This window comes from Pisolithus orientalis, assembly GCF_024613125.1.
Source record: "Pisolithus orientalis strain OTSU chromosome Unknown F5J12scaffold_19, whole genome shotgun sequence".
NCBI lineage: Eukaryota > Fungi > Basidiomycota > Agaricomycetes > Boletales > Pisolithaceae > Pisolithus > Pisolithus orientalis.
In genome coordinates, this window is record NW_026260800.1 from 111654 (window position 1) to 367637 (window position 255984).

The 255984-nt window shown below is 48.3% G+C and overlaps 77 protein-coding genes across 77 annotated transcripts; 38 read left to right on the forward strand and 39 right to left on the reverse strand.

The window, feature by feature from the left end:
• Positions 1-15167: 15167 nt before the first annotated feature.
• Positions 15168-16327, reverse strand: F5J12DRAFT_783627 (uncharacterized protein; the record flags this gene model as incomplete). The annotated part of the gene is made up of 5 exons (XM_051742879.1): positions 15168-15598; positions 15790-15955; positions 16066-16151; positions 16198-16213; positions 16304-16327. 5 exons carry the CDS (start codon positions 16325-16327, stop codon positions 15168-15170), a joined length of 723 nt encoding a protein of 240 aa, XP_051598826.1.
• Positions 16328-19119: 2792 nt separating this feature from the next.
• Positions 19120-20576, reverse strand: F5J12DRAFT_164189 (uncharacterized protein). Its single transcript, XM_051738193.1, has 11 exons — positions 20540-20576; positions 20405-20488; positions 20274-20355; positions 20046-20215; positions 19928-19983; positions 19819-19866; positions 19664-19763; positions 19555-19611; positions 19445-19507; positions 19303-19382; positions 19120-19237 (listed from the first exon to the last, which is right to left on the reverse strand). The coding sequence occupies exons 2-11, from the start codon at positions 20432-20434 to the stop codon at positions 19168-19170; spliced, it is 756 nt and encodes a 251-aa protein (XP_051598827.1). The 5' UTR covers positions 20435-20488; positions 20540-20576; the 3' UTR covers positions 19120-19167.
• A 164-nt stretch (positions 20577-20740) lies between these two features.
• Positions 20741-23198, reverse strand: F5J12DRAFT_164229 (uncharacterized protein). Its single transcript, XM_051738194.1, has 3 exons — positions 21531-23198; positions 21349-21474; positions 20741-21296 (listed from the first exon to the last, which is right to left on the reverse strand). Exons 1-3 carry the CDS (start codon positions 23115-23117, stop codon positions 20871-20873), a joined length of 2139 nt encoding a protein of 712 aa, XP_051598828.1. The 5' UTR covers positions 23118-23198; the 3' UTR covers positions 20741-20870.
• A 1192-nt stretch (positions 23199-24390) lies between these two features.
• F5J12DRAFT_838822 (ABC1-domain-containing protein) lies at positions 24391-26995 on the reverse strand. Its single transcript, XM_051746047.1, has 10 exons — positions 26511-26995; positions 26311-26428; positions 26065-26253; positions 25928-26013; positions 25610-25879; positions 25327-25545; positions 25159-25266; positions 24951-25103; positions 24709-24899; positions 24391-24651 (listed from the first exon to the last, which is right to left on the reverse strand). Exons 1-10 carry the CDS (start codon positions 26916-26918, stop codon positions 24549-24551), a joined length of 1845 nt encoding a protein of 614 aa, XP_051598829.1. The 5' UTR covers positions 26919-26995; the 3' UTR covers positions 24391-24548.
• A 74-nt stretch (positions 26996-27069) lies between these two features.
• Positions 27070-28250, forward strand: F5J12DRAFT_722621 (uncharacterized protein; the record flags this gene model as incomplete). Its single annotated transcript, XM_051741393.1, has 5 exons — positions 27070-27122; positions 27182-27251; positions 27306-27347; positions 27397-28173; positions 28224-28250. 5 exons carry the CDS (start codon positions 27070-27072, stop codon positions 28248-28250), a joined length of 969 nt encoding a protein of 322 aa, XP_051598830.1.
• Positions 28251-28591: 341 nt separating this feature from the next.
• Positions 28592-29518, forward strand: F5J12DRAFT_906192 (ubiquitin-conjugating enzyme/RWD-like protein; the record flags this gene model as incomplete). The annotated part of the gene is made up of 3 exons (XM_051748758.1): positions 28592-28706; positions 28766-28843; positions 28896-29518. The coding sequence occupies 3 exons, from the start codon at positions 28592-28594 to the stop codon at positions 29516-29518; spliced, it is 816 nt and encodes a 271-aa protein (XP_051598831.1).
• A 1329-nt stretch (positions 29519-30847) lies between these two features.
• Positions 30848-32808, forward strand: F5J12DRAFT_838848 (uncharacterized protein). The gene is made up of 17 exons (XM_051746048.1): positions 30848-30948; positions 31003-31107; positions 31165-31174; positions 31243-31260; positions 31316-31341; positions 31393-31418; positions 31470-31504; positions 31563-31587; positions 31636-31647; positions 31703-31718; positions 31769-31805; positions 31862-31959; positions 32050-32109; positions 32205-32232; positions 32297-32360; positions 32417-32441; positions 32536-32808. The coding sequence occupies exons 1-17, from the start codon at positions 30860-30862 to the stop codon at positions 32609-32611; spliced, it is 750 nt and encodes a 249-aa protein (XP_051598832.1). The 5' UTR covers positions 30848-30859; the 3' UTR covers positions 32612-32808.
• Positions 32809-32840: 32 nt separating this feature from the next.
• Positions 32841-34058, forward strand: F5J12DRAFT_838861 (uncharacterized protein). Its single transcript, XM_051746049.1, has 3 exons — positions 32841-33204; positions 33265-33531; positions 33596-34058. The coding sequence occupies exons 1-3, from the start codon at positions 32883-32885 to the stop codon at positions 33820-33822; spliced, it is 816 nt and encodes a 271-aa protein (XP_051598833.1). The 5' UTR covers positions 32841-32882; the 3' UTR covers positions 33823-34058.
• A 79-nt stretch (positions 34059-34137) lies between these two features.
• On the reverse strand, positions 34138-36233 carry F5J12DRAFT_838866 (uncharacterized protein). The gene is made up of 20 exons (XM_051746050.1): positions 36175-36233; positions 36103-36121; positions 35972-36050; positions 35906-35919; positions 35746-35850; positions 35685-35694; positions 35602-35619; positions 35517-35542; positions 35440-35465; positions 35354-35388; positions 35274-35298; positions 35217-35228; positions 35139-35154; positions 35047-35086; positions 34891-34988; positions 34739-34798; positions 34613-34640; positions 34484-34547; positions 34403-34427; positions 34138-34313 (listed from the first exon to the last, which is right to left on the reverse strand). The coding sequence occupies exons 1-20, from the start codon at positions 36218-36220 to the stop codon at positions 34229-34231; spliced, it is 831 nt and encodes a 276-aa protein (XP_051598834.1). The 5' UTR covers positions 36221-36233; the 3' UTR covers positions 34138-34228.
• A 350-nt stretch (positions 36234-36583) lies between these two features.
• On the reverse strand, positions 36584-38887 carry F5J12DRAFT_164747 (uncharacterized protein). The gene is made up of 21 exons (XM_051738195.1): positions 38831-38887; positions 38616-38740; positions 38542-38560; positions 38409-38487; positions 38347-38360; positions 38186-38290; positions 38126-38135; positions 38040-38057; positions 37957-37982; positions 37881-37906; positions 37797-37831; positions 37714-37738; positions 37656-37667; positions 37582-37597; positions 37492-37531; positions 37336-37433; positions 37190-37249; positions 37076-37103; positions 36947-37010; positions 36866-36890; positions 36584-36783 (listed from the first exon to the last, which is right to left on the reverse strand). Exons 2-21 carry the CDS (start codon positions 38665-38667, stop codon positions 36702-36704), a joined length of 834 nt encoding a protein of 277 aa, XP_051598835.1. The 5' UTR covers positions 38668-38740; positions 38831-38887; the 3' UTR covers positions 36584-36701.
• A 129-nt stretch (positions 38888-39016) lies between these two features.
• On the forward strand, positions 39017-40900 carry F5J12DRAFT_838883 (pseudouridine synthase). The gene has a single exon (XM_051746051.1). The coding sequence runs from the start codon at positions 39031-39033 to the stop codon at positions 40723-40725; it is 1695 nt and encodes a 564-aa protein (XP_051598836.1). The 5' UTR covers positions 39017-39030; the 3' UTR covers positions 40726-40900.
• F5J12DRAFT_838894 (uncharacterized protein) lies at positions 40901-43215 on the reverse strand. Its single transcript, XM_051746052.1, has 20 exons — positions 42968-43215; positions 42898-42916; positions 42767-42845; positions 42704-42717; positions 42541-42645; positions 42480-42489; positions 42404-42421; positions 42318-42343; positions 42241-42266; positions 42156-42190; positions 42073-42097; positions 42014-42025; positions 41936-41951; positions 41846-41885; positions 41697-41791; positions 41582-41641; positions 41455-41482; positions 41329-41392; positions 41245-41269; positions 40901-41177 (listed from the first exon to the last, which is right to left on the reverse strand). The coding sequence occupies exons 1-20, from the start codon at positions 43017-43019 to the stop codon at positions 41084-41086; spliced, it is 843 nt and encodes a 280-aa protein (XP_051598837.1). The 5' UTR covers positions 43020-43215; the 3' UTR covers positions 40901-41083.
• Positions 43197-45674, reverse strand: F5J12DRAFT_928033 (uncharacterized protein). The gene is made up of 19 exons (XM_051749426.1): positions 45604-45674; positions 45254-45558; positions 45123-45201; positions 45060-45073; positions 44898-45002; positions 44837-44846; positions 44755-44772; positions 44596-44698; positions 44512-44546; positions 44429-44453; positions 44370-44381; positions 44292-44307; positions 44202-44241; positions 44046-44140; positions 43932-43991; positions 43806-43833; positions 43680-43743; positions 43596-43620; positions 43197-43508 (listed from the first exon to the last, which is right to left on the reverse strand). The coding sequence occupies exons 2-19, from the start codon at positions 45445-45447 to the stop codon at positions 43424-43426; spliced, it is 1008 nt and encodes a 335-aa protein (XP_051598838.1). The 5' UTR covers positions 45448-45558; positions 45604-45674; the 3' UTR covers positions 43197-43423.
• Position 45675: 1 nt separating this feature from the next.
• Positions 45676-46380, reverse strand: F5J12DRAFT_838914 (uncharacterized protein). The gene is made up of 5 exons (XM_051746053.1): positions 46354-46380; positions 46227-46254; positions 46102-46165; positions 46018-46042; positions 45676-45929 (listed from the first exon to the last, which is right to left on the reverse strand). Exons 1-5 carry the CDS (start codon positions 46368-46370, stop codon positions 45845-45847), a joined length of 219 nt encoding a protein of 72 aa, XP_051598839.1. The 5' UTR covers positions 46371-46380; the 3' UTR covers positions 45676-45844.
• A 3572-nt stretch (positions 46381-49952) lies between these two features.
• On the reverse strand, positions 49953-52164 carry F5J12DRAFT_838962 (uncharacterized protein). The gene is made up of 11 exons (XM_051746054.1): positions 52080-52164; positions 51926-51972; positions 51757-51839; positions 51610-51701; positions 51498-51553; positions 51423-51446; positions 51202-51365; positions 50959-51143; positions 50600-50899; positions 50455-50545; positions 49953-50395 (listed from the first exon to the last, which is right to left on the reverse strand). The coding sequence occupies exons 1-11, from the start codon at positions 52098-52100 to the stop codon at positions 50313-50315; spliced, it is 1146 nt and encodes a 381-aa protein (XP_051598840.1). The 5' UTR covers positions 52101-52164; the 3' UTR covers positions 49953-50312.
• Positions 52165-52227: 63 nt separating this feature from the next.
• Positions 52228-53358, reverse strand: F5J12DRAFT_838970 (ubiquitin-conjugating enzyme). Its single transcript, XM_051746055.1, has 8 exons — positions 53189-53358; positions 53076-53124; positions 53007-53024; positions 52855-52952; positions 52769-52803; positions 52628-52705; positions 52477-52573; positions 52228-52419 (listed from the first exon to the last, which is right to left on the reverse strand). Exons 1-8 carry the CDS (start codon positions 53283-53285, stop codon positions 52361-52363), a joined length of 531 nt encoding a protein of 176 aa, XP_051598841.1. The 5' UTR covers positions 53286-53358; the 3' UTR covers positions 52228-52360.
• A 61-nt stretch (positions 53359-53419) lies between these two features.
• Positions 53420-55863, reverse strand: F5J12DRAFT_838976 (uncharacterized protein). Its single transcript, XM_051746056.1, has 9 exons — positions 55691-55863; positions 54728-54756; positions 54600-54646; positions 54470-54542; positions 54280-54394; positions 54059-54221; positions 53866-54008; positions 53753-53816; positions 53420-53606 (listed from the first exon to the last, which is right to left on the reverse strand). The coding sequence occupies exons 1-9, from the start codon at positions 55701-55703 to the stop codon at positions 53474-53476; spliced, it is 780 nt and encodes a 259-aa protein (XP_051598842.1). The 5' UTR covers positions 55704-55863; the 3' UTR covers positions 53420-53473.
• Positions 55864-57577: 1714 nt separating this feature from the next.
• On the reverse strand, positions 57578-59206 carry F5J12DRAFT_838991 (uncharacterized protein). Its single transcript, XM_051746057.1, has 11 exons — positions 59162-59206; positions 59040-59105; positions 58895-58981; positions 58775-58844; positions 58654-58719; positions 58465-58592; positions 58257-58413; positions 58064-58206; positions 57946-58009; positions 57867-57894; positions 57578-57815 (listed from the first exon to the last, which is right to left on the reverse strand). The coding sequence occupies exons 3-11, from the start codon at positions 58935-58937 to the stop codon at positions 57696-57698; spliced, it is 819 nt and encodes a 272-aa protein (XP_051598843.1). The 5' UTR covers positions 58938-58981; positions 59040-59105; positions 59162-59206; the 3' UTR covers positions 57578-57695.
• A 906-nt stretch (positions 59207-60112) lies between these two features.
• Positions 60113-61624, forward strand: F5J12DRAFT_839002 (uncharacterized protein; the record flags this gene model as incomplete). Its single annotated transcript, XM_051746058.1, has 13 exons — positions 60113-60131; positions 60180-60205; positions 60254-60279; positions 60337-60368; positions 60419-60443; positions 60494-60521; positions 60576-60719; positions 60774-60833; positions 60885-60912; positions 60969-61026; positions 61086-61110; positions 61162-61300; positions 61363-61624. Coding segments are annotated over exons 1-13 (665 nt in total), but the record flags the coding sequence as incomplete, so codon positions are not given.
• Positions 61625-61633: 9 nt separating this feature from the next.
• On the forward strand, positions 61634-63513 carry F5J12DRAFT_165856 (uncharacterized protein). Its single transcript, XM_051738199.1, has 14 exons — positions 61634-61907; positions 61977-62001; positions 62061-62118; positions 62180-62278; positions 62344-62353; positions 62409-62426; positions 62478-62503; positions 62559-62584; positions 62639-62670; positions 62722-62746; positions 62793-62820; positions 62873-63013; positions 63074-63142; positions 63201-63513. Exons 1-14 carry the CDS (start codon positions 61761-61763, stop codon positions 63268-63270), a joined length of 774 nt encoding a protein of 257 aa, XP_051598845.1. The 5' UTR covers positions 61634-61760; the 3' UTR covers positions 63271-63513.
• A 470-nt stretch (positions 63514-63983) lies between these two features.
• F5J12DRAFT_839036 (uncharacterized protein) lies at positions 63984-65920 on the forward strand. Its single transcript, XM_051746059.1, has 18 exons — positions 63984-64223; positions 64292-64370; positions 64430-64443; positions 64507-64605; positions 64659-64668; positions 64730-64747; positions 64799-64824; positions 64876-64901; positions 64956-64987; positions 65042-65066; positions 65113-65140; positions 65193-65336; positions 65407-65476; positions 65507-65508; positions 65537-65557; positions 65620-65677; positions 65733-65757; positions 65825-65920. The coding sequence occupies exons 1-16, from the start codon at positions 64162-64164 to the stop codon at positions 65624-65626; spliced, it is 663 nt and encodes a 220-aa protein (XP_051598846.1). The 5' UTR covers positions 63984-64161; the 3' UTR covers positions 65627-65677; positions 65733-65757; positions 65825-65920.
• Positions 65921-66612: 692 nt separating this feature from the next.
• F5J12DRAFT_165475 (uncharacterized protein) lies at positions 66613-68873 on the forward strand. Its single transcript, XM_051738198.1, has 18 exons — positions 66613-66904; positions 66985-67063; positions 67126-67139; positions 67224-67322; positions 67388-67397; positions 67463-67480; positions 67534-67559; positions 67615-67640; positions 67697-67728; positions 67784-67808; positions 67859-67886; positions 67942-68085; positions 68157-68216; positions 68275-68302; positions 68364-68421; positions 68485-68509; positions 68586-68712; positions 68772-68873. Exons 1-18 carry the CDS (start codon positions 66849-66851, stop codon positions 68829-68831), a joined length of 915 nt encoding a protein of 304 aa, XP_051598847.1. The 5' UTR covers positions 66613-66848; the 3' UTR covers positions 68832-68873.
• On the reverse strand, positions 68771-72091 carry F5J12DRAFT_165432 (aconitase family-domain-containing protein). The gene is made up of 12 exons (XM_051738197.1): positions 71866-72091; positions 71694-71802; positions 71607-71636; positions 71387-71554; positions 71076-71331; positions 70737-71020; positions 70299-70680; positions 69871-70245; positions 69747-69812; positions 69285-69691; positions 69158-69229; positions 68771-69105 (listed from the first exon to the last, which is right to left on the reverse strand). Exons 1-12 carry the CDS (start codon positions 72045-72047, stop codon positions 69082-69084), a joined length of 2355 nt encoding a protein of 784 aa, XP_051598848.1. The 5' UTR covers positions 72048-72091; the 3' UTR covers positions 68771-69081.
• A 46-nt stretch (positions 72092-72137) lies between these two features.
• F5J12DRAFT_921626 (armadillo-type protein) lies at positions 72138-76671 on the reverse strand (the record flags this gene model as incomplete). The annotated part of the gene is made up of 21 exons (XM_051749295.1): positions 72138-72372; positions 72428-72492; positions 72545-72763; positions 72808-72936; positions 72992-73033; positions 73093-73389; positions 73439-73684; positions 73733-73873; positions 73933-74159; positions 74220-74376; positions 74432-74522; positions 74572-74607; positions 74654-74675; positions 74734-75162; positions 75219-75439; positions 75507-75659; positions 75732-75904; positions 75958-76072; positions 76150-76346; positions 76400-76429; positions 76594-76671. 21 exons carry the CDS (start codon positions 76669-76671, stop codon positions 72270-72272), a joined length of 3171 nt encoding a protein of 1056 aa, XP_051598849.1. The 3' UTR covers positions 72138-72269.
• Positions 76672-77069: 398 nt separating this feature from the next.
• F5J12DRAFT_166308 (uncharacterized protein) lies at positions 77070-78175 on the forward strand. Its single transcript, XM_051738202.1, has 4 exons — positions 77070-77407; positions 77468-77493; positions 77560-77875; positions 77929-78175. Exons 1-4 carry the CDS (start codon positions 77309-77311, stop codon positions 77980-77982), a joined length of 495 nt encoding a protein of 164 aa, XP_051598850.1. The 5' UTR covers positions 77070-77308; the 3' UTR covers positions 77983-78175.
• Positions 78176-78847: 672 nt separating this feature from the next.
• Positions 78848-80487, reverse strand: F5J12DRAFT_839077 (membrane bound O-acyl transferase family-domain-containing protein). The gene is made up of 3 exons (XM_051746060.1): positions 80063-80487; positions 79857-79955; positions 78848-79831 (listed from the first exon to the last, which is right to left on the reverse strand). Exons 1-3 carry the CDS (start codon positions 80285-80287, stop codon positions 78989-78991), a joined length of 1167 nt encoding a protein of 388 aa, XP_051598851.1. The 5' UTR covers positions 80288-80487; the 3' UTR covers positions 78848-78988.
• A 1083-nt stretch (positions 80488-81570) lies between these two features.
• Positions 81571-82880, reverse strand: F5J12DRAFT_722611 (uncharacterized protein; the record flags this gene model as incomplete). The annotated part of the gene is made up of 3 exons (XM_051741392.1): positions 81571-82347; positions 82368-82598; positions 82659-82880. 3 exons carry the CDS (start codon positions 82878-82880, stop codon positions 81571-81573), a joined length of 1230 nt encoding a protein of 409 aa, XP_051598852.1.
• Positions 82881-83153: 273 nt separating this feature from the next.
• F5J12DRAFT_166397 (chalcone-flavanone isomerase-domain-containing protein) lies at positions 83154-84341 on the forward strand. The gene is made up of 5 exons (XM_051738203.1): positions 83154-83436; positions 83509-83675; positions 83724-83796; positions 83856-84181; positions 84238-84341. Exons 1-5 carry the CDS (start codon positions 83184-83186, stop codon positions 84280-84282), a joined length of 864 nt encoding a protein of 287 aa, XP_051598853.1. The 5' UTR covers positions 83154-83183; the 3' UTR covers positions 84283-84341.
• An 8-nt stretch (positions 84342-84349) lies between these two features.
• F5J12DRAFT_943949 (uncharacterized protein) lies at positions 84350-85559 on the reverse strand (the record flags this gene model as incomplete). Its single annotated transcript, XM_051749715.1, has 5 exons — positions 84350-84691; positions 84746-84860; positions 84889-85352; positions 85403-85417; positions 85539-85559. The coding sequence occupies 5 exons, from the start codon at positions 85557-85559 to the stop codon at positions 84401-84403; spliced, it is 906 nt and encodes a 301-aa protein (XP_051598854.1). The 3' UTR covers positions 84350-84400.
• Positions 85560-86235: 676 nt separating this feature from the next.
• F5J12DRAFT_839103 (uncharacterized protein) lies at positions 86236-86629 on the reverse strand. Its single transcript, XM_051746061.1, has one exon. It carries the CDS (start codon positions 86414-86416, stop codon positions 86258-86260), a length of 159 nt encoding a protein of 52 aa, XP_051598855.1. The 5' UTR covers positions 86417-86629; the 3' UTR covers positions 86236-86257.
• A 2198-nt stretch (positions 86630-88827) lies between these two features.
• Positions 88828-92615, reverse strand: F5J12DRAFT_166510 (uncharacterized protein). Its single transcript, XM_051738204.1, has 2 exons — positions 92493-92615; positions 88828-92431 (listed from the first exon to the last, which is right to left on the reverse strand). Exon 2 carries the CDS (start codon positions 92346-92348, stop codon positions 88878-88880), a length of 3471 nt encoding a protein of 1156 aa, XP_051598856.1. The 5' UTR covers positions 92349-92431; positions 92493-92615; the 3' UTR covers positions 88828-88877.
• Positions 92616-92872: 257 nt separating this feature from the next.
• F5J12DRAFT_913758 (uncharacterized protein) lies at positions 92873-96782 on the reverse strand (the record flags this gene model as incomplete). The annotated part of the gene is made up of 3 exons (XM_051749100.1): positions 96678-96782; positions 96466-96624; positions 92873-96408 (listed from the first exon to the last, which is right to left on the reverse strand). Exon 3 carries the CDS (start codon positions 96374-96376, stop codon positions 92873-92875), a length of 3504 nt encoding a protein of 1167 aa, XP_051598857.1. The 5' UTR covers positions 96377-96408; positions 96466-96624; positions 96678-96782.
• A 4550-nt stretch (positions 96783-101332) lies between these two features.
• F5J12DRAFT_913759 (1,2-dihydroxy-3-keto-5-methylthiopentene dioxygenase) lies at positions 101333-102039 on the forward strand (the record flags this gene model as incomplete). Its single annotated transcript, XM_051749101.1, has 4 exons — positions 101333-101592; positions 101647-101711; positions 101763-101890; positions 101947-102039. The coding sequence occupies 4 exons, from the start codon at positions 101333-101335 to the stop codon at positions 102037-102039; spliced, it is 546 nt and encodes a 181-aa protein (XP_051598858.1).
• A 2353-nt stretch (positions 102040-104392) lies between these two features.
• On the reverse strand, positions 104393-105211 carry F5J12DRAFT_906201 (peptide methionine sulfoxide reductase MsrA; the record flags this gene model as incomplete). Its single annotated transcript, XM_051748759.1, has 4 exons — positions 104393-104613; positions 104683-104745; positions 104800-105045; positions 105103-105211. 4 exons carry the CDS (start codon positions 105209-105211, stop codon positions 104393-104395), a joined length of 639 nt encoding a protein of 212 aa, XP_051598859.1.
• Positions 105212-105406: 195 nt separating this feature from the next.
• On the forward strand, positions 105407-106080 carry F5J12DRAFT_906202 (Non-heme 11 kDa protein of cytochrome bc1 complex; the record flags this gene model as incomplete). Its single annotated transcript, XM_051748760.1, has 4 exons — positions 105407-105580; positions 105643-105773; positions 105970-105988; positions 106042-106080. 4 exons carry the CDS (start codon positions 105407-105409, stop codon positions 106078-106080), a joined length of 363 nt encoding a protein of 120 aa, XP_051598860.1.
• A 667-nt stretch (positions 106081-106747) lies between these two features.
• On the reverse strand, positions 106748-109193 carry F5J12DRAFT_906203 (MFS general substrate transporter; the record flags this gene model as incomplete). The annotated part of the gene is made up of 14 exons (XM_051748761.1): positions 106748-106801; positions 106879-107065; positions 107119-107204; positions 107260-107333; positions 107387-107712; positions 107770-107813; positions 107860-107938; positions 107986-108036; positions 108083-108161; positions 108285-108466; positions 108515-108604; positions 108803-108856; positions 108957-108998; positions 109051-109193. 14 exons carry the CDS (start codon positions 109191-109193, stop codon positions 106748-106750), a joined length of 1491 nt encoding a protein of 496 aa, XP_051598861.1.
• Positions 109194-109753: 560 nt separating this feature from the next.
• F5J12DRAFT_839205 (uncharacterized protein) lies at positions 109754-110701 on the forward strand. The gene has a single exon (XM_051746062.1). The coding sequence runs from the start codon at positions 109870-109872 to the stop codon at positions 110368-110370; it is 501 nt and encodes a 166-aa protein (XP_051598862.1). The 5' UTR covers positions 109754-109869; the 3' UTR covers positions 110371-110701.
• A 2839-nt stretch (positions 110702-113540) lies between these two features.
• On the reverse strand, positions 113541-114493 carry F5J12DRAFT_166842 (PIF1-like helicase-domain-containing protein). Its single transcript, XM_051738205.1, has 4 exons — positions 114207-114493; positions 114033-114152; positions 113712-113981; positions 113541-113660 (listed from the first exon to the last, which is right to left on the reverse strand). The coding sequence occupies exons 1-3, from the start codon at positions 114457-114459 to the stop codon at positions 113755-113757; spliced, it is 600 nt and encodes a 199-aa protein (XP_051598863.1). The 5' UTR covers positions 114460-114493; the 3' UTR covers positions 113541-113660; positions 113712-113754.
• Positions 114494-114755: 262 nt separating this feature from the next.
• F5J12DRAFT_839215 (uncharacterized protein) lies at positions 114756-117043 on the forward strand. Its single transcript, XM_051746063.1, has 5 exons — positions 114756-115047; positions 115101-115718; positions 115767-115776; positions 115831-116459; positions 116515-117043. Exons 1-5 carry the CDS (start codon positions 114980-114982, stop codon positions 116978-116980), a joined length of 1791 nt encoding a protein of 596 aa, XP_051598864.1. The 5' UTR covers positions 114756-114979; the 3' UTR covers positions 116981-117043.
• Positions 117044-118553: 1510 nt separating this feature from the next.
• On the reverse strand, positions 118554-120010 carry F5J12DRAFT_166858 (uncharacterized protein). Its single transcript, XM_051738206.1, has 8 exons — positions 119720-120010; positions 119533-119647; positions 119325-119477; positions 119169-119264; positions 119087-119109; positions 118946-119035; positions 118765-118859; positions 118554-118706 (listed from the first exon to the last, which is right to left on the reverse strand). The coding sequence occupies exons 2-8, from the start codon at positions 119606-119608 to the stop codon at positions 118691-118693; spliced, it is 549 nt and encodes a 182-aa protein (XP_051598865.1). The 5' UTR covers positions 119609-119647; positions 119720-120010; the 3' UTR covers positions 118554-118690.
• A 417-nt stretch (positions 120011-120427) lies between these two features.
• Positions 120428-124757, reverse strand: F5J12DRAFT_783656 (uncharacterized protein; the record flags this gene model as incomplete). Its single annotated transcript, XM_051742880.1, has 17 exons — positions 120428-120495; positions 120553-120667; positions 120724-120735; positions 120796-121047; positions 121085-121118; positions 121166-121217; positions 121385-121504; positions 121562-121661; positions 121708-121799; positions 121835-121865; positions 121980-122045; positions 122102-122176; positions 122234-122462; positions 122512-122942; positions 123098-124166; positions 124232-124366; positions 124639-124757. 17 exons carry the CDS (start codon positions 124755-124757, stop codon positions 120428-120430), a joined length of 3000 nt encoding a protein of 999 aa, XP_051598866.1.
• A 1466-nt stretch (positions 124758-126223) lies between these two features.
• On the forward strand, positions 126224-127537 carry F5J12DRAFT_722818 (uncharacterized protein; the record flags this gene model as incomplete). Its single annotated transcript, XM_051741399.1, has 5 exons — positions 126224-126478; positions 126548-126681; positions 126747-126857; positions 126948-126997; positions 127050-127537. The coding sequence occupies 5 exons, from the start codon at positions 126224-126226 to the stop codon at positions 127535-127537; spliced, it is 1038 nt and encodes a 345-aa protein (XP_051598867.1).
• Positions 127538-128859: 1322 nt separating this feature from the next.
• Positions 128860-132212, forward strand: F5J12DRAFT_839258 (uncharacterized protein). Its single transcript, XM_051746064.1, has 7 exons — positions 128860-128924; positions 128981-129005; positions 129059-129300; positions 129367-130284; positions 130367-131409; positions 131472-131649; positions 131762-132212. Exons 3-7 carry the CDS (start codon positions 129087-129089, stop codon positions 132034-132036), a joined length of 2628 nt encoding a protein of 875 aa, XP_051598868.1. The 5' UTR covers positions 128860-128924; positions 128981-129005; positions 129059-129086; the 3' UTR covers positions 132037-132212.
• Positions 132213-132265: 53 nt separating this feature from the next.
• On the forward strand, positions 132266-137713 carry F5J12DRAFT_839267 (glycoside hydrolase family 38 protein). The gene is made up of 28 exons (XM_051746065.1): positions 132266-132558; positions 132708-132755; positions 132810-132869; positions 132921-133072; positions 133154-133211; positions 133291-133547; positions 133628-133768; positions 133825-134096; positions 134212-134321; positions 134383-134441; positions 134493-134576; positions 134628-134755; positions 134812-134833; positions 134883-134910; positions 134966-135018; positions 135069-135171; positions 135298-135316; positions 135367-135713; positions 135766-135857; positions 135944-136004; positions 136055-136185; positions 136247-136268; positions 136321-136401; positions 136462-136586; positions 136647-136782; positions 136902-136937; positions 137001-137424; positions 137488-137713. Exons 1-28 carry the CDS (start codon positions 132276-132278, stop codon positions 137537-137539), a joined length of 3384 nt encoding a protein of 1127 aa, XP_051598869.1. The 5' UTR covers positions 132266-132275; the 3' UTR covers positions 137540-137713.
• A 681-nt stretch (positions 137714-138394) lies between these two features.
• F5J12DRAFT_783659 (uncharacterized protein) lies at positions 138395-138727 on the forward strand (the record flags this gene model as incomplete). The annotated part of the gene is made up of 1 exon (XM_051742881.1): positions 138395-138727. One exon carries the CDS (start codon positions 138395-138397, stop codon positions 138725-138727), a length of 333 nt encoding a protein of 110 aa, XP_051598870.1.
• A 2303-nt stretch (positions 138728-141030) lies between these two features.
• Positions 141031-143302, forward strand: F5J12DRAFT_839283 (uncharacterized protein). The gene is made up of 11 exons (XM_051746066.1): positions 141031-141309; positions 141361-141456; positions 141511-141520; positions 141580-141644; positions 141708-141955; positions 142004-142043; positions 142100-142231; positions 142296-142341; positions 142394-142516; positions 142574-142746; positions 142801-143302. The coding sequence occupies exons 1-11, from the start codon at positions 141139-141141 to the stop codon at positions 143086-143088; spliced, it is 1392 nt and encodes a 463-aa protein (XP_051598871.1). The 5' UTR covers positions 141031-141138; the 3' UTR covers positions 143089-143302.
• On the forward strand, positions 143283-145143 carry F5J12DRAFT_839287 (uncharacterized protein). Its single transcript, XM_051746067.1, has 11 exons — positions 143283-143443; positions 143499-143547; positions 143601-143689; positions 143743-143812; positions 143868-143936; positions 144002-144138; positions 144199-144355; positions 144405-144547; positions 144603-144666; positions 144718-144745; positions 144804-145143. Exons 3-11 carry the CDS (start codon positions 143629-143631, stop codon positions 144921-144923), a joined length of 849 nt encoding a protein of 282 aa, XP_051598872.1. The 5' UTR covers positions 143283-143443; positions 143499-143547; positions 143601-143628; the 3' UTR covers positions 144924-145143.
• A 3381-nt stretch (positions 145144-148524) lies between these two features.
• On the reverse strand, positions 148525-149577 carry F5J12DRAFT_893857 (uncharacterized protein; the record flags this gene model as incomplete). The annotated part of the gene is made up of 3 exons (XM_051747689.1): positions 148525-148866; positions 148921-149139; positions 149194-149577. 3 exons carry the CDS (start codon positions 149575-149577, stop codon positions 148525-148527), a joined length of 945 nt encoding a protein of 314 aa, XP_051598873.1.
• Positions 149578-151298: 1721 nt separating this feature from the next.
• Positions 151299-154269, forward strand: F5J12DRAFT_906210 (uncharacterized protein; the record flags this gene model as incomplete). The annotated part of the gene is made up of 17 exons (XM_051748762.1): positions 151299-151550; positions 151572-151696; positions 151719-151740; positions 151795-151836; positions 151893-151969; positions 152043-152112; positions 152146-152275; positions 152352-152471; positions 152538-152688; positions 152745-152754; positions 152791-152841; positions 152897-153006; positions 153139-153219; positions 153441-153547; positions 153605-153790; positions 153836-154148; positions 154170-154269. The coding sequence occupies 17 exons, from the start codon at positions 151299-151301 to the stop codon at positions 154267-154269; spliced, it is 1947 nt and encodes a 648-aa protein (XP_051598874.1).
• Positions 154270-166434: 12165 nt separating this feature from the next.
• F5J12DRAFT_722598 (uncharacterized protein) lies at positions 166435-166620 on the reverse strand (the record flags this gene model as incomplete). The annotated part of the gene is made up of 1 exon (XM_051741390.1): positions 166435-166620. A coding segment is annotated over one exon (186 nt), but the record flags the coding sequence as incomplete, so codon positions are not given.
• A 5504-nt stretch (positions 166621-172124) lies between these two features.
• F5J12DRAFT_906211 (uncharacterized protein) lies at positions 172125-172870 on the reverse strand (the record flags this gene model as incomplete). Its single annotated transcript, XM_051748763.1, has 5 exons — positions 172125-172181; positions 172231-172512; positions 172566-172651; positions 172682-172799; positions 172847-172870. 5 exons carry the CDS (start codon positions 172868-172870, stop codon positions 172125-172127), a joined length of 567 nt encoding a protein of 188 aa, XP_051598876.1.
• A 9728-nt stretch (positions 172871-182598) lies between these two features.
• On the reverse strand, positions 182599-182907 carry F5J12DRAFT_687775 (uncharacterized protein; the record flags this gene model as incomplete). The annotated part of the gene is made up of 1 exon (XM_051740335.1): positions 182599-182907. A coding segment is annotated over one exon (309 nt), but the record flags the coding sequence as incomplete, so codon positions are not given.
• A 2249-nt stretch (positions 182908-185156) lies between these two features.
• On the forward strand, positions 185157-186661 carry F5J12DRAFT_893864 (uncharacterized protein; the record flags this gene model as incomplete). The annotated part of the gene is made up of 6 exons (XM_051747690.1): positions 185157-185256; positions 185310-185411; positions 185708-185729; positions 185778-185897; positions 185975-186282; positions 186333-186661. The coding sequence occupies 6 exons, from the start codon at positions 185157-185159 to the stop codon at positions 186659-186661; spliced, it is 981 nt and encodes a 326-aa protein (XP_051598878.1).
• A 3362-nt stretch (positions 186662-190023) lies between these two features.
• On the reverse strand, positions 190024-191819 carry F5J12DRAFT_783667 (uncharacterized protein; the record flags this gene model as incomplete). Its single annotated transcript, XM_051742882.1, has 7 exons — positions 190024-190130; positions 190205-190687; positions 190738-191024; positions 191106-191205; positions 191241-191319; positions 191384-191596; positions 191646-191819. 7 exons carry the CDS (start codon positions 191817-191819, stop codon positions 190024-190026), a joined length of 1443 nt encoding a protein of 480 aa, XP_051598879.1.
• Positions 191820-192183: 364 nt separating this feature from the next.
• F5J12DRAFT_783668 (uncharacterized protein) lies at positions 192184-193023 on the forward strand (the record flags this gene model as incomplete). The annotated part of the gene is made up of 3 exons (XM_051742883.1): positions 192184-192646; positions 192725-192771; positions 192817-193023. 3 exons carry the CDS (start codon positions 192184-192186, stop codon positions 193021-193023), a joined length of 717 nt encoding a protein of 238 aa, XP_051598880.1.
• A 203-nt stretch (positions 193024-193226) lies between these two features.
• F5J12DRAFT_783669 (uncharacterized protein) lies at positions 193227-193973 on the reverse strand (the record flags this gene model as incomplete). The annotated part of the gene is made up of 4 exons (XM_051742884.1): positions 193227-193270; positions 193328-193525; positions 193586-193693; positions 193835-193973. The coding sequence occupies 4 exons, from the start codon at positions 193971-193973 to the stop codon at positions 193227-193229; spliced, it is 489 nt and encodes a 162-aa protein (XP_051598881.1).
• Positions 193974-194218: 245 nt separating this feature from the next.
• Positions 194219-195768, reverse strand: F5J12DRAFT_783670 (uncharacterized protein; the record flags this gene model as incomplete). The annotated part of the gene is made up of 5 exons (XM_051742885.1): positions 194219-194540; positions 194599-194724; positions 194769-194797; positions 195116-195156; positions 195588-195768. The coding sequence occupies 5 exons, from the start codon at positions 195766-195768 to the stop codon at positions 194219-194221; spliced, it is 699 nt and encodes a 232-aa protein (XP_051598882.1).
• Positions 195769-196677: 909 nt separating this feature from the next.
• On the forward strand, positions 196678-198580 carry F5J12DRAFT_783671 (uncharacterized protein; the record flags this gene model as incomplete). Its single annotated transcript, XM_051742886.1, has 7 exons — positions 196678-196814; positions 196878-197118; positions 197164-197406; positions 197629-197804; positions 197855-197956; positions 198190-198253; positions 198350-198580. 7 exons carry the CDS (start codon positions 196678-196680, stop codon positions 198578-198580), a joined length of 1194 nt encoding a protein of 397 aa, XP_051598883.1.
• A 1876-nt stretch (positions 198581-200456) lies between these two features.
• Positions 200457-201158, forward strand: F5J12DRAFT_893868 (uncharacterized protein; the record flags this gene model as incomplete). Its single annotated transcript, XM_051747691.1, has 2 exons — positions 200457-200646; positions 200698-201158. 2 exons carry the CDS (start codon positions 200457-200459, stop codon positions 201156-201158), a joined length of 651 nt encoding a protein of 216 aa, XP_051598884.1.
• Positions 201159-201194: 36 nt separating this feature from the next.
• Positions 201195-201716, forward strand: F5J12DRAFT_722638 (uncharacterized protein; the record flags this gene model as incomplete). The annotated part of the gene is made up of 2 exons (XM_051741394.1): positions 201195-201435; positions 201493-201716. The coding sequence occupies 2 exons, from the start codon at positions 201195-201197 to the stop codon at positions 201714-201716; spliced, it is 465 nt and encodes a 154-aa protein (XP_051598885.1).
• Positions 201717-203393: 1677 nt separating this feature from the next.
• On the forward strand, positions 203394-204177 carry F5J12DRAFT_893869 (uncharacterized protein; the record flags this gene model as incomplete). The annotated part of the gene is made up of 4 exons (XM_051747692.1): positions 203394-203589; positions 203640-203842; positions 203892-204050; positions 204103-204177. The coding sequence occupies 4 exons, from the start codon at positions 203394-203396 to the stop codon at positions 204175-204177; spliced, it is 633 nt and encodes a 210-aa protein (XP_051598886.1).
• Positions 204178-207212: 3035 nt separating this feature from the next.
• Positions 207213-209748, forward strand: F5J12DRAFT_839297 (asparaginyl-tRNA synthetase). The gene is made up of 8 exons (XM_051746068.1): positions 207213-207644; positions 207696-207839; positions 207910-208089; positions 208148-208552; positions 208612-209026; positions 209087-209229; positions 209289-209347; positions 209399-209748. Exons 1-8 carry the CDS (start codon positions 207291-207293, stop codon positions 209421-209423), a joined length of 1725 nt encoding a protein of 574 aa, XP_051598887.1. The 5' UTR covers positions 207213-207290; the 3' UTR covers positions 209424-209748.
• Positions 209749-209761: 13 nt separating this feature from the next.
• On the forward strand, positions 209762-211969 carry F5J12DRAFT_839304 (uncharacterized protein). The gene is made up of 5 exons (XM_051746069.1): positions 209762-210446; positions 210507-211067; positions 211143-211286; positions 211343-211446; positions 211504-211969. The coding sequence occupies exons 1-5, from the start codon at positions 209792-209794 to the stop codon at positions 211597-211599; spliced, it is 1560 nt and encodes a 519-aa protein (XP_051598888.1). The 5' UTR covers positions 209762-209791; the 3' UTR covers positions 211600-211969.
• On the reverse strand, positions 211958-214019 carry F5J12DRAFT_839308 (MT-A70-domain-containing protein). Its single transcript, XM_051746070.1, has 4 exons — positions 213545-214019; positions 213116-213461; positions 212942-213053; positions 211958-212882 (listed from the first exon to the last, which is right to left on the reverse strand). Exons 1-4 carry the CDS (start codon positions 213958-213960, stop codon positions 212002-212004), a joined length of 1755 nt encoding a protein of 584 aa, XP_051598889.1. The 5' UTR covers positions 213961-214019; the 3' UTR covers positions 211958-212001.
• On the forward strand, positions 214020-216914 carry F5J12DRAFT_839313 (Noc2p family-domain-containing protein). The gene is made up of 12 exons (XM_051746071.1): positions 214020-214218; positions 214239-214397; positions 214450-214540; positions 214600-214838; positions 214889-214994; positions 215048-215138; positions 215203-215389; positions 215450-215563; positions 215620-215808; positions 215867-216033; positions 216089-216443; positions 216492-216914. The coding sequence occupies exons 1-12, from the start codon at positions 214042-214044 to the stop codon at positions 216831-216833; spliced, it is 2217 nt and encodes a 738-aa protein (XP_051598890.1). The 5' UTR covers positions 214020-214041; the 3' UTR covers positions 216834-216914.
• A 1070-nt stretch (positions 216915-217984) lies between these two features.
• On the reverse strand, positions 217985-218384 carry F5J12DRAFT_722692 (uncharacterized protein; the record flags this gene model as incomplete). The annotated part of the gene is made up of 2 exons (XM_051741395.1): positions 217985-218119; positions 218205-218384. 2 exons carry the CDS (start codon positions 218382-218384, stop codon positions 217985-217987), a joined length of 315 nt encoding a protein of 104 aa, XP_051598891.1.
• A 1618-nt stretch (positions 218385-220002) lies between these two features.
• F5J12DRAFT_167889 (actin-like ATPase domain-containing protein) lies at positions 220003-223825 on the forward strand. The gene is made up of 18 exons (XM_051738207.1): positions 220003-220413; positions 220475-220494; positions 220571-220752; positions 220878-220950; positions 221024-221126; positions 221235-221379; positions 221500-221602; positions 221743-221974; positions 222099-222229; positions 222310-222417; positions 222565-222705; positions 222856-222944; positions 222996-223037; positions 223094-223117; positions 223181-223203; positions 223273-223337; positions 223409-223508; positions 223586-223825. The coding sequence occupies exons 1-18, from the start codon at positions 220149-220151 to the stop codon at positions 223684-223686; spliced, it is 1947 nt and encodes a 648-aa protein (XP_051598892.1). The 5' UTR covers positions 220003-220148; the 3' UTR covers positions 223687-223825.
• A 658-nt stretch (positions 223826-224483) lies between these two features.
• On the forward strand, positions 224484-226566 carry F5J12DRAFT_168149 (L-gulonolactone D-arabinono-1,4-lactone oxidase). Its single transcript, XM_051738209.1, has 5 exons — positions 224484-224877; positions 225031-225510; positions 225575-225763; positions 225825-226036; positions 226112-226566. Exons 1-5 carry the CDS (start codon positions 224578-224580, stop codon positions 226392-226394), a joined length of 1464 nt encoding a protein of 487 aa, XP_051598893.1. The 5' UTR covers positions 224484-224577; the 3' UTR covers positions 226395-226566.
• A 542-nt stretch (positions 226567-227108) lies between these two features.
• F5J12DRAFT_167997 (ubiquitin-conjugating enzyme/RWD-like protein) lies at positions 227109-228440 on the reverse strand. The gene is made up of 9 exons (XM_051738208.1): positions 228263-228440; positions 228128-228154; positions 228006-228073; positions 227916-227948; positions 227773-227836; positions 227563-227703; positions 227452-227513; positions 227327-227397; positions 227109-227254 (listed from the first exon to the last, which is right to left on the reverse strand). Exons 1-8 carry the CDS (start codon positions 228357-228359, stop codon positions 227347-227349), a joined length of 543 nt encoding a protein of 180 aa, XP_051598894.1. The 5' UTR covers positions 228360-228440; the 3' UTR covers positions 227109-227254; positions 227327-227346.
• An 881-nt stretch (positions 228441-229321) lies between these two features.
• F5J12DRAFT_893878 (beta and beta-prime subunits of DNA dependent RNA-polymerase) lies at positions 229322-233525 on the reverse strand (the record flags this gene model as incomplete). Its single annotated transcript, XM_051747693.1, has 15 exons — positions 229322-229369; positions 229430-229703; positions 229762-229798; positions 229854-229860; positions 229911-230036; positions 230091-230144; positions 230199-230272; positions 230325-230737; positions 230795-230874; positions 230929-231378; positions 231441-231712; positions 231771-232252; positions 232303-232785; positions 232840-233384; positions 233433-233525. The coding sequence occupies 15 exons, from the start codon at positions 233523-233525 to the stop codon at positions 229322-229324; spliced, it is 3438 nt and encodes a 1145-aa protein (XP_051598895.1).
• A 117-nt stretch (positions 233526-233642) lies between these two features.
• F5J12DRAFT_839343 (uncharacterized protein) lies at positions 233643-234678 on the forward strand. Its single transcript, XM_051746072.1, has 4 exons — positions 233643-233751; positions 233790-234163; positions 234224-234251; positions 234304-234678. The coding sequence occupies exons 1-4, from the start codon at positions 233656-233658 to the stop codon at positions 234520-234522; spliced, it is 717 nt and encodes a 238-aa protein (XP_051598896.1). The 5' UTR covers positions 233643-233655; the 3' UTR covers positions 234523-234678.
• Positions 234679-235419: 741 nt separating this feature from the next.
• Positions 235420-237988, forward strand: F5J12DRAFT_893880 (uncharacterized protein; the record flags this gene model as incomplete). Its single annotated transcript, XM_051747694.1, has 15 exons — positions 235420-235562; positions 235618-235742; positions 235798-235862; positions 235978-236006; positions 236054-236078; positions 236135-236188; positions 236238-236428; positions 236481-236579; positions 236633-236643; positions 236859-237021; positions 237077-237090; positions 237148-237263; positions 237319-237431; positions 237488-237583; positions 237631-237988. The coding sequence occupies 15 exons, from the start codon at positions 235420-235422 to the stop codon at positions 237986-237988; spliced, it is 1602 nt and encodes a 533-aa protein (XP_051598897.1).
• An 857-nt stretch (positions 237989-238845) lies between these two features.
• F5J12DRAFT_944055 (glycoside hydrolase family 43 protein) lies at positions 238846-240325 on the reverse strand (the record flags this gene model as incomplete). The annotated part of the gene is made up of 3 exons (XM_051749716.1): positions 238846-239546; positions 239604-239973; positions 240028-240325. Coding segments are annotated over 3 exons (936 nt in total), but the record flags the coding sequence as incomplete, so codon positions are not given.
• Positions 240326-241095: 770 nt separating this feature from the next.
• On the forward strand, positions 241096-244143 carry F5J12DRAFT_168346 (uncharacterized protein). Its single transcript, XM_051738210.1, has 16 exons — positions 241096-241445; positions 241498-241618; positions 241686-241805; positions 241858-241922; positions 241974-242044; positions 242096-242120; positions 242177-242230; positions 242284-242474; positions 242527-242624; positions 242672-242839; positions 242892-243054; positions 243110-243123; positions 243184-243299; positions 243352-243467; positions 243528-243623; positions 243677-244143. The coding sequence occupies exons 2-16, from the start codon at positions 241525-241527 to the stop codon at positions 244011-244013; spliced, it is 1728 nt and encodes a 575-aa protein (XP_051598899.1). The 5' UTR covers positions 241096-241445; positions 241498-241524; the 3' UTR covers positions 244014-244143.
• A 1104-nt stretch (positions 244144-245247) lies between these two features.
• Positions 245248-247780, forward strand: F5J12DRAFT_839402 (uncharacterized protein). Its single transcript, XM_051746073.1, has 12 exons — positions 245248-245588; positions 245640-245664; positions 245723-245776; positions 245827-246017; positions 246070-246167; positions 246220-246387; positions 246447-246609; positions 246661-246674; positions 246729-246844; positions 246897-247003; positions 247062-247157; positions 247211-247780. Exons 1-12 carry the CDS (start codon positions 245485-245487, stop codon positions 247551-247553), a joined length of 1479 nt encoding a protein of 492 aa, XP_051598900.1. The 5' UTR covers positions 245248-245484; the 3' UTR covers positions 247554-247780.
• A 138-nt stretch (positions 247781-247918) lies between these two features.
• On the reverse strand, positions 247919-249595 carry F5J12DRAFT_839422 (uncharacterized protein). Its single transcript, XM_051746074.1, has 7 exons — positions 249176-249595; positions 248858-249123; positions 248599-248811; positions 248494-248544; positions 248198-248446; positions 248056-248144; positions 247919-248001 (listed from the first exon to the last, which is right to left on the reverse strand). The coding sequence occupies exons 1-7, from the start codon at positions 249520-249522 to the stop codon at positions 247930-247932; spliced, it is 1287 nt and encodes a 428-aa protein (XP_051598901.1). The 5' UTR covers positions 249523-249595; the 3' UTR covers positions 247919-247929.
• An 8-nt stretch (positions 249596-249603) lies between these two features.
• On the forward strand, positions 249604-250568 carry F5J12DRAFT_168639 (uncharacterized protein). The gene is made up of 6 exons (XM_051738211.1): positions 249604-249718; positions 249771-249914; positions 249970-250023; positions 250081-250248; positions 250297-250347; positions 250387-250568. Exons 1-6 carry the CDS (start codon positions 249656-249658, stop codon positions 250420-250422), a joined length of 516 nt encoding a protein of 171 aa, XP_051598902.1. The 5' UTR covers positions 249604-249655; the 3' UTR covers positions 250423-250568.
• The last annotated feature ends 5416 nt before the right edge of the window (positions 250569-255984 follow it).

The window sequence follows — 255984 nt, forward strand, 5'->3', positions numbered from 1 at the left end:
GATAAAGCCAAGACCAGCAGTAACAACAACTCCAGATCTTTTCCCAAGCCAGCTTCATTGAAGCCAGGCAACAATAGTAACAGCAACTCATCCAAGCCTGAGCCTAGCAAGCTTGGGAAGGACAGGAAGCTCACCCCAGAAGAACACAAGTGTCACATCAAGGGCAACCTCTGCATGTTCTGTGGAGGCCCCAGTCACTTCACTGACAAATGCCCAAAGAAAGCTGGAAAGGCCAAGGCTCATGAAGACAAGAAATGAAGAGAGTGGAACCTCTCACACTATAGAGTATCTGAATTTCCCACTATAAATTGTGTTTCATGTTGGACAATTTGCCTATTTAGTTGGAATCTCAGGCACTGGTCTATGTAGCTGTGAGCCAGGCTCCACCATTGGAGCAGACAGGAAACATGCAAAACAAACAGCAATGCTATTCCAGAACAACACATCATATTTTTATCTGAGCCTCTGCTTCATATATGCATTCAGGATTATTGACTAGTACCAGTATTGCCATCATGCCATGGGAATCATTCATAGGCAGGATAAAAAATGAAACATCTGCATATCTTGTTGTCTGTCTTTAACCTCTGACTCTTCCATTCTCCAATCACCATCACCACTCTCACTGTCAAACTACTCCATCATCTCATCATCAGAAACATGTTGTTGTCATTGTCTCACAAGCTCTTCAAGAAATTGCCTGAGCTCAATGCTGCAGCCAACTGCATCCTTCAAATTTACTTCAAGGATATTGTGGAAAGCAGCAAGCTGGGAAAGGCAGACAAGATTGCAAAGTGGAGAGGTGCCATCAAGGTGATAAATGATGAACTAGTGCATCATAGCATCATCACATTTTTTTCACTAATTGATGCATTCAGGACACTGTGTGCAACCTCATTGCTAGGATGGATGAGATTCTGATGACCCTCATCAGCATCAACACATTCTTAGAGTGGCATGAAGACCTCAACTTGATTGAGCACCTGTGGCCTGAGTGGAAGACTGCCCTATCCCCTTCCAAAACTGATGTCACCAACCACAAGTGGCTTGACATCATTGAGTGTCAATATGACTACCACCAGTTGGGCCTCCCTATGCCCTGCATGGTGCCAACACCAACACCACCCACTCAAGAGACTGAAATGCCTATGAGCAACAAAGGAAAATGGAAAGTGACCAAGGCAGAGTGGAGCAAATGATAGCAGATAGCTTGCACAGGATGGAGGTGGATGATGAGGGTGAAGATGAGGTGCCAGAGAAGGTGGATGATGAGGAAGAACCAGCATGAGGCAGGCAGAAGCACAAAGCTGCCACAAAAATGACATCCCATCAATCCAGACATTGATCCTGCTCTAGGAAGGCAACAGTGGAAACTGACAATGATGAAGATGTTCCCACTCAAGGCCAATCAAAATGCAAGCCTCGTCCACCATCAGATGGACTATATGGTTGTGCTGCCATAGCTGACAGAAGGACACCTTCCCCCAACCCCCATTCCTGCAAGTTGTGCCACAGATGCAAGGTCTGATGCTACAAGAACCCTGGGAAGTCCTGCTTCCTGTGTGATGGTCGCAAAATTCGATGTAGCCATGCCAAAGGTGGGATTGCTGCTCCAACTTGACAGAATCCATCGTGAGCCAGGGAAAAAAAGTGAGCTCGAAGTCTGTCCCCAACAATGGAGGCCCAAGAATCCCAAAGCCCAAAGGAACGTACCCCAAAGTGACACATTTCGATGGCTTCCAAAGCCATCAACACTGGGGTTGGACCCTCCAACCAGGGAGAGACAATCCCTGAGGGATCTTCACTCAGTATGTTCACAATTTCATGTATTTATGCTGACTCAAATTTTATTTAGAGATTTGTATTCCTGCATTCAAACACAGGGATTCCCACCCAATCCCAGCCACTGTACGAGTGGATTCAATTGTCAAGGCTGGCCCATCTGTTGCACAGGAGGTAGAGGGATCTATGGCAGCAGGTACATTTAATCACTCTACATTTATGCTAATTATCACAGTTAACCCTTGTATTCAAAGCAGACACCCACCCATCAACAACAGCAGCACCCCTCCAACTCACAACTGCTGCAACTCCCAGTGTACTGTCACCCATCTGTGCCCCAATCACCAAGGTGTTGCAAACATCCAACACAATCAAGGAGTGAATCAAAGATTTGGAACATCAACTCCATGATGCTGAGGCCCACTGCCAATACTACAAGGATCAAATGTATGATTTCCAAATACAACAGGACAAAACCATGCAGACACTGGACAGGATGGCTCACAAGCTGGAGGCTCTGCATATTTGGGTATATGGATGAGCATTGGGAGACAATCTCATCAATATCTTAGGGCCTCTGGAAGATGAGACAAGGGCAGATAGGACAGCAGGGTGAATGAGGCCATCTATCATTTTCCTCCTCTATGGTACATACAATGTCATTTTATATTCCCATTTTAATTGACCACTTGTGCTGCATTGTATATTCAACCTTTATTTAAGAGTGAGAAAAAGACAATAATGGCTAGACAGCCAACAGAATTGTGAAGGATAATCTCATTCTACTAAAACAACTGCTAATGTATCCTGATAGGTGGAAGCTTAGCAAATGCATGGCTTTGTGATGTAGAATAGTTAACTTGAAACTTAAAAATAGTGTGATGGTCTCATTCTGCTAAAACCAGAGCTGATGGAACCTGATAGATAGAACCTTTGCAAATGAATGGACTGTGATATGTGATAGCAACCTGCCATTCAACACAAATGCAATTAATAGTCTGATTTGGCCAACACATCTGAGTCTGCTAATACAGCTGCTGATGAATCCCAATAGACAGACACCTGGTGAATGAGTGGGCTATGCTATTTACAGCATTCACTTGAGAGTTACAAAACAAGATAATGGCTAATAATAGGATAACGATGCAAAGAAAGATGTCAGCCTGCAAAAACAGCATTCCATGGATCCTGATAGATGGAACTCTTCCAAATGAGCAGCCTGTGCAATATGCAAGGTTGATATGGAATGTCTTGACCTGCTAACACAGCATTCAATGGATCCTGATAGAGGAACCCTTCAAAATGAGCAGACTGTGCAAGATGCAAGGCTGAGAGCAATTGGTCATCAGATACAAATGCAAAGCAATATTCTCATTGTGCTAACATAGGATTGAAGGTATGCCCACAGGTAGGACATGTGCAAATGAGCAGATTGTGAGATTCACAAGGTTCAATTCAGGGAAAACATTGCACTCTGCTATTGCAGGAGCCAATGTATTTTGATAGGAAGAAGCTTGGCAAATGAGCAGATAAATATTTCTCTGCAGATGGAAATACAACCAAGGGCATTCAGCCAGTCACTAGTGACCAATTCACCCTCTGTAGTGAGCAATAAATATTCTGTTTCCCAACAATGGTTTGTTGCTGTTCATCTCAGCCCACAGACACATGAGCCTTTCAAGACAAATGATATACATACTCATGTCATACCAGACATAACCACAATGGAAATAAAACATGCAAAATGTGAATGAATGGGCTAGCTTGCCACTGGACATCTCCTGAAAAGTACCCACTGACCTGCCCATCAGCTACAGGGCAGAATGCAAGGGCAGGGAATGGAAACTGCAGGTTCACATTAAGCTAACATTTAACTACAAATCTTTCTCCAGAACAAACTGAATATCAGTTGCATTCATGGCCTGCCATTTGCATTCAGCATGCTCAGCCAACCTTGAATACATCATCCTCTGCCTTGCTGCATAACACTGCACCCTAGGAGCTCCAATAGCACTGCTTCCCATCTGTATCTTATGCCATTCTTTTGTTCAAAATCTGAAGAAACTTGTACCCCATTGAAATTCTGATATTACAAGCTCTTCCTCTTCTTCCCAATGATCTTTGATGGATTTTGCTCACAGCCAATGAATGCAATAAACTAATTGAAGAAAGTTCATCAACCTTCAAGCACTGTTGAACAGTAAGGTCAACATACATTCAGACATCCAACTCTTTGATTCTGTGTCCCACAGGACATTGATTGACCAAAACCATGGAAGATGGGTTCTGTGGTGCTCCTGTGCATTTTGGGAGAAGGACACTGTCTGCACACCCAGGTCTTCTCTATGAAGCTCTTGATAATGTCCTAAGATATCTGCACCTGTGCCAAGTACAACCATGGCATCTCTGCATTGATTATAAATCATGGCCTGTTTTTTTACTGAGACATTGACAGCATGGATCATATCCCAGGCCTGAGTTTTTGTAGAATAGCTCTTAGCTGTGCACACTGCCCCCCAAAAGACAGCAGCCTTGTCTGCCAATGTAAGATGGAGGCCATGTAGTGCTGTCACACACCAAAGGTGTTTGGTGAGGTGGACATGGATACAGCTGATGAATGGAGATGAAGACCATAGCCCTCATGCGAAGAAGGACAGCCAGAAATGTCAGCAGTCATCCCTTGCACAAGAACAAGTCATCAGTGCCAAAGAAAAAGGAAGGGAGCAAGTTAAGCACTGGTTAAAATTCTTAAGCACCTGTGTATGGCATTCTGGTTTTCAACATATCTCTGCCATTTCTGCAGATAACGAGACCATTCCCACACTCACTTGTAGTGCTTGGCCATGCAATCTTACCTTCCAAAATTGGAAAGGATTTGCACACTCCACACATTTCTACAGCACTCCCTCCAAAAGATGCTCATTTCACTAAATTCTTCTGATATGGCCACCTCCACATCAATCATTTTGCTTGTCCCCTTTGCTAGGGACCATGGCTACATATATCTACCAGGAATTCCTACCAGCTTCTGTCCTGAAGCATCCTGGTACATCCCACCCTTGTCTGTGCCCTCTCAGCCCATCCAGCTTGGACAGCGTGTTCTTTTTGTCAGTATGACCTCTAGCAGGATGTTCTTTGGTTGCCTCAAGTCTGTTGTTCACTTGGAAAGGTCTTATGTGGTCATTTCAGTCTCTCCAGTCCAAGAAGCATATGGATCCTTCCTCCCTGCTCCCTGCAATGTCTTCACACCAGTCTTGTCCATCATTCTTCCAAGATTGTGACAGCTACAGTATAATCTACTGTTCTCCACTCTCCCTGATCGCATCCATGATGAGTATGATGCACATCTTGCCTCCTTGTTGCAAGATACAGCAGAAGACACTCCCCCTTCATCCTCTCTTCCAACAGAGCCTCATTCATGAAGTTTTTATTTGCTTCACTGAGAGGATGGTCTGGGAGGGAAAGTTGCAATCCCCTATGCTCCTGTCACCCCACAGACCCCCAAAGCTTGACCCCTGTTGACATCTGACTCACCCTGTCCACTTTTGGATGTACTGTATCAGCATCAGATCAGCACTGCCTCTCTGTCATCCCACCTTGGCCTAGAGGCAATCTCTTTGAGATGTGACATGCACAGCCTCCCCCTAATGCAATTCCAGTGTGCTTTCCCAGTTCCTGACATTACTTGACTCATACTTTGACATTCTGACTGTCTTTGACTCACCTATTGCCAATACTTACCAATCTTTTGACTTTGCTTACTGATTCTTCGCTTTTTGGCTTGCTAATCCTTACCAATGCTTACCAATGCTTTCCAAGATGATTACCCATCACTTACATTCCTTACTCATCAGTTACCAATCACTTACCAAGTGTTTGTACCTTGTTTTCCATAGGCAACACCCCTCCCTGTACTTAGATAGCTGAATAAGAAGGAGATGTCAGAGAGCCCCTCTTGCTCACAATTCATCATCACTCAGTAATTCATTCATCAGCTTCAATAGTTGAGACTTTATTAAGGGTCTAACTATCATCTACTTCACTTATCCTTGTCTATCATCAATATACTTTGCTCCAGGCCCTCCCTGAGCTCAGTGCAGCTTAGAACATTGAATTAAGTTGCCATCCATCCTTCTGTAGGCTGACAGCAGTCTACCCTATCACTTTCTATCGCATTCTTGCTCCCTCTTTGTCAGGAGCACCCCTAACCCTCAGCACTCATCCTTGAGTGTTGTAGCTTGCAAAAACCCACCCAAGTCAAAGGTTCTACCATCTAGGTACCACATAGGCACACCACCACTTGCTCTTTTTGTCTTTTGTGTTGGTTTTGGTTGGTTTTCACCACTGAACTGCACTTTGACTCACAGTGCATCATTAGCTTGACCTGTGCAAAGCTTCAGCTCCATTTCTGCAAGATTTTGAAGCCCTCAAGCTCAACATGCATCAATGCCAAGAGCAGATGGAAGTGGCAATTTGTCCTGCAGTCCTGCCATGGTTCCATCTGAAGCAGGAAACTCATCCCCCACATCATCCAGCCAACCATCATCTGAAGCATAATCCTGCTCTGAATTTGCATCAAGAAACACAGTCTGCTGTACAGATTTGCTGGTGGAAGTGTTGGAGCTTGCTTCAAGGTGCAGCTTCAAGTAAATTGCAGCATCCACGATAAAACTCAATTGTTCAGATGCAATGTGATCAAGCATGGCATGCCATAGCCAATTTTTTCAATTCTGATGCCCATTCCCCAACATCCTTTCTGTCCATGTGAAGTGAGGTTATGGCCTCTTCTGAGTGTAAACCACATGCTAGCCAACTAGCTGCTCCATGTAGGCTTCCACTGGGTCTTGGTTCCTCCAATAACACTAGTTTGATGGCATGCACTGTTGGTGCTTCTCATGATATGTCAGTATTTTGCATTTATCCAAAAAGGCAGATGCCATACTCACCCTTAATTGAACTTTGAAGATGTCCATGACAGATGAGTCATCGATGCAATTGTGCAGTGCACAAATCTCTTGCATTTGCCAGCTGTTTCACTGCTCTGCAGTCAAGGTTTCATCTAGCTTTATATATGCCTGCCTCACCAATGGCACTGCTGCTTGAGCTGCTTTGAGCTTCCATGATAGGCTATCCACTTAATCTTGGATGTCAGAGAGTGTGCTGCAAGTGGATCCTCAGACTAACCAATCTGAATCATCTTCATGAAGTTGGAATGATTCATCTGGAAATCCAGCAGTTCTTGGTGATGTGGTGAGGTCATCCCATGTGCAGATGTGGATGCCACATTAAGGATGGACCACAATGTTTCAATGATTTCTCTGTCTACCCATCTGGCCCCCTTGATGAACAGTGGGGCATACTGTGCATAACATTCCTTCTTGTGCCCATGCACATGCCATATGCTGATTCCAGGGATAATCCAAAGTGACAACAGGATATCAATCATCTCACTTCAACCCACACACTTCTGCAGATTCATCATGTAGGAGCAGTTAATGTCATAGAAGCAAACCACTTGTTTGATCCCTTCCATATTGTATTCCAACACATTTGCCAAAGAGTAGTCCATGTTCAACTGTCTGCAGCACCATCTGCAGGTGTCAAAATCAACAATTCAACCTCATACCTTTCCCCTTTTTGGAAGTCAACAACACAATGCAGATAAAAGCATCCATGCTGTGCACATGCAGTCACCCCAATTCCAGTCACATGAAGCTTTCCCCAGGCTGCATTTGCCTGACTGATAGCTCTGTGGTTGTTGCAGGTGGATTTCTGTGCCTGAGCTCAGATCATTTTTTGCATGGGTTGAATGAATTCATACCTCTGCAATATGTGGAGTGGTCTTCAAATAGTCCATGTAGTGCAGATTGGTCACCATATAACCTAGTCCATCCATCAACAACACCTGATCTTTGGATTTCTGCTCATGCATGTGTTCTGCTTTAAAGTTTCTGTCCATTACTACTGTGCAGGTGAACCACCAGCTGGAGAAGGTCAGCATATGAGGATTGCATTATTGGAGCCACTTATGTCCAAATCCTCATTAGTATCAACATTTATTCCAGGCTGGGGGCATGCTGCACAAAATGATGCCAGTCTGCCTTTCTCTGCTGACCTGGTTGTCCTGTGGAATCCATTCCATTTAAGTAGCTTGAGGTATCACCATTTCTGCACAACCCATAGAAGCTCATGGTATCTATCCTGATTGACCCTTCAGACATTCCAACACTTGGAACCAAAATACCAAATCTTACTGGAATGAGGTGTGGAAACACACTGGATGTGATCCAACACAACTTGCTGTAATAGTTCATGCCAGACATTCCACATTCCAGGTTGTCCCTCAGGAAGTCATCCAGAACCATGAATGTGAATGTGGTGCTTGGCTTCTTGAATGTTGAGGGAAATAGTTTGGCTCTGAGTAACTGTATGTATCAGGTTTCTGCAGTCTTGCATTCACACCAATTCACTACAATGAAATGAACACATGTGACATCCATGACAGTGAGATATCTTGACCCTGCTGGAGGATGGAGGTGCTTTGGGTTTTCTTCAATATCTTCCACATCTTCCCATTCTTGATCATCCATGGGCAGAGGTTCACCTGCTGCTTGCTGGGCTTGTGTGATCACATGGGGACAGGGTGCTCTGCCATGTCCTAGGTGCAACTGAATGCCAGTCTGTGGGTCTTGATGTGAATGTAATTCTGGGCAACCAACTGATCTCTCACCATGTGGAGGGCAGATTCCTCATAGAAGTCCCCTGTCCACTGTTGGATCCTGTGGAAAGGCAGGTTCTCATGACTCTTCCAGCAACATTCCATGCAGAATAGGGGCTGATGCAAGCAATCTGGACATCTGTATACCCCATCATTGCCACACCAGGTGCAGTTCCTTGGCTCTGGGGAGGCTTCCAGCTCCAGGAGTATCTTCAAGAACTCCCCCTTCCATGGAACTTATTTGTGGATGTAATTGTTCTGCATCTGACACACCATGTGAGGTCCACTTTCAGGTTGGTGAACTGCTGCATACCTTTTTCTGTGGTAACATCAGTTGCTGGACTGGTGGGCTCATGCTTTCATGTCTGTTGAAGGCTGAATCCACCCATGCATCAAAGTACTTGTGGGAGTGAGACCTTGAATGCTTGGATGGTGAGGATCGGGGAGAGTGGACAGGGGTTGTTGGATCTGGCTGTTTGATCATGACTTCTACCAATCATGATCTATATCTACCTCCAGTTCTCCAAGTCTTGACTTCCAGCTGCTTCACCCAATGGCCTGGGGTAGGACCAATCATTCTCATACCCTTTTGAGTGCTTCCCTTGGCCATCTGGAGGTTGCTGATTTCACAGTATGAGGTCAGTTGTTAGAAATGCTACTGCTAGTGCAAGTTGCTTTATCATTTAGCTCTATTGATGTCAGTACCTTAACACATGTCTTTTGAAGGATGCTGTAGGTATCCTCAGTAGTGCAACAAGCTACTGAGGGAACAGTGAATAAACTACTGTAAAATGTGCACTCTAAGGTGATTATGTAAGCACCCAAACATCGCACCAAAGTGAGCAGAACACAGGGGAGAATATATCTCCAACAATGTCAGGGCATAAATACAAATGCAACTACACTGGCCTTGCATAATGCATGGAACTGCCTTCTTATTACTGCTCAATCCCTGCCCACACATTCCCTTCCTGCTGCAACATTACCTGGGTGCTTTGCCTGGATTATGATGGTGAATTTGGATGCTATATTAGCTGATGAAGGTGAAATGAGATGTTCAGTATCAATATAAGTATGGATATGATTGGGCAAGCCAACTGACAGCCCAGATGCAAACTGGAGCTAATCCACCTTTGGGCAGGATCCTATCAAAGAGATCAGCCTGATTGGATATTTCAGTCACTTCATGGAGGTCCAAATGAATTCCTTGGCATGACTGCACTAGTACTGAAATGCATTGAGACCAAACAAGGGCATGAAAAAACTTAGTAGCCAACCATCTATTATACACCATTATACATCATACCACATCATACTCCATGGAGTCCCAGTATGAATCAGACACCTGGGATCAGACAGAAAGAGATGATGCTGATGGTGAGTGAGACATAGAACCATCAGATGTGGGGGAAAGGGAGGAAGAAAGGTTTGAAGTGGAAGAGTTGGAGATCCTTGGGCACTGACACCAGGAATGGAGGCAAGCAGGGAAGAAGAAGAAGCCTGCAGTTCTGCTATCCATATGGGAGGAGATGCAGCAATTGGACAAGAACAAGGAGTTGAGAGGGAGCAAAGTCCAGGCCAAGTGCAAGGTATGCTCTAAAAGTTCTGATTTGGATGCTCACAATTCAAAGCACCCTTGTAGCTAATACAAGATTGGTTGAAAAAGCCCCTCCATTCAAAGAAGCCCTGCATTACCCTTAGATCCAGTTACAAATACTCTGTGCAGGCAGTGGTCTGCAAATTGTACCAAGAGCAAATACAGGAGAAGCTTGCAAAAATGAAAGTAGAAGAAGGTGATACCCATGGAAGCAAGCAGATTCAACAGTATCAGAATGCATTGACAGCTTTTATTCAGGATGTCCTGATGGAGGAACAATTGGCTGCAGCTGAAGATATAGTGGAAAGGTGGAATGGGCAGGAAGGCCCTGCACCAGAGACAAAAGCAAGGTGTGATTGTATGAGGTCAACTTCCCAGTCTTCAATTTATCCTGGTTCCCAGGAATGCAGCCAAGTATGGGTACAAGTATGTCCAAAACTTTGCAATGGAGATGTGGAGGTATTGTGGAATGCACATAATGTGTATGGCTGGGTGGAAAAATGAGGAGGGAACTATACAGGCATGCATGTGAGTCCACCATATTCTCCTCTAGGCCTAGGTAAGACTCATGCAATGACAGTATGAACTTCAATAACAAAATTGTGGATGGAATCCCCTTCAATGATGTCTGCACACTGGAAGGAAGCTGGCAAGAGTACCTTGGGGAAACATTTGAGGAACCAGGAACACTGCCTGAGCATGATGGCAAGTCAAGTCCCAAACATGCTCAGAAAAAGACAGCAGCCAATGCAACAAGGACTGGCAAGGTTGACTCCATGAAATTGGTGAAAAATGCCAATGGAGAGATTTGGATAGGAGAAATCACAGGCCTTAGCCAGGACCAACTACAAAAAATGGTTCATGGATTTGTGACTGCTCACTACCATGAGTGGCCAGAGTATTTAGTGTCCTCAATCTCTGATGAGTGCTATCGGGATTAGCATGCAGAAATCCCTCATCAGCAGTGCCATTCAATAATTTTGGTCATCATCAAGCAGAAATGATAGCAGCCTGCCATCTTCCTGAAGGATTTACCTTCAACTGTGACCCAAGTCACATGTGAATGATGACAGCTACCCAGCTGCTGTCCTTTTGGCACAAGCAACAGGAATCCCATCCAAATGATGTGTTTGGATTTCAGAAATGGTTTGATCAATCTGGCGAGCTGCAGCCACTGGTGGATAGAACTTTGGCACCCCTCCAGGTTGTGAGGCAGCAGAAATACCAAAAGACACCTGCCCCCAAATGCAAAAAGAATCCCAGAAGGAAAAATGTCAAGGGCAAGGGTAAAGTGCAGGAAGAGGGAGTGGCAGATGATAGTGCAGATGATAGCACAGATGACAGCATGGATGACAGTTTGGATGATCACAGCGAGGCTGAGGCAAGCAATGTTGGAACAGATGGTCCCTCTGCTAAAAAGGTGCACCATGTGTGATTTTCATGCATGACAGATCAGCACTAATGTGATTCTGGTCTTCAGGTATCTGGTGGGAGGCAAAACCATGCCAAGACACCATTCCATTCACATTCCCACTCAAATCCCCCACCAGCTGATGGTTCCCATAGTGAGCAGCTCTCTGCACCTCCAGCCCATGCAAAGACCCTGGTGCATCATCCACAAAATAAAGCACTAACTGACTATAATGGGCAGGAATGCAATGGCCATGATTCCGATGATGAAGCTGATGAAGACACTTATTTGCCCACCCTATCCAATTCAAAGAAAACAGCAACATCCCTGAATAGTGAGCTTCCTGCTGTAACTTGTATTTGCAGCAAACCCTGATCTGCACTCAGGGAACGAGTACACAGCTGAACTACAGGACCACTCAGAATATGCAGATGAAGATGGATTGGAGAGCATTCCTTTCACTGACCACCCAACTGAGGAGGGGTCAACAAGCAGAAAAAAAGGTGGAAAGCTGAAATCTGCCCTGAAGCGCACACACCAGGCAAGTTTGGTCATATTGAATCAGCTGTTATGGCTAACAAGTTTGTGCTGTATATTAAGCAGGCTCTGTCAGAATTGAGTGAGCCAGACATGAATTGACATTGACCTGGGGCCAAATACTTGTCCAAGTCCAACCATAATGGATCTGTGACCACCAATGCAGCATCTGTGAATGTGAAACAGGGCATCCCTGGGAGCACCTGGAAGTCACCTCATGTCAGAAAGGCCCCTGCAAGGCCAGATGCAGATGTTCCATCTCCTGATGCAAAGAGATCATGCAAGCAAACAGGCAGCAATTAGAAGCAGAAGTAGTTGTTGAATCCCTCAAACAGTCAGAGCAGTAACCTTTTCTGGAACTCATGTATGGTCTATAGAGGGCTTGGCCTAGTGTGACACATTAGAATACAAGTGTATGGCATGTATGGTAGCTCATGACACCATGGTGGTTGTGAGAGGCATCTTTGATATCAGAGAGAGGGATAGTTAAGTGGGACAGTTGAGCAGGACAGGTCTATGTATTGGCCATGTGGAAGCAACTGGTAGCTATCTATGTAGGGAGATATTGCTGCTCATCTCCCATGTATTGCTGTTACCCAAAATTTGGCTCCATCCACCATTGTCCAACCTTGCTTCCCACAGTGTGAATGATATTCTTGCCATTGTTCCTACAAGTTTAAATCTTGATTGATCATCAACCTATCAGTGAACCCATCATCATTGAATATGTCCACTGAACAGTCCCACCAAGTTCGTTTCTGTTGTCAAGGTGAGGTTGTCTTCATTGTTGGATCCAGCAACCTAAGCCATCCACAGCTAATGTAAGACCAATTGAGCCAAGGCAATCTAACTCCCACATGAAGCAGTCCAAAAATCTGGGGGAGATGCTAGTACAACTGCATGAGTTGCAAGAGCCAACCCCTCCACCAATTGTCTCAAGTGGAAGGGTGGATATGGCAGGGTCAAACATGGATATCATGGCTGGTGAGTGAACATGATTTCTCTCCAAGCTAAACAACAAACATTGTTTCACTATAGATTCATGCAAAAGCTTGCTGGATCAGTTCCTGCAGGACAGGGAGCCAACTGCTCTGGCAGAGGGTGGAATTGTGGCTGGTGAGTTGGCATGATTGCCCTTCAAGCTAACAAACAAACTAATTTTCTAGTAATAGATCCACATGACAACTTGATGAATCAGTTCCTGAATGAACAGGAACCAACTGCTCCCCCAGCAGATGGTATGAACATGGATCTACTTGAGCAATTGCTGAATGTGCAGGAACCATCAGCACTGCCAGTCATGCACAAGAAATTAAACAGGATGGACAGGTCTTCAACACTTGCACAAGATGTTACTATGCAGGTCAATTTTCTGGCAGACTTGCAGAATGTGTGGGAACCATCTCCTCTGCCCATCACCCATGAATCATCAAATCTGAGGGACCAATCTCCTCAACCTGATTCTCCAACTAACCTGCTTGCTCAATTGCAGGATATGAGGGAACCAATGCCTCTTGAATCTTTTGACTTGGCAGTGGATGAGGACAATGGTGCAAACCATTTGACTTTTGGCATGCCCAAACAATCAGTGATGAGGGATCTTTTCAAGGAAATATGCAACAGTGAGCATTTATTTGATTCTATTCATGTGATCAGTGATATCCATCATTATGTAGGTGAACTTCCATCCACACAGCAATCTCTTCAAATGGAACAATGGGGATTGGCACCTGTTCCACATTGCAATCAAGGTATGGGCATGAGCTTAATCTGATACACCTTTGACATTGATAATTTTAGTCCTGTGCACCTTACATGCTGCAGTATCTCACTATTGCAGAAACACCACTCCCAGTGACATGCTGTTCAATCCCACCCTCAATAGGCACCTTGTGCAGGCTGCAAATGCCATTGTGAGAGAATTGGTCACAGCTGCAAGGGACCAGTGTGGTGCAGCCTCTCAGGGCCTTTGACTTGTCAATATGCTTGATTTGATGGAAGTCATTTGTTATCTGCATTCTGCCTTTGAAAATTGTCCTGAGCCATTCATTGCCAGCCAATCACACCCATCTTGCCAGTCTGTGGTAGAGATGGGTATCCTCTACTTGGCATGCCAGATTGAGGTGGCCTCTGTGCATCTGAAGTTGGTTTGCAAACCTAGCAATGGACTTGGTAGGTTTTACATCAATTTTTCACAATGTGGGACTGATACATAATTCCTTCAGAATCAGCTTAATAGCTTGATTCTGGTGACAGTGTTGCATGCCAGTTATACTCCTCCCCTCCCAGCATGCTACCATGCATACCTCAGACACCAAGATGATGAGGTTAGCTTCCACAATCAAATCCAGCCAATTCCCCTTAGTGCATTTTGCATAATCAACAATATCAGTGCCATCATCCTGCATTGGACCCCACATGCAGCTGATCCCAATTCCAGCTTTGCATTCCCTTGGTGGCTATATCATTCCAAGGAATATCCAGCAGATTCCCAAAGATTGCAAGGCAAGGGATTGTTTTCCATGGCCTGGGATTTTTTTAAGGTATGCCACTTATTCTTGTCACTGCAAATAGTTGATGATGGCCCAGGGCTTATGGCCATTGCCTGAGGCACCAATTGCAGACCATCTCAATGGCCATATTGAGGAGCAGGTAAACTACTGCATTGAAAATATTCAGAAATATGCCAATGTTGTCAATGGTTGGGGTCGACAAATTGACCATTTCTATGCTAGGTGGTGGGCATTGCATGGGTTGTTGGGCATGCCACTTCAATAGTTAACATGTTTTTGACTGTGGAATTGGTTGAATATGCATTGCTGTGAATGTCGATCATTTATGAGATACCACCCATTCACATGATGTCTGAACCCCTGCCCATCCATGTGATGTCTGGCAATCTGCCCATCTGCATGATGGCCTGAGTAGGTTTATGATTTTTGCAGTTTATGATGCACACCCTTTAGCTCTGAGTACTCACCCAATCTATGATGTTGAGGCACCTGCCCATTTGCAAAATCTTTGCAACACCACCCATCCAAAGTTCAAGAGCCAGCATATCCTAATAAAATTCAAGATCCACATTGCCTACTAAATCTTACATTAAATTTTGCAGCTTCAAATCAACAGTTCTCCAGTTGCAACTGGTCTAGGTAGTAGGTCATCCATCCGCAGTGATTGACACATGGAATGTGCACCGACTGATGGACATTGGCACACATGTAGTATGCCAGGCATGCTCTGTCACCGTCTACAGCTCCCACCCCATGCTCCAATGCTGAACCTGAAAATGCAATGATCATCCCTGGGTTGTAGCACAGCTGTAGATTCAACATTGGAATGACAAAGTCCAAGGGCAGGTAGTCACCCATGGGTACCAGCATGTCATACCATGGATCCTGTCCATTGATATCCCTGTGGTAACAAGTTTCCCAATTCACCATCATGGACATGCTGCTATATGTGGAGCTCCATATCAGCAGTATGGAGCTCATATCTGAATCCACCCACTGTTCCACCTGTTCACCAAGGTGGATCAATGCTTCCCTGCCATCTGCATACATTCATGGATGGATGACATGCAGGATCACAGATAACAGGGCATTGGTGTCAGACATTTGGTCAACCCATTCCCTTGTAGAAGTGTTTTCTGTCTTGGATTTGAGCAGCCATGAGGCTTCCAGGAAGCCATTTCGGGGCTTCAAGACAGATGAGCGCTTTATTCACAAGGAAAGAAATGATCACCCACCCCATGACCCTGTTGAAACCATGTGGGTGACAGGTTGATGGTGCCTTTCAACTCAGCATTATCATGGAAATATGACTTGTCCATCCACCATGCCTGTGGGGAAGCCTTTATGCTCTCCCACAGTGGTTCCCTCAGAAGATGAAGGTGGTTCCATACATTGGCCTGCCATTGCATTAAGTCAGTAGAATATGAGATTCTGCATTCCCTTACCCTTCTTTTTGGGCTGAGAGCATCCAGCAATACCAAATGTGGATGGTGTTTGAGTCAGTCACCAGAATGGATGGCTCAGTCACTTCTGCATATCTCTCAGCAGCTTCTGCATTGCAGGTTTTTCCACCCCAATTTTTCCCAATGTTGACTGCAGACAGATGAAAACTTCCATTGCACCATTATGATGGACTTACTTGGGTGACAATAGGCCTGTGAGATTACTGATGATATGCAATCCACTTCACATAACACTGGAAATGGAATCAATATATCTGGAAGGGTGCAAGGTCTGCTGAATACCTCCTCTTGAAATCTGGCTTTCATGTATGACACAATGCAGTCTGTTAGTTCCATTCACCATCTGTGGGGGGTTTTAGAGATGTCTTGCATAGTATTCATGCTTGGGGTGGATGAGGTCAGAGTTGTATAGTGGGCAAGCTGCTTGCAGCTTGTTGGAAAATTATGGCATGTTCAGATGCTTGCCTCAATATTTTGCTGTGATCCGATCAATATGTTGTGACACTATACATGCTATTGGTGTTGGGCCTGTCTTATGTTGCAACAGGGGTGGATCTTACTAGATGGACCTGTCCCTGTTTTATGGTGATATAAAAGATATTACTGAAGGGCCCATCCATATGTTATGACCATATAAATAATACTGCTGAAGGGCCCATCCTTATGTTGTGATCACATAAATGATACTGCTGAAGGGCCCTTCCATATGTTGTGACACTATAAATGATATTACTGATGGGCCCATCTTTATGTTGTGACTGCATAATTGATATTACTGATGGGCCCATCTTATGTTGCAACAGGGGCATATCTCACTAGATGGGCCCATCCATCTGTTAATACTGACTGGCCCATCTTTATGTTGTGACATGGGTGCATCTTACTAGATGGGCCCATCCATGTGTTGTGACCCTGTAAATGATATATATTGAAGGGCCCATCTTTATGTCGTGACAGGTACATCTTACTATGGACAGGCCTGCCCATGTGTTGTGATGGTATAAATGATATTACAGAAGGGCCTGTCCATATGTTGCAATGCTATAAATGATATTACTGATGGGCCTGTCTTTATGTTGTGACAGGGGTGCATCTTACTGGACAGGCCTATCTATGTGTTGTGATGCTGTAAATGATATTACTGACAGGCCCATCTTTATGTTGTGACAGGCGTGCATCTTACTGGATGGGCCCATCTATGTGTTGCGATGCTGTAAATGATATTACTGACAAGCCCATCTTTATGTTGTGACAGGCATACATGTTGCTATTGACAGGCCCATCCATGTGTTGTGACCATGTAATTGAACTTACTGATGGGCCTGTCCTTATGTTGGGACAGGGGTGTATCTTACTAGACAGGCCCATCTATGTGTTGTGACACTGTCAATGATATTACTGACAGGCCCATCCTTATGTTGTGAAAGGCATGCATCTTGCTATGGACAGGCCTGTCTATATGTTGTGACAGGGGTATATTATCCCAAAGATGGGCCCTTCCATATGTTGCCAACTCTGTAATCTATCATAGAGGGGCCCCTCTTTATGTTGTGACCCTATAAAGCATATGACAGGTGGGCCCATCCATATGTTGCAACCTTCTTCATGATACAATAGGCAGGCCTGTCCTGATATTGTGACTGGGGCACACCCTACCATGGACAGGCCTGTCCATGTCTTACAGTAGCTCAGCATACTTACTTGGTCATGGGCCTGCCTATATGTTGCAGCATCCTTACCCTCCACAGGCCCTCCCATATGTTGTGGAATTGTGCTTACAGGCCCATACATATGTTGCTCTCACTATAGGCTCTCAGGCCTGTCCATGTGTCATGGCTAATCTATTTAGATGGGCCCATCATGGGGTCTATATAAGTGTTAGCATTTTGGCATGCAGGCTATCTATATGTTATGCCTAAATGGACTACATGGGGTCCCCAAATCCATACTTTCCCATGCCCTGGGTTGCCTGCAGGGCTGGAGTATAGTAGTAGATGGTAGTACTACATGATACATGATGCTGATAACCAGCATGTAGAACATTTTTATTCAATGAAATGGACATCATTTTTCAATGATAGAAACACTTATTTTTCAGTGGTTAGGACACTGTTTTTTAGTAGGCCAAATGGGCACTTCAGTGTCACACAAAATCACTGAAGTTCAATCATCAGTAAATCACTTTTGCTGGCCAGAGCTGTCCAGAGCTGTCCAGCACTGGACAGATTCCCTAGGACTACCAGCTCACAAAGTGGTCTACTGATGTGCTGCAAAATTTGTTTTATGGATTTTAATGAGTGTCAGAGCAGCTTAAAATCAGTGTCAGTCATCAGAAGCTAATATCAGCCTCATCCAAACTTAACTGGGCTTGTGGCCCAAAGAACCAAGTGTCTGCTGTTGAGCTGTGGTTGAAGTCAGGGGCAGCTTTTATTTGATAGTAGATGGCATTTGTGCAACGACCCAAGCACATATTTTTGCTGACTTGTGGGTGCTGCCGAGTATGTAGTATGTAAACTAGTGAGTACAAGTGATCCATTGCCATCAGACAATGTCAGCAAGGTAATACACTGGAATAACAGGCAGTTGTAGCATACCACACAATTCAGAATAGGTGGATGACATCTAGGCAGTGGGGGGAGAGAATTCCTGCAATACATCAGTAGACCACTTTGTGAGCTGGTAGTCCTAGGGAATCTGTCCAGTGTGGGACAGCTCTGGACAGCTCTGGCCAGCAAAAGTGATTTACTGATGTAGAACAGCTACACTTGTCTTCATAAGGGATACAACACAGTTCATACTACCACTCTGTTAGAACGGACATGTGATACAGCAATCATACTGGAGCACATAAGGTGAGGAGGAATCCCCAGACTTCGACAATACCATGAGCATTGCAGGAACTCGCCATGCTGAGCAACCGTCAAGCACAAATAGACCACTTCAGGATACACTGAACTTTGTAACCTACCACAATTTATTAGTCTACCCCTAAGGACAAACATATGTAAGCTTGCTTTTGAAATATGGCCCATTCGTAGTGACCGGCTGTAACAATTCTCCACTATATTCGACATACCTGACCGAATAGCATGGGTACTAGTATACATGGGTGAAAACCATCTGAATGGTCATTAATATCGGGGTCCTTAGTCCATATCCCTTGCGGAGCGGAATAACTCATATTTCAACGTGCCTTTTTCTGCATCAGCCATGATCCTGATCAGTGGCGGAATGCCACTCAGCACTGAAATCGATACAATGCAGTAAATCGCAGTACCCACCGCCGCAAGTGAACCTGATGATCATCGTTTACAGGTTCAGCCAGTGCTTCCTCAAAGATTTTTCCGATTTCATTTAAAACCTAATGAAAGCGGCACCAAAATCTGATGAGTTGTCCTTGGTAGCACGTATGGGGTTACATACCCAACTGCGTCTCCTCGCTACCCGAACGGCATTTAATTCATCTTTTACAATCTTGAGGACAATCTGGTCGGGGTCAGACGACGTTTACAAGAATGGACAGGGTAACTTGCCTCTTTTGTTGCAAGTTTAACCTCCCGATGAATACCTGTCCAACATAACCACAGCATCTGAAACGTGTGTCCCATTAGCTCCGAAGAAGTGCTCTGATAGCGTTCTTACTCTTCCTGTGATATCTTCCTCCAGCGCACGTTTTTCAACATCATTTGCCTCGTCGAATTTTGCTTGCAGGTCCTTTATTTGTCGTAGATGTGAACCAAAACTAATGTAGCCCGAAAGTGTTCACAAAGGACAGCAAGATGGGAAGCAGCGCTTACCCATCGAAATCGGGTTTGCATTCCGCCTTGTTCACTACGCAATCCCGTCTAAAACACAGTAGTACGCTCTGCAAAGCAGGAGTGAGTAAACGAGAATGAAAGTACCCACAGTGGACCACGGCGAAAGGGCGCATCCTCGTAGACAGCACGAATATCCTCGAGTATCTGTTCGTCAATTGGCAGGAGCGTCAAAACAGGTTAGATGAGTCGATAACGCAAATGCGGACCTCAAAGGCGAGAGTCTTTGATATTAATAATGCCTCCTGCTCTATTTTTCGTTTATTAGAGGACTTGAGCTTGCGACCCCTTCGGATGATCTTCAGTAGATTGGCCACCGCAGTTTCGATGCGTGGATTCTGGACCACCTCAGGCTCGCCTAGTAACAAGGATTCGCACCCTGGAATATTGCTGGTTTGTCACAAGCAGCCCGCAGCCGCGAAAAGTACTTGACATACGAATTCCATCTTTTATAGTCACTGAAGGAACCCCGTCCCACGTAAGTCCTACAAGTTCCTTGAAGAAGGTAATGCTTCCAACCTAGCGTTCATTCCAGGGAGCGTATAGGGTTACCTGAGTGAAGACGCACATAATTTTCCAGGTACTTTACACCAAACATATTTGAGAAGAACTCGAGTGCACCTTCTATACGCACGTCGTCCTGCCTTCCGCCCTGATGGTGCCTCAACAAGATGCACGTACATTAAGAAGAGATTTTGCGCACCACTGAGTCATCCCTAGTTCCAGGCGCCGTGGATAAGCGCTGCAGTGGACATAGTCAGCCAAGGATCACGGCGTGGCTTGCAGTGATGCATACAAAGTCTAATAGGATATGGAACTGTTCTCTAGATTGCAGGGGCGGTCATTAGCCAGTTTATATTCCCAGGTCACTTGGATACTTTAAATTTACCGAATTACTTCGAACTGTTTCCTTCTCTCTTTATCGGTTTCGTCTCGACACCACACCTGTGGCTGGGAAATACTGCACAAAGCAGTAATGTTATGTGGGCCGGTTGACACAGAGTCTAACCTAGACAGTTGAAAATAGTCAACCATCACAAAGCGCAAAGAAACTCACGGTCCTTTGAGTGTTCGTTGACACCAGACCCAGCCTTCTCGACCCATTCACTGCTGGAACCAAACGCTCTGTACGCCGAACACTGCACAACCGCTGTCACTAGATATTTGTCTGTAAGGCGAGCAGATAAGGCTTTCAGCAGTAAAATGAGATGTCGACTGTTCGGAAGTAACCAGCCAACCGGTCCACGTAAGACCAGCGGAGGGAAAGTCTTCGGGTCGACAACCGTTTCTACGCCGTCATCCCGCTTAACGGCGCTAGAAACAATCCGCTTAACTGGGCGACAAGCAGGATCATTTGGCTTGACGGCGAGAACTCCTGACAGTGTTCTGAGCTCTTCAAAGATGTTACCATTACATTTGAAAGTTTCGTCCTTCCGATCCCAATCGCCATAATCACCAAGCTGTTTACATCAGGCTCCGATAGAACCTTGGTACGGATATGCTGATACTCACCGCAATCATCTGGGTCGTACACTCCAGAAGCTTTATGTGAATCCCGTCAACGAGTAACCAGTGTCCACGCTTGTAGGCAATATCCATCTTCATGAGACCGGGTATAGGAAGCCCGTCTCGGTCATCCTGCGGTGGCAAAGCTAATTAGTTCTGCAACAACACAAGGAAAATAAACCACTGACAGCAGTAACCCTCCATTCGAGGGGACCATAACAACAGCCAGTGCATTGGTCGACGTCAACTGTGACCGTGGCATTGCCCACTCTCGATTGTCCCCAAACAACCTTTGCAGCCCAAATCGAGCGCGGCAGGTGGGCATGGTTGACATAGTAACCGGGCTTGTATCGTTCCTTGGAGTCGCCAGTTATGCCAGTATACGCATTCCGCAGTCGTTCATACGCTCTCTTGGCATAATCCGCCCATGGAGACCAACCATCTCCCGGTTCATCGCAAACGACATGCACCCATTGTTGGTGAATGTGGTGGTACCCAAGCCCAACCGCGAAACGAGCCTTTGCCTTGTCATTGGCGTAGACCAAGACAGTGAGACTATTGGCAAGGGACGATAACGCGATGGAATTGCCAGTAATGTCAAGGGGGAAAGCACCACAGCGAGTAAAACCATGATAAGAGATAACCCCTTCGTAAAGCGTGACATTGCAGCACGTCTGGTCCTGACGATATGCAAGGTAGAGTTGCCGGAACGCTGGAATCGCCTGCGGGAGGCGGCCACCTGTTGCACCAATGCATCTGTAATAGCTAGACTCGTGGTGAACCAGGTCGATGGTCACTAATAAGTTTGCGTGACTTTGCGTGCATGCCAACACAGCCCTATAAACGGGTGGAGAGACGTGGTAGGGAGTGAGCGGCAGGCACATTTCCACACCCCGATTGGTGACAGAGAGCTTGCGAAGCTTGTCGGCACAAGCATGACCACGCAACGTCAACTGAGCGAACTTGCCCAGTTGTGCAGGCAAGAAATGTGCCGGTCCCAGATTACCCCGAAGATCTTCCTTGAGGTGCTTGATAAACTGATCTGGTTTCAGTATCCTGACATCATGGCAATCCCGAAAGTAGCTTGGATCGTCTGCTAGGACACTTCCAAACCGCCGAATCTTTCCTTGAAGATCCCATGCAAAGATGCTGTGGTCATTGGATACCCGGAGGATTTCTAACTGCAGGCGCTGAAACGCTTTCCTTCCCTCTCCATACAACATCGGCATATTCACGCCAAATAACCCCAGTAAGGAATATGCCCGATCCTCAACTCGCGTTGTCTTCCGATCAGCAGCCCAAGACATGATTTGCGCCCCGCAGACCTCGGTCGTGGATATGTCTCCCTTCAACACTTCTCCTGGGATTCGTGTAATTAACCCCAGAGTAGACGCCAACGTCCTCTTGTTGCCCACGGATTCCCAGCGCTTGTTGAAGAATTGAACATCCCTTGCGGCTATCAACTCCTGAAGTGTCCAACCACGTGAGAACCACTCTGGCCAGCCACCAGAATTAACATATTTTGTGCTGTCTTGATCCCTGGGGAAGGTTGGTTTATCGACGTCTTTGAGATAAACGTAGCACCTCGTCGAGTTTCCGTACCACCGGTACATCGAATTGATCGCCTCCGACAGCTCGGAACTGCTGCGCTTGTCGATGCAGCACGTGTCGACCCACAGCCAGTCAAGCCCGTGTTCCACAGCCTGCTCACAGCTCCTGAGAATCTTGTGATAGCCTTCGCGACTCCTGACTTCATCCCGCTTCTCTTTCGCCATAGTCGACAGTTTGATGATCTCACCATAAGTGACCTCCGACCCCCAGCGATGAGATAATATGGCATAATCAGTGCTTGAGTCGTCTCGCTCTTCCAGGATGCCGGATTGGAGTGTGACTGCTGACCCCTTTTCGATATTGCTCTCCCTGTCAAGGACGAGTCGTACATTCAGTAGTCGCATCCTAGTGTTTTGATCTCAGTGTAACCCGAGAAGCCACCGCACGGCAGCGTCTCACTCACGGTAATAATTTTGTAATCGGCCACACGCACCAGCAAGACGCAGAAAAGTTAAGAGATTTCAGTTGGTCGTCCGGTAGGGGCAAGGGAAAAAATCAGGACCGGCTCACAACAGACCGGACGACCTGAGGGCAGTGGAGGGAAACACGTTATTTGCACATGCAATAGGCAAAAATGGGAACAAAGACTCAACGTTACACTCCAGCGCCACCAGCGGGCTTCGCCGAACGACATTGATCGCGTTACCGGGCTATTATGTACAACGCCCTACTTTCCACATACGGTTAGCTTCCCCAACCCTCCAACCAAGAATGTTGAAAACTCTGATATTTGGAAAAAATAGTATATCATTACTTCCGCGGCTATTGTGTTTGAGACCACCGATGGGAGCGCACCTCTCGGTGTCCAGAAGCCCACTTTGTTAGACCGTTAGACAGAGTCTAGAGCAAAGCAGAACCTGAGTCACTCTCCCTTGAGTTTGACACGCCGCATCGGCCGTCGGATAATGCGATATTGGATACTGACGAGAGGGCGAGTGCTGGTCTCTTTCCAACAGCAGCGAGGGTAGGTCTGTGTGGAGGAGTGCTGACAGTTTGAGCCTTTCAAAGAGAGGACTCACCCTTGGAGAGGCTTGAAGGCGGGTTACTTACTAATGGCGTGACAACACACTGGAGAATCCCGATAGCACTATGATGTGCAACGCATCCATGCTCTTTCGCAATTCTTGACAACATCTGCCATCCCCGGCATCGCAAGTGTTTAATACGTCCAGGATGGAAAACGGCGGATGTTGGGACTTACCCCACGGTTATTGACAAACCTTGGCAGTATTATTAACCAGAATCCTCGTCGTTTCTTCGGTGGGTCCTGCATGTCCTGTAATGAGGGCTGGAGGTGGTGACGTTGAGGGAGGTTGGTCTCAGCTCTCGGACATTCTTAGGGGTGATGTGATATGGCAGCAGACGATGCGTCGGTTTCAAGTTGCTCTCGCAGAACTCTTGGATCGTCAGACCCTCCAATAAGACGGATCATCATAATTCGCCTGCAGGTGATATTAATTTTCGATGCTGGCATGTGTAGCACAATACCCGTTCTCCTCTGGTATGGTGTGTGATACCCTCACGAGTCGTCTCCAAGTTTGTATCGAGTTAGGGTAAATCTGTATCCATGATCGCCATTTGACAGCTCGTACATGTCAACGACCAAACCGATATCTGCTCGTGATCCTATCCCAAAGCTCCCTCGCATCTACAACAGCACGGAGCCTCGTAGCCAGTAAGAATCCACCGCTGAGTTTACTTTTGATATTATATGTCAATCAGTAAAGAGAACTCTTCATCGTCAAACGGGCTCACCGGTTGAGGCTATACGTCTCGCGAGGTGGAGGGGTGAGGCGATGTCTCAGCATAACGGGGATATAGGCTCGAATTTGGGCTGTGATGTCCACCCATTGCGACCCAGGCCCGAAGGCGAAGGGCTGCGGGGTGGAATCCCTGAAAGGTGTTGCAAGCAAGATCATAGAATTGACGTGGGCATCCAGCATTGTCTGGTCACTGAGATGAATGCCGTCGTAGGTTTGGGATAGGAGAAAACGAACCTGGTCCTCCTGCCCCGTAAGATATCCAAGCTCGAGACTCCAGTGCGCACAAGCGTCATGGTCTTCCGCAGCCGCAGCTTGGAGCAGGTGGAGCCACTTGTCGATAAATTCCTTTGTATATTCGCGCGTGGCACCAAAGTCAATAAGGGAAATCTAATAGAACGTCAGTACGTCCTGCACATCCAACAAAAAACAAACTATGGCAGACCTGCTTCGTTTCGGAGTTCCACAAGAAATTCGTCCAGTTGGGGTCGGTCTGCATCATCCGAAATTCAAAAAGCTCTCTCAGGCAGAGCTCCATGATTCTCGAAGCAATCTACAACGTGTAAAGTAATCAGAGTGGGCTGCTAGTGCTTTGCAATTCATAGGTACGCACCTCGTTCCGATCTGTCTGAGGCAAAGTTGAGATGGATGCGTCCCCCATTGCCACGCCATCGACGTGCTCCATGACGAGAACACGTTCGGTACTGCCTTCCCATACCCAGGGTATCATAAATCTTGCGTCGTTACCGAGAAGTTCGGGAGTGCGATATCTCCGCAAGAAATCTGCCTCTCGTGCATATTTACATTCATCAGCTAACTCTTCTTTCATAACCTGCAGACAATATGGGAAGGTGTTGCAGCTAAGGCACGGCGAATGGGCGATCGATGGGTCTCACATGAATCGTCCGGTCGAGAAAGAGTCCCTTTGGAAGGAGTTTTCCAGCAGTTAACAGCATCTTGACGTACCCGAGGTCGCTATCTATGGAATCTGCAATATTGGGAAACTGTACCTTTACGGCGACACGTTCCTCGCGTCCCGTAGGTGAGGCTGAGGCGGCTAGAATGGCACGATGCACTTGTCCAATAGAGGCAGCAGCGAAGGGTATGCGCTCAAAGGAAACAAAATTGTTCGCCCACCGCGGGCCAAGGGAAGCCTCCATGACTTTCTACGACATGGATGAGGTTTTCCGGCGAAAGTATGAGTGGTCAATCACCTCCATTTGCCAGTCAGGCATGTAGTGCGCACTATTTTGCACTCTGCGGAATATCTCATCTAGGTCAGGCGGTAGAACGTGGGTGTCTGTGAGTGGGATAAAACTTCCGGCGTGTTTAACCTAGAACATTTTCAAACCTTGTATACTCATGAATTGACCAAGCTTCAGAGCTGCCCCTCGCATTTGTGAAAGCTTCGAGACAAGCCGTTTGATGTTGGCCTCCGTCATGATCAGGGACGAATGCTGACCATCAGAGTCATCTGAGGTGGTGGTGGAACGACGGAGGAACTCAGTGGCAGCACCATAACCCAAAGATGCTGCAAGACCTGTTTATTATGGTCACATATCAGCATTGTATTGAGCCACACACGTTTTCTACACACCTCCGTAATGAAAAATACGACCAACACGCGATGAAGGAACCTTCGACGACTGGAGAAGTGGTGATACATGAGGCTGCATTGGAGTTGACTCCATAGACTCCGCCTCATGGTCTGGATGCTTGGATAGCCCGAGTTAGTAGGTGTGCCAAGTCTTACGCGACGTGCAACATAGCTATGCCCACCATGAAACAAGTACTTACTTGGACATTGGGCACAAAGTCTCGGTCCGCTTCAGCGTCTGGAAGAGCACGCGAGTTTTTGCGCCGCGTCAGTAGTACTGGCTCGAATTCGTCTCTTGAGGTGACGACAGCGCCCTCCTTGAGTGATGGTTGAGGTATCTCAGCTGGTCCTTCTTGGACGTTTGCAGACAACGCTGCCTCTGGCAAAGCGGCTGGAACGACTGTTTCCTCCACGCGTAGCAGGCTTGAAGGTAGGGATTCCTGCAGTTTAGCTCTGTCTCTCCCCAATGTATCCTTCGGCACATGCGACTTTGTCACGGTGGTAGGCTTGAGTAGCCCCTGGCCACTTCGGATTTGTGCTGCGCGAAGTGCGATATCTACGACGGAGTGCGCTACGCAAAGCCATCCGAAAACAGGACCAGGTGGCATCCAACGGCGTGTATGACGTTCTAAAACGGATTATTTGGAGGCAAGGAACTAAATTCGCGAAGACGTTTTCCGAGTCGCGAGCCACAGCCACCCGACGGCATCAAGCAACGGTGGATATCACAGAGACTGCACAGGGTTGTCTGTTTCGACAATGCAGACCCAACCGAATCACAACCCAAACCTGACGAGATACGTGGTACGAAGGTCAGTGTGTGTCGTTTCACACTCTGGCATCGCGATCGACCGCATCCCGCGATTGCCAGCTCAGATGTGATATCCGACTTGCGCGTTAATATATTCGAGGAAAGCTCAGACAAAGTCATCTGGTATAAAGTACGTCTTTTTCGAAATCAACCACGTAGGTCTAATCCCTCAAGTGGGTAAAAGGAAAGATTCCTTTCGGACGAGGAGATCGTCGAGCATTTCGTCGTACGTAAAAAAGGGATTAGCCCATCGTCCGCCTTTAACGTTTCTGCAGCATAACCAAACTTCGACCGTACTCTGGACCATTCATAGGCCAAAACGGGGGTGGTATATTCGAGTTCGGTCACCGGCCTTTCCGCCGGGAGTGTTCATGTCTCTCCTTCCCGTGCCTCGCTCGTCGCCTGATTACACGGATGCTGCCTTGTATTTCTCCTGTCGCACAAACAGCCTCCCTTCATCCCCTCCATCCACCTCTATTTCACCTACGAAGTCCGGAGCCTCCCGTGATAGCGTTGACTCGGACGCTACAGTGGTGCATTCGTACCCTCCTACACCTCCCGTTGCGCCTGTTGTAGTCACGCCGCCTTCCCCACCCACACTTGATGCGAAACTCAACGAGATAGGTCCCGCGCTTCCAAAGAACGTGGGACCGCAAGCCAGACCGATCCCCTCACGAATCGCTCAGTTTCTCCTTGCACCTCACTCCACTCCTCATATACCTGCCCCACAACAGACGGATCACACTTCGTTTATCACACGCGCTGTATCTTTGTTCAAGAACCATAAGCCGTCCCATTCGTTGTCGTTCACACTCACTCCCACGGATAACATTCGGAAGATACAGTCTACTGGGTCTTCCCAGTCTCACCATCTGATTCCGCAAACCCCGACACCTTTATTGGTATTTCACGACACGACGCCCGTATTGACCTTCCGATCCATGAGTGGACTGCTAGAAATAAACCGGGCTGAAGAACGCGTGTTAGGCGTCGAGACGAGCTTTTGGATTGCCGTTTCTCTAAGTTACCTTGAATTTTTGGAGGACAGAGAGGTGAGTGGTCCATGCTCGCTTTGTTCTCCCTTGACGTTTGGATCCTCCAGAGTTACCTGGCTGCAATGGCTGATTAAAGTTTACTTGGGACGATACCCCTTGCATTTTTTATTTTCTCTGAATTCCATGTGTTTGGGCCATATAATGGTATTTTTGTTTGGACTGACGGCGATAGATGGCTGCTATTCCTTGAGCGTTTTTGGAGCCCTAACATGGGGTTAGGGTTCTCCACGTGTTTGTTTTATTGTCACGTGATGGTTCTTGTCACGCAACTTCAAGCCACGCCTTCTTTCCAAACACTTCTTATATCAAACTACGCCAACTTACCACTTCAAAATGGTACGCAATCTGCAAGAACGATGTCAGCGTATCAGGAATTCACGTCTATTCTGCGTTATAGTCTGTTTCACCTGCAACCATGCGTCGGTTGATGCGAGAGCTTACCGAACTGAAGAACGACCCACCTGAGGGCATTCGTGTCGTGACTAACGAGGAAAACATGCTAGATGTTACTGGAATCATCGAAGGGCCAGGTATGCTTTTGTTGCTTGATGGGTTTTTGCCATGGGCTGATGTCGCCACTGTGGTATAGAGGGTACACCTTATGCGGGAGGGTACTTCAAAGTAAGATTCGAGTTCACACCGGAGTTTCCGGCTGCCCCTCCGAAGTGTGCGTATCAGCCAGTTCTCACCGTCAAGAATTCAGTTGATGTACTTTCTAGGTTGGTTTGCCACGAAAATATTCCATCCGAACGTGTCGTCCCAAGGAGAGATATGCGTGAACACGCTGAAGAAGGATTGGAAGTCGACCTATGGCATTGGTCATATCCTTGTGACTGTGAAATGTCTTTTGATTTTCCCCAATCCTGAGTCGGCGCTTGACGAGGAGGCGGGTAGGCTGCTACTGGAAGATTATGAGAGCTATTGTTCACGGGCGAAACTCATTACAAGCGTGCATGCCACACCGCGGACGAGGCCTCCGGAATTCGAAACGCCAGCACCAGTAAACCCCAAGGAGGGCAATTCGATTCCCCCTTCAACAGCGGTGGCGCCTTTACCAGGCGATCCGTTACCACTCCCTATACCACCTTCCATGTCGCCGCGTAAATCGGTGTCTCCAACACCGATTGCGCATCCACTTCAACCATCGTTATCCAACACTATCACCAATTCTCTTGCAACGTCGACATCTAACAAAGAACGCGTGACTCCAATGCCACTGTCCACTGCTAACTCGAATGTTTCTGGGACGTCAGATATGACGACTGCCAAATCGGGGAAGAGATCGGCGGCTACAGGACATTCGGGAATAGAGAAAAGGAAGAAGGCGCTGAAACGACTATGACATCTAGCATTGCATATGTACCTCATTGTAGTCTAGCAGTTACATAGCGTTTCTGCCTCGTAGTTCTATGACAGGAGTCGTTAGATACCGATCACTTTACCGGGTTGCACACCATCTATGATATAGCCCCGCCCCTGAAACGTTCGGCGACAACTCTCGGTGTTGTAGGAGTCTAGCCATCGATGAACTCGTTTAAGTGCGCCATCAATTGTGTATATTTTCCAAAACCTATCCACGTTCGTGAGCATAGCAATATTGATAGTAGTTCAAGCCCTGTGCCAACAAAGAAGATGGTCGCGATACATTGAACGTCATGGTAAAGGGGCGCCTCCCGACGAGGGAAGAACTAAAGCTGTTCCGAAACGCGACAATGTTGTTCGGATGGGACAACAACAGCACTGACTCGGCGCCAATGATACGATAGCAGAGATCACATAAATCTAGGTTCAGATGGACGGGGCAAGTGTAGGTTTAGAGTAACCGGTGAGCCTTCCTTACCTACGCCCTGCGCAAGAAGTCGCTCGGTGGGAGACGACCTGGCAAGTTGGGCTCACAGCGATTGAACTCGACGTCCGTTCGCACCTTTTCCAGCCCTAACCGTCGAGCACAGCGTACAGGACGGTGGGGTCGTTTTGAAATGCAAGCCCACTGTATCCCACCGAAAGAGTAAGAAAACTGGACTGTCAGCGCAGCTCATTATTTTAAAGAGAGCTCTTGGAAGGTAAAATGGGCATCCGATCGTCGACAGAGGTTTCCTGTGACTTGGAATTGGGTTTCAACACACCAGGCACCCGAAACGTTGTCGCTGGCATGACAGACAGATGAGGTTATGAGAGAACACCGATGAATCGCAATTGGCTCTTGTCAGCGTCAAAGCTGAGTTGCGCCGCGATCCCGGGATTATCACCTCAACGTTTGGTGGACGAGGATCATGAGGACTAACTTCATTAGTTGCAAGTGCAGGCTGTACCCACGCTGTGGCTCCATCCTTGCCGTCATCTATCGGAATGGTACACGATATTTAAGTCCCATGACTTAAGACCCTGCCGCAGACACTCGCATCAGTCCTGCCCATCTGCTTCTTTTGCCTGGGAGAATCTGAAAACGATGTCGGAGGTAGTACCCGCTGGTCTCAGATTGGGACCTGGCCTTGTTGGCAAGTATCCTGATCCGTTGCCCCACCAGATCCTTATCTGATCTCACCGATATGTTCCCAGGAGTAACAGTCGGGTTAGCGTATGTCCGCCTCTTATCCTTGTCATTAGCCAAACGATCACTCCTCTTCTGGTTTGTATGGTGTGGCAGTTTGCCAGTACCTATTCTACATTCCAGCGTTCCCGAATGACAAGCGTCTCCTCAAAAATGCCGTGCGCCGGTTCCGTGTGTTCCTACTACCCGTCGGCTGACTCTTCAAAGGTTCTCCTTGTCTTGTATGTTGTGTCATGTGCCACCTTATGCCCGTGAGATGAATTCTCGCTCCTCAGTGCTCTCGATACCATCAATACTCTCGTTGATGTGTACTTTTACGGTCGAGCGTTCATAACTTGTCGATGGAAAACGACGTACGCTTGTACCCTCGAGATGCCCTGGTACGTTCTCCCTCTCCTTGTCGCCGCATGTTCACCCGTTCGATGTAAGCCTTGTAGGGATTTGAGTGTAAGTGACAACCTTCAAAAAGTCCAACATCGTTTGTAGCATTCCTGAAAGCGCCTTTACATCTGAAGGTGGCCATTGGTGCCAGCGTAAGTGCGATCTGACTGCCTAATTCACTATTCCGGAATATAATCTTCTCTGTAGTTTCTGGTCTCGTTCTTCGTGCAATGGTCGGAAACATTCCTTACACTTCTCTTCGTGTTCTCAATACTGCACGATAGTTTCTATGCCCACAGGATTTGGATAAGTAAGGGATGCTCTTTTCTTTTACCAGCGTCGTCTAATTTGTGCATTCTAGTTAGCAATCGGAATAAACTGTTGACGGGTGCAGTGGTACGCTCGTCTGTCCCTAGCTCCACAAACATGGATGTAGATGACATTCACTGGATAGCTTGTCGCTGCGTCGGCACAACTGGGTGAGTCCCGCATGGTTAAATTCATTTCTCCTCTATTGATCATATCAGTTTTCGGGTTCGGTATGCACTTTACATTCCTTCAGCATCAGTTAATTAATCTCTACCGTCCGCCAAGTGTTATTGGGAGTAGCGTAAGGTGGCATTTGCAAGCGTTTCATCCGCTTACACCCTGCATTGACAGGCGCACTGGGAACATTGCCACCCTCTTTAACAGTCCGGTATGTCATAGGCCGATTGGAATATGATCTTTCTACATATCGTGGACATGAAACAGTACAACCCAGTCAATTCTCTGGGAAGCGCAGTATGTGATGCGATCATCACGGCCAGCGTGTTATTCTATCTTCGCCCTTCTCGAACCAATCTTCTTCGGTACGTGTCTCGTTAACGGTAATACATTGGTCATTTACTGTGCTATAAAATCGTCGTATTTTCATGTTGACCCGTGCTTCTTACCCCTAGAAAGGACTACCACATTCAAAAACTCAATCTGGTCTATGTTCAGACGGGCCTGATCACATTGTGAGTGTCGTCTCTTATTGGTTAGCTTTTCGGATGCTTAGCTTGGCTGGCTGTGATGTTACGAAAACTGCTCGACGGTCCTGCATGTGGCGTAGCCTGAATGCCCTCGCAATTGCTATACTTGTGAGTTAAACTCGCGTACATCTGTAGCGCATGCGTTGATGCTACCCTTGGACACACTACGAAGTACTATCAAGATGGGATAGCTGGAGAATACCTTACTGTCGCACCGGGTATCGTGAAGAGCAAAAGTCAGTACCCTCCATGATCGTCACTTGTCCTTCAGTTGATTCTGCCCTATTAACAGCGTACTTGAACGCCCTGCTAGCTGTGTAAGCGTACTTTCTTTTTTCCTTGCTTCAGATAACGTTCTTACATCCGCCTCTGTGCGTGCTCTGCAAAATGCTCATGTGTATGGCATGGAAGACTGAATGCACGGAAACTTACCCGCAATCAGCCGGCACCACCTTTGGAAATTCCCACCTTACCGACTATTCACTGACCTCTGTTTTACCGTCTGTATATAATCACCCTTCATTCTCCAGGAAATGAAAATACACCCCGGACTTGGATTTCCAGAGACTGTAGTGGCCGTGAGGTTCCAGACTGTGTCCAGGGAGATCATATTTATGTAAAACATACTAATACGGACGACTACAGATGTAGCTGTAAAGGTATCACGTGACCTTGAGTAGCGGGTTGTTACTTTTTTTATTTCACGCTGGACCGTGGCAGCACGCCAGGTCACTCCGTTCCTCGTTCAGCTACTAGCCATGTTTGCAACGACTCTCTTTTCCGCACGCAGCGCAGCGTTTGCGGTGTCGCGGACACGACTATGTGCTCAACCATCGCGAGTTTTCCCTCGTAATAACTTGGCACGCTGTCTTCAGGGGACACCGTCACATCCCATGCGACCTTTTTCCCTTGCTCAGGTCCTTAGGCAAGAGCCCCAAAATGCCGACCCTGGCACGCCCGAAGGCAGCCTAAGACCGCCATCAGGAAGCGTATACATCGCCAACGTACCTTTCTCGGTGACTGCTCAACAACTTGAAGAAGCATTTTCACAGTTTGGCAGAGTACGAGCGGTCATGCTTCGTGAGATTCGTCCTTCCCGTGCTTTTACACCTCTGACATCCTGCTGGTAATTTAATTCAGTGAACTCAGGGAAGGGAGTTCCCCGTGGGAGTGGATTTGTCGAGTTCGAGACAGCGGAGGAAGCCACTGCTTTCGTGGAGGCAGATCAGCAAGATCCTATCTTCCTCCTCGACAGAGACCTCTTCGTGACGCATGCAGACATTAAAATAAATCCCGCTAGATCCCCGAGCGACACTCTAGTTGCTCAGCATTTTAGTCCCGGGTCGGAGGACCTCATTCGACGAATCTTCTCGGAATATGCTGATTCATTGGTCAGTGTGCGGATCCGTAAGTTTCTTTTCTTTTGACCCATTGCGTATCGATCTCCGCGGCTTACCACCCTGTTACATAGCACCCAGGAGGGAGGTTAACGGCTGTGCTTTCATCCAGTTCAAAAGCATCAGCGCAGCCACGGGGGCTCTTCACGCTCTCAATGCTCAAACGGTTCCCGAAACGGGCAGACTTCTGAGACTGCAATTTTCTACGAGAAAGCAAGCACGGTCTGAACCAGAACGCCGAGGTCTTGCGAGCAGATTGTCACAGCGAATGGGATCGCAAGGTGAAGGGGCAGGCTTCTAAAGATACGGCGCCGAGCTGTCTGTTTCCACCCACGCACACCCTAAGCTCCACTCTATAGATCAGTTCGTAGCTACCTTATATCCGCTAATTCTTTGATATGGGCATTGGAGGACAAAGGTACCCTCTGCTAGAGAATTGGTGCATTTTCGGAGATTGGGGTGATCCAGGGTTGTAACTCAATGCAGTAGTCATTAACTTCAAATAAGCTTCTTGGGAGGGCTGCGTCAAGCATCGAGACTACACCAGTGCAGGGCATCGTCCATTGGCGGAGCACGTTAAACCGTCTCGCAAGAGCTCCACACCGAGCCAATTTATCTGGAATATGTTCTGGAATTTTTCATGGATACGGTCCCTACTAGTGCCATGCTTAGGAAATACTTTCGTGGCTGGAGGTGAGTTTGGGAGATCAGCGAATGCGGGGTAGGGTAGGAAGCTCCGATGGAGATAGAGTAAGTTGTTGCTGATCATTGACGAGTTTCCTTGCATTCAGTCTTTCGTGACCAGATGCACAAGCATTGCACAAGGAAAATGGATAGGTTGACGTGAGATCATAATTTGGTGGAGCAAATGGTACGCTTACACAGCTAACATGGAGTTTGAATATGCTATCGCAGCGGGAAAGTTAACGAATGGGGGAAAACACAACAGAACAGAGACATGCCTTTACTGATCATGAATCCTGGTGCCGAAGTAAGGTATTCTCCAACAGGTTGATTTTGATAGTACTTCACGGAGTTCACAGATAGTCACCAAGATGGTGAGATTGCGAGTGCGAAGAGAGATGACTCACAAGTATAGCCATTGAGAGGGCACTCAAGCTGACCGCGTGCGGGATGAAAGCGTACAGTCCGGTCACAATACCCCAGCCGGCTAGAATTAATGAACTGAAAGTAGAGCGACAAAAAGCAAGACTCACGAGGTGATCGTGCCCATCTGCACAAAGACGATATTGAGCTTTTGAAGAGAGTTTTGCTTTCTAGAAGGGAGGGTAAAAATCCGGAGCCAATGTAGCAATGACAATCCACAGCTTCAATAAATGACGAGTGAGAAATTGTTCACGAGACGTACCGGAGAAGACCACTTTGCGAACGACGAAGAGAAAGATATATACTGATTGTGATGATCCCGTCACATATTGCACTTGCCAGGGCATTGACCGGCGAGTACTGTTCCGCATACGGCGCCATGCAGAAACTTCGTGTTTCAAAGAAATCGAGGACATACCGGATTGTTGAAAAGGGCGCCAAGGTCGTTATTGTTATACCTGTCAATCCCGAGTATAAGTAGATGAAAAATATTCACAATCGTTAACTTACATATCTCCCAATATTACTTCGTAATTGAGAAAGGGATTAACTCACTGGTGCTGAAGGAAGGTAATGTAAACCACATACAGAACCCGAGGACTGATTTGATTAACGAAAGAGAGCGAGACTAAGGACAAAACTCACCCAGTGCAGCTAGTGCAACGAAAAGCTATTACAAAGAAAAAATCCATATAGATGCCTGCAGAGCAAGGAGAGGAGCATACCACTATACCCATCAATAATTTACTCTGACCACCGACTGGAAAGCCCAAGTCAAAAGAAAGTTGCGAGAGGCAACGGACATTCCTACTTATCCAAACTCTATGGGCGTAAAAGCTGTTGTCCGGCACTCAGAACAAGACAGGAGGCGTAAGATATGTATCGAACCATTGCACAAAGAAAGAGACAAAGAACTGTAAAGAACTCCATTCAGTCCTGAGCGGAGTGAGCTACACAGTAGGAATGCACTTACGCCAGAACCAAGGTTTGCCTTGAAACGCAGACATACTTTCAGTGACGATCCTGAAGCTGAAATTTCAAAGACTCGTTACTTACACTTAAGTCCCTACACGGTTTACATCAAGCATAGGAACCAGCCGCAATAAGGGAGACGTACCAAGGTAGCTGGAGCATGCAGGAGTTGGTTGTTTTCCATCGGCAAAGTATCAATGTTCGACAGTAGAAGCTCAAAGAGGTGAGAGTATTGACGGTGTCAAGAACACTATGGAGCGACAGACCATGTCATAACTATACTGCGTGTAAATGACGCCACGTACAATACAAGAAAGACCTTTGGAAGAGTTAACTGATAAGCAACAGCGACAGGTAACCGGGCGACATACCGCACATTTGACAAGACGCCTGTCCCTCGGGAACGACATGATGTAGAATAGGTATTGCCATACTGACACACCGTAGAAGCTAGAAAAGGAGCAGCTCTCTAGCCAACGGTAATGATATAGAGCGAACGCACGCTAGCCCAATTGTCATTCCTGCGAACACCTCAGTAGGATCAGGAAAGATTTAGCAAAGCAACTATACTCGCCGATGAGACCGGGACCCCACTTCAAAGCAATGGAGATGTCCGTCATAAATAAGCAAAAATCACCCGGGTAAAAAGCACGAAGGCTTTGGGGATGCTCAGCTTTATACCGCATAGGACAACGCCAACGGGTGGGTACCGGCGTGGGTACGTACTGCCCTTATCTCTGATGGACATGATTTTGTGCGGCCTCACAACGTACATACCTGGTCCGATCTAATACATAAGTCGACGCCACGGTTAGGATCCAAGGCACAAGCGTTGTTTCGGAAGGTTAGAAGAAGGCTGCCAAACTTGGCACGACGCCCCCCAGCTGATCAAGGAGGCTAACTCAGTGCAGCGCCCTGTCCGAATAGGCATGGTGCATAGAACCATCTCACAGAAGCTCCGAATTGGGTCCATTTTCCCAAGGCTTAGTCGAAACCCCACGGACACTGGCCCTGTAAATTACTCAGTATGTTGACACCAGGTGCGTGTATACACGTTTGCAAGAGAATGAATGGGAAGTATATACAGCACAGGTTGGAGGGTTAATGAATACTGGATAGGGTAGGAAGCTCCAATGAAGCATGCCGTTGGTGATCACAGCAGACAAGTTTCCTTGCGTTCAACCTTTTGTTGCCGCATGAAAGAGAGGAAAACAGAATGATTGACGTGAGAACATCATCTGACGAGACAAATGGCATGCTCTTACACAGCTAACATAGAGTTCGAGTATGCTATCAATATAACGAAGTTAAACACAAGACACATGCAACAGATCATAGAGGCGTACCTTTGCTCAAAATGAAAGCTGGCGCAACAGTGAGGTATTGTCCAGTCAATTGATCTGAATAGTACTTGGTAGGGTTCATCGATGGTCACCGAGGTGATGGAATTACGAGCACTAAACGAAATGACTCACTAGTACAGCGGTTGCGAGGGCGGTCGAGCTGATCACATGTGAAACGGCAGCGTTTATCGCAGCACCCCAGCCGAGTTAAATGCTGAAGGGCAAATGACGGACGATGGCACCCACCAGGTGATCAGGCCCATTTGAACAAAAACCAAATTGAGTTTGTGGATATAATTTTCCTTCCTAGCAAACGACGGATGGTGAGCGCTCATCAGTGCAACGTAAAGACACCTCATAGTTATTTGGTAGGTGAAGAACAAGACACATACCGGAGGATGCGAAATTGCGAACGACGAAGATATAAGAACACACTTGCCGTGATGATCGTATCACATATTGCACTTCCCATGGCATTGACCGGAGCGTACTGTTCCGTATATCCACGCTGTCCAGAAAGTTCATGTTTCAACTGACTCATGACATACCGGACTGTTAAAGAGGGTAGCCATGCTGCCAGTGTGACGCCTGTAGATGCCAAGCATAAGCGGATGAAATGCTTGAAAATGCCAACCTACGTTGCTTCCAATAATGCTTGGTAGTTCAGGGTAGTGATTGATCAATCGAACCTGAAGAAATGTAGGGTACATACCGAACCCAAAAACTGATCTGATCAACAAAAAAGAAACGAGTTTGACTACATAACCCACCCAATTGTACCAGCGCGGCGATAAGCTATCCAGAGAATGTCATCTATATCTATGTCCGTGGAGTGTGGAACAGAAGAGCATACCACAGCACCCGTCAGGAGCTTGTTCCGTTCGCCAACTGAAAAGTACAAGTTGAATGATGCTGGCAAAATATGGACAACCCTTACTTATCCAAACCCTATGGGCATAGAAGCTATCGTCGGGTGTTGAGAACAGGACAAGACAATAAGAGATATATCAAACCATTGCACGAAAAATGCAGCGAGGGACTGCAAAAAGATCCTTGTAAACCGGAATGAAATTTTAACCAGTCAGGTGGCACTTACGGTAGTAGCAAGGGTTACCTTGAGAAGTAAGGATACATTAATTCAGACAACCAACAATGCCAGAGTGACAAAAGGTTATTACTTACACTTAAATCCCTGGAAACTTTCCATGAAGCTTAAAACAAATAGTAAACAAGGAGAACTACCAGGGCATCTCGACCGTGCAAGCATATGACGTTTGCCATCGGCAGAAAATCAACTCTCGACAGAAAAAGCTTATCAAGGTGATAGTACCAAGGGTGTCGAGAACGCTGCCGAGAGGCGACAGTTTATGCCATGGACATAAGGCGAAGAATACACAACATACAAGACAAGGAGGACCTTCGGGGAGTTGACTGACGAGCAACAAGAACAGGTAAGGCGACGTACCGCATATTTGATGAGACGTTTGTCATTCGGGAACGTTGAGATGTAGTATAAGTACTGGCCAATGGTCACACCATACAAACTAGAAGAAGAGATAACCATTTGTCCAACCGACAGCAATAAGAGGCGGACGTACGCTAAACCGACTGTCATTCCTGCATGAACTTCTCTGTAGGATCAAGACAGGTTTGGTAGAGCGACAACACTTGCCAATAAAGCCGGGTCCCCAGATTGAACCAGCGGATACCTCTGAGTTCGCCATTTCTTGACCAAGCGAAAAGAAACGGACGAATGAATGTTGTGGCCTGGCAGGCCTTACTTGTCCCTAGCCGCCACTCAATGCGAGTAAAGTCGTTAGCGGAAATGAATTAGCTGAGATATAGCAAGCGTTGATGACATAATATACAATGTCTCGTTCTACGTACAGTTTTCTCGCCGGCAGAGGATGGGATGGAAGGATTGAAAGGGTGTCATGGCCTTTACTGTAACATTACTGAAAGTATCAGAACTGACTGAAAGGTGTGGTGGCTGCAAACGATGCCGTCGGTGGTGATATTTTCTAGCAGTACGTCACTATCCTCGATTGGGAGAGACCATTTATAGCCTGAGATCGACTCTCAAGCTGATGAGGGTCGGTCGATTCTGTTTTCGCTATCGATACCTTCCTTCGCGAGCTCATCTGCCCGTCATGGCGCCAAACTATGATGCCTGGTCAAAGGAGGAGCTTATCGCCCGTCTTAGAGATATTGAACATCGTTCGAAACTTATTCCGAGCCAAAAGAAAACCATTTCTTTGTCGACAACGGGAGGAAGCCCGTTCCACTCCGAACGCCATCCCCGCCGTAAAATCGCCGTCAAGTTCTGCTACTCTGGTTGGGAATACAATGGGCTTGCTTTCCAGAACGACCCCACCCCGCTTCCTACGGTAGAAGAGGTCCTCTTCCGCGCATTCGCGAAAGCAAGATTGGTCGATGCGGACGCTGGTCTTGACGGTTGCGGCTGGGAACGGTGTGGGAGAACGGACGTTGGTGTGAGTGCGGCAGGTCAAGTCGTCTCTCTCTGGGTGAGGAGCGTGTTTCACGGTCTGGACACCGAAGCTCCACCACGCCCTAGACTATCAGAAGCCCCTGTTCAACTGACTCAAGTCCATGCGGAGGATGCAGGCGAGGAAGATTCACCAGTGATTCCGGCTGTCATCGACGAGGCGGATTTCGCATTTACAGGGTTAGATATGTCTCCTCCTGATTCCCCTTCAGAGCCTCCCCGGCCTCCTGGTCGCGAACTGCAATACGTCTCCATCCTAAACCGTATACTTCCCCCCACCATTCGTGTCCTCGCATGGTCTCCCGTCTCCCTCTCCTTCTCTGCCCGATTTAACTGTAAATACCGCCACTATAAATATTTCTTCACCGCTCACGGGCTCGATATCCCCCTGATGCAACGTGCCGCGGACTACTTCGTCGGGGAACACGACTTCCGGAACCTCTCGAAGCTCGACCCAGCCAAACAGATCACGGATTTCCGTCGACGTATCCTTAGTGCTCGGATCAATGCTGTCGAGCCATCTCCAGATCTCTGTGGCATTGCCAAGCAATCCGGACGCGACGACCAGCTCTATGTCCTCGACCTTGTCGGGAACGCGTTTCTCTACCACCAGGTCCGACATATCATGGCCATCCTTTTCCTTGTTGGTACAGGACTTGAACCTCCGTCGATTATCCCAACGCTTATGAATATAGACGGATTAGAGTCCGCAAAGACGGGTCTCCAACTCCCCATCGTAGAGAGAAAACCAGAATACCAAATGGCGGACGCCCTGCCCCTTATGCTGTGGGAATGCGCTTTCTCAGACTCGGATGTCCACTGGCAGAGCGATAGTGACGTTAATGATAAAGTTGTCGGCGGAGAGGGCGAAGATAACGAGACCGGCGGTCCTGTCGCGGAAAAATACTCAGGGACGGGTTTAGTCCGTCAGATCCACTCCGTCTATCAACGTTCCCTAATTCATAGTGCTCTGGAAGGCCATTTCTTATCATCTGCCATGCGGTACCACCCAAATCCCCCACAGTACTTCCCTTTCAGCCAGACAGGTCTATCTACAAGTACTATTCCACGACTACCTAACAACACCTTACCCGTTATCGGAGTGCCGTTGGGAGGAGGGACATACAGGAGAGGTGCCAAATACGTTCCATTGCTCTCTCGCAAGCGGCTGGATCATGTGGATGTGGCTAACGCCCGATGGAAAAATGGCAAGGGTAGTAGGCGTGAGAATCGGACGGCGCTGACTAGTGCGGCGGAGGCAATTGGCGATGAATAGGTTTCGTGCCTTCGCCAGTTCGTTGGAAGTGTGAGGTCTTGCTATGCCGTATGCGTGTCAGCAGCCCTCATCCTTTTATGTACGAGCATGGATAACTACCTGTACAAAATTTTCACAACCTTCCCCTTACACATTGGAACGCGTGAGTTATCGCATGGAATGCAGTCAAACTGTCGAAGGCAAACATAGCAAGTGCATCCACCCCTTCACACTCAGATCCCTCACATGTTGGTTACCAATGCGTTGCCCAGGCGTCAGTTCACCCGAAACACCTCACGGAAGCTGCCCCTCCCAGACTCGCACCATTATCAGATCGGAACATATTGCGGGGAGTGTGCATATACATCACAGGTGGAGGTCAGTGAATACTCGGTAAGGTAGGAATTTCCGACGGCCGTACTTGGGCCTGTTGTTGCTGTTGTTGATCACGGATAGGTTTCCTTGCATTCAGCCTTCCGCAATCACATGCATGGGCATTGTGATGTGAGGATGGTAAAATGAAATGAGTAGTGTGCTTACACAGCTAGCATTGAATTCGAGTATGCTATTAAGATAGCAACGTCAACCGAAGAACCAACGCAACAGATCATAAGGAGCACCAACTTTTGCCTAGGATTGCACCTGGTGCGGCAGTTAGGTATTTTCCAACCAATTGATCTTGATAGTACTTCGTCATCCAACGATAGTCACTGCGTCAGTGAAACCGAAACCATATACAAGATTGCTCACAAGTATTGCCATTGCAAGGGAACTCAGGCTGACCCGCATGCAAGACAAAGTACGCCGTCCAACGGTGTTCGCATCCCAGCCGGCCAGGTAAATAGCTGCAGGTCAAGCCGTAAAACCCGACACGTACAAAGTGATCAGACCCATCTGAACGAAGACCAAGTTGAGTCTATGAATATGGTTTTCCTTTCTAAAAGAAGATCAGCGAGGAGCAAGAATCAATGTAATAGTAACGAGAGGCATACCGGAGAAGACCACCCGGGGGGCGAAGGTACAAGAATACACTTGTTGTAATGATCGCATCGCATATTGCGCTTCCCAGAGCATTCATCGGCGAGTACTGTTATCCATGCTATACAGAAAATCCAATTCTTTCGAAGAACCCACGACATACTGGACTACTGAAGAGGGTATCGATGATGCCACTCTGACACCTGTCGATCCCGTGGGTAAGCGGACGAAATGATAGCAAGCGCTGACCTACACCATTCCCAACAATACTTGGCAGTTCACAACAGGGATTGATTAACTGAGGCTGAAGGGAGGTGTATAAAGGACATACCAAGCCCAAAACCTAAACCGAATGATAAAAAAGAAGTTGAACTCGACGAGGCAACTCACTCAGTTGTGCCAGAGCCGTGATAAGCTACTCAGCGAAAAATATTTATATTCACGTCTGTGGATTGAGGGACAAATGGACATACCACTGCACCTGTCAATAGCTTGTTCCGATTGCCAACTGCAAAGCACAAAGTTAGACGATGTTTGCATAAAGAGGGATGACCTTACTTATCCAAACCCTATGGGCATAGAAGCTATCACCCGGCAATGAGAACAAGACAAGAGGTGTAAGAGGTATGTCAAACCATTGCACGAAGAATGCGGTAAAGAACTGCAAAGAGCTCTCTCCTTTTAGTCCTGAATGGCAGATCAGCCGTTGGGTGGCACTCACGTTAGCACCAAGGGCGCACTTGAAAAGTAGAGATGGGTAATGTTGCTAACAAACCTCGAATATCGGAGTGACTCACACTCATACTCCTGGAAGGTGGGCATCAAGCATAGGAACAATCGGTAATAAGGGAGACCTACCAAGGCACCCCAACCGTACAAGCATACGACGTTTGCCATCGGCAGAAAATCAACTCTTGACAGTAAAAGCTTAACAAAGTGATAGTACCAAAGGTGTCGAGAACGCTGCGGAGCGACGAGAGTTTTTTTTCCATGGGCGTAAGGCAAAAATGGTACGACATACAAGACAAGGAGGACCTTCGAGGGGCTGAGTTACGAGCAACAAGAATAGGTACGTGTGACGTACCGCAGTTTTGAGGAGACGTTTGTCATTTGGGAACGCTGAGAGGTAGAATAGGTATTGGTAAACGGTTACACCATACAAACTAGAAAGAGGGTAACTATTTGTCCAACCGCAACACTGAGAAATGGACATACGCTAGCCCGACTGTCGTTCCTGCGGACAACCCTGGGATCAGTAATAATTTGGTAGAGCAATGGTACTTGCCGATAAAACCGGGTCCCCACTTCAAACCAGCGGACACCTTTGAGTCCGCCATTACTTTTCTCGGGCGAAGGGGATGAATAGATGGATTTAAATGTGTGCCTGCCGAGCCGCCCTATCCCCCAAGCCACCTCGGCGGGACGGCTAGCTAAGTCAGGGTACGATTATCCCGTAAAATATACAAGCTGTGTCAGGGGCGCACGTCAGCAGACATGGAACATGCTGACATAATGTACAATGTGAGCGGATAAGATTGAGGGGTTGGCATGGTCTTTGGTGAATACAAACTGCGTAGTGAATCTACGTACTCCTTTCAGACCTAGATGCCTCATATATGCCTACTAGTGCGTCGTCCAGCGGTGACCAGGTCCGCCTACCCGATAACCTCACCCTCCGAGTCCCTCACCATTTTCGTTCGGAGCGTACTTGTGGGGAGTACGTATACATCAGAAGTGGAGATCAATGGATACTCGGCAAGGTAGGGATTTCCAACGGTTGTACTTGCGCCTGCTGTTGGTCGCGGATAGATTTTCTTGCATTCAGCCTTCCAGAATCACATGCATGGACATGGTCCAAAGAAAATACAGGTCAATGTAAGGTGATGATCAAGTGAAATAAGTAGTGTGCTTACACGGCTAACATGGAATTCGAGTATGCTATTAACATGGCGAAGTCAACTGAAGAACTAGTGCAACAGAGCATAGTGAACACTAACTTTTGCCTAGAATTCCACCCGGTGCGACAGTAAGGTATTTCCCAACCAAATGATCTTGATAGTACTTCGCCATCCAACGATAATCACTGCGTTGGTGAAATTAAAGCCATATGCAAGGTTGCTCACAAGTATAGCCATCGCAAGGGAAACCAGGCTGACCGCATGCAAGACAAAGTACGCCGTCCAGTGGTGTCCGCATCCCAGCCGGCCAGGTTAATAGCCGCAAGTCAATCGATAAAAGTCAATGCTTACAAGGTGATCAGACCCATTTGAACGAAGACCAAATTGAGTTTCCGAATATGGTTTTCCTTTCTAAAAGGGATCGGCAAAGGGCAAGGGTCAACATAATGGTAACGACAGACATACCGGAAACGACCACTCAGGGGGCGGAGGTAAAAGAATATACTTGCTGTAATGATCGCATCGCATATTGCGCTTCCCAGAGCATTGAGCGGCGAGTACTGTTCCGTATATCCATATTGTGCAGAAAACCCAAATTTGTCAAAAAAACCCACGACATACCGGACTGCTGAAGAGAGTATCGATGATACCAGTGTGGTACCTGTCAATCCCGTGGGTAAGGAGGCTAAACTGTTATGAGTGCTGGCTTACACCATTCCCAACAATGCTTAACAGTTCACGACAGGGATCGATTAATTGACGCTGAAGGGAAGCATATAAAGGACATACCAAGCCCAAAAGCTGAAACGATTGATCAAAAGGCATCTGAAATTCACGACGAAACTCACCTAGTTGTGCCAGAGACGTGACAAGCTGCTCAGAGGTGGGCATCTGTGTTCGTGTCTTCGGAGTGAAGAGCAAATGAACATACCACTGCACCCGTCAATAGCTTATTCCGATTGCCAACTGCAAGCCCGATGTCAAACGATGTTTGCATAAAGAGGGACGACCTTACTTATCCAAACCCTATGGGCATAGAAGCTATCATCCGGCAATGAGAACAGGACAAGAGGTGTAAGAGATATGTCAAACCATTGCACGAAGAATGCGGTAAAGAACTGCAAAGAGCTCTGTTTAGTCCTGAATGGAGAGTCAACCATTGGGTGGCACTTACGTTGGCACCAAGGGCACTCTTGAAAAGTAAAGATGGGTTTTAGTAATACTACTAATAAAGCCCAAATATCCAAGTTACTTACACTCATATACCTGTAATGTCGGCGTCGAACATAGGGACAGGCAGTTGTAAGAGAGACCTACCAGGGCACCCCGACCGTACAAGCATACGACGTTTGCCATCGGCAGACAATCAACTCTCGACAGTAATAGCTCAACAAGGTGATAGTTCCAAAGGTGTCGAGGGTGCTGCGGAGCGACGGGAGTTTATGACGTGGGTGTGAGGCGAAGAATGACACAACATACAAGACAAGGAGGACCTTTGAGGAGTTGACTTACTAGCAACAGGAATAAGTAATTGCGACGTACCACAATTTTGAGGAGACGCTTGTCATTCGGGAACGCTGAGAAGTAGAATAGGTACTGGAAAATGGTCACACCATACAAACTAGAAAGAGGGTTATCATTTGTCCAACGGCAACGACAGGAAATCGACGTACACTAGCCCGACTGTCGTTGCTGTGAACGACTCTGTGGGATCAGAGATGGTTTCGTAGAGCAACGATACTTGCCGATAAGACCGGGTCCCCACCCCAAACCAGCGAACACCTCTGAGGCCGCCATCACTTTTTCCGAGCAACAGAAATGAAAGAACGAATGAACGTTGTGGGCCTGCCAGGCCCCTTCCACTCATCTACACTGCTAGCCGGCTCTGCGGATCGATGGGACTAACTAAGTATAGCTATCTCGTAAAACATATGTGCATGCTGTTACGTAGTATTGACATAATATACAATGTCCCTTGCTGGATGGGTTGGTATGGTCTTTGGTGGGTACAAACTGCGCTCACAATGCATGTAAGTACGATATCAATAGTCATCCGCGCAAAATTCGCAGCATTGCAATGTGTCGGTTATTGCGTGAACCGCTCAAGGCAAACCTATGTGCATCTGTCATTTGTTCATTTAGGCCCGGATGTCTCACATGTTGGGCGCTAATGCGGTGCCCAGTGATGACCGAGTCGGTCTACCCGAAAACCTCACTATAGGGTACTTGCGAGGAGTATGTATATACACCATCATAAGTGGAGTTTAGTGGATACTCGGTAAAGTGGGAATTTCCAATGGCAGTGCTTGGGCTTGTTGCTGATCACGGATAGATTTCCTGGCATTCAGCCTTCGCAGCCACATGCATGGGCGTCGCGCAAAGAAAATACAAAGGTGGATATGAGGTCACGACCAGGCGAGATAACTGGCATGCTTACACGGCTAGCATGGAATTTGCATATGCTATTAACATGGCAAAGTCAGACGAAGAACGAGTGCAGCAAATCATTGAGAGCACCAACTCTTGCCCAGGATTGCACCCGGTGCGGCGGTAAAGTATTTTCCAACCAATTGATCTTGAAAGTACTTCATGATCCAACGACAGTCACTACGCTGGTGAAATTAAATTCTACACAAGATCACTCACAAGTATAGTCATTGCAAGGGCACCCATGCTGACCGGCACACAAGACAAAGTATGCAGCCCGACGGTTTTCGCGTCCCAGCCGGCCAGGTCAATGGCTGTAGGTCACACAGTAAAAGGTAACGCTTACAAGGTAATCAGACCCATCTGAACAAAGACCACATTGAGTTTTTGAATATGATGTTCCTTTCTACAAGTGGTGAGTAAAGAGCAAGAGTCAATGTGAAATACACGACGCTTTCATAATCCCTGCAAATGACAAATATGGAACTAGTAACAAGAGACATACCGCAGACGGCCAGTTCGCGAAGGGCGAAGATAGAATAGTACGCTTATTGTAATGATTGCATCACATATTGCGCCTCCAAGAGCATTGATCGGCGAGAACTGTTTTGTGTTTCAGTGTTTGCAGAAATTTTGTTTCACACAACCCATGACATACCAGACTGATAAAGAGAGTACTGATAAGGCCAGTATGACACCTGTCAGTCCTGGGCGTAAGCGCGTTAAACGCTCGGAAGTGCTAGCTTACACTGTTCCCAACAATACTTGGCAGTTCAAGGCAAGAATTAGTTCACTAACGCTGACGGGAGGCATATAAAGAACATACCAAGCCCAAAACCTGATATGATTGATAAAAAGAGATCTGAACTTGACGAGGAAACTCACCTAATTGTGTCAGAGCCGTGATAAGCTGTTCAGAGAAAAATATGTATATTCAAGTCTGAGAAATGGGGGGGAAATGAGCATACCACTGCACCCGTCAATAGCTTATTCCGATCGCCAACTGGAAAACCCACGTCAGACCGTGCTCGCATAAAAAGGGGTTGACTTTACTTATCCAAACCCTATGGGCATAAAAACTATCGTCCGGCAGTGAGAGCAGGACCAGAGGAATCAGAGATAATATGCCAAACCATTGCACGATGAACGCGGTAAAGAACTGTAAACAACTCGTTTTAGTCCTGAATGGGGAATGGAACGTCCAGTCCCACTTACGCTAGTACCAAGAGCGCACTTGAAAAGCAGAGATGGGTTCCATTAATACTGCTAACAGTGCTGGAATTTTGAATCTACTCACACTCAGATCCCTGAAAAATCTCCGTTGAGCATAGGAGAAAGCCGGAATATGGGAGACGTACCAGGGCATCTCGACCGTGCAAGCGTATGACGTTTGCCATCGGCAGAGTATTAACGCTCGGCAGTTGAAGCTTAGCAGGGCGAAAGTATTGAGGGTATCGAGAACGCTGCGGGAGAGTATGTGCCACAGACATAAAGCGACAAATGGCACAACATACAAGACAAGGAAGACCTTGGAAGAGTCAGCTGACGAGCAGCAGCAATGGATAAGATCTGCGTACTACACTTTTGAGGAGACGCCTGTCATCCGGGAACGCTGGGACGTAGAATAGGTACTGGCAAACGGACACGCCATACAAACTGCAAGGGTGGTAGTCGCTTGACCAACACCTATGATAAGAGGTGGACGTACCCTAGCCCGACCGTGATTCCTAGTACGAACAACTCGATGGGATCAGAGTAGGTTCGGTGAAGCAGCGATACTTGCCAATAAAACCGGGCCCCCACCTCACACCGAAGGGTACAACCGACGACATCACTGTTCAAGTGTTCCCCCGAGCAGGCCAGTCTGGCCCACAAAAGGTACTGGGCTTATGAGTGGCTAAAGCACTTGTGGGAATTTAGGGGTGACGGGTCTATTAGTCTAGCCCGACTAACTGATCATGACAAACTCGTCGCAAAAAGTGACAGCTCTCCCTTTTTGGGACGAGGAAATGACCAGGTCTTTGTATGTTCCTGGTCAACTCTGTTGGGCTGGAGACTACTCCAGTGCACAGTGTTGTCTGCTAGGAAAGCATAGAAAACCGTCTCACAAAAGCTCCACACTAAATCGGTTTGCACAAGATACGGTCTGAGAGTAACCATGCAACCAATTGTCCTTACGATTGCTGGAGAGCGGAGGAGGGGGTTCTCCCAGAGAAGTGTATATATACTGTTTACATCGAACCGAGATTACAGGTCGGTGAATACTCGGTAGGGTTGGAACGTCCAACGGCGGGACTCAGGTCTGTTGCTCATCGAGGTTGCGTGGCGGACGTGAGAGTGTTATCTGAAGAAATGAGCAGTACGATTACACAGCTAACAGGGAGTCCGAGTATGCGATTGATAGGGCTAAGTCAACTGAAGCAGTGACAATCATGGAGGGTGCTGACTTTCGCTCTCCATGGTACCTGATGTAGTAGTAGCAGTTTTCGTAACATCCCAGCTTGCCAGGTTAATAAGTGGGGACCTGTCGACAAAAGGTGATACTCACAGGGTGATCAGGGCCGCTCGAACAAAGACAAAATCGAGTTTTTGAATATGATTGTCTTTCCTAAGAAGGATGGGTAAAGAGCAAGGGTCAATGTAAAAACACGACGATTTCATAATCGCTGTACACCGAAGAAGACCAGCTCGAAGAACGGCGAGGGTAGAAGAATACACTGGCCGTAAGGATCGCATCACATACTTCACTTCCCAGGGAATTGACTCGTTGTATTGTTCCACATGTCCGCACTATATGATCCGAGCGACCCATGACATACCGGACTGCCAATGAAGGTGCCGTATGTCAACGCCAGGTGTAAGCAGGTGAGATGCTTGCGGTTTCCAACTCACGCCACTCCCAACAATGCTTGATGGTCCAGGGCAGTGTTTATTCAACTGATCCTGAAGGTATGTAAAGCACCTACCGAAACCGAAAACTGATCTAACTAATAGGGGAAAAATGAATTTAACTACCCGACTCACCCAGTTGTACTAGCGCAGCGATAAGGATAAGCCACCCAGAGAAAACGTCTATATCCATGTCTGCGGTGTGAAGAACAGACAAACGTACCACAGCACCCATAAATAGCTCATTCCGATTAGGCGAAGCTGGCGAAAGACAGTGACATCCCTTACTTATCCAAACCCTGTGGGCACAAAAGCTGTCGTGTGGTGTTGAGGACACGAGAAGATGTGTAAGAAATGTTACATACCATTGTATGAAAGATGGGACCAAAAACTGTAGAGAGGAGCTTGTAGCCCGGAATAGAGAACTAGGTGGTCAGATCGCACCTACGCTGGTACCAAGGGCCGTCTTGTAAAGTAAAGATGCTTTCAGGAACGTTATTAACAAACGATGCACAGTTGCAGAAGATTGTTACCTACACTCAAATCCTTTCAAGACCTGCATCGAGCATAGGGACAGGCGGCAACAAGGGGAACGTACCAGGGCATCTCGAGCGTGAAAGCGTACATCGTTCTCCGTGGACAGGTTATGAACGTTCGACACTGGTGACGAGAATAATGTGGACTAAGAGTTCATGTCCCAAGCACAAGGCGACAAATGACACAACATACAAGACAAGCAGGACTTTTTCAGAGTCAGCTGACAGGTAGTAGGAACGCATGGAACTGGCATACTGCGCTTTTGAGGAGACGACTGCCATTCGGGAACGACAACAGGCGGACCCACGCTAAACCAACTATTATTCCTGTGAACAACTCGGTGGCATCAGGGCAACGAATCAACTAAGTGCCTGCGTGGGGTCTTGAGCCACGGGGTTTAATGATCGCGTGCACCACGGCGCACGCCGACAGTTGATGAGAGGGATGAGCGCTATGAGTCCTTAGTGTCCGATATCGAGTATAGAAGTAACTTGATGTAGGATAGTACAGTTCCCCCAACGGTATTACAAGAATTCAACCACCGCCTTCTCGTTGACGGCTTTATACAACGCTGAACAGATTTCAGCCAGATGTCGATCATGGACCCATTCTCTGTTTCTTTAACGGTCAATAGCTTTGCCTCAGCTGTGAGCCCAGCCTCGCAGGAGCGTATTGACCTTAGCATCGAATGAATGTGTCACATTCTGTCCACATGTCCATTATTAAATGAGTTGTACAAAAAAAGGAAAAGTGGTAGAGAAAGGGAAGTAATCAGCCAGCACCGGTGAGGCCTTGAGGACTGTATACGGACAGGTGCACCCAGTCTTCAAAACCTATCTTAAGGGGTCTATCTATCTCTGGGACAGAGTAACGGCACATTTAAGCGTGAGGCCCGTTGTTCAGGTACACATATCCATCTTCCGTGGGTGGATTAGCAGAGAACAATCTGCCAAGGCGCTCATCTGAAAACATGTACATCAGAAGAGGGACGAAGAGTCAATGGCGATGCTTATCAACTCACACACAGGACAATTTTCGATATGCCTGAAGTGCTTAAGCTCCCACTTCGTTCCTGCTGCGCCCTCATCCCGCCGTCTTTGTCTTTGCTCATTCTTGATTATCAAACGTTAGTTGATCAGAGTTCAGAAATGCAAGTACTTCCTTACCTCAATCCTGCTCTTATCTTTAGCTGCAGTCTCGAAATCACCCTCTCTGATGCCTTTTGCAACCACGCTCCACAACCGCCTGCTCTCCCACTCGCCTTGCTCTGTGATGGGAGCGACGGTGACTTCCTCTTTGGGGGCAGTCACGTCGTGGAAGACAGCACCAATACGAGTGTCCCGCGATGTTGTGTGCCAAGTCCCTTCGATCACGTGGGGTTGGCGGTGGAGGTGGGGCGGCGGTGTCACGGTAGCTTTGAACGAATGGGACTTTCCAGAGAAATAGCCCTTTCCTTTGTACTCAATCTACATTTGCGGGATCATCGATCAACAGGGCGTTTACGCAAAGCGCAGAAAAATCATACCTGAGACAACCAGCCCGAAGAGCTCTGAATGTAACTGGTATCGGTGAGTTCGATATAGGGCGAGCCATACCATAGCCCATCAATGCGAAGGCGGGGAAGGGTGATCAGGTACTCCTCAACGTCACCCGACGGAAGCCTAACGGTCAGAACGGCATGGCCGACCTGCTTGACGATAATACTTCCACCTGTAGATCACATTGAAGGGTTCAGCGCTACACGAGTGCAAGTATTGAGAGTAAGTACCGCTGAAACTAGTCTTCTGAGCATTGTGGCCGGTGAGGACGACACCCTTTGCCTCATTGGCAATACGGTAGGCAGTGATCGGAGGGTGGTGGGAAACCTGCTCCACAACTAGGGTGGTCTTCCCGCCGCGCCCCGCAGTGTCGGGCCAGTATCCGTAGAATAATCTAAATTGTGCGATATATGTGAAACTTGCATTTAAGGAGTCATGTGCGTTAACTTACTCGCCGAGAACGGGATTCAAGGGTCTTTCAAAACACCTGAGATAATCTGCGGTCGATAAGAGTGATTCGGCTTACTTCTTTTCAGATCCCATGGACTCGTTCCGTGATGTATATTGGCCCTTAAGGGTACTCTGTCGGGCATCAGCATCAACAAAGATTACCAAGGCAAAAGAGGAAAATTAATTACAATGAACCATTTGAGAACCGCCAATGCACGTTCTTCCTCACTCTTGCCGTCCGCGATCTTTGCAAACAGCTCGGGGCGTTCACACCAGTAAGCTGACGGCACGGATAAGAGATGGGGGATAACACGTTTTCTCGAAAATTCTCGTACCCGGAAATTCGGTGAGCGAAGTGGGGGAAAGAATGAACGGCGGGGCCGTCATGGACGATAGATCGCCAGTAAACCCCGCAAGGCTGTATTACGATACAAGGGGTAGGGGGAGGAGAGAACACGTTCAGTCATCTCCATACTGAAACTGGTAGTTCGGCATAGTACGAACGATTTCAGAAATGATGCCCAACTGCCCTTCTGGGCTGCAGGAACGGCCTATGGAGTGACGGAGCGATGGAGTGCGATCGGGAATTCAACATACATGCATGTTTGCGTTTACGTGGGTTACGGGGAGAACGAACAATATGCTCTGATGAACTTGCCTCGCCAGGTTGTTCAGACATTCTGGATGGGTTCTTGGGGAGTTTGCAAACTATTAGCTGAAATGTTTCGTGGTCGACTGACAGGGCCTCCACAGCTGTCGGGAAGGTTACCACCTGCCATCTTGATCACGTGAACCTCACCCCAAACCTGGACAGTCCTCAAAAAACTGATAAACCAAGAAGGTGCATGAATCAAGACAACTACTGTGACAGATGGCAGATATACACTAATGTGGTGTTGGAGTTGAGATGGCACAGTTGGCAATGCAACGAAAAATATGCTAATCCCACGCTGCTTCTGCAGACTGGCGGACTAGTCGCCGCACTTTCTTCTTGTAAGCTGTAGCAAACGGCATTAAAATCTGGGATAAGTCCAAAGACAGAGTTGCAAGCTTACCGGCTAGGTCATTGCGGATCTCCTTCGCGGCATCAACGTTGGCGGGACTATCAGTGTTGGGAGTGTCAGAAGACAAGAGAGAGATAACGCTGATGAGCTGTAATAGCAACAGACATCAATCGCAGAGACGTGCAAAAGTAATCAGACACACGATAGTCTCCACTGTATGAACGGGCAGCCATCTTTCACTTGCATCTTCATAACCGTACTGATCTTCCCCAGGGGCATGCTAGCAAAACCATCGAGAGTCATGAGCCACACATGCATGCCAGAAGTGTGATCTCAGTCTTACAAGAATTGAAATACAGACATCACCGTTAGGGTAGACTGTCCCAAGTAGGTTAGGACCCATGCAGCACGACCTGGCGAGAGACATACTGTTAGGGTGCCACATTGGCGTGATAAATCGCATCTTGGGGGGTTGCAATGGGTACTCTGGCGGAAAGGAAAGTCGAGTCTTAAGGATACCACCCTCACTGAAGAATTCGTTCAGATAAGCCCAAAGACCGTAAATATGAAACGATACACACTAGAGGGTATCGGGTGGACTGACGACAAGTCGTCAGCGATTGTCGTAGGCGATCTGGAATGGCACGCACCCGATAATCACGATTTCCCACTCGTAGAGATTGTCATCATCAACAAGCCCTTTGACGCCAATTCTGTCAGGCTTCTGTTGAAGATCGATGCTATTGAGAAACGCTAACCATACCTGCAGAGAAGCCCTGCACTGGACGCTTGGTTAGCTCTTGAAGTTGTCTACGGAGAAGTAGCGAATTGGACGGTTGAGGAGTCGAGGACTTCGACATGGTCGCGACGAGAGCGCCGAGATCGCTGAGGACTGTCAAGATCGAATTCTGAAAGGGAGACTACACTTGAAGCTTGAAAGGCTGCCCCAGCCGCTTCAATATCGAACGTGATCGTGCGAACTACACTTTCAATGCTTCCTTACGATAAGATGATACATAATTATCGCTACAGCTGGCAATGCGTGGGTTTAGTCGGATCGAGACTGCCTTGTCGACTCGCTCTCGAGGCCAATATCGATATGGCTCGTAAGCAGGATGCCTCCGTCAGTATACTCAGTCCCCCTCGGTATCGACAATTGCGCCATGTTTAAGATGAGACGGCTTCCCTACACTCGGTCATGTAGCTGGAGCGAAAAAAAATCACGTCATTGCACTTACACACGCTGAATGCATCGTTCCAGTCCAACTGTGTCGCGAAGGATAATCATCAAACCAAGCAGTGGATGTAGGGGAGACCAAGTGCGTACAAGAACATAACAAGTGGCGGCCAGCCCACCAACTTGACGATCACGAACGAACAACCAAGTAATGCTTAAGCAAGTTGAGCTGCCTCCACAAGAAATTTCCACGACGTACACACCAAGCATCAATAAGTACGCAAGGGTCCCGTCTCGAGTGAGCATCGTCACAACCGGGAGTTTTGAAAACCCTGCTCTGACTATGGCATAACGCTTCAGTAGAGTCATGGTAATCAGGGCGCTCTCTGTGATCAGTGAGAACACACTGAGAATTGTTATTGATTGCACCGAGTCTCCAAAGGATAACGAGCTCACCCATGGACTTTGCTTATGGGTAAAATAGGGAACAGTATACACTCTTCATCACAATCCAGAAGGTACCGCGACAGCAGGGTGAGAAAAGCACACGAGGCTTCCGCCGAAATCAAACAACCGAGCAAGAGCGTCACCCAAAGTTGCCGCCCGAACAGAGCATAAACTATGAATAGCAAAAGTTTCGAGTTCAGAATGTCGAACAGTGCGTGTCATACACCTACCTCTGAAAGCCAAGATGAATTCTACTGCAATACTTGTGAAAAGCACCAAACCAATCATAGACATGTGCCAGCTTTTGCATAGAGTGTAAAGTGTGCTTCCAGACACCATGTGCGACTAATACGTATTGGGTAGATCTGACGTGCGGTAAGTCTTAGTAGAATGCAAAAATGATTCGAAGAATTCTGTCACTCGCATTTGTGCAAACAACGGTATGTACCGCAAGAACAGGTATAACCATTTGAAGGTACACCCTGCCCTCATTCTGGAAGCGGTGATGAGCTCTGGTATGAACGACTGGTTCGGATACTGGTGTCCTCACGGCCATATGAAGCGGACTTCATTCTCCAGAGTCGACACACAATCCCACTGACAAAATAGACAATGCAGCGACTGCAACTCATCGGTTAGAAACCGTCAGATGTCGTGGAAATTCGGTAAAGAAAGCACACCACTGTGGTAGTAGACATCACGGATAGCTTTGGACGTAATTCGTAAACGGGTCTGGAGATCCCATTGAAAAGGGATCAGGGAAAAGTAGTTACCAGAGGTGATGGAGATTCCATCCGGGGTGTCAATATCCTGAATTTCCACCAGCAGTGCACACCTTCATTTTGCGCGTTATTGCCAGCGAGGATGTGACGTGTAGCAATAATACGGGGCGGGATACCTTGCCCGTGTCGGCTCTTTTGAATATCCGGTATACCTACTCCGCGAATCAACTACGATGCATCATGGTCGGGTATGGGAAAACCATCGTGTATTCAGGTGACGATGACACCAACTCCATCGAGTTCAAACTAGAGTAGTAACGCACGATAAACACCAGGTATGGCGGGGCGCACAGCATGCACTCAGTTTTCACATGGAGGCATTCGCAGAGCCGTTACTGAGGAGTCGGTGTCACAGTATCCGCTTAGCATATGGTGGTAAGTATACATTTACAGTAAGTGGTTGGGTACATACAAATTTAGGGACATGAAAGAAGCATGGGGATTGTGGCCGCTTGTGCCCTAAGTGAAAGCCAATCCTTCTACTTTTATATCAATCCAAATCCTCAGAGAGACAAATATCGATCTGGGTGGTGAGTAGAATGCTTTCGTCCTCCAGTAAACCTTGCAGGCGATCCTGTATGCGCGCCATATTTAATATCAGTCGACTTCCCTGTCACGTAGCATGTGAACAAGAGTTGCACAAATCTTTCACAGCAAAAGGGACTCACGCAGACAGAATGTACAGTCAATGCCCAGCTGTATCCGATGCATCATGAATTGAAGTTTGGCATAAGATATGGCACGCACAAAAATAAAATAATTGGTTCCGAACTCAACACTGTGGTTATGGTGAAACCAAAGCCAAGTAGACCTAATCATATAAAAAATGAACTGCCCATACAGAGTCGCTAAAGGCAACCCTTACCCGCCATGACGAGATAGGTGACAGCTCCGTCGAGTGTAAGTTTTGATATGGCGTTCCTTCTGGCACCTCCCCCCCAGACGATAGAGAAATACTTAACCACCGTGAGGGTAATGAGGGTGCTGTGTACGACCGCTGTACTTGCCCTAAAATTCTTTTGTCAGTATGAGTTCGCGAGCGTTCGAAATCAAGACCCAACATTTGGATCTTAGCATCGGGGGACAGCTGGAATAACATGCCACCTTCGTAACTCTTTAAGGTTAGAGTTGCATTAACCATACAGCAAAGCAGCTCGGCTAGCATGAGACATCCAAGAAGGCGTGATATCCATGGGCGGCGACCAAACAACACGCAAACTAAGTCATCAGGCATGAGACGAGTGGAAGTACTGTTAGGACTGAAAAACTGAGACCTACCTCTGAATGCCAGTATAAATTCCACTGTGAAATTAGCGCACTCCGCCACAAGTGCCATAGATGCGAGCAGAGCCCGGCAAATGTGAGAAGACATGACAGGAAAGAAAGGGAGAAGGATCTGGCACGCTCTGTTACACCATTCATGTGGTTTGGCAAAGCATTATTGGACACAATCACGCGACGTACATATGAGTAACCAATAGGAAATGACGATGGAACATATAAAGCCATTTGAACGTGTGTCTTCTTTTCATCCTGCAAGGGTGGGGAGATGAGCTCTCTGCGAACGCAAGAAGCATCGAGTCCTGACGGCCAAATATAGTGGACTTCATCTCCAAGCGTTGTTAGAAAATCCCAGAGCGAAAACGCGAGTGTGGCAACTGGCAGGCTCATCAGAACCGTTGCAGTCGAAATGAAAAAGAGGTCGTACCGCTGTGGTAATAGATACTTTGAACGGCTGCAGTAGTGCCCATACCGGTGTTCACTATGAAGACGGAGGGAAATAGTGATAGAAACCCCGGGCTCGAGTGTGTGCATATAAGTGGTTTACCCACACAAGGGGGCGCTGTATCGTAATGTAGGGTCGGGGGATATCCCCCGCCCCTGCAATGTTAGGCAATGCCAGGCATGAATCGTAACCATTGTAATCGAATGGAAGTCTTCCTCACCTAACTAAGGCCAGGCATCAGTAAATTCAGCCAAATTAAGCGCTTGAAAACCCAGGTTTTTGAACGCTTAGCTTTACTGATGGGGATGCTTCAACGTTGGGCTATTTTGCACAGTCACTGCGCTGACATCACGTCCGAGCATCACGCTTCAGGGACTAGTTATCACGCAAGTCACGTAATGGTTTCACTCAGGCTTTACATGTTCCGATCAGCGAGCCGTCGCGATGCTCAGCGTCAGACATGCTTATCGAGTCCAACCTTAACATTGAGCTTGGTAAGGCGTGAATGACGCCAGTCGATAGACATGCGGACCTCCTGAAACTTGTTCACATATCAACTTACTTCCCGGGGCTAAACCGCAGGGTGCCAGGCAAGCCACACACCTACTGTACAGTTTTGGTGGGAGAATGATCATATGTACGTCCAGACACCAAACCAGTCCGTATTGGTGTGTTAGAGCCCTGCTCGCGTCCAGCAAGCAGGACATGCTTTACTGCCACAGTCCAAATACCACCAAAGTCAGTTTCTCCGAATTATCACCGGGAATTTTACTGGAACCTAACATGAAGCAAACTCTCCCAAAATGCGGGTAAGCCGGGAAGCAGTGGCCAGCCCACCACGGAGTAGTGTGCACCCCTTGTGGTCGTGAATTGTTCGGTATTGGTACCTCGGAAAAATGTAATACATATGGTTGTATTTGGTTACGTACGGTCTGGTTCCCCTGCGCGTCCATTGCTGACTCAGGCCTGGGGCCTCTGAAGAGTCGGTGATACAGTATCCGCTTGGCACATGGTGGTAAGCACATATATATTTACAGTTGATCACATACAAACATGGGGCGAATGCGGGGACATGAAAAAAGGACGGGAATTGTGATTGCTTGTGCTCTAAGTGAAAGAAAATCCTTATGCTTTGAGATCAACCCAAATCCTCAGAGAGACAAATGTCGATCTGGGTGGTGAATAAAATGTTTTCATCCTCCGGTAAACCTTGCATGTGGCCCAGCATGCGCGCCACATTCAATATCAGTCGACTTCCCTGTTGTGCGGTATGTGAACAAGATTATCTTCTGCAGCAAAATAAACTCACGCAGACAGAATGTACAGTCAATGACCAGCTGTGTCCAATGCATTATGAGTTGAGGTTTGGCATAAGATTTGGCACGCACAAAAACATAATGAATGGTCCGGAATTCGGCACGGTGGTTATGGTGAGACCAAAACCAAGCAAACCTAATCATATAAAAGATGAACTATCCATACAGAATCGTTAAAGACAACCCTTACCTGCCATGATGAGATGGGTAACAGCTCCATCGAGTGTAAACTCTGTTATGACCTTCCTTTCAGCACCCCTCGCCCCAACGGTAGAGAGATACTTAACCACCGTGAGGGTGATGAGGGTGCTGTGCACAACCGCTGTGCATGCCCTAAATTTCTTTTGTTAGTATTTGCGAGCGTTCGAAATCAACGACCCCACATTTGTATCTTCGGGTCTGGGGAGACCTGGAACAGCATGCCACCTCTATAACTCTTTAAAGTCAAAGTTGCAGTAGCCATACAGCAGAGTAGCTCGGCTAGCATGAGACATCCAAGAAGGCGCGATACCCATGGGCGGCGACCGAATAACACACAAACTAGATCATCAGGCATGAAATGACTGCTAGGACTGCAGGACTAAGACCTACCTCTGAACGCCAATATAAATTCCGATGTGAAATTAGCGCACTCTAACACAGCTGTCACAGACGCAAGTAGAGCCCGGCAAATGCGAAAAGACATGACGGGAAAGAAGGGGAGAAGGATCTGGCACGTTCTGTTACACCATCCATATTGTGGTTTGGTAAAGCGCCATAAGACACAATCACGCGACGCACATATGAGTAACCAATAGGAAATGGCGATGGAACATGTAAAGCCATTTGAACGTGCGTCTTTTCATCCTGTGAGCGTTGGCTGATGAGCACTCTGTGAACGCAGGAAGCATCGAATCCTAACGGCCAAATATAATGGACTTCATCTCCGAACGTCATTAGGAAGTCCCAGAACGAAAGCGCGAGTGTTGCAGCTGATAGGCTCATCAAAACCGTCGCAGTCGAAGTGAAGAAGAGATCGTACTGCAGTGGTAATAGATACTCTGAGTGGCTGCAGTAGTGCCCATAATGGTGTCCAGTGGTGACAGGAGAGAAATAATGACAGGAAATGCTGGAGTGTGCGTATATACTTAAGTGCATAGTTTGCTTACAAAGTTTGAAAGGGGTACATCGTGATGTAGGGTCGGGAATAAGTATTCCCGCCCCTGCAAGAAGTCTGACCGTCAACCAATGTGCTATTGCGGCGGGAATGAATTGTAACACATGACAATTAAATGAGGGTCTTCCTTACCTTACTACATAAGGTCAGTTACTCTTCAACACGGGGTGCACATGACGAACTTAGAGCTTGGGCTATCCTGCAGGGATTCTCGTCATGGCTTCACCGTTCAGTTGCACTGCCACACTAAAAAGGGGTTCTTACGGGCCGTCGCAATATTAATGGCTGGTATGCGATCAATCATATTATGGTATACTTCAGACATCGTTATCGAGTCAAATCTTACCGGTAACTCTTACCAGTGAACTCAGTAAAACACCCAATCGTTTGTACGTCCGCGCTCAGTACTCCAAGCATGTGGTCCGGTTCCCGTGGCTCGCGGGTCCAATGCTGACTCATCCATCGCACTGTTGGCTTCTCCGGTTTATCTTTGCGGTGGCTCACAATGCTATGCAAAGCAGTACCCACCTACGGCCGAAACTGTGGAATCCCTTATTAGAGGACCGTTAATTGGGACTCTAGTTGGGCTTGTGTGAGTTAGCAATTGAGCTCTCCCTTCATGTCTGACGACACAGACCGGCAAATGTTTGCGTTGTCTAGATTGTATGGCGTTACGTTCCTACAAACATTCTTCTATTTCCAGACGTATGTGGATGATCGGATGGGCCTGAAATTAGTCGTACGTCCCTAATCCCCCAGTGCTTGACATTTCTGCACGGGCTGCTGAGGCCCTTATTATGTAGGTTGCGCTATTGGTGTACGTTCTGCCTTGCTTGATGGACACAGCGTTCATCTTTTAGGGCAGCATTCTCGAGACGGCTCATGCCGTGTTGTCCGTGTCGGTGATGGATTATTACCTGATCGCGCACTATGGTTAGGTACAAGTATTACAATCTGCAACCTGGTTTGTACGCTTGAACTTTACAATGAGTCCGCGAGCTCACTCGGACCCCATAACAAGGGTCAGCATGGTAAGTTACTGCAGTGCAAGTCAGACAACGCGAACTTCACTGTAAACTCCTAGGTCATGTATATCGTAGTGGTGAGTTTGACTTATGCTGTGCTGACTGTACACTGATTTACCTCGGAGTTCACGACCGATTTCGTTGCTTACCTGTGAGTTGATGCCCGTGATATTAGTTAATAGTCCTCACGTACAACAAGGTATTTCACCTGGAGAATATGGGCATGTGAGTTTTCTCGAAGATGTAGCGGGGCCATTCAAGGTTTACAGGCTTCTTTCGCAGTTACCAAGAGAGTGTGGATCGTAATCTTCATGGTAATGAATATCCAATCCACTCATGCTTCTGCTAAGGCATCATTTGCCAGATATTCATCGCTGTATCACGGACCAGTATGTGGATCGATTCTCATGATACCACAATATGATTGACTGCACACCAGTCATCAGTATAGTACCATCTGTTTGGAGGTGATACAGGGGCGATCCGTCCGTGTGCATTGCAAGCTCACTTAATATCCACAGCGTCCTAAGTGGTACTTGGAACTCATACCTCGTTCGATCGAAAAGATTGTTCCTGGCGGGAAATGCACTTTTCCTCTTTGGTGACTTTTTCTCCGCTTGCATGATGGCATATTATCTCGAGAAGAATCGCAACGGACTTCGGAGGTAAACTACTTACTTGGGCGGGACTAGAGTGATATTGACTCTACAGCCACACAGCACCCATACACTAATCAATCGGATCTTGATTTTCGTCGTCGCAACAGGTGCAATTGCAGTGTAAGTAGTGATGTAATGTATTCAAATTAAACTAAATGAATCGTCTTCCAGGTTCGTCGATATAATTGCTCTCGTTTTGGTGGGTATCACGCTGTTAAAATACCTTACTTCTTCGAAGACTTAGCATGGGAGCAGATAATAGTCCAGAGCGAGAGTTTGGCATTCACCAGTGCAATCCTCATTCAAACCCGCCGTGCGTAAATATCACTTGGCAAATGGCTTTCCAGGTTATTTTTTTAAACATACTCCTAGTTTACTCAAACTCGCTTCTGGCGTCGTGAGTGCACGCATGTTATATTTCACGAACCCGTGTCGCTGACCTGAGCAGGCTAAACGCAAGGAAGTCCCATAACCGCGTACTTCACGACTGTGGTGACCGACGAAGCGTTCCGATAGAGCTTCCCCAAAATTCCATACGATTTGCTCAACAATCTGACATCCGCGGAGGCGCAGCTCTGCAACGAAGTGTAAGGTCTCATGTGTCTGTATTCCATTTCAGTTATGTTAAGCTTATGACGGTGTATTTCAGCAGCGTACCAGTGGTAGCACGAAATCTACCGAGTCATGGCACACAGCTCCTGAGGTTGCTGCTTGACAGAACGAAGGTGGCCCGAGGGGACAATCTTCCAGCCAGTTGAACTGTGCTGATCGCTGTGTGCAACAATAAGCTTGGGATTACATCCATCCAGAGACAGTTTCTCGATGGCATCTGTCGTGCTTTAAGTAGTTGCTATATACGTACTGATTGTAACTAGCCGAAGGAAGAGCGCACTGGTTTGGTGCTGTGGCCTTACGTATTATCTGGCGTGATGGAAAGCCACTATCATACTAAGTGCTAGGAGCAGACTAGTACAGTGCAGAGACTCTGACACTCTCTGATGGGCCTCAGTCCCACCACACTGGTGACAGGCGTTGCCTGACTTCATAATGCAAGCACTATCGCCTACACCAGACGCTGGCATTCTCAACTCTTTCTTTCCATTTGGCTCGGAGAACGACCCTCAAAGTGGCCATGTCTACTTTAGTAATTTCGCTCGCAAGGGGACCCCTAATTGGCACGTGCCTAAGCTTATGGTGAGCACTCGGCGTTTTGTGCCAGGTCGAGAATGTTTTTACTTGGCTTTTGGTGTCTGTGGATCTTAGCCTGTACGGCATTACTTGTCTGCAGGCATGCTTTTACTTCCAGACCTACGTGAACGACCGAACGAGCCTGAAATTGACGGTAAGGAGAATGTTGTATCTTCTCACTCATCCAACGTACACATGAGAAGGTCGTGTCATTGCTGTAAGTACAGGCTTGCATTTCTGCCCGCATGATTCCATGATCCCATCCACGTTTGTTTCAGGACACTGGAAACTGCTCATGTTGTTCTGACAATGTGGCTAATGGACTATTATTTCGTCGCCAACTACGGGAACGAGCAAGTATTGGAATCTACTACGTGGTTTGTAACCAGCCCCTTGAGGACTTGAACCAGTTGACTCACAAGACACTGATTATTCCTCCAAGGGTGACCATGGTAATTATACTTATGCATCATGGAATTTTGACAAATCCTATCATCCGTGCCCTAGGTCACATGGAGTATCGGAGTACGTGTAACTCCCCTACGTTGGCGATGCCCGCCTGACAAATGATTCCAGTTCATCATCGGTTTAATCGTGTACCTGTGAGTACTTTGACTTCCGTGACTGAAGCTCTGTTTTGATGTAAGAGTTGAACAGCTATTTCATATGGAGAATATGCATGTGTAATTTGACTCCTCACGTACTATTAAGCTACAGTTGACAGTCTCACTTTTCAGTCACGGGGAAACTATGGATTGCTTTCTTCATGGTGGGCTGACCTAGCGACTATTATAACTACTACCTCATGCTCCTTCTATAGGTTCCCATTGGACTTGCGCAAGCGGGTAGGTATACTTGACACATCAAAGCTCCCACTAAAAGATGGCCCAGCGACTGGCTTCGTCGGCAGTATACTAAGGTACGTAGCCCCATTACCCCTGTCCAAATCTTCCAACGCTGAGCGCATCCAGCATGCTGAGTCCAACCTGGGACTCTTACCTTGAACGTGGCAGAGGCGTGATACTTGGGAATACCCTTTTCATTTTGGGGGACGCTTTGTCATTCTCCATCATGGCTTGGCACCTTAATAAGAGTCGCGATCACGGATTGAGGTATGCTGTATCTGACTTTGGCAGGCCTAGCGGTGCTCAGGGAACCCTCTTTCTCTAAAGTCCGCCTCGAACGAACCTACTAGTGAATAGGCTTATTGTATTCGCTGTAGCGACGGGAGGAATTACTGTGTAATCGCCCTTTCTCCAAAGTTTTCTGTACGTCAGTAGAACTGACCTTGCGTTATAGGTTGGTTGATATCGTCGGCCTCGTGTTGGTCAGTCTTCGTCTGTGCGATATCATCTCATGGAGGGGTTAAGATGCATGCTCTCAACAGATGTTAACCCAACCTCTTAGTCTCGCGTTTGTTGGACCTATGTTCGTCCAGACACGCAGTACGTAGCTTCCGTCGCCCTACCATAATTTATGACATGTTTAGTTGATATCCAGTCCGCACCAATTCCATCCTTGCATCGTGAGTCTTGTATACATAGCGAGGAGTGCCACAAACATTATGTCACTTTTTTTCAAGGTTGAACTTGAGAAATGCCAACAAGCGAGCCTATGAGGAAGCCTTGCAAGTACCGGTGGAGCTGCCTACCAGATCGATCGCGTTCGCCCCCCCACCTAATCAACGGTCGAATTGTGAAGAGACTAATTAGTTGAAGCGATATGTGCGCGTGTTGGTAGCTGGCTGCTGCTCATACTCTTATTCTCTCAGGAAAACCGCCCAAGGACTGGTGACATATGGCCTTGGAATGCGTAAATATTTCCAAAGGTCCAGATCATGTCACCCACAATAATTTATGATGTTCCTACACACCTTTTAGCATCATTGTATTGGGGGGGGGGATCAATAAGCAAACGGTCAATGGTCAAGGGTTTAGGTGCTCGAAGTATTTCTAGAAAATAAGTTAGTGGGGAAGACGGAGTGAGAGCCACACTTACCCAGATTTTGGATATAAGGTCAGCGGTTCGAAGCGACATCAAGCGAGTGTGGTGGCCAACTCGAGCGAACTCATGATGAGCACTCACTCCGTAGGAACCGTACCTGGATCCAGGGTTCGAGCGTTCCATTTCTGTGCCTTACGTACGTTTATACCGTAGTCGTATCGGCCGGACGGCCCAGACCAGCCTGGCATTCTCTCTTTAACTCATTTCATTGGGCGAGTTTCCTTGAAACCCCACGAACAATCCCCTCCAAGTGGCCATGTCAGACCTAGCAGTTTCACTCGTAAGAGGGCCCCTGATCGGCACCTGCCTGGGTTCGTTGTGAGTACTCGACGTCTTGTACCACGTTGAAAACGTTTTCACCTTGCCTTCGGTGTCTGGAACCACAGCCTGTACGGCACTACGTGTCTGCAAGCATTATTTTACTTCCAGGCCTATGCCAACGACCGACTGGGCCTGAAACTGACGGTAAGTACTAGTTGCAAAGTTTTCGCTCATCCAACATACATTGATCAAACCAACGGCAGGTCGCCTTATTGCTGTAAGCACGCGTTTGCTTTTTCACCTGCATACACTCGTGATCCCATCCAGTTTTGTTTTCTAGGACACTGGAAACTATCCATGTTGCTCTGTCAATGTGGCTAATGGACTATTATCTGGTAAACAACTATGGGAACGAGCGCGTACTGCAATCTGCTACGTGGTTTGTAACCAGCCCATCTGGGTCTTGAAATGAGACACTGACAAGTCCTTCAGGTTTGTTATGGTGATCATTTCATTCCTTATGTATTCTAGAAACCTGACGAACGCTATCACGCGTACTCTAGGTTACATATAGTGTCGGAGTGCGTCTAACTTCCCTTTGTTTCCGATACCTGCCTAGCGAATGATTCCAGTTCATCATCGATTCATTCGTCTACCTGTGAGCACTATGACTTCTGTGACTGATACATTTGATTTAAGGGTTTGATAGCTACTTCACATGGAGAATATGGATGTGTAATTTGACCCCTCATGTACTATGGAACTAAAGTTGACAGTCTCGATTTTCAGTTACGAGAAAATTGTGGATTGTTTTCTTCATGGTGGGTTGGCCGAGTGACTGTTATACTAGCTGTTGACTCGTACTCCTCTGGCAGACTTCGGTTGCTCTGGCAAGAATTGGTGGGTGCACATTCGTATTTCCTTGTCCCCACTAAAGATGGCCCAGCGGGCGGTGTTGCTGCCAGCACGCTGAGGTGTGCAGTCCTATTGTTCGCTTCCACCTATTCTAACACCGAACACATTTAGCGTGCTGAGTTCGACATGGGTCTCTTACCTTGAACGTGACAGAAGCCTGATCCTTGCCGCGAGTTCTTTCTTCCTGATCGGGGATACTTTTTCAGCATCCGTCATGGCATGGCATCTTAGCAAGAGTCGCGACAATACTCTGAAGTATCTTGCGTGTTTGGATTTGACAGAGGTGGCACGCTTACGGGAGACCTTTTTTTTTTTCTTTCTGAAGGCTGCAGCCAACGAACATGTTAGTCACCAGGTGCATTGCATTCGTCGTAGCAACTGGAGGGATTACAGTGTGATCGCCCTTTCTCCAAAGCTTTCTTAACGTTGATAGAACTGACCTTGTGCTATAGGGCGGTTGATATCCTCATGCTTGTGTTCGTCAGTCTGCTCGTGTCCAATTATCGCAGGGTGGGGCTGAGATACATGTTTCCATTAGGTGGTAACCCAACCTCTTGGCTTCGGCTTCGTTGGACCCATGTTTGTCCAGACACGCCGTGCGTCACCTCCATTCTCTAGGACTAATTCATGACATTTGCAACTGATGTCCAGTGTACTCCAATTCCCTCCTTGCCTCGTGAGTATTGCGTGCAAATCGACATGGTCTGCGGGCATCGTCTCACATCTCCATTCTTTATTTCGAGACTGAACTTGAGAAGTGCCCACCAGCAAGCTTACGAAAACGCCTTGTTCAACCCTGTAGAGTTGCCTACGAGATCGATTGTGTTTGCGGCCCCACCCGGTCAACGGTCGAATTGTGTTGAGACAGGACAGTTAAGTGACGTGGTATGTGTACGTGTTGGTGGCTGGCTACCGCTGCTCACCCCCTCGCTGTGACAGGATAATGGCATAAGCGAGGACTCACGGGATGCAGCTTTAGAAGGTGTAAACGTTTCCTGATCATGTCACCATAGTAGATGATTCTGCCGTATGTACCTTTCACTGATAGTGGTGTAGGGGCGGACGTATAGAAATATTGCCAGCCAAGGGAAATGTTAAAGAGTTTGGGTGTGGACAACTGTAGTTTAGTGGTTCCTACAAGTGCATTCCGCCTTGAATCTCCGTATGTTCAACGATACCCGCTCATTTCGAAACGGTAGTCTAATCCCAGCTTGACTCCTCTGAGGCGAGCAATCAGGCAGTTTATGCTCGCGTCGAACGCAGCGTTCGATCGGATCACTCAATATGAGCGGCGCCAAGTGTAATCCAGACAGAGGCTTAGTAGGAATGCTCCATCAGATGCGTATCTCGGGCAACCTGCCCGTATGTCACAAGACTACGAGCACCAAGCGATGGGCTTTGGCGCAGATCGCTGGACCCTGTTCACTGCCCCTTCCGGAGCTGCCGTTATCAGATTGATTTGAGGTTTTCTAGTACTGTTGTTATTTCTAGTATATAACTTGGCGGTGCACTCATTCGCGTCGGAAGACTTGTTGTAACGTCATCGATGAGTTATATAACCCCCGATAGCTTGTAGTATGTAGTACTTTGCTATTGTTATCAAAATAATACCCGATGTTGTCTTTTTGATGAACGTGTGCATCGTGTACCATGTCCGTAGTCGGACCTTCCATAGTTCCACGCCTGGCCCGGCAATCTCGTTGTCCAACATCTTCCATGAGGTTTTCTACATGAACTCCTCGACGAACAACCCGTTCCAGTGACCACATGTCTGTAGCTTCGCTCTTAAGAGGGCCTCTCATCGGCACCTGTCTAGCCTCGCTGTAAGTGCTCGAGCCTCGAGGTCGGTACGGGGTTGAGGATGGAGTTCTTACCTTGCTTTCTGGGTGTTTTTGGATCTTAGCCTGTATGGTATTACGTGTCTGCAAGCATTTTTCTACTTTCAAACCTATGTCAACGATCGGAGGGGCCTGAAATTGACAGTGAGTACGACATTCTATCCGTGTGATTCGTTTCAAGGCAGACCCTTAGTCGGCTGTGGCAGGTCGCGTTATTGCTGTCAGTACGCCTTTTCATATATCAGTGCCTGTGTACTGCCTACATACTCTCCCGTTCATGACATTATTGTTTGCGTGTTTCTAGGACACTGGAAACGATCCATGTTGCTTTGTCGATATGGCTCGTGGATAACTATCTCGTCGTCAACTATGCCAATGAGCGTGCACTACAATCTGCTACGTGGTTCAGTACTCACTCGTCGCTCACCCTTGGACAGAGAATGCTGATTGAGTTCTTACTTTCCAAAGGTTGACTACGGTAACTTTTTTTCTTCGCATGTTCTGCAATACCAGTCGAGTCATGCCCATCCATCTATTCTTCAGGTCACATTTTGTATCGGAGTATGTTCAGTTCCCCGTTTGTTGGCGGTACCCCGCCTAACGAAAGACTTCAGTTCCTCATCGATTTAGTCGTTTGCTTGTGAGTACTGGCTAGTGTCCCCTTTTTTTCGGTTTTTGACATCAGCGTTTAACAGTTACTTCACATGGAGAATATGGATGTGTAATTCGACGTTCCATTGGACAATCACGCTAGAGCTGACGGTCTTTACATTTTAGTTACGAGCAAATTATGGATCGTTATCTTCATGGTAGGTTGGCGAGTGACTGTCGTAACTGCTACTCATGCTCCTTGAATCTTGATAGATTTTTATGGCACTTGCACGAACGAGTAGGTATACTTGGTACACCTCGCTGCTGCCACTAACAAAAGATTCCCAGCGCTCAGCATTATTGCCTGTATACTGAGGTATATGGCCTCCCTCGTCAGCTCACCACTTTGGCTGATACCCGAGCCCATCTAGCGTACTAAGTTCGACATGGGTCTCCTACCTTGAACAATATAGAACCCTGATTATCACCTCGAATATCCTTTTCATTATCGGAGATGCGTTTTCAGCCTCCATCATGGCTTGGTATCTTAACAGGACTCGTGATCACACATTAAGGTACGTATCTTGTCACCCTAACTTTTTGGGAGAGCTGGTGGTGCTCAAGGGAACTTTCTTTCTCTCTGAAGAACGACCCTGATCCTCAATAGACTTCTTGTGTTCGCTGTTGCAACGGGAGGAATTACAGTGTAATCGCACTTTTCTCGGGGTATTCATGACATAAATCGAACTGATCTTGCATTATAGGTTGGTTGATATCATTGCCCTCGTATTTGTCAGTCTACTTTCTGTGGAGATTTCAGGGAGTGGCTAAGATATATGCGTGCTTCTATTAGACCCTAGCCCAACCTCTCAGCCTCGCTTTTACCGCAGCCATCCTTGTACAGACACGTCGTAAGTTACATAGATTATTCCCTTCCCTTCCCTTGTACTCACCTCGTGACATATGACCCCCAGTCTACGCTAATTCCCTCCTTGTATCGTGAGTGCTGCATATAAACTGACGACTTGGACAAACTTTGTCTCACTTTTTTTTTTTTTTTTTTTTTCATTTTGAGGCTGAATTTGAGAAACGCCAACAAGAGAGTTTATGAGAATGCCATAAATACTCCATCGGTGGAGCTGCCTATGACATCACTCGCGTTCGCGCCATATTCTACAGAGACGGGACGCTCAAGTGAAGGGGTACGTTAGACTTGTTCGATAGCTGGCTACTTGTTCTTACAAGCCCTTTTTGCTTTCAGGCGAGTGGTGTGGGCAAGGAGTCGTGGCATACAGCCTCTGGAAGTGGGAACGTTTCTTGATACTGTCACATCGACGATACCTACTACCTACTAGCGTAAATGCTCCCCACACTAGGGATACTTTTGTTGCATTGTCAGCGGATACTAGTAATTATACAGGTATTCCTGAATCGGGTGCGGAATAGCAGGGAAATGAGAATACAATAGGATTTGGGGCTTCGCGGACACGAAAGATAGGGCAAGCAAGCCATCCTTCAAAATCCTACAAGAAACGCAAATGCGTCGTGCACACACGTATTCAGCTCTACGACTACTGCTTGGCCCTGGCCGCCATCTACCAGAATTGGTGTGAGCGCGAGCGGGAATGGAGAAGCAAATCCACATACCAAGTTAAGAGCAGATCCAGCTTTGAACCATTCAATTTGACCCTCGTTAAAGGAGTGAGAGAGGGAAATTTCCTGGGAAACACGTCAGTAAGACATTCTTGCTACGAACCTTGGAGGTCACACTCACATCCTTGGTACCATCTGCGTGCTTAGCAACGAGGGTAAGGTTCTTGGCTGGAGCAAAGGATTCAAGACCCAGGATGTCGACTTTGTCGTCAGGACGGATCTTGTCGTAATCTTCTGGGTTGGTGAAGGTCAAGGCAAGCATACCCTGCTTCTTCAAGTTGGTTTCGTGGATACGGGCGAAGGAGCGGACGATGACAGCGAGACCACCGAGGTACCGGGGCTCAAGAGCAGCGTGCTCACGAGAAGAACCTTCTCCATAGTTGTGGTCACCGATAACAACCCACTTGATGCCCTTGGACTTGTAGTCTGCGGCGGTTTGGGGGACGGAACCATACTCGCCAGTAAACTGGTTCTTAACCTTGTTAGCCTCACCATTCTCAGAGTTGATGGCACCAATCAGAAGGTTTTCTAACAAAGACTCAGATTCGTATCTCCACTGTCAACAAGGGAGTGGTCTACGCACGGGAGATGTTCTGAAGGTGACCACGGTATTTGAGCCAGGGACCACCAGCACTAATATGGTCGGTAGCTGTGTAACGTTCAGTGAGACTACTGCACACATCGGGAATAACGTCAGGATCACTTACTGCACTTGCCCTTGACCTTGATCAAAATCGGAAGGTCGGTGGGAGTCTTACCATCCCATGGCTGGAACGGCTGCAGAAGCTGGAGACGGTCGCTCTTGGGATCAACGGCAACATTGACACTGGCACGGTCCGTGGGGGGTGGCTGGAAAGTATCCTGGCCAGGGTCATATCCTTGAGGGGGGAGCTCAAACCCTGAGGGGTCCGAGAACTTGAATGGCTTGCCATCGGCTCCGATCAGCGTGTCCTTCATGGGGTTAAAGGTGAGGTCACCGGCAAATGCCATGGCGGTCACAATATCGGGGCTAGCAACGAAGGCATGAGTAGCGGGGTTAGCGTCGTTGCGGCCTGTGAAGTTGCGGTTGTACGAGGTAATGACTAAAGATGGTGGAGTTAAAGAGGTTTGCCACGCCAATCAAATGAATGCCTACTTGAGTTGGGCTCGCCCTTCTTGACGTCCCTTCTGTCCCATTGGCCGATGCAAGGACCACAAGCGTTTGCAAGAACAAGACCTCCCACGTTCTCAAAGACACCTATTTGACCATCACGCTCAATGGTGGCCCGGACTTGCTCAGAGCCGGGGGTGATAGTGAACTGGCTTTTGACTTGCAAGCCATGGTCAGCGGCCTCTTGAGCAATGGCAGCCGAACGGGACATGTCTTCGTACGAGGAATTCGTGCAAGAGCCGATGAGGGCAACCTTGAGCTCCTCAGGCCACTCGTTCTTCTTGACTTCCTCGGCAAACTTGGACAGAGGCGTGGCAAGATCAGGAGTGAAAGGACCATTAATGTGGGGCTCCAGCTCGGACAAGTTCTGCGCGGTCGAAGGGTCTGAGTGAATGAAGTTAGAACCTTCTATGACAGACTCACGATTTCAATGTTTTGGTCATATTCAGCCCCTTCGTCGGCCTTGAGATTGTGTGCAAAGCGTTGAGCATACTGAGCAATCTCATGACGTTTGGTAGCGTTGAGATAATCGGTCATACGGTGGTTGAAGGGGAAAAGCGAAGTTGTAGCACCAATCTCAGCGCCCATGTTACAAATGGTAGCCATGCCTGTGCAAGAGAGGGACTCTACACCGGAACCACGATACTCGACGATGGCACCAGTTCCACCCTTGACAGTGAGAATGCCTGCGACCTTGAGGATGACGTCTGCATGATGATGATAATGAGCACGGAAGTTACGAGTAGACAACGTGTTCCATACCCTTCGGAGTCGTCCATCCACTAATCTTGCCGGTCAGGTTAACGCCAATGACCTTGGGGCACTTAAGCTCCCAAGGAATACCTGCCATGACGTCGACAGCATCGGCACCACCGACACCACAAGCCACCATCCCAAGGCCACCAGCGTTGGGTGTATGCGAGTCGGTACCGATCATGAGGCCACCAGGGAAGGCATAGTTCTCCAAGATGATCTGGTGAATGATGCCGGAGCCAGGTTTCCAGAAGCCGAGACCGTACTGTTGAAAAAAGGGTTGTGTATAACGTTAAAATGAGAGAGGGCGTCGACAATACCTTGGCAGTAGCGGTAGCCAAGAAGTCGTACACTTCCTTGTTGATGTCGATAGCTCGTTGCAAATCCTTGACACCGCCGATCTGAGCCTCAATCAAGTGGTCGCAGTGGACAGTGGTAGGGACGGCGGCTGTGTCCATTCCGGACGACATGAATTGGAGGAGGGCCATCTGAATGACGTCAGTATTGTTATTGTATTAGGTTTGGAGATAAGCAATATACCTGTGCAGTCGCATCCTGACAAGCTACGCGCTGGAAAAGAACGATGGCTGAGTTTGAGGGCGGGAATGAGACGAGACAGAGACGTACGTCTGGACGAAGCTTGAGGTAGCTGACACCGCGCTGAATGTCCTGGTTATGAGGATCGTCCAAATGACCATATACGATTTTCTCCGACAGCGTCAAAGGACGACGCAACCTGAGCCGTCAAACCGTGGTCAGTCGTCATTGCGCTACACACTGTAGTACCACCCCCACGAACCTTTCTCGGACGATGGTGAGGTTGTCCTCGATTCGTTGGTAGTTGATATAGGCGTTCTTTTCGAACAACGACATGGGAACTTTGGTGTCGCCAATTCTGGGTGCAGCGGTGGCCAAGCCAGCAGCCAGGCGCTGCAGGGGGCGCACGCAGGCATCGCAAGCTGTGCGGGTGAGTGTCAGCATCGTCGGACACGGCGGCCAAAGCTCGTCTCTTGAGTGAAGCGCGAAATTCACCGGGAGCGGCGCATTATATAAACACGTGACTCAGCCAATCACAGCCATTGTTTTACTATCTCCGCATCAGGCTACCCATTTATGGAGACACATTCACACGCTACGGGAAAACATCGACGGCCGACACTCTGAGGCACACAGGACACGATCCCGTCGCGTTCCGTGCATCATTCACATGGTCACTGACGCATACCCGAAACTAGTCCCCTCCAAGCCTCGGGCTATCAGCGCAAACTGCTGCGCAGCTTCCCTGGTCTTCTTCGGTGACCTCGATCTGTGTTAGCCAACGTGTCAGGATCGGCCGCCAAAATGATATGAGGTCAACCAACCCTATCACAGCCTTCACAAATGCCCGTTTCGCCTCTGGTGTGGCTTTCGACTCGACAAAGTCATCCTACCACCGGAAAAATTAACTCCGCAACACTGATGTAAATATAGAAGCATACAGCAAAGAGTATCCCATTCATCCACTCTCTCGTCTCAGCTGGGTACTTTGACGCGATCGTGGAAAGAAGCTCGATGAGGTTGGCAGTCGCAGATCGGGGGGCAACGCCTGCAAACCCGGACAGCACTGCTCGAAGAATTGGCTGACCGTACTGGTGGACCAACACTGTGCTTGTGTCTCCTAACTCATCACTACTTGCAGTTCGGCGTACGAGCGCTTCCTATACCGTGTTAGACCAATCTTGTATTTAGGATCATTACCCACCAGAAACATGCACGTAGCCACAAGGGAGTAACGTTCCTGCATCGAAAGCGACCTTACCGCACATTGCATCAGAGCATCCAACGCTCCTGGAGGCAAACTATAAAATATCGTGATGAAATGTTTTGCAACCTTGCCACGCTAACTTGAGTGTGCGTCACCAAAACCTGGGACACCGACCACTCACAGAGTCCAAACAGCCAAAGAACGCTTGCACGATATCTGGATTCTGTCAGTCGTATCAGAGGCGACCCATCATGACGGAAAAATGCGAACAACGTGACGCACCGACTCTAATGCACCAGGTTGACCCAGCATAGACAATGACGTCTGCAGTATCACCGGAAGCGCGTCAGACAAAATTGCAATAGCTTCCGCATTCGGACATGGCTTGATGGTCGGTGCCACAATCGGAGGTGGAGGATCGAGTTGAATGATAAGCGATTTCGCAAGTGACAACCAGACAGCCGTCAAGTGTCGTTGACATGCTATACATATCAATCCCAACAACGGACCAGCTGGCAGGGACAGCAATGTCGTGTCCGATGGTAGAGACGTAACGGAACGGATGAGGTCACTGAGTGCCTGGTCTAGTGTCACAGGAAGGAACAGCAAGCAAACCGCGATTCCTTACATCGCTCACGCTTGCATCCCCTGACCAAACCTCAATCGTGCTCCTAATTGCAATGAATATGTCTTCTCGGAGTTTCATCATACGATAATCATTGCGAGCTCGCTGCAATCGTTCCGCTTCAGCTTGATCAGCAGGAGACGACTCTTCAAGGACAAGTAACGAGTCCGTGGTCCGCGTAAGACCCTTGGATACTCCTGTAAGAGTCTGGAGCTGAAGTATCATTACCGCACGCGCTTCCTCTGGGAGCTATAGCAAGTAAGGAACAAGCCCAATAGATAGCGCGAGCACACGAACCTGTGAAGAAGACCCAAGAGCCTGTCCCAACTTCTCAACCACTTGGTTAACGATGGCAAGTATCGGCGGAATCTCTTCTTCCGGAGGGAGTGCTTGGATAACACTGGCAATGGACTGCAATACCTTACTCTTCTCCGTATCCTGTTTACGCTCAGTTTTCAGGCGTTCCACCACAGCATCATGTCCACATGCGCACTCACCGGAATTCCAGTTAAACCCGCATGTAATTCGCCAAATGCACCAATGTGCGGTGCCAGCGCAACACGGTTGGCATCACACAAATCACGCAAGGAGTTGGCAGCTGGGAGACATAGAGAGGGTTCTGGGAGGGCTGCAGCGACGTACGAAATGGCGTTCATTAGTAGCGAAGGACTAGACGCGGGACTAGCAGCCTTGTTTTGTGTGGTGAACCATGATGCATATGTGCCTAGAAGAGAACGAAGGGGAATAAGAAAAAGGGTTCCAAGGAAGAAAAAAAAACACTCACCAATAAGACCGAGCATCGTTCGTCGGACCCTGTCCTGTCCAACCCTAGGCAAATGGCCCAAGACCTCCGAACCAAATAACTGGGACACCAAAGGATTGTCTTCTAGCGGCAACGCTTCCTGGACCGACATAATGCAGTGCAAAGTTGCCTCGATTTCCTGAGGTTCATCAATCCCAGGCATCCACGCATTCAAGACGTATACAATTGCATACCTCCCATTCATTTTGCGCCGCTGAGTGCAGGAGACGTTCTTGAATGTCGTTCAGGTAATATGCGAGCATGTCATTTCGGAGAATATAGTATCTAGTTTTCGGGTCAGAGAATGTCTCGATGTCCAACGTCGAGGACGTACGCATTTATAAGCGTATCTCCAACATCTCGTCGATACCTGATCACCGGTCAGGACACTTATTGAAATCGCAAGCAATACTTACACCTGAAACTTCTCCACCTGATCTGATAATAATCGCGAGTCAGCCATTGAAATGACTACTACAAGCTTCATTCAACAGACCTTTCGTCCAGGATGTAAGTACGTTTTGAGAAGGCCACGCAACTTTCCTCCGTAGAACCTTGACAAGTTCAGCGTAAACAGCATGTACCACAGCCATCCGATTCTGCTCCTCTACCGCCAATGGTGATGAAGACGCATCCTCGCCCCTGCCGTCCTCATCGAAGTCGACACTCCATAGAGACTCTTGTAAGAGATACCAAAACCCGAGCGTCATCTCACTCTCTTCCTCATCAACACCGTAGTACCCAGGCAACCCAGTATAACCCAACAACACCCGGAGGAAGCCCTGTATCAGATGTGACCTCGTCTGCTGGGAGCCAGGTACGAGCTTATGTGATGTCATATTAGAGGCAAAATAGGTGTTGGAATGGTCACCGAGCGTAGTGATCAGCTTGCACAACGAATGAGATGCCTCGACCAAACGTTCAGCTAGACGTACGAATGATCGATCACCTGCCCAGGCTTTGTGAGGTGTGTAAACGTACATGAAGTACTCGATTGCAGTATCCGGGTTCCCCATATATCGAGCCAGAGGAGTAGTGGTTCTGTCAACGTTGCAGTTCCTGCTCCAGCAACCAGAGGAGAGCGGGACATGATTTCTTGTAAGGTGTCTGAAGCCGGCGTAAAAATGTCGGGGTCTAGTTCGGCATCCGGCGTCGAAGGGTTGAGTAGCAATATCAGCAATGGTATCACAGGAGTGATATCACTGAAAGGGAACCAAGATGAATGGGGGTTCGACCACAAACAAAACGAGTGCTACGCTTATTACTCACTCCGCACGAAGGATCGACATCCATGCTTGTAAACATTTCAACGCAGGTTCTATTTCGCGAGCGACGATTTGAGAACGGGGTTGAGAGATCGTTCCGGTGACGGCTCGGACGACCAGCGGAGACGCGTCGAGAAGCGTCTGTTTCATTTGCATCCTACATAACAATGCCATCGTCAGCAGGCTGATCTTTGTCAAACTGAGAGAGGGCCTCAGCTGCTATGCTCACTTCCTTGGTCCCACCAAATCAGCCGATTCCACCTCCTCCGCAACGATAGAAAGGAATTCGAGGATACTGCTTGTCGGTGCCCCTTGACCGGACAGAAATCTCACAGTCGAGACTATCCAGTCTGGCCATCCTGAAGGCGTTCCTGCGGCAAGCTTGAGAGCCAAGGACGTGATCTGCACCACCGCATAAAAAAGCGCTGAAAACTTTTAGATCGCCGTGTACCTACAGCGACGAACAGTTTCCGTAGAATAACCTTGTTTTTCCCCGACAAGACGGCATGCGATGTAAGATCTAAAAGCAAGTCACGCAGAAGAGGCGCATTATCTGGCGGAAAGGACTCCCTGGAAACGTAGATATTTATTAGATACGTTATTGGTGATCGGCGAAAGGCTGTCTGTCATTAAAGCACACTACCCACCAGTCACGAGCGATCTTGACTTGGATAGTATGTGCACCGAAGAACTGCACGTTGAAATCCTCATGATTCAAGAACGGAATGACGAGTCCCCAGGCCTCGTATCGCTTCTGGATGTCGAAAAGCTCCTGCTGCAGTCTGCGCTGCGTATCGGACGACACCTGCACGCCACGAGCTGGGGAATAGGCTTCCTGTATCAACTAACGAGCCTCCTAAGCCAACGTCGCAGGGGTGTGGGCGCGAAAGGATTCACCTGAGCCGCTTGGACGATGTCGGACTGAGACTAAGGCTGTAAGAAAGCTCGCCTGGGCCATTTTCAATGTATGGTGGATTGCTGCAAAGACGCAAGCAAAGGATCACACTGCATCCACAGCTTTTCTGATAACCACATGGATGGAATACAGCGAGTATCGATATCTAACCAATAGCTGGGACAGCGTGAAGGACTTTCCAAAATACACGCATTTCAAGATAAATCCTTTGTCGGCCCTCGGCGGGAGCTGCACCAGCGAAAAGCAACGCCATCGCGGGTTTGAAGCCACCGGGGATCTGTCCACAGCAAAACGACCTACTTTCGCCCACTTGTCTACCACCGGGAGAGCCAAGAGTGCCATCTACGAGAACGCCCATAAACTATTCATAAACCGATCCTCTGAGGCGTTTCGTCCAAGCTCGCTCCAGTAGCACTCCGACCCATTCAGAGCGACAAAGTCCACTTGTACCAACTCTATGCTCCGCTCAACTGTATGGAGTTCGATGTGGAATGTTCGCAGAACACCGCCAGGACGGCCGAACAGATTTACTGAAGGCACCCCTTCCCATGAAACCAAAGGAAGGAGAAGAAGCGTGTAATGACGAGAGAATGATATGCCCCAATTCCAATTCAGCATGACAAAGTAGGTCAACCAAAGCGAGAGATATAATATCTCCAGGGCACGCAGATATCTAGGCACGAGTGGAAGAAGATAATCAAGAATGGAATCACCCATCCACCAGCCGAAGTTGGGAGAGAAATTTCAAACGGTTTCTGTGAAGGTGTGGAAAGCGAGTCCATGGAGGAACGCGCGTTTCGCGGCCTACACCAAGATTCGAGCCCTTGAATTACTGGGATTCCCCACGACCAATTCGAACCTATAGCCCAAACGGTCAGCCCACTCCGCACATGTCCTCCGAGGATGTAATCGTTGTGTCTACGCCGCACGGGACACAATTTCCTGCAGAATTCGTCACTTCCCTGGACAGGTACGAACTACTAAGCAAGGTTTGTTTATTCACTCTTTCACTACGATCGGCATTGAATCTCGTTCGTGACCCGTGAAAGCTAGGATTGGCGCATAGCTTCCTAATGTGTGTTCAGTTTTAAGCTGTACCACCACTCATCTTGGTTGAACACTTGTATAAATGTTTTCACAGCGACACACAGGTGGATGCCAAAACCTACGTTGCTATCAAAATCCTGATTAGGGGTACGAGCAAACCCAGCGAAGGTGCTGAAGAATGTAATGTATTTACGAAGATCAAATCTGTCAATCAAAGCCCTCGGGGTTTCAGTACTATCTCTCTTCCTGGACCACTTTTTCATCGAGAGTTCCACCGGAATTGGAAAGCATACATGTGTTTCGTTACGCATGTCTTGGGCATGAGTTTAGAAACGTTGCGCCCTTCTGGCCGGAAAACATTCGCAGTATCCATTGCGACGCGCATCATCAATGTGGATACGCTCACACAGGTAGTGTCTTGTGTCTTGAATGGTCTGTCATTGGTTGATTGGGCGTTATTAAGACCTTAAATCTGACAATGTTCTTGTACAACTGGGAGATGTGCCTAGCACAGTGATTGACGACTATCTACAAGCCAGCTGAACTGTCACTTACGTTGTCCACACGCCCGAAGAGCCGTTGTCCCAACCTGTCATCTTCACCCAGTCCCAACTTCTTCCAAACTTCGGCCTCAGCACGTCCTTCGAACATTTCCGTGTGCCTCATCAATTACAGTGAAAGTACGGATATCATTTTTGTGTTGACACTCAGCGGGAGCTGCGATTTGAACAGCGTTACCCGTCACCCAGCTCATCCATTGGCATGGCATGTACCAGCCTGCGGTCGTCCATGCGCCAGAAGTCATTCTCGGCCACCCATGGTCCTCATCTGTCGACACATTGACCATTGAATGTCCGGTGCGTTGCATTCCCTCACTGGATTCTGATTGCTTCTCCCAACTGAGTTGTTTGAGTTTATTACCCACTCCGGCGAGCCCAGCCACTTAGTCTATTTACACTTACAACGCGTGGTAGACTACTCTGGTCCATTTCCTCCTCAACTTCTCAAAGCCTGCACATAGCACTCTCACTTCTTCGATGAAAATGGTCCGTGGTAGGCTTCCTGGGATTCTGGTGTCGATCTTGGCATTTTGCGTGCAGGAACGCTTGGCCGAATCACGAAGAATACCCCAGCCGAGCTCGAAGACATTTGATGTGGCCTTGGGGTCGATAAGGAGGATGTACCGGGCGCTGCTGCGTTTATCTGTCGCTTGTCTGACATTGGATCCTACCTTGCGGCCTAACACGCAAGAATTATTGCATGATGCATAGCTGGAAACTATATAGGCATCCCGCTGACGGATTTTGGAGTAGGAAGATAGATGCTTCATCAAGGGGATTCAGTCAAATAACATGATAATTTTGTTTGTTTTGCAAACTTTCGAAAAACCTGAATGCCTTGGCCCCCGCTGCAGTCTGCGCTGCGTATCGGGCGACGCTGGAGCCATTTTCAGTGTATGGTGGATTACTGCAAAGACGGAAATTGCATGGATGGGATACAGCATTTGTCGATCTAACCAACAACTAGGACAGCGTGAACAACGAGTACGCGAGGAATGGTAACGACGTTCCGAAACACAGACATTTCAAGACAAACCCATTGTCAACCCCAGGCGGGAGCTGCACCAACGAAAGCAATGCCATCGTAGGTTTGAAGCCACCTGGGAATCTATCCACAGCAAAACGACCTACTCTCGCCCACTCGTCTACCACCGGAAGAGCCAAGAGTGCCATCCACGAGAACGTCCATATCCATCCGCAGACCGAACCTTTGAGGCGTCGGCCTGTCCTCTTTGCCCAAGCTCGCTCCAACAGCACTCCGACACCGTTCAAAGCGAAAAAGCTCACTTGTACCGCAATGTTACTTCCTCGCCCAACTGCACGGAGTTCGATGATGTGGAAGATGGCCGACATCATGAATGTTCCCAAAACACCACCAGGACGGCCGAACAGATATGCTAAAGGCACCCCTCCACAAGAAACCAGAGGAAAGCGGAACATCTGATGCCATCGTCTCCCCCAGAAGTCGCTCAACGATGTGGATAGCCACGGTCTATCGAACAATGGCGGCCACTGTGATGGACGCTGGCGGAAGACGATGATGCACACGATAGCGAGAGAATAATATGCCCAGTTCAACGCAAAGTAGGTCAACCAAACCGCGAGATATAATATCTGCAAGGCACGCAGATATCTGGGCACGAATGGAAGAGAATAATCGAGGATGGAATCACCCTTCCACGAACCGAGGTTGGGAGAGTAGGTGCAAACGGTTTCTGTGAAAGCGTCGAAAGCCAGTCCACAGAAGATCGCACGCGCCACCGCGTAAACCAAGAACCGAGCCCTTGAATTTGTTTCGAATGATGGCTTTGCAATGGGGATTTCCCGTGACCAATTCCAACCGACGCCAGCGCGAATTTAAAAGTAGATCCCACGCATTCCAAAAGGCCGTAGGAATGCTAGCTGGAACACCGTTTCGGAACGTAGAGTTCTCGTGCCAGAGCCCAAGGTATCATCCGTCCAGATACCATCAGGATATGACTCTGTTCCATGAATTTACTATCCACTACATCTGGATGTAAGTGGACGGACACTCACGACGAAAATGGCATTTGCCTGAGCTTTTTCATGGTTTCCACAAGAGAAGTCGAGTGCCGAAACAGCCCGCCACGCAAGCCATAGTACAACGGGTAGCAGGGCAATACGAAGCAACGCCGTATTCTTTAGTTGCACCAACGCCCCCATAAAATACTGCATGGCAAAGATAGGAAGGACATAAATGGCGATATCCTCGCCTATTGGGCAAACCTTTTCTGTTGTCATTGTAAATTCTGTAGTTTGTCGACGAGCGATTGAGAGAACAGTGGGAAACCCACAGTCGTTATGGTTAACACAACGAGAAGTGCTTGCTATCGTATCATTCTTATGCTCTGACGTTATTCGCCTCCCCCTGAGTTCTGAATGCTGTGTCGAATAGCCGGATGGGAAGTAACCTAGACCGTCGACGGCCCTGCATATATACAGAAATAGCATTAAGTACTGCAACCATGGATTCAAACCAAAGCAAGGAAATGCAAAAGTTGACCATGAAGCTTTGAAGTAGCACTCAAATACTGAGTGCAGAAGTTCGCCGTGCCATCAGATCTAGATCTCAAGGTCTCACACATGATGCACACTTGAGAGCGGACCAGGCGCTCAAGCTTACTCGCAATGGTCACGCCAATATATCAGAAAAAGGTCAAGCCTGAACCCATTGTGAAACTTCCATCCACACGCTCAGACTCAGCACCAGGTACGATCCCATCTTTGGCGGGAAATTAAGCCTAGCTAGTCCAGAAGAGCTTACAATAATCCTTGCGTACAGCATCTCTAACATTGCCCAGAACACCATTTCGAATAAAGCATCAGAATCAAGGGGGTTTGTCGGCGCATTAGATCATGAATGAGGCACATTCAAGGTCTGTTAAGATACCTGCGACACTAGTCGTATCTACACGCACATCTGTGTTACGTTCGTGCACGGCCTATCAGAAGCAGTCATCATTGCCTCGTGGGGTTTGCATGGGGTATTACGCTTCGTTAGTTGACAGCCACGATGAATATGAGTGCCAGTTCCGTTCGTATTGCAGGTTGAAAGCGAAAAAAAAACTAGGAACAGGGTAAGGCGGTCCAGAAGCTCCATCGTGGGCTCCCGCAACTTGAGCTATGCACATGCTGGTTTTGCATGACCAATGACCAGTTTAATTGCAACTTGTGGCCGAAAGTTCCAATTGGGACTTTCCACACACTTTGCAAGTCAACGAGCAATTGACATGGCAGAACCTGTACATTCCCATGCAGTTTCAAGAGCACCAGAAACGTTGACAAGGTGAAGGTCTCCCCCGCCTTCTTCTATGTCACAGAGTGGGAGTCGGGGGGGCGGAGAAATGAGCAGACCCGGACATCACCGCGACCTTTGTAGCTTCTAGCACCGCCACCTGCATATCAATTTCTGGAGCAGTTCAGATCGTATTAGGCTGAAATTTTGGCTTGCCTTGGTGTTTAAGGTAGCACCTCGTTAATATTTATTGTTTGGTCGGAGCACAGAATATCAATGTGACCGACGACTAGACCAGAGTCAACAGGGAATACGCAAGAAACGGTATCGACGTCCCAAAACACAGACACTGCAAGGCAAATTCTTTATCGACACCCTGCGGAAGCACCAACGAAAGCAAAGCCGTCGTGGGATGAAACCCAGGGATCGCATCCGCTGCAAACCGACCTGCTCTTGCCCATTGGTCGACGAGTGGAAGACCCCAGAATGTCATCCACAAGAACGTCCATATCCATCCGTAGACACCTTGGACACGGCGGCCCACTTTCTTGGACCAAGCACGCTCCAATAACACTCCGACACCGTTCAAGAAGAAGAAGCCGATTTCTGCCGAGGCACTACCTCCCCGTCCGACTGCGATAAGCTCGATGTAATGGAAGATGCCGGATACCAAGAATGTCCCGAGAATACCCCCCGGACGACCGAATAGGTATCCGAAGGGTATCCCACCGCACGAAACAAAAGGAAAGCGGAGCATTTGTTGCCATCGTCGCCCCCAGAGATCACTTAACGAAGTGGACAGCCACGGCTTGTCGAACACAGGTGGCCACTGCGTTGGATGTTGGAAGAATACGGTGATGAATACCATAGCCATAGCATAGTATGCGAATTGGATGGCTAAGTATGCCAACCAAACTGCGAGATACGCTATCCCCAGCGTACGCAGATACCTGGGAATCAGCGGAAGTGAATAATCGAAGACGGTGTCGCCTTCCCACGACCTGAAATTCGGAGAGAAAGTGCGAATAGGTTTCCGTGCACGCATCGAAAGCCAGACCGTAGGAAACTACGCGGATTGCCGCGTACACCAAGAATCGGGCTCTTGAATTTAGCTGCGCTAGATGGCCGGACAGCGGGGATTGGGGTTCTTCGCGACCAATTCCACCCGATACCGCGAAGATTTATAAATAGATCCCACGCGTTCCACAAGGCCATAGGAACGCTGGTCTGTCCTGATTTTGGAACATTGTCGCGAACGTAGGGTTCTTGCACCATAGCCCAAGTAGTGACTCGCATGCATGTGGATACCATATGAGCCTAGCAAGCGAGGTTGAGTTGACAATCCACTTTCTTCTAAAGATGCATAGAAGGACTCACGAAGAATAGAGCATTGCTTTGGGCTTTCCCAGGGTCCCCACAAGAAAAGTCGAATGTCGAGGCAGCCCTCCACGCGAGCCACGGTAAGGTGGGTAGCAAGGCGATACGTAGTAGTGACGTGTTTCTAAGTTGCACCAACACTCCCATAACATACTGAACGGCAAAAATGGGGAGAATGTGGGTGACGATATCCTGCCCTGTCGGGCATGCTTTTTCTATCATCACCGTGAAATCTGGGATGACTGGAATCAGTGGTCGTAGTCCTCTAATAAGCAACCCTTGCGGTTTACCTATCTCGACGGTCGTTCGATGACGACAAATGGTTGAAAGGATGCTCACAGAGGTCCCTCTGATTCTCCAGCAACAATTTTATATCTCGCTATTGTTCGTTTCCCTTCTTTTTTGATGGCCGTTCACGGAGACAAGGTGTTCAATTGAGTAACCGAACTTGGATTGGTCCGGTGCGGCGCGGCCCGGCGCACCACACTCCACTAATCCGCTGGTACTTACTAGTGTCTACTTGTCATGTCGCACTTTGTCAAGTCGTTGGCGTCGCTCAGAGTGTGGTCGACGCGCATCTCAGCCCATGCAACGACGCGCCAGTTGGCAACAGCCTCAGCGTCCCACATTCCGCGCTCGCGGGTCCTCAAGCTTAATCCTGTGGTGCTGTGGGGAGCTGCCTCCGTTCTCGGTGTCGCATATGCTCTGCATCAGACCAACAAGGTGCACCTCGAAGCACCGCAGGCCGTCCAACAACAACTTGACGAGGAAATCGAAAGTAGGGTACATATACTATTCTTAACTCTCTTGACGTATTAACGCGTTCGACGCACGTTTCATTCGCCGAAAGTCGACCCAGGGACTTCGATTGCATTCCCAAAGACACTGCAAATACCCTCCAAATTTCCCCTCCCAAAGTTCTCGCTCGTCGGAGTTGGCACGCGAACAGTATCTTTCATCGGGATCAAAGTATATTCTGTTGGCTTTTACGCAGATTTGAACGACCCGAAATTGAATGTACGGCGAGGTACATTTTGCTGAACGTTCTTACCCACTTCTTCTCAGGTGCCTCTCGCAGCTACCCCAGAGGAAAAGATCGAGCATATCATCCGAAATACTGCCTGTGTCATCCGCATAGGTACGTCATGGATACCTTCTATTTTTTAGTTCCCTCTTGGAAACCCCCCGCGCCCAAAGTACCGACCCGGAACACCTCCTACACCCACCTTCGCGACGGCTTCGTACGAGCACTCACCGGCCGGATTCAACTTGAAAAATCTCGCGGTGCACTCACGCCAGAAATCGAATTTGCCATACAATCACCTCTACGCAAGCTCAAGACACTCTTCCCAAACGCCGCTCTCACCAAGGGTACCCCTCTCGACATACTAATCACTGCACCAAGTGGGGACCAGAAACAGCCCAGAAGACTAGTGTTTAGGGACTTGGGATCGATCGAAAGTGATTGGGTTTCTGAGCAGTTTCTTCTGACATATTTCGAAGGGAATGGAATCAGTCCACCGGTGAGTTGATCGTGGTATTCGGACAGACGGTGTCGCATTGCTAAAGTACCACCTAGCTAAAGAAAGCTACAGCAGAGCGACTGAAGTCATTTGAGAAATAGCAAGTCTCTTACAAACATATATGTAGTGGACGCACATTTACTCAATATGTACGTCAGGCAAAGTTGACAGCAGCATCGTGGATAATCGAATGAAACTCGAGAACGCGACGACGACATGTCAAACAGATAATGTAAATGTATGGATGGATGCCAACGGTGACAAACTGAACTCAAATGCGTCAATCATTCCTTCTTCGACCCCGTCTCGAAATTCGGCGGAATATCCATGGCGATAGTCCCTCATAATGCCTCCAAAATCGAGATCGTTACGCTTGAATATATCAGAAATGATATTGTCAACTTCCGCCGGTACGGGCTGAGGAACACCGTCTGTGTACACAGTGTGTGCCCGAATGACTTCGGTCATCTGCATGAAAACCTGCTCCTGGCCCATCTCCCGTAGTTTATCCTAGATTTCATGGATCCACAACAACAAACAAAAATTGGATACGACTCGACTCACTTTGAGCTTTTCCATCATTCCAAGCTTCATTTCGTAGTCCACCTCGCTATTTTGCTGAATGACCGACCACGCCGATTTCATCTTTATCCAGGTGCTCACATCCCACGTCTTGGAACTGATCGTCCCGTTCTTGTTTGCCTCACACGCAGCTGTCATTCGCCTTGTAGTCGTACGCCCACTCTTCCCATGGGAAGCCAAAGTTTATCTCATTCATTTCTTCCGGGTCGACGGCGCGTCGTAATAGATCCTTTAAGAATGTATCTTTCTTTTGCGGTGCCTGAGCGGCGATGTTGACCATGGTTGTAAGTGTAGGTCTCCGGAAGACAACTTCCTCCTGTGGGAAGCCATACCGAAGTCGGAACATAGCTGGACCTCTCGTGAAGTCAAGTACTATAGGAAAAAGAGTGACGAAAATGAACAAGTCGAGAAGGATGTTGCCGAGAAGCGCCCAGCCGAGCGCGGGGGCGGTGACCTCGAACGGCAGAGGGAACACCTGGCTGATGGCGAACAAGATTCCATAGCGGCATAGACCGCCGTATGTACGTCGCAACAGGATGAAAGCAAAACACAGATTTATGCCGAGGAGTCCAAAGAATCGACTTCTGTGCTGCAAGCTGACACAAGACGTCACGGTGAATGTGAACTGCACGGACTCACTTGCGATGGGTGGGACTACATGCATCAGTATGGGTGACATATATTTCCACCCTCGGGTCGCACTTGGAGAGAAATGCGTGGACAGCGCTGCTCTCGGGAATCTTGTGTACAGCTGGCATCCTCGTACGCAACTCACTACCCTCAGCCAGTCGGACATCGGGTTTTCTACCCGAGATCACGTGAACAATCACACGCTCCCCTGTATATAAACTCGCCCTTCGATTTTTCTTATTCTTTTCTTCATTGATTCTTCCACTATCATAACGCCGATGACGAGAACCGACGGTGCAGAGCGTTGAGTCAGACCCACGCTTCGTCGTTGTGGTCGACGTTGACATCTGCCCGTTCGGCACCTTTACCCACCCTTGTTACGAACAAAAGGAACGGGCTGCCATTCCTCTGACGGCGTCTCACGTGGAAGATATCATATTTCTCGCTCTCCTTGTATCTATGCTAGGCTTTCTTCACCGGTGCAATTCTATGAGTTGGGCAGTGATATCCCGTTGGGTTTTTGAACAGGTACAATTGGTGGTAGTCCCTCTGCGTCGTACTAGGGTTCAGCATCTTGGATCTATATAGATTCTGCGGTCCGAAGAGAATTGCTTCGATTGCACCTCTTCACTGATATGTTTTGTGATAGTTCGCTGTTCTGAACTGTGAGTGAATATGGCAGAACGCTGTAAGCAACAGTCAAGTTGACAAGCATCTTGAGAGAGAATGGTTCGACACACGGGTCCCCCGTTACAGTCTTGTTCACCGTCGTCAGGTTGTGAGTACGATAGAAGAATTCTATGACCGTGTCATATTTTGATAGGGCGAGTGCTCTGTCGTAGCAGACTCACCTACGAGCTCGGCTTACGATACTACCGACGGGTCGAACTCGATCCTGATCGCTTCTGTATGGCCTATGTTTCCCATACAGACCTCTTGGTAGGAAGGGTTAATGGAAAACTCCTTCCCCCGGTGTATCTTACACAGGTCCTCAGAATTCCCCCGTGCCTCGCAGGGAGGCATTGCGTCAGGAAGATGTGCTCGACTCCCCAGAAACAATCACTCATACTGCACGGACATGGCTGGCGTAATAGTTATGACCATTATCGACAGCTGCTGGTAGTGAATTCCTAGGAGCAACCCAAAAGTACAGAAAATGTATCGGTGGAATACGGTATATTTGAGGTTGTCCCTATCGCATCGGACGCCACGTTACACATCACATTTGGGCTACCGTGCCTCTCAGGTCTCGGTGTTCCCTAAAATATTTGCAACACAATCTCATCCATGCATGCAACACCCAGATTCCTCACCGATGCAGGTAGTGGGTCGGGCTCGGGTACCTGTTCGGATTTTTGAACAGGACTTTTGAAAAAGTATAACTGGTGGTAATCCTTGGCGTCGCACCAACGTTCAGCTTCTTGGATCCCCGTCGCAATCATTTCGCCCTTGGGGGTAAAACGCCTATCACTTCTCTTGCTGCATGCCCTGCAATAAACCGTTGTTCTTGGCTGTGCAGTGCGAAGATCGCAGATCGATACTCTATAATGTTAAGACAACGAGGTCAGTGCTGGTAAGATCTCAGCTGTTTACTATCCGGCGGTGAGATATTGGGTTTTTAAATAGGTACAGTCAGTGAAAATCCCCAGCATGGCACCAAGGCCCAGCATCTTGGATAGTGATCCTTTGGTCTTCTGCAGGCAATTGTCAATCAAGTTTCTTTGACAGATAAGAATGGTTTGGTGCACGGGTGCCCTGGTTATGACCTTGTTTGTTCAACGTCATCGGGACGGAGGAATTCTATGTAAGACCGTCCATGAGGCGCGCCGTGAAAGCTCTCTCCTAAACTCACCGACGAGTTCAGCTAGTACGACACGACGGACAGGTCGAACCCGATCCTAATTGCTGCCAAACTGCCCACCAGATGCAGTTGGTGACCTCGCGAAATTGATATTTTGCATGTGCATGGTCTAGTGGAAGGCCGGCGATTGAAACCAGAAGGCCAAGTTGCGCAGACACGCCAATCCATTAACGGGGGGATGGAATTGGCAATGCCGAGGCATGGCACTGCGACGGCCATAGAACCTACTAAACAGTTGCCCCAGCTGATGAGGTGGCATGGTGCGCATTTGCTCGTGCGGCAACAAAAGTACGTTGCCAGAGGAGTACAAGCCAAAGTCCAGTAGATCCAGGACAAGGTTGTTATTTTTCCTGTTCGCCTTTGTATTCAAACCTGTTTCAAGCACAAAATTGCAGATACCAAACGGTGATTCCTTGGGCCGGAGCAGTCATATGCACAATATTAATGAACTTACCACCGGAGTATATAGTCTAAGAAGGATGCGCCTTCTCGTCATTCGATCCATCAATTTGAGAGATGTTTTTGAGCAGCAAGGGCAGCGCATTGACCATAGGGTGGCTAGCGGCGGATGCGATGACTTGCCGCTGTACGTGTTTGTGTGAACCGGTTAGCAGCACATCTGCCCAACTTCCCGAGGGGATGAGCAGCGTATGGGTGCCTCCGTTTGGAAGTGACTTGTCGTAAGACTTCTTTCGCGCTTGGTAAAACACTTCTTGGCCAATGAGAGGGCTTGCTCAAGTGCGGGAGAGTTGTCAACAGCCGCGCCGCGTAGCTGTTTCCCAGATGCATGTCAATCGATGCGAGTGGTGCGGGAGACACGTAAAACGGTGAGGGACCAACGAGTGAAGACAGAGGGCAGACCAGTCGTGCTGAAATCGGGAGGAGTGCCTTACCAACACAACTGTCGTGCCATGTCACCAACTTGATCCAAGACAACTGAGGAGGATCGTATGATGCGGCGTCCACGGGATCAATGACGCCTATGATTCCGTCGGTATTGTTGGAATCTAACGCGTGTACGCGTCGCTAGAAGAGTACACGTTTTTGGGCTCTTGTACCGTACCTTTCCTCGGTGACATGTGAATATTGTTATGCCAGTCAAATGCCTCGTAGTTTCGGCGTAGATCGCATAACACTTCTTCTGGCTCTGCCGGCCGATAGAAGAGGGACCTGGCAAGTTAGCCACTAAGTCTCACTAAAGTGGTACAGACCATCCTGCGTCAGAAGGTGATCCTGCTGTTTTGGCCGTCGGTATCTGCCGGCATGTCAATGGCAGGTGATTAGGTGGGAACAGTCTTCGATGCTTCGGCCTACTATGAGAGTCGGTAGCCTACCAAAGTGATGAGCTTCCGCTGACAGTCGACATTGAACGACTGTTTAAGTACGCAATCGTCGGGCCCACTACTTGAAATCAACAGAGACAAGGACGACGTATCACTGACACAAGAAAGTATGAAATGTGCAGAGACCTGATGACGATGCCGTAGACATGGCCAAAGATGCAACGGGTCTGAGAAACCTGCTCGCTGTGGTTGGGGCAACTCGATACCCGACTCAGATAACCAGCCACACACTGCAGATGAATTCGCCAGAACAGTTTCTATATCATAACGAGATGACTATCTACACGATATTGAATATCCTAACTTTGCTTTTCAGAATGCTAGCCCTGTTGGTGGGTTGAGCAGTAAAGAGAATAGAAGACGCGATCCGTTTATACTCGTTGTGAGGCAATGGGATCAATAGGAGCGCATTAAATGGCCTCTCAAGTATAGAAACCAGCTGCTCTTCAGTCACGGTATCTAAATTGGCAGACGGACCAAGCAACTTCGAGTGCCAAGGGCGTACAAGCTGCGGAGCGCCCTGCAACCTAACCTGATTTTCTAGCTTGTCTGGCAGTGCGATCTCCAGTGGCCTCAGACCGGACGCATGGATCTTGTACGTGTACCTCGGTGCAGATGGATCTGCCCTTTTCAGCTGAACCACTGTTACACGATGGGCGATACATGGCAGTATAAGGCGACCATTGAGGAATCGCGGGGGAGGTACTCTAGTGAGTGAGTGGAAATCGTATGCTTCATTTGGTGCGTATAAACCTGGGGTTCGCAGCCGAGCCGCCGAAACGCGATGGCCGATATTTGACGATGTCAGGGAGCGACTAACAAATTGGGGGAGGGCCGAAGTAGTAAGCGAGCCGCGCAACTTTCGCAACACTTCGAACGATGTAGGCTGTTGGTTCATCGCCGACTCTCCTTCGACATTAGTTTGGGGTGGAGGCAATGGTAGCATACGATACGAGGTGATGTCAACAGGGAAACAGCTATGATAGGGTGATGACTCTCCAACCCAATCCAGAACTGAGATGTCCCCAGACCGCGATATGATTTCGGCCAGAAGACGGCCAAGCGCGTTCTCAGCTGGTTCGCCATACAGAACGGGTAGATGGAGATCAAAGATCCCGAAAAGTGAGTAGGCGATATCCTCAGGCCGAGTAGTACGGCGCTGTGACGCCCATTGGAGCTTCCAACGTGCATCATCCATACCTGGTGAAAAGTTAGTGAGGAATTCGGATTCGATCCCAGTTGCCCTCTCTAGCTCCTGCAGAACACTGTCATCAGTCTTATGGTTCGAAGATGTGAGGTTCTTGTAGGGTGACCAGGTTTGGGTGTAGAATTGTATGTGTTTTGGGGCCAGCAGTTCTAGGAGGGTCCAGCCGCGTGTGAACCATTCGCTGCTCTCGAACGAACCGGTATCGGGAACGTCGGAAAGGTACACGATGGTCAGGGCGGACCGTCGATACCACGCGAACATTGATCCTATCGCATCTTCCAACTCTGCACTGTTACCCCTGTCGATGCAGCACGTATCGCTCCATGCCCACAAGTAGTCCCGCTCGCAAGCAACAGCACTGAAGGCTTGGAGCTTCCTAAAGCCTCCCTTTGCAGGCAAATCATAAATCGGGCGGCCCTCGATGTCGCGAAATGATGGTTCGGCTTCACCCCAGCGGTGAGAAAGCATCACAAACTGAAAGTATCTTGAGAGGACAGTATGGATGAGTTCCATTCGCTGAGCTGGGTTGCACGTTGTGCATAAGGACAGCAGCTGCTTGTACTGTTGACTACGCATAAAATGGGATATCTGTGTCTCCTGGTCGCACAGAGCGCCAGTGTGCGTGTGCAGCAGCCTCGTCGGCATGGTTTTGAGGGTTTCAAATGCAACATCACGGATGACTTGCTGGACGCCAAATTGGGTAACAAGTGAGGCATTGGGCGACGCCACGGCAACTCCTGACCTGATCTTCATTTGGAGGTAGGTTGTAAGGCAGCGCCGAGATATGTTGTAACCTGGATCCTCGGGTGTGAATAGTTGCAGGGCTTCTTGTTCAAGCGCAATGGCCTCATCCAGTCCTGCTGCTGCAAGTTGTTGACGAAACCGGTCTGCAAGACACTGTGCAAGAATGTGGAGAGACGAAGCGCGACTGGGGTGCCCAGTTGGGCGGAATTGCAGTACAATTCGGCACAGTGTGATGGCCTCCTTCAAATCCACAGTTGCGTGCTCGCGTTCGCTGATAAAATAATTGGCGAGGGCACCTAGATTGTCTACCGCTCGACCAAGCATGACAAGTTCATCTGAGTCTGCCTTCTGGGCCAGCCTCTGAACCCATGCTCCGTCGTGCTGAGAGTTTCGCGGTAATCGAAGCTCCAAAGCATATAAAACGAGAGAAATGATCTCGTCTAAGTCGATCGTGGTGGCCTGCCGCTGAAACCTGTCCCAGAGGTGTAGCGAGAGCTCAAAAAGCAAGGAGGCGAGATCAGCCTTGCTTGTTGGACGGTCCACCAACACAGTTTGATGATGAGAATTCGTGCTGGGCAACCCAGTCATGTCAGGTTGCTTCTGAAACTTCGCCCAGAGGCCACGAGCGAGGGTGTAGAGAGATACATCACGTTCAGGGTGCCCTGGTGGACGGAGCTCCAGTGCTGCACGTCCAAGAGTCACGGTTTCTTCCAAATCGGCGACTACCCCCTGATTATCATATCTATCCGAAAGACAGACAGCGAGGGTGTGAAGCAATTCAGACCGATCAGGATGTCCAAAAGAACGAAGTTCCAAAGCCGCACGGAGCAACGCAACCGCTTCATCCAAATCATCCAGGTCAGCTTGTTTCTGAAACCTCTTCCTAAGGTTGTAAGCGAGATTGTAGAGAGATACGCCACAATCGGGGTGCGTTGGTGGACGGAGCTCTAGTGCCGCACGTCCGAGCGCCACGGCTTCTTCCAAATCAGCAACTACCTCCTGATTGTCATATCTATCCGACAGACAGACAGCAAGGCTGTGGAGCGATTCAGACCGATCAGGATGTCCGGGAGGACGCAGTTCCAAAGCCCCATGGAGCAGCTCGATTGCTTCGTCCAAGCAGTACAGCTTAGCTTGTTTCTGGAACCTTTTCCTGAGGTCGCCGGCGAGATTGGAAAGAGATGCGCCACGATCGAGATGCCCCGGCGGACGGAGCACTAGTGCTGCACGTCCGAGTGTCACGGCTTCTTCCAAGTCAGCAATTACTCCCTGATTGTCACATCTCATCGAAAGACAGACAGCAAGGCTGTGGAGCGATTCAGACCGATCAGGATGTCCGGGGGGACGCAGTTCCAAAGCCGCACGGAGCAGCTCGATTGCTTCGTCCAAGCTGTGCGGGTCGGCTTGTTTCTGGAACCTTTTCCTGAGGTTGCCAGCGAGATTGAAGAGAGATGCGCCACGATCGAGATGCCCCGGCGGACGGAGCTCTAGTGCTGCACGTCCGAGTGTCACGGCTTCTTCCAAGTCAGCAATTACCCCCTGATTGTCATATCTCATCGAAAGACAGACCGCAAGATCGTTGAGTGTGGAGGACCGCTTGTGATTCCCAATTTGTTGGAGTTCCAAAGTAGCTCGGTGGAGAGTGATTGCCTCGTTCAAGTCGTCGATTTCACGCTCTTTCTGGAATCTGTCGACGAGAGCCTCCGCCATGTCGTATGTAGCAACATTGCAGCCACCTTGCCCTGGAGGATAGCACTCTAACTCTGCTGGCTCGAGGAAAATGTCGTCTGTGGAAGCCATCGATTGCCGTTACACTGAGATGATATACACGGTGCCGCCCTGAGGCCAGTAATCAGCTACAAAAAGACAGGAACAGTATAGATCTTAAATGTTGGAATGCCACCCAGATCAGTGAGGCTAATTAAACAGTGCCAGAGAACTCACAGATAAAGGCACAGAGTGCAAGGCGGGCGGTCTTCGGAGTCGATATGAAGAACAAAGCTACATGCTGGTCAACGCATATAATGCAACTATGGACCCACAGGAACTCACTAGTGGATGCGAAAAGTATAAGTTGGCAGGATGAACTCTTCGGCTGTGTTTGTTGAGTGAGCCACGAAGGGTGAAGAAATGGGGAGGAGCTCACCGGTAGACCAGCGGTTGGTGGACGTCTGTGGGAAAGAGAGAGCAGGCGGCTTGCCAGTAACTTTTTACATAATCACATTGCGTGGGAGCCAACTCACCGGAGATCTCCGGTAGATAATCGGGGTGCAGGTATTATTACATAAGTAAGTGCTTGCCTGATATCATAATGCCATTACTACCTACACGATATTGAATACCCTAACTTTGCTTTTCAGAATACTTGCTCGGCTCATGGGCTGAGCAATAATGGGGGTAGAGGACGCGATCCTTTTGTACTCGTTGTGAGGTAGCTCAATTAACAAAAGAGCGTTAAACGGCCGTCCCAGTGTATAAAGTAGCCGCTCTTCAATCGTGGCATAAAGCTCGGTAGATGGACCAAGTAGCTTTGAGTGCCAGGGGCGTACAAGCTGCAAAGCACCTTGTGTCATTGTCGTATCTTCTAGCTCGCTCGGCAACGCGACTTCGAGGGGCCTCAGACCGGATGCCTGGATTCCGTACATGTAACTCGGACCATGCGGATTTGCCCTTCTGCGCTGCACAGCAGTAATATGATGGACGACGCATGGCAATATAAGGCGGCCATTGATAAATCGTGGTAGGGGCGCCTTAGTGAGTGAATGGAAGCCGTACATGTCGCTTCGTGCGTATGAGTCGGGGGTTCGCAGCCGAACCGCTGGACCAAGATCGGTGCTAGCTGATGGTGTCCGGGGACCACCGAGAAATCGGGAGAAGAGCGGCGTAGCGAGTAATGCACGCAACTTCTGCAGTGCATTGCGTGGCGTAGATTGCGGGCTCATGGGCGATGACTGTTCGCCTGCATTACACTGGGATGGAGACGAAGGTACTAGTTTTTGATACCAGTTGATGTTAGCGGGGAAACAGCTGTGATAGGGTGATGGCTCTCCAACCCAATCCAGAACTGAGATGTCACCAGATCGCGATATGATTTCGGCTAGCAAACGGCCAAGTGCGTTTGCAGCTGTTTCACCATACAGCAGAGGCAGGTGAAAGTCAAAGATGCCGAGGAGTGAATAGGCAACATCCTCAGGCCGGGTAGTACGGCGCTGTGATGCCCATTGGAGCCTCCAACGTGCATCATCCATACCTGGTGAAAAGTTGGTAAGGAACCTGGATTCGATTCCAGTTGCCCTCTCTAGCTCTTGCAGCACAGCATCATCGGTCTTATGGTTCGAAGATTTGAGGTTCTTGTAGGGCGACCAGGTTTGGGTGTAGAATACTATGCGTTTTGGGGCCAGAAGTTCTTGGAGGGTCCAGCCGCGTGTGAACCATTCGCTGCTCTCGAACGAACCGGTATCGGGAACGTCAGAAAGGTACACGATGGTCAGGGCGGACCGTCGATACCACGCGAACATTGATCCCACCGCTTCTTGGAACTCGGCACTGCTATCTTTGTCGATGCAGCACGTGTCGCTCCATGCCCACAGGTAACCCCACTCGCAAGCAGCAACACAGAAGGCTTGGAGCTTCCCAAAGCCCCCCTTTGCAGACATAGCATATATTGGTTGGCCTTCGATGTCGCGTAACAATGGTTCACCTTCAGCCCAACGGTGAGAAAACATGACGAACTGAAAGTATCTCGAGAGGGCAGTATGGATGAGTTCCTTTCGTTGACCTGGATCGCACCTGGTGCAGGATGACAGCAGCTCATTGTACTGTTGACTGCTCATAAAATGGGATATCTGCGCATCCCGGTTGCACAAGATGCCATTATGCGTGTGCAGCAGCCTGGTTGGTATGGTTTTGAAGATCTCAAACGCGACATTACGGATGGCTTCCTTAATGTCAACGTGGGTAACAGGTGAGACACTGGGCGATGCCACGGCAACTTCTGACCTGATCTTCATTTGGAGGCAGGTTACAAAACAGCGCCGAGATATGTCATAGCCGGGATCACCGGGTATGAATAGTTGTAGGGCCTCTTGCTCAAGGGCAATAGCTTTGTTCAAATCAGTTGCTGTAGGTTGTCGACGAAACCGCTCTGCTAGACACTGTGCAAGGTCGTGAAGAGACGAAGCGCGATTGGGATGCCCAATGGGGCGGAATTTCAGCACGTATTCGTACAGTGCGATAGCTTCTCCCAGATAGGCGATTGTGTGCTGATTGTGAGACCTCTCCCTAAAGTAGTTGGCAAGGGTGCCTAGATTGTCTACTGCCCGACTAAGGAGGGCAGCTTCGCCCAAGTTCATTTGCTGGGCCAGCCGTTGGATTCCCTCCCTGACAAAGAGGGCAAGCTGTTGAAGAGAATCAGCATAATCAGGGTGACCTGGTAGTTGGAGCTCCAAAACGTATGTTGCGAGACAAATTGCCTCATCCAAGTCGGCCAATGTGGCCTGCTTCTGAAACTTATCCCAGAGGTGTAGTGAGAGCTCGAAGAGTGAGGAAGGAACGTCAGGATGACTGGTTGGATGGACCACTGACGTGGCTTGATTTGCTTTGTGCAACTCGGGTGCGTCAGCTTGTTTCTGAAACCTCTTCCAGAGGTCACGAGCCACGGTGTGAAGAGATTCGCCACGATCAGGATGCCCTGGTGGGCAGAGTTCTAGTGCTGCACGGCCGAGTGTCACGGCTTCTTCCAAGTCAGCGGCTAACCCTTGATGGTCATATCTATTCGAAAAACAGAGAATGAGGCTGTTGAGCGATGAAGGTCGGTGAGGATGTCCAGCGGGGCGTAGTTCTAAAACTGCACGATGCAGCTCAATCGCCTCATCCAGGTCATGCATCGCAGACTGTTTTTGAAACTTCTTCCTGAGATCACAAGCGAGATTGTTGAGGGATACATCACGATCAGGATGTCCAGGTGGACGGAGTGCCAGCGCTGCACGTCTGAGCGCAACGGCTTCTTCTAAGTCATCAGTTCCCTCGGATATGCCATATCTATCAGAAAGACAGAGAGCAAGCAAGGAGAGCGATGAAAAACGATCAGGATGTCCAGGGGGGCGCAGTTCCAAAGCCGCACGTGACAGCTCAATCGCCTCTTCCAAGTTACAGATTGCAGCCTGTTGCACGAACATTGCCCTGAGATGGCCAGCGAGATAGTGGAGAGATACGCCATGGCCAGGATGCCCCAGTGGACAGAGTTCTAGTGCTGCACGTCCGAGCATGACGGCTTCTACTAAGTCGGCTAGTACCCCATTGTTGTGGTACCTATCTGCGAGACAGAGAGCAAGATTGTGAAGGAAGGAATGCCGATGAGGATGTCTAGGGGGACACAATGCCAGAGTTTCACGCAGCAGCTCGATCGACTCTCCCAAGTCGCGCATGTCAGCTTGCTTCCGGAACCTCCTCCTGAAGAAGCAAGCGAGATTGTAAAGAGATACACCACGATGGGGATGTCCTGGCGGACGGAGCTCCAGTGCTGCACGTCCAAACATCACGGCTTCATCCAAGTCAGCAACTACCCCTTGATTGTCATATCTCTTCGAAAGACAAGCTGCAAGATCGTTGAGTGTGGAGGACCGCTTGTGATCCTCAATTGGTTGGAATTCCAAAGTGGCGCGGTGCAAGGTGATCGCCTCGTTCAAGTCCTTGATTCTACCCTCTTTTTTGAAGCTGTCGTAGTGGGCCTCCGCTAGGTCGCTGAGCGCAACATGGGGGTCTTCATGCCCTAGAAGACAGTGTTCCAAATTGGCTCGCCTGCGGGAAACGTCGTCCATTAATTCCATTAAATGCCGTTGCGCTAGGAGGATATGTGGGCCTTCGCACCGGGTTTGGTTATCAGTTGCAATAAGACAAGAACAGTAGAACCACACACGTTTTCCTTGGAAACAAGAAGGAAAAAGGGTAACCAATCTTGAATGTCCGAGTGATCCACAAATCAGCGAGACTGATTAAACAGTGGACAAAAACCCACAGGTGAAGAACGTACGGTGCGATTTTGAGTGTTGGTATGAAGAACGAAGTGTGGATAACACTACATGGAGGTCAATGCATATATAACGCAATGATGGACCGATAGCCACCCACCGACAGATGCGAAAAGTGTAAGTGGGTTGGAAAGGCCAGAGGAACTTCGGCTGTGCTCCCTGTCAGGGGAAGGAGCTCACCAGTAGCCCAACGGTTGGTCTGTGGGAAAGAAAGGGCGGGTGGTTACGGCGCCGGCATACGAAAGGTACATACATACATGGTTACGGCCGATGCTGTAAGTACCCTGTGTCAGTGTGGCAAGCACGTATTCGCATTTCTGAACAATCTCTGAAGGCTCCATTCCCAGCCTTGAAAAATCAGTTCCCCCCTCCGTGGCCGACACAACAGCAATACTTCTCGATACCGCTTGTAAATTGTTCGCTATGCTCGCCCTCCTGAAAATGGTCTCATTACGTATCAAGTTGATGGACTCGCTGATCGCAGGACCCAGGTGAGTCGCACCACTCATGCCAATCAACAACTTACCTTGGTTACTCGCTCCGCTCGTTTTCGCCGCTGACGGGAATTCTCTCATAAAAATTCAAGGCTGCGGAGTTGAACTATTTCCCTTCGCTTGAGTCGTAGTTGCTGAAGCATCCTCAGTGCTGCTCACGTTCGTGCAATCCACTCACCAAGTTCGTCGGACTGAGAGAGTCTACAGGACTTCATATACATAGATTATGTTAGAAGGGGAAAGTGAGTTTCCAAGATTGCATTCGGAGCTGCTGCGTATGAAGTCGCATTCGGCCCCTCGAAGAGACAGTGCCGAGCTCGTATCATATACATCTCGCTTGCACACGAACGAAGTGAACATATTCCTAGTGATGAACTTGTTGTCAACCAGGCGCAGGGCTCAGCATGCGTACCGGCCCTGTGTGGAGTGAACACCAGGACCACACACAGTCAGGAGAGGTCCACCAAAGGTATCAAGGGAAGATCGGAAGCCCGCTAGGACCGCGATTGTGCTGTCACTCAGAGGCCTCACACATGGTAGAGCTGTGCGCCCATCCCGGCTTTACGTATCGCGAACGAGCTCCAATGCCGGTCGTGGTGTATAAGTGAAGAAACAAACCTTCAAGTGTGCAGTAGTTCGTATCGTCCATCGATGCCCGATCGATGGACAACCTTTGCACAAGTGTAGCAACCGTCACAGTCCATCAAATTCAGGAATTCTTCCGGATATTCTGTCTTGCTACCTGTGTCTCATCGCCAGACAATCGATGTGGCGAGAAGAATCCGTAGATAGAACTGGTTCGGAGGTCATGTAACCTACCCTCTGATGGTTTAGACTGTCCAGTTTTGACTGGGGTTCAGATGTGGTCGGCTCGCAGCCACCACTGCAGTTGCAAAGACACCTTTTCCTGGTGAACTTTTAGCGATTTGGATGGGAGTGGGATGCAATTTGGCAGACTAAGAAGGGGGTGATCAAGGTTTAGGGGTAACGTGAAAGGGGCTATCAGCTTATGGACGCCGAAGTAGATCAGCCAGTGGCGACTCACATGCCTCCGCATCCTACATTCTCCGGTCACATGCTGCAATCTATTCTTATGTCCACCGGCGCGCTCGTCATCACACCATCATCGCCGCCATACGCTCAGCCCTCCCAAGTAGATCCCACTACTCGGACATAGAAGAACATGCCTCACTTAATATCATTTTATAGCTTCATGGCAACTGGGACTGCATAGGTAGAGATTAACGTCTAATGGAAGTCTCGAGCCACCACCACTCCAAGACAGAGTGTCTAAAGCGCCCGGTGGGGGCGGCGGACCGTTGGGGGGCCAAGGACCCTGCCAATAGGGTACTCACTCGCTTGTGGGAACTGGAGTATTGGCAGGCCACAGGGGGCCCTTTGTTAGACCGTTAACTGCGTTAGAATAGTGCGACGTAGGGAAAACCTACCCTCACACGTTTAAATACAGAAAAAAAGGCTATACGTGTGGTCCTCAACACTCATAACATACTTTTTTTGTTCCTTTTGGCGGTCACGCAGTCATTCCATCACGGACCTTTCAGTATACTGCTTCGTGATAAGATTCCCCTGCCCAAAGATGCTAACTAGTTATGGCATTCTCCGTGTGCGTCGTGAAGTTTTTGCAAGCTGCGTGACATGATAGTGCGATGGCTCAGACAAGGATATTTACGCTGAGCAATGTGAATGAGGACTCGCGGTGAAAATGGAAACGAACAAACCTCATCCATTTTCCGACTAGTAGTCGTCGTTGTAAGCCAAGATTTTATGGGTGCTAAAACAGCAAATAGTGGGGGTAGAAAACGGTTCCCAGCTTATGAAGATATGAAGATGTGTCGGAGTAGGCACAACCGGAAAGAAGCGTTACAGATCCGTAGGGGATGAATGGTAGAAATTACTGACGCACTTTTGAGTGCGTGGCTGTCCGAAAGGTCATGTTAAGACGGGCGCAGTGAAGAGGTTATATGGGCAGAAGCCTCGCTTGATTCTAAGGACAGCAGAGTTTCCTCGTGTGGCTTTGTCTGTGAACTGCACCATGGCGATGTCGTTAAAGGATAGCACGCCTTCTCCCCGCAATGCTCACTAGTATATCATTATGATCCGTTGAGTATAAAGTCAGTAGAATCAGCAGCGACTTGCTGCGCATCATGGGAAGGATATGCCTACTAATTTTCTTGCGAAAGCATGGACGGCCAGATCATTGTGCTACACGAACCGCGTACACGGAGCTTCCTCAGGATTGAGGTTCCAGAGAACCCGGCTGCGGGTTGGGCTGTGGTATCATCCACCTTTTTGTTTGAAACACACACATGGTGTTTCTCGTCCGCTGTAATCCCACTGGAGCTGTCCGAACTCCTGGGACCAGATTGTCAGCACCGTACTCCTGCTACCGGTCTCTCGTTGCTGCAAAAGCGGTCCCAGTACTGGTTCCGGTGGATAAGTCGCGGGGCCACTGGTACGGCTGGGCGAAATTCCACCAGAGTTATGGTGTTCCCGGCCGATGAAAGAGTGATAACTGGGGATCCGCAGTTGTGGCGGAGAAGGAAGAACAAAATTCGCGGTCGTCGTCGGATTGTGGGCATCAGAGTCCTTCATTTTTGGCCACCAAGTGTCCCACAAGATAAGAGATTTAGGGCTAATAAAGGACTTTGCTGGCCGTCCTGTGTGTCCGGAGAGCGACGCCAAAGCCAAATATACGGTACCCTCCGCCTCGTGCGGGCGGGCACAAAGACTGGTCAGGCAGACGGTTGAGGCTCTCACGCCAGAGCAAGGTGGTTAACACGCGCGGCGGGAAAGTGGCGGACCACTGTTACAGCCCGGGCCGGTACGGCACCCATACACTCGGGGAGATAGCGGGGCACGCCGATCAGATTGCTATATGGACACGCTTACATAAGTGTACCTACCTCAAGGCACATACTGAACTGGAAAAAAGGATAGATAGTGTTGTTTCTAAAGATCGTCCAAGGAAAGCCAGATTGTTCACGGTACTCGTTACCTTGTGGACTTATTTCATTTGCGTCGCAGGATTGGCTGTATATGCAAGAAGTATCATGGCGTTCACGTTACAGGGCTTTTTGACTTCCGGTGCGTGATGTGCCAGTTGGCCGTCGATTCTTCGAGCTTCGCTGTTCACGGTGCGTAGCGTAGGGTGATCGATGGACAGTGTATCTGCACTGCTTCCGGTTCATCGCCCCTCTGAGTATTGTCCAATCACTGCCCATTTTGCTTTCGGTTGTCAGTTTCTCATGTTGGGTCATCCTGCTTCTTTCAGGCATTGTCGGTCATTGTGGCGCCGCTGTATTTGCTGTGGCCTTTGACGCTCCAATTGTTGTCACCAATCACCGGCATTCCGTCTCTCGTGGTACGCGCGGCGGTGCTCACTCCATGCTCGCCATTGTACAAAACGATCGCGGGCCATAATCCTTTCAGTGTGTTCTGTGCCGTAGCATGTATAGCTGGTGTTGTTTCGGGAATTTTTGGCCGCTACATCATGGTCATCATCGTTGGCGTGTTTACCATTTCGAAAAACCTGTTTCATTGCAAGACGATCCAGACTCAATTACCCAGATCCAGTCTCGTGTTGTTACCTGTGCCTCATCATCGCCTTTTCTCTGCTGCAGCCCTATTTTCTAAATTATTGCGTTGTCAGCGGCTTTTCGTCGGAAGTGTTTGCTCTGCGTCCTGAATCACCCCGGATGACACGAAGATGCCGGTGGTCCAAAGTAAGTCAGAAGGTGACCCCCATTCGCACGAACCGATACTCTCAGTGAATATATCTTACGTCACTTGTGTACCTTCAGGTGCTGCGGAGCCCTCTGTAATCAATTGGGCCATACCATTGGCCGAATCTCGAGCATGCATGATCTCCGTCATGAGAGGGTTGCTACGTCGTTGAAGCATGTCCCAGTTGTGGCGTGCCCGGGCCGATCGGCTGTTGATCACCGGGAAAATCATACAGGAGGAAAGGTCTTTCCAGACCTACACTAGCCGGCGTCCAGGAATGGTGTCCCGCCGTGCCATGGAAATATCGGTGTCGTACCAATACTTTGGGTACTCAAGTATATCATCACTATGGGCCCGTCATGCTGAGTAAGAGTACAGTCGATTGTCATTTAGAATGACAATTGAGAAACCCCTTGGGTTGTGAGTATATATACGTCGCCTTTGAATGCATCTGGGTAGCACCCACCAACTGACGAACTCACAATCCAGTCTACTCAACGCTTTACTTTACCCTCCTATGACTCTCACCTGTTATTACTTGGATGACTCCTCTGCCGACCCCCGCCTTCCCCATGACTCTGGGAGGCCCGTGGACTACTCCCACGTCCTTGCCCTTGGGGTCGAGCACTGGAACGTTCCCGTACCAAGCGACGGTAAATATGTGATAGTTGACCACATCATGGAACAGCGGGGCTACCACTACCATGATTTCGTCACTCTAAACAAGGAGACGCTGGGAGAAGCTCTCGAGTCCGTGCTCGATGGGTTCTATGAAGAGTAAGCTTCAATCTTTGGGATAAATAATCACAGTCATCAATTCACGACTCGCAGACACATGCACGAGTTCGAAGAAGCTAGGTACATCCTTTCTGGACACGGATACTGGGACATTCGTGGTAAATACTTAACCCACATCCGAAAGTTTCACAGCCTAAGTTTCTCCCCAGAGCACCCCACCGAGACATGGATCCGCTTCAAGGTTGGTCCCGGTGACCTTGTCATCCTTCCCCCTGGCATGTTCCACCGCTTCACGCTCGACGAGAAATCCGACCTATCTTCGATGAGAATGTTCCTGGTCAGTGACCCTTCCCACTCTGAGGTAGTTTTATTTGCGCTAACTAGGTGCTGCAGGAAACGCCCTCTCGCCACGCCCTCCCCCGCGGTAAAGTTGCAGACGAGAACCCCTACAGGGTTGATTACCTCAAGACGATTGCCGTTCTCTAACTTATACCAAGTTCTCGTAGAATCGGGGAGGCTGAGGTTCCCACATTCCCCCGCTGCATGTCTGATATCACTCGAGTTCGTGACGCAATCAACGGAACGCAAAACAGTTCGACTTCAAATTTCTACAGCTCAAACTATATAAAAAAACCGTAAAAGATAACCTGCGTAGCCCAGCTACCCTGATTCTCGATCCACGAGAACTCTATGAGGTACGATTTGGAGAGCGGCAATTGTCTTAAGGTAATCAACCCTGTAGGGGTTCTCGTCTGCAACTGTACCGCGGGGGAGGGTGTGGCGCACGAATGGTTCCGCCCTTTGTCTTCACTCGTTGGCCCCTCGCTGTTTCACGTGTCGCCTCGCACCATTCACATAGATATCGTGGTGCAGACCGATTCATGCGAACACAGCGGCATGTCATCACATTCGCCGCTACCCACCCTGCAAACATCCCTCAAATCGATGGATCGAATGATGTGAAGACCCCGCCTTCTTAAACCACGTAAGGCCATCAATACTAGTGAGTGTGCATGTGGTTGCTCCAGCCTGACAAATCACCGTTCGGTATCCGCAGCTTTGGCCTTGAACATGTTTTGACCCAAGAAGGCAGGGATGGGGTGCACTCTTTTACTCATCGCGTCTATCCAGGTCATGGCTCATCCAGGAATCATCTGGTGAAACAAGCCGTTGCATGTGGTAGAGACTGACAAGCAGAAATGCTCTAACCAGTGACCAACGAACGGATCGCCGTGCAGTGCCAATTTAAATTACTTATGTAGGTTCATGGTAAAGGCATTAATCATGATCATCAGTTCCCTCATCGCCTGATGTTACGCTGCGCGCCTGATATCACCCGACTTTGTGGCACGGTCAACGGAGCGCAAAGGAGTTTGGCTTCAAATTGTTGCAAACTAAACTAACCGTATATAACAAACCCACGTAGCTCCTATAGCCTTGTGCGCTGGAGGTCTCGATACATACAGAATAATCAAAATTAATGCCCTTATCACGAAGCCACATAAGTAATTTAAATGGCACCGTGGTCCGTTCGTCGATCATTAATTGAAGGGTTTTCGCTTGTCCGTGGTAGCGCGACGCGCAGCTTTAACTTGTATTCGGCGGCGACTGCTGACAAGTCACCCTTGATATCGCAACCTCACCTTCTCAAAGACTTCTCCCAGATTGATATTGACTCACTCGTTGGATAACCTGCCTTGCTATCTGCATCTCTCTTGTCGCCACTAGTGTGGCGAGAATAATCAGGTTCGGAGGTCATGTTTCGGTAAGAACCTACCTCCTGATCGGTTCAGGTGGAACAGTCGACTCACTGCCATCACTGCAGATCGGCAAATACACCTCGTCTTGATAAGCTTCAAGAAACTTGGACAGGAATGGGAGGGGATTTCGCAGGATTTGGCCGACTAAGGGGCGGCGTTGCTGATGATAAATGTTTAGGGTGAGGGATTATGCGTCAACCAAAAAAGCGTCTCATTTTCGGGCTAGAGTGACCTTGTAAACAAGGTGATTAACCATCATTTGTTCAGCAGGGCTATGTATCAGGATCAGAATTCCTAACTTCCGAGAGTCATCCCCACAATCCAAATACGACCACACATAGTCAAGTTCTCCGACATATTACCGAACATTCGTTGGCCCTGAGATACCAAAATGCTAACAAGCGTTCAGTAATCCTGTTAGAGCCAACGACCGTTCAGCAATATCTCGGATAAATTATGTGTCGCAGGTCGTGTTTGGATTGTGGCTAAGTACTAACGCAGACCGGTTTGGATCCCGTATCACGCCATTGATCTCGCTAGCTTTTCAGTATTCCAGGCCGCGGAAGCAGATTGCTGGCAGGTGTTTGTTCCTATCATGTACGTTTTACACACGGGGCCAGCGCCGGTGATCCTTGCTTTGCAGGTAAACCCGAGGTGATTGCTATGCTGCAAGGAAGTGCCAAGCCGCAGTCAATCGATCCTAATCACATCCGCATGTCTTTGTTTCTCATACAGGTAGGGAAGATTGGTGGCAGCCTCCTTTCCCCCACTGTATATTATACACAAGTTTTCAGGATTCCCTTGTCCCCCGCAGGCGGGCATTGCATCAGTAATATGTGCTTGACTCTCTAGGCGCAAAGGTTGCAACTTCATACTACACGTGCATGGCTGGCATTATGGCATATATCGACAGCTGTTGAAAGCTCCCAAGAGTACTGGAGATGTATCTGTGCAATACGGTCCCTACCGCATCGGACGCCACGTTACTAGCATCCATCTAGCCTCGACGTCGCACAGTCTATACCCTCCAGAAACATATGCAAGGTAATCCCATCCATGTATACCAACACACACGCTCCTCACCAATGCAAGTAGTGAGTCGGACACTGGTACCCGCTTGGATTATTGATCAGGTATAGCTGGTGGTAATCCTCCGCATCGTACCACGGTCCAGCTTCTTGAATCTCTGTCGCAATCATTTCGCCCTTGGGAGTAAAATACTTATCCTGCACTTCTTTCGTTACTCGCTCCGCAGTAGAGCGTTGTTCCTGACTATGTGTGAAGATCGCAGACCGGTACTCTACAGTATAAGATAACGAGGTCGGCGCTGGTAAGATCTCAGGTTTAGTATCGAGCGGTGACAACGCACGGGAGCCAACATCTGGTCCTTGACGATTTACAGCTATTGGGTCATGAGTGCGGTAGAAGAATTCTGGCTATAATGTGAGGATTACCATCCAAGTAGCAGGGATGGAGGTCGACTCGCCTACAAGTTCCGAATAAGACACGATCGAAGGGTCGAATTCAATTCTGACCGCCTCGGCATGGTCTGTGGTTCCAGTGCAGACCTCTCGGTAGGATGGATCGACAGAGGTCGCCTTGCCTCCGGTATAGCCCACCGAGGTCTTCAGGATTCCCTTGTTCTGGGAAGGAGGATAGTGCTTGAGGAAGATGTGTTCGACTCCCCAAAAACATCCAGCCGCAAACGTTGCGATTTCTGGCTTCTGAGATGCTACATAGACAAGTTGTTGGGATTTAGGAACGGCTCCCTGTGAGGATCGGGACGTACCTGAGGTCATGGCAGAACGATATTGGGAGACGTCAACGGGTCTCTTCGATATACCCGACGGGATCAAACCTAACAGCGCAGTGCGAACGTTGTTCAACCGACCAAGCATGAAACAGCACCGCAACGATGATCACTCAGCGTCATTCCAGTGGCGGGACAGCGGAAGCACCGGTCCGCCGTAGTCCGTTCCGGTGCGGAGATTATTGCTTTCAGTCGCCGACCAAAAAGCCGTAATCCATAATTTCGCGAACAGACTTGCGGCAAGAAAAGTCGGGACTCGATCAAAAAAGTTTACCACCGCAACATGAGCTTGTCCTCGTTTTTCTCTTCCTTTCTGAACGTCGTTCACGCAGACGCAGACGTTCCGGCAGAACAGGAAGAGAAGGTGGAATCTACTACAACACACCAAGAAGAAACGGCCGCCGAGGCAGAGGTTGAAGAAGCGGCAGCAGAAGAGGAAGCGGAGGAACCAGAAGATGTTCGAGCTAGTCATTATGGGGTATTGGAACTTCAAATGCTGATACTTGCGTTTCTAAATAGCCACATCCTATAATCCGCGAGGAATGCAAGAATGTCGCAAAGTGCGCACCCCTGACACGGCACTTTGAGCACTGTCAAGAGAAGGTGTCATCCGGCCAAGGTCACAAGGGTGAGGATTGCGTGGAGGAACTGTAAGTGCTTCCGTTTCCTTATTGGTTGCCTGAGTGTCCTGTCTAATGTCGAGCTCTATAGTTGTACGTACCACCCTTGTCGTCTTCTTAACTGACTTAGCTAACCGTACACGCCCGCTATATATATATTATAGTCCAGTACGTCCCGACGTCCTTTTTTCTTCAGTTCGACAGTTCCGCTAATGCCGTTTCCTAGCATGATGCACTGCGTCGACGTAGGTCTTGAATCTGAACTCCCTCTTTCATCGATGCTTACATCGGACCCAAGACATGTGCAGCACCAAAGCTGTTCGCCAAGTTGAAGTAAATAGTTTGTGGTCGATTCCATCTAGGTATGCTCATATTTTAATCTTCGTCACCCGCCATTTCAGAAAACAAACGTTCTACAGATTAGATAGTTGCATGTCCACTTTGTTCAGCTCGGCTGGATGCGCATCTTCATGTGTCACTGGTTATTGTCAATACCCTGTCGAATACGACTTGAGACACTCGCCTGTGATCAACCATTCAATCCTACTTATTGCGTATTCATTTTGATGACCATGGGGTCATTTCATTTGACGCGTGACACGTACCTTCCAGTATTCTGCATCACAGGTGCCAGGTGACGACTGTACTCCGTGCCGTCGCTCCCTGGCACCTTTGGGACAGGGGAATCGAGACATGTAACGAGGTCTTGACCATCATGCAGTAGTGCATCTGCGATCACCTGGCGGTCATAGAAGTTGGGTGTGCCGGTTACTGGCAATAGAAAAACATATGTGCAAATGGATGCACAAGCCACAGATATTATCATATAAATCCATCTACTTATGAGCAACGCTACCAGTAATTGGAAGTCCTTCAGGTCTGGGCTCACCGTCTTTGAGTATTCCAGATAGTCTTCCTAGTGCCCAGCGCCAAAACCCCAGCGATCGAAGCGTGACTATAGATTCTCCTATGTAATACGTAGTGGAATGAAAAAAGTGTTATCATTACAGTACGTATCTGAAGTCACGGTTCTGGCGATCCGTTAAGTCCATGAATTCCTGCAACGTACAAAGCAATATCAGTATCCAATAGCCTGCAAAGAAATAAACCGAGCAATCTGGAGGGTTCGCTTCACCTTGTCGACCTTGACCTTGATCTGTTTACCACCTTCCGTTACCTTCTCGACATAGTACTCTTCGACTTCGTCCGAAGGCTCCGACTCCCGCCTTCGGTTCTCCCCGTCGAGAAGAACGCGGACGACGAGGAGAATCATCGGACAAACGGAATAGCAGGCAGCTATGACAGCCCAGGGGACATGATTGCTGTAAATGTGTGGATAAGGATGAGCTAGCTGGCGGTACAGGAATGTATGTACCGTGGTTTATACTGAGCTTTCCACATGAGGGGGCCAGTAGCATTTCCGATACAATAGGCCGATAACACGATAGCATTGGTGACCACCTTTACGGACAAATCGAGATGAAATGCCTGTAAAGATCCACGGAACAATGCTCACCCTCTTTGTATGGCCAGCCGTTACATTACCGAGCCAGGACAAGGCAAGCACAAATCCCGTGCCAGAGATGACGGCTATAGAAACGTCAGCCGCTGTCCATGTAACGATGTACAGCTAGTACACATACTCATGCACTGGCCCACTAGTAAACCAGCTGTGTCGTTCCATGGCAAGAGGTTCACCAGCGCAATACCTATCAATGCCGGCACAAAATATATAGCACCGACATACGCTCTCCCATTCCTGAAGCGTGCCGCCAACTTGACGCCAGTGTAGATGGTCAAAATCTCGATGACACCCGGTATCATCGTGAAGAGAGTCGTTTGAAGGTCCGTAAACCCAAGCGAGGCCACAAGGAGCGATTGTTGGTTAGTAAGTGAGTTTGGGATGTTGTCGAATGCTGAAAAGGCGGCAAAAAGCCATGTCTTCGGGTCACAGATGGCTTCGATGAATCTGTACCACAGGGTATTTCAATGCTTGGTTAAATGGAACGGATCGCGAATCGCTCACTGTCCCTGCTTAAAATGCTTATTTTCGACGCCAGTTTGGTTTTCCTAGAGCAACTTAGTACCACAGCAGTTGGTGACATTAAAGACCCACTTTGATCCGCTGTACTGCCTTCACGCGCTCGTCAGGCGTGAGGAACCATGCAGTGGTTGGCGAGTCTGGAAATAAAAACCTAACTTCAAAGTCAGGTACTATAATTGTCAACGATAACTGGTTTACCAATAGGAAATTGCCAGTATTAACGTTATGATACCAGTGATTATCATGAACCTACAACAAGGTCTTCAGCGGCTATACATCACGAATGAGCAAATACACCAACCACTGCCATGGTTCGAAGCCGCTCGTGTGGATATGCAGCGCGCCAAAAGCAAGGAGTCCAGAAAAAATCTGTGCTGCAAATCCCTCAGGTCATTGCAATGGTCATATTGAAAACACCCTCACCAACGCCGTTCATCAAGACTGAGCATGTTCACATGGGTCAGGAGCGACAATTTACGGGATGTCATTGTACGTACACCAGTATCTCACCCTCAAGGTTTGTTCTTTACGAGTGTAAAACATCGCGCTGACAATCAGGAAGCCGGCTGTAATCGAACCCTCGCACATGCCAAGGATGAATCGCACGATAAACAATCCCGTGAAGTTCTTGCAGGCGGCGTGACATGACAACGCAATGGCCCAGACGAAGATATTTGCGCTGAGGAATGCGGATAAGAACTCACGTAGAAAGTGGCAACAAACAAACCTCATCCATTTTCCGACTGGCAATCGTTGTAAGGCGAGATTCTGTGGATACTCAAACAGTAGATAGCTGAGGTAGAAAACGGTTCCCAGCCTATGAAAATATGAAACCATGTAGGAGCCGGCAGAGTCAGGAAGAAGTGTCTCCCTCACCAGTTGTATCTGTGTACGGATGTCAGCAGATTTGTAGGAGATCAATGGTGGGACTTACTGATTCACCGTAAGGCCTGTGGCTGTCCTGATGATCACGTTAAGACGAGCACAGTGAACAGGTTATGCGTGGAAGCCTCACTCGATCCCGAGGACAGCAGAATTTCCTAGCGTAGTTTTGTCCATGAACTGCACCCTGGCAATAACGTTAGTGGCTAACATGTCTTCTCCCAGCAATGCTAACCAGTATAACACTATAACCCATTGAGTATAAAGTCAATAGCTTCAGTAGCGACTTACGGCACATCAGGGGAAGGATATGCCTATCAATTTTCTTGCTAAAGTCTGTTCAAAGATAACCGAATAGCCAAACCATTTTGCTACACAAACCGTATGCGTAGAGCCTCCTCAGGATCCAAGTTTCCGGAAAACCCAGCTGCCAGTTGGGCTGCAGTATCGACCTCTTTGTGTGAAACAGACACGCCATGGTGTTTCTCGTCCATTATAACTCCACTGGTGCTTTCTGAACTCATAGGATCAGACGGCGCCGTGTTCCTGCCCCTGTTCTCTCGTTGGTGTAGAAGCGGTCCCAGTTATAGTTCCGGTGGATAAGTTGTGGAGCCACTGGTGCAGGTGCAGTTGTGCGAAAATCCACGAGAGTTACGAAGGAGTTCTTGGCGCTGGGGGTTCTTAACCGATGAAAGAGTGAAAAGTGGGGATCCACAACTGCGGCGGAGAAGGAAGAACGTCGCGATCGTCACTGCAACTACACATAAATAAGTGCAGGGTCCTTCATTTTTGGCCACCAAATGTCCGGCAAGGTAGGAGGAACACTAAGGGATATTTAGGACAATAAGGGACTTCGCTGGCCGTGAATGTGCCCGAAGAAGCTGAGATCCGTATATGTTTACGTTTCGAAGTTCCACGCCAAATATAAGAGCCTGTGATTTTGCCTGATACACCGATTGTTTCTCAGAAGATCGGCCAAAGAAAGTCAGATTGTTCACACTACCTTGTGGACCCGCCACGACGGCGACAAGTACCGCAGCCGATAAGAGGCATCGTTCGAATTGGTAGCGTTCACGTGACAGAAACTTCTGATCCGTCACATATTACGCCAGCTGGCCGTCGATTCTTTGCCATTCATGGGGTGTGTATTGTACGCTGATTGAAGAGCGTAGTATCTTATTCCAGCTTCACAGAAGCAAAATGACATCTTCTTTAGCAGACACGACGGCCAGTGTATCTGCTGTGCCTCCCACTGCTTCCGGTCCATCGCCACCCCCGATCGTCCAGTTATTGCCCATCCTGCTTTCGGTCGTCAGGTTATCCTATTGGGCCATCTCACTGCTTCTTCAGGCGTTGTTCGCTATTGTAACGCCGCTCTATTTGCTATGGCCTTTGACGCTCCAATTGCTGTCACCAATCACCATTATTCTGACTGTCGTGGTGCATGCGGCAGTGTTCACTCCGTGCTCGCTCTTGTACAAAATGATAGTGGCTCTTTATCCCCTCTACGTGTTCTGCGCCACAGCATGCATAACTGGTGCTGTTATGGGAATTTTTGGCCGCTACATCATTGTCACCATCCTTGGCGTGTTTGCCCTCTCGAGAAACTCGTTCCATCGCAAGACGACCCAGACTCAGGCTTCTCCTCCGGCTAATCATCCACTCCGCAGACGGAAACGACGAAGCGTACGCATGCAATAACGCAGTGGCAATTCTCAACTACCCAGGCCCAGTCCCGTCTCGTTACCCGCGCCCCGTCTTCGCCTGTTCTTTGTCGTAGCCCTATTTTCTAAATTATTGCCTTGTCAGCGGCTCTTCGCCTAAGGAGTTTGCTCCACGTCCTGAACCATCCGGAATTGCGCAAGGATGCCAGTGGCTGAAGTCATGTAACGGTTGGAGGGTGGTCCCCCGTGGTTTGCTCGTAAACTGATGGATATATACCATATTTACTTACAAGTTACCTTCGGTGTCCTCATGAATTGTAACGTGTGGCTTCACTCTGCATGCGCTGTTCTTAGAACTGATACCAACAACCCTTGGAAAAGTATGAATACAGCAAAAAGACGAGAGTATCGTAGTAAGCGCTGAAACGGATGGTGAGCACTTGAGCTCTGCAGATCCGATTGATCGTAGTCGTTCTTCGCCAGTGGATTATACCACTGGATCGGATGTTTGTTATACTGTCTGTCGTCGGGACACCTCCGTATGGGCCCTTGCAGTGTACTGTATGCGGACTCTTTCCGCTACCCCACACAACAGACCCACCTGTCTGGAAAAGCGAGCAGCGCTGAAGGACCCAATGCCTTGTGGTGTCGTCGCAGGTTAAGTAAAGCTTACGGTGACTCGCAAATCACTGGCTCAACTTCTGAGGTGCATTACAGCGGGATTCCAAGGTATCGGGCTGAATTGTGCAATATGTGTGATCTCCCTTGGGTTCCATTTTTAATTCCGCATAATATTTGAGCCCTTCCTTCTTTTTCTTAGGTACATTGTACACAGCTGGCAAAGTGATTGCACTGCCATTATATCATGGACACGTTTGTGTCTCTGAGTGGGCCAAGTGTACCACCACCACTGGCCCATCATGCCGAACGAGAATTATAATTTGAATGACTTCCCTGTTGACCCCTGCCTTCCCATGACTCTGTCAAGCCCGCGGACTACTCCCACGTCCTTGCCCTAGGGGTCGAGCACTGCCACATTGCCCACCCAGTGACGGTAAGTATGAGGAAGTAGACCATACCATGAAACAGCGGGCTACCACTACCGTGATTTCGTCACTCTAAACAAGGAGGCGCTTGGAGAAGCGCTCGAACCCCATGCTCGATGGCTTCTATGAAGAGTAGGTTTCAATCTTTGAGCCGGATTCACGGCTCGCAGATACATGCACGAGTTCGAAGAAGCTAGGTACATCCTCCTCACCGGACATGGGTGCTGGGACATCCGTGGTAAGTTCCTGACCTATATCCGAAGATTTCACAGCGTAAGCTTCTTCTCAGAACACCCACCGAGTCATGAATCCGCTTCAAGGTTGACCCAGATGACCACGCCATCCTCCCTCTGGCATGTTCCACCGCTTTACGCTGGACGAGGAATCCATGGTCAGTGACCCCTCCCACTCTAGGATATTTTTATTTGCCCTAACTGGTTGCCGCAGGAAACGCCCTCTCGCCACGCCCTCCCTCGTGGGGAGGTCGCAGGAGTTAACCCCTATGGGACTGATTATCTCAGGAGCATCTGCGGTTCGCTAAATTGTACTTCCCTATTGAGTATTCGTAGGTCGGGAACCAAGGAGGCCGAGGCAGATTCGGAATGTGGGATATAATGATGTTTCATAGTTTGAATTACGGTAATTTAAAGCTGAGTTGCTTTCCCTTTCGTCGATCGCTGCGCGAAGTCGGGTGATCTCAGACACGCAGGTTACAGTGACACATGTCATCATTCGGGGAATGTGGATCTCGAGGCAGTCCGGCACTCCGTGGTCTCGATACATATAGAATAATCATAATTAATGCCTTTAGCATGAAGCCATAGAAGTAATTTAAATGGCACCGTCGCCCGCTCGTTGATCGCTAATCGAATGGTTTCTACGTGTCAGTTTCCACTACCTCCAGCGTTTTGCTCCACTCGATCACTTTGGGATGAGCCATGACCTGTACAGACATGATGAGTAAAAGGGTCAATACTCTGTACCACATCCTACCTTCTTGGGGTCAAAGCGCAAAACTTGTAGCCCATCCATTGATGCAGCCCTCGATAGCGCGACGTAGCTTTGACCTGTATTCGGTGTCAACTACTGACAAGTCATTCCGGATCTCATATTCTCACCCTTCTCAAAGACTTTCCCCAGATCAACTTTCACTCGTTGGATGGTTTGGCCCTGACTTTTGTGTATAGACATTGCCCATGCCAGAATAAGTGGAACCTACGCGGAGCTAAGGACAAAGTCCACGTGTTTAAAAATTGGGAGGGATTTACCTGCATGCGTCGGGCCAACACTTTTCCTTCGGCGTCTTCGACCTTGAATTCCTCCCTCATCACCAGGACCGCTTCCTTACCCCCATCTACCGTGGGGAATTCGACTATAGGAAACTTCTCCTCTTCCTTTTGAGCGTGCGCAGATTTCGGAGCTTCTTCTGAACCCTTCTTTTCTGCAGTATTACTCTGGGCATTCTCCTTACTTGCATTCTCGTTGACCCTGAGTAGAGCGCCATCCGGTCTGATTCCCACGTTCCTCACGAAACCCGTCGTCTTCGCAGACCCTGCACGCTTTTCACTCTCATTAATCAGAGTGCTCATGACTTCTCGATAACCATAAAAGCCAGAAACTCTCCCAACACAGCCATTGACAAGCATCTCGTCTACGTTCTTGATAAGCATGACCTGCGCGCCCTTCTTAAGCTGGAGAACTTTTTCTGCCAGTACGCCACTGAGAAGTCCCTCACGTGGTTTATGGCCGCCTGAAACTGGGGCCGAGCTCGTAGGTTTAAAGGGGGCGGGCGCTGCATTTGCAACATGTCCCGGGTTTTGGGATGCGGAGGAATGTGGTTTTCTGTCATTGGGTAGGTTGGGAAAAGTATCGTGTGAATGGAACGTATGAAGCGGATGGGGCAATGCTCTAAGACGCGTGGCATTGGCGTTTGACACTTCATGCCTCATCGGGAACAGCTCTGTCGGAGTAATATTGGGCGTGGAAGGGGGGAGTGGAGGCAACGGTCGCGAAAGCGATTTGAACGTTTCACATGCCCCCGGGGAGAGCGTGCCATGACGCAATTGATTTAGTATAGATATGAACTCTGCGCAGAAGTGAGAGAATCAGACCCAAGATTGCGGAGCAAGTAAGGAGACAAACGGTCATCCTTCTGACGAAAGACCTTCGTGAGATTGACGGTATGTTCTATACACTGCTTCCACGATGCACTTTCAAAGGCAAAGAATGGATCACCTTTGGAGACTGGTGGGAGCTGGAAGAAATCTCCCGTGATCACAAGCTGTCATAAAAGCTGAGACGAGATGCGGACTGTTGATAGCGCTCATTATACCTGAATACCCCCAAACGACTTGTCCGTTTTCTTGCGTAAACGGTCAGCTATCTTCGCCAATGTGTCGAACAAGTGTCCATCCAACATCGATACTGAGAGGCATACATGAGAAATTCGGGCGTTGAGGACGAATACTACCTTCGTCAATGATGAGGACCTTGACATTTTTCCATCGTTGAAGAGCTGGTTTGCATGTCCTAATGCACTTGATCTGGCTGTCAATATCGTTACTACCTGGGGTCACTGCACCCCAGGAATGTACGGTCATTCCTGAGGAAAAGTTATCCAAATGGCACTAGCAAACATTAAGGGAAAGCTAACCGCCTATGTTGGAAGCAGCCATTCCAGTACTTGCGGTTACGGCCACATAATCTGGCCTTCCATTGTGCTTCCTGCGCAACCGAGATATAATGGCACGTAAAAGAAGGGATTTGCCCGTTCCTTATGGAACGTGCTGTTAGCATGACGAGACGCCCTTCGAGGACGAAACGTTACCTGCAGACCCAGTGAAGAAAATATTCTTTCCCTCTTCTACAACCATCTGCAGCACCTTGTTCTGCTCATGACTTAACTCGGCAACGGAGGTGGTTTGGTCCGTACCACACGTTGCGCTGAGTGATACCCGCGGCGCGAAAAACGACTGGATTTTGGATTGCTTTGCCGGATTCAAATCTTCCAAGTCGTCCGCAGACTTTCGTTTCCTTGAATTCGTCGCAGTAGTCAGCTTCAGGGACTGCTTTGGAGCCATTTGCCCCGGACTAGGAACCCAGCTCAGGAATCGGCGTCCAGAACGAGAAACGAGACAAAACAACACGACGACAACGCGTAATCACGTGAAACTGACATTGCGTCTTCCACGCTCATCGCAGTTCCATATGTAAGTAGCTACAAAAAGTCACCGAACTTGAAGCTTGATGCATGATGGCTGCATGGAACGGCCATTAATTGTACCACATCTGAATCGAAGGCAGATTCCAGTTGAGTTATTGGCAACCTTACATATTTGCAAGGAAATTTGTTGCGGGTCCTCGTTGTGAGCCGCTGGCAACCCCGAAAGTGCCTCTCGTACTACTCGGCCACCGTCGATTTTGTTTTTCCGGGATCGCTGACTTCTGGTGGGAACGAGTGCTTAAACTTCGTTCCCCACACGCACGTAAACCGCCGTAACCCGGGCAAGGGCCAGTATGTAAGGCGTTTCTTCCGACCTACCGTGGAGCAAATTCCCCGCGCTTGACAGAACCGAACATTGTCCCTTGGCCTCTTCCACGATGCGAGGGCCGTTGCTGCCTACTTTCGTAGGGATACTGCGTGCGGCCGTGGCAAGTGCTGACACTTGGTAGGCTGCTCGTTTCACTGTCGTTCACAGTTCTCAACCGTGCTCCTCCAAAGGTGCGGCAAAAACTACATGTCGAGTCTGCCCCCTGTTTCCCCCGGTGGCAATTTCCCTATACCAGCTCAATCCGATGACCCACTTCTGGCTTTTCAATGCGTGTCTGCCATCCGTCCTTACCTCGCAGAAGACACCTCCGCTGCTGTGCTCGTCGACACTCCCGTTGTGCACTACGAAATTGCCAATGCGAGAGTCATAAATCTCGATTCCGATCCCATCTCAGAAGGCGAGTTGGAGGTGAAGATTAGCCTGAACGGCAACACGCTTGGGACTGCAACTGTACCCCTCAACGCCACAGCCTACGAAATTCCGTTCAGCCTGCAAGGAATCCAGCCTCAAACTAGTCCATATCTCCTCTCCTGTGAGGGGGTCTACAATTCTACAAGTCAGGGGGACACTCCACAAACATTTAATGCAACTGCTCCCTTGTATGTCTTGCCGAATCCTCCAAGTGGTTCGGTCACGAAAATGGACTACCGCACTGGGGCACTTCTGGCACGTCCCGCTACAGGGGTGGGTGGTAATTATGAACCTGTGTTCCCCATTGGGTTTTACACACAGTTCGACGGGTATTTGAATGGAAACCTATCCGTTGTCGATGAGCTGAAAGCCCAGGGGTAAGTTTACCTTTCTCAATTCTCACATTCGCTGACTTCTTCGCTTAGGTTCACTATCGTACGTTCCTCGTAATTTGCACTAACGGGTTTTGACTTTAACGTCCAACCTCAGATACATCCAGTACCAACGTTCAGTAATATGACGGCGTTTCTGGACATCGTTGATAGGATGCAAGAAGTTGGACTGTATCTCATGTACGACATGAGGTGGACCTACATGAATTCCACATCCGTTACCGAGCAAGTGAACGCCCTCAAGGACCGTCCCAATCTCCTGCTTTGGTACACTGCTGATGAACCAGACGGCACCTCTGATCCGCTGGATGCTACAACCAGCACATATGACCTAATTTATGACCTCGACGGGTACCATCCTGTTAGCTTGGTACTCAATTGCCAAGACTACTACTGGGAGAACTACACTGCAGGGACTGACATTGTCATGCAGGACGTCTACATGGTTGGCAACAATGTTAGCTTCTCAAACGAATGGGGCACTGTATGCACGCCTGATTATGGCGACTGCGGTTGCGATAATTGTGTGAGTATTCCAGCAGGAGACACTCAGGCAGTTCCCCCAAATTCTACGTTACCTCCCGGTCCCGTACCCGCTAACAGCGGCATCGGCTCGTATTTCAACATTGCCGACCGTGTCTCCAGTTTCAAGAGCCGGTTAGAAGTTATGGGATGGCAGCGCACGAAGGCTGTCTGGACCGTGCCTCAAGCGTTTGGTGGATCTCAGTAAGTTCCATATCGTGTATGAGACACTCCACGCAACCATAGTTCGCTTCACAAGGTACTGGACTCGCCCTCCGGCAGGCGAAGAATGGGTTGTAGAAGCCATCTTGGGCATCAACCACGGAGCGCTTGGTGTTGTACCTTGGTCTGACCCGACACCGGATGACATCAAGGCCTCAGCATCCGCATTTGCGAAGAGTCTCCCGAATATAACACCTTTCCTTTTCGACGCTCAGTCTGCTCTCAACAGAACTAACTACGTCATTGGGGGAATCGACATTGCGACATGGACCAATGGATGGCAGACGCTGGTTCTTGCTGCCAATACTGACTACACCAGCGAGACGGTTACGTGGCAAGAAGTGGGCTCTACGGTAGTTGGTATGACTGTTGCGTTCCAGAGTGGAGGTTTGGAGACGACCTCAGGAGGCTTCACGCTCGGTCCCGTCGCATCTGGGGCGTTTGTCTTGTCTGGAATGCAACAAAAGGAACAAGAACGGATGTATATTACAGGTAGCAACTAGATACATATTGCCCTGACGAGCTCTTGTGGGTTGGTCAGCTCAACGAGCAGTGTTTGCCTTGAATCCCAAATCAATCTCAAACCTGCCGCCGATAACGTTCCTCCGGCAGATGGTGTGCAATCGTGCGACCTAACGCACGTCCATCCTGTAGCACTCCTCCGGCAGAGACAATGTACTGGCACCGTCATCCTCTGACTCTGATCAGTACCACTTACAGGGCCGAGCACTTCTGAGTCGCAATGTCATTTATGATCTCAGAGCAGTTGATCGACCACGTTTGTGTTGGATGCAGGTCTCGTAGTCGCTACCCTGTCGTTGCCCGAGCTGCTGGAACGGGGTGCATGTAACTTCGTTCGTCACCTCGCGTTTGCGAAGTTGCCGTAGATGGCAAATTTTGCCTCTTATTTCTCGTCACCAGCGACGAGCGTAGCCGCTTCAATCAGCTTTTCCCTTTCCAATCGCGCGCCTTTGATGAGAAAGGAGTTTGGTGGGTTGGGCCTCGAGCAATGACGCTGAAGATCGAATGTCGTTGACTTTTTGTTACCTTCGTGGATTGGTCGTTCCGATACCGTCATCGTGAGTCGTAACAGATGGTCGAACCTTGCAAGATCGCCGTTGTCCATAGCAGATAACGTTCAGTGTGAGCGGCGAGACTATTCCAACATACACAAGTGAAACAGCGGAGCCGTTTCTACGTGCCCGTTGTGCTGGTTGGCATGCTCTCTGGCAGCAATCTCTGCATGTCCATAGCCCTCACTCAGCCTTACTCTCGCAAACCTCAGACGAAAACCCATTTTTCAATATCTGCCGAAGAACCGTCCGTTCAGTGCCCATCCAGTTCTTATACTCCCTCAGTAGGGCACCCGTTCTTTTCTAGAGATGATATCTACCAAAGTACTCATTTCTTGGCGATGGCCCACAACAGTCCAAGAAACCTCGCACCAGCATCGCGAACCCACCCAACTCCGACCCTTCCTCTTCCTTGGTATGCGCATTGCAGATCACTCCTTTGTAGCGGTGATATGTGTTAATCAGCCAAAAACGAGGACCTTCTAAGGTTACCGCTGAAAGTTTATTCTTCAAGCATCGGGGAATGCCTCTCAAGAGCTACTCACTACAATGTGGGACCTCTCCCATTCGTCAGAGTCAGGTCACTTAACTTCCGTGATGGGGGTGAGTGCTAATGCTCCTACTTGTGAGGTGGCTCACGAGCAAAAAGAGCAATTCTAGGCTGCCCCAACCCTCTGAGTAGCCTCGCTGGACAGTGCCAGAGGTCAGCCAACGAGATGGCATCCGACGGTATGGATTCCATGTCATCAACATTCTTCGATAGGACCCCGTGTCGCGTATCGGCAAAGACACTGTCGACCTTGCTCATGGTGCAAATGTCGTATTCAACCAGCCTCAATGTTCTCGCGATACATATCTAAAACCTTTCAAGTCTTTCGACGAAGTTGTTATCACTCTTACCGAGACCATGCTGGCACGATTCCGTTCTGTATTGCAACAGATTATGAATCAAAATTCATATGCTGACTGTAGGCTTCTGTGTTACTATGCATTGCTTGAGCGGCTGACGACCATAACTCCTTAGCGCACTCAAATAAATCCCATTTCACCTACCAAACATAGTTACTATGTGAAGAACAAAAATAGTCCATGCAATGAAAATATTCCACTGCCAAAGTCCGCAGAATCTGGCCATCCGCCTTAAGAAGATTGGATTCTGGATTCCAACACACAATCAACCCATGTTACCTTCTCACTAGGGAGGAGCTACTCACTGGATGAACCAGGTCTGATCACTTGCGACGCAGTTACCGCCATGAGCGTTCTGCTGTGACTGACAATTGAATGCGACCCATTCAATAACGCTCGACTGTTGACCGTGTCGTTCAACAGAATTGATTGGGCAGGGCAGGGGCAGAGTTAGCATGTCGACTGAGCCAAAAGGGGCACCCTTACCCAATCGTCCCTACAGTACGTTTCGTTGTAGCTAGCTTGATTGACAAAGAACGTCTCGCAGCTAGCATACTGCATAAAGATAGGGTTCCCCTTTTTGAAGGTATCAGCTAATGATGGCATTCTCCTGCAGGGTCCACTTACCACAGTGATGTTGAACAGCTGGCCTTGAGGAAGGTAAGTTTCGTCCTGGCCAAGTACTCGGTGTGAACTGCGTAATACGTACCGATGTTCTGATTGTCATACAGCAGCGCATCTGCGATCACTTGGCAGTCATTGGGGTCGGGTCCTCCGCCAGCAGGAGTGAAGCAGTTGGTGTTACCTGCAATAAAAAGATGCGTGTTGGTTACTTGACTAGCATGCAAATGGAGGCGACACCCACAAGTATTTCCACACACATTCGTCTGCCTCTTTTGAGCAACGCTACGAGCGGTGAGGCTGGGTAGGTTGCTGCAAGAGAGGACCTGTGCTTCCACTTCGTTGTTCTTACCAATGAAATGAGTAGCTAGAACCTTCTCATTTTGGCAGACGAAAGCTAGTAGCATGCGTTCAGAAGATCAGCGTCGAGAGAGAAGAGCAGCATCACCCACGGGTAGGAGGGATCGCCGTGGCAAAAACGCCGACAGCGAACGTAGACAGGACAGCAATTAAAGCAAGGAGTTTCATGTGTAGGCAGAAATATCAACCTGAAGGAACTGCGAGGGGCTACAAGGTACTAGCGAGGACACTCTCCAATGTAACCCGCTTTTATATGCAACTGGCTGGCGTTTGACTGACCAGCAACTCGATGTAGTAGCGCCCTGATACGTCAGAACGCTCCAGTAAACCCGACTGAGGCCTAGGGGGTTTCCCACCGCGGCGTTCATTCGCCACCCGTAAGGTCATCTGAGGTTGGCCCGGAGATCATCTAATGTTGGCTGACACAGCCTAGTTGAGTTCCACATGCGTCAGAATGTGAGCAAGAAACCATGTCACTTTGGTTTGGACACCGGTAAGCTCTGCATGCTTGACAGAACGAGCACTTAAAGCCTTCATGAACGTCAGAATAGAACACCGTAGTAACCGGGAATCATGTGGTTTCGATGCAATCACAAACCTCTTGACTGTACGGTTGTTATATTCGGGGTGGATGTAATGCCTAGTTCCACACCCCAATGGAATGACGACATCGTCAGTGGAGGTGAAGAGGTTAAGTCCTAATTGCACCGGTGCGTTCAAGTCTTCATGACATCAGATGCATTTCACATCGCTGTTAGTGTACTCGACGAAATGGAAGTATGTCATCATGTAGAGAAGAAGGTTCGAAAGAAGGTTGTCAATTACTGGAGTGGGACGTCACATTGTCACTTGACACGCCTAATATTATTAGAACAAGGCTGTCCACGGCGTCAATTAGCCTCAACTCCGGACGCGTTCATGTGGCTCCTGCCATGGTACCCCTAGCCATTCGTAAGCTGTTGTGAGGTGCTCAACATATACAGGACATCACTTGCCAAGTATCTGAAATATCTCCTCTTCTGTTTCTGATGCTATAATACTTCCTGTATAGTAAGCTGTCAAAATGGAAGAGCCAAGGCTAATAATAGGCAGGGAACGCTCTAGTAGCTCACCGTCGGAAAGCTTTACCCGTCGGTTCTGTGGATCCCGTACGACCCCACCATAGAGCCCACGTTGGTTCAGTGAATAGCCCATCACATTGGCCTTTAACCTCATCGCGCGGTTAAACTTGAACCGTTCCAGTCATTCTCTCTGGCGGCCATCTTACAGAGAACGCTACTTACGATGTCGTCGCCCTACATCCCACGATGTCAGGTTAGCGAAGGTAGCACTTAACCCCAGTTTTATAAACGGACCGTGTAATAAAGCAGAGCCGCTCCTCTACTTTTCCAAGGAACACATAAGATGTCAATTCGTCTGCGTTTCGCGCCAGGATCAGGAAGTTTGCACAAGCCCCGGTAGGTTAGCTCCAGTTCCGCCGGATTGGCCGGTAAAGCCAAGTCCTCAGTCAAGATCTTGGCCGCCTGGAGGCGGTCCAACAATCGCGAGAGCACGCCTAGGGTATTGTCGTGAGTCGTAATGATTTGAGGGGGGGCGAATCGACGTGCCTGAGTGAGTGTTGCCGTCGGCAACAGGGCGAGTTACGAGGATATCGATATCCCCACAGTCGGCCTTGCCTCTGCGAAACGATTAGGACTTGCGAGTCTTGACATTTATCATCCGCACCTTCGATAACTCCCCATTATCCCAATGAATAAATTCTTATCGATCTCCAGTGCTGAGTGCCGTTATCAATACCGGGAATCAAATATCGGGAGATAGCGAAACCTATTGATTTTATGGTACTGAAAATCCTTGCAGCCTCTTCTCGCGGCATTCTCGAATTGATGTCTGTTATCAGCCTTGTAAGTACTAGTGGTATGACAGGGGTGAGACCATGCCTACCATCATAGAACTTCAGGCCAATCTCTTGCGCCGGTGATAGCCGCAAACTCTTGCTGTTTGCTTTGATATCGTCAAGCGTCCTGTGCCCGCTAGCATACCATGCAAATGCCGTGCTGCGACCTGCAAAACCAAGATTACCAAGGAATCGGAACGCAGCCGGCGACACAAATTACTTACCGACACCATAAATACCCTGAAAAAGTCTGGTAACTTCTACACCATCCGTCCGCTCATGTTCTATTCGTCTCAAGTCACCGGTGTTGATTATTTCCATGATCTACTCCTCTTAAGAGTAGAGAATCCAGAGCCTAGGTGAAACTTACCTTGAGAGCCGTCTTCTCACCCACACCACGAATAGAACGAGCTTCATTGAAAGAGGTGATCTGCTTCGGATAATTTCGTAGCGCTCGAATACCTGGGAGTGAGTGAGTTAGCGACCACCACATGAACATGCAAAGTTCTCATGCGACATTTTCCATAACTGAAAACTCGCCAACGATCATGATCAGAAGGCTTCGACTTGTGCAATTCCATAAGTTCCTGCAACTGAAACCTAATTAGCAATATGAGTGCCTATGGCCAAGACAGTACTGACCTTTTCGATAATATCTTGGTTGGCACAGGTCGTTCGTTGGGGCTCCTTCTGGTCGCAAGTAAAACCCTGGATGAAGCAAAGTTTTCAAACCATCGAACTTCGTAAGAGCCACCGTTGCCTACCTGTCTTTGAACATTTTCTTTGCGGAATTCGAATCCTTCGTCCCCGTCGTCCGATTCGGACTCATCCATCGTCCACTAGAAACAAAAAAGCTCTGCTCAAACGCTTTGTACGTCCAGCGATGATTTCCCTACCTCTGCCTCGCGCTGCGCCTTCGCTTGAGCGTAATATTCTGCCAAAGGGTCGTCGGCACCCTCGGGTGCACCAGACGCAGCTTTCCGTGTGGATAATATAGCTGGCGGACCACTCTTGATACGGGACGGCCTTTCGTTGGGTTGAAGATTGAGAGGCGGAGGCGGAAGGACCTTGGCCACGTCAGAGCACCCAACCACAACTTCTTTGCGCCTCTCCTGGGAAAAGTCGCTGCAGTGACAGTCATAATCCTGGTCTCTAAAGCCAGAAAGATACATACGAGATACGGCTGACGTCATCGTTGACGTCAATTGACGGACTGGCATTCGGAATGCGTGATCCTGGTTGTTGTCCCTGCTTAGCCTTCCGGCCGGCATGCTTATTCCACTGTCTTCCGGCATCAATACGCTGCGGGAATGCCGCATGCATGAACTCGAAGTCGAGGAGTTGCTCTTCTTCATCGCGGTCGTCCACATCCCGTGCCTTTCCGTTCCCCTTCTTATCCGTAATTAGCTTCCCGTTTCCGTTGGTTGCGCGTCCATAACCTGATAAGACCCAGGACCAAGTGACGGTAGGGATATGATCAGGTATTTCCGACAACGACTTCAACGACAAGGCTCGCAGGGTAATGTGAGGGCCCGTATCCGTCACGATGTGGGTGACAACAGCTTGGTCGTACTTAGGAGCTAGAGTACCGCCATGCTTTATGATCTACGAAGCGAGGTGTTAGATTTTCAAGAATTCGGAGTATGCATAAGCTCAACAAAGAAAAAGTGGTAAATGGGTCGAGCCAGTCATGGTGCCGTCTAAAACTCAGAGCGCGCACAGGGTGCACGATATAGAATTGGCGGGAGGATCTTACTCACATATTCCATCCGACCCCTCGTTCTGGTACTAGCGTACTGCATATCTCCACCAACATAAAATATGCATTTGCCCATCAGATAACTCGTCTTGGGGGTGACAGGAAGCATATTGGACTGCAGCTTCAGAGCGTACTCGAGGGGCGTAACGAGTGCAGGTTTCTCCTTTCCTTTCTTGCTACCTTTCGAAGTGGAACCAACCTTCTGCCTGCTGTTCACGGTCCTACGAACCTTGGCAGCTGTGCAGGTCGATCTAGAAGATGACGGTTTTTCGGCATCGGGCACGTCAGATCCTGCCTTCTTTAGGAACCTCTCGTGAGCAGGGGAGAGTCCAGGACTCGTAATGTTGCTCAAGTCTGTGTCCAATTGTGGAGGCTTAATTCCCGGTGAAGGCGTCGATAATCGTTGCACTTCCCGTTTCTCGGTGACACTTGGTGGCCGAGCGACCAACCTTACATCAGACGGAGATGGCAGAGTAGCTGGGGAGGGCAATGCAATCTGTGAAATGTCACTGTCCCTCGACTGATGTGGTGGTATATTTAGTGATCGATCTGAGCTTTCATTGGTCCTGGGCCGTTTCCCACGGGTCCTATGGGGCAACTTTTCTGTAGGAATGACGTAGGTCTTCGACCCAGTGGAAGGCGACTCTATGACGTTGAGTACAATGACTTCGGAAATATTGACTGGGCTGTGGGGCAGCTCTACGATCTGTGGAATTTCTACCCTAAAACGTGAACGAGAATGTGAGAGATCAAATTCTTGCTCCTGCGATGATGTAGCCTCTGGAATTGGTTTTGTCGCAGAGTCCTTGGGCGAAAGCGATGTATTAAATGCCATTTCGCTCCCGCACTTGAAGTCCAGAACAGCAGAGGCGTTAGCTAGGCCTTGTACACACGGTTGGGATTGTCGTTGCATCCTCATGGTCGTCCTGTCACCGAGAGCCGTGCCGAGGTCACTGGTATTCAGTGGCTTGGATACTTCGAGAACGGCGTTGCGCAACATTGCGCCCTCATGTGAAAGATCGTTCGATAAATGGCCAGCGACATTCTCGGCCATTGTCGAAGCTGGGGTGCTGCCATTCCAAAACACGGCATCTCCTCACCCATCACATATTTGAGGTGAGTAAGGACCGCGCACCTCGTGTGTAGCGGAATGTCGTGGTCCCGAGTAACACAGGTGAAAGTAATAGGAACTATATCGGGCATTCCTTCTGTTCTCATTCGCTTATCATCCGGAGGATCTTGATGACCCTCAACCCCTTTTCGTTTCAACCTGATTATTGGCGGTGTAAATAGACGCTCATCATTTGTAACGGGTCCCGCTGTGCATGCTCACCGTCTAGGCTCACTATTAGGAGTACCTGTGGCATCTGACCTTCCTAGTGGAAAATCTTGAGCTGAGAGATCAACAGGCGTAGCGGAGTGGTCATGGGTGCAGAACGGCCGCTTCGAATGAGTATGAACGTGCATGTCCTTGCTGGTACAGCCCAAGCTTCTATTCGTTTGTTGAATCGACCCGTGCGACTTCCAGACGTCTTAACATACCGTTCTGAGTGGCACCCTTGAAGACGCATGCGGATGTAGGCGTCCATGTCTTCGTCTGGTAGATTCATACACTTTTCTTGCTCTGCAAAGAATTCATCCACGTCGTTGTCCAACGGCATTGTTGTGGGGGCGTGGCGTAAATGACTTGAAAAGTCCGCGTCACAAACTTGAATGCCAGCGAGAACTGCGAATTAACGTCTGAGGCACGTGACTTGGTCGACGGTACGCACTGCTGCGACAAAATCTCGAGAAGGGAGGTAAGAAACGCGTCGCGGAAGGTGTTTCAGGGATTTGTCTGGTCCCTTGCTACTGCCTCAGATTTGGCATAGAGATTTAGGAGCAGGGGAAGGGCGAGGTCGCAGATCTGAAATAACAACCCACAGTGCAAATAAAGTTGGCAGCCGACTGCCGCAGGGTTCGCTTGATCACCCCAGCGAATGTTCCAAGCCGTGCAGAAGTGGGTCCCTGAAATGGTTTCATTTCATGATCAACACGAGTATTTTTTATGGCATAAATGATTATTTTGCAACACCTTTCTTTTACAGGTTTTCGAAATCAATGGAAAGCATAAGATTCTGGCTCAGAAATGAAAAATGACTGGAATAGTAATCGGCCGCAGCACCGTGTAGAACGTGTAGCGTGCAGAGGCAGAGAGTCTGGGAACCTGTCGATAGGACCACGGTATTTTTCTGCATGCAATTATTGGACTCATCAGCACCGTCGAGTAAAGGGATGCAACTGATACTACACCTCAACAGACCACGAGTATCCTAGCCAGCGGCGGGGCAGAGAATGGGCGTCGTGAGAGCTCCAGAGACTAGTCCTGCCACGCTTTGTTGCGTAACTGTCGCAAACTTCCAGGCAGCCAATCCAAGTCTTCCAGATCCGTCACCGCCCAGTCTTTTGGGTTGCGGGCGTCTACAGAAAACGAGTCAGCCGCACTGCATCCCGAGTCTATCCTTGTCCTGGACCCTGCTGCCCACCACATGTACTATAATGTTATCGTTGGCAAGAGGCAAACTTTCGCCCGGACGGCTCCGTTTGTAACGTAACGGCTGGCTCAATTGTTTCCCTGCCCCAGCGCTCTCCACGACATTTGTTTGTTCCCAGACACGTCCCTTGCAAATTGCCAGACGGTGATTTGAAAACTCTTCTCGTCCTTTCTTACGCCATTATTGAGCTTTGTCGCTGCCACCCGATGCCATCGCCGCAGACGAGATCTTCTACCAGCCAGCCAACCAGCCAGCTGGCAGCATCGATCAACGTGTCGACAACCCCCGGCCACAATGCGTGCGGCTGCCTATCAGGCTTCTCCGCGATCCCCCCTTGCGCATGGACTCCTGCCGCCCACGGTATATAGCTTACACCCCGCGCTGCCGTCGCTGATCATCATCTCAATCTCGACCTGCTTCCGGGGACCGGCTCATCCTCGTGCTAAACTTCTGCGTCGCTGAGTTGGTATCAGGCTATATAATAGCTCAGGACTCCACCGACATCCCAATTACGGCGACCTGCCAACAATCTATCACACCCTTCTGATCCAACCCAACCCTTTACAGCTTTTCCTCTCCCATCCACGTCGTCCATGGCGATACCGCCCAACAACAATCGTAACAGCGCCCGGGATGACGGGCCTGGTACATGGCCTTCCCATCCTTCTTCAAACAACAGATCTCAAGCGGCGGAACCCGAGGAAGACGGGCTTTCAGACGCCTCTTCTGTTCTGACACAGCTTGGAAACGACGAGTTTCCAAGACACTTCACCGAGCGCGAAGGGCGTCTCTTCCATGCTCATGATGGCTCGCCGTATCCAATGCCCGTAGATGGCGGGGAACAAACGGTCAATTTTTTTCTCTCTTTTCAGCGCTATTCTAGCACCGTCCTGGGTCATTGACGAACGCCGTAACAGAGACTGGACGCACTTCACCACCTACTCTACGAGCGCTTGGACTCGCACTTCGCAGGACCCGTCGGCGACGTGCTAGCCCAAGAGCCAGGCAGGCACAGGCGCGTTTTGGATTTGTGTACCGGTACGGGTAGATGGTGAGTGATCATCTCAACCCATATAATCCGATCCGTTCTAATACCATCTGGCCTTGCTTTGGAAGGGTCATGGATATGGCAAGTATATTCCCTAACGCCAAGTTTTCTGGCATCGATATAGGTGCGATCAGAATCACTTGCGCTTACCGCTTACATACTTACCTATTCACAAACTCGTCGTTTAAAAAGTCCCTATTGCGCCGAGAACAACACCACGCAATGTTCACTTCGAGATTGCCGACGCCACACAGCCGCTCCGGTGGCAGTGACGGAACCATGGATTTTGTGCACGCACGCAACGTATCACTGGCAGTTCGTCAGTCCAGCCTGCGTGTTGCTTTATTAGCCTGATGAACCACGACAGATAGCTCACTACCCCCCGATGTTACGCGAAGCCACACGGGTTCTGCGCCGAGGAGGTCTCTTCTTCTCCGGGGAGATACTTCGCCAAGTGACGTTTGATCCGGAGTGCTTCCAGGGCGTGCCGGCCTTGGATGCGCCCCGGGCAGACAACTTTTATAGACTCATCAATAGAACGTTGGCACTTCGAGGTCTAAACAACTACACAGACAGAATTGCGGAGTTCGTTCACGCAAGCGGGCAATTTGGTGCTATCCGCCGACAAAACTATGTGATTCCGATCGGGGAATGGTCGTCGTCCCCGAGTGACCGACGTCTTGGCGTGAGGTGTCGCGACATCCTGGCCGTGTTTGCCAGAAACCTTGCTCCGATGCTCAAGGATGCTGCGCATCCAGATGAATTTATTGGAGAAATCATTGATGGGTTTGTGGATGACATTGGGAGTGTACGTGGCCTAGTTGCGGTATACCAGACCGTGTTGGCCCGCAGGTGTTAAAACGGTCAAAACGTGGTATGTTCCTGGTTCCAGTCGTGCTTCCTCGCTGTGTGCTTTACTCTCGCGTACTGTGTTGCTCTCTGTTCGTGTTCGCATTACATGTTCTCGGTCCGTGAATATCATGCTTCTTCGTTATTAGAGATTCGCCTTGTCTTGGCCGAGAACTCAGAAGATCACGACGCGAACAAGATTAGCGTCTACAGTGTGATTTAATGACCGGTTGTGACTTTGGAGGAGCGGCTCTGCTATGCTAGGGGAAGGGCTCGATATGAAAGTTACTTTCCGTCTTCCCGTTGGCATAGGCTCCGCAGGATCGTTGATTCGTTCACAGTACAGCCATCCTCGAAACGAGTCGGCGTTTACCTATCGGCGATCGGTGAGATCATCATTGTGGGCGGCCGCCGTGGCATGGGGCTGAGTGTCCGACGATCACAACGCTTAGGATGGGCGGTCTGAGTCCAGGTCAGATCGAGAGGGCGGATATAAGTACCGTCCACAGCCTTCTTGCATACAGCGATCGACACCTCGCGTGCTATCAAGCTATATTCGTACAAACATTCACCCCATATTCAAACAATCTGGAACTCCCTATTTAACTTTAAAAGCGATTCTCAAACCTCGCTTGGACTCCATGGATCAACATTATTACAACTATATTCAAAAGGGCATGGAAACTTACTTTGTGTGTGTTCAAGTGCTTGGACTTCAAGATCTAGGGATCCAGGATCCATATGCAGGCGGTGGTTTCTGAAGTGCCACTTCCGTCTCCATTTCCGGATTTGACTGGATCCGGCGACTTGACCTAACCTGAGCCCTCCGCGAGCGTACCTTGTCTTTGCTGCCTTTGCGAGGACGCTGGCCGAATATACAAGCTACTGCCACAAGCAGAGCTATGGGGTGCCAGTAAGCCAGTGTGACGTGTGTACATGTGGTAAGTTGAGAGTATTGAATGAAGCACGGGAAATGGGAACAGGCAGATACCATCAGAGGTGAATGAGGAGACAGAAAAACAGTAACCAACCTAAGAGGCCAAGTACACCAAACACACCCAGTACTAGGGCTGGTGACCTGGTTTTCGTCTGCTTGGGGGGGTCGGGAATAATAATGACGGTCATATTGTCTGTCGACGGGGAGAGTTGCGAACATCTCAAAATCCCCTCAAGGATACCTCTCAAATAACAGGGCCATTACTTTAGGAGTAGTGGTTTTGTGATTTGAGGGGTAGTAAGAGGGTGTGTACTAGGGGAACCGGATTACATGAGTAACCTGATGAAAAGCCATCAACTTCGGCGGTGGCACGGCTGACATTAGGATGAGGCCATTATGATGTGACCTTGAGGACATGTTTCCCTTCAAGGGACTGGGAAGGATATTCTGACCCGTGCCTGTGTGTTACATACACAACTGACAAATGGGCAAACATTAATGTTATTATCTTATCAGCGGACTCGGCCGATGGGTCTTTCAGGTCGGTTCGGAGTCATTTACAGAGGAACATAACCTGAGCTGACCCTTGACTAGGACTGTCGTGCACGCAGCCCCAGCTAGGATGGCCGAGGCTGGCAAGAATGCACTGTCCATCCGTCTGACAGAGCCATTCATATTTCTGCGCACCAACGACCCTTCTGGACTCCATCCACCAGATCCAGCGGATTCACCGGGACTCGTCAGGGGACTGGTCACTCTCAATCTAGCAAAGCCGACCAGGATATCCAGCATCGAAGTCGAGCTGCAGGCAGTCGTCACTGCAACGTGGCCGGAAGGTCCGTCATACCAATTGACCTCGTTGAGCCGAGTTTGAACCACTCATCCCGTTCGTGTTTAACTAGGTATCGGCCCACGGCGGCTGGACGTAACTAACGATAATACCGTCTATTCTGCCAAGACGACTTGCTTTCGTGCTGATGACCTCTCATTCGCAAGACGCGCAACTTCCGTTGGCCCCGGTCTGTTTCTCTCCAATGCAAACGACTACGATCAGGAACTTCATCCGCGCCCGCCGACCTATACCCCTTCCGCCAGCGCAAGCGCCCAACAAACACAACCCATGCGGTCTGCCCGTCATGGCAGCTGCGATTTCGTTACCCGTAATAGAGAGCCTACGCCTCCCTATACCTCTTCCCCTTCTGCGGACTCTTCCTTTGCTCTGCCCTCTGCCACTGCTTCTTCCTCCCATGTAGGTCAGCCAGGCATTCCTACTACCCTCTCGAGCGCTTCCAGTGGCGTTGGTCAGCACGATGTCACCACATCTAGACGCCCATCAAGCGAAGAAGCCTATCCATTGCCAAGACTCTCACGTGTCTCCCGGTCTCCCGAACGCGGCCGCCGCGTTAATTCACCACATAGCCGTGATACCTCGGCCCGCCGTGAGTCCGTCACCCGCACCAGCCGGGGACGCTCCCGCTTCTCCCTGTCGTCAGTGCTAGACGTCGTCAAAGAAGTCACGGGAACCGTTGGGAGGTCCAAATCGAGGAGCCCTCGCTTCGACAGCAATGGCTGTCCAGAAGAAACCGAACGAGGGAGGACAAAGGTCCGCGCGGCTGTTCCTCCTACTACGCTGGACGTGGACGCTACCCCGCACCGATCCACCTCTCAACAACCTCGCCAGACCTCCCATCCGCACTCTTATAGCTTTTTCGGTCTTGGGCGTGTTCTTGGGCTAGATCACGATGGAGATGCAGAGGACGATGCCGGACGTGGGCGCAAGCACAAGGATCATGGTGAAGGATGGAAGGAGTTCAGAGAGGGCATGTTTCATGTTCACCCATCTTTCATTTCGTATTCATTTGCGGCTAACACGCACTACCTTGTTTTTTTTTTTTTTTGCAGGTACATACACGTACCCGATCGTGTTCCCTCTCTCTCCGCATCTCCCTCCGACATACAAACTTCCATGGGCTTCCCTCTCGTATACTCTTCGCGCCGTCGTGCACCGTCCCGGGGCTTTCACATCCAAAATGACCTGTTCAAAGCCCTTCATCGTCGTTTCTGCACCAGCCGTTAGTACGAGCGAAGGTGGGGGTGCTTCTGGAGACCCAGGTCCAGTTTCCATCGATCGAGTCTGGGAAGGAAGACTCGGATACTCTATCGAGCTTCCAGGTCGGCTTCTTATCGCGGGTGCAGGTGATGAAGTCACTCATCCCGCCAATGATCACGGGGGCGGGAACGTGGGTGGATCGAGGATCAACTTGAATGGTGCCGCGCATGGCGACCGAGCCGATCTCGTCTCGTTGCGCACGTTCAATAGTGTGGAGGCACCCCAGGCGAGGATCCCTGCGGAGGGAACGATCGTTCTCGGTCTTACTTTGGTACCACTGGAGAAAGTTAAAGTGTGGCGTATCGCAGCTTTCATAGACGAGCGGGTGACATATCTCTCCAATGGTACGGCCAGCGGGCGCGACGACACGCTTCACCGCGTGGTACTGTGGAGCGTAGAGGACACTCAGTCCCCGCATGACAACGAGAGGAATGGTATGGATGCGCCTATTAGCGGTAAAGCCAAGGGGAAGGAGACAGCAAAAGCGCCAGAACCGATTCCCATCCTCCCCACGCCTCTTTCTCCACACCGATCTCCTCTCCTTCCTTATCTTCGGTCTGGTGCGGATCCCTCGGATTTGATCGGCCCTGGTCCGTATAACTTTTCGACTGTGCTATCCATCCCGGGCTGCGGGAATGCATCGTCAAAGGGACCCTTGATCACCTTCTCGATTCGTCATCGTGATGCGGGGGTTCGCGTAGAACATACTTTGCGCATTGTCATACGCGTAGAGAGGGTGGACGAGAACCACGACAGTACCTCGGATAGCGTTGAAGAGGATAGCAAGAAACAACTATTTGATATCGCGGTGCAAGTCCCCGTGGTCGTGCTTTCCGTAAGTCTCTCTCCTATAACTGCTCAGCATGCCTTGAAAGTCCTCCGGTTATGCAACTCTAGTGCCGTGCGTTGGAGTGGCAGACTCTGCCTCGGTACTGCGAAGTTCTCGATGACAACGCTGCCAGAGCCCCTGAAAGCTGTCCCTGTGCTGCACGAGTGAGAGGTGGTGTGGTCGGCGAGAGCCAACCAGAACAGCCATACACGACAAGTTCTGACGCTTCCTCATTCGAAAACGGGAGTGTCCCTCACTACATCTACGGATATACATCTACCATCGACGGCTTCTAGTTCCAGGTCGGGACTCGCTTCGCCATTGCCATGGTCTCTTCCACATGCGCCAACACCACCAGACATGCATCCTGCAAACGCCATCGTGCACAAGCAGAGTCCAAACCAAGCGGTGCGACCTGAATCCATGCTAACAGTGCCTCGAGATGCCGCACATCCTTCACATATCCCTCACCTCCACCTCCGTCCGACGCATTCCCATTCGCGAAGTCCGGCGAGAGAGCCGTTACCGACTATTACAAGGTATGAGCGATTGGTGTCCGGTCAGGAAAGTGAGGCTGGGGAAGCGCCGCCTTCGTATGAGAGCGTTGCGGGTAGTGCCAGTCTGAGTGCCTAGTAACGCGACTCAGTCTTTATGAGTGTAATAGTACGTTATAGTCTCGTTGGTGGTTTTCGGTTAGTGGGTGTGGTAGTATATTTTGTTCTGGAGAACCCAATTGTGGAGTACCATAGGCATCAGTAGTTCGTTTACGAGTTGTACTAATAGCACTTGTGTGTGCATTTCTACGCTAGTAGACCGGTGTGATCCGATGTTAGAACCGTGGTTTGGGCGCTCAACGGACTGCAGTCACTCCAATGACACACCACTGCAACCATACATCCTCTTATCCCGAGCTCAACTATGGCAGCGGGGCAAAGTGGATCAAGAATCTGACGCAGGGTCGCCTGTCTAATTTTCTAGGCGGTCACTTTTCAGATGTCAACCTCTCCTCGAAACTCTTCGTACATCGACTCGACGGCCCTGGCGTCGTCGACTTGCAAGTATGGAGCGCACCAGGGTTGACGAAGCCGCTGTTCGCAGAGGCCATACGCAAGAAGTTTAGGTCGGCGAAGAAAGGAGAGTCGTTTGGGCCGTCTTGTGCGTTGAATTCTTGTTCTATTGTCTGTTTGTATGCGGTCACCTTGTTTACAAGGTTCAATTATGTAGGGGTATGTGCACTAATGTTACTGCTCTTGTTGGGCAGACTGATAGAGATGTGTATGTATAGACGAACCACTGGTGGAAAGTGAAGATGACGATTCCTGCGTCATGGAAAGAATACGAGCGGGTCCAACGTGCGCACAGCTACACTTCATTTCGACCTCACCTAACTAGTAAATAAATTCCAGTCGAGTTTGACCCCGGCTGTGAGGCCATGGTATTCTCCACGGATGGCGTTCCGCTCCAAGGTAAACTTGCGTTTCCAAGTCTCAGGCACTGTTATTAATACCAACACCCAGGCATAACGGGTGGATTTGGTGGAGATCGCCGCGTCGAGCATATCATTCCACGCGAAGCCGTCCTGCGGGGAACGTACGAAGTCGTTATCGAATCTAGTTGCAATGGCATGTTCGGCGTCCCGTGGAACGGGGATGCCGTCGCTCCTCCAGATGTAAGTCTCTCCCTCCCCGATTTCAGTTCCACCTATCTCTCTCTCTCGCATTCGTGGCCCTTCCCTGACGGGTTATTATAGATGAACAGATACTTCGGGCTGGCATCTGCCGATCTCGTCGTCCCGAATCAGGAAGCGTGTGCGTGCGTTGCCTCCTCTGCACATTCTGTTATTCACCGTCGCCGCACGGTCTGTCTTTGACAATGTCTCCTTTTTAGGGCGCCTGATGTGGGATTTCAACACCTTGCGCGAGCTGGTGGATGCCCTTCCGGGGAACACTCCATTACAGAATAAGGCCCTGGTCACCGCAAATGCGATTATGAACGCCTTCACGACGGGCGACGATGAGAACATCCACCAGATGCGCGCTATCGCCGAAGACGTCTTTGGAAAAGGTTGGGAAGCCAAGGGTGCAGGTGTCTATGACGAAGGTGCAAAGAGAGTCCAAGTGGTTGGAATATCATATTGTCATATCGTGCGTTGGATTCCAAACCACTGCTTTGAGTCGCGTCTGCGAACCGCTGGCTTTATTTTTTAATGCTTTGCATGGAACAGGATACGGCGTGGTTATGGCCATATGCAGTTACGCAGCAGAAGACTGCTCGGTCCTGGTCGACCCAAATCAATCTTATGGAAAGGTTTCCTGAACATCGATTTGCATGCTCGCAAGCACAACAGTTCAAGTGGTTAGAACAAGTGAGCTGACCTTGATACCTCTTCTACCCCGCGTTATCTTACTGAGGGGGAAACAGCAATATCCACCCCTGTTCGAAAAACTCAAGCACAAGATCGCGTCAGGACAGTTCCACCTCATTGGTGGTGCATGGGTCGAAAACGACGGTAACATGCCTTCTGGCGAAGCTCTCGTCCGCCAGTTCTTGTACGGACAGCGGTATTTTGAGTCTCGGTTCGGAAAGCGATGCGAGACAGCGTGGCTCCCTGACACGTTCGGATTGACTGCTGCCTATCCTCAGCTAATTCGGGATGCTGGGATGCAGTATTTCTTTACTCAGAAACTTTCCTGGTGAGTTGCTCGGTTTCATCGTGCACCTCCCTCTTCTCTCTTTTCATGGTACTAAGAGTGTTATTTTTGCAGGAACAATGTGTACGTCACGGTCGTGCTTTCAAGAGATGCGTAGTGGTTCATGTCCAATACTATATGCTGTTCACAGAAACGTTTTCCCGCATTCGACTTTCAATTGGGTTGGCATAGACGGCACGCAGGTGTTATGTCATATGACTCCAGTCGGTGAGTTATCCTGTCGCGTGCGAGACTGAATACAACGCGGATAGGTACTTACTTCTTGCAGATACCTACACGGCCCAGGCTAATGTAGGGGAGGTTAAGAAAGCCATCTCAAATCACAAGGTTCGTATGTCTCGTTGAATTCGCTTGAAAATCGCACTCAAAAGGTGCTAGAACCTCGAATCGAACGATACCGCACTCCTAGTCTTTGGTAACGGCGACGGTGGCGGAGGTGCACTTCCCAAGATGTTAGAAAATGTACGTGTCGATAGCCGTTCGTCCTCCGTGCGCGTTGACGATCATACTCAGCTGCGGAGAATCAGGGCAGTGACGAATAATCACCGCGAGCTGCCCCCTGTGAGCATGGGTAGCACCGTCGAGCAATTTTTTGAGGATATCGAGAGGGATTCTAAGGGAGGAACGAGTCTTCCAGTATGGTATGCGTTTGCGTTGTTCCTGTATTGTGTTATAGACCAATTATGTTCGATATCAGGCGTGGAGAGCTGTACCTGGAGGTAAGATTATGGTGATGCGGTGGGAGAAGTATTCACTTTAGTTTTTTAGTTCCACAGGGGCACGTATACATCTCACGGTGAGTGCCATTTGAAGTGATTAGATAGACACGATCCAATTGATTCCTCATTCAGGTTCTATCAAGAAGGGCAATAGGAAATGTGAAATCCTACTGCGCGATGTCGAGGCAAGACCGGCCGTATGCGAATATGTCTGTTTCGTCTGACGAATTACTAGCGTGTTGCAACACTCGCAACTATCTACAAACCCGCTTCCAGCAACTACGTATACCCAAAGAAGTCTATCGATGATTGCTGGGAGAAAGTGCTCTTAAACCAGTGTGCGTCTTTCAATTTGGAATGCCCGTCCGTGATCTAATGGTCTATGTACAGTCCACGACGGTACGTGTATACATCTAACACATTGATCGTCATGAAGTGAATGCTATATTGTTTCGTCACACCAGTGCTTCCCGGTTCTGCGATGTGAGTTCCTTGATTATGGGAAAAAGTTATGTTGAGCTGATGATCCACAGCGGCATGGTCTACGATGATGCTGAAAGGCTATACTCCGAAGTGAGGCGTGACTGCCAAAAAATGCTCGATGTGGCGTTCGGAGTCTTGTTGAGAGCCTCGTCCACGGCGTGTGGAGACTCACGATTTGCCGAGAAACCGACTGGTTTTCTCGTTCTCAATCTGACGCCTTTTCCTCGACAAGAAGTGGTTGAGGTCCCTCTATCCGGAGACGGCATTTTACCTTCGTTCCCTACTGTTGTTCAAACATCTTTAGATGGAAAACGTGGCTATGCTTTGATTGAATGCGAAGGGAACGGCCTTTGTGGTCGGGAAATGTCTATGCACGATGAGTGTCTGCCAGTTTGTGGTGCGTCTTTGTTTTGCTCAGAACTCTATGTTACAGTAACCTCCGGTTTTAGTTGAAGCCGTTTCTTCGAACAATTTCATTCTCAAGACCTCTGTCATTACAATGACCATCCGCGAAGGGCGGATTACTAGCATATATGACCTCGTTTGAAGTGCGTTTGGGAATATCTTATGCAAACAGTGTGGACTGGAAACTTAACTGCTTGCCCGCGCAGGCGCGAACTGGTTGAGGAGGGCAAGACTGGTGGTCTTGTTATCTTTGAAGACCGACCAAACTACTGGGACGCTTGGGGTGTGTTATTTCGTTTCTGTTTTTGGGTGTACGTCTCACCCCGTAGGTAGACGTCGAGATCCACCACCTGGAGACACGCACTCCATTGGCGTTTTCTTCGTTCCGCGTGGTGGCACAAGGTCCTTTGCGGGCTACCGTAGAAGCTCGTGTCAAGTATGGCCAGAGTGGTATAAAGGTCATGGTGCGTCAACCAATACTTCGCTGCTTTGACACCATGCTCACGGAAGGCGGGATGTACAAAGATTTCGATGGATGGGACCCATGGTAAGCGACTATCCCTATCCCCCGCAGCAGATTGTGCAATTACGGTCGGCAGCAACCCGGCAACATGACTCCCGACCACTCATCAAGTTTGATGCTGAGGTGGACTGGCATGAGAGGCACAAGTTCCTCAAATGTGAGCCGTCTCAAAGAAGGGAATTGTCAAATGTCAAATACTAATCTGTGGATACGTCAGTCGAGCTGCCTTTGAACATTAACAACACGGTCGCCACCTATGAGTGTCAGTTTGGCCATGTCCAGCGTCCCACGTATAAGAATACCACTCTCGATGCAGCCAAGTTCGAGGTTTGTGGTCATAAGGTGAAATCGTCTATGGACTTGTGCGGTTGATAGTCATCCTGACCCGCCATACAACGTTAGTTTGCAGACTTCAGTGAATTCGGATATGGCGTCGCCATACTGTCCGAGTCGAAATACGGGTTTGCGTGCGAAGGCAATGTCCTTCGTATCTCTTTGCTGAGAGCGGCCACGGCGCCTGACGCGGATCAAGATCAAGGTATCTCCCTGTTATTTATCTTTCCCTGAGACTAATCTGACTGCTATCTTAGGATTCCACGAGTTTTCTTGGGCGGTTATCCCTCATGTCGGGTCATTCTTGGAATCTGATGTTCCAAGGGCTGCATATATATTTAACTCTCCGTTACATGGTAAGTGCGGTGTATACGTACAACCATACAAGCAACGGGGAAGTATAACTTAAATTTTCTTTCACAGTGAGAGCGATCCCTCGAGGAGTAACATCCGTTGAACCGCTCGTACGGGAATTCCCGTTCTCTCTTCACGGTGCCCGTAACGTTTTCCTGGAGACTGTTAAGCGTGGCGAGGATGATGATTTCGAGTCGGCCACTGCCAAGAAAACGGTAGTCCTCCGGTTGTACGAAGCGTTCGGTGGGCACGGACGCATCGAACTGCGGATTGCCCGTAACGTCCACGTCCTGGCTGCCTACACAACAAACCTGCTAGAGGATACGAAAGCAGAAGTGGCGCTTTCTCGGGATGCCCAGGGAGATGGAGCGTCCACGTTGGCTTTGGAATTCCGTGGGTTTGAGGTTAAGACAGTGAAACTAGTGCTTGCGGATGCTGAGGAGGGGTGTACGAGGAACTCCAAGTCTGACCCTGACCCTGTTCCTCTCGGCAGGTGAGCGCCTTGGTCGGCTTGATTCTATTGTGACATTCAGAAGGTGAGTGCACGGGAACACAGGTCCGAGAGTAGGGAGAGCTGGATTGTGGTGAGCGATGATGCCAGCGAGTAATTGGGGCTGGAAGTCTGTGATCCCGCTTGAAATTGTATGTCATACTACCACGCAGTGTGTACGACTAATGTTATGTTGTATGGCTTGTTGTCTCTTTCCAAGCTCTGGTATATTACTTTGTACGGCCTCTGCTCCATACCTTGGTTGGGAAGCTGGTCATCTTCACGCTTTTGGTTTTTATTGCACTCAAGGCCGGATCGGGGAAGTGATCAACCTGTTCGACCAATCAACATTGGTCTGGTAAGAATGCTCCACCTTCAACGGCCGCGACAGCCATCCCCACAACATATGGGTGCTATTTGGAAGCACAACGTACTAGCGCTCAGGTGCCAATCGTACTCCGGAGCACTCAAGGCTCGGTCAACGAACTTGCAGCACTCCAACGTACCTGGTATTAACCAACGGCACCGGCGGGACTGGCTAAATTGACTATGTCAATTTGGGACAGTCTAGCCAGTTCCACAAGCGCGGGATTCTGTCTCGGGACCCGCATGGAGGACCACAAAATCAGAAACAAGTTGTGGAATCATTGAATGCAACTAACGAGTACACTCACAAATATCACGTGAAAATAACGCGTTCGTTGTATTCAACTACCGACAGCGGAGTTCAAAATCAGAGCCACAACCCCGTCCACGGCCGTTGGCCATCGACGCGTCGTCCGCGTCTAATGATGAGCTCGTCCAAGTGTCACAGCGTATCTGCATACTATCCACTATACTTCATAAGATGGGCTGGAAAGATCTTCCCACAAGTCACAAGAAAACCGGTCACAATTTTCTGCGCAATTTTGCCATTTTGCCACTTTGCTAACATGTGATAGGGTCGTAGCAGTAACTGGCAGCATCCTATACGATGGAACAGTCAGACTCTGGTGGTCACAAAATTCAAAACAGTCCAAAGCCTCTGCAGAGTCTGCGCGGCCGCCACTGCGCGCCAAAGAGGTGGGGATGGTTAACAGGTCGTTTCAAGGTGGATCACATCCTGGAGGAGATTGTGGCCCGCTTCGGGGAGGCCACTGTCCTTGCATGGTCAGGGAAGCTGTCGTCATACAACAGCTATCCCCCGGCTTCCATTTCTGTCTACAACCAAACTCTCCGCAACTTCAAGGGGAAGAAATGGAAACGCGCATCACGGAACTTCGCAGAAAGCTGTCCTAGCAGGAAACCCAGAGCATCTATTGTCTGATCGACCCTCTTTCACCCGCCCGTTTAGAAACCCGACGTCTTCATCTTCCATGCATCGTCGTCTCTGTCAAAGGGTCCGGTATACTGCTACTACGTGGAGGCAATGACAAGCTATATCGTGCGAAGTATCAGGGCTTAGAGAAATGAACTTGATGACTGCAGATGAACTCCCGCTGCATGAGTCACGGAAATTTGTTTTTGTGCATCCGTGGATTCATCATATCCAAGGTTCGAGTAGCGGGATTGCCTGGGAAAGTGACCCGTGACGGTAACGCGGATTTGGATCGCGACGTTGGGCTGCCTTCACCATTGCACGTTGTCCCCGCACTTCAGGTTAACGGCTACATCCGATCGTTACAGACGATCGCTTGTCTCGCGCAGCCGTTCAACGTGTTGCAGACAACGAGATTGTCGTCTCTGGCTCGGAACTAACATCACCCCCAAGAACATTCGGACTCACCGGTTTTTTATATACCTCGGTCGGTCTTTCATCTTGTATTGGTCGTTTTTCTTGCATTTTTCGCGCTGCTCTCGTTGGTATTCTTGTTACATGCTGAACGATTGTTTTCTTTCAAAAATTCCCGCACTCAGCTCCTGCAAGCCAAAATTTGCAAGGGATCATGCCGTTGGTTTCTTTATTATGTAGGGAGAGGGTCTGTCACACTTGGCACGACAGGCTCTGACACCGGAATGGATTCTAGCCCACTCTCAGTCTGACCCGTCAGTCCAAGCTGGGAGAGGGGCTCCTAGTACTTGCACAAGTGCTCGTGGCAGCCATAGCAGTCCGCTTGCTATGATTTAAATCGCTGTCTTCAAGTAACCTTGTTGGATTTTCAGTTCATAGAGAAGCGGGGAGATTCAAATCAGCAAGGCAGGAAACTCATTACAATCTGGCAAGAAGAGGAATGTAGGGATATAGGTACTCGATGGCGGCGGTCCCACTGTGGTCCATGGTGTATGGGCAAGTACTAATCGGAGTTTGAACAGACGAAGCTCGTCCTTTGTGCTGAGCCATTCTCATTTTCCAGGCGACCCTCCTAGACTCTTACTGTAGTCTTGCTAGTCTTGCCTTGCTACGTTTTCCGGGTTTGTCAGAGCCATGAGGTAGGCATGCTTACCGGGACTACTCCATTCTAAACACTGTCTCGAACTCAAACCTCAAGGTATCGGGTTAACAGCAAATTCAGCGCACTGCTTGCTCGTTACAAGCTCAGCCTAGTATATGAATTGTGTCATTCCAATTTGAACGCATCTTCTGCCAAGTCCGAAGAGTCGCGATCGTTGGTTCCACCTGGGCGGGCGAGAAAGCTTATGTTGCTGAAACCAGGCTTTTTGGCACGCCCAGGTAAATTCGAGCAAGCCCGCCGCTCATAGCATCTCGTATTTGGGTATATGAACGATCTTCTACATGTGGAAGAACAGGTCTTGCCTATGTGCGCTTTCGCGGCTGGTGGGCCTTGCTGGGCGCCTCGTGAACGGAAAAGTCGGATCTCCAGCGGGTAAGTCTGTCCGTAGATCAGCAGGAACAGGCCCCGTTGTCACAGGACATGATGAGCACGTACAGTGAGTGTTTTGTGCCGTTTGTCGTCGCTGGACGCCCTCTAAACTTGGACACCCTATAGGAATAAGCTGTGCATTCGTCCTTGCTCATGTGTCTTAAGCGTGCACCGATAACAATCTACGGATGTCTAAGATTAGCAAGTGGCTGGCAAGATGTTACGGATACCATCGATTTCGATAGATGCAGCGGTTTGGGAGCAACGAACTCATCCCAGACGTTCGACTCATCGGAAACTAAGCCTTCTAGTACTCTCACTGAATGGGTGATTTTAGGTCTTTTGCAGAGGTATCTTGGATGAGCTTAGATTTCGACGAACGTCTCGTTATCTGACGATGGTCAGGACCAATCTTTCTGCGCAAAAGTGACACTATTGTTGTACTTTTCAGATCAAAGTAAGATACGATAAGAGCCGATTGATCAAGCACTCATCTGTATCGAAACATTCCGGGTTGGCCTGCAGCACAGGCACTTACTATGTCCTTTCGTCTTTCGGATTCGCCTCACTGTCCAGTCACAGTTGCCTGTGCTGGAAAAAAGCGGCCCTTGGACCTATCGCTCCGTGCTGGAAGGATACCACTTTCCTTTTTCTGTTTTAAAGCTCTTTTTCAATCCACGACTAGTCAAACATGGGAATCAGATATCTATCCACGAGAAAGAAGCCGTCCGTATGACATAGGGGATCTTACCTTTCCACTGCTATTTGACGCGTGCCGGGCTGCATATCGCGGGATCGATGAGCATCATTGGACACGATCTCTCTGGTAGTGTGCGATGATTATACCAAAACCTCACGCCTCGTGTTTTGGGGTATAAGATGCCCTCGTGGAGTGTTTTTGGAACCCAATAACACCATGCCTCTCTCTCGTCTTCCAGCGCGGTCTTTCAGTGGGACTAGCCAGGGATCCTCCAGACCAGGCACTCCGCGAGCCCACGACCTTGTTCAAAAGGAACAATGGCTGCAAGCTGCTCGCGAAAGTACTGAGAATTTCAAGCTACACGGTTCACCAGTTCCACTTGTTTGGGTGGGTCGACGATCTTGGGTTGGATGTTTTATGACTGACTTCTTGCGCCAGTTCTACACGGAAGAAAATCGCATCCCTCCTAATGCTGTTCCTTTTAGCGAGGACGTCAACGGCTGTCCTCTCTTTATTGCTCGTGTCCTTCTAGAAGTAAACTGTTCGTTAAACTCATTACCATTGGTCGCTTATTCTGCTTTACCGTAGGGACGCCTCTGTGAGCTTTGCATCTAACGGTGCATGCCCGCGCGCCACGTCTCACAGTTTGACTCACAGATCTCGGTAAAGCTGCCCACCACCTTAATGGCGCTGTGGTCTCCTATGCTGGCAGAGACCGCATCGTAAGATCTGATCCTCTCTGATAAGTAAGGCTGGGGTTCCTGAAGCGTTTGTCCTGTTGGCAGGTGTCGAAGTACGAGGTTCTTACATGTGCCTCTATGATTCATTGGGCATTCCCGAATATCGAACCCAACGGCGTTCTTCCTCGGGGCACCGTGGTGCTTGCTCATCAATCCAAACAAGAAAAACCATTTGGACATGTGCCGGACCCCCACAACCATGGGGGGCTCTTCAATACTAGCCTTCGTCCTTGCGACATCCCACGCTACATCCCCGACGACCACGACAGAGAGCTTGCCCTGAAACAACTAGCGTAGGTGTTAAGTCAGTGATGTGCGTGTAAAACCTAATTGTCGCCCAGAGAAATCAAGACTGTTATTTTGGTCGATGATTCTTTGTCGGTATGTTGATCGCACTCTTTTTTTGTCACTGAAATTGACAAGATTGGTCCAGCTAGATGACGGAAGGGAGCCTCTGGGTCCAAGCTAGAGAGGCTCTCGCTGGCATAATTGATATTGCTAACCAGTATGGATCCAAAGGGGTCGATTTGCATTTCTTGCATGGAGATGCATACGGTGAAAATATATTGGTGAGCTTCGGTTCCGTATTCGAATCGGTGTGTTCGTCCTTACCTGACGAATATCTCGGGTTAGTCTAAACTCGAGGTCGCTAAATTGTTTGATGAGGCCCTGCCGGACGGTATGTAAACATGCACTTCTCAGACAGGCACCCGATTTGATGTGTACTGCAGGCGAAGATACTCCGACTGGCGCGAAACTCGCGCAACTCATCGACTTTTATTTACCACGTGTCGAGATGAGGGAAACTCTGCATCCCCCGATAACCGTCATCGTGATCACGGATGGCGCGGCGAGTACGTGCGTTTTACCTAGCTTAGTAGCTACATACCCACTTTTCACCCATTATCAAGCCGATCCTGAGGAGCTTGAACACTGCATCGTCACTGCTGCTCACCGTCTGGACAGCAACGACGTGAAGCCAAATATGTTTGGTATTGCATTCGTGCAGATCGGCACAGACCCAGCTGCAGCGGACGCACTCCGTGTTCTGGATGACAATCTTGCGGACACGTACAAAATTAGGGTATGACATCAATGACCTTAGTTCTGTGGCTGAACAATTTACCGTCTCCACCAGGACATGGTGGATACCATGCCGTTCAATGCTGCTTATGGCACCTTCGACACAGAGTACATGCTCAAGATTCTCCTTGGCGTCCTGCGGAAGACTGTTGACCACCACGAACACCCGGTTGCGTCGGTTGCCCCGCCTTCGTTGCTATCACCTCTGGCAACAGGAACTGTCCATAGCTCTCCGCGTAGCCTCCCATCGACCCTGGTTTCTGGGGGGTTAGCGGGGAGAAGGTCAGGCAGTCCAGGCACTCCAAGCCGCATGTCCTCCCTTAGATCCCTCCCAAGAGAGTGATACAATTCCAATCTTGTCGGCATGTTTCTCGCCCCAAAGCTCAATTGTAAAGTAATACTCGCACGCGTCTAAAAATGCAATCGTCTTGTACCGTAGTCTGAATGGATAGGTGGCAAAAACCAGGTTTCCATAGCCCGACTAGCTTGTTGTGTTTTTACGTACGTGAAAACGTGGCACTTGCCAAGCCATTTGATAAGAACGCAAATTTGTGAAGCTACTACGTCACTCGATGACTGAGGATCAGACCCTGAACGTTGACAACGCTGAACTTTGAAGCGTTTTTCCGACACTCGGACTCACTCGGACTGCATCAACCATGTGTACCGCATGTTGAAACATCCCTAACTTTAGTAAGGTAAGGAAATTTCTATTCAATTACAATGTATTACAATTCATGCCCAACATTGCAGGGGCGCGTGGGACATTGGGGGCTGGACCCTAGCATCACGATGTAGTGCGATACAGCCCATCCCGCCGTGACAGAGTAAAATGCTCACATGCATGCTTCAGCATTTCTGAGACTGATTTCTCTCTGCCACTATGGTGGACACCCTTATGGGCTCTACTGCTGCGGCCTTTCGAAGTATCTATTACCACAGCGGTACGACCTCTTCCTCACTTCGATTGCAATCCTCTTAATGAGTTCATCATCAGCTGTAGCGCTCGCGCTTTCATCCTGGGATTGTATAATGACATTCGGGGATGAAGTCCGTTGTATTTGGCCGTCAGTCTTTGATACTCCCTGCATTCGCAGAACGCTCATTACCCAATCCTCACAGGATGAAAGGAAGTTATCCTTTCAAATGGTTGTATATATTCCATCGTTATTTTCTATTGGTTATTCAGATGTACGTCTGGTGATTATGTATGACCTAGAGCGCTTTGCCGAGTCACAATATCAATGGTGTAACAGAATGTGCCAGATCGCTCTCGCCTTCTTACCGGCCATGTCTTCGCCGACTTCTTCCATTTGCCTTGGCCTACTAGTGCTTATGACAGTTTTGGTAGAATGCGCTAATTTCACACTGGAATTTATACTGGCGTTCAGAGGTAGGTCTTAATTTTACGGTCCTGGAAGTACTTTAACTCGTTTTTCGCCCGATAATCTAGTTTTTGTGTTGTTTGGTTGCCACCTATGGGTATCGCGCCTCCTTGGAGGTCTTATCCTGTCCGAAGTCGTCTGTTGTATGCCTACTGCATATTCAAGTTTCAAGAGTTACAGCTCTGGCATTCTGTTCGAGTTATCGCCCAATGCGAAGATACAGATGTGGGGTCATTGGTTTCGAACGCTCTCAGCTGCTGACAAAGGAATATAGGTCGATTACAATGGTCGTGCATAGCACTCTCATCTCCTTGACAGTGGCTAAGAATTTCTCTACCGTTGGAGCAAGCCGTGCTGCAAAGAACATCATATCACAGTTGACGCTCGGTGGAACTGTCACCTATCTCATGATGGCAGGTAAGGATTGCCTTTAGCAGCTCCGTGTGTGGGCAATTCATTTTGTTGTGATTAGGTCTACTTGGTCTTGGTTTCACTGTATCCAAGGTGCCGGATATGCAACCAATTATTCTGTTATTGTACGTGTCACATCTTATTTCAAAGCTTGATTCATAATGCTTCGCATACAGCTGGGCTTTGACTATACATTCGATCTGCGTAAGTTCCTTTTGCTATAAAATATTTGTGTAGATTGTGTTCACATATCGCATAACAGGGAAGTCGACTGATACTGAATATGGCGTGCATGCAGGACCATATGCAAGGTTTACGGGGGGTCGAGGACATTCTACTCACCACCCAGATTGATATTTCCCTTTCCGAGGACTTGGATTGACATCAAAACACACAGATTGACTTTCGCTTAGAGCAAGCGACCCCAATCCACATCCTTTTTTCATGTCGTCCTATGTATGTATGTGCTAACTATAGTAGTTGGGTAGTGAAAGGTAGTCGATCTTTGCAGTATTGAACCACCAAATGCCCTCGGGGTGCTCCTGGATGCTTAGTAAGTACCAACACCAGTAGAGATTAGACCTTACTCCCCTGGGGAAGGAGAGGATAATACAATTGACTGGCTTTGCCACAAGTGCCATGTGAGAATGGTGTTATATGAGGAGGAAAAGCTCAGCTCAAGATGACTGGGTAGTGGCTTTCCCAACAGCTGGGGCAACCTTCAGTACATCAACAAATGCCTCTGTTCTGTACAGCTCTGGCCAGAGTGATCTTGGCTGTGAGTTTCTGTCCAGCTTGCCACAGACTACAGTATTTTAAAGGTTACAAATGATGAGTTTATTGCTAAAGGAGAGTAAGGTAACTAAATAGAATTAGTATGGTCTAATACTAAGATATGAGAAGAAGACATTACCTCAGGCTTCCAGTTGGATGAAGACTGAGGTGCAAAGGAAAAATTGTTCTGCCCATACAAGGGGTGATTATGTAAGTAGGAAGTTCTTGCTGTTCTGCACAACATCCAATCTCCAACACACCCACTCAGTGAAAAATGACCTTAATAAATAATACCCATACCCTTGGTAAAGCAGACATGCTTTTCTCATGCAAGTCCCTTGGTAAGGATGTTGGCAACCTGTGTATTTGTTGAGACATAGTCAATGGCAACCTCACCAGCCTCCAGCTTCTCTTGAATGAAGTGGTGATGAATAGAAATGTGCTTCATCCAATCATGGAACATTGAGTTCTTCACCAGAGCCATTGTGGACTGATTATCAAGTAGGAGTGGTGTTGGCTTGAGAGAGGGTGTCATGTTGAGCTCCTGAAGTAGAGTGTGAACCCAAATGGCCTCCTTTGTCACTGCAGATGCAGCCATATACTCTGCCTCCATGCTGGATAATGCCACAGATGTTTGCTTCCTCAACAACCAGCTGACTGCCCCACTGGAAAGTATGAAAATGTATCCAGTGATTGAATGGCAGTCATTTATGTCTGAAGCCCAGTCAGCATCTACAAATCCAAAAAAATTTGTTGTCAAAGTCCCAGAGTATGTGAGGCAAGCATCTGTTGTTCCATGAAGGTACTGGTAGACACGTTTGAGAGCTCCCCAATGAGCCTCTCCAGGTGCAGCTGCATGCCAGCTCAGTGCACCCACTGCAAATGCAAGGTCTGGGCACATAGCTAGCATTGTGTACATCAGCACACCAAGCACACTATAATAAGCCTTTATATCCACCTCTGGTTGCTCCAGTTTGGCAAGCTTAAGGTTGGACTCAATTGGTGTAGTGACAGGGCAGCCTTCTTGCATGCTGAAGCATTTGAGGATGTCCTCAATGTATCATCTCTGAGATAGCTCAATGAGCTGCTTGTTGTGATCATGTATAATCTCCATGCCAAGAATCCATCTTGCCTCTCCCAGGTCTGACAGGTCATACTCCTTCAGGAGTGCATCCTTCAATCATCCAATTGCCTTTTTGCACCTTGAGAGTATTAGTTTATCATCTACATATACTGCCACAATTATGAGGACTCCATCCTTGACCTTATAGAAAAGGGAGTGATCAGCATGACTGCAAGTGAACCCCAAGGATTTGAAGACTGTGCAGAGTCACTTATACAAAGATTTATGGGCCTGTTTCAACCCATATAGTACTTGTCATTGCTGCCAAACTTGGTTGCTTGCACCATGAAAACCTGGTGGGAGTTGTAGGTAAATTTCTTTGTCCAGTTCTCCATTGAGAAATGCAGATTTGACATCCATTTGATGGATCTCAAGGTTGTACTGAGCAGCAAGGGCAAGTAAGACATGAATTGTAGAGAACTTGGTTACTGGAGCAAAGGTCTCCATATAGTCAATCCCCTGCATCTGTGTGAATCCTTGCGCCACCAAATGCACCTTGTAGTGCTCTATTTCACCATTTGGGCCTCATTTGACTTTGAACACCCATTTGGAGTTGGCAATCTTTCAATCTTGAGGGTGATCAACCTCCATGCCATAGCTTCATCAAAAGTGTCTGGTTCTCTGTTGTGAGTGGCCTTAGCATGGTATGTGCTGGCATGTTGCTGATTTCATCAGCAAAATTACAAGTTGCTTAATCTGACTTGATTACTTGGAATTTTGTTACCAAGTCAAAATAAGGTGTCAAGTCACTTAAGTGAATTAAGTGATTATGACTTGGACTGCTTGGGAGCTTGTGCACATTGAACATTTGAATAAGTACTTAAGCAGATTCCAGTCACCAAGGATTTAAGCATGCAAACTATTGTCAATTTATTGAAATGGTTTGGGGTGCTGCACTGGTAGCATATGTAGTAAAGGGGGGGGGGAATAGGACAGCTAAGAATGATATAATGGAGGCATAGGAAAAACAGTCAAAAATCAGTGAGTCAAGATAAAAAGGATTGATAGCATGAAGTCAGCCAATAAGATCCTGGTGCTTCATAGAGTTGATGCATGAACAATGAAGCCAATAGCAGAGATGCTGTATGGGGACTGAGGGTATTGGAGGTAGGGTTTGAGGTTGAGGGAGTCATAGGCAAATGGGAGATGACAAACCATGTGTGTTGGGGGTAGTGAACAAAGAGGGGGGGAGAGCATGTATAATAAAATGGTCAATCTGGGGAGGGAGCAATGGATATGATTGCTGACATACCAATTACCAAAACCTGAACAGATTCTGGAAGTCATTGTTGTCATCTTCATTGGACACACTACTTCCAGCAGATCTCTCTTTCCCCTTTGCACTGACCTTGGCATAGCACTGAGTTTCTTCAACAATTGTGGAAAAGTTTGCATTCAAGAGCACCATGATTAGCTGCAAAAGCTTACTTGTCATCTCACCCATGTCTGGAAATTGAATCCATATGGTTTGCCATCAGGGATAATGACCTCCCAGGTCACACCAGAATTGCCTTTCAACAGGACAGTGTGCTTCTGTGGCTTTGATCCGGACATGAGTTTTTTGAGTTGTAGGTTACCATGTGCAGCTAGAGTTGATGCCCAGTGAGCCTGGAGGATGAAATCAGCTGACTAGTGACAATGAGATATGATAAAACCTATGGCTGTTGCAGCAAGGGTGAGTGCAGCTTGAGCAGTGAATCTTTTCACTGTCTAACTTGGGAATCTAGGGCATGGCCAGCAACAAAGTTGAAGTGTGATGTGAACATCTGTAATACAAATGGAGACTGCCAAATACCAGTCCACATCTGCCAAAAAAATCATTTAGATATCAAGATGATGATGATATCTAGTACAACTCACCTTGGGGTTGATATCTTCATTTCCACTGAATAGATAATGGTTATGGTGGAGCATGGCTGCTGCAAAATCCTCTCACTGTTTGGGATTATGAAGGTCAGTGTCTTGAATAAAGAATGTTGCAATGACCATCAATGCTGTTGCTGCGAAGCTGCTTCACCATTTGTTCAAGCACTGCTTTCCCTAGGATTGCAACATAGGGTTAGTGGCACAACTATGAAACTCAAGTTTAGAATGGTCTTACCACATGGAAGACTGGCCCCCTAGGAGCAATATAATGTTCCACTTTGCCACAGTAAACTTCATCCCAGATTATCTGCATTGCATCCTGAAGGTCACCTGCCTCAATAGTCCATGGATTGACATAGCCCCCACACCAGTGGGCAAGTGAAGGGATGTAGATACCATGCCAGACATTTCCATCTTGACACCCAGGTGGAAGGTCTTGGTCAGTGAACTTGCTGCTTGCATTGTTCCTTGGACAGTTGGGAAGTTCAATAACTCCATCTTCTGCCTTTGTTTCAGTGCATTTTGACAGTGGAGCAGCTGATTGATGACCTTCCATATCAGCCTATAATGGTGTGAACCTACTTGCTGGGTGCTCAATTTAGTATGTGCCACATACCTGTGAGACCAGAGGCCATTTCAAAGATCCTCTCAGAGGAGTCAACACCTGATCTACTTCAATCACCTCCTTATCTGAGCTCAACCTGTCATAATACATCGATAGCTCACTCTTCACAGGCTTTGCTGACACTGCAGTTTTGGCAATGATGTGTGGTTGGGATGGGGGTGGTGGGCTGATGGATGGGGAATGTACATTGTTGATCACTGCAATGGATACCTATTCCACTGAGTCAATGTGCAGGATATGCTGATGATTATGGATGCAAAATACCCTAGTACTGGCATTGCTTCCCTTACTGATGCTTTCCTGTGTGTAGTTCCTGAACTCTGCCAATTCACTGTCTTCACCCAGGTATGAAACAGGCACAACTCTACTGCTGACACTTGCAGGAGTGGGCAGTGGTTGAGTGGCACTTGAATGAGTAGACCTTGTGCTCCCTTTGACCCCAAAGGATGTCACATTCAAAAGTGAAGAAGCACAGGAATGCGATGTGCTGGAAGCACTGACTTTTGGAGAGTGGATGGCCTTGCTGCTCAAAAGTTTCTCTGCCCAGTCCTTTACCTTTCCAATTCCTGCAATATTGCCCTTTGCAGAGCTAGATTGTACATCAAGGAAGTCCCAGTAGAAGAGGATGGTTTTGGTGAGTAAAAGCATGTGGAGTATAGTGATGGGAAAGGACTAACTATGGCATGCTGTTCCCAGGACATTGATGTGAAGAAGTCCTTCATGCTGCCTCAACAAGGTCACATGTTCCTATTTTCTGTGCACACTGCTTCCTTACTGTGTGTCATGACTGTGCATTTGTCCTAGGTCCTCACTCACTCCACACCCCATTCCACTGGTCATACACTCACTCTGCACCAACTCCACCCATCCCCTGACATTTACAAGCCATCTCTGCTCTGACTGCTGTTGGACTTGTACTGCCCTCCTACTGGACTGTGCAGACCATTCTCTGAGGAGTCATGTGACTACCCTTTGGGCTTCTCCATGACAGCATGCAGTCCAGCACCTGGACTGTTCCTTTTTTTGGATGTCCTATGTTACCCATTTGTATGTCCTCTGTCTACCCTTCATTCATCATCTGGGAAGTTTTACTTGAAAATTTATGAGTCTCCATATGTCAGTTCCAATTCCAGTTACTGTACCTCCATAGTAGTATAAAGGCATGTATTGTACTCTGGTGTTCTTTAGTATGAATATTGACTTAGTTCCTACTCCCTCTACCTCCATCTGTTCTGTCTGTACTCTCCCTCTGAAATATGAGGGCTGAGATCATGCAAGGGGGTAGCACATAAGCTAAACCCAACACCCTCACTCCACTCTGCCTTTATCTCAGCAGACTTTGTTCCTTCCAACACTTTGCCAGTCAGAGTTCAGTTCTTTCTGTTGGACTTGCTTCCAAACCTCTCCCCAGACCTCATCCAGCATTGGAGTTGGTCAGAGTAGGCCTGGACTTGACACTGTGACAGCTTTGTCAGCAACTTTCATGCTGTTTTCAAGGCTCTCTTCCTGAGTTGGACCATCACCAAACATCTCTTCCACATCTTCCACACCATTGGCAACATCTTGCCCCATGGCAGCTGAAAAATGGATTTAGGCAAGTTTTATTAGCCAAAATAACATTATAAGTGCTTACAACAAGTTGCCCTAGTCTGCTCCTGTGATAGAGGTGCCCTGTGAGTCCTGGGCTGTTGACAGGATGTCAGTAAATTCCTTTGTGCCTCAGTTCCTTCATTGATGACTTCAGTGACCTGTTTTATGGCACAGGCTTTTGAAACTTGTTCTTCATGCTTCTCTTGGCCTGGGTGCTGATTGGCATTCTTGGCACAGGTGACTGGATGTGACATCTGATCAGGACATGCTTGTGTGCCTCGAGTAGGAATGGGGGGATGAGGGAATGTTTAGGCTCCATGTGCCTTCAAGTTCTATTAACCCACAACTGAGTCTTTCCCACCCACTGTCAGCATCCTTAGCCAATAATTCCTCTAACTTGTGCTGAAATGTTAAGTAACATTTTTATGCTCAGTGCCATTGGTGACTGGGATGTATTCTGCATGGTGAGCATATACTGCTCATTGGATTCCCTGCAAGTTTTCAAGCTGCTGCCACTGGTTTGTGTTGCCCACTGGTCTCAGGACACACCTAAATGTGGCCCATAACTTCAACATTGATGCACCCAATACTCATGAAGATGCTCAACCATGCCCTCCCCCCAATGTTGTGTGGGAATACCATGACAAACTGACAGGTATGTTGGCTCATTTCTATTTATGTCCATCTTAAATTTTGTTGCACAGGAAGGATTTGCAATGAGAATGGTCTGGACATCCCTCAAGATGTTCTGCCTCCCCTCCACACTCCCCAAAGTCCAGATGACTGGACACCATATTGGAACTGTCCTGGAGTTTGAGACCACTCAACTCCTCTTTTCTCAAGCACAATTGTCAACAGGTAAAATTGACCAGTTACTTCACTTATGGGCATTGTCTCTCACACCTCATCAAGATACCTCACCATTTGCTGACCACACCAATCTCTATAAAACAATTGATGCGACCCCAACAGGTGATGTGCCTTGGGAGAGCTTCAGGCTCAAGTACAGCAGCAAAAAACCATCAGAAGATGTTCCTTCCTAGATGAATAAGTCATATGATGTCTGGTTCTGGGACCCCCAAGTCATCATCAAGAATATTCTTTCCAATACTGACTTTAATGCAGAAATTGACTATGCTCTGTATTGTGAATTTTCAGCAGACAGTCACTCACAAAGGTATAAGGATTTCAGTGTCCAGTGAGTGGGCTTGGGAACAGGCAGTGCATACCTTAGCAACACTACTGGTAGGCTTTCTTTACTAACTGTTCTTCCAGGATGAAATTGTGAAAGAGCCTCAAGCAGATGGTGCAACATTTGTCCCTGAATTATCCTGGGCAGCAACAAAACAACTGTATCAATTGCTATGGGCCAGAATGACTACTGGCCCATCTACCTTTCCATTGGCAATGTTCATAACCATGTTTGGCATGCACATTGCACAATGCCATTGTCCTAGTAGCTTTCTTACCTACTCCAAAAGGTTGTACACTATTTACTTCTCTCCCTTGTACACTGATCCAAGACTTGAATGCAGCCAGCAAAAACACTCAGATGATGCCCTCTTCCACAAGTTCAAGAAACAAAATTTTCATGTAGAGCTTGCATGAATTCTTTGACTGCTCAAGACTGGTATGATGACCCCAGACGTTCTTCACTGCCCAGATGGCCACTTTCATTGCATCACTTATGGCCTTGGGCCTTATATTGCTGACTATCCAGAACAGGTTTTACTTGCTTGCATTGTGCAGAATTGGTGTGGCTGGTGAGTAGATGCAATTCAAGGTATTTTGAATGGGGCTGATGATCCATTCTAGATGTATGGCAACCCCAGATAACTTGGATGGAGGTGGTGTGCCTCATTCCCACTCACTTGCTGATGTACTGAAGTGTGTGTTCTCACTTGTTGAATTGTGGGATGAATGGGGGATGGATGTGGAGATTGAGGTACAAAGTTTGGATTTTAGATGCAATTTGGACTCATTGCAGTTGCAGCTGTTTACTGATGACTTCCCTTGAGCCAGCATCTACTTGTTATTAGCACCTGACATCCTACATCAACTGATCAAAGGGACATTTAAGGATCATTTGGTTGAGTGGGTGATGAAGTACCTTGAGCAAACTCATAGAAAGGCTGGAGCAAAGGAAATTCTAGCTGATATTGATCAACAGTAAGACACTTTTACTCTGAGTTGATGCACTTACTGATCCAATATATGAATAATAGCATTGCAGTTGTTCCATCCTTTTCAGGTCTGTGACATTTCCCTGAGGGACAGGGATTTTCACAATGGATAGGCAATGACTCAAAAGCACTAATGAAGGTTTGTTTCTTGTCCAACATGCTGGATTCCTTTCATTGCATTGACATTCATGAAGGTTTACCTCCCTGCCATTGAAGGCCATGTCCTGGACAATATCATTCATACCTTTCAGGCATTTTTGGAATTCTGCTACCTTGTTCAGAGGGATGCAATTACTGATGAAATGTTGGTGGAGATTCAGGATGTCCTCACTTGATTCCATCATTATTGTGAAATCTTTTGCTCTACTGGTGTCCACCCAGATGGATTCTCTCTTCCCTGTCAACACTTGCTTGTCCACTATGTGGCACTCATCAGATCATCTGGCATGCCAAATGGCCTCTGTACATCAATCACAGAATCAAAACATATCAAGGCAGTGAAAGAGCCATGGAGAATGTTCCAACAAGTATAAGGCACTTGGTCAAATGCTGCTAACAAATCAGCATTTAGACAAACTCACAGCAGCAGCTGTTGACTTTGAAAAGTGCAGAATGCTGAAGGGTTCAATTGCTTAAGCCACTCCCACTATCTATGTATGTTTGTTTCTCACTGCTTCACAGCCATTGGACTAATTCAAAGCTAGGTGATCTTTGCATTGATTCTGCTCCCATACTCAGAGAAATGGATCCAGAACATGACCAGTTTGACAATGTCAATGATCCTGGCATCACAGATGAAAGGTTGGAAACCATTTACTCCATCGTCAAACTAGCACAAGTGCCAGGTATCACATCAATCTTTGGCATCTTATTACACATCTTAATCTCACTAATGGTAGCAGCTAGAAACTGTGCCACCAAAGTCCTCTCACTTGCAGATGAGCTTGGAGTTCCAGCATTTCCCAACCTCCTTCAGGAGTTTTTGTCTCACCAACTCAACACATTGGACACCAAGCTTCAGTGCTTGGCAACTCCCACAGGTCATATCAAGGTTTTCCACTCTGCCAGTGTGATGTTTGTCTCACCAAGTGATCCTTGCAGGATTGGGAGCACATGCCATGAACAGATTTGAGCAACACCATCCTGGTATGGTGGTCCTGAACATTATGACACTGTGTTTGTGAACACAGACAACACACATGATGGGATGGAGGGCATGAATGTAGCCCAGGTTCTTTGCTTTTTTTTGTTACCATGCACCAATGACTTATCATACCTGTGTGCTCTCATTCATTGGTTTGATTACATAGCAGACATGCCCAACAAACTGACTGGGATGTGGATGGTAAAACCATCCTTCCTGGACAACAGAACTCATGACCTTGCTGTTGTTCACATCAACACCATCATACAAGCAGCACATTTAAATCCTATTTTTGGTTGGGAGTGTGTTCCACTGTCCATTAGCTTCAATAATTTGTTGGATGTTTACTGTGGATTCTACATTAATCATTTTATGGACCACCATGCATTTGAGCTGTCATTTTCATGCCATTACTTAGTTTAATTGGACTGACTTAATATCCCTTGGATGACTTGGGTAGGCATGATAATGCTTGAACAGTCTTATTGGACTTAAATGCTTGGTGTGATTTTGGATGAAATTGCCTAAGCAAGTCTTTTTAACTTGATGTTACTTAGTGGCTTGGCATAAATGGCCAAGTAATTAAGTTGTAATAAGCTGTAATTAAGTAAAATTAAGATGGCTGTAGTTCTGCTGATGTTTTCTCACACTGCACCTCATTGCTTGCAGGTGGCTCTGTGGCACTTCCCTCAACTCTCTCCACCCCCTCAACATCCACAACACTGCTCATTGCTGGTAAGTTGTTTCCTGGATGTCGTAGAGTCGCTTTCTGATAGACATTGACAAAAAATTTAGGATCATCATCTTTGATAGGTGCTTTTTGAGCTTGTGAAGACCTTCAGACAGCTGCAGGTGGGATGGGGTGTGGGTATGGTGGTCATGGTCCTCTTGCCTCACCAGGGCATTGCATGGACTGGCCAGTAGTCTTCCTGGTTCCTTCTGACATAGTACCACTCGCATTTTCAGTAAAAACCTGTCCCTTAGCTCCATTACTGAGATCTGGCAGATCCTCCTCCTCTGAGAGAGATTGAGTGGGATTTTCTATGGTAAGGGTCTCTTTTTCTTCATTGTCCACCTGAAAATGGTCCCTGTTACCCATAGATGTGACATTGTACTGGTCTGTGACATCCTCACTGTGTGGATGGTTGTCAATGGCTCCCTCTGTGGCCTGGTGAGTCTCCTCTTTGTTCAGCACCATTCAGCAAGCTAACCCATCTCTTTTTCCAAGTGTTTTGATGTTTCCACTGATCAGGACACAGTTTGGCCCCCCTGCATCACCCTCATCAAATACAATGTCTCTAGACTCTATAATTCTCCCAGTAGGCTGATGAAGGCATATGTAGGCTTTCTTATTTTCTGCAAAGCCAAGGTGCATGCATTCAATTGATTCTACATCCAGCTTTTTGCATTTTTTGTCTGGAATGTGGACATGTGCCTTGCAGCCAAATACTCACAGGTGTGAGAGCAATGGCTTGTTCCTACTATAGGCTTCAGGTGGGGTCAGCCTATCCTTCAGAGATCATGTAGGTGACCAGTTTATGAGGTATGCAGCATGAGCAACAGCATCTCCCCAATACTTATTTAGGAGTCCAGCATCATTTAGCATTGCATGAGCACATTCAATGAGTGTGTGATTCATTTGCTCAGAGACTCCATTTTCTTGGGGTGTTTAAGTGTTCATTTTTTCATGGTGGACTCCTTTTGACTTCAGGTAGGCCTTGAAGTCATGAGAGCCATACTCCCCTCCACCATTGCTATGAAGGTAGTTTGGCTGTTTTCCTGTCTCTGCTTCAGCCCAGGCAAAATACTCCTTGAGTAGTGGCAGTACTTTGTCTTTAGTCTTCAATAGCTTTATGACCAGGTGATGTGAGTGCCCATCAATAAAGGTCACAAAATATCAGTGGCCTTTCTGTGCAGTTGTCTCCATCAGTCCACAGACATCTGAGTATGTCTGATAGAGGACACTTGGGTTCTCAGTTCCCAACTTGGCTGTGACCACATTCTAACCCTGCCTCCCTGTGAGGCATGACTTACAAGGTGTGTCACTGACTTGTTTAGAGCCAACTATCTCCATTCCATTGACCAACTCTTTATTTTCCAGTGCAAGCACAGACTTTGGATTGATATGACCTAGGTGGTGATGCCAGGTCTCAAGAGCTGCCTTTGAGGTCTTAACATGTGTTGCAAGGGCTGATAGAGTAGTTGTAGGGTTGAGTAGTGCTCCAGGTCCAGTTACCACATATGCAGAGTTGGTTCCAGTGCATGGGGTTGCTGCTAGGATGTAGAGTGAGTTTTCTTTGGTTGCTGTAGCTGTGACATTACCACCTGCTAACACCTGGCAGCCATGCTCTCTGAAGACAACCTGTAACCCCCTTGTAGTCAAGGCAGGTACTGACACCAGGTTCATATCCAGTTCTGGTACAAAATACACATCGCAGAGCATTGTCCCTTTCACTGATCCATCTGGAAGGTGCATGTCAAGCTCTATGTGACCTTTTCTGATAGCATTGATGGATCTACCATCTCCAATGATGACCAGTTGAGGGGGATTTAACACATGGAAGGTTGTAAACCAACTGCATTGGCATGACATGTTTGCTGATGCTCCTGAGTCAATTATCCAGCTGTCTGCATTCAGTTTGGCTCTGCTTTGTGCCATAAAGAGTTGGAGAGTGCTTCCATCTCCACTGGAGGTCACCTGCACTATCTTAGCAGCTAACTCTGCTTTCTCTTTAGATTTCTTCTTTTCCTTTTCCTTTTCCTTGTTGCCCTGTGGTGCTTTCTTGGCAGCCTTGTCTGTGGTTTTCTTTTGACATTCCCTCTCAAAGTGACCAAGCTTCTTGCAATAACATCATCTCATCTTTTTCTTGTCATCTGGTGCCTTCCCATTTCCATTGTCAGTGCCTCACTAACAGCACAGTATGCATGCTTGACAAACTCCTCAACTGCTCCTCAATCAAGACTTGAGAGGTCACAGAGTCCACAGTGAGCTTGTCACTTGTAGACATGAGGATTGTGCACAGGGTAGAGTGGGACTGTGGGAGCGAAATGACCATTGCAATAGCTACCAATGTGTCATCTAGTGGTTGACCAAGGGATCATATGATAGATGCCTTCTGAACCATCAAGTTCAGCTGGGTCTCCAGCAAAGACTCTTCCAAGAGTGTGTTGTGGAATAGCTCTCCAATGAGGTAACCAATGGTCTGCTTTCCTTTTCCCTCATATCATTCACTGAGTTTAATCCAGGCTTCTGCTGCTGTCTTCATGTGTATGACACCACTTAATGGCTCATCCTTTAGTGTGAGGAGGATTTGTGCTCATGCTTCCTTATTCCTTGTCTCCCATTCAGCATAGTCATATGGGTTCATCTTGGCATCAGGTGCTTTTTTTCCAAGCCACCAACCACAGACCACAACCCATGTCATGGTCATGTGTTCATCCTAAGTCCTCACTCACTCTGCACCCCTTTCTGCCAGTCATTCACTCACTCTGCACCAACTCTGCCCAACTTCTGTCAGTTACAGGCCATCTCCACTCCAGCTGCTGTCAGACTTGTACTGCTCTCCTACCAGACCAAACAGACCATTCTCTGAGGAGTCATGTGACTACCTTCAGACTCCTCCCTGACAGCTTGCAGTCAGGTACTCTGTGGCACATGCACCACATGGTCCAGCACCTGGACTGTTTCCTTTTCTGGATGTTCTATGTTACCCATTTGTATGTCCTCTGTCTACCCTTCATTTGTTGTCTAGGAAGTTTTACTTGAAAATTGCTGGGTCTCCATATGTCAGTTCCAATTCTGGTTACTGTACCTCCATGGTAGTATAAAAGCATGTATCATACTCCATTGTTCCTCAGTATGAATATCAACTTAGTTCCTACTCCCTCTGTCTCCATCTTCTGCCTGTCAGAGTTACCTCTGACTGTCCATCTGTACTCCCCCTCTGAAATATGAGGGCTGAGATCATGCAAGGGGGTAGTGCACAAGCTAAACCCAACACCCTCACTTCGCTCCACCCTTACCTCAGCAGATTTCATTCCTGCCAACACTCTGCCAGTCAGAGTCCTGCTCTTTCCATCAGACTTGCTTCTGAACCTCTCCCCAGACCTCATCCAGCATTGGAGTTGATCAGAGTAGGCCCAGACTTGACAGTATATTCATACTTGCACTTGTATGATCTTGTTTTCTGTCTTCTGAAAAACTTACACCATTATGAGAACTCAAGCTCAATCCCAGAGAGAGGTCACTGAGAACCTTGCTGTTGTGCTAGCTAATCCACATCAACTCCTTTCCATTGTTGAACAGTTCCAATCATTCTCTGCTTGACACTGTTCTCACACTGAAGGTGAAAGTGCTTTGCAAGCTGGTCGCTCCGACCTCCACCCAACCACTTTCCATACTCTGTCTCCTCGAAACCGAGATGATGGATCCAACCCTGATGACCCTGATGGTGATCCTGACGGTGGGGGCAGTGGTGATGGGGATATCCCCAAAGACCCAGCTGAGCTGCCAGAGGATCCCCTCATGGCTCTTGCTAGAGCTGTCCATGCACTCACATGGTCTAGTTTGCACACTGGGGATTCTGCTCCGAAAACCAAAGTCTGCAAGCCTGACACTTTTGATGGCTCTGACCCTAAGAAACTCCATGAGTTCCTCATACAAATGCAAGCTGAACTTCCAGGACCACCCCTGCATGTTCTGCTCCAACAGAGCAAAGGTTACCTTCACCCAGTCTTATCTTAAGGGTATGGCCCTGGCTTGGTTCAAGCCAGACCTACTAAACCCTGACAATTATGACCGCCTGCTCTGGATGGACGACTATCATGAGTTCTTACAAGAGCTCACAACTAATTTCAGTCCACATGATGCTATAGTGGATGCTGTCCAACAACTCAAGAACCTTACTATGAAGGATGGCTCTTGAATTACAAAATATGTGATGGAGTTCAATCACTGGGCTTCACAAGTCAAGGACTATGGTGTCAGTGCACTCCACCACCACTTTTATAGCAGACTTCCAGACCACATCAAGGATGAGATTGCTCGCATAGGAAAACCTTCTACCCTCACACAACTCTGCAAACTCGCTCAGACCATCAATGCACACTACTGGGAGCATAAAGCAGAGATCTCACACACCACCAAGTCCACCACTGACAAGTTGCAGCCTTCCAGCTCCAACAACAAGTATAAATCATCGTCCTCTGCCTCTGCTCCAAAGTCCAATGCCAAGGGCAAGGGCAAGCAGAAAGATCCACCCAAGTCCAATGTGTCCAAGTCCAATATTGCCCATCTTCTGGGCAAGGATGGCAAACTCACCTCCACTGAATGCCAGCATAGGATGAAGAACAACCTCTGCCTCTTCTGTGGTGAGGCTGGCCACTCCACTAAGGACTGTCCCAAGTCTACCTCTTGCACAGCCAAAGCCTGTGCAGAAGGCAGAGCCAAAAAATTAGTCCACTCCTCCAGGGAGCTCACACAGCCTGGAGGAAGTGTTGATCCCAACTGTGCACAACTGGACATCTGACTCAATGTGTCTGCTCTCTCTAGTCCCAATTCTTTACTTCCATCTGTAACTCTTCTTGATTACTCTGTTGATGCTGTTTCTGCATTGATCGACTCTGGCTCTTCTCCTTGTTTTGTAGACCCATCCATAAGCAAAAAATATGCTATTCCTGTTTCCTCCATTTCTCCACCAATTCTGCTCTGCTTGTTTGATGGTAGTACAAATGCTGTCATTTCCCAAGAGGTAGCTCTTTACCTCTGCTTTCCTTCTGGCAATGTCAACTCTGTTTTATTTTATGTTACTCTGTTGGATTCTTCATGTTCACTGGTGTTAGGACACAACTGGCTCACCTGCTTCAATCTGTCAATTGACTGGGTACTGGGCAGTATATTGTTCAAACCATTGTTACAGGGAATGCCAACACCCCAGGCGCCTTTGTCACCATCCACTGTGACCTTTGCTCTGGATCTGACACCCCCCACTCCATCTGCAGTTCCATCTGCACCTCCGACAGACTCACTGCTCTCCACTCTGCTCATCTCACTCATCAATGCTGCTGTGTATGTCAGAGCCTGTGCTCTCCCTGGCTCTAGACAGTTCCACTTACAGCTCTCCACTGATGATGTGAAGCTTCATGCATCCTCCACTTCCTCTCCGCCTCCTAACCTCTCCTTGGTCCCTCCTGAGTATCATGAGTTTGCCAACATCTTTAGTAAAGACAAGGCTACTGAACTTCCACCACACCACTTGTTCAATCTCAAGATCGACCTCGAGGAAGGAGCTTCTCCACCCATTGGCACAATCTACTCTCTGTCTCCACCAGAGCTTGAAGCTCTCCACACCTTCATTGATGAGCACCTTGGCTACAGTTTCATAAAGCAGTCCACCTCCACTCACAGTGCCCCTGTCCTCTTCATAAAGAAGAAGGATGGTTCACTCTGCCTCTGCATAGACTATCAAGGACTCAATAAAATCACAAAAAAAGATTGCTATCTGCTGCTGCTCATCTCTGACCTACTCAACTCCCCAAGCCATGCTAAAGTCTATACCAAGATCAACCTCTGCCACACCTATCATCTGGTCCACATTGCAGATGGAGATGAATGGAAAACAGCTTTCTGCACTCATTATGGTACTTATGAGTGGCAGGTAATGCCATTCAGTCTGACTAATGCACCTGCAGCTTTCCAGCGATTCATTAATAGCATCTTTGCAGACATGCTCAATGTCTGCATCGTGGTATACCTTGATGACATCCTAGTTTATTCACAGGACATGGAGTTGCACTGCGAACATATAAAAGAGGTACTCTGCTGCCTTCAAAAGCATGGTCTTTATGCCAAGCTGGAGAAGTGTGAGTTTCACTCCAACTCTGTTGAGTACCTCAGTTATGTTCTTTCTCCCTCCAGTCTCACCATGTCCGCTGAGAAGGTTCAGGCAGTCCATGACTGGCCTGAGCTGTGGAAGGTGCAAGACATCCAGTCTTTCCTTGGCTTTGCAAACTTCTACAGATGATTCATTAACAACTACTCCAACATTGTTGTTCCACTCACTCGCCTCATGTGAAAGGGTGCTCCTTGGAACTTTTCTGGGGAGTGTTGCTCTGCCTTCCTCTGCCTGAAGGATGCCTTCAGCTTTGCTCCTGTCCTCACACACTGGGCTCCTGATGCTCTGCTTACAGTTGAAACTGATGCCTCTGACTATGCCATTGCTGGCATTTTGTCGATCACCTGCTCTGATGGTGAGCTCCACCCAGTCACTTTCTACTCCTGCACCATGGCCATGCCAGAACTCAACTACAATACCCACGACAAGGAGCTGTTGGCTATCTTTGAGGCTTTCCACCATTGGCAGCATTACCTGGAAGGTTCTGCCTTACCTGTCAATGTCATGACAGACCACAAAAACCTTGGGTTTTTCTCCACCTCTAAGGTCCTCACTTGTTGACAGGCCCACTGGTTGGAGTACCTTTCACAGTTTAACCTTTCTATCTGCTTCTGACCTGGCCACCTGGGAGCCAAACCCAATGCACTTATGTGACATTGGGATGTCTACCCAAAAGGGGGGGATAGGGACTATGCGCAGGTAAATCCTCACAATCTCCACCCTATGTTTACATAGGAGCAACTCACATTGTCCCTCCATACCACTACCCTCATGGCACCCATGCTCTGCACTGCCATGGTCTTTGATGTTGAGTGCTTGCACTCCAACATCATCTCTGCCCTACCATCCAACCCTGTCTCCACCAGCCATCTTCCAACCCCAACCAAGCCTTGGTGGTCCCTGGACTCCAGTGGTCTGCTCTGCCTTGATGGTCGCATCTTTGTCCCTGACATTGATGACCTCCACCTTTGAGTGCTTTGGTTCAAGCATGATCATCCTCTAGCAGGCCATTTTGGGCAAAACTGCACCCTAGAACTCATCTGCATGGACTACATGTGGCCTAACCTCTGCTCTGATGTGAAAGAATATGTCAGGTCCTGCACCCCCTGTGGACAGGGCAAAACTCCACATCACTGCCCTTATGGTCTACTGAAGCAACTCCCCATCCCAGAGAGACCCTGGAACTCCATCTCCATGGACTTCATTGAACACCTCCCCAACTCCAATGGCTACTCTGCCATACTCATGGTAGTGGACTGCCTCTCAAAGCAAGTGGTGTTTGTCCCCACCCATGACTCCATCACCTCTGCCAAACTCACTAAGCTCTTCCTTACCCATGTCTTCTCCAAGCATGGAGTGCCAGCTAATGTCACCTCTGACAGAGGTCCTGAGTTTGTCTCACACTTCTTCTGCTCTCTAGGAAAGGCCCTTGATATGTGTCTTCACTTCACTTTGGGTTACCACCCAGAGGGCGATGGCCAGACCAAGTGAACAAACCAGACACTTGAGCAGTACCTTCGTGTCTACTGCAACTACCAACAAGACAACTGGGCTGAGCTGTTACCTCTAGCAGAGTTTGCTTTCAACAATGCACCAAGTGTGACTACTGGAGTTTCTCCCTTCTTTGCTAACAAGGGATACCACCCAAACCTGTCTGTGGTCCCTGACCAAGATTTCACCTCTCCAAGGGCTCATGACTATGTCATTGAGCTCTCCACCCTTCATGACTTCCTCTGCTCTGAAATGTCTGCTGCTCAGCAGTGCTACCAGGGTCCAGCAGATGCCAGATGCATACCTCCACCTGGGTTTAAGGTTGGAGAACAGGCCTATGTCAAAGCCAAGTACTTCCACTCCACTCATCCTTTGGAAAAACTCTCTAAAAAGTACTTAGGTCCGTTCACCATCTTGGCCAGGCCAGGTATGCACTCTGTCACCCTTAAGCTCCCTGATTCTATGCACTTGGCACATCCAGTCTTCCATGTCTCACAACTGGAAGCTGCAGCAGCTAACCCTTTCCCAAACTGACAACAACCTCCACCTCCACCAGTAGATGTCAATGGTGACCTTGAGTATGAAGTGTTGGAGATACTTGACTCTAAAGTGGACTGCCATTGCTGCCACTGTCAACTCTTGTATCTAGTATGCTGGGCTGGTTACAAGAACACTGATGAGGAAACCTCTTGGTTGCTTGCAACTGAGCTGGACCATGCTTCTGACATAGTCTCTGCTTTCCACAAATGCTATCCACACAAACATGGCCCATATCAACCTCTGCCATAGTACTCCACCCACATAACCCTCCTCTGTGGGCTGGCTCCACCCCTTATCAAACTACCTTAAGTCACAGGTCTATTTCGTAGTAGTACAAAATATACAAACAAAAAAAAAGACAAAAAAAAAAAAAAAGAAATCTACTTTACTCTTCCATCACTTGCTCTCCACCACCCTCCTGTCCTTCTCTGCCTTCTGGCTCTCTTCTGACTTCTTCCTCTTCCTCATTGTCCCCCTTCACACCTTCATCCCTGTCCTCTGGTGCCTCCAACTGAGGCCTCTTCCATCCTCCTCCTGCATGCTCGAACTCAGCCATCTTGGCCTCACACACATCCTCCCTCCTCCTCATCTCCACTCATTCCACCCACTTGCAGTACAGCCCCCACTTGTTGGCTGTCCACTCCATGGCCTCCACCATCTGCTCCACTGCTCTTGCCATCCTCTCGAAGGCTGTTGCAGCCTTCTTGTGCACCTCTGTGTACCTCTCTGCAGCCTGCAGCAGCTGCTCCCACTCCCACTCTGCCCACCAGGAAGGGGCCCCTGCTCCTGAGGGTCCCTTGTGTGGTGTCTCTGGCTCCTCCTCATCCACACCACCTACCTCCCACTTGTTGTCTGCTTCCTCCATCTCTGTTGCTCTCTCCTTCCCCTTCCCTCATGACCTCTTCTTCTTCTCCCCTTGAGAACTTCCTGTCCCTGCCCTCTTCCATGAGGGCCCTGCCACTGCATCCTCTTTTGTCCAACTACACACCTTTTTCTTGTTTTGGCAGGGCACACAGGCCCTGGTCTTGCCTTGTCCTGGCTTGCACTGCCCTGCTGTCAGACTCACTACACAGCGAGTACAGGGGGGCCACCTGGTCACAGTGACCACCACAGAGGCCCCAGGGACCCTCTGGGTGGTGTTGACATTGTACACCATGCTGCATAGTCTAGTGAAGGTAGAGCTGTGAGTCAGCTCTGCCTGACTTGTAGTGCTCTGCCACTCACCTTTGTGCAGCCTCGTCCCATCTGGCCCAGGCCCTCTGCCTCTGCTTTTCTTCCTCCTTCTCTGCCTCCTTCTTCCTTCAGGCCTCCTCTTCCTCTGCTCTGCCTCCAACCTCTCCTCCTCTGCCTTCCACCTTTTGGCCTCCTTGTGCTTGCCCTTGTGCTCTGCCTTGTGCTCTCTCTCTCTCTCCACTCAGTCTCCTCTCATTGGTGCACCTTCTCCACAGACTTCTCCTGCTTGGTGTTGGTGGAGTCGTCAGTAAGGACAACCAGTTCATTGTCTGTGACTTGGGAGTAGTCATGGACATGACTGGGGGTTGGCTGGGGGGTTTTGCTCTGGCACTGGGAGGACATGATGATGGGAGAAAGGATGAAGGTTTGGTACCCTATCACATGTTTTTAAGCAGTTCTTCAGACTCCAACAGAGCTCTGCTGTGGCTAAAGCCATTATCCTTGAGGTGTCAAAATGGTTTCAAATGATTGACTCATGTTGATCTCATCTCGTACATGTGGCCTTCAGGGGTTCAGGCCCTAGGGGGGGGGCACTGTCATGGTCATGCATTCATCCTAAGTCCTTGCTCACTCTGCAGCCCTTTCCACCAGCTGTTCACTCACTCTGCACCAACTCTGCCCAACTTCTGTTGGTTACAGGCTGTCTCTGCTCCAGCTGCTGTTGGACTTGTACTGCTCTCCTCCTGGACCAAATGGACCATTCTCTGAGGAGTCATGTGACTACCTTTGGACTCCTCCCTGACAGCTTGCAGTCAGGTACTCCACAGCATGCACACTGCATGGTCCAGTGCTTGGACTGTTTCCTTTTCTGGATGTTCTATGTTACCTGTTCACATGTCCTCTGTCTACCCTTCATTTGTCATCTAGGAAGTTTTACTTGAAAATTGCTAGGTCTCTGTATGTCAGTTCCAATTCTGGTTACTGTACCTCCATGGTAGTATAAAAGCATGTATCATACTCCATTGTTCCTCAGTACAAATATCAACTTAGTTCCTACTCCCTCTGTCTCCATCTTCTGCCTGTTGGAGTTACCTCCAACTGTCTGTCTGTACTCCCCTTCTGAAATACGAGGGCTGAGATCATGCAAGGGGGTAGTGCATGAGCTAAACCCAATGCCCTCACTTTGCTCTGCCCTTACCTCAGCAGATTTTGTTCCTGCCAACACTCCACCAGTCAGAGTTCTGCTCTTTCCATCAGACTTGCTTCCAAACCTCTCCCCGGACCTCATCCAGCATCAGAGTTGATTGGAGTAGGCCCAGACTTGACAACCCACATAGATCCAGTACCATCTCCACCCATGCCTTCCAATTTTGGAAGTTCAAACCATTATTGTTGAATGGTGGAATGTCATACAAGTGACTCAACCCTTGAGTCACCTTGCCAGATGTTGTTGCAGATGAGGCAGATGCCACTGCAGGCAGTTTCCCTGCTGTAGAGACTGAGGAAGGGTTTGACATGTCTTCAGACTAAATTTCCATTGTAGGAACCTTGTAGTCAAATTTGTGAAAATGGAGGATGAGCAATATGAGCAGGGCTCATAACCTTTTAAAGGTTACAAACAATGAGTTTATTGCTAAAGGAGAGTAAGGTAACTAAATAGAATTAGTATGGTCTAATACTAAGATATGAGAAGAAGACATTACCTCAGGCTTTGAGTTGGACAAAGACTGAGGTGTGAAGGAAAAATTGTTCTGCCCATACAAGGGGTGATTATGTAAGTAGGAAGTTCTTGCTGTTCTGCACAACATCCAATCTCCAACACAGTAATTGTAAGTACATGTTCAGAATACCACCTTCATGTCAAGCCCATGCACCTGGTTAGGCCATATGAAGCAGTCAGTGGAGGCTGATAATCAGCTGTCACTGATAGGCCAGTAGAGGTCAAGTCCATGTATGGCTTGTGCTCATGTGTTACATGAGAGCCATGAACTTATTGTCACCTTGTAGTGTGGGAGAGCCCAACTGATGAGTGTCACCATGAAGTACAGCTGAGCCTGAGAGTAAATGTTGTCAATGGGGAATGATGTGGCTGTGGTTTGAATTGTCATTGTCAGTTACAAGCAGGATGGGGAGTGAGTGTCATCATGGACTATGGGAGAGCCCAATGAATGAATGTCACCATGGCATACAGCTGAGCCCAAAAGTAGGAGTCACCATGGAGAATGGCTGGGCTGTGGTTAGAATTGCCATCATGGGGTACAAGCCAGCTGTGGAATTAATGTCACCATGGGGTATGGGTGCTCCACAGGGTACAGTTGTGGACAAACAAACATGACAATTTTGCTACAGCTGTCCCACAACATTTTTAGAAAAAACTGACTTCAGATTTGGAATCTATGAGCCAGAACACATCAAAAGATGGTGTTTTTAAGTTGTTCCCATGCCTTTTTGGGACCACCAAATTTTCGACTGGACAAAGCATGAAAGTTACCTATGATGTTGCATTGAGAACAGCCTCAATGGACATCATAGCACTGTGTGACACTTGATGATGCCCCTTCTGCTTCTTCACGGCCCACTCTGCGGCCTTCCCAGTAAGTCCCATCCTATATGCAGACATGAACCACCAAGAGCAATTGATAAACCTGCAGATAACTTCTGTTGGACATGCATCCAGCTGTTGCACTGCACATCACTTTGCTTCCTCAAATGTACTCTTCTTTATTTCATGATTATGGTACTTGCACCAACCCCAGTACTATAGTGCATATTTAGTAATAGTAATAGAAGCACAAACTTATAGAATATACTTGCCATTTCAATAGGATCTAATTCACAATGAAATTTTGGAAGAAAGATACACTCATGACCTGCATCCTTGATGAGAGCCTCAAGCATTGATGGCTGATCAGTGAGGTCATCCTGCTTGCTTAGGAGGTGAGCCATGCAACAGTCTTCATTCTCCCATGGACAAATGGGACTGCACTTTACTCACAGTTTCCAAACATTAATGCCATGTTCTTCAAGAACTTGCTGGAGACCTTTAGGCTGTCCATTTGGCAAGCACATTTTTTGAGGCTTTCCATGGTGTTCAACAGTGGGATTGGTATCTGGAATTACTGTATCATGTTGCTTCCATTGTTTTCCCCCATTAGACTTGTTCATTTCAAAGGCCTTCAAGGCATCTGGTGGCAGCAAAGCATGAGCAGATGACTGGTCAAAAATAAACAAAGCAATGCAGTGTGGGTGTGCAGCTTTGAAGATCTGAATTGCATGCTTGACCTGTTTCAGTAGTTGCTCTGTGTTCCACCATGCATCACCATTTGCCCCTGGGTAAATGATTTCTTGTGCATCTGCCACAATATTTCCTGACTCATCATGGTGCACCAATTGACCATCCTCCACATTAATAAATCCAGAAACATGGATAATGTGCCCTCTTCCTTTTTGATGCAAGATTTGTTGACCAGGTAATAAACTGAAGCATTTGAGTACAGGGTCTATCATGGCTGTTGCCACTCACTATGCATGTGTCCTGTAATCATTTCCATGGAAGCAACATTCATCATGAAAGATTGCAATGACCTTCCATTTGCTGGGTGCAAGCTGTGGATCAAGCCAAACAATTCTGATCCTTCAAAGTGTACCATGCAGCACTCAAATGCAGCCATTGCAGGTAAAAAAACTTCCTGCCTATACTTCTTGACATCATCATGCTGTAGGAATAGGTAATATGGTGAACCTATAATTAGTAACTGTCAGTGATGGGTGAGATTTGTGCTTGACCCAAGAGGGAGGTTCTTGCTGGAGAAAAGAAGTGTAGTAAAAGTGTAAAAAATGCGAACTAGAAATGAATACTTAGCTCTGTCTGTTCAATGCCTTCTGCCAGTCCTCCTGGCACTTTGGGTACTCCCCAAAGTAATAAATCTAACCTCAAAAACTTGCTGAAATGCAAGACTATATCACCCTACTACTGAGGGCCTCTGACATGAACTGCTTGTATGGTAAACTGAACTTGCATGAACACAGCACATGTGCTTAGTCAGCAATGCAGCTGCTTGCCACCAACTCCAGTGGTACAAACATGAAAACAAAAGCAAGAAATAAAACACAAGTCCCTCAACCCCTAAACTCCTGACCAAGACAAATTCTCCTAGGGAACTCAAACTTGTTCCCTACAGTGCTCATGGCCATCCATGTAGACACCCTTTTGAAGTTTTGTCTGCTGCCAGCCCAATTTTAGCAGCCAGCACTGTGCCATCTGTTCACAGAGTGGTCTCACAAACACAATACCAAGTGAGGGAATAATCATTTCATTAAGTGCATGCTGAAATTGCTGCAGAGTGACTTGGCTGACTTCTTGCAACATAAGCCATTGGCAGGCAGGCAGCTGAAGTCATTCATCTTTAAGGGGGCTCAGAGCATTTGCTTGTCCTCCATGCTTCTCCACAGGAAGCTGTTTGAACACTTGGTAATGATGAGCAAGTGCCCTGACCTTTCATGCAAATGTTTTCCCTCACCTTCATGCCACTGATGAGCAATTTCCAGACTGGCCTCAATGCATCCAAGACCTTTCAAGTGGAGGGTAGCAAAGCTTTGAATCAGCATAAGCTGATTGACACAAGACAATGGTAGGTTTGTTTTTGCACCTCTTGCAAGATCATCCTTGACTTGCTCCTGCAGTTCATCCCATCCCCTAATCTTGACACCACCCCTTTCCTGCTCTTTGAGTACATCCTCCCAGGAATCCTCAGCATCCTCTACAAGTCCACCTGCATTCAATGGCATTGATACATCATCCAAGTGGCATCCTGAAGAGTCCCAAGTGTTGGTACATGAGATGGTAATGGAAGGGGGCTCTCCAAGTTCTTCAGCTGATGAAGGAGGGGGAGATCAATGGTTCCATTGCTTCATCATTAACCACAGCAGGTGCACCTGAGATGACAGGGAGTGTGTTTGAAGCTTGGGAGCGCAGTGGAACTTGACTTTGCTGGCTTGAGAAAGTAAATCCAAGGTCAGAAAGTGATTTCTGGTCTGTCAAAAGCTTTTTGTACTGCTGTTTTGTACATTTTGACTTGCTTCCCACATCAGGTCCCTTTTTGTACTCTTTGGGGCAACCAACTGACTTTTTCTTGCACCAGGCAGCACATTTGGCTTGTTTCAGAGGCAACCATGTCATGTCAAGGGGGTCATCACCAGCATTGACAGCAAGTGCCTCCAACCATGCACAAAACTCAGCTTCATTGACTCCTAAAAACAGTGTCAATGCCACCTTCTTCAAGTTCATTGTCTGAGTCACTTTCATTGGCCACATATTTCAGGCTGTTGAATATGGCACCACACTGCCAGTCTTTCTCCTCATCATCTGATGTGTCTGGGTTGGAAGTACTTGAAGACAAGGACTGTGCTCATTTACTCTGATGGAGGCACTCTCCTTTGTCAGGTTCAGATGTGTTGGGTGATGACACATAACCTGCTGCATCAGTATTAACAGAATTCCAATTGTGCAGACCAGTTGTATTCTGGGTGATAACACATTTTTGAGGGTGGTTGCAAGACATTCTTGTTTGAAGGCAACTGAAAACTTGGCTCCAATCTCAAATTTTCTGCTTGCCACAGGTGAGCCATCTCACATTCATATGGTGGTGACATCTTGTACTAACCAAATACTCTTTGTTCTGCATTTTTCAGATTTGTTGCAAATTTTTAAGGGGGTCTGCTGTCACACACCAAAGGTGATTGGTGAGGTGGACATGGATGCAGCTGATGAATGGAGATGAAGACCATAGCCCTCATGCAAAGAAGGACAGCCAGAAATGTCAGCAGTCATCCCTTGCACAAGAATGAGTTGTCAATGCCAAAGAAAAAGGAAGGAAGCAAGTTAAGTGCCAATAAAAGTTCTTAAGCACCCATGTATGGCATTCTAGTTTCAACATATCTCCACCAATTCTGCAGATACCAACAGCACTCCCTCCAAAAGATGCTCATTTTGCTAATTCTTCTGATATGGCTGTCTCCACATCAATCATTTCACTTGTCCCCTTTTATAGGGACAATGGCTACATATATCTACCAGGATTTCCTACTAGCTTCCATCCTGAAGCATCCTGGTACATCCCATCCTCATCTGCCCCCTCTCAGCCCATCCAGCTTGGACAGCATGTTCTTTTTGTCAGTATGACCTCTCGGAGGACATTCTTTGGTTGCCTCAGGTCTTTCATTTGCTTGGAAAGGTCTTATGTGGTCATTTTGGTCTCTCCAGTCCAAGAAGCATATGGATCCTTCCTCCCTGCTCCCTGCAATGTTTTCATACCAGTCTCATCCATCATTCTTCCAAAATTGCAACAGCTACAGTATAATCTACTGTTCTCCACTCTCCCTGATCACATCAATGATGAGTATGATGCACATCTTGCCTCCTTATTGCAAGATACAGCAGAAGATGCTCCCCCTTCGTCCTCTCTTCCAACAGAGCCTCGTTCATGAAGTTTTTATTTGCTTCACTGAGAGGATGGTTAGGGGGGGGGGAAGTTGTGATCCCCTATGCTCCTGTCACCCCACAGACCCCCAAAGCTTGACCCCTGTTGGCATCTGACTCACCCTGTCTGCTTTTGGATGTACTATATTGGCATCAGATCAGTGCTGCCTCTCTGTCATCCCACTTTGGACCAGAAGCAATCTCTTTGAGATGTGACATGCACAGCCTCCCCCTAATGTGATTCCAGTGTACTTTCCCAGTTCCTGACATTACTTGACTCATACTTTGACATTCTGACTGTCTTTGACTCACCTATTGCCAATACTTACCAATCTTTTGACCTTGCTTACTGATTCTTCACTTTTTGGCTTACTTATCCTTGCCAATGCTCACCAATGCTTTCTAAGATGATTACCCACTGCTTACATTCCTTACTTATCAGTTACCAATCACTTACCAAGCATTTGCACCTTGTTTTCCATAAGCAATGCCCCTGTACTGTATATAAATCACTGTACTTAGATAGCAAAAAAAAAGACATCAGGGAGCCCCTCTTGCTCACATTTTCATCATCACTCAGTAATTCATTCATCAGCTTTGATAGTTGAGACTTTATTAAAGGTCTAATTATTGTCTACTTCACTTATTATTGTCAATCATCAATATACTTTTCTCCAAGTCCTCCCTGAGCTCAGTGCAGCTCAGAGCATCAAATTAAGTCATCATCCATCCTTCTGTAGGCTGACAGCAGTCTACCCTATCACTTCCTCTCACATTCCTGCTCCTTCATCATCAGGAGCACCCCCATCCCTCAGCACTTGTCTTTGAGTGTTGTATCTTGCAGAACCCACCCAAACAAAAGGTTCCACCATCTAGGTACCACATAGGCACACCACCACTCACTCTCATTGTCTTTTGTGTTGGTTTTGGTTGGTTTTCACCACTGAACTACACTTTGACTCACAACATGCCACTTGGTGTCCTAAGCTTGCCAGACTAACCCAGGGGGACATAAGTCATTCACACTCCAACAAACTGATGGTTGCAAATGAACCTTGAAAATTTTACAATAACCTTTGTCTGACTTTTTTTGGCAGTGGTTCCACTCACTTTACATGTCTGACAGAAGTAGTTACACTTCAGCCCTCCATGACAGCATTCCTCAGCCTGCATAGGGTTGTTGCCAGCCAAAAAGAGCTTTTATGGGATCAGCATGACTTCCTGATGAAGTTTGCAGTCCCAAGCAATGAGTCCATCATCTGCTGCTTTCCTGATGTGTGTGCTATCAGTATTGTCAATACAGTCATGATAATATGGATTTGGACTAACTTGTTGGATTTTCTTACCCCTCCAATCAATTCTAATGGTGGAGCATGTGGAGAGGACAATACAAAGCACATGCAGAATTCCTTCTCAAGCATTTCACATGACATTCAGGCATTCAACATGTAGACTACATGGTGCTCATTCCATTGTTTTGAGATGTTCCCCAAGATGTCATCCATGAAAATGATGAGGGGAACTGTGAGTACCATGCATCCCCTTGACTTCTTGTGCAGTGGGTTGGGCATGAGTTCAGCATGAGTAGCTGATGATGCTATACAGAATGGTCAGCTGATGCCATGATCAATTGTTGAAGATGGAGACTAACTGGTGAATCCATTGTCAAACTCTGATGCATTGGCTTTGATATCCTCATATGTTCACATGAATGTCAAGACAAGTACAATGATGAGTTCTGCATCAATGGCATATCCTTCCTGCAACGTATAATTTAAAACATGACTTGAACATACAAGATAAGCTTACCTCTGTTTGTGAGACACCATGTCCTGGAGCTAAAACTTCAGCCTCAGGTGTTCCACTGAACTTTGCCTGGAAGAACTTCTTTGGAATAAAGTAGTCCTTCATTGAGCATTGGAGGAGCTCATTAATGAAGAAAATATTTATGCCAACAGTAACACATGGTGGTGAAAGGATATTTGGGAGGCCTTCAAGCATCTTTTCCCCATGATGCACTTGTGACATCCATCCTTGACCATCTTCTGGATAATCTTGCATGGAAAATTGCATGAGGGGATTTGCATAATCCTGGCATGAACAGCAGATCAGCCACATGTCTACAAACTGTTGGATGCTGCTACCATTGCAATTGCCTTGCTAATGGAGTTCAGATAAAAAATGTTACCAGAAGCACTTGTAACCTTCTCCTTCAGGTCCCTGAGCAGTGCTTTGATTCATTCCTGAGTTTTCCCAAGACTGTACATTGATGGTACAGAGTGTGCACCAAGTGCAGTGGCCCAGCTGAGAACTGACTTCTTTTGTTGTTCTGAAAAGCAAAGGTGGGGGGAACTAAACAAAAGGTGTGTCACAAATTCCTGCTAAAGTCAGCAAAATTGTGGGACACAGTAAGGTCTCAGCTCACCACCATCAATGACCATGGATACATTGGAGAATTGGGAGAGACCTCAGTCTCCTTCATGCATCTTGCAGTTGGCTCCACCTCTGATGTATTTTCTGAAAGTAACTGTTAACAACTGTAGAATGTCTAGTATGCTTCACTTGCCTGCTATCTTGATTCCTAAGCCATCTGCAAAGATGCCACACTCTGAGACATCATAGTCATTACCATCAGTCTTGACTCCAAGTTCATCAACAGAGGCATGAATGGGACAGGTGAACAGTGATTCTCCATGCTCCAGCAAGCACTGGATCTCCTCAAAATAGTCCATGCTCAAGATCATATGATCTGTTTGATATTTACTCCAAAAACTGTGAATAGGGAGCTCCATAGTTTCATCTTCCTCCATGTGACTTGCCACACTTGCCACAGAGTTACTCCTGCAATGTGACAACATTGTTACATCCTTGACAGTCAGGTGTTCTTGGAATTGAAGTTCATCTTGTGGGAGATTAGGCCTGGGACTGGTTGCAGACAAACTCACCTGCATGGAGACCATTGGAAGAAAGGCACCTTGGGAAATCCTTGCCTGCACTGCTGTGACCATCTGTTTGTGTATTTTGCTGTTATTGTGACAGGTCAGACCTGAGAGGTGGCAATGCTGAAATGTCTGCAGAGCACCTGCTTTCATTGGGCATACCTTGCATGCAATGATCCCAGTACCACTAACTTTGATGTAAACTATATATTTCATCAGCTGTGTGTGCAGACAACACAAAAATACACACTCTGAGGGTCTAAATCCAAGGATTTCAAGCTTGACCTAGGCATTGAGAATGATTCAATGGGAGCCATGTGTTGGGGGTTGACCACACAAGAAAAGATCTTGTCCAGCCATCCCCAAGCACCCCACACCAGACAGGATGTCCATGTGTGCTTGATAATCAATAAGCACCAAACCAAGCATTGACATTGTTGCATGGTGTCATGTGAACATCAAATTGCAATGTTTCCCAAATTCTTCAACATCATGTTGTCCTTCAAGCTCCAAGCTCCAAGCTTCAAGGTTGCCTGCCACTGAAGAATAACTACAACTATTCACATTGATACTGTACCAACAGCTGAGGGTTTTGAGCTGGATCCACTGTGTTTCACCATTCACTTTACTGGAAGTGCTCAGTCTCTGGCTGTACCAGAACATCTTGTAAGTCATTGCCTCTTCCTCACTCTTGAAGTACTGCTCTCAAACTCAGATTCAGCCCATACAGATCTCTATTCATGTCCCTGATGAATTCCTGGGCCAGATTTCCCCCATGATATCTGAATACAGCAATCCATGGGCCCAGCCCACACTGTCATGCCCACAATATGTGAACCCAGTGAGTGTCTTTTTTTTTTCTTTTTTTTTCAAAACAGATTATCACCATCAACTTGAACCTTATCATACTCATGCATCATTTTACAGGCATTCTTTCCATTTTCCCCTCTTCCCTCAATGTTTGACCTGCTAGACAGTGTTTCATGGCAGATGCTTGTCCATCAAATCCAGTTCCACCTCATTCAACCTGAAGATGATCTAACATGGGAGGAGCATGTAACAGAGTGTTTGTTGGTGTGGAGTTCTTTCAGATGGCATTTGTAGTGAGCCCATGTACCTAGTTAGGCCATGTGACATGGCTGGCAGGGGTTGACAATTGGTCATGTGATATGGGCCAGCAGAGGTTGAGCCAACCTACAAGTTGTCACTGTAACATAGGGATCAGCTGTGATTATGTTGTCATGTGTCATTCAGGATCAGCTACAATTGTATTGTCATGCATGACAGCAGAATTGGCTACAATTATATTTTTAGGTGTCACATGGAGAGGCTTTAAATAGAATATCATCATGTCATAGGGACATATATAGCATAGCTCAGACTAGATCTGCATTGTGTACATAGGGCAGCCCAACATGACAACACAGTATGTCCAGGCATACAGTGGCACACAGCAGCAACTCCCAGCACATGGTGGAAACATGATATGCCATTGCATTTCAGTCACCACCCCCAGGGGACCTATTAGGTTCATATATTCTTATAGATGTATCCACCTAATGGGTGTTGACCACCTGGGTATTCCCGGTGACTGCTGGAGATTTGCCAGGCCCTGGAGATTCTCCAGAGCAAGGTGTGAGACATGGACTTTCTCCAGGATTATTACATCTATAACAGAGTGCCTGGGGTCTAAATGGGGCTCTCCCCAGTGAGTTAATAGACCTATTTCCTGGGTATCCTGGGGGATTCTCCAACCTAAATGGACCTGTTCCCAGTGCATCCTGGGGGATTCCCCAGCCTAAATGGACCTGTTCCCTGGGCATGCTGGGGGAATCTCCAGCCTAAATAGACCTGTTCCCAGTGCATCCTGGGAGTTTCCCCAGCCTGAATGGACCTGGTCCCAGGGCATCCAGCCCAAACAGACCTATTCCAAGATGATCATGGGAACCTCCAGTTCAAATAGACCACCATCACAGTGTGAAGGATCAATCAAAATGATTTGGAGTCTCCATGTTGCTGACAGGAGTGTGTATCACACCAAGTACCTATTTCCACAGAATCTGATCTGAGCACCATATACAATATGAATATGTGAAACAGCATGGCCATAGACCACTGAGGAAAGACTGGTGACATCTGATGGAGGGAGTAGAATATACTTGGTGATGGTGATTGCCCAGGCACAGCAGACATATACTTTCACCATGCTTCCCAAGTCTTCAGTGATCTCCAGTCTTGGCCATTGCATACAAGTCAAAGATTGTCCAGGTGCCATTGGAATTTTCCCACCCACTCTGGGGATCCACAGGGTATGCAGCAGATCCTCCAGGCAATGCTTGGAATTTCCCAGCCAACTCCTGTCTCTAGGGGCTCACCTAGCAATGCTGGGGATTCTCCAAGCTATGTCCTGGGGATTCTGCAACCCACTCTGGGGATTCTCCAAGCACTGCTGGGGATTCTCCAGGTAATGCTGTGGATTCTCCAACTGGCTCTGGGGATTCTCCAAGCTATGACCTGGGGATTCTCCAAGCACTGCTGGGGATTCTCCAGGCAATGCTTGGGATTCTTCAACCTGCTCTGGGGATTCTCCATGGCATACTGGGGATTCTCCAAGTTCTGTCCTGGGGAATCTCCAGGCAATGCTGGGGATTCTCCCACCCACTCTGGGGATTTTCCCAGCAATGCTGAGGATTTTCCAATGCACTATGTGCATTCTCTTGTTAGTTTAATCAATCATAATGCTTGACCCAGCAGGAGGCCAAGGGCATTGTGGGTCACCATAAAACAGAGTGCCTTAGGGTAACATTGAATGTAGATCACTCATACATATCTTTTCTCTGGGTACACACTATTTATTGATGAAGCTTAGGTATGCATCTAGTATCTACACCTTTTTGATGGCACCTGCAATGGTGATGAGGGCAAATAACCAGTTCCAATGTCCTCCAACCAATCCTCATCTTCTGTAAATTCTCCTTCATTTGCTTGCTCAGTGGGACATTCCTCTTTCAGTTCCATCTCTTCAATGGCCATCAACAGCTCATCATCTCCTTCTGACATTACATCCCCTTCATCAGAGTCATTCTCTTCTAATACTGGTGCTGTTAGATCCTCTGAAGCATGTGTTCCACTAGGATTATGTGTGGCAGCAAGGCACTCCCTGATGTCTTCTGCTGTAGGTCCCCATGGCCTAGATGCAGCCCATGCATATGGCATATATTGAACCTTGGCCTCCCATTTGACATATACTGCAACAATGGAATCCCTGTAGGCATGCAGGTGATACTTGTAATATTCATCTAACTCCCTATGAGATGGGACATAAACATGGTATTTGCACTCACCTGCCACATTTTCCAGAGCAGACTTTGCACTCAGCCACTCCATGGAAAAACATTCCTGTATGATAGACTGCTCTCTTGACAACCTTCTTTCTTCTTCATTACAGCAATCAACTTCCAACATCAGCCTGATTCCCTTGCACACACTCTCATCAGCAAGCCAATGTGGGGTGCTAGCACTAAGCTCCTCAAGACCATCCTGCCAAATATCACTATCAACATCCAGCTGAAAGATACCTGTAAAAGGTATGGGATTGGGAGGGATGGCACCAGGTGGTGCCTTACACAGTCATATCATACTCTGCAGTTCACCACAGAGATTATTGTATGTGGTGACAAGTTTCAGGATGGTAGGCTCTTGTTGTTTTATGGATGACTCCACATGTGACTGTAAATGGTTTTCTACATGATGTTATTGAAAATAGCAGCCAGAAATAAAAATTTGCTCACTACTGGAAGAGGTCCCATATGACCATTGTAGTTGCTGGAACTCAAACTTGCACTGATGAAGTCATTTCCTTATCTGAACCTTAAGTGCTTGTGCATTTGTTTGCATTTGGAGCCACTTGTTGTTCCTCAGCAGATGAAGGTCAGTTTGGGCAGAAAGTCCCAATGAAGCCTTTTTCTTCTTGAGGGCCTGGGCTGCCTTTGACAGTGACCCTTTTGCTGCAGCAAGTTGTAGATTGTAGTCAACAATGTCATTGACATGATCATCAACAAGATCCTTCTCTAACTAATCCACACAGCACTGATAGTCCTCAACTGTTTTCTCCAGAGCAAGAACATGTGCCAACTGTTCAGAACCCTTGTTCTTTGACTGACCTGCAGGTTGGTGAGTCATATGACCACACACACACAAAGGGAACAGACTAATGAGGTGGAAGTTGAGTTTGTGCATGTACTTGTGCAGCCCACTCATGCTGTAGAGTCTGCATGTCAACATGCAGAGCATGAAGGGCCTCCAAAGCCACCAATTTCCTACTTTTGCAGGGAGACCATTTCCTGCTCAGCCACTGGCCAAATGCATCAAAAAACTTCTTGTCCAAGTGTTGAATTTGATTGTCAAGGACAAATAATCTCTGATGATACTAAGGGTAAAATGAGCACTGGAATTATATTTGAAGAAGAGTCAATGCTTACCCCAGATACTTGAAGAATTGGAATAAGCATTTTTAGACCACTCCATAGTCACTCACACCCCTCACCATCTGACAAGCCAAAGCCTACACATTTATGTGGGTGATATACCAATTGGCATGGCCATTGATGACCATAAGCATGGAAGACAGAAATGCCAAACTTCAACCTGGAGAGTATCCCATCATCAAGGAGTTTCCACTTTTGACAGCTACACTCCAATTGACAACCAATGTCATATAAGAGGCCAACAGTCATCTTGGCAGGGAGATGGTCAAAGAGATGTTTCACCAGCACTAGGGCATAGTGCTGCTTTTCCCCTGCTGATGTCATATTAACCAACCAGAGGACATGATCATGACAACACAACAAAGCCATAAGCCCTGTATCTGCAAAAAATTTTGTGCTGGCTTTTTGCCTCTTCTCATCTGCTGCATGGAAAGAACCTCCACACCCATCCAACACAGAGGCAGGTACCCTCATTCCATCCTCCAACCTGTCCTGCTGGTTTTGAGTCTGAGAATGATGTTGACTGGTTGGGAGGGATCTCTGTTTCTCAATGAAAACCTCCATGGCCTTCACCTCTGACCCAGGGATGAATACAGTGCTGGTGGGATTGGGGGGGTCATCAGTGGCAGATTTGTTGGTTCTCTTCTGAGTGAAACATGCATCTATGCAGACAATGCAGCCAAAGCTATTGGGTCTCAGTCATCTAGTCAGCAACAATGAGCTTGTCATTGACTCACTCATCCTGAGGAGGGTTGGAGCTCTGTAAGCCACCTCCCCCAAAGCAAATAGGACAGTGAGCACATAGGTAGTCACTTGGCCAGGGGCTATCTTGCTGTGGCATGGAGTTTGGGCAAAAGGACCAGACCATAGCAGAAATATGGTCCTCCACATATATTGTCAATACAGTATACCAATGATAAGCATTACTGAAATGCCACTGGAGATTGTCCTGATTATTTGAATAAGTACCCATCATTACACCAGAGATATTTGTGTGGGTACATGTACATTCAAACCAGGATGATATACCAATACAAGTAGCATACAGGGTGGATGTGAAGACAAAGGCAGAGATCCAGTGATGGTGTTTGGAAAAGAACATACCTTGAACTGCAGTCTATACCCTTGACCATCCAGGAAGCTTTCAAGTGCTTCACACCATGCAGTTGTGTTTGGGGTTAGCCAGACAAAGAGCTTCTTTACAAACTCCAGTACATGAAGGTCAACTGCCAGAGTAGGTACCACAGGAGATGATGCAAATAACCCATGGCCCATGAGGCATATAGGAGCTGAGGTGCATGCACAGTAGCTTATCCCAACATCCTCCAAACCTGGGTATAGATGAGCATCACAAGAGCAAACAACAAAAGGGTCACATACAGTCAAAGAAGAGACAGCAAACAGTGAGTTGATACACTGTGCAAGTGCAACATCAATGGATGACTGGGGGGTCTACCACCATGTGGAGGGATTGGGATGCCTTGAGATAGCACATGTAGGACTTGAGAAGTGCTGGAATGATATCTTGTGACCACCATTGCCATTGGTTCTCACACTTCTGTGAACCACTCAGATGTGAAGGCAAGCCAACCTCACTGAGTTCAAGCTCATTCACAGCATTGAAGACATCAACAGGTTGGTGCTGAGGGTGATGTGGCATTGCAGCAGTATCTTGAGCATGGCATTGGTGGCCTGGAAGTACAAAGACAGGTGGAGGTGCAGGGAGGTACAGCACTTTTGTACCAAAAGGGTGGCATTGATGAGCTAGGGGAGGAAGGACAAACAATGACTGTGTCATATTCTACCCAAAAATAAACATGTATAACCTCTTAGACATAGGATCAGAACATACTGAAGGGGCAGGTATACCAAGTGACACTCAGTTGTTTGATGATGGAGTGGCTACATTGGGCAGCCAGCTGGTTGAGGCAGACAACATCAATAAGACCTGTAGGGGAGCTAAGATGATATGAAGAATACCATAATGAAATTGCACACACCAAAGGGCCAGAAGTACAAAGTGACAGCTCATTACCAGACAAAGATGAAGGATGGTCAGTGAGTACACTGGGTACCAGACCAGCTTGGACAGATGAAGCAGAGGAGGCCTGTAGAGAAATGATGAGCACAACATGAGGCTTGAAGACAGGGAAAACTCACAATATTAGAATTACTCATAGAAGGCAAAGCATTGCAATGCCTCTGAGGCTTTGGATGGTGAACAGCCATCTCAGATTGTTCTGGAAACTGTGACACAAAGCCAATGGTAGTACACCTGGGACTCAAAGTCAACAGGTGGTGGAAAGCACAACATGAAGTCAGCAGGGGGTGTCAGTCCAAGGGGATTTTGACCAGATGATGAACCTCTGGTGTTATATGCCTGAGCAGAGTGACTTCATCAAATGGACTAGGCACAATGCACGTGAGGGGGAGTCTATGGGCTGAACTTATCATAACCCCTATGGCTCAGTTATTGTGAAGGTCTGACAGAGGTTCACTCCTTCTGGTGAGTTCTCTTTGGGACCACACATGGAGGAGGGAACAAGGATGAAAGCAAAGGGATGAAGCTGAGTTGCAAGCTATCAAAAAACTGAGGATACAAGGTAAAGTACATGGGATTATATACTCCTAAGTATGAGTACCATACCAGTCACAACAGGATGCATTGCAATGCATATCTGCAGTAATCAACAAAGACATCAGTCAAATAGATAAGTCAGAACAAGTCATACAGTGTCAGATGATGGGGATAGGCAAGGAAACAAAGGCTATACCAGCTGTGCAATCAATGCACAGCGAGGAGCCAGACACCAGAGCAAGAAAGTAACATATAAGCAACATACATGAGTCAAAAAGGAGGAACATAACAAGTTGTCCATCAAAGAGGGCAGTGGAACACCAGATCAAGTGGGAGGTGCAGTCTCAACAGGTATTGGAAATACCTTGACAGCTGGAGATCTGAACAGGCCTCACAGCATACAGGCCCCTAGGATGGTGACAATTAAGAGAGATGTGACAAGGCACATGATGCATGTGACTGTGAGAAGTTGACAAGGAAAGACCCCTGACACAGGCATAACATCTGCAAGGGAAAAACTATGCAGAAAATTCATCAGATCACCACATACAGCCAAGTAGGATCCTACTTACCAGAGCACAAGTCTTGAGCAGTTAAAAACAAAAGTCATTATCAACATCATGGTGAGCAGGAACCCCATCATCAAGACATCATACATACCAAGCAGAATGAGTCTCAAAGAAATAAATGGTGCAGACCTTGATGCAGATAAAGCATCAATAGCAGTGAAGGGGGATGGGAACATTCCTTGCCTGGCAGTGGGAGTGTCAGTGAATAACACATTGCTATCAACAAAAAAAAAAGCAGCAAGCACAAAGCATGAATTAAGGTTCAGTCACAGGCAACATTCCAAATCATCGAATTGATTCAGCCTGCTTTATGACATGGTACATACTTGTACTAAACAAATTTGGACAGAAAAAAAAAGTATATGTGGTGGAGGATGTCAGACAAAGGTAAAAATGTGGGGGAGGGATGGTTGATGCCCAAGATAATCAAATGCAGTTTGGATGTAGAATTCACAAGCCAAGATGAAGGCTTTGTATGTTGCTTGGTTGCCAGAGCCATCCAGCTTGATTGGGGACTTCAAACAAAAGGGCACTCCTGGCCATGCAGATAGCAACTGACAGAACTTGTTCAGATAGGGCAATGCCACCTCCATCTCACTAGCAGTCAACCCCAAATCACATGGCTCCTGAGGAAGAGGTGCTGACCAACTTGAAAGACCACATCCACCAAGGAAGATAGACCAAAGAAGTGATTGGCATATATACTTATCTAGGCTATTGGGCCAAAGCTGTGGGACAAGGGCCTGATTGAGTGTGCGAAGTTCATAGTGGAAGTTGAGTTCATAGAGTTCCCATAGAAGGAAACATGTGAAATGAAGGGGTAGGTCTGAAAGGCTCAAAGCCTGGACCTGCACAAGATAAGTATGAAGAACAGATCTAAATAGGATGAAATGGTAACCTGCATTCCCCTCCACTCAATCTCTTCCAACATATGAACAGGATCATCATGAGCTGCTTGAATGATGTCCCCCAAAATCACCTGAACCACCAACTTCATGGATGCACTCTGGGTGCCAGAGGGCAAGCACTCTGTGTCAGTACCATTGAGGAAGTCCCTCCACATCTGAGGGGAAGGGTTCTTCTGCAGAGACCAAATGTCAACTCAATTCATCCAAGCCAGATGAGCAGAGAGCCAATTCAACATGTACATCTTCTTTCATTCAGGGGTGGTCACATTGACCAACAGCATGGGCTTCAGAAAGCAATAACCAGGGTCCACAATGCCCAACTTGACTCTGGACATATCCTTTGAAGCTTTCCTCCAAGCCAATGCAAACAGACTGTGGGGCTTGGGAATTTCTGGAAGATCAGGTTCTTCCCACCTCACCAAGTCCCCACCACCTGATTGTTTGGGGTGCAAAGCTACAATTTGGTCAGGAATGAGCAGAAAGAAAACCCAGATACATACCTCTGGAGGGGCCTGCAGTTGCTTGTTCCCTGGCAGCCCTTGTCTGCTTTTTCATTGATTGCTTTCCAGTGCTTGAAGATGGGTTTGACAAGGATGTGGCAAATGATTCTTGCAGGGGCTCTGGTTGCTCTGCAAATGTACCCTCATAGTCCCTGCAAGTGTGAATGTGACACAGGATACTGCCAGGACCACAGTAGATTGATGGGAATGGCTTAGCTACCCCTTTTTCTGAATACATAGCTTTCACTATGTCTTCAGGGCACATCAATCTCACAGGCTCCTTGATATTCATATCAGGGGAGATGTATGCCTCAGTATGCATGAGCCAGACTGGCACCCCAGCAAAATATAGTGCTTCACAAGTGGCAGTATCCTTTGTGAAGCACCCCATCCAGGTGGGGTTTGTGTGTACAGGTTTTGAGTGGGGAGACAAAAGAAGCAGGTAGAGGATCTCAATGTATTCAAGCAAAGCATAAATGTCAAGCAGCTTGTGCTGAAGCTGGGAAACAAAAATGATGAGGTCTTGGAATAAAAGGGGGTGATGCCACAAGTGCAAAACCTCATGTTGAACCAGCTGCACTAGTTGGGACATAAGGTCTTGACCCACAGGTTGATTCAGAAGCAAGAATGTGATAGAAAGTGATAGGGTAGACTGCTGTCAGCCTACAAATGGATGGATGGAAACTTAATTCAATGTCCTGAGCTGCACTGAGCTCAGGGAGGGCTTGGAGCAAAGTATATTGATGATAGACAAGGATAAGTGAAGTAGATGATAGTTAGACCTTTAATAAAGTCTCAACTATCAAAGCTGCTGAATGAATTACTGAGTGATGAGAAAATGTGAGCAAGAGGGGCTCTCTGATGTCTTCTTTTTTTTTTGCTATCTAAGTACAGTGATTTATATACAGTACAGGGGTGTTGCCTATGGAAAACAAGGTGCAAACACTTGGTAAGTGATTGGTAACTGATGGGTAAGGAATGTAAGCAATGGGTAATCATCTTGGTAAGCATTGGTAAGGATAAGTAGGCCAAAAGGTGAAGAATCAGTAAGCAAGGTCAAAAGATTGGTAAGTATTGGCAATAGGTGAGTCAAAGACAGTCAGAATGTCAAAGTATGAGTCAAGTAATGTCAGGAACTGGGAAAGTGCACTGAAATTGCATTAGGGGGAGGCTGTGCATGTCACATCTTGAAGAGACTGCTTCTAGGCCAAGGTGGGATGACAGAGAGGCAGCACTAATCTAATGCCAATATAGTACATCCAAAAGTGGACAGGGCAAGTCAGACGTCAACAGGGGTCAAGCTTTGGGGGTCAGTGGGGTGACAGGAGCATAGGGGATCACAACCTTCCCCCCCAAACCATCCTCTTAGTGAAGCAAATAAAAACTTCATGAATGAGGCTCTGTTGGAAGAGAGGATGAAGGGGGAGTGTCTTCTGTTGTATCTTGCAACAAGGAGGCAAGATGTGCATCATACTCATCATGGATGCAATCAGGGAGAGTGGAGAACAGTAGATTATACTGTAGCTGTTGCAGTCTTGGAAGAATGACAGATGAGACTGGTATGAAGACATTGCAGGGAGTAGGGAGGAAGGATCCATATGCTTCTTGGACTGGGGAGACTGAAACAACCACATAAGACCTTTCCAAGTAAATGACAGACCTGAGGCAACCAAAGAATGTCCTCCTAGAGGTCATACTGACAAAAAGAATGTGCTGTCCAAGCTGGATGGGCTGAGAGGGTGCAGATGAGGGTGGGATGTACCAGGATGCTTCAGGACAGAAGCTGGTAGGAACTCCTGGTAGATATATGTAGCCATGGTCCCTAGCAAAGGGGACAAGTGAAATGATTGACATGGAGGTGGCCATATCAGAAGAATTAGTGAAATGAGTGTCTTTTGGAGGGAGTGCTGTAGAAACATGTGGAGTGCACAAATCCTTTCCAATTTTGGAAGGCAGGATCACATGGCTGAGCACTATAAGCAAGTGTGGGAATGGTGTTGGTATCTGCAGAATTGGTGGAGATATGTTGAAACTAGAATGCCATACATGGGTGCTTAAGAACTTTTATTGGCACTTAACTTGCTTCCTTCCTTTTTCTTTGGCATTGACAACTCATTCTTGTGCAAGGGATGACTGCCAACATTTCTGGCTGTCCTTCTTCACATGAGGGCTATGGTCTTCATCTCCATTCATCAGCTGTATCCATGTCCACCTCACCAAACACCTTTGGTGTGTAACAGCAACCTTAAACACAAACAAACCCTGAGAGAAATCTGTGCTGGCAATTATGATACTGATAACCATCCTTCCACACCCCCTCTCCCTTCTCCATCCTCATCAGAAGAAGAAGAAGGAGCTGCTGATACCAAAGGTGACACTGACAGCTCTGTGACCAGGAGGCATAGGGAAGCCAAAGGGAAATCTCATGCCCTAGCCAACACATCCTCTGAAGATGAGGATGGACCTAGTGACACTGGAGATCTCCCTGATGGCTTGGAGATGACTGGGATGCATAGGAAGCTCAAAGGATGACATTATGCCTTCTGCAAGGTAGTAGTCACACCCTCTACACCTACCCTAGCCAGTGACCTCAGTCAATGCAAGGATGTATCCAGTGCAGAAGCAGGCTTACCATGCTTCAAACCAGGGCAGCTTCCCTTGGAAGCCATATGAAAGGCACAGACACTTGGCATGTGCACCACTCAAGAAGCCCAGGCAATTGCAGATGAGTATGGCAAGACTCTTGGGTCAATCATGGCTGCTGCTGGTCTTACCACAAAGGCAACTCATGTTGAATCTGTGTGGAACATGCATCAGGCTTGGTATGCACATACCAATCCAAAAGCATCTGCAGGTCAGTACATCCTAACTTGTTGCAGTTTTGACTCCACATTGATTCAATTGCAGAGGAAACCAAAGACTACTATAGGCATCACACCAAGCACTATGAGGACCATAAAGATGAGGATAAACATCCTCAACTGTGGGCTGAGATCTGGAAGTATTGGAGTGAGTGTGTCAGTGGGTCCAAAGACATCAGTTCTAAGGTGATGGTGGGCCATGTAATGGCTTGCCATGACTCCTTTACACAAGGGGTGGGTAATACTGTTGTGATTGTTTTCTTCTTGAATAACCTCTTGTACAGGCACAAACTTGGTGCAATATGGAGGGCATACATGTCTTCAGATGTGTAATTTATAGTGGGAGCAATGAAGCTGCATGCCAATCCCAAGGAATTTTTGCTGGATCCTCCCTTCTCATGCAGCTTGCAAGTGAGAGGCAGACTGACATAACACAATTATTAGAATACCTGTCCACAATTATCAAGTATGTATAACATATGCCATGTACAATTGCCCACTGACTTATCTTTAGGTATAAAATCCTTAACTCTGCTGCTTTGGTGCCTCTTCCTGACTTTAATGTGCTGTCACAACCCTGTTATGACCATGCACTGGGATTGAAACCTCAAGAATACAGGCATGATTGCAATTGGTGAGTTTTACCTACAACCATACTACATAAATTCTGTATGTCAATAAATCTATTTGATTCATATTCATCCTCTGAAGTGCTGCCACAGAAGAGAATGGCATCACACAAGGCCAGAGAAATGTTTCTTGGAAGTCATTGCTTGATCTGCTGTATGTTCACCAGTATACCATCACTGATTGGCCTGCTGGAGTCCCTGCTGTTGGTCCAGATTTCAATGTCAAATGCCTCAATGCTGATGAACTTCATGCTCTGACTGTTCCTTTCCTGAAAGAGTCAATGGGTGCAGATTACCATGCTGAGGCTCCACTAGATGATGAAGAAGACCAAGCTGAATACCTCATCCCTTTGCCAAATTCATCATTTTACCTCAAGAAGTGGGCTGATGGTGAGTTGTTGACACAAAATGGTCACCCTCACTGACATGAATAAATCCAGATCAGATTGAGCTATTTCACCACAGTGATGCAAGGATGTGTGACATCCCACTTGTGGTGAACACATTGAACCAGCACCTCCATGTTCTTTCTGATTCAGATGCATTCATTAAGGCCCTCCCTAAAGGTGACAAGTTTGAGGAGAGAAGTGCCCCTTCATCTTTCCCTGACCAACCTGTGCAAGGACAAGTGCCATCCAACAGACATCACCCTTTGCCAGCAGCATCCAACACCCACCATATGACTGTGCCTTCTTTATCCCCAGCTTATAGATTACCCCAGCCACCTGTGTGGTGCCATGTGTCTCCCTCAACATCCCACCACACCTGATGACAGCAATCACCATCCTGCACATGTCACCCCTCTCCTGCAGGATCACACCACCTGAGGCAAGGGCAATTGCCATCCTATGGACCTCATTCCACTCAGCCAGCATCCCACCACTCCCCTCTCCCTCCTTCATCTCCACAAGGTCCATCATTGCATGGTGACCATCACACATATCATATCTTGCTCCAGCAGCTGCATATCATCATCACCCCCCTTCTGATAACTACTCTCTGACTCCACATCCTTGCCACTGCCCTCAGCATGAGTCACACAAGTGCTATAGAGGATATCAGGACAATGAGAGTGATCATGGTGGTCCTTCACAACAGGGAAGAACTCACCAAAGGTATGTTGCTGGGTAGCCTACATATACAATGAGACTAACATGCACAGTGTGGTTGAATACATTTATCAAAGCCCTCCCCACAAGAGACATCATCATCATGACTCTGATGACTCTGATGGACATTCCTATCACACCCATGATCAACACAACCACTACTAGGCATGTTTTCATCTCAATCAATCGCTTGCTATTGGCTCATGTGCACAGCAGTTCAACATGTTTGCATCATTAGCATGTAACTATGATACCCTGTGGCTGTATCATCTTCCCCCTGCATATCCTTCCTTTGTGTAATGTCTGCCATCATTCATTTCATCCATTATCCACCATGATCTTTTTGTTACCATCATAACTACAATACCCTTACAAGACCATTCATTTTCTCCTCACACCTATGCATATTCAATCTGATAGCATACCCTATCATAAATACAGATTGGATTTGGGTGCAAACTGCTATGTGTGAGATAGGAATGTGAAATCCGTGGAACCAGACATCCACTAGAGCTATGATGTCCATGTGAAGGGCATGGGGCTCTGCCCTAGGCTTCAGGGGGAAGAGTTCTCAGTAGCTACCAACATAGACATGCCAGAGTTGGTTAGAGAATCCCCTGGACATCACATGGAGAATCCCCAGCAGTACTTAGAGAATCCCCAGATTGGGTGGGAGAATCCCCAGCATTTCCTGGAGAATCCCCAGCAGTGCTTGGGGAATCCCCAGAGTGGGTTGGAGAATCCCCAGCATTGCCTGGAGAATTCCCAGAGTGGGTTGGAGAATCCCCAGAGTCAGTTGGAGAATCCCCAGCACTGCTTGGAGAATCCCCAGAGTCAGTTGGAGAATCCCCAGAGTCAGTTGGAGAATCCCCAGCAGTGCTTGGAGAATCCCCAGGACATAGCTTGGAGAATCCACAGAGTGGGTGGGAGAATCCCCAGCATTGCTTGGAGAGCCTCTAGAGACAGGAGTTGGCTGGGAAATTCCAAGCATTGCCTGGAGGATCTGCTGCATACCCTGTGGATCCCCAGAGTGGGTGGGAAAATTCCAATGGCACCTGGACAATCTTTGACTTGTATGCAATGGCCAAGACTGGAGATCACTGAAGCCTTGGGAAGCATGGTGAAAGTATGTCTGCTGTGCCTGGGCAATCACCATCACCAAGTATATTCTACTCCCTCCATCAAATGTCACCAATCTTTCCTTAGTGGTCTATGGCCATGCTTTTTCACATATTGTATAGAGTGCTCAGATCAGATGCCATGGAAATAGGTACTTGGAATGATACACACTCCTGTCAGCAACATGGAGACTCCAAATCATTTTGATTGATCCTTTATGCTGTGATGGTGGTCTATTTGAACTGGAGGTTCCCATGATCATCTTGGAATAGGTCTGTTTGGGCTGGATGCCCTGGGACCTGGTCCATTCAGGCTGGGGAAACCCCCAGGATGCACTGGGAACAGGTCCATTTAGGCTGTGGAATCCCCCAGCATGCCCAGAGAACAGGTCCATTTAGGCTGGAGAATCCCCCAGGATGTACAGGGAACAGGTCCATTTAGGCTGGGGAATCCCCCAGGATGTACAGGGAACAGGTCCATTTAGGCTGGGGAATCCCCCAGCATGCCCAGAGAACAGGTCCATTTAGGCTGGGGAATCCCCCAGGATGTACAGGGAACAGGTCCATTTAGGCTGGAGAATCCCCCAGCATGCCCAGAGAACAGGCCCATTTAGGCTGGGGAATCCCCCAGGATGCCCTGGGAACAGGTCCATTTATGCTGGGGAATCCCCCAGGCTGCCCAGACAACAGGTCCATTTAGGCTGGAGAATCCCCCAGGATACCCAGGACATAGGTCTATTAACCCACTGGGGAAAGCCCCATTTGGACCCCAGGCACTCTGTTATAGATGTAATCATCCTGGAGAAAGTCCAGGTCTCACACCTTGCTCTGGAGAATCTCCAGGGCCTGGCAAATCTCCAGCAATCACTGGGAATACCCAGGTGGTCAACACCTATAAGAATATATGAACCTAATAGGTCCCCTGGGGGGGGTGACTGATGTGGCCATTGCACTAAATGCTGGGTGGATTACTGGAGTGGCAAGTACCAGTGGCAAGGACCATCTGAGCATGACTGAGGCAAAAGTGGCATTTTCTTGCATCTGACAGTGTGGTAAGTGGTAAGCTGGTGAAGATGCCAAAGCATATGGCCACATACACTAGTACGTGTCAGCATAGTTTTGCATATAGAGACAGGGTGGGGTAGTGAGGAGAGTGCAACATGCATTGCCAGCAGAACTCACTGGCATGACACAGCAGTAGCAAGCAGGGAGCAGTAATCACTAGTGCAGAGCAGAAGCCAGTGGGATCATGTGGCATAGATGGGAATGGAGTGGCAGCATGGATATGAGGTACTGGCAGGGTTGATGGCATCAGGTGGCATATGCAGGAATGGGGTAGCAGTATGGATATGAGGTAATGACAGGGGGCCAAAGTTGACAGCATTGAGTAGCATAGACAGCAATGAGTGGCAGTGTAGTTGGGAATGGGCTGGCAGCATGGATGTGAGGTGCCAGCAGGGGCAGGTGTCAACAGCATCAGGCAGCATAGAGGGGGATGAGCAGTGGCATACACAGGAATGGTAGCAGCAGGGGTTGGGTGTCACCAGCATTGAGTGGCATAGACAGGAATGGGCAACATCAAGTGCTATTCACTGGCAGCATTAGCATTAAGTGGCATAGGCCATGATTGCATGGCCACAACCTGGGTCAGAGGGTTAAACCCTTGCAATTGTGCAGGACATATGTGGCAAGTACCATGCATGATTTGAGGGTGCTGCCAATGTGCACTAGCTTAGCTGTACCAGTGGATTTATAAATCACAAGGCCAGTCACCTGGCCAGACTCAAATGGGATGGCACACACCAGAGAGACCATATCTGCACCATGTAAAGCAAAAGTGGGCAGGGATGATGATTCTCAGGAATAGCAACAATGAAATGGTAATAGTACATTCTATGGACATGTTAATCTATGTCCATCCAATTAGTAGCATCCTCATCATCAGCATCATCCCCACTAGCATGGTTGGCAACTGCCCCCAAAGAGACATAGATAGGGGGCCAGGCTTCTCCTACACCAGGGGTGAAGGAATATGCAAAATGGTGGGGGGGTGGCAGGAAAGTAGAAGGGCTAAAAGCATATCACCCAGGAGGTTCTGGAGGATGCTGGTATCAATCACAACCTCCCAGACCATCATAGTGGGTGCAAGGTCAAGTATCCTTGCACCATCAGTGGGAACAACTGCTTGATGACTTGTAATTGCAAAGCTGATGGGGGAGGGTCCAGGTGCATTGGGTGAGGAGTGTGGCAATGGGTACAGGCACTGGCATAAGGCCTCGACAAGATTGCAAAGTGTCTGCAACTCAGTCTGGGTATCTGCAAGGGCCCACTGGGTATCAGCAAGCTCATGGCAGGTATCTAGGAGATCTTGTGCCATCTCCATATGCTGCTGCCACAATGCTGCAATCTCCTCTTCTATATGCTCCATGGGGGTGGCATTGGGGGTCACTGGGCAGGATGGGGTAGTGAGACAGCTTTGGGGTGTTGCCACTGCCTGGGATGCCAGGCTTAATGTCTGCTGACCTGACTGCCACCAGGATGGAGTGACAATGACCACTCCATCAAAAACTATGTTAGGCTCAATAAGAATAGCAGAATGAAAGAAATGGAGGACTTACTTTGCCTGCAGGAGCTTGGGGTGGCTGAGGTGGTTGTCTTGCCAGTGGTGGGTGTCATACTTCTAGTGGCTGCCTGCTGCTTCTGGGTCTGCCATGCAGGAGTGGTGGGTTCCAAGGATATCATGGCTGATGGCCCTGGCAAAGGGCTTTGAGGACAGTGTTGGCTGGGGGGATGGGTGGCTGCAACAGTTTGGGGACAGTCCACTGCTGCATCAGGTGCCTCAGTTACAGCACAACTGCAGGGTCGCCTTGACTGTGACCATGCAGCCTTCACTCCAGCAAAGATACTGCACCTGTACTTCCAGCAGCTACACTGCCAACATGCAGAACCTGGCTTGACTGCACATGGCAGATTTTTCTCCACACACCTATCACACTGGTCTTCTTTGGCAACAGGCATATAGCCAGTAGCAGGGGTTGCAAGAGCTGCAACTGAGCAGCCATGACCAGCAGATGCTCCAGCAGTTGCTGTTGAAACATCAGCATCACTTGCTGCCACTGACCTTGTACACTTCTGTGGCCTTTGACTTCTGGGCTGAGTGCCATTAGGAGCAGTGCAACTGGTTGATCAGCCACAGGGTTCTTCCAAAGTGTCAGTGGCAGTGGCAGCATTGTCACTTATCTGAAGTGGGTCTAATGGAACTACATTCCCTTTACCCTTATCAACAGGCCTTCCAATCTGGTACCACAGATGGTCTGCAACATCAGCATCTGTTGCATCTCTGATCTTGTCAAAGTTCAGCCACTCCTTCAATGCCATAAGCACCACCAGATCTCTCATGATCATTTCAGTGGCAATGATGTGGGTGGGGATGGTGAATTTTGAGGGCAGTTCCTCAACCAAAGGGTGCACATGGGTCTGGAATGTTGTAAATATTGGAGGATAAATAGATTGGCATGCCGCAAACCAACTGTTCCCAAATGACATGCATAACTCTTTTCCAGTATTGCTTGTTCCTGTGGTCATGGAGCATCAAAAGCTCTGCCATGACTATGTCTCCAGCATTAGTGACTATTTCATGCAGGAGAGTGATGGAGGGAGTGGTGGCAGCAGTTTGGGATGCTTCAGCATGTTGGGACATTTTTGTGGAAGTGGGGTACTGGTGTGAGAGTGGTGCAGTTGAGTGATAGTTGATAATTGCATTGGCAGTGCAGCCACATTTTATATTTTCATGAACCACTGTGCCAGCATCAACACTGGCCAGTAGACAAACAAGCCCAAATAGCCAAATCTGACATTGTGACACAATTGAACAATATTTCAATCAACTTATCAACATTCTACAGATCACTGAACATCATGGAGCAAAAGTCAGTAAGGTGGAGGCCAGGCAGTCTGGACACTTGATGTAAGTAGTCATTATAACATACAACTGTCAATAACCTTCACCAGTCATCTCCCCACATAATACACCTTGGGTATTGCCAGGTGCTGACAATACAAATATGGTCATAGATGAACCAGAATTTCTACTGTTCAGAGTGGCCATGAATGCTGCAGCTTGGGGCCATCAGCTAGGATTGCCATCACCCTCCATGCCACTGAATGCTGGCCCTTCCTGGCCATTGCTCAGCATGCTTGCACCATCTTGGGACTTCCCACCACTTTCACTGGAGGTGCAGCCATCTGCTGCTGATCAACAATGGGAGGCATGGCAAGCAAGTCATTCCATGCCATCCTTGGCCACCATTGCACCTAGCTGGGATTCACTAACATCTTCCCTGGCAGTCTCACCCCCACCTAGATCATTTCTGGCATCTGCACAAATTCCACAAACTGTGCCATCTCCCCCAGATCATGCATATATGGATGAGTGTTTAGATGGTGCAGCAGCCTCTGAGCCACAGCCCATCCTGGCTACATCATGGCAACCATCTCCACAGCCTACAGCCACCAATGCTGCTGCTGGTGAGTGCCATGTCATCTCTTGTTGCCACCAGTATTAAGTGCATTAGCTTGCTTTTCAGCATTGTGATGTTTCACCAGTGACTTGGGTATACAAGGAATTCATGACAAAGGGCCAATTACAACATGTAAGTTGTTTTATGATATCCCTCACATATATATCAATCATCCAGCAGTGGAAAAAGCACAGCAGCTTGTGGTTCTTCTTGCAGGACCAGCTGATGAGCACCCACCACATCTTAACACCACCACCAATGGGCCAATCATTGCAGCCCACAACCACTACAGTAATATATTGGTGGAATCAAGCATCTGGTTTTGCCTGTTGCTTGCAAGGAGAGCACGGCTGGCAAGGACTCAGCAATATATACAAGATTTGATGACCAGTAATTGGGATGGCAAGGATGAATTGGAACTGGATGAGGATTTATTGTAATTGTAGCTATTGGTTGTCAAAATGTAGTATCACATTCCATGGCCATGTAAAATACAAATGCTAACATCACCTAGGTTTCTTGGAGGGACTAGGAGTAGGAACATCATCATCAGGCTGCTTTGGTGCCTTCCACACCCATTTTGATTGCTACATACCCCTCACATTGTCTATGCCAGTCTGGTGCATGGGTACTAGGATTGAGAGATAAATTGAATCAACAATTCAGTGACTGTAGCACAAGTACTGACTCATTGATGGAATGGGCAACTTGCACTTTGAATCTTCCTGTTTATGGCCTCTCTTGATAGTTGTTGGCACTGTCAAAGGATCTGCTGGGTGGAGAGAATCAGGCAAATCAATGTGGTGGCCTTCTGGCATAGGTTGCACAGGGCTTGTATTGCCACCCACAACCTGCTGCCAGGCATTTGGTGATTCCTTGCCAATGGCTGAAACATGTCAGCCATTAATGTTAACAATATTTGGCTGTTGTGATCCTGCTGGCTTACCAATTGGCTGGCAGGTGTCACCCTCAGCCACTTGGCATCTGGCAATCCACTGCTGGAAGTCTGGCAATGCTACCACCTCTGCAGCATCTTCATCCACCATGCTTGTGCCTGTACCATCATTTCTGTTTGACAGCAATGTTGGTGGTATTTGACAGAGATTGGATTCATTGTCAGAATCAGACCCTACAACTTTGTCCCCCATTAGACAATATTGCCACACATTTAAGTTCCAGATGCATTCCTTCATACCTGTTTGCCATTGCTGCTTCCTCCTACCCTGCATCATTCTATCCATCATCGTTTTTCCTGCTGAGTGGTCTGGGGTCCCATCCAAATCCTGCTTCACACCCATCCTTGCTCCACTGCTGTTGGCCTCTGCTACCAGCATTCAGAGGGACCCTCCTGCATCTCTCCACTTCTTGAAGCTGAATATATTGTTGGGATGCTGCTCTTTTCACTCTTGCCACCATTCCAAGATTGCTGTCAACTTCTCCTGGGTAAGTTGACTTGGCTCTTTGAAGGGAACCTCAGGTGGCAGAAACTGTGGTGCAATATGAAGTGCAGTGTTGGCCATTATTGTGCTCCATGGAACAGTCACCTGTGAATTCCCACAGGCCTTCTCTGTAACACATGTCAATGAACAGTATCTCTCCTATTGTTATACATATGATAGTGAAATGTTACAAATGTCCACATGATATCCTTCAACTTTGGTGCCTGCATGTCCAATATGTTTGGGATGTATGGTGTGCCATTTTCACTGACTGGCAGGATGGTTTTAGGTTTCCCATTGCTCTTTCTCTGCCTTGACCATGGAGTGGCATCTTCATCTGGTGACTCAGCATTGGTGCCACCATTCCCAAAGGCCATCCATGCATACTTTACAAATATATCCTGGCACTTGTCCAACTCCTCAAATAATTTTCCATTACCCAATTCATCATTGAAATCATGTCTGGGTGAGTTGGTCAAAATCTGGCAGTACTCATCTGCACAAAGAACAAATTCCTCACACTCCAACTATCACCTCTCCATTGGCATCTTCCCATGCTGCCATCACTACCACCCTGGCACCACACTGCTTCCACATTTCCTTAGCAAATTTCTTGGCATATTTATGGCCTTTCTTCTCTGCAGTTCTGTTTCTTGTGAGTGATGGGCAGCATTGCCAAATGGTATGTACTCTGACTGAACATCCTGAAGTGGTTGCCACTGTAAGTTAGGTATAAAGCAATGCTAGGGAGTGCAGGGAACTCCTAGGGCTTGATAGGAATGGGTCTAGTTCAACCCAGAGGGGTTCTGAGCTTGGAGTGGTGAAAAGAGGTGAAGGAGTGACTGGAGTTGGTCAAAATGAATGGAATGGGGAAAATGAGCAAATAAAGGCATCTGGAGGGTCATCTATGGGTGCCTCAATGAGGGCTTGTCACAGTCTTTTGTTTGCTGTCTTTGATTTTGCTGTCTTGCAGTCAGGTTCTTCTTTTTTTTTTATTTGTGTACTCTAGATCTACACTAGTGTGCAAAAATGCTGACTAAGCTACCAAAAATGCGCCACACAGGTAGGCTAAGTATCACTAATGTAAATCAAAGCAAAAATACAGTAGAAAAGATAAATAACTAAATCCCCTTAGTAGGGAGTACCTATTCCCTACATCCAGTTGCAGGAAATGAGAGAATTATTTTAAGAGGGAGGTTGAGAGAACAGTGAGATCTGAGGGGAGAGAGTAGGCCAAAAGGGGCTTCTATAGCCTGAGACTGGATCCTGGTAGTCATCTGAAGGCTTCTATGGCTGTCTTGGTGCAGGGAATGACCTGCTCAAGCTCATCTCTCGTCTTAGGGTAACTTGTCTCTTTTTTCTAAAGTAAGAAACCATACACAAGTAGCACTACTGCTGACTAAGCAACCAAAAAAGCAAAATCTAAGTATAACTTGTAGAAAAAGTATCTAGGAATGAAAACCAAGTAAAACAAGGAAAATAAACCAATTCCCCTGGTAGGGAAATTACATTCCCTACACCACTCATTCCATTCTTTGGCCAATGCCTCAGCCTCCTGTATCTCCTTGGCAGTAAGGGACTTCATGACAGTGTCAATGGCCTTCTGATAAGACTTGATCATTTCTGTGGATCCTGGCTTGATCCTGGCTTCTTCCAACACTTTGTTGATTGATTTCTTTTGATGGTGCATGACCACCTTCCTCAGTGTCCAACTGCCACCATATTTGATCAGAGCCTGTCAACTATGGCTCCAGCCATGGTTGTACAACCAAGTCTGAATTGCCTGGAAATGGTAAGGACATGCCAGGTAATCAATGGCAGGTGTGGCACAACTTCTTCTTCTGAACTCATTCATGCATTTTCAGCATCACATTCACATCAAGGTTCTTTATCTTGTTTCTGAGGGTTAACATGATGGAGCTCCTCTTGTTTTGGTCAGCATTTTTCCATGACTCTAGCTTGGCCTCAAGAATCTCAATTTTGGCTGGCTGAAGACTGGTCCCCTTTTGTGGCAGGGAGGGTTCAGTGTTGTTGGAGAAAGAGTCACTTTCATAGTCACTGGATGCCATTGAGGATGGAGGTGCTTGTGTGCAAATTTTCAGGGGACAACTAGTACAATGTCTATTGAAGAGAATAGACTTCTCCAGCATTCTCCCATGTCAATGAAGGTTACATTTCAGTGTCTAGTCCATTCTTGCATGCCAGTTGATCAGACAGTTTCCCAAGATGGCTAAGGGTGTTAGTCAATCATGAGATTTCCATCCCTGAGCCATGTGCAAAGGTGGTGCCTCTCAGACTTCATGGATCTGAGATCTTTGGTAATTGGGCAATGTGCAGGTGCCAGCACTGAAATCATGTGCCAGATCCTAAGACAGCATTACCATAGTCAGTGGTCAGACCTTGCTAGCACATGTTGGCTGCATGTATTTGTTGTGATCAAAACCCTTCTGCATTGCAACATTCATCATGGGGAAGTCAAAGATTGCACCAGTGGGACCTGCTACAAGAGTGACCCAGGTGACCAGGCAAAGAGTGAAAACCACCCAAGGATATAGGGATAAGATGGTAAAAGTAGCACCCAGAAAGCAGGTGCCAGGCCATGCAACTCAGCCTCCTGTGCAGCCTGACTCTGTTATCCTGGATCACCTGGACTGCCTGTTGGATGATGTGGGTGAACAACTTCCTTCCAATAATGATGTATTGCCTGCAACACCTTCTAAACCTTGGAAAAGTCAGGTGTGTGGAATGCCACATTGCCCAACAAACCTGCAATGACAGTATCACATAATTGTAGAATAGTTATCTGCAGCAGTGGTTGCCACACCAATGGCATTATCTAGCCATCCTGTTGGACATGGAGGCCCCACCTGAGCCAAGGGATTGTGTCCTGTGTGGAGCAGATGGAATTTTCTGGTGCATTGAGTGTGCCCATTGGCCAGTCTTCTGCACCATGTGTTGCTGGGCAGAACACAAGCACCAGCCATTCCACAGGGTGGAACAATGGAATGGAACATTCTTTGAGGAATCATCCCTGCAGCTGGTAAGCAGCTGAATCATGATGGTTGTTCCTGTATTTACCATTCAGGCCAGTTTGGTACTGCATGTTGGGCATGGTGGGCAGCACTGCCCAGCCAGTGGTTGTTCAAATGATGAGGTCACAACTGAGGAGGAAGATGATTGGGAGGATGTGGATCAAGATGGTTGTCCACCAAATCTGCAGGCCCTGAGGAACCAAAGCTGTCTAATTGTCATGCACACCAATGGAATACACTACTGCAATGTGCAGTATTGTAGATGCCCTGGGGCAGAGGATTCACATACAGCTGATGTGGGCTGGGATGTTTCCTGCTACCACAAAGGCTGCAAGGACTGCATTTACCTTCCAAGTACTTGATGACTTTGTTCAGGACAATGTGGAATGTGGTACCTCAGCAATGAATTTCTACAGCAAATGTTGCCACATAACCTCCAATGCCTTTCCTCATCTGGTGCCAGTGCATCCTACTGGTTGAATTGTATCACTGCAACACAACTCTTAGCTGTATGATAGGATAGGTACAGGGAACTGCTGAGAGTTGCTAGGATGTGGCAGCTCCTGAAACTACTGAAATGGCAGGGATCCCACATGAGTGCAGAAGATGCTGGCCCCAGGGAATTAGTGTTATTCTGTCCAGCATTTCCCCAACCCAGAATCAACATTCCTGAAGATGCAATGGATTATTCCCAGTGAGTGATACCATGAACACTGCTAGCCATTTATACACTGTGTAATCCAGTTGGACACTGGCAAGAAGCTTGGTCATGGATGGGAATTTCAAGGCAGAGCATATGCATCCAAAGGATGCTGGCAGTGAAGCCTGGTTGATGGATGGAAAGGGGTATAAATTACCTGATGGACTGATCACACTACAAGATCTCAGATTTCAGCAATCATTGGGCAGTTAATCAAGCAAATGCCAACCTGGCAGCAGCTTGCATCTATGGGAATAGGTGGATGTGCCTGTGCATGGCATGGCTGTTTTGTGCCACATGCAATGGTTGACTTCCAGAAGGTCAAACAGTATGAATAACCTTGTAACAATGTATGGCAATATTGACATCGACATCACAGGCAGGTTAACATGGACTATGCACTTGTGCATGCCATCAGGCATGGCACAGTCCCTGGCCAGCAAGTGATACATTTCTATGATATTAACTGCCAGAATAGCAAAGGATTAGAATGACAGCTACATGCCAATGCCTATATATCCATGCCAGATGGCATGCAGATCTGCCCTGGCATTGGGTTGTGGCATGTCCATGGCCACCACACAGAATGCTTTGTACAATATGCTCCCAATTTCATTGTGGGTGCTGGCCAGGTGGATGGGGAGATCATGGAAACCTTGTGGTCCTCCCTGAATATCATTTCCCCATCTGCTAGAGGCATGGCTACTCCCCATCAGCAGGAGGTACTTGATTTCCAAATGAATGATAGCAATTTCCTGAAAACAGTGTGAGTCAAAGTGAGGTTCAGTGGTGAAAACCAACCAAAACCAACACAAAAGACAATGAAAGCGAGTGGTGGTGTGCCTATGCAGTACCTAGATGGTAGAACCTGTTCTTTGGGAGGGTTTCTGCAAGCTACAACACTCAAAGATGAGTGCTGAGGGTTGGGGGTGCTCCTGACGAAGAGGGAGCAAGAATGTGATAGAAAGTGATAGGGTAGACTGCTGTCAGCCTACAGAAGGATGGATGGTGACTTAATTCAATGTCCTAAGCTGTACTGAGCTCAGGGAGGGCTTGGAGCGAAGTATATGGATGATAGATGATGATAAGCGAAGTAGATGATAGCTAGACCCTTAATAAAGTCTCAACTATCGAAGCTGATGAATGATTTACTGAGAGATGATAAATTGCGAGCAAGAGGGGGCTCTCTGATGTCTCCTTCTTTTTTTGCTACCTAAGTACAGTGACTTATATACAGTACAGGGGCATTGCCTATGAAAAACAAGGTGCAAACACTTGGTAAGTGATTGGAAACTGATGAGTAAGGAATGTAAGCGATGGGTAATCGTCTTGGAAAGCATTGGTAAGCATTGGTAAGGATAAGTAAGCCAAAAAGCAAAGAATCAGTAAGCAAGGTCAAAAGATTGGTAAGTATTGGCAATAGGTGAGTCAAAGACAGTCAGAATGTCACAGTATGAGTCAAGCAATGTCAGGAACTGGGAAAGTACACTGGAATCACATTAGGGGGAGGCTGTGCATGTCACATCTCAAAGAGATCACTTCTAGGCCAAAGTGGGATGACAGAGAGGCAGTGCTGATCTGATGCTGATATAGTACATCCAAAAGCAGACAGGGTGAGTCAGATGTCAACAGGGGTCAAGCTTTGGGGGTCTGTGGGGTGACAGGAGCATAGGGGATCACAACTTTCCCCCCCCCCCAAACCATCCTCTCAGTGAAGCAAATAAAAACTTCATGAATGAGGCTCTGTTGGAAGAGAGGATGAAGGGGGAGAATCTTCTGCTGTATCTTGCAACAAGGAGGCAAGATGTGCATCATACTCATCATGGATGCAATCAGGGAGAGTGGAGAACAGTAGATTATACTGTAGCTGTCGCAATTTTGGAAGAATGATGGACGAGACTGGTATGAAGATGTTGCAGGGGGCAGGGAGGAAGGATCCATATGCTTCTTGGACTGGAGAGACTGAAATGACCACATAAGACCTTTCCAAGTGAATGACAGACCTGAGGTGACCAAAGAACGTCCTCCTGGAGGTCATACTGACAAAAAGAATGTGCTGTCCAAGCTGGATGGGCTGAGAGGGGGCAGATGAGGGTGGGATGTACCAGGATGCTTCAGGACAGAAGCTGGTAGGAACTCCTGGTAGATATATGTAGCCATGGTCCCTAGCAAAGGGGACAAGTGAAATGACTGATGTGGAGGCAGCCATATCAGAAGAATTAGTGAAATGAGTGTCTTTTGGAGGGAGTGCTGTAGAAACGTGTGGAGTGCACAAATCCTTTCCAATCTTGGAAGGTAGGATCACATGGCTGAGCACTACAAGCGAGTGTGGGAATGGTTTTGGTGTCTGCAGGATTGGTGGAGATACGTCAAAAACCGGAATGCCATACATGGGCACTTAAGAACTTTATTGGTGCTTAACTTGCCTCCTCCTTTTTCTTTGGCATTGACAACTTGTTCTTGTGTGAGGGATGACTGCCGACATTGCTGGCTGTCCTTCTTTGCATGAGGGCTATGGTCTTCACCTCCATTCATCAGCTACATCCATGTCCACCTCACCAAACACCTTTGGTGTGTGACAATGGTCAGAATGCATAAGTCTAGTGCTTGTATCAGACATGGTTGCATGGCTAACAGGCTACAGCAATGAGACTTGAGCAGAAACTAAAGGTTACTGAGGAATCTTATTTAGTGGTTGAAAGCAGGTTTGCTGATTTGAATGGTAATGTCCCACTGGCAATCAGCCAATCATGGGGGGAAGAAGCAGCAGTGGCATTGGACAACCAGCTGTCAAGGCCACGGGCCATGGATATATATGAGGTCAGGCTGCAGAAAGGTAGGTATTGAAGGTTATCCTGGACAGGATTTGGGCTGAGTGGTATTGCAGCTCCCTCTGCAAAGGCAATCAAGATAGATTTACTGGCCTTCCCTCAGCCAGGGCATTCACAGGGTATGGTGACCTGGATTGTGAAGGCATTGAAGATAGAGGAAGCACAAATCCAGCTTGCAGTGGCATGCTGGCACATCACCTCAAGAGCAACAGAAGCTCAAAATCTCACCACTGCACATCACTGTGATCATCTCCAGTCCCATATACATGGCATTTTCAACACTGCCAAAAAACTATTTGGGGACAGATTCAAGGATTCCAAGCTGTACCAGTCATCTAACCCACATGATCCAGAAACCATTGCATTGCTGCTGCTGTCCAATGTTGGCAAAGATCATTTTGAACAATCTGGCCTGGGGTATGTGACACTAATGGAGCTGCAACTGTGGCAAGGACAGGCCAATGATTGTCTTCATGAACTGCAGCTTGTGCTTGCAGAGAAGGTGGTCATCTTTTGAACTGACATTTGCCATGGAAGTAATTACTACATGGCCATGCATGCCTGGGGAAGGGTGGCCAATGCTGCTGTGTACTGCCAGTGCTGCATTCAAATGGGCAGGTTAGGGGCCAGGCCAGATATCCTGGAGCAATACAAAGAGTTGAATGACTCTGACCTAACTATCAGCATGGCAGTATCTGACCCAAATGCCAGAGGTCACAGGGACAATACCCTACCTTGGATCTGGACAATGGATGTACTAAGGGACACAGCTGCTAATGATTGGATGTCAGAATGTGAGAGGAGCAATCACATGGCAGCAGCATCTGAGATTTACTTATCATTTTCTCTAGTTTACAGGGTCAATTGGCTTTGGATGAGAGCAATGCAGGACAGATGGAAGGAGGAGATTCAGCTGTTGAAATGCAAGCAGGAGTGGACTAAAAACTTCTTTGAAAACAAGGTAAGATTTTGGACTGGCAGAAAGGCTGCCACATTGGAAAAGGGACAGGCCAGGCCAGCATGCTATGCCACACAGCAATGCCAGATGTATGGCAGATTAGCATGTCTTCTGTGAACCATTTCCATCTAGAGACCACTAGCTATCTGCAATGACATCATTTTTGAGATCTCCCAAATGATGCTGGGGTTATGGATTGCATATTGGTTGGTGTAGTTGAATGCAAGCTAAGCATTTGCTAATGAGTACTGCTTTAACAGCAGATGCATGCCACCATGCAAAGCTGTGGGAAAGTTGGCCAACACTTATATAGTATGACATCTCATCTTTCATGCCAGTAAGTCATGTCATCAATGTTCACCATGGCTGAACTCTCTATGGCCATACAGTACTTGGGAATGAGGTTTCATTGCCTTGTCACTGCCATGAAGAAGCCAGATTGGTCTGAATACTGGCACACTAGTTGGTATCAACATTTCCTGGCAGAAGCAGTAAGCCACTGTTCCTGTGGTGGTGCAATGGTTGATAGTGGTACAGGGTACAATGGAGCATCTGATGGGCATGGCATCTTGCCATCCCATTACCCTGATCATGCTGCTCACAGCTGACAGGCTGTTAACATACCTGAATGATGGTGATCAGAGTCCCTGCAACATTTTAGCTTTCATCAAAAGCTTCAATCCCTGCCTGACAAGGATTAAGGAGTGCCATGTCAAACTGGCCACTACCATGGCCCATACATGGTGGCAGAATGACAGTGGCAAAGTGGAATTGGGATATGGGAGGAGACTGCTGTGGGACATAATTGCAGAAGCCAAAGAATTTTTCACAGGAGTATCAGTAAGTGGCAGCACACCTTTTCTCACTTCCAACTCACCCATGGTATCAGAATGGCAGCATTTTGCTACCCCTGCTTATTATTTCACATCCATCACCTACTGCCAAATGTGCTGCACTACACACAATGTGCACAGAAGGCTTGAAGGATATTGATCAGGAGTTATCATATCTTTCCAAGTTAATCTTACATTCACAGGAGTGGATGTCATCACTGGAAGCCATTACCCAATCTAAACTTGCTTTACAGGTTGTGTGGGTGGAGTCAGTGTCAAAGGTGTGGGAATGAACATACAGCCACTGTACATATTATCAACCATCTATAATGAGTTTCCTTTGGGGCTGGTAGCTTTACTTTATCAGAATCAATGCCAGTAAATGTGTAGGGGCATTCCCATGATCACTGGGTCTTTTGTGTACTCCTCTCCCTGTGGCCCCAATCATGTCAATGTCATTCTTGGTCTGGCAGTCTATAAAGCCATCCACCAGGTTCACAGTCAGATATCTGTGATGTGCCAGTGCCATTGAACCATCTCTGGCATGGTGCTCCAAAACTGCCCATTCAATGATGCTGCTAGCAAAACAGGCTGGTAATCTGGACCTTGATTCATGTTGCCAGCAGTATCAGAAATGTGCAACCCCCAATTGGAATGTGTGGAAGGGGCTAATATCTTCTGTAATGTATACTTCAGCAGCATTCACAGCTGTTCAAGGTTGTGTCCCAGCCAGGCCACATTCCAAAATGCCAATGAGGCTGTGGTCTCATTGCTGCAGAGAGCTTCTATGCTGCATTTAGTTCAATGTTACCACATTAGTCACTACAATTGCCAACAACATTAGCCACACAATTGCCATGGCCAGAGGGATCCATGCCATGTGTGTTCCTCATGTCTCTGGATGACATCTCACTTGTTGCTGGTGGATCCCCTTAACTTCCCCAACCTGATCACATTAGAAATGTCTGGTACTGGCACATTCCCACCCAACTATCTACTTTCTGACCAGCTTGTGGAGTATGTGCATTACCAAGTTCTCCATGAGATGCATCCTTGCACTGTCACTGTCCTGCCACAACCTCTCAAACTCAAGGTCCAGACATGTATTGCACTCAATCAAATGGCAGCAACACTGGCCCAGGCCTATTGTAATCCCTGTATGCCATTTTAAGAGTGCTGCCATGTGTCCCACTAACATTTATTGCAGTTCCCTCTGGCATTGAATTAATCAGGCTGTCAGAAAGCCTATCACCTCAAGAAACAGGTTTCAATTTGAACTGGGAGGCCCACATCCTTTCTGCTCACCCACCATATCTGAGTGGGTATTTGGATGTTCCTGCAATCATTCTGGGTGAAGGGGATGCAATTGCTTTGTGGTATCTACCCAGTGCAATGTCTCAATCAATGCAGGTAGGCATTGTGATGTATCCTGCTGTCCTCAGTTCACAACCCTACCAAGGACCAGATGGTGGGAGCTATTCCCCCACTTTCCAATATGTTGACTCAAAGCATATCTGATGGTTCCTGGAAAACATCACCCAATTACTTTCCAGTGGATCACCATTTGCCAGCAGACTGCTTAGAGCTTTCACCAGCCTGGCATCAACTTGGTCATGCTGTGAGGGTCATCCTCATGCTTTATCTCAAAATACTCATTGCTAATGTTGCAGACACTGGCACACCAGCCTTCCATATCTGCTGACCTTGCAGCTCCAGCTGCTTGGCAATGGATCCATGCTGTCTGAACACCATTAGCAATTCTCTCTGCTACACTTTCAATTATGCACCCTCCTTTGTACAATGCTGGCTACCAAGCCATGCAGCAGCTGACTGAGTGGTCTACCATGAATGATCCCAAAATGTCAGCAACACTCCAACACTGGCCAACAGTTTATGCCAACATCTCCATGATTGCTAACTGGTCAGCTCCCCTCCATCATGACCCACAATCCTGTGCCAACTGATATGACATGCTTGTTAGTGTTGGCAATTATTCTGAATGTGTTCTTGACATTCCCTCTCTTGGTCTTCAATTTGATTACTGGCCTGGCACTGTTGTAGCCTTTTCTGGCTGGCTTTTGTGGCATGGTGTGAATGATGTGAGTGGCAACTGTTGCTCACTAGCATTCTACATGTGGGACAATATTCACAACTGGCTTGGAGTCCCTCAAAGTGATTGGATGCACATTCCATTGGTGTGGCAAGCTCTCACAGGCATGTAAATCACCCATGGCACCCTGTATTGTATTGTATTGGTCCTTATTTAATGCCCTGGGCATCCAGTATTTGATCAACACAATCCCAGTTTGAATGAAATCTATGAAATCAATGCAATATTACTAGCCACCCTTCTGTGATTGTATGAAGTATAGGTTATGATCTTATACTGGTGGTAAGATATGCAGTATACTGACAATTCATGCTATGCTTCATGTCCATATCTATAGTACCCTAGCTGTGTGCTGCCATATACAGAACTATCCATGCTGGATGCCACATGCTGACATGAATCCTACTCAATCCCAATGTGTGCCACAGTATGTTGGGTCAATGCCATCAGCTGCTGAGAACTGCCAGTTTATTCCTCTGCATCTAACTGTGTGCTGCTGTATGCAGAACCATCCACACCATGCATCAAGCCTTGACATGGATCCTAAGCCAGTCAGGTGTTTGCCACTGTATGCCATGCCCATGCTGCCAGCATGTGCCAAGCAATATCCACCAGCTGCCACAACCCTCCAGAGACTTATGGAGCAGGTGCTGCCAGGTGCTGCAATACATGTTGCCACAACTTCCCCATGAATTATGCTGCATGCTGCAATGTGCCATAATGCAGAATGCCATATCTGCCAGCTGCTACTGCTTCCAAATACATGGTGCTGCATCCCAGTTTGTGGTACTGAATGCCAACCTTTTAAGCTATGCCAATTCTGGTAGTATCTGCAAGGGGTAGGCATGCAGGGTATGCTGGTAATATTTGCTCTGGAGTGGCTGGCATGCCACAGTTTGCTTCTGAACATATGCCAAAAGCTTACCCTGGAGGGCCATTGCATGCTCCCAAGTGCTCTGAAATGCTATGGTATGCTCTGGCACATGTGCCATAGTTTGCTTTGCAATTTGCTCTAGAGTGTCTGCCATGCCACACCTTGGTTTGGAACATATGCTGCAGCTTATTCCAGAGGACCATTGCCTGCTCTGGAGTTCTCTGGAATGCTATAGTATGCTCCAGCACATGTCCTGCAGTTTACTCCAGAATTTGCTATGGAGTGGCTGGAATGCTGCAGCTTATCCTGGAGGGCCGTGGCATGCTCCAGCACATGTCCTGCAGTTTACTCCAGAATTTGCTCTGGATTGGCTGGAATGCTGCAGCTTATCCCAGAAAGCCATGGCCTGCTCCAGAGTTCTCTGGAATGTTATGGTATGCTCTGGCACATGTGCTGTAGTGTATCCCAGAATTTGCTCTGGAGTGGCTGGCATGCTGTGGCACATGCTATGGTATACTCTGGCACATGTGCTGCAGTGTGCTCCAGAATTTGCTCTGGAGTGGTTGGCATGCCACAGCTTACCCCAGAGGACAATGGCATGCTCCACCATTTGCTCCAGAGTGGCTGGCTTGCCACAGCTCACCCCAGAGGGCCATGGTATGCCCTGGGGTGCTCTGAAATCTTACAACATTACACTGCTGAGCTATCCTGAAGCATGCCAAGGTCTTGTGCCAACTTCCAGTGCTGATCTACACATGCCACAGCATGCCACTGGATAGGTGACATCTCACACTAGGCTACTCCAGGTACTTCAGGGACAATTTGATTGTGGCCTACTCATGTATTATTTGATAATAGAAGCTGGGCTGGTCCATACAGCAGGGGGATGACTCAGTGTAGGGCTCAACCTCCACTGGCCCATGGGACACAGCAAATAGTCAGCCTCTGCTGGCCCTGTCATATGGTACAATGTAGGTACATTATGTGTTGTAGCTGCCTTTCCATCATTCCCTTACAGAAACTTGCTGAACTGGGATCTGAGGATCAGTATGGATGGCAATTTCATCTCATACTGGATTTCTGACACTGATGTTGGTAGCACAAAGCCAGAGTCAGTGGGGACAATCCAGGAGTTCATCTGGGAAGAACTCAAAGTTCTCATGGTGAATGTACTTCCCCCACACATTGTTTCTGAATTCCTAGCATAATATTTGTTCTCTGCACTTCTCTATGGGACTTGCTACTTGCAATATCACATGTTGTTTATCTGTTTATCTCATGTTGCTGCTGTGCTTCAAGTTTGAGAATCTTTCATAGCAAGTGTCAATAGTCAGCATAAACCACATGGCAGTCATACATTATGTATCATGTCACAATGCTTATTGAATATGCTGCTGAGGCTGCTTTGATGCCAACATGTTTGTTGTGTACTGATGAATGACAGGCAGGCATTGTACCTTGGACATTGACCAAGGGCTCAGCCAATGGGTAAGGTATACCTCTGCCAGTGGTGTGATAGGCCACAGACCAACCTCAAGTCAGCACCAGGATTTTTTTGTCCCAGATATACATAAAATTTGATGTTGCTAAGATGTATGTCCAGACCATGCTCTCTGCACCTTTTTGGGGGCAGTTTGATATGGCAATGTCACATGTAGAAGGATTGCCATCAAATATTAGGTAAAGTATTAACACATTTGGCTGTGTACAACGTAACCACGTCCCATGCGTCCAGAAATGGAAATGGCTGCATGTAAGTGACTCGGCTGATAAGCCAAATCAGGACATGCCAAATGGCAGTCCCTACTGACTCGTCATTTTCACCGTAGACCTCACCGAATTGACAGCGTACGGAGTTCCCGGCAAGTCAATACATGACGGTGACCATATATATCGACCAGACGAGCGGTGTCGACGCTGCAGGCCGCGGCACTGCCGATCAGCCTTACCAAACCCTTGCGTTCGCAATATTCCTGACGCCTGCGGCCGCCGTCGATACCACACGGTATCAGATCCGGAAAGGGTCTGAAGCGCAATACGATGCGCCTACGCAGTCCGCAACGAAGAAAGCCAAGAAAGACGCGCAAGGGTTGGAGAAGAAACGTTTGAAGGCTGAGACAGAGGAAAGGGAGTCACGCGAGCGGCAGGAGAAGCGCGAAAAGAAGCTCGAGGAGAGTAAGAAAATCGTCCTCGTCGAAGATCTTTCTCTTCCGACCCCAATAAAGGTCTGAATCAATATCACGCATATGACCGTACTCTGATCGTTTTACTTATAGTCAAAGATCGTACGTCTCGTGAACTACAGAGACAAACGAGTACGTGTATGTGGATGGGTTCATCGTAAACGTGACCAGCAAGATATCATGTTCGTGGTACTAAGAGATGGAACTGGTTATCTGCAAGTGGTGTTTACGGGACAAACTGTAAAGATCTTATGCTTACAGGCAGAGTCATCGATGCGTATCTTACTTTCTGATCACCCTTTATTCACAGAACAAAACCTACGATGCCGTGACTCTCCAGCTAGAGGCGGCGATCGAGTTGACAGGAACTCTGAAGCTTGTTCCCGAGGGACAAAAAGCACCCGGTGGTCACGAACTCGTCGTTGACTACTGGAAGGTCCTTGGACCAGCCCCCGGTGGAGACGATGCCTTCACGAACAAGCTCAATGAAGTGTGTTGCTTTGTCGTAAAGACAAGGTGCCTTGAATTAGACTAACTCCGAACTCCAGCAATCCGATCCTTCAATCTTGGCTGATAACCGCCATCTCGTATTGCGCGGTGAAACTGCGTCTAACGTACTTCGACTACGCGCTGCCCTTCTCTCTGCTTTCCGTTCTACGTACGCTGAACACGACGTGATAGAAGTTACCCCTCCGTGTCTCGTACAGACACAAGTTGAAGGAGGTGCTACCCTGTTCAAACTCGACTACTACGGACAGCCCGCTTTCCTTACTCAAAGTTCTCAACTATATCTCGAAACATGTCTTGCGTCTCTTGGAGATGTATTCTGCATCCAGGAGAGTTTCCGCGCCGAGAACAGCCACACACGTCGCCATCTGAGCGAGTACACGCATCTCGAAGCCGAATTAGCATTCATCAACTTTGACGACCTGATGACCCACATCGAGACCGTTGTAAGTTGTTTGCATTCGCATCTTCTACATCGAATGTCGATCGATTGACGTTTATGAAGATCTGCGAGTCGGTAGATAAGATTCTCGCCAACCCCGCCACGACTGCATTAGTAAAAACACTTAACCCCAGCTTTACCGCTCCTGAGCGACCTTTCAAACGGATGTCTTACTCGGATGCCATCGCGTGGCTCAACGAGCACGGCATCCTGCACGAAGCCGAGAATGCAGAAGGAAACACTCTCAAGGATGCTGACGGAAAACCCGTGATGGTCCCGCATGCGATCGGAGATGACATTGCAGAAGCCGCAGAGCGGCAAATGACAGACATAATCGGGAAGCCTGTTTTTTTGTACGGCTTCCCAGCGGAGCTCAAGGCATTCTATATGCAGAAGATGCCTAGGAAGGAAGGCGAGACTGGACCTGTGTTCACGGAGAGCTGCGATTTGCTTATGCCGAACGTGGGTGAGATAGTTGGTAAGTGTTTTGGGATGACACACTCGTCTACGGCTACTAGATATTGAGCAATGATGCAAGGTGGATCAATGAGGATTGCGGACGGCCCGGAGCTGCTGGCAGCCTATGGGCGCGAAGGCATTGACCCCAAACCTTACTACTGGTACACAGATATGCGGAAGTATGGTACATGCCAACACGGTGGATACGGTCTAGGCGTAGAGGTAGGCTCCTATGTAATTCGCCTGCGTGCCGTGGACTCAGCACCCCGTTTTTCTTGTAGCGTCTTCTCGCGTGGATGGCGAACAGATACACTATCAGGGAGTGCTCGTTGTACCCAAGGTATGGTGTTTGTTTTTTCTTTGGAAGCTGTGTTGACGACGCGCAACGTAGATGGCCTGGGCGTGCCACTCCTTAGATTAGTTCATTCACATGGCGAATACCGATATAGCGACTTCTTGTTGATCACACCCAAGGCGCGAAAGTGCGATAGAATAGGGACTTATGTTTCTCAGACGCTTCGAGAGAAAATTTCTCCCCAGTCTGTTCCTTTGCTTTTGATATCCAGCAGCATTTCCATATTCTCGGGTATGCCATCGTAGAACAAATGGAGTTCTACAACTCGGTGAGAAATACGAATGCACTGTTGGAGCCTGCACAGCGTTCATGATAACGGGGACAATGCAAGGTCCCCGCTGCCTCTTCATGCCTTGTAGTTTCTGAGTGAAACAAAACAATTAAAGCAGTGATTTTCCCACGAGTGTTTCACCACCACCACTGGAACTGATGGCCAGTCGCGTCCGACAGCGAAAGCACTATCAAGGTAGCATTGCAAGCTCAGTGCCTGGGCTGTCGGACGTTGTCGACATGGACAACGACGGGGACACAGTCAGCAGTCTCTCAGCCAATGACGACTCCAGGACACCGACGATGTCCCTGTCCTCCCAGTCTCACCGTTCTCCGTACCTTCATCCGTCTCACCATGCGACGGCTTCTACGTCCACCTTTAATGCGCATTCTAATACGCAGTCCGTTTCAGTGCCTTCACAAACACAAACACCGGTTCCTACAGCACCGGGTACTCCCCGTATTGCAGCCTCCCGGAGACCGTCGTCCTTGCGCCATGGTTCAACCGCCGCCCCTCCCGAAGCCAGTCACACAACTAAACGCAGGCCGTCATCTCCGTCTGGTCGTGAAGGAAAGGGGGGTAATCGCAGTGGTCGGGAGCAAAAAATCCGCACGACACCCCGTCTACCCCATGTTCACGACGTTCCCATCGCCCCTGCCACCACTATGTACTGGTCACGTGCTCCTGTGCACGGCGCTCTGCCAATGCACAACACGCGCGCCCATACCGTGACCCTGGTGGATCACGTCGCTTGGATGTTCGGCGGGTGCGACGACAAGGGCTGTTGGAAGGATGTCTACTGTTTTGACACAGGTAAGTGGTTTGCACACCTTTTGGGGTGCTGTGTTTTCCTCAACTTCTGGTTCTGCACAGAAACGATGCATTGGTCACATCCAGATATGTTAGGAGATATACCTCCTCCGTGCCGCGCGCACACAGCGACACTCGTTGATAGAAAAATTGTTATCTTTGGTGGTGGTCAAGGTCCCGTTTACTACGATACAACATACATATTAGACACAACCACTCGCAGGTGGTACGCTCCTAATTTTCCGGCTCAGTCGCAGCCGCAGAAACACATACCAGACCAACAATCACAGTCACAAAACCCTTCCCAAGTTCCAGACCTATATCACCCTGCTCCTAGACGTGCTCACACAGCTGTGCTGTATATGGGCAGGATTTATGTATTTGGTGGGGGAAATGGCTTGACTGCTCTTAATGATCTATGGGCACTTGACGTTTCCCGTTTGGACTCATCTTTGCGTAGTGGTTCTTCCGAAAGTGGCCTAAAATGGAGTCCTATCAAGACCCATGGTGAACCCCCAGCCCCTAGGGGTTATCACACAGCCAATCTTATCGGTAACGTTATGGTCGTCGTGGGTGGCAGCGATGGAAAAGAATGCTTTTCGGATGTGTGGTGTCTAAATCTTGGTACGTAACATCCCCGAAAAAGTTTCTTTTCTTCGGCGTCACTAAATGAACTTCGCTCTTCCCGCCGATTTCCAGACTCGTTGGTGTGGACGCGTGTAAACTTGACCGTGTCGCACCGCCGGTTATCACACACCGCAACCCAGGTCGGGTCTTACCTGTTCATCGTTGGAGGACACGACGGAAACTCTTATAGTTCTGACATTCTGTTCTATAATCTCGGTATGCCCCGTACACCACTTTGTGATTCAGTGCTCTTTTATTGACGAAACTTCAAGTAAACCTCCAGTATGAACCTCGGGCAGTCCGGGGGTCCCCTCCGTCACCTCGCGGATATCACGTCGCCATTGTTGCAGATAGTCGACTGTTTCTCTTTGGTGGGGTAAGTCAAAATCTCAAACGGATCGTTCATTCCCTTCTGATCTCTTCTTGCACCAAGTTCAATGGTCACGATGTTTTTGACGACGTATATACGCTCGACCTGGCGGGGGCAGCCTATCTCCCTCAAGTGATGAGCTTCCGGATCGATGTCTGACATGTTCGCATATCAAATTCAAGTACAAGACACAGCGCGATCTAGCACTTCTACTTTATATTGCCTGTTGTTGCGTGTCATGGTGGTTCGCTGTACGAACAGCCATCTCATTGCCAACTTTCTCCTCTCATCACGAAGTATATTCACGCCTTTTCGCCCCTTTTAGATTATCTGCTCATACTGTAATCCACTTCGCATCCACCATATTCTTTGCATACGTACATACCCGGATAACGCTTTTACGACTTGTTTTCTGTGGCATGGCACGTTATGGGTGGTTTCCACAGGGAGCTCGTTCTTACATCCGGCGGACCACGATCGTCGAGATCTACCGTTACCGTTGTGCTGAGAATGTTATGCTGTATCCATTGCACTTGTGATATTAAGTCCAACGTGAATATGTTACTGAAAGCCATCATAAGGTCCATGGTTCCATTGATTCATACCCATTCCGTTCATTGAACCCATCATGTTCCCCATCCCAACATTACCCATGTTCATTCCCATACCACCCATAGCCATGCTCATACCGTTCATCATCATACCATCACCCATACCTCCCTCCCACATTCCCCCCTCAGCGGCTTCTGGACCTACCCACATTGGTGCACCTGCCATACCATCCATATTCACTCCCATCATGGGCATGTTCATGTTGCCCATGCCCATACCCATCCCTGCCATATTCATATTCATACCCATCCCAGGCCATCCGCCCATCTCCACTGGCATCCCCACTCCCATCGGCATGTTTCCCATTCCCATTGGGCCCATCATTGGCGGGACAGCCAGCTGACTAGCAGGTGCCTGGTTAGGTGCAACGATAGGAGGTCGTCCGTTCCGCACAGCCCCAGGTACGCTCAGGGCAACCCCACCACTAATGGCAACACCGACCCCACCGCTGACGCCTCCGCCACCTGGCATCAGGCCGGCTCGGACAGGTGACTTTGGCCGAAGGGTTTCGATTTCCGAGGTACTCGGTACGACGCACTTTCCGCCTCCTATCGATGTCAACTGTTTGACCGTTTCATCCCAGTTTTCTTTCTCCCACCGCCGCACGTTTTCGGGTACACACACTGCGCGCTCTCGAATGAGTTCCTGGACGCGTTCTTCTTCGCCTTCTGCAAGTAGGGTCACCCAGCCTCGTCGTAGCGACGATCGCGCCCGACCGAATATCTCAAGTCGACGTGTTCCAAGGCAGAAATTCTCGATCAGAGTATACATCTCTGGGGGTTTTCGAGTCGGATCATCATGGTCACCTTCCCATATGATGACGTCGGTGTCTAATCAATACATGAGCACGACACAGTCATATGGGCGAAGAGAACGTCTTGAGCCATACCAACATTGCAATGGACGAACCAGCTATCTGTGGATCGTCGAACAGTACCTTTGATGCCCATCAAACAATGTTGTTTTGTGCGTGTGAGTAAAGAGGTTGTGGGAGGATCTGTCTATAGAGTTGAATGGATCTCGATGCCGCATTGAAAAGATAGATGCATTTTTAAGTACTCACCCCGGGTCCTCGATTTGAGTTCATATTGGTTTTTACCCAGACCACGTCTTCGCACCGCCTGTAATTCCATTTGGCAAGGACCTCTCGGCCTCGTTCCAATCCTTCACCTGCACCGCTTCCGACCCACATAAAGATAAATGAGGGGTCCGCTGCTAGAAATGGTATCGGGAGCTCCTGCAGGTCGTCCCATCCGAACGAAGAGTTGAATGGAGGATCGAGGAGAATCACGTCGAATTTATAGGGGTTAAGAGTTGCCAATTGCTGAAATGGAAGGTATGAAGAGGGTACGGCGTGGTTATCGACAGACTCTTTCTTGAGACCCAATAACCGTTGCTGTTTCGGGTATCTATGTTATGCGATGGACACACGCTAACGGGTGAGCACATGGGAGGGGCAATGACTGGACATTATAAAATGTATGATACATACTCTTCAAAGCGACGTTCTGGTTCTGCACCCAATACCCAGTTCTGAGGCCATTCTCCGCCATCGACATACCTCTGAGAGTAGTCGTTTCGTATAGTTTCTTCTTCGGGGACGTAGTTGCTGTAGCGCGCCAGACGGGCGCGTTTGGCTGGTGGGAGGTCTGGTCGGTGATTTGGTCTAGGTAGAGGTTCTTTAGGCAAATAAGGCGAAGGCGGGGGTGATAGTGATGGCGATGGCAGCGGCGAGGGAATCAATGGCAAGCTCAAGAGATCGGTGGGTGGTGGGGACACCAGCGAGCGCAGCTGTCGTCGGTGGTTCTGCTGGGCCTGTCTTACTCTGGAAATCAGGTTTGCATGGGATTCAAGCAGCTTCTGAGCAGAACTCAGCACATCCGAAGTGTTCTGTGCGACGACAGACATGCTCGGCCAGGCTGCTCGTCGTCGGCGACTGTGGACGAGGTGCGCCTTCCTTTTTGGGCGACTCAACTCTTGCGTTCCACCATGGGCAAGACAACAAAGAAATCGGCGAGAAAGTTTGCATCCAGCGGAAAACTAAAGCAGACGATAGAGGGTAGACGGAAGCACCAGCAGGCCAAGAAAAAGATCCAGGGCAGACGAGGTGCTAAAGGAAAAGGGAAAGGCAAGGAACGAGAAACTGCAGTCGACAATATGCTGCTAGTAGCGAAGAGGAGGAGGAGGAGATCAAGGAACCTAGCAAAAAGGCCAAGGCCAATCCAAAGTGCGTGTGCTCTCGGTATCGATGTAATTATTCGCTGCCAACCTTGAACAGAGTAAAGTCGGTTGATGACTTTCTCGGAGCCAAATTCATGGAAGACGACGACGATTCAGAAGGTGAGGTGAGCATATTCGGCTATGCACGAATGCGTGCCCCACGTTGATGTTCGCAAGGAGGACGAGGAGCAGCCAGATTCTGATGAGGTCGAAGACGAAGAAAGCATCGCAGACGACCAATCGTTTGCTTCCATTGATGATTTGGAAGGTGACTATTTTAACTTCACACTCCTCAGTCGAAGAAAATACCTATATCTTGCATCACAGATGAAGGCACAACACACATCGCAGAATTATCCAAGCTAGCCGAGAAGGATCCAGAGTTTTACAAGTACTTGCAAGAGAATGACAAAGAGTTGTTGGAGTTCAACCCAAATCAGTCAGACGAGGACGAGGACGATGACGACGAGCAAGTCGACCAGGATGGAGACACGCAAATGGATGACGAAAGTTTACCGATACTCACGAACGAAATCTTGCAAAGATGGAAAAAGGCGCTACTAGAGGTTAGTATGAGTCCGTCGGTGCAAAGGGTCAAAGCTGAACATCTGTCAAGCATCGGTCTTTGCGTGCACTGCGAAGGCTTCTCATCGCGTTCCGGTCGGCTGCACATATGAACGAGGAAGACCAGGTCCTTGCGTGGAGTATTGACAGCTCGACTAGTAAGTACTCCTGTGAAGCCGTTCTTGCCACGTAGCTCACGTTTTATCGAAAGTGTATAGGAAGTTAATCACTACGACCCTTCGTTTCACTCCTATCGTTCTGGAACACCATCTCCCATACAAAATTCTCCCAAGTGGAAAATTGTGCGTGGCGAACCTCTTACATTCATCGTTTCACGTGTCACTAAAGCGGTCACTTCCGAATCAGCAAACCACCCACCCAATCTCCAAAGCAGAAGACCATACAGAAGCTCGTTCTCTCATACTTCAATAATATCATTCACCTCATCCCGCAGTTGACCGATAACGAGATGATACAGCTTTCTTTAACAGAGAGTGCCAAAATATTGCCGTACACCATCACCAGCCGGAAGTCAGTCAAGGCATACCTAAAGGTGAGCATCTCCGCACGACTTGGCCCCTTTCACCCAATGGACGTGATTATTTTATTAAAGAGATGCTTGGAGCTTTGGTCCACTGCTGAAGATAGTGTACGCATAGCCGCGTTCCTTGCCATCAGGAAGCTGGCGTCCTCGCATGACGACACGATCCTGGACATCGTACTGAAGGTTGGCCTCTGCTCACGTATGCTTGTCTTGGTTGTTCAAGTCCATTTCACGCGCAGAGCACTTACCTTGAGCTTGTACGCTCGTCAAAGTCAACTAGTGTCCACAAGCTACCCTCTATCAACCTCATGAAAAATTCTGCATCGGAATTGTTCTGCATGGACCACGCAGCTGCATACCAACACGCCTTTGGATATATTCGACAGCTCGCCATACACCTCCGAAACAGCATGAAGACGAAGACGAAGGTGCGTTCGCCACTTGTACCCACGTTCCTCTGACCTGCTCGAACACACATAATCACAGGACGCATATAAACTGGTCTACAACTGGCAATATGTACATTCCGTAGATTTTTGGTCACTTGTGTTAGGGAGGGCATGCAGCTTGGAAACGCAGATCGAGCGGGGACAGGAAAGCGAGCTCAAACCCCTGATATATCCTCTGGTGCAAGTGAGCTTGGGGGCTATCAAGTATGTTTTCCGCATTCCTCCTTTTCTCGGGGTATACATTGAGCTCGGCGTCTAGGCTCGTATCAAATGCACGTTCGTTCCCGTTGCATTTGCATATCATTCGATCCATGCTCCATTTATCACGACACACCAAGACCTTCATCCCTCTCCCTTCATACATAGTACCGATAATCACTTCTGCATTGGCCTTCAAAAAACCGAAACCATCGACACTTCGCCCTTTGGATTTCGATTCGAACATCCGTGTGCCTTCACAGTATCTTAAGACTCGTGTGTACATCGATGGCCTGGTAGAGGAGGGGACTTTCGTTCTCGCCGAGTGGTTAGCGAGTCCGCCCATTCAAGGGAGCATTGCATTCCCAGAGATTGCTTGTTCCCGTTGTTGTCACGCTGCGCAAGGGCCCTTAAGAGTGCGAGATCCGCATCTCAAAGCGCGCTAGGTAAGGAAATTGGGATAGGTAAAGGGGATGGTTGAGCGCACCGAGGAGAGCGCAAAGTGGATAGAACAGAAACGGAAAGGCGTTGGGTTTGCACCAGGGGAGATGGCCGAGGTGGAGAGATGGGAATCGGCACTCAAGGTCAATGAGTCGCCCTTAGCCAAGTACGTGAAGGTCCAACAGAAGGCAAGGGCGAAAAGGAAAACTTTGATTGACAAGGTACGTTACATGCCCTTACCCGACCTGGACCTCCCGTGTATAACAAACGTGTTACGCTCGGTTCGCAGGCGGCCAAAGGCGAAGATGAGATCCTGGACGATTAGATGCCCGTTCGGAGTACCACGCAGCGGAGGCACTACTTGATAGTTAAGTTAGTTTCTCCGTGATGTGGGCCTGTGGCAGAGCGTTTGCTGTAACTCGGGAGGGAGTCTAACTGGAATAAGCATATCCGCGGAACAGGATGCATGGCGTACACCATCATGTGGCCTGGTCACCAGTTCACCATCATATCAACCAACTAGCGAACCTGCTTCGTAATTCCGACCGGACAAACCCGACCTGTCTCGCAGCCAGTAATCTCAGTGACTTTTGGCAGGCAAAGTAACCATGCGGCGAGATAGTCACTAGGGTGGGATCTGGCGAATGTCCGAGAAGAGGCATAATGATACGGCGGGAAGACACCAATCAAACTAACGAGCAGCTGCCGATGATACTAACGCCCGGGGGCTATTGACCAAGCCCATGGGACCCACTTACAGAGAGTGCCATCGGTTGTTCCCAGTCGTCGCGGGTAGCGGGTAGCGGCGTGTGTCAGCCAGCCGTAAGGGGTTACAGCGGTGACAGGCCCTGGCTGACGCCGCACGGTTAGGTTGGGTTATTCGCCGAAGCCACGCGTTCAGGCATCGATTCCTGAGCCAATGTGAGAACACCTGACAACAGAACGCTATTGGAAGTCGATATAATCGTGTGTAAGATCATCCCAACTTGGTCGCCGCGCACAGGAAACTCCATGATCATAGTTGGTTGTTGACGGAGAATTCGGAGACTGCTAGTTCCGGCTCCAGACGTTTTGGTCTTCGACCTTCTTCAACACGGTTGGCTTCGGAATCTCCCGAGTGCCAATATCCAACCGAGTGTCGGCTGCGAGCATCCCAAAATGTCTGGTCACGAGCCTAGGAGAATTTAGTTTTGGTCTTCAAGTCGGTGATCGGCTTCGTCTTAGCACGCGGTAACAACCGAGTGTCAGCCGCAAGCGTCCCAAAACGTTTGGTTAAGAGACTTAGAAATTCGCCAAGGAAAAGATGGGGTGACCGGGAGATTGTGATGACGTTGACACGAGCCGTGCATGGGAACCACAAGAATTTCCCATGGAGCCCACTGCACGGATCAGCTAAGCCAATGCGACGAAAAGAACTCACTGGCAGCAGTTGCAAGTATCGAGAACGGTACCGGATATCACGGGAGCGATCGTGAACAGGAATCTTGGAATTCAAAGACTGACGAAATTATTATTGCTATCTCCAAATCCCAAAGAAAATCTGCCACCACGGTCTTCCGGTTCCTCTAGCACTCCGCTCATATCCTTGGATGAGACGCTCGTAATGTTTAGGCATAGATGCGGGTTGAAGAGTTCTCTTCGATAGAGGGTACTGCTCAATCACGATGTCGAGATACATATCAATCGTCAATCGCTTTTGAATACAATTACTGCAAGGGCAATGAATCCACACCCACCTTCTTCTGGACGTTATTCTCAAGCAGACCTCGAGCTGCCTGGACAGCTTCCGGGGTCAAGTTGGGATGTGACGCAAGTGACTGGAAGAAATTTTTGAGCTGGATGTTAGGCCGAAATGGATCTGTTGGCCATCCAGCTGCGATGTCTCTGAGCTTCCGAGCTGATTTGGAGGCTGACATGGCGACCTTCGAGCTGATCGCCGCGGATATGTTCTGTTCACACCTGGTTGGATGGTGTGGTGAATGAATATTTGAATGTTACTGTGCACACGCTTGGCACACGCCACCTCGCGGACTCGAAAGCTGGGGTCGGCAACCTTCGCGGCAACCCCTGCCCGCTGTTTCTCTGTCAGCACCCACTGACACCTGACCAACAATACTGCGTCCTCCAAGTGCGCTGCGTACCATTGGCCATGGTATGGCTAATTTCCGAGTGTGACTGGATGCTTGCACAGTTCCATTTCGGAAAATATCAAGATATCAAATTTGATGGATGGTTGGCATTTCAACTTCCCAATACTAAAGCTTTCCTCACATCAATATATCTACCACTGGCGTATCGAACTCAGGTAAACGTGTTGTTGCACCTTCCCGTTGGACAGTCACAGGATGGGTGGCCGTAAGATCGGTCGAAATCTGAGGAATATCAATATTCACCTTGCACATCCCCCGCAGGTGCGCTGGATCGGCTGCCGCCTTAAGGACTGATATTGGATAGCTTGCCCTATTGCAAACAGGGCGGAACCCATTAGTTGGTACCTCTTTTTTTCTAATCGGTTCACGCACCACGCAACTCTGGTGGGGTCAATGCATACAATACAATAGGACTCAAGTCAAATTCCCCCAGTAAGCGTATCCGATTGATATCAACTGTTCGGAGGCAATTATTCGCCGGAAAGGAAGCTGGCAGACGGTGACAGGAAGCCGTTGCTTCGTAGTGTTTTTGAAGGGCCTGGGGTTTTTCAAACCAACGAGTCTGTTGCAATTGGTAGGTATTCTTGGAAAAGGTAATACTTACCAACTGGTCATCTAGGGTTCCCGCGAAGCCTGCCACCTACATACCTCACCGAGGACGTGCTCGTGATGCTTGTGTCCGCCGGCTCCACAAACATGGCTGTTTGGTATTGCATATCATGATATGGGGGATCCGGAATGCACCTACGATAATCGATATGGGGGCTACAGACTCTCCCCGAGAACATGTGAGCGACGCAAGCGCTCGGAGCGTATATAAATGATGTGCAAGCACCCCAGATTCAATTCCTTGGACTCAAAAAGTCCTACCGAAATCTTTCAGTTTGGTTTAGGGTATGTTAAGGTTAGGGTTAGGTTCGGTTATTAGGTTCGATGAAGTCGATGATTATTATGTATGTTTGCCTCGACTGGTACAACCAGCTGTATATATATTAGTAGCTTTCAAATACAAAGGTGTAGGTCCAATTCTGGTACACAGCAAGGACGTTCTACTGTAAGTCAGGCAACCCAGGGGACGGCGGGATGCTGTAGTTCCTGTGGTGATGGGGGCGTCTGACATCTCGCACTGCCACGGCCAAACTACAACCGAGGCTGCAGCAAGTACCAGTATTAGACGACCATTTTTCGACAACGTCCACCCCCCCGGGAGTTCGTGAAGCCTCACCGACCCAGCCATGGGATGTTGCTGGCGAGTCAGTTGCGAAGCCCAATGACCAGTACAACAACCGTGGGCAGCCTCCTCAACAACCCAGTGTGGTGACCCAGCAACCTGGATACCACCCAGGCGCTCAAGTCTACGAAAAACCGCCTTTGCTTACACCGACTACACCAGCACCGCCCGCGCCGATCCACCAACCCAATCCTGCACAACCAGTGAATCCTAACACTCCAGGACAGTTTCCGTGGGGTCCCCACGTCCCCGGATCACCTTCTCCACCACCCCAGGGTGGTTTTCAATTTCAGCATGGTATGCCGCCGTCCGCGAATGTTCCCATGATGTCTGGGTTCCCAGCTATGCCGAACGCCGCGTACAATCCCGCCAACGGCCCTGTTCAACACAATCTTAGCGGTTCGGCTGTGTTCTCATCTCCTCCCCTGCACCCGAATCCTACACATGTGCCTCCACGTCATATGTCAACGTCCCCGTCGTTGTCCACCACACTCACCAACAATGCGGGAGAGTTCGGTAAAGTGCTATCGAACGAAGGTAGAATGTCCATCTCTATCGATTTTGGTACGTGCTAGTTCATATGTGACATAAGCTGTGCTCACCAGTCCCCTGTGCTCTTGTACAGGTACCACATTCTCTGGTGTGGTGAGTGCTACCATATAAGGGCGTTGGATCCATCTCTGGCCTGTCGCTCACATACCATGTTTGTCTCAAACCACAGGCCTATGCTTCCTCACGTATACACTCGGGTACTATTCAACAGATCTTACGTTGGCCGGGCTCTTTTGAAACATTCCGCAAAGTGCCGACTTGCTTGCTTTATGACGAGCACGGACAGGTGATGGCGTGGGGGCTCGAGGCCAAGAATGCTAGTCCTATGCCCGGAACTTACCGGTGTGAATGGTGAGCCGTTCCCTTTACCCCATCGGTTTTAACAACATTCATTTACAAATCTGATGTGGCGACTTGGCGATCACCGAATGTGCGAATTCGGCGACTTCGTTTCGTGTACTTTTATGAATATAAAGGTTCAAACTGTTCCTCGAACCGCGTGCCTTGCGTGACGAAAACGCCGTAGACTCCCGTCTGCCACAGTTACCCGTAAGTTGCCGTGATTCTTATTCATAAAAGAGCAGAGGTCACTTAGACGGGAATATTGTTTTTGCCATATCAGCCGGGGAAGACTGCCATAAACTTGATAGTCGACTTCCTCTCCTGTCTATGGGAGTATGCAAAAGAGGAAATTACGCGAGAGATTGGCTCTGTGGCAGATCTGAGTACGTTTGGCATCATGCTAACGTTCCATTTCACTCCGTTCGCTGACCAATCCACATAATTTTCCCATTGACGTCTTCTTTGTTTCGCGCCTGGTTTGCCTACCTCAGACACCGCAGATGTGATCTTGACGTGTCCAGCTGCGTGGGATGCTAAGGGGTGCGATATGATGCGTGCTGCCGCCATAGATGCTGGGCTTGTTCAGTCTGCGCATGCGGGCGACGCAAACTGGCGTGACCGTTTACAGATTATCACGTGGGTATCGGCGTCCCTTTCCTAAGCTTAGAGCTTCCATTCGATCGCGTCTGTGACGCTTCGGAAACTCCCACCAATCGTCACTTAGGCCTGGTCCATTAACTGACGTTTTGCGAACAGGGAGCCGGAAGCCGCTGCGGTTCATTGCGCGCGATTGACAGATTTGCACAAGCTGCGGCCGAGTCAGAATTTCATGATATGCGATGCTGGAGGTGGTACAGTTGTACGTACAGACCACCATTGAGTTGCGAAAATGGTAACTCACACGACCACAACCCTTTCATCCCCAAAAACAATTCGTACCCCGCTCCACGCAAAATGTGAAACGCGGAACCGAATACCTTGTACAAAATCTTAAAACAGGACCTCGCGGTGTACAAAATAACTGGTCAAATGGCGAACCTTGAGATCGCGGAGATGTGCGCGCGGTCGGGGGCAAACTGCGGTTCGCTCTTCCTCGATTTGCGCTTCCGCGAGCTCGTCAGGACGCTTTTGGCCGACCACCCTGCCCATCTGGATCCCGCGAGTTTGGCATACTTCATGCATGCGTTCAGTCAGACGGATAAGTTGGAATTTAAGGGAGAATCTGACGACGGTTCGTATCTATTCTTCTCTCCGCTTTCGCCGACATCAAAGAATTTATCTTGTTTGGAAATTGCCTTGGTGGTGGCCGAACGTTGGCTCCACCGCTGCATCTGGCGCTTGGGTACACTCTTCAGAGACCTACTTCCACTTTACGTGTTTCAACGTGGATGACCCTCATGATCCTTCTGTGGGACTCATCAATGGGGAATTAGCTATACCCGGAACGTTGATTCGCCGGGAAGTTTTTGACCCGGTCGTTAACCAGGTATGCACAACGCTGGGGATGCGACCTCGTCGCCGTTTCGAAGGAGCTTTTGAACTAAAACAAATGCGGGCGTCGTGCAGGTACTTGAATTAATTGAAGATCAATCCAGGAGGGTGGATCAAAGGATTGATGCGCTTTTGCTCGTTGGCGGCTTCGCGGGGAGCGAGTATTTGTTCAAAAAAGTCGAGGTGAGTTAGCCTAGTTTACAGGATGTTTGGCCAAGCGTCGTTGATGTTTCTCATTGTTGCTGTATGTTTCTCTTTGGTGCCAACTTGGGTTCGCAAATTGCCTCTAACTTTGCCCTATGATACGACATGGACGGACCTGGTGACTAGGAGCGCTTCTCCGCGAGGATGAGAGTAATTGCGCGGCCCTCCGATGCGGACACGGCTACGGTTCGAGGTGCCGCTCTGTACGGCCTCTCACGAAAATTGGTAGTATCAACAGTGATCGCTCCACGATCATACATCATGAAGGTGAGGCAGATCTAGTATTTCTATTGATGATGAACTGACATGTGCTTCTCCGGCAATTGTTTTTGCCACTGGCATGTTCACCCTCGTGCTCCGTGTGGGGGAATGAAAATGCTGGGACTCGATGGCGTGATCGTGTTCCTTGACCAATAGGTCAAGCTTCCTGCAGAACCAGAGGACTGGATCAAGCGACCGGCTTACATTAAGGAGAACAGCGCAAGCGTCCCGATTTGCGAGAACAGGTACGTTTTCTGTTCGGTATGTACGGACTGCTGATGGAGCCCTGAGTTTAGGCTGCAGTACCTAGTCGTAAAAGGTGCGATCCTAAGAAAGGGGTAAGTGATCCCTGCGAGGGCAAACTCTGAGCTTTGACTCACCACGCTTCTGGCAGGCAACGCGTGAAGACCAAGTTTTGGTATGTGGTCTAGTTTTTTCCGACCCTTGTCACTGTGCCGCTGATGCTTCTACCCACGCACAGCAAGTTCTCACAGAATGGCCAAGGTAAGTGACGTGACAAGGTTGTAAGGAGGCAGAGGAGCCGTTTGATTTATTAATACCACGTGTGCCCAGACTGGAACTTTGTAGCCGTGCTGTACACGTCGGATACAGATAAGATCATGCGATACACGGATGAGGCAAGTGGTCGCGGCATTTATTCTTGCGGCCGCGTGTCGTTAATTCGGTCCGATTGAACTTCCTGACACAGGGCGAGACGATGGAACTGTGCAAATGGACGGTTGATCTGAGTGCGTTGCCGTCTTTCCGGCAGAATGCGAGCGTACCGCAACCAAACGGATTCTATACCGGTGAGTGTAGCCACGTTGGAGGGTGTCCCATCACGTCACACGGACATAACTTGATGACGTGTTGCGTGCTACCACAGAGTTCGAGCTTGGTCTTGAGATGGACAGTGCAGAAGTGCGAGGAGTGTTATTTTATGAGGGGCAGGAATGGAGTCGCGTCGTGTTTGATTTCTTTAACTGATAGGGTGTGGGGATGTAGTTTCACTTTTAGGATGTTTGGGTTTGGGGTGGATACCGTTTGTGGACTGGTTGTACCTATGAGACTAGTCCAAAAGTGCCTGCCTGGGATGATGACGGCGGGTCATGAGATTTGGGCCCGCGGACTACCATTGCGAGACGGTGACAGATCCTATTGGTGAACCGGCTAATAGATTGTCGGAATGGGGAGAAGAACACTGTAGATGGCGATTAGATGGCCAGGCATGCCATCATGCCACCCACTTGCACCACCATCATATCAGTGTGGCACACTCGGATGTCGATGGATATTATGTAACCCGACGACACCCCGCCTCGGATGACACACCGAGGACCATCGTCCACACTATCAGCTGCTGGGTTTAAATATTAGTGAGGAATCTGAATGATTAGATGCTCTTTGTGGGTCCACAGCAGTCCACAGCAAGTGGTCTTTCTTTTAGTCGCCCGCAAGTTGCTGTGGTTGACAGGACGTGAGGCATTTGGCAGAACGACGGTTAGTAATTTGATGGTGATGATGAATGCGATAATGGACAACTGGCGAGCTTTCGGATATTGCCCTGGTGCCTCGTGCAGCTTAAAGTTCCATTCTTCCATCACCAAGCTGCCCCCTCATATTCGTTTCGGAGCCCCGAGCGCGGGCGCTCCGGAGTATTTTCTTTCTTTCCTTTTTTTCTATTTGGCCTCGTTCTTTTTTTTTCTTTCTTGCAATCGGCCATATCCGTTGCTTATTTTTTTTTTTGCCATCGGGAAAATCCGAAGGACCGATCTGTCAGAAATGGTCGATCGGCCATGCTTGTGAGATCACCGGCACAAAACACTTATAAAGCCGCATTCCGAACAGCAATGGCTGCTACACTAAGCTTCACCCCCCATGAACCCCCCTTCGTATCTCGACGCTGTTCCCACAGAGGCCCTCTATGAGGCCCTCCGACCTGTCACCATACCCCCATCTTCCAAGTACGCCCGCTTCACTAACTGGAGCGGAACATTTTCGTGTTCCCCCCTTGCTGTCTTTGAACCGGAGTCAGAGCATCAGTGCAAGCTTATACTAGAGCTAGCTCGTAGAGAGGGCAAGGTCGTACGTGCCGTCGGCGTCGGTCATAGTCCGAGCGACCTAGCTTGCACAACCGGGTTCATGCTGCGTACCACAAAGCTCGATCGTGTTCTTGAAGTAAGTATATTATTCTGTTTTGTCTTGTTTGTCCACCTCCGACCCCACACTGGTGATTACGGCATATTTGTTTCCTTTCCAAATTTCCCGTCGGCCCCTTCCGTAGTTACTTCCTATTTTTAATTCGAATTGACGCCTTCTTGCATTGCCTAGATAAATGTAGATAAACAATATGTTATCGCTGAAGCAGGCATCACCCTCGAGGCACTGCACGACCATCTTGCCCAACATGGCTTGGCCATGATAAACGTAGGTTCTATCTCGGACCAAACACTCGGCGGAATCGTCACAACCGCCACTCATGGGACTGGCATCAATTATGGCGTTATCTCCACTAACGTCATGGCCCTCACCTTGCTGTTAGCCGACGGATCTCACATATTCTGTTCTCGGACTGAGAGATCGGATCTCTTCGTTGCGTCTATCTGCGGGCTCGGAAGTACCGGCCTCATCTTGAATGTTACCCTTCAGGTCGAACCAGCTTTCCGACTTAGGGAAGTTCGAGAGATGCATAGCTTTCATGACGCTATTCGTCAACTGCATTCGTTCATTCATGCGTCTCAACATGTGCGTCTATGGTGGTATCCAACCGCCGACCGAGTCCGTGTCAGTTCGGCAGATCGTACCGTAGAGGTAAGGGTTCCCCCCTTTTTTTGCTGTCGTATATTGACGGAGTTCTGTTCCCCCGGTATATCAGCCCTGCAAGTCTGTAGGGAACTGGTTCTGGGATAGCTTTCTGGCGTATCATGTCACCCTGTTTCTCCTGTTCGTTTCCAGATATGTCCCTTTGCTCGTTATTTTTGTCGGCCGATTTGCCGCTTGGCTCACCTCGGGGTATGTCGTTGCCATCGACACGAGCCATCGAATATTCAACCTGGAATGTGGCGTGCGTGTTTCCATCCGTTTCTGGCTTAGTGGAAATCAGGTCGTTGATGACCACTCTGTAGTTCCCACAACGTACGACGGAATGGGCAATCCCGTACGAGAACACACAGGCATGTCTTGAAGATCTGCACACCTGGTTGAAGCAAGAAGTGGATGACCCTCGTGGGCTCCGACCCCATTTTCCTATCGAGATCCGGTTCTCAGATAGCGACGACATATGGCTCAGTCCGAGTAGTGGGAGGAAAACGTGCTGGATCGGGATCGTTCAATACAAGTGAGATTTTTCTCCGTGGAACTGCGCCTGCTCCCGTATCATATTACTGAAAACAATATACTGACGATCTATCAGGCCCTACGGTTTCAATGTACCCTATAGAAAACTCTTCGCACATTTTGAGGCTATCCTGGGACAGCATGGTGGTCGACCACATTGGGCGAAAGCCCACGGACTTCGGCCAGATGCATTGCGGCGACTTTATCCCCACTTCGACGATTTCGTGCGAGTGCTGCAGGAGGTAGATCCGAAAGGCATGTTCAGGAACGAATATGTGCAGCGGCACATCTTCGGAAGGGAAGAGAAGGAATTCGATGGAAGGGTCTTTAAACGTTATAAGCCATCTCAGAGGATGTGAGAGGTGCTTGTATGAGGTGGTTTGGGTTAGGACGATGCGTGCATGTGGACTGGCTATGATGCGTTTGTGCGCCGAGCCATATACGGCACATATTCACAGGGCTAAGTGGAGAGGGCAAGGCGTGCGTACGGAGATGCCCGCGGCGGCCAATGGGTTTGGTTTACCGCTGTTGTGGGCGTGCTTTTCACTCACCGTTTGGTTGGAGTGAGAAAACCTCCACGACAGGCAGGCACTGGAGCTGACAGTGTTCGGTTCGGTTATGGTTATAGGTGATCGCTGGTGAGCCATTTACGCACGTACTGCCGCGCCCTTCGGCATGTTTCTCTGCATGTTACATCTATTTTTCACCTTCCATTCACATTTAAGGCTTCGTTCCTCAGCAAAAGTATGATGACACGTACGACGTCCTTATTTTGTTGGTGACGATCCGTTCCATTGCGGCACAGGAGATCGTTCCTCCCTGTCTGCTTTATTTTACTGCTTACACTTAGCATACGAAGATATCCCCTACTAACTAGCATATGCGCCATTCTTCCATACCTGCCCATCTAGGGACTCGTTAACCCTCGGGACTTCTGAATATGCCGCAATTGATTCCTTCTAATCGCTTGCTCAGTAAGTTGGCGTCCGTAGGTACGGTAAGTGTGTACGGGTTACAGTTGATTGCGGCTTTCGGGCCACAGTTCCCTTTCAATCAGAATGTCCATGATTCAAATTATGCCCTCTAGGCTGTCAAGACCGTAAGCGATCCGTATGAAATGTGAAAAATCTTCCTTCGGGTACCCCCGTCCCTCTCGCACGACAACGAACCTGAATCCTTCCCTACGCCAACTTCCCCATTCGGTACCACCGAGTTATGACTTCCTTCCCGTCAGTCCCATACACGTATTTCGACCGACGGTATCTTGTTCCTGAGAAGTCATGACGCGCACCAAGAGGAAGGCTCTGCATTTCACAATCCGAGCTGTTGTTTGATGGATTCACGAACGCGGCGTTCGTACTCCTGCGCACCTGCGGTCACATACTAAGGATATACTACCCCGCAAAATCGACGTACTGCTTTGTTCTCCCGGTATAGCTTACAACAATCAATGTTGGCACCGCTCTCGAGGTTAGGCTCTGAATAAGTGTACAGTGGACGACGGGGAAAAAGACCGGGAAGACGCACCGGCTAGCATCGAAATAACACTCAATATGACCTTTTCGATACTCTGGACGGGTGACCACCGTTCCGAAGCTTGTTCATACATTGTCGGGTCATCACCCGGCGTGTGTAAAATGGAGATACAGACAGTGCCATCGGGGTAAACTGTGGGTTGAATGACGTAGAATCTTTAGTTGTCCTGAGCGTAGGGAGGGGGAGTGGGGAGTAACGTACTGTTGGGGTGGTAGATGGGCGGCTCAAATCGCATCTTGAAAGGCGAGAGAGGGTAATCCGTAGGCTGGAAACAACAACCAACCAAAGTGATGGTCTCTTAGTATTTCTCGACAACACATATCTTGCGACACAAGTAGACGTACGAACGTGAGTTTAGCAACAAAGACACCTCCTTCCTGAATGTGTGGTTGAGTTTATGACACACACAATCACACTGGTCAATTCTGACTCACAAAGGGAGTATCCTTTGGACCACATATCAGTGCCTCCCAAGTGAAGAAATCTGACTCCGATATGGGACCTGCAATCATGGCGACATCAGTGTACTAAATTCGATCCCCGTATACCCACATGCCTGCAGTGAACATCCCATCAGGTGAACCTTGACGATTTGCAGCCAATGAAGTGACCAATCAAGCGTGTGGGTGCGTGAAGGCCCAAGGTGAGCAGATGATCGGGAGAGACAGAGAAGGGAATGGCATGAACACACCTCCGGAGGTGAGTTGCCTGTATTCCGTCATCAGCCTCCGCAGGGCTATCGCGCTGTTACCACCGCTGTTCGATCCTCTGCTATTCATCGTGATCATTGGAGAGTGCAAGGGTGGGGGTAGACGAAAACAAGGCAAAACAAAAGTGACTCCGGTAATCAATTGACGAAACACCCAAGCTTCTTTCTAAAGAACTCGGCCAACGAGCGCTGGCATGATCCGGTAGTGATCTCGGCCAGTCGACTTGTGGCAGCATTCTCGACTTCGAACCACCTTAACCCAACTATGTCCGCACCTCCCAAGGGCCGGGGTACACAAAATAGCCTATTCGTCACGATAGGTATGCCGCTGATATCATCATTGTTAACGTGGTGAACTTCCAAGCGAATATTTGGCTAGTGCAGCAAGATAAGCAACGCCACTCAGGTAAGTTCTTTTATAGTGCGCTCGCCGGAAGTCTTGCCATCAGCAATACCTTGAAATCTCACGCAAAAACCAGATTTTGTCCTTCTGTTACTAAAGCCATACCAGGGCGATCGATCGCAGGAAGGCATACAGGCGTACAATATCCGCGCGCTGTGGCCATGTCATCTCCCTAATACAGGCGCGCAGATCAAGTTGTTAAGCCGGGTCTTTTCCTGCCATGTAATAGTGACGACGGCCCTGTTCAGGTCTGCGTGGATCATGATTGCGACGGGCGCCCAAGAGCTTTACTCACCCCGCAGGGACATGTGTCTCGTGAGTATACATAATCATACATATATGTAATCAGACGATCTGGAAATGCTTCCTCTCTCCCTCTGAATCCTGGATATTTTGGGTGTGGTGCGCGGGACCGAGTTTTGCCGGATGAATGGGGAAAGAAGGCGTAACGTGGACGAACCTAACGATTGATTGTGTCTAGGTTATGCATCGCGGCTGTAAGCGGGTCATGGATACAATCAGGAAGATGCGCGATGTACTTGTTATCCCATACTGCGATGTGATGGAGCCATGCAGTCGGCATCCCGGAATATCCGAGGGAACCCCATCACCTTAAGGGTGCGATAAGGACAGTATATTCACGCATCATCTAAAACGAGACGTGGTACGACGTTCATCGCCATGAGCTGCGAGTACACCGGATCAGTCATGGAAAGTTACGAATGGGGATAACTTTGGCTACACACCTCTTGGAAGAGTAGTTTGGCAGCGTAAGGTATGGTAAGCTTGGCCATCTTTTTCGAGCTCTTGCAGTAAGGACACCACCCATTGTAACCCATCAGTCCGCACTCCTGACACGCGTTCACTTCAAACTTGTCTGACGAAATCATGAGACGCTCGAGTAACAATTGAGTAGCGCCATATCCAATGAGACAGTCGCGCTCCATTTCACCCAACCGTAGACCACCATCCCGGGATCGACCTTCTGTCGGCTGTCGCGTCAATGTCGCACGTGGGCCTCTGTTTCAATGATAGGGTTGGTTAACGGCATGTTATTGGCCGAACCCTGTTCGCTTACCTTGCGCGGGCGTGCATCTTGTCCATCACCATGTGTTCTGTTGACACGGTGAGAAAATTAACCTTGAAATGATATACGTTTTTACGACTGACTGAGTTTCTGTAGGTAAATTGTTAATTGGGCATGTTTCGGAAAGGCAACAAACTAACTTGGTAGAATATGGGCCCAAAGTACACATATGCTTCCATCGGCTCTCCAGTAATACCGCTGGTAAGCATGTCTTTCCCTGCGTAGTTGAAGCCATGCTCAATCAAGATCCGGGACATGTCTTCCACCTACAAAAATGGATTGGACACAATCAAATCACGCACCAATTTTTTTCGGCTTACCTTGGACCCTCCGAACGCTGTGCCGTATTGAAGTTTCCCTGACAATACTCCAGCCTGTCGACTCGCGTGAATTTAACTATTTAAGGGAAACAAAATTGGGAACCCGACCTTTCCAGCCAGCAGCTCGATCATTTTTCCTACTGTCATCCGAGACGGAAAGCCGTGGGGATTCATGATTGTATCTGTACACCAATGTCTTTAGGCTGAGATAGTATGATTTCTGGAGTCACATACCCGGACTGATACCTTGGTCGTTGAAAGGCAGATCCTCCTGGTTCACAATCAGACCACACACACCCTTCTGACCATGACGAGATGAGAATTTGTCGCCCAGTTCCGGCCTCCGAGTCTGCCGGATCAAGACCTTGATTAAGGTCTGGTCGTTTTCGGTATCACTAACCAGCACTTTGTCTATGTAGCCCGCCACGGGAGATTTGTACGTGAGTGGCGTGTTCTTGTATGGAACGGTCGCGGCCTGGCCGGTGAACGTGTTGTCATTTGCATTCGTGGGGGTCTGCTTGTTTACGTAGATGTCCCCCGGGTCCACTCGTTCTCCCACACCGGCCAGGCCGTCCAACTGGATGATGTCGTATTTCTTTTGTGTTGACCCGTTCTCATCCAATGGTGCGTCTGCCAACCGGTCGAATCTGCCCAATTATGCCATCAGTACGGGCAGCGCTCATCGCATTACTAACACGACTCACGTGCCGTTAGGGTACTTGCGAATAAGGGTAGCATTTTTACGCAGCACTTGGCATCTCCCATACCCGCGGTCAAGGCTTGCCTAACGAAGGAAAGCAGATCAGATCGTTCCATTCGAGACGTTATCCACCAGAACGGTACTGGCCTTGTTGAGAATGAGCGCATCCTCAATATCGTAACCAGAATAACTCATGACAGCCACAGTCGCATTCTGACCTGCCGGAAGGCGATCGTAACCAATGAGCTCGATAGTTTTCGTCTTTACCATTGGCTGCTGGGGATAAACTGACAAATAAAGAAGTGTGTCGATCCTGTTGAATTGGTTGTACGCGATTGCGCCTATCGCCTGTTTGCCCATCGCGCATTGGTACGTGTTGCGAGGGGACTGATTGTGGTGAGGATAGGGGATGAGGCCTGCAACTGCCCCCAATACGGTGAAAGGCTCGATCTCCAGATGCGTAGTGGCTGGAACTATGTTTGATTCATACAAGGCAATGTACGAGTCATTTTCCTCATTGACATCAAGGTATTCCACAAGACCATTTCGCAAGAAATCATCAAACGTGAGGGCGCCAGCTTTCAGTCGCTGTAAACATCGGCATAAGGTAAATTAGCGGATCACCAGATTGAATGCAATGCACCACTAACCTGGATGTACTCTGACGTGACTCTGGGACACCCATTTTCAACGATAATTAGGGGCCGGCAGATCCGACCGCCATCGCTCGCGATGTGAACAACGCGGTGGTGATAGTGCACGTAGACGCTCACAAATTCGCTAAATCGGCCCGACCTGCGCAGCCTTCGGAAGTTGGAAACGAACCGTGCAGGATGACGCGTCAAACCAATGATGGTTCCATTTACGTTTACTGCGAAAGTGTGTGGACCATATATCTCCGTACCGGTGGCCATGCTGATATCTTGAGTATTTGAGGTTAGTGCGCTGTTGTTAGGACGTACCATTGGGGCGAAACTCACCTTCCACTCCAAGCATAAATGCTAAACGTATGATAGGCTCTTCTTCTACATCAGTCGTAATATGTGTCATGAGTGCAAGATTCTTGACAAGGCCACAAGCTTCTCCTTCAGGGGTGTCACTGGGACACAGCATGCCCCACTGACTAGGTTGAAGGGCACGAGGACCGCTGACTTTCCGGGTCTTTTCAAACTGAGACGAGATACGAGTCATCATTCCAAGAGCGGATATGAAACTCAGTCTGCTCAAAACGTGCGTGACGCCAGCTCTTTCCATCTTGAATCGCTTAAGTGACCAATTACCGGTGGAAATTGCACGAACAAAACCGGATGTGATATGGTCGCCTTGGAATTGCATCGTGTTGAATGCGTCAAACTCGTTCGTCCGTGATGGCTTCTTGAGAACTTTATCGATGGATGCTTTCAGGTTCGCATTAAAGGTTTTGAACAAATCCTCGAAAAGGAGGGCAAGAAGCTGACCGGCGCTGCCACAAGCGTTGGTGACTGTCGAACGAGAGTAGCGAGAGTGACGCACAGCTCAAGACGTTTATTGCCTACATAGTCACGATCATCGACCATCTTTTCATCGTGCATTGCCATCAAAACACGGCGAGTCATGGTAGCAACGAAGATAGCCTTAGATCGAAAATCCATTCCGGCGACAGGGACGTGGGCCAGAACGATCGTTGCAAGCGCCTCCATGGCTTCTTCCCATGCTGGCCGCTTTGGTCCGACAACTTTACGGTTCACCTTCACCCTGGAACCTATCCATTCTAGTGCCTGGTGGCGAGTGAAGACCCCAAGTTTGGCGGCTTCCTCAAGGTTCGCCGAGAAGGCGGATTTGTATGCTTCTGTGTTACCTGCTGTAAGGAGAAGGATCTCCTTGTCTGATTGAATGCCAAGCGCTTTAAGAGCGATGACTATGGGAACATCATCGTGAACAGAATTGTGGCGCAGATAGATTTTGCCCTTTTTTGTAGCGACGTAGGTCTTAGACTTGAGGCCGCCGTGCGTTGAGCTGCGGCGTAGGACATGAAACACAGATGGCCGACACAATAAATGATCCACTTACGAAGTACAAGAGGCCTGGACAACACCCTTGACAGGGTCCGTTTCCACGATTATTCGGTTCTTGCTCAGTTGTTCCTGGACAAGGATGACCTTTTCCGTGCCTTTGACAACGAAGTAACCGCCTGGGTCAAGAGGACACTCATCCATACGAGCAAGCTGAGCCTCTGACTTGCCGGTCAAAATGCACTTGTTGCTGCGAAGCATGATAGGCAGTCTTCCGATGTTGACGTTAGGCCTCCTCACAACATTTTTTCCACGAGTGTACTGAATGGTAACAAGGATGGGTGCGCTGTAGGTTATGTCTCGAAGACGACATTCATGAGGAGTGATACTCTTGTCGATGGCATCCAAGTCAGTACGATCGGGGAAACCGACATGGATGTCCGTGTATTTGAGCCAGAATCGCGGATCGACGTCGGAAGTGACTTTGTTGTTAGCTTTGACAATGTTTTTAATGTCGACATCGACGAAATAGTTAAACGAATCGATGTGTTGTTTGACAAGACCTTTCACTTTCAAGAAAGCGGGGAGTAGGAGCCATTTGTCCTGTCGGTGATTTGAGTCACCATGTGCGCAACGCTGTCAGGCACTCACCTCTACGTGTTTGATGGGATCTGCGACACCCAAACCGCGCCAGTTTGGACGACTCAAGTCCTCCCAATCCGCGTCTTGGTTGACTGCAGACATGAACGAAATGTTACCGCTGATCAGAGTTCTCGGGTATTGACCTCACTCTCTCGTTACGTAATTGCCGCTCAGATGGCCACCTTTTAGGGGCAAAATCTCGTCCACTGCACCCTACCGCCTTTCCACCATCATGGCCTCGCCGAAAGGCCAGTGTGCAAAATGTGGAAAAGAGTTCAGCATGAACCAGCTGATGCGCTGTTCGCACTGCAAACGTGTTCTCTATTGTGCTTCGGCCCCTCTAAACTTGACCGAGAAACGGAATAGAGCAACGCCTGCCAGTTTTCCCACTGGCGGTCTCACAAAAAGACATGTGCTTCTCCTGCGGATGCTTCGGCGCCTGTAGCAGGGCCTTCGTCGCAGACGGGAAAAGAGGCAGACGCTGTTGTTGGAATTACTATTGCCTGCGAGGCTGACCGCAGGCGAGGATCTGCAATTTTCACGCCAACGATCATCCATCCGTCTCATCCCGTTTGGTCCCAGGGTCAATCTTCGCCGTTGTTTCGGCAGATCGGGTTGCCCATCATCGTGTATAGGGACCACCCTGGCAACCCACTGACCATGATTGGAAACGCTGGCCTTGATAATCAAATCGCAACGTATCTTATGGTTGAACCGAGCACAGGCTTTGCGGGATATGGGTACGTATATTTCTTGTTTCTCAGTCCAAAGACCTGGTGCTCAGAGTCCCAAATTTGCAGGTGGGTGAGAGGAGGCGTAGTCGGCACCGTAAGCCCAGTGCTACGATGTGGTTTGGGATCCTGACTTTCATACGTTACAGGTGATCGTCGTACGACAAGACAAAAAACCTCTCACGTGCGAAGCCATCGAAACCTTATGGATGTACGCTGACTTCATCCTGGATCTGTATGGAGAGGGCTATGGTACACCCGCCCGCCAATTGACTCCACAGAGTTTCCGCCGCTTCTGTAAAGAGTATAAAGAAGGAAGACTCCTCAATGGATATGAAGCATTTGAGGACATGCCTCTTCCACTGTGAAGCTCTGGGTACTTCAGTTTCTCGTCCCCTTGCCAAAAAAGACTGCGCATACTCCCAACATACACATACGGACTCGAGTCTCATCTATTGTACATATAGCATGTATTAGCAATTCCGGACCTCCCTACGTAAGTCTCTCGCTTAGGCTCTGCGGCCCGGAGGGGTATGAATTACCTGTGCTCCGTCTCCATCTGGTGCTTGTCATTTTGCTGCTTTAAGAGTGTTTTCATTGTCACAACCTGGTCAGGGATGGAACATTTCAAACCCTGGTAATTGCAGGGGGTCGGATTCCTGCCTCGAAAGACACTGGCCGTTCATTTTCTCCAGCAACACACAGACTAATCATCTGGACTCAGTTAAGACACGAACGTGTTTATAGCCAAGTTTGCCAAGTTGGGGAGAAAGTTGCACGGGATGGAATCTGGTACACCACCGCTTCAATAACAAGTTCCGCACTGATCATGGATTGAGCGAAGTTCCAGTGCTGAGTAAATCAGCGATTCAGAATGCTAAACTGGGTGAGCTGAGCTTCAAGTTATTGCAGGTTATGCTTCGTGGTAATGCTTCGTACGGGAAAGCCTCCTCCGCTCGAGTCTGCGGCTTCCAAGAAAGATGGGACCGTGCACTAGCTTTACCAGCCAGCCAAAAAATCAAGGTCTACTTCGAAGTGTCCCTAGGGACCCTGGAAGGACACGACTCGGAAGTCATAAGGGTCCATCATCCTGATATCGTGCGCTCAGCCTCGTGTCCACCGTCTAGCGCTCAAGGCTGGCTTCCTTCGCACCTGCCGCTAGGCAACCCTGTACCACCACGTCGTAGGCTCACATTGACTTGCTATCATGTCTATAGCTCAGCCTCTGCGAATCTCATGTACGGCGTTCGAAATCTCTATTCCCCATGACTGACACCGATGAGGCAGACATCGAGTTGCAGAGTGCCAAGGATAATATTGAATTTATCGAGTTAATCCTCCCTGGTTGTCGACGCAGTATTCAACGGCAGGATAAAAACCACTTTCGTGAAGAATTCTCTCAATCTCTGTAAGAGCATCTGTTTGATACGCTTGCCGTTCCTCAAGCCCTTCATACTCGATAGCACCGTTGAAGGCAAAGCCTTCTCTTTATCCGTTCATAAGAAAAAGTGGTATTCTATAGTCATACCAGTCATCAAGGCCGTCCCAATCGACATCGATGAGGTGCTATCTAACTCGCCGGAGCTGAGTGAGTCGGAGGATGAACTAGTCCCTTCCCCTGTGTTCCATCTGAATGCTCGCAGAATTTCACACAGTGCGCAATGGGCTGGACATTACCATTGGTCTCTCACCCAGTAGCACCCCGGTCGTACGTGCAAATGGATGGAGCCTCGAAAGATTCTGATGGAACATCTACAGAACGTAACGCGCGTTGCAAGACAATTCCACGCGTCCGAGCACTGACGTCCTACATCCTACTACAGAAGGACTCCTTGAGGAGTGTCCTCGGTGAGTACGTCCAACCTACCACTGCACAAGTATCTCACACCGCTACGATAGTTTTCGGGTATTAGTGATCGGGCAGGTAATGAGCATTTCGTAGTCGCCACTGAGTTAATTTTGACGATGATATCATTTCAGTCTGGTGTCGGGAAATCCACTCTGATTAGCCAAGCCTTCGGGATCGAACAGGCAGTTGAGTAGCTGAAAACATGCCCACGCTCTTTGTTCATAATATACCCAGATCGCTGAGGATGAGAAGCCGGGAGAAGCTGACATCGAGAAAGAATTCATCTCACCGCAGAACGACCGGTTCGTCTTACATGACAGCAAGGGTTTCGAACCGGCGGAACGCAACAACTATAGCAGTGTGAAGACATTCGTAGAAAACCGTAAACGTCAGCCACATATCAAAGATCAATTGCATGCAGTCTGGTAAGTCGATCCAAGGTGATCATAAAAACCTTGACGGACGGTTATGCCACAGGCTATGCTTCCGAACGCCTCTCGCACCTCATGGCGAACGGCTTGTAGAAAGAAGCGCGGAGAGGACTCTTGCAACAAGATATGGATGCTATCAGAGGCAGTAAGCAGATCGGCACTTTTGTCGCATTCTCCCAAGCTCTTGACTGCCGTTAGTTCCGACCATAGTAGGTATTCACGAAATATGACAGGCTTCTGGTCAGCCTAAAAGTGCAGGGAGTGGCCAACCTTGGCTCAGTTGCGAAAGAAGTACTTAGACCAGCATTGCATCAAGCCCATCCAACAGCTCACTGAGAACTCAAACCTAGCACACATTGCAGTTAGCTGTGGTGGGTTAAGTTTATTTTGACTCTGTTCCATGGTCCGACCGTTGTGCTGTTAGCGGAGGGTGAACATAGGGAGGGGCTTGAAAAATTAATTGAGCTCACCTATGAGAAGGTCACCGCGACTTTTGGGTCCCAGATGGGCACACCATTGCCAGTCTCGGTCGTGACCCAAATGGCGCAAAGAGTCTCGCCAAGATTGAAAATTGAAGGATCGATAGCGTAAGTCCTGCTCACATGTTACCGTATTACGATCTGAAGTCGTGTTCTTGTATAGTATTGGAAAGCAGAGTAAGCAATCGTGTGTGGCTGTAGACTATGCGAAACATTCATACGCACGTTTTGAAGGATATTGGAGGGCACTGACTTCTGGTGCCAATTTTTGGGATCACACAATTCTTGAATGCCTCGCTGTTGTTCACACCGATATCGTGTCTGTCTGGAATTTCAATGACCCATCTCAAGTGAGATAACCCAATCACCACTACAGTGAGCCACAAACTGACGCCTGCCCCGCAGTATCTGTATAGCACTGAATTTCGAGAATTGATGGTAAACTTAGTGGGGACTGTGGATGCATCGACACCCACACCACATCTCCCTCGTGTCGATACTACCAGCAAAATATGCGAGTAAGTACTACTATGCAAACCGCTACTACATCACACTTATGAGAAGCCACACTAAGGCCAGGTCCCCCCCTCCTGGCCACTCTACCTGTAATTCTGCCATTTAAAGCGGGATTGAGCCTTGTACAGTGGGTTTACGAAACCTATCAGCGATTGTGAGTGACACGATATTCAGTATTTTCACCGAGTGACTCCTCCTTAGACCGGACGTGCATCGCAAGTTCATGACTTACATTGTCGATCTGGTACACATCTTGGAGATATTGTTCGCGCTTACCGCCAATAAGAACGAAATAAAGCTTACCCGTGGGGCCATTAGTTTGGCTTTCAACGCATACTATCCATCGGCAATACAGCGTGACGCTCACCAGAATATCAAGACTCGGGACTATAAAATCCCGGGCCGCGATGCCGTCCTCGAGGAAATCGTTTCTTTACTCGGGACGAGCGCAATTGACGACAGTGGCATCTCCAGGGTGCTTGTGAATATTTTACCTGCGGACCTAGAGCGAGACGATGAGTGGCGTACGGTTACTGACAATTCCAAGAAGACCCGTTGAACAGCAGTTATTCAGTCTTGTTCGACCGTTGAGCTACTCCTCGTTTAACTACGAGGTCCGCTATCGCTGTCACCGTCACACTCTGTAATTGTACTATGACATACCCTGGAGTATATACATACGATTTAGCGAATCTACCCAGTCCTTTGCTTCTGTCAGCAAGATCACGGGTGTGAGTACAAGATGGACAAAACCGTGTGGCCAAGGGGTGGCAACCTGTGACATCGGACGCTCCCGACTGAATTCCTGGTTACTCGGTCTTCCAGAACATCAATACTATTCATGACGTACGTCGTAACAGTATTCCTTAAGTACGATGAACGTTCTGTGTTGGCAATGTCGCCAACATCTTTTCTGTCGCGTCCGAATTTCCCAAGGAGAAGATTGCGTTGACCATCGACCTCGACACGCCACGGAAGTGATACGACGAGAACTTTATCAACCAGCTCGTCGCGTTTCGTCGCAAAACTGTCGTCTACGACAGTTGCAATGCTCATATGCAAGTGGGAGACGTGGAGATGATTGTTGATAAGATGGGCAGGGAGTGTAGACGAGGAGAAGGGAAAGTATGTGATAGAGAATCTAAGATTGATTCGTTCTCCCAGACAGCGCAACATAGAGTCTGTCTGTCGCTATGCTTCGACTGATCCGTTGGCCGGTCTGGAGAAAGTGATGGAATTTGGTTGTAAGAAGCCTTCATAGCATTGCACCTGTACTGTGATAATCAAGTTCATCCATTACCCCCACCGTACCCTACAGCACAGTCATCCTCGCGGTTTGCGTATTAGGGCTATGGCCTCAACTACTAAAGTCGGCAGTGTGACTGTAGTAGGCGTACGTAGGTTGGTGTGGGCCATCTGATACTCAATGTGCCTTCCATTGCGACTCAGACAAGGAGAGAATGACTCAAAGGTGTTTATCCTAGGATATGCATGAATACATGGGCCATGATAGAGAAGAGCCGAAATCTCAAAAATCAACTCTAATAGGTAGTTTTCCAAAGTGCAGCCTTAGGTCTTTCCAGTCCAGAGGGACGAAATCCGTCTTCGCGTGAAGGTACAATCGTAACGCTAAAGCAACCGCTGGTGCGACTAGAGCCATCCGTTTACCGTTGCAAGGGCTCGACGTTTTCGTGCAACAAAATCGATCGTAAAGGTGAGAAGACGACGGAAAACATAGTCTACAAACACAAGTACTTCTGCATCGGGTTACGGGGAATAGAAGTATCTGAATGCTAGTTTCCCTTACTAGTAGACTCTGACCACACTGGTAGACAGTACACCGAGTAAATCATACACTCATCACGGTACCATTCCACGATATCGTAGCTGTATACATATATCTCGTCAAGGGATTGAAGTTGACTGTTGCATGAAATACCATAAATGTGCCATCAGGTGTTGGAGTTGCTCCCCCTGGTCCAGTGAGGCCGTCATCCCCTGTTACAAGGAGGGGTGACGATGCTTTTGTGTACGGTCCAGAGATGGAAGGCGCGGTGGCATAAGAAATGTCGTACAGGTCGGTGTTGTAGCAGTTTGAGGAAAATGTGAGCACGTAGCTATAGCCATATGGGCCAATCACTTCAAAGGATGAATACGGAAAACGATCCACTCACGTTCCGTTGTGCAGGATAAGTACAGGTGCCTCGATTAACGGACCATCCTGCGGACCACGGTCGAGGATCTGAACAGAGTTTCCCATCGGTGTAAGTGCATCCGCCTCCATCATCTGCAACATGATCGGCGTGGAGTATTGTCCGTTTGCATTCCCACAAGGACCTCCCCCACCAAGGCTGCTCCCGTCGACTTTGTAAACAATATAGCGTTGGCCATCGACATCCTGAAACCCAGCCGGGTCAATGGCACCACCACCCGCGGTCTGGAAAGCAATGGGCTGTGCCTCTGGTGTGTAGGGACCCACAGCGTTCGTTGAAGTTGCAGCTCCAACGCAGTGCGTGTTTTGCGAGGGAGATTCGGCCGCATAGTCTGCACAAAAGTATGTGAGCATCTAGTACGTCGACGAAAAAGGGTGACCTGTACACATGACAAACGTGCCGTCACCTCGGTCGATAACGTCGGGTGCCCATGTAGAGTTAACGATTGCCCACGGACCAACGTCCGGAAGCGCGTCCGTCCCATTTAGCAGTGTCCACGTCGTTCCATTATCATATGATGTTGCAACCTGTATATTGATGTTCCCTGAATTAGTTGCATATGCATATGTTACATTAGGTGTGACAAGGATGGCCGGGTCTGGGAAGTTCGCGCTGATAACTGGGCCATAAACAGCTGCATGGACGCAGCTGCAACAGATACCCAAGAGAACAGTTAGACTGAGAAGACGTTTTCGAAGGGACATACGTGGTGGTTGTGGTACTTCAAGCTGCTCCACAGTCGTTATAGTGATTCCCGTTGCACTGCAACGGGATAATTTAAGATGCCCGAGCGGTATCACTTCCATCCTGTATCGCGTACTGATGGCGTACTTACATGTCCCAAATTTCCGAGCACCCAGAGAAAGTGTTGGAAGAATAGTTAAACACCAAGCTGGAACCTGCAACGCTGTGTTTGGGCGGCATTTATCGAGCCGAATCTAGGAGTCTGCACAATGTTTTTTTATACTGCTCACTTTCAAATGTGCCTGGTCGTTCCAACTGAGATCGTTTGTACAAGTTTGCCCTTTCTTGAATCTGTGCCCCCAACGAATGTCATCAGGCTCCACCAGAACTGCCATATTGTCATAGCTTCTGGGAGACTCCTTTCCTTCGATGTCCTGGGGCCTTGGTCCGAGTACCTAGTGACATAAACGTCCAGCATGTACATGCTCAATCAGACAGATGGAGGGAAGTCTCCTCCATGCGAGCCTACAGATAGGAGGAAGGATGGGAATTTGGGAGTCGAGACCTAGTCCGATTTTATCAGCCAACAAAAGACCTACATACTTGCTCCATAGTCGGGGGTAGGACAGTAGCGGGCAACTTTGGTGTATACCCCTGCATGCATCAGTGAGTATGTACACGTGCGAGTGAGTCCTCAGAAGAAGCAACGCGGTTTTATCGACCCCAATTTGACTCGGAGGGTGAGTTCCCGCCACGATATTCCGAACCTAAATCATCGTCTTACATAGCGGCTACCCGAAGGAGAGCAGTGCCAGTGTTGGCGCTTCCACTAACGAGCATTTCCACTGCTAGAGATCGCTACAGCTGTTTCTGTCGAACCATTCCATCCGTCCGTCATGGTAGAGCGCTTTTGTACTTGAAATCGGTGTATCGATCTTGCCATTGGCCTCGTGTCAACCTTGTGTTCGCCATTACTGTAAAGGAGCTAGTTGGCGCTTAACTGAGGGGCGTAAAGCTTTAACCTCTGCTTCCACCAGCCGTTTGGCAACCTGTACCACCACGGCATAGGTTCACGTTGACCTCCAATCATGTCTATGCCCCAACCCTTGCGAGTATCTTGTATGGGTTTTCAGACCGTTATTTCCATTGATTCTAACGTCACATGAGACAGACACCGAGTTGCAAGGCCACGGGTGTAATGTTGAGTCCATCGAAGTCATTTTCGACGATCTTCGCCAAAGTATCTCTCGGAAAGGAAAATACCACTTTCGTGAGGATTTCAGTCAACCTCTGTAAGGATTTCTTTTTGGCATATGTACACCCATGCCTTAAACCCTTGGCCTGTATCTAATAGTACAGTCCGAGGCGAGACCATTTCCTTCTCGATTATACATCGAAAGTGGCGCTTTCTACCCAGGAGGGCCCCCGAGGTGATCGAAGTCAATGTTCAAGATATACTATCCAAACTGCCGGCGCAAAGTGAGTCCGATATGCTATTATTTCTTTCTCCTTTCTGTCTAAATAATGTCAGAGTTTCAGACTGTGTGTAACCGGCTGGTCATCACGATTGGTCTGTCACCCAGCAGTGTCTCAGATGTACGTGCGGAGCGGATTTGACCTTGAACGATTTTGATGTAGTATCCGCAGAACGCAGGCCCCAGTCGAGACCCTAATTCCCTACACCCCACTACTGAGGAACTCCTTAACGAATGTCCTCGGTAAGTACGTTTAACTCCCTTCAGCGCAAGTATCTTATACTTTTATGTCAGTTTTCGGATACTGGTGATCGGACAGGTAATGAGCATCTGTAGGTGCCACTCAGATGATATTCAACGAAGATATTTTTGCAGTCCGGTGTTGGGAAGTCTACACTGATTAACAGAGCCTTTGGAATCGATCAAGCAGTTGAGTGACTGTCTACATACGTGCACCCCGACATTGAGGACGAGTCGCCCAGTGCGTCGAAAATTTCGAGCCAGGGAAAGCAGATATCGAGAAGGAACTCATCTCACCGCAAAACGATCGATTCGTCTTGCATGACAGTAAAGGTTTCGAGCCAGCGGATGGCAACAACTGTGAGGATGTGAAGTCATTCATAAACAAACGGAAGGAGCAGGAACATGTCAAAGATCAGCTGCATGCGGTCTGGTAAGTCGTTTCTCAAAATTGAAAAGACCCTAACAAATGGTCCATATTACAGGCTGTGTTTCCGAACACCTCTTGCACGTCATGGAGAAAGGCTTCTGGAAGAGGGTGCAAATACGTTCTTGCAAAAGGATACGAGTGTTCTCCAGAATAGTGAGCCAAGTATTCCCCTTTCCCTCACTTGCTGAGTCTGTTATGAGTTCCGACCATCGTTGTCTTCACGAAATTCGACAAGCTTCTAACCGACATGGCAATACAGAAAAAGGCAGACCCAGACGCAGCCGCAAAAGAGTATCTCCAAGAGCAATGCATTCAGCCCATTCAGGACATTGTTAAAGACGCCAAGTTCTCTTATGTTGCAGTCAGCTGTGGGTTTTGTTTATTTCGACTCTTTCCATGGTTCGATTGTTGTACTATTAGCGGACGTTGGACACGAGCAAGGGCGCAAGCATTTAATCGAACTCACCTACGAGAAGGTCACAGAGACTTTTGGGTCTCAGTTAGGTACACAATCAGCAGTGTCGGTGGTCACTTTGATGGCGCAGAGAACCTTGCCGCATCTGAAGATCGAGGGGTCAATAGCGTCAGTTCTCTCTAGTCGTTCCCGTGTCATGGCCCTAAGCGTTTTGTTCATACAGTGTTGGAAAGCAGAGTAAGCAGTCCTCTAGGGCTTGAAGAACTATTAATTGGAATATCCATACTCCTTTTGAAGGATACTGGAGGACACTGGCTTCTAGTCCCAGTTTCCCAGGCTACACGATTCAGGAATGTCTTGAAGTCATTCACACGGACATTGTGTCTGTCTGGAATTTTCATGACCCATCTCAAGTGAGCATCACTCGACAACCACCGTGGTAACTCGCTGACGCCTTCCTCGTAGTATCTCGGTAGTAAAGAATTTCGAGAACTGATGATCAACATGGTGGGGACAATTGACGAATCTACAACCGGATCTGCCCGTCTCATATGCAGTAACACTTACAACACAATAACCGAGTGAGTGTTGCCTTGCCATTTAGCACTTCAAGACACCTGAAAAGTGCCGCATATGTCAAGGGCTACTGCTCCCCTTGTGCTTTTAGTGCCCGTCATTCTGCCATTCGCCGTAGGCCTCGCTTTTGCACAGTGGGCTTATGAAACCTATCAGCGACTGTGGGTAATATTACATGTTGCATGGTGGTTCCAGTGGCCGACGTTCTCTTCAGGAACAACGTCCACCAAAGGTTCATGGCTTATATTGTCGACCTCATACATGTTTTGGAGATTCTGTTCACGCTCACTGCCAACGACAACCAAAAGGAGCTTACACGCCGAGCCATAAAAATAGCTTTCAACGCATATCACGACTCGGAAATGATGCGCAATGCTCACGCGCAGATCAAGAATTTTGATTATAAGATACCGGGTCGCGACGCCGTCCTCGAGAAGATTGTTTTCTTGGTCAGGATGAGCCGTATTGATGATGTTGACCTCTCCAGGACTCTTGGAAGGATTTCACCGTCGGAACTTGGAACGAGACGAAGAGTGGCATACCAATGCTGACGGTCAATAGGCTAGCTGAGAATCGTTCAACCCTTAGCCGCAAGTTCATTCGAAACGGAATGTTTGGCTGCTTGGTACTGTATAATAGTGTTATACCTGTGCATTTACTGAAGTGTATACCATCACAAACGTCATCCTGATATCGTGTACCTATCAGCCTTGAGTCAGAAGATCTGACGGGCAAGCCTCGTGTCCAAACAAACGCCCAAATTTGCAACCTTCTTCAACCGCCGGCTGCCGGGCAGCCTTGTACCACCACGGTGTAGGCTGAGAGGCTCACGTTGGCCCGCTACCGTGTCCAGAGCCCAACTTCTGCAAGGGGCACAACGGTAGTAGGCAAGCTTGTTATGCGCTCACTGTGCGACTGAGTCCTGATTAGAAGAGGCAACAACGTTGTATTCAGCTCTAGTAAGTTCTCGGTATATACCAAGTCCAATCGTCTTTTTGGCGGCCGTGTCAGAAGGAGGGCGGCTTGGCCCACGTTAGTTTGGGTCTAAAGCTGCCGGTACTGGTGTTGGCGTTTCCTCTCGGCTTGAGTCGACGATTTGCACCGCAGTCTGTTATTTCAACACAGACAGGAGACCTTTGTCGCGCTACTGGACTATCTACACTCTGATCTGTATTGAAGTAGGGAATTACGGGATTATATGCTAGGAGATTGGCATGAAGTGTCAAAGTCGAAGAAGGAAATACGTAGAATAAAACGAAACAGATGAGACAGATTATATGAACTGTCACGCATCATCGGCAAGGGCCGAACCCCTTTCTTCGAGCAGTACGATTATGTAGCCCATCACTCTTGGACTTGCTAATCAGTATATCGATCACGATGTAAGCCTCGTGTTCACCGAGTTGCTAGCCTGGCGCTCGACTGAACGGTATCAAGCCCCACCCTCTGCTTCCACCTGCTGCCTGGCATTGCAACCCTGACATGTCCGTAACCCAGCCTTTGCGGATATCATGTATGGCTTTTGGAACCTCCATTCACAACGCTTCTTACAACGATGAGGCAGATATAGAGCTGCAAAGCGCGAAGAATATTGAATGTATCGAGTTAATCTTCCCCGATTCTCGACGCAGTATTCGACAACAGGGTAAAAACCACTTCCGAGAAGAATTTCCTCAGTCACTGTAGGATGGAGTATCTGCGCCACATGTTCATTCCCTCCTCATACCATTCTTACCCAATAGTGCGGTTCAAGGCGAGGCCTTCTCGTTTTTGGTTCATTGGAAAAAGTGGTATTCTTGGTTAAAGCCAGCTGTCGAGAACGTTCGAATCGATGTCCGTGATATACTTTCCAATTCTCAGGCACAAAGTAAGTCCAAGGTTGGTTGGTCCCTTCTCCTGTGTTCCACCTAAACGGTCACAGAGTTCCAGACAATGCGCGTTAAGCTAGACATCACCATTGGCCTTTCACCCAGTAGTACCTCAGTCGTATGCACATAGTGGATGTAACCTCGAAGGGTTCTGATGAAATATCTGCAGGATGTAGTGCGCGCTCAAGATATTCCTGCGCCTCCGAACACTGATGGCCTACGCTCAACCACTGGGGAACTCCTTGGCCAGTGTCCTCGGTGAGACTGTCCAACCCATTACCGTACAATTATCTGATATCACTGCGCTAGTTTTCGGATCTTGGTAATGGGACAGGTAAGGCGCGTTCACACGTGTTAATCAGATAACTTTTCCGATAGCAATACCTTTGCAGTCGGGAATTGGAAAATCTACACTGATCAATCGAGCGTTTGGAATCGAACAGGCAGTTGAGTAACTGGCTATATACGTACCTTCCAATGTTGATGAAACGTTCAGTCTGCCGAACACTTCGTGCCAGGAGAAGCAGATGTTGAGAAGGAACTCATCTCACCGCAAAACAATCGATTCGTCTTGCATGATAGTAAAGGTTTCGAACCAGGTGACGACGTCAACTATGACAATGTGAGGCGATTCATAGAGAACAGGAAGAATCGAGAACACGTCAAGGATCAGCTGCATGCAGTTTGGTAAGCCGTTTGGGATAATCACAGAGTGCCTGACAAACGGTTAATGTTAAAGGCTGTGTTTCCGGATACCCGCCCCGGATCATGGGGAGAGGCTTCTGGAACAAGGTATGGAGACATTCCTGAAAGGGGGTACGGATATTTTTCGGAACAGTGAGCAAGGTCTGCCTTGTTATCTCGGTTCCAGAATTATCATTATTGTCAGTTCCAGCCATCGTCGTGTTCACGAAATACGATGAGCTTCTGGGTGGCATGAAAATGCAAAAGAAAGCGGACCCTGACACGGCAGCAAAAGAATATCTACAAGAGCATTGCTTCGATCCGATTGCGGAGTTCACCGGAAGCACCGATCTCTCGTTTGTAGCAGTCAGCTGTAGGTTCCGCTTGCTCTAACACTCTTCCGTGGTTCAACCATTACGCTGTTCGCGTTAGCAAAGCCCGGGCTGGAGCAGGGCCACAAGCAGTTAATCAACCTCACCCATCAGAAAGTTACCGAAAGGTTTAGGCTCCAGACAGATACACCATCACCAGTTTCTGTGGTAACCCTAATGGCACAGAGAACGCTGCCGAATTTGAAAATCGAGGGGTCCATAGAGTAAGTTCAGTTCGCTCATTCATTCGTCGTAACCTCAATCCTTTTCTTCAGTGTTGGCAGGCAGAGTAAGCGGTAATTATAGCCAGGAACTGTTGGATTATTCATGCCACTCTTTGAAGGATACTGGAGGACACTGACGTCGAGTGCCAATTTCAAGGATCACACGATTATCGAGTGCCTTGCCGTTATCCATACTGACATCGTGTGCGTGTGGAATTTTAACGATCCGTTTCAAGTGAGTGTCGCCTAGTTACCACTACGATGATCTGTCGACACCTTTCCCGTAGTATCTGTACAGCGATGAATTTCGAAGACTGATGGTGGGGACCACCGATGCAGCCACTCCTGCGTCCCGCAATCTCAGTCGCGTTGATTCCACGAATGCAATATGCGAGTAAGTGCTACTGTGCACAGTGCTGCAACATCACGCTCAGCCAGAGTCACATCTCAAGGGCTGGATCCCCGCTCATGCTCCTTGTGCCTTTGATTCTACCGCTTGAGGCGGGCCTAGGTTTTGTCCAATGGGCTCATAAAATCTATCAGCGGCTGTAGGTGACATTACACCATATTCGGTGGCTCCCATCGGTAATCCTCTCTTCAGACCCAAAGTACACCACAAGTTCATGGCTTATATCGTCGATCTGGTTCACGTCTTGGAGATATTGTTCGCACTCACGGCCAACAACAACGAAAAGAAACTTACACGTGGCGCCATAACTTTGGCTTTTAACGCATACTACTATTCAGAAATGCGACTTTCCGCTCACCAGCGTATAAAGCGCTTTGACTTTAAGGTGCCGGGCCGCGATACCGTTCTCGAGAAGATTATTTCCTTGGTCAGAATGAGCCCTGTTGCCGACAGTGACATTTCCAGGGTGCTTGCAAGCATTCGTCCAGCAGACTTGGAGCGAGACGAGGAGTGGCGTACTAATGCTAGCGGTTAGAAAGCATATTGAAAGCTACAATACTACAAGCATATCAGTCCCCTAGTATTTCTCAGGTCTGTCTAATCACTTCTCATCATTTGTACGATCCTGCTTTCTGTCATCGCTATTGTCTCATCTTGCTTTGTATGACCATCCTATACCCTGTATCCCGATTCCCTACTGGAATACCATGCTGACAGATCTCTTGGGCACTCTGACCGATCCACGGATGCAAGGCTGTAGTGAATTCAGACTGGGTGACTGGAATAAACTGTTCAATTGATATGACATATTACTGTCGCGGCGAACCTTTACATGTGTTCTCACCGCCCAAACTGATTAGTTAGTGAGTTATTTGACAATTGAACAATAACATGCCCTACATAATGGCAACTCAAAATTCTGCCTTGAAAGGCGGCTTCGCAATGCTCGGCACTGGATCACCACAAGTTGGTTCGCACCAGTGCTGTGCTGTGAGGTCAGACGGATAGCTTGATTTGGAAGAAAGATAGGAGCTTACGTTGAGCGTTGCAGCATGCGACGGGTTGGTCGTTTGAGTCCTGCAGTTGTAGCCGTACCAGCAGTCACTTGTTTGAAGAGGTAGTGCATCTAAAAAGGGAGACATGTCAGCGTATTCATGAGCTACAAAAGCCCAGTCGTACGCTTTCGTTTCCACACTATGTACCACTTGTGCAGGTGATCACTCAGGAATCGACAGAGGCACTCCATACAGAGTAAGAATTCATATGGTGTGTTGGTGTGATAGAAGACCTCGCTTATCAGCAAATCGTACGGGTGCTTCCTCCAAACATCATGGAAAGTATCTGCCTCCCTTATGTATCCGGATAGGCGACCCTTCAAGAATGAACGCATGCAATCGGGATTTACATAACCTCGGAGGCATTCCCAGTCTGAACACCTTCAGGACGACTTCGCACTCGTGTGTTCCAATGCTCACCTGTTGGACCCCAAAGAAATTTCCTCAAAAGCTTCGAATGGCAGTGATAACCTATTGTACTCATGAATGAATAAGTGAAGCAGGGAGGAGTAATGCAGAGCTAACATTCGAAGATGTCCACCGGTGCTTGGTCGAGTATAGTTTCCTCCGCTATGTCCTTACGCAGATTCCGACTCAAAAGGACGTCGTCCAGAGCAAGGAAGAGAAAGTCATTCAGACCTTGTGGAATGTCGTACATGTCAGCAGCAGGTTGGGACAGTTTGCCGCTATAAGCGCCCAAAAACATGTCAAGTAGAGACAGATAGCTGCCACCGATTTCTGTACTATTGTAGCAGCTGTGGGATCTGACAGATGTTTCACGCACTGGTAAAGGAATAAGCATTGGAAGCCCACTGGGCCAGGCGGCCAAGGAAGGTATTTAACCTCTTGATCTCTTTGAGCTCGGGGGTGGGTAATGCGTCGAAAAACTGCCGCTGCATTTCTCTGATTCTGTCTTCTGTCTCATTATCATGTCGGTGGCCGGTGGTCGCATGAAGACAAGCCAGTAGGCACATTCTGAGCAAGGCACGTCGAAAGCGGTACGACTCTGCAGCAGAGAGTCGAGTCGTTCGAAATTGATTATTTTTTTCTCTGACGATGAACTTATCAATTGATGTTCTATGTATGTCGTTCGGAAAAGCACCTCCAGCTGAATATGTCTTCGAGCTCTTGGATTTGTGAGGCGATTTTAGCCAGGCCACGAATATCGTCATTCGAAAGAGGGTAGCTGTTTTGAAGTTGATTCTCAGCAAGAAACTCCCGGACAGGCCTATTCTCCAAACAGTTCCTGTTGCATCTGATATAACGGAGCGCATGGGGCAAGGCTGGGCCGAGAAGATTGTTGGCCACCCCTCGATGAGCCAGGGCGGAATGTGCACGATAGACATCGTAGATAGCCTTCGAGGTTAACACCACTGACGTTAGACTTTCGAAGTCCGGTACCCATGTGAGGATGCATTTCACGATGTCAGGTTCAAGTTGGAATGCCATCTATAATCGCCAGTGATGGTGACGATGCATCGAAGTGTGAGGTGTGGTCCACGTGTGTTCATGGCGCTTGTTACAGTAGAACTCCGACTTTCCTCCTCACACCCTCACATCACACACGAAATACTCCGTTTTCATGGCGGGCAATCAGTCAAAGAATCACCGTATACCTGCGGGCTTACTCCCCAATGTCGCCTCGGTGCGTTTTTTTTACTTCTGGGAGTGGCAGTTACTGATCCGCCAGGTATTAGTCGCAAGGGCCATCACAGGCCCCCGTTGGGCGTTCCACATCGTACGTCGGAACATCGAGAAATGCCTCTGGAGGGACGCTCTCCAGGGTGAGGCGATTCTTCTATAGGTCGAAGGAATGTTTCCAAAGTTCCACAATTTCGGATGTATGTGATTTTCGCTGCCTGCTTATCGTGAGGACTCAGCGATCTCGTTGGACAGAGTCGGGAGTTGGAGGTCAATGCTGGGCAAGTTCAGGGGGAATATCTTCCAGAGGTGAGCGGTGTGCCCCTTTCTGTTAACACAAGGACTCGGAGTGACTCAAGTGAATAGATTCAAGGATCAGGTGACAACGCACAACCAGGTCGTATACCAGCTACGATTGGCGGCGACATCGGTGCTGCATTTGATGGCAGGGAGCTAACGTCGCATATCGACGGAGGCACTGTCGATCTCACGGCTTTCAAAGATTTTAATGAAGTCATTACTACTCTTCCCGAGGTAAGCATTTCGCTTGGCCTCCACACAATAATTGCATACATGCGTCAGATCCACCCCTACTTCCACATGGCGCTGGGCATTTTGACGGCCGCCTCTCATGTACGTCTCACTTCTATGTGCATTCCTTATCTCATATAGATATCCATAGTCGCTCTTGAATCAATCGAATCTTGACAAGGAAATGCCCCTCCTGCGTGTGGTCAAGAATGTCTACGAGTTTCTTACGAAAGAAGATAATATCAAGAATATCCAGAGCATGAAGGAAACTGCGGGGAAAATTGCGAGGGTGACAAGTGGTGCGACGCAGTTCATTATAAACTACCCCCAGACGAGGAACTTCTGTATGTCGAGTGAGCTTGTTTATCACATGGAACTGATTTCATGCGTCGTCAGGGGAGAAGTCGAATAAGCAGATAACACACGAAACGGAGACCATCACCGGTGCATACGCCAAGATGCTAGACGTTCTGATGAAACAATCCCGCTGTCCTGCTCCTCGGGATGTTCCGATTGACATCTATCCCGTTCTTGAAGACTTGGATTTAGACTGGATGGCTTGTGCGCAAGGTGCAGGTCTCGTTAGCACCAAGAGATGCCTTGATGGTACTAGAGAAGAGGTCTTGACAGACATTGTCAACTGGATCCATGACGCGGATGGAAGTGCCCCACACATCCTCTGGTTGTATGGGGAAGGTGGCAAGGGAAAATCTGCCATTGCGCAGACCATTGCGCTGTGGTTCAAGAGCGTCGGCGGGACCGGAGCGTGCTTCTGTTTTTCTCTCGACAGACAGGCCGAGCACCGCGAAGAAAAGTTATTCGCGACCGTGGCGCGTGATCTAGCAAACTGTGACCCTGCGTTCCGGCGAGCTTTGGCTGCTGTGATCGCGAAGGATCGTTCCCTCATGTCTACATCCGACTTCACGCTGCAGTGGGAGAAATTCATTTTGGAGCCATTAGCCAAGGCTTCGGTTGCTATGGTTGGCAAGGTGGTAGTAGTTATCGACGCGCTGGACGAGAGTGGTCTGGTACCATCGCGGGTCTTGTCGGTGCTCGCATCAACCCGGACTGCTAACCTGCCTCGTAACCTTCGTGTCCTTGTGACGTCTCGTCCTTTGCCTGGAAGGGAGTTTATCATGGGTCCTGCTCGCATTCCACACGTCAAGTCAATCTCGTTGGACGATGTACCCCCACGGTCTATGGAACGTGATATATGGCGATATGCCATGAAGCAAATTGGCCATCTTCAGGATATTGGCGCCCCGGAAGTCTATATGATTGCTCAGAAGTCAGCTGGTTTTTTTGAGTGGGCTCGTCTGGCCTGCGAATTCATTCAATCCACCAAGCCAGGTTGTACGGTGAAGGAGCGCTTTGACAAGATCGTACGTGATTCAGGGGATGGGCGAACTCTTCTAGATGTCATGTATCGCGCGATCCTGGACGACGTTTTTCAGTCAGGCCAGATCACCTTCGCGAAGTACCATTCTGTGATGCAGCAGGTTCTGCTGACCGTTGGAACCACTGCTTATGGTTGGATTAAACAAGATGCGTAGTTGCTTCCCTCGTGAGGAGGATCGTTATGATGTGGCTGCTGTACTTGCACCCATGGCATTCCTGTTGGGTGGAATCACGGATAGGTCTTCTCCGATTCAACCTTTTCATGCATCATTCTATGACTTCCTCAAAGATTGCGACCGGAGCCATGAATACTTCATCGATATCGATGCATCTGATGAGCACTACCACCTTGCCTTTGCTTCCTTGCAAATTCTTCGCAATGACTTGCATTTCAACATCTGCGCACTGGAAAGTTCCTACACGAGCAACTCTGAGGACCATAATTTGTCTGAGAAGGTCCACAAAAACATCTCATCTCATCTATCCTATTCATGTCGATTCTGGGCCCAACATCTACAAAAGGTTGCCTCTGACCCTGCACTTGCAAGATTTGTCGAGGCCATCCTTGGAAGTGAAAAATTCCTTTTCTGGCTTGAGGCTCTCAGCCTACTTGGTGCATTTGGCAATGCTGCTACAGCCCTTGCATCTGCTGCTGAATGGCTACAGGTAAGCACACCAGATTGGCATTTTGACTTGTGTATCTTATATCTGGTTGAAGGGCCAAGCTGGTTAGTGAGGGCACAGCAACATTAGCAAGAGAAGGGGTGAATTTTGTGCATATCTTTGCTGTTCCAATCTTGCACAGTGCACCACACCTTTACATATCTGCACTGCCATTGGCACCTTCAAACTCTGTGCTTTTTGCAAGGTTTAGATCAAAGTTCTCTCACCTTGCCAGGGTTGTTGAAGGAGGCCTGAATGATTGGCCAGTTGCTCAGCTCACTTTGCTGGGGCACAGTTCTCTAGTTTCTTCAGTGTCCTTCTCCTGTGATGGCAAGAGGATTGCTTCAGGCTCAGATGACAAGACTATTAGGATCTGGGATGCTGTGAGAGGTGTACAAATTGGCAGCCCTCTGCAAGGACACAAATCAGTCCATTCAGTTGCATTCTCCCATGATGGAAGGTGGATTGTGACAGGTGGAGATGACAACATTGTGAGCATTTGGGATATTGAGAGTGGTGCAGTTATCATTTGCTTTGAGGGGCATCATTCCAGGGTCCGTTCAGTTGCATTCTCTTCTGATGCCAAGAGGATTGTATCAGGCTCAGATGACTGCACAGTGAAGATTTGGGGTGTTGAAAGTTGCAGGCAGATTGGTGACCTAAGAGGGCATGCTTTACGTGTCCGCTCAGTTGCATTTTCTCATGATGACAAAACAATTATCTCAGGCTCTGTTGACACAACTGTCAGGGTCTGGCATGTTGAGAGTGGCATGTGGGTTCACAGTAAGCTTTGTGGGCATAGACAACCAGTTTTTTCAGTTGCATTCTCTTATGATGACAAGAGAATTGTCTCAGGTTCTGAGGATAAGACAATCAAAATCTGGGATGCTATGGAGAAAGTGCAGATTGGCACCATTAATGGGCATGATGCATTGGTTTATTCTGTTTCATTTTCCCCTGATGGGAGAAGAATTGTATCAAGCTCATCAGACAAGACAGTGAGGCTCTGGGATGTTGAGAGTAGGTTGCAGATAGGCAGTAGCCTGCAGGGCCATACAACTATTGTCCGTTCAGTTGCATTCTCCCCTGATGGGATGAGAGTTGTCTCTGGTTCACAAGACAAGACTGTGAGGGTCTGGGATGGTGAGAGAGGGGAAGTTTGTAGTTCTTCTCAGGATGCTTCACAATTCTTCTCTGTTGCATTCTCTTGTGATGGCAGTAAAATTGTCTCTGGTTCAGAGGATAAGACAGTCAGGATCTGGGATGTTGAAAGTGGCAAGCAGATTGGAAGCCCCCTTGTTGGACATAGTTCTCAGGTTTGCTCAGTAGCATGCTCCCATCATGGGAACATGATTGTTTCAGGATCACATGACAATACACTGAGGGTCTGGCATGCTGAGGGTGGTGTGTGGGTTGATAGCATATTTCATGGACATGAAGGACCAGTCTTTTCAGTTACATTCTCCCAAGATGACAAGAGGATTGTCTCAGGTTCTGAGGATATGACAGTTAGAATCTGGGATGCTAAGGGTGGGGTGCATATAGGGAGCTATTTCCAGGGCCACACTTCTTCTGTGTTCTCAGTTGCCTTCTCTCCTGATTGCAAGAGGGTTGTCTCTGGTTCAAATGACAAGACTATCAGGGTCTGGAATGTTGAGAGAGGTGTACAAATTGGAGCCCCACTCCAGGGGCACAAATCATCGGTGCATTCTGTTGCCTTCTCCCATGATGGCACAAGAATTGTGTCTGGTTCATATGATAAGACAGTGAGGGTGTGGGATGCTGAAATAGGTGTGCAGCTTGGTGTCCCTTTGGAGGGGCATAGTTCATGGGTCCACTCTGTTGCATTCTCACCTGATGGGAAGTGGATTGTGTCAGGTTCAGATGACAAGACTGTGAGGGTCTGGGACACTGAGGAAAGTGTAGAAATAGGCAGTCCATTGCAAGGGCATGCTTCTTGGGTTAACTCTGTTGCAGTTTCACCTGATGGAAAGACAATTGCCTCAGGATCAAATGACAAGACTGTGAGACTTTGGAATGCTCAGCATTACATGGACATGATTAGGACCACTAACAGATCCAAACCAGGTGAGTAGTGTCTGATATAATGTTCTGCCTTGTTCTCAAAGATCTTCAAAATTCTGCAGTATATCCTATTGTCCTTTCCAGTTCACAATCACATGCACTACATGACAGCAAACAGATTCTGGATGATCTTCCAAGGATGGTATCACAGCCAGTCACACTTGGGGAAGATGGCTGGATTAGGGGTCCAGCAGGTAGATTGCTTCTGTGGATACCACCCATGTTGCAAGGCCCATTTTACTCAATGTGGACCACAAAAGTAATTCCCACTGGTTGCATAGTGTTAGACTTGAGCAAGATGGTTCATGGGAAAATGTGGCAGGAATGCTTTAAATCTGCTGCCTAGCATTGATTACCAATTCCATGGCTGTGTTTGATGATGCATGTACAGTACAATACAAGAATATGATGAAATCTCATTTAGATTCAGCTTTTTTTTAGGAAGTGAACAACACCTAATCAAGTCCTGTGTGTAAGGCTTGACCCCTTGGACCTGGGTTCAAAGTGCCAGCAAAAATAGAGGGCAGGGAAACTCTCCATCTAGTCAATCTAGATTTGGGGTCATGTCCATGAGGATTGCAGGTGTTGGGAAAATGATAGCATAGTTTCCTCAGTGGTGAGAGGAAGGATACCTAACTGTGCATGTGCACCCTTGTGGATGTAGGGGTATATAGGCTGGTAGCCAAATTCTGTTATATGTATGTAGGTGATTGTCATATCCATGACACTGAACCACCTCTAAAATCTCTCTAAGGACCCTCTAGCAGGCCTAGGGTCTTTCTGACACCTTGCCAGCCTATACTGAGTCCCTCTGATGCATATTGTATCCCATTGACTTGGCCCAAGCCTGCTGAAGGTGGCTTAGTGTCTTGACAATGCATTCAAACCAGTCCCAAGTTGCTCTGGTTGCCCTAGCAATCCTCTAACAGTTCTGCTGGCCTAGATCCACACTTGACCTATTCCAACTACCCTTGTCCCTGACTGAACCATACTGCATTGACCCACATTGCTATACTGCAAGGTAACCTGACTTCCAGCTTTACTTTGATTGCTGTTCTGGCTTACATATGTACTTACATAATTCTTTGATCACTGGCATTTAGGATCTTTGGGCTGTGTGCCCATACCTTTGCTCTTGGTATCCTGACCCAGCAAGCACTGCTCTCTGTACTTAGACTCCAGTATGTAACCTTGTATGTAGTATTGTAGATGCCTCAGTTTGTACAGTGGCTCAAAAAAGTGACCCAATGTTGGGTGATTTTGGAAAGATTTGAGATTTATGAGAGAACCCATAGGAATTAGTTCAAACTCTTGAAGGGCCCCAAGTAGCACTAATCATTGCCTTGACAACATGGGTTTGTTCATGTAATTTGGTGGCCATTGCACTGAGATGTAACCATTTTGAAAATGGTATGTCATTGGGACACTTTTTTTGAGCATGATGTTGTCAGTCATTATTTAGTGAATAACATAAGGATTTGATGGCTTCTGAAGGATGTTGTGCTTTAACCTTGCCTGTGTTACAATATGCACACTTTCCCTTTTTTCTCTTCTTCCTTTTCATCTTATCTAATCTCTTGTCTTATGTATCTT

Bases quoted from the DNA above. Each gene is read 5' to 3' on its own strand.
- F5J12DRAFT_167997 (XM_051738208.1), bottom strand. From the start codon at position 228,359: ATGATCACGATGAATAGCAGAGGATCGAACAGCGGTGGTAACAGCGCG. The intron at 228,155-228,262 runs GTGTGTTCATGC...CAAATCGTCAAG, and splicing joins CAGGCAACTCACCTCCGGAG to GTTCACCTGATGGGATGTTC. The intron at 227,398-227,451 runs GTACGTCGATTT...GCAGGTGCGCAG, and splicing joins TATACCGGGAGAACAAAGCA to GAGTACGAACGCCGCGTTCG.
- F5J12DRAFT_838976 (XM_051746056.1), bottom strand. The intron at 54,395-54,469 runs GTGACAGAATTC...AATACGTATTAG, and splicing joins CGTTGTTTGCACAAATGCGA to TCGCACATGGTGTCTGGAAG. The intron at 54,009-54,058 runs GTGAGCTCGTTA...AACAATTCTCAG, and splicing joins CCCATAAGCAAAGTCCATGG to TGTGTTCTCACTGATCACAG.
- F5J12DRAFT_838970 (XM_051746055.1), bottom strand. From the start codon at position 53,285: ATGTCGAAGTCCTCGACTCCTCAACCGTCCAATTCGCTACTTCTCCGT. The intron at 52,706-52,768 runs GTAAGACTGAGA...TGGTTTTGCTAG, and splicing joins ATGTCTGTATTTCAATTCTT to CATGCCCCTGGGGAAGATCA. The intron at 52,420-52,476 runs GTAAGCTTGCAA...CGTTTGCTACAG, and splicing joins GATCCGCAATGACCTAGCCG to CTTACAAGAAGAAAGTGCGG.
- F5J12DRAFT_838962 (XM_051746054.1), bottom strand. From the start codon at position 52,100: ATGTCTGAACAACCTGGCGAG. The intron at 51,702-51,756 runs GTACGAGAATTT...CCGTGCCGTCAG, and splicing joins TTCGCTCACCGAATTTCCGG to CTTACTGGTGTGAACGCCCC. The intron at 51,366-51,422 runs GTAAGTTAACGC...CGCACAATTTAG, and splicing joins TTGAATCCCGTTCTCGGCGA to ATTATTCTACGGATACTGGC.
- F5J12DRAFT_838822 (XM_051746047.1), bottom strand. From the start codon at position 26,918: ATGCCACCTGGTCCTGTTTTCGGATGGCTTTGCGTAGCGCACTCCGTC. The intron at 25,104-25,158 runs GTCTGCCATAGT...ACGTTCTATTAG, and splicing joins GGAACTCCGAAACGAAGCAG to ATTTCCCTTATTGACTTTGG. The intron at 24,900-24,950 runs GTTCGTTTTCTC...CTCAGTGACCAG, and splicing joins TTACGGGGCAGGAGGACCAG to ACAATGCTGGATGCCCACGT.
- F5J12DRAFT_838848 (XM_051746048.1), top strand. From the start codon at position 30,860: ATGACAAGCGTCTCCTCAAAAATGCCGTGCGCCGGTTCCGTGTGTTCC. The intron at 31,342-31,392 runs GTCGGAAACATT...ACTGCACGATAG, and splicing joins GTCTCGTTCTTCGTGCAATG to TTTCTATGCCCACAGGATTT. The intron at 32,361-32,416 runs GTCAGTACCCTC...CCCTATTAACAG, and splicing joins GGGTATCGTGAAGAGCAAAA to CGTACTTGAACGCCCTGCTA.
- F5J12DRAFT_166858 (XM_051738206.1), bottom strand. From the start codon at position 119,608: ATGAAACTCCTTGCTTTAATTGCTGTCCTGTCTACGTTCGCTGTCGGC. The intron at 119,478-119,532 runs GTGGGTGATGCT...GCATGCTACTAG, and splicing joins CACGGCGATCCCTCCTACCC to CTTTCGTCTGCCAAAATGAG. The intron at 119,265-119,324 runs GTGGGTGTCGCC...TTTTTATTGCAG, and splicing joins GAATGTGTGTGGAAATACTT to GTAACACCAACTGCTTCACT.
- F5J12DRAFT_165475 (XM_051738198.1), top strand. From the start codon at position 66,849: ATGTCTGTAGCTTCGCTCTTAAGAGGGCCTCTCATCGGCACCTGTCTA. The intron at 67,560-67,614 runs GTGAGTACTGGC...AGCGTTTAACAG, and splicing joins ATCGATTTAGTCGTTTGCTT to TTACTTCACATGGAGAATAT. The intron at 67,641-67,696 runs GTAATTCGACGT...TTTACATTTTAG, and splicing joins CACATGGAGAATATGGATGT to TTACGAGCAAATTATGGATC.
- F5J12DRAFT_839267 (XM_051746065.1), top strand. From the start codon at position 132,276: ATGACACACCACTGCAACCATACATCCTCTTATCCCGAGCTCAACTAT. The intron at 132,756-132,809 runs GTGCGCACAGCT...AATAAATTCCAG, and splicing joins AGAATACGAGCGGGTCCAAC to TCGAGTTTGACCCCGGCTGT. The intron at 134,834-134,882 runs GTAAGATTATGG...TTAGTTTTTTAG, and splicing joins GTGGAGAGCTGTACCTGGAG to TTCCACAGGGGCACGTATAC.
- F5J12DRAFT_838894 (XM_051746052.1), bottom strand. From the start codon at position 43,019: ATGGCGGACTCAAAGGTGTCCGCTGGTTTGAAGTGGGGACCCGGTTTT. The intron at 41,792-41,845 runs GTATGTCGTGGG...CATGGATAACAG, and splicing joins ATACCCTCTTCAGTAGTCCA to TACTCGCCGATGAATGCTCT. The intron at 41,393-41,454 runs GTGAGCAATCTT...TGGATGACGAAG, and splicing joins CCCTTGCAATGGCAATACTT to TACTATCAAGATCAATTGGT.
- F5J12DRAFT_839077 (XM_051746060.1), bottom strand. From the start codon at position 80,287: ATGACAACAGAAAAGGTTTGCCCAATAGGCGAGGATATCGCCATTTAT. The intron at 79,956-80,062 runs GTGAGTGTCCGT...CTCTGGCACGAG, and splicing joins AGGCAAATGCCATTTTCGTC to AACTCTACGTTCCGAAACGG. The intron at 79,832-79,856 runs GTCACGGGAAAT...CCCATTGCAAAG, and splicing joins GCTGGCGTCGGTTGGAATTG to CCATCATTCGAAACAAATTC.
- F5J12DRAFT_166510 (XM_051738204.1), bottom strand. From the start codon at position 92,348: ATGGCTTCCACAGACGACATTTTCCTCGAGCCAGCAGAGTTAGAGTGC.
- F5J12DRAFT_838866 (XM_051746050.1), bottom strand. From the start codon at position 36,220: ATGACGGACATCTCCATTGCTTTGAAGTGGGGTCCCGGTCTCATCG. The intron at 34,548-34,612 runs GTGAGTCATCTC...AACTCCGTGAAG, and splicing joins CCCTCTCAATGGCTATACTT to TACTATCAAAATCAACCTGT. The intron at 34,314-34,402 runs GTAAGCGTACCA...TGGTCACGAAAG, and splicing joins TCAAACTCCATGTTAGCTGT to ACTGAATGCAAGGAAACTCG.
- F5J12DRAFT_839215 (XM_051746063.1), top strand. From the start codon at position 114,980: ATGCGAGGGCCGTTGCTGCCTACTTTCGTAGGGATACTGCGTGCGGCC. The intron at 115,048-115,100 runs GTAGGCTGCTCG...GCTCCTCCAAAG, and splicing joins GTGGCAAGTGCTGACACTTG to GTGCGGCAAAAACTACATGT. The intron at 116,460-116,514 runs GTAAGTTCCATA...TCGCTTCACAAG, and splicing joins CAAGCGTTTGGTGGATCTCA to GTACTGGACTCGCCCTCCGG.
- F5J12DRAFT_839283 (XM_051746066.1), top strand. From the start codon at position 141,139: ATGCCTCTCTCTCGTCTTCCAGCGCGGTCTTTCAGTGGGACTAGCCAG. The intron at 142,044-142,099 runs GTATGTTGATCG...TGGTCCAGCTAG, and splicing joins TGGTCGATGATTCTTTGTCG to ATGACGGAAGGGAGCCTCTG. The intron at 142,747-142,800 runs GTATGACATCAA...CGTCTCCACCAG, and splicing joins CGGACACGTACAAAATTAGG to GACATGGTGGATACCATGCC.
- F5J12DRAFT_839304 (XM_051746069.1), top strand. From the start codon at position 209,792: ATGGCCAGTCGCGTCCGACAGCGAAAGCACTATCAAGGTAGCATTGCA. The intron at 210,447-210,506 runs GTAAGTGGTTTG...GGTTCTGCACAG, and splicing joins TGTCTACTGTTTTGACACAG to AAACGATGCATTGGTCACAT. The intron at 211,287-211,342 runs GTATGCCCCGTA...CGAAACTTCAAG, and splicing joins CATTCTGTTCTATAATCTCG to TAAACCTCCAGTATGAACCT.
- F5J12DRAFT_168149 (XM_051738209.1), top strand. From the start codon at position 224,578: ATGAACCCCCCTTCGTATCTCGACGCTGTTCCCACAGAGGCCCTCTAT. The intron at 224,878-225,030 runs GTAAGTATATTA...TGCATTGCCTAG, and splicing joins AGCTCGATCGTGTTCTTGAA to ATAAATGTAGATAAACAATA. The intron at 226,037-226,111 runs GTGAGATTTTTC...ACGATCTATCAG, and splicing joins ATCGGGATCGTTCAATACAA to GCCCTACGGTTTCAATGTAC.
- F5J12DRAFT_838861 (XM_051746049.1), top strand. From the start codon at position 32,883: ATGTTTGCAACGACTCTCTTTTCCGCACGCAGCGCAGCGTTTGCGGTG. The intron at 33,205-33,264 runs GTGAGATTCGTC...AATTTAATTCAG, and splicing joins AGTACGAGCGGTCATGCTTC to TGAACTCAGGGAAGGGAGTT. The intron at 33,532-33,595 runs GTAAGTTTCTTT...CCTGTTACATAG, and splicing joins ATTGGTCAGTGTGCGGATCC to CACCCAGGAGGGAGGTTAAC.
- F5J12DRAFT_839036 (XM_051746059.1), top strand. From the start codon at position 64,162: ATGTCAGACCTAGCAGTTTCACTCGTAAGAGGGCCCCTGATCGGCACC. The intron at 64,825-64,875 runs GTGAGCACTATG...AGGGTTTGATAG, and splicing joins ATCGATTCATTCGTCTACCT to CTACTTCACATGGAGAATAT. The intron at 65,337-65,406 runs GTATCTTGCGTG...TTCTTTCTGAAG, and splicing joins AGTCGCGACAATACTCTGAA to GCTGCAGCCAACGAACATGT.
- F5J12DRAFT_839297 (XM_051746068.1), top strand. From the start codon at position 207,291: ATGACGGTGACCATATATATCGACCAGACGAGCGGTGTCGACGCTGCA. The intron at 208,090-208,147 runs GTGTGTTGCTTT...TCCGAACTCCAG, and splicing joins TCACGAACAAGCTCAATGAA to CAATCCGATCCTTCAATCTT. The intron at 208,553-208,611 runs GTAAGTTGTTTG...ACGTTTATGAAG, and splicing joins TGACCCACATCGAGACCGTT to ATCTGCGAGTCGGTAGATAA.
- F5J12DRAFT_166308 (XM_051738202.1), top strand. From the start codon at position 77,309: ATGTCCTCCGAGGATGTAATCGTTGTGTCTACGCCGCACGGGACACAA. The intron at 77,408-77,467 runs GTTTGTTTATTC...GACCCGTGAAAG, and splicing joins GGTACGAACTACTAAGCAAG to CTAGGATTGGCGCATAGCTT. The intron at 77,876-77,928 runs GTAGTGTCTTGT...GGCGTTATTAAG, and splicing joins ATGTGGATACGCTCACACAG to ACCTTAAATCTGACAATGTT.
- F5J12DRAFT_839402 (XM_051746073.1), top strand. From the start codon at position 245,485: ATGAAATATCTGCAGGATGTAGTGCGCGCTCAAGATATTCCTGCGCCT. The intron at 245,665-245,722 runs GTAAGGCGCGTT...ATACCTTTGCAG, and splicing joins GGATCTTGGTAATGGGACAG to TCGGGAATTGGAAAATCTAC. The intron at 247,004-247,061 runs GTAAGTGCTACT...TCACATCTCAAG, and splicing joins TCCACGAATGCAATATGCGA to GGCTGGATCCCCGCTCATGC.
- F5J12DRAFT_167889 (XM_051738207.1), top strand. From the start codon at position 220,149: ATGCCGCCGTCCGCGAATGTTCCCATGATGTCTGGGTTCCCAGCTATG. The intron at 220,753-220,877 runs GTGAGCCGTTCC...ATGAATATAAAG, and splicing joins GGAACTTACCGGTGTGAATG to GTTCAAACTGTTCCTCGAAC. The intron at 222,945-222,995 runs GTACGTTTTCTG...CCCTGAGTTTAG, and splicing joins GTCCCGATTTGCGAGAACAG to GCTGCAGTACCTAGTCGTAA.
- F5J12DRAFT_839422 (XM_051746074.1), bottom strand. From the start codon at position 249,522: ATGGCATTCCAACTTGAACCTGACATCGTGAAATGCATCCTCACATGG. The intron at 248,545-248,598 runs GTTAGCTCTGCA...TGAGTACAATAG, and splicing joins ACCGGTGGACATCTTCGAAT to GTTATCACTGCCATTCGAAG. The intron at 248,145-248,197 runs GTACGACTGGGC...CTCCCTTTTTAG, and splicing joins CATAGTGTGGAAACGAAAGC to ATGCACTACCTCTTCAAACA.
- F5J12DRAFT_838883 (XM_051746051.1), top strand. From the start codon at position 39,031: ATGAGGGTCGGTCGATTCTGTTTTCGCTATCGATACCTTCCTTCGCGA.
- F5J12DRAFT_168639 (XM_051738211.1), top strand. From the start codon at position 249,656: ATGGCGGGCAATCAGTCAAAGAATCACCGTATACCTGCGGGCTTACTC. The intron at 249,719-249,770 runs GTGCGTTTTTTT...GCCAGGTATTAG, and splicing joins TACTCCCCAATGTCGCCTCG to TCGCAAGGGCCATCACAGGC. The intron at 250,249-250,296 runs GTAAGCATTTCG...TACATGCGTCAG, and splicing joins TCATTACTACTCTTCCCGAG to ATCCACCCCTACTTCCACAT.
- F5J12DRAFT_839258 (XM_051746064.1), top strand. From the start codon at position 129,087: ATGGCCGAGGCTGGCAAGAATGCACTGTCCATCCGTCTGACAGAGCCA. The intron at 129,301-129,366 runs GTCCGTCATACC...GTGTTTAACTAG, and splicing joins CACTGCAACGTGGCCGGAAG to GTATCGGCCCACGGCGGCTG. The intron at 131,410-131,471 runs GTAAGTCTCTCT...ATGCAACTCTAG, and splicing joins TCCCCGTGGTCGTGCTTTCC to TGCCGTGCGTTGGAGTGGCA.
- F5J12DRAFT_838914 (XM_051746053.1), bottom strand. The intron at 46,043-46,101 runs GTTGGTGCTCTC...CCATGTTAATAG, and splicing joins GGGTGCAATCCTGGGCAAGA to CATATGCAAATTCCATGCTA. The intron at 45,930-46,017 runs GTAAGCATGCCA...GTGGCTGCGAAG, and splicing joins GCAAATTCCATGCTAGCCGT to GCTGAATGCCAGGAAATCTA.
- F5J12DRAFT_164747 (XM_051738195.1), bottom strand. From the start codon at position 38,667: ATGGCGAACTCAGAGGTATCCGCTGGTTCAATCTGGGGACCCGGCTTT. The intron at 37,832-37,880 runs GTAAGGGTTGTC...TGTACTTTTCAG, and splicing joins TGCCCATAGGGTTTGGATAA to TTGGCGAACGGAACAAGCTC. The intron at 37,011-37,075 runs GTGAGTCATTTC...AACCCTACCAAG, and splicing joins CCCTCGCAACCGCTGTACTA to TACTATTCAGATCAATTGAC.
- F5J12DRAFT_164189 (XM_051738193.1), bottom strand. From the start codon at position 20,434: ATGTTTGGTGTAAAGTACCTGGAAAATTAT. The intron at 20,216-20,273 runs GTATGTCAAGTA...GCAATATTCCAG, and splicing joins GACTATAAAAGATGGAATTC to GGTGCGAATCCTTGTTACTA. The intron at 19,612-19,663 runs GTAAGAACGCTA...CACACGTTTCAG, and splicing joins AGGAAGATATCACAGGAAGA to ATGCTGTGGTTATGTTGGAC.
- F5J12DRAFT_168346 (XM_051738210.1), top strand. From the start codon at position 241,525: ATGTTGAGTCCATCGAAGTCATTTTCGACGATCTTCGCCAAAGTATCT. The intron at 242,625-242,671 runs GTGAGCCAAGTA...GTCTGTTATGAG, and splicing joins TACGAGTGTTCTCCAGAATA to TTCCGACCATCGTTGTCTTC. The intron at 243,300-243,351 runs GTGAGCATCACT...CCTTCCTCGTAG, and splicing joins ATTTTCATGACCCATCTCAA to TATCTCGGTAGTAAAGAATT.
- F5J12DRAFT_839313 (XM_051746071.1), top strand. From the start codon at position 214,042: ATGGGCAAGACAACAAAGAAATCGGCGAGAAAGTTTGCATCCAGCGGA. The intron at 214,541-214,599 runs GTGACTATTTTA...CTTGCATCACAG, and splicing joins TTCCATTGATGATTTGGAAG to ATGAAGGCACAACACACATC. The intron at 215,139-215,202 runs GTGCGTGGCGAA...CTTCCGAATCAG, and splicing joins ATTCTCCCAAGTGGAAAATT to CAAACCACCCACCCAATCTC.
- F5J12DRAFT_165856 (XM_051738199.1), top strand. From the start codon at position 61,761: ATGCAAGCACTATCGCCTACACCAGACGCTGGCATTCTCAACTCTTTC. The intron at 62,671-62,721 runs GTGGGCTGACCT...CTCCTTCTATAG, and splicing joins TATGGATTGCTTTCTTCATG to GTTCCCATTGGACTTGCGCA. The intron at 62,747-62,792 runs GTAGGTATACTT...AAGATGGCCCAG, and splicing joins CATTGGACTTGCGCAAGCGG to CGACTGGCTTCGTCGGCAGT.
- F5J12DRAFT_928033 (XM_051749426.1), bottom strand. From the start codon at position 45,447: ATGAGTGGAAGGGGCCTGGCAGGCCCACAACGTTCATTCGTTCTTTCA. The intron at 44,547-44,595 runs GTAAGGTCGTCC...TCGGGCTTGCAG, and splicing joins TGCCCATAGGGTTTGGATAA to TTGGCAATCGGAATAAGCTA. The intron at 43,834-43,931 runs GTAAGCATTGAC...GCATGCGGTCAG, and splicing joins CAAATGGGTCTGATCACCTT to CCTGGTTTCCCTTGCGATGG.
- F5J12DRAFT_166842 (XM_051738205.1), bottom strand. From the start codon at position 114,459: ATGGCTCCAAAGCAGTCCCTGAAGCTGACTACTGCGACGAATTCAAGG. The intron at 114,153-114,206 runs GTAACGTTTCGT...ACGTTCCATAAG, and splicing joins TTTCTTCACTGGGTCTGCAG to GAACGGGCAAATCCCTTCTT. The intron at 113,982-114,032 runs GTTAGCTTTCCC...ACTTTTCCTCAG, and splicing joins GGCTGCTTCCAACATAGGCG to GAATGACCGTACATTCCTGG.
- F5J12DRAFT_838991 (XM_051746057.1), bottom strand. From the start codon at position 58,937: ATGGGCACTACTGCAGCCACTCAGAGTATCTATTACCACTGCA. The intron at 58,845-58,894 runs GTACGATCTCTT...TGAGCCTATCAG, and splicing joins GAGTATCTATTACCACTGCA to CTGCAACACTCGCGCTTTCG. The intron at 57,895-57,945 runs GTGCGTGCCAAA...CATTGGACACAG, and splicing joins GGACCATTCATTATGTTTTT to CTGGTCATTGACTGTACATT.
- F5J12DRAFT_166397 (XM_051738203.1), top strand. From the start codon at position 83,184: ATGTCGCACTTTGTCAAGTCGTTGGCGTCGCTCAGAGTGTGGTCGACG. The intron at 83,437-83,508 runs GTAGGGTACATA...ATTCGCCGAAAG, and splicing joins ACTTGACGAGGAAATCGAAA to TCGACCCAGGGACTTCGATT. The intron at 83,676-83,723 runs GTACGGCGAGGT...ACTTCTTCTCAG, and splicing joins TGAACGACCCGAAATTGAAT to GTGCCTCTCGCAGCTACCCC.
- F5J12DRAFT_839308 (XM_051746070.1), bottom strand. From the start codon at position 213,960: ATGTCTGTCGTCGCACAGAACACTTCGGATGTGCTGAGTTCTGCTCAG. The intron at 213,462-213,544 runs GTATGTATCATA...CGCATAACATAG, and splicing joins CCAGAACGTCGCTTTGAAGA to ATACCCGAAACAGCAACGGT. The intron at 212,883-212,941 runs GTATGGCTCAAG...TGTATTGATTAG, and splicing joins GTTCGTCCATTGCAATGTTG to ACACCGACGTCATCATATGG.
- F5J12DRAFT_165432 (XM_051738197.1), bottom strand. From the start codon at position 72,047: ATGCTGACACTCACCCGCACAGCTTGCGATGCCTGCGTGCGCCCCCTG. The intron at 70,246-70,298 runs GTAGGCATTCAT...CACCATCTTTAG, and splicing joins GAAGGGCGAGCCCAACTCAA to TCATTACCTCGTACAACCGC. The intron at 69,813-69,870 runs GTAAGTGATCCT...AACGTTACACAG, and splicing joins CAAGGTCAAGGGCAAGTGCA to CTACCGACCATATTAGTGCT.
- F5J12DRAFT_839103 (XM_051746061.1), bottom strand. From the start codon at position 86,416: ATGCCTCCCTGCGAGGCACGGGGGAATTCTGAGGACCTGTGTAAGATA.
- F5J12DRAFT_839343 (XM_051746072.1), top strand. From the start codon at position 233,656: ATGGCCTCGCCGAAAGGCCAGTGTGCAAAATGTGGAAAAGAGTTCAGC. The intron at 233,752-233,789 runs GCTTCGGCCCCT...GAAACGGAATAG, and splicing joins GCAAACGTGTTCTCTATTGT to AGCAACGCCTGCCAGTTTTC. The intron at 234,252-234,303 runs GTAAGCCCAGTG...CATACGTTACAG, and splicing joins GAGGAGGCGTAGTCGGCACC to GTGATCGTCGTACGACAAGA.
- F5J12DRAFT_839205 (XM_051746062.1), top strand. From the start codon at position 109,870: ATGACATCTTCTTTAGCAGACACGACGGCCAGTGTATCTGCTGTGCCT.
- F5J12DRAFT_839287 (XM_051746067.1), top strand. From the start codon at position 143,629: ATGGTGGACACCCTTATGGGCTCTACTGCTGCGGCCTTTCGAAGTATC. The intron at 144,356-144,404 runs GTGGGGTCATTG...AAAGGAATATAG, and splicing joins CCCAATGCGAAGATACAGAT to GTCGATTACAATGGTCGTGC. The intron at 144,548-144,602 runs GTAAGGATTGCC...TGTTGTGATTAG, and splicing joins CACCTATCTCATGATGGCAG to GTCTACTTGGTCTTGGTTTC.
- F5J12DRAFT_164229 (XM_051738194.1), bottom strand. From the start codon at position 23,117: ATGGCGAAAGAGAAGCGGGATGAAGTCAGGAGTCGCGAAGGCTATCAC. The intron at 21,475-21,530 runs GTCAGTGGTTTA...TTGCCACCGCAG, and splicing joins TCGAATGGAGGGTTACTGCT to GATGACCGAGACGGGCTTCC. The intron at 21,297-21,348 runs GTGAGTATCAGC...TGATGTAAACAG, and splicing joins GTACGACCCAGATGATTGCG to CTTGGTGATTATGGCGATTG.